Below are 288358 nucleotides of genomic sequence, written 5' to 3'. Positions count from 1 at the left end.
GAGTAAAATCATCTAGAAAATAGGACAACACTAAGGGATAGGGGAAATATAAATATGGTGTGGTTTTGGGGTAGTTATGTTGGGGTGTGTGTGTAGGGTGGGTGGGATGTGTATGAGGTGTGAGTTGGCGGGTCATAAACGGATATTTCGTGATCCACAGCATTATCCCCCCTCCACCAATTTTCTCAACAAAGTTGAGATTTTTATACCATTTAAAACCCCTGGCTACACAATGTTTATGTACAAAACATTTATTGAAGATTTAAAATTCATTTAGCAAAAATGTCGTGAAATTCGAATTACGTTCTGGTACACAATGGAGCAGTGTAATACCAGAGAAGATCTGGTAATACACATAATCATACATAACTCACAAACGCAATATCGGAATCAACTGACATTTTGGGAGTAAGCTTTTTTTGTGGATATCTGCTAAAAAAAAAGAGGATGCTAGTATCACAAAATACTCATTTAATACGTCACTGCGCTGCACTAACTTCCATCACATTATAATTTGTGACGCGATCAAGCAAAATCAGTCGGAACTCGGAAATATTAAATTTTCAGTTTCTTATAAGCTAGTAACAAACAATTACAAATCTGGATTAAAAAAACACACACATTGAAATCGAACAACCAGTTCAAAAGATATGAGCAATTAAAGAGTTTCCAAAACAATAGGAAACAAAACGAACTATTTCCTTTGTTTGGCTATATCTCAAAATCAATATTTCCGAGTTCCGACTGATGTTGCTTGATCGCATCACATTTACAGAGAATGTTCGTCGGTCCGCGCTCGCAGTGCAATGTTATACGGACGTTGCGATGTTACACGTACGTTCAAATAGGGAAATATAAGAAAAGGCAGATTAAACGGGGTTAAATAAATAAATAAATAAATAAATAAATAAATAAATAAATAAATAAATAAATAAATAAATAAATAAATAAATAAATAGATAAATAGATAGATAGATAGATAGATAGATATATAGATAGATAGATAGATAGATAGATAGATAGATAGATAAATAGATAAATAAATAAATAAATAAATAAATAAATAAATAAATAAATAAATAAATAAATAAATAAATTATTGTTTGCTAGTCCGAATGTTTGCTAGTACTCAAACCCTTACTTTTTGACTAGCGTGCCTTTGGAATAGCGAGCCTTGGAAATAACGAGCATTAGGAGTAGCGAAGAACCTTAGACTTACATGTACGAGGGGAAGTAAAAAAGTTCGTAGGGTAATGAATTTGGCCTCATTTGAAAGCTTGTTTCCTCAAAACATTACTGCAAAAGTATTCATTATTTGCATCACTGTATATGGACAGGAACTCTGCGGAGGAAACCTACCTCCTCGAATTCACAGGTACTACACGTGGTCACCGTGGAAATTTCTCCCGACGGTGGTGAAAACTCAAAACGAAATTGAAAAAAAAAACAGTAATCATTAAACCTACTAACTGCTGTGGATATCCAACTAGAACCACTAACTGCGAAATATGGATATCCATATCCATATCCATATCCGTTAAATAACTGCTAAATGTGGATTTCCATCTACTCAGCCCCGCAGGGCTACAAAGAACCAGTAACCGCGAAATATGAATGAAATAAAGTGATCTTGATAATGATCTTTTGACAACATGTACTGCACGAAATGCCCAATTCAATAATTTTAGACGAATTCTAACTAGATACGACATATAATGAATGAAGTATTAAATTAAACGGGGAAACCCACACTTCTTAAACTTCTTCAGCAATTGAAACAAGCTGCTTTTCCTAAATTTTGGTGTGGTACGCCACATTTGCCCTACATTCGCATGGCCTATGACCTACTTTTCACATGCCGTGTTGCAGAAATATTCTTGCTGGTTGTGTAAAATATGTAACATAATTTGTCTAATTCCAAAATGTAGTTTCAAAGTTAACGAATTTTAAGGCACGTGATAAGCTGGTGTAGACTGGCTGGTACTTTAAAGCTTACAATTTCTAAAATTCAATTTAGAATTCGTTTGGTTTATGACCTACTTGATAACACCTGCAAACATTACGATATGTAAAATGTAAACTAAAGTTCTAATTCTAAATTTTAAAGTTAATATATTTTGAGGCACGTGGTAAGCTGAATTTAGGCTTACCATTTAAATTTAACAAATTTGGATCCACGTGACAAGTTGGTGTAGATTGGCTGGTGGCCTACTTTTAGACATATGCCTACAATCTCGACTTTGGAGCATCATATGAATCATTTCACTACCTGACTCGAGTGGAAAAACATCGTTAAATATCAGCTGCAAATAAAATAATTTATTTGGTGTCCAGAGTTTGTAAGCAAATCAGAAAGATGAAGTTGCTCGTCATTTTGTGTCTCTTTGCTGTAGTCGCTGGTGCGGTGTCAACAGGTAAGTTAATTTGTACTTTGGTCTTTGATATTGGTAAAAAGTATTTCAAACTCGTCCAAAAAGTGGCACTCACAGATTTCTTGAAATCAATTTCTTTAATTGACCATTGAAATTCATTTTAATGTCAGTGTATTTCATACTAATATTCGTCGAGCATTCCACTTCGTCTCACCTGGCGAGAATTGTAAAAGCTTTTCCGTCTTTTGTCATTCATTTGTAAGACATTTGTGTTTATATTCGTCAGGCGTTAATAAAATGGATTATTAGGCCGTCATTGAACTCGACAATTCCGGCGCCTGGGAATGTTGAATATCGCGTGTTGAGAGACGACTGTTTTCATTCGTTTTTGTAGTCACTATGAGTTTGTTTTAAATAAAACCATGTGATTCGTGCTTTGATAATTATTTTTCTTACATATAAGGCATTATGTTGTGATTGCCGGGGACTCCCTTTAATCTAGGCTATGGAGGCATTTTAACAGTTCCCTCATTCGTTGAGTTAAGACTCGGGCTTTGAGAGCGGGTTAGGCTCATTAAACCTCGGGGTCACATTAAGCCTAATGCTCACTAAAGGCTGGCTCAAACTATAGCGTCACAAACTCCCACACATCTGAGTAAAATTGATCAGACGGGGACAGGTAGGGACCCGTCTCTCCAAATCGTGGGGCTAAAATATTCTTGCCCTCTTCCTTCCTCCCCAAAAACATTCCTGCTGCGGCACTGCTTATACAGGGTGAGTCAAAAAAGTGCAAGAGAAAAGAATCCATTTTTATTTAAGAACTGATCTGCAACTTTTAGTTTTAAAACATTTTATAAATAACATATCCATTGGTGACCTTGTGTGAAAAATTCAAGGAATTGGGACTTACCGTTTTGTTTTTATGACACTTTTATAGCGATACCCAATTTTAATGTTTGTCCAAGACTTACCTAAAATTTGAATGTCAACCCACTCTGTGTAAGGTAGATTTGGAACAACTGCCATTTTCTTAACCTCATTGGCATTGAAATAAAATGGAGCACCCAAAGTGTTATTGCCCTTGGTCTTGTTTAAGGAGAAGAAACTTTATTTATTGTTATTTTCATTTTACCTTTACTTTAAGGGAACTGGAATGAGCATTTTGAGCGTTTCGACAGCATTTTTTGTGGGACATGAGAGCACATCAGACCTATCGCATTGCATTCTGAATACGAAGAATGTCTTTCTGATATCAAATAATTTTAATTTTATGAAATTCACGATATAATACAAATTTTATGACAAATTATTAAAATTTGATATTTTTCACATTTTGGAGATATAACAGTCTTCGAAGTAAATATCATCAATCTTTCTGATATCAAATAATTTTAATTTTATGAAATTCACGATATAATACAAATTTTATGACAAATTATTAAAATTTGATATTTTCACATTTTGGAGATATAACAGTCTTCGAAGTAAATATCATCAATCTAAATGATATCCGGAGAAATCATGAAAACATCGCCTTTACAGGCTACCAATTTCTAAATACTTAAAAGTACTTCGGATTTCTGGGTAGGGAATTATGAATGAATAATCAGTCTCCTCAACAGCTACTTTTGTTTCGCGTTATACACATTCTGTGAAAAAAAGCTAAAAGAACGAACCACACTAACTGCTGAGGAGACTCCCCGGGAGACTCCAGCTTTACGGCGGTAGTGATATAGCTCCAAAAATTCCGTCATGGACGAAGCGGGCTAAATAGCTCAATTGATTAGCGCGTTATGTTTTACCCATGAGGTACCCGGCTCAATACCTGGTAACAGTTCTCTTTTTCCTCTCCATTTTTAACCCAAATTTTTTTTACATTCATTTGAAATGTACATATTGCAAGAGGAAATATATTTTGGTACGAAAAAGAGTTAAAAACAAAAAAAAATCCGTAAAATACGTGCATTTGCAGCATTGTCGTCAGGTCTGTTTTGTTTTCGTCGATAATGGCATGGCTACTGCCATCATTTATACACAAAAATATATCATGAACGATATAAAGACGAAACTGGTTGTGGTTAGTGGTAGGACTATTCTAATTATTAAAACTAGTGTCACAACTTAGCATTTGTTTAGTATCGGAACGTGACTAGTGGAGCTTGATTGTCATGTGAGTGCACCACGCACGCACGGCACATGACGAAGGGAATTACGGCACATGTTGTTGTTGCTTGCCTGCCCAGAATGCAATTCACGCATACCAAGGTATTGGATTGCAAATTTTGCTATTTATTCACATTTACGCTGAAAATGCTCTCGTTTTTTCACGAAGCAGCATAAAGGGGACGATATTTGATATTATAATGTAGTTTTAAAGACAATCCATATCCAAAACCAATAGGGTTACCCCCCTTTAAATTTTTAATTAATTGACATAATTGATTAATAAATAAATATTTTATTTAATGATTTACCATAATTCCAAACATGTCAAACAATGCTTTATAAATTGGTCAGAGCACATTTTGCAGAATGCATTTAGTATTTTTAGTTACATGATTCCAAACATTCTATTCCAATTTTTTGCTATACACGCATAGGAGCTGTACTTTTAATATCCGCGCCTAATCAATAATAATAGTCTTTCACTCCATTGTCAAAGTACTGTGCTCCCTGTAGCATTATGGAGTGACCAGGTCCTAGAGTGTGATGGTTTTGTAGCAGATGACAGTGCTCATTCAAGCCTGTCAAGGTCAGTTAGTAGCCACTTGCTGAATGGATGGCCATTATCAGCTATCAAAGAGATGCCTTGTGCAGCTGCCAATCACAGTAGAGGTTTGATAACATTTTGTTAAAACCCAAATGTGATATAAGGACAAAGCTGTGCATGTTGGTACTTAATTGTTTGGATTCTTATGTTGAAATTCCCTTGTATTAGTATTTTTATGTGTAGTGTATATTGTTCATAAATTATATAGCTTTTAAATTTTGGGCATTTTTGCTTTGTTGCACTGTACCATTATGGAATTTGAGCAAATCAATTACCGACACAAGCAGGTATACAGTGTATTATTTTATTTTTATTTCGTATCTCAGGAGCACAGCTCACTTGGTAAGGCATCAGAATTTGGTATACGAGCGTTTCGAACTTTAAATCGGAAGGTGGTGAGTTCGAGCCTCATCACGGTCACATTAATTTTATAAACCAAATATTGTTCGAACTTTTCATATTTGTTTTTCTTTTATTGTTTTTTTTCTTTGTCTTTTTTTTTTCTTGTTGTATTTAATTTTTTCTTTATTTTTCTTTGATTCATATTGCCAGAGTAAGGAGAGGAGGGAACTAACGGCCCATTCAGTGATTTTTTTCATCCGGACGATCGTAAAAATCATCAAAATTCAGATTTTGTACTAGACTGCGGAACTCAGTCTTCAATGATATAGTCAGTAATAATATTTTGGTCATTATATGACTATCATCATTTGACGACTGAGTTCTTATGTTACATCATCCGAAGAGCAGTTTCAGACAATTGCTTGGGATTGTTGGGGCAGAGGTTATCTTTTGAATTCTTTCATGACCAGCAGAGTCAAACCTGTCAGGGACACTCGGCGTGAATTGAACTGACCATGTCACTCGCCACAAAAGAATGTCAAAGGTCATAAAACATCAATTTGGTGTCTTCTGCTAGTGGTTCAGCCGAAAGCCGCGTAGGTTTACGCGAATCTGTACTTTATATACTGACAGTATATATAAATTAGCTACATGTATTTGAATGGGGCTTCAACTTCGTCGATACTGCCGTTTTTTTGGGTTTTTTGCAAATTTTTTTCATTAAAAAAATGTATAAAAGTAACATAAAAACTTGTATTCACCTACTGTTATAGCATTAATCCGATTATTACACAACTTTACCCGCGTATTCAAGACATCCAATGCAAATAATCACCTAGATTATGACGTATCACTGAGTGGGGCTTTGCAACGCGATATATTCAAAACTTGTATTCACCTACTGTTATAGCATTAATCCGATTATTACACAACTTCGCCAGCGTATTCAAGACATCCAATGCAAATAATCACCTAGATTATGACGTAGCATACCGTAACTATGGCGGAGTACTCAAAAGCTGTGTTCACACATGCACTTATTACCGGTAATATTTTATCTAGGCTTATGTCCGATCGAATTAAATATTTCCGCTAATCCCTTAGCGCGTCCACATTTGTCGGCAATGGCGCTATACGCTGTCGAAGTTACGTAATAATCGGATTAACTACCATAGCAATAGGTGAATCATGATGATAACTTGCACCTGTAACATTAGTATCTTTGAAAAGACCAGTATTGTATTCAATCTATATGTTCAAAATTGTTTTCACCTATTGCTATGGTAATTAAGCCGATAAATTGCGTAACTTCGCCAGCGTATGTCCGACGTGTTATGTCCGATAAGCCTATTACCGGTCATAAATCCCTCCTTTCTACATGAGCATCATCAGAAAATTTAACCCGATTTTAAATTTTTTCACTGAAAATTCAATTTCAATAAACGCCCCTCTTTAGAAAAAATTACAGACAATGCGGTAGGTATGTCATGTAAGAAAAATGCAAATTCAAAAGCTCCAAAATTCAGACCAATTTTGTATTTATGTAGGTTCTATTATTATTATTATTAATATTATTATTATTGTTATTGTTATTGTTATTGTTATTGTTATTGTTATTGTTATTGTTATTGTTATTATTATTATTTTAGTTTGACAAAGTAGTCCCATTTTACAGTAGACTTAGCTCTATATCGCATTTTTTATACATGTAGGCCCTACATGGTGGACATCTTTGAAAAAATGACAAAAATCAAAAAATAACAATGACTCCCATCATCATGCTATTTTTTGCTTGGGGGGTCCCAAATTTACAAAAAGTCGGCTTCAATAAAATTGCGACCTCCCATGTTTCGTCAGCAAAGATTTTATGACCCCCCCCCCCCCCACCACCGTTTGCACCCCCCAACAGGCATCAGTCTTTTGGAATAAAATAAACACACTATCTGTAGTCATGTTGTGTTGTGACTCCCTACATTTTGGTCATCAAAAATATTTTATGACACCCCCTATTTTTCTTTCCGTATATTTGGGACCCCCCTAATCATCTTATAAAATCCAATTACATGCCTTTCTGTTATCATGCTTATGGCTTAATAAATGTCATCTCCATCTACTTCCAGGGCCATACTGCCCTCCCCCCACTGAGCCCTCTGGAGGGTTTACATTTGCTACCCCCCTAGAAACTCGTGTAGGTCATCTCAATAAGGATGGTCAATTGCTCCTGCGCCTGAACTTTTACCCGATCATGGAGGGTGCGATGGAGAGTTTTCAGAGCCTTTATCTTAGCATGTATCTGCTCCCCGACCGTATGGGGAATGCCCCTTGTCATGTAATATCCCAAAGCTTTTTAATCCCATAAATACTTTCCGTGTCTCTCCAAATTTTGAGGATAGCCAATGTTCCCTTGTCATTCCAATTGACCCCTCTATTGCGTTTATTTATATTAATATTTGCAGCTGCAGCCATGATGACATCACACAGTAAATTACTCTGCTCAGTGGCGTAGATTTCTTTTTGACATTGGGGGGGGATGGAGTTGGGAAATTAATTCAAGTATAGTCAATCCAGCACCTTTTGGCGACAGAATAAGTTTTAGGTTCAATTGTGCGCGAAGCGCGCGAAAATTTTTGCTATTTTGAAGCTAAACTGATGAAATAATGGTGTAAAAGTAGAATAAATGCGCACTTTTGGGGCAAAAAATTGGCAAATATGAGGTTAATTTGGTCAGAAACCCACATCAGGCGTCAACATGGGGGGGGGGTGATTGTATGGACCATCCCCCCTGGCAAAATATTGGGGGGATTCATCCCCCCATCCTCCCCGGGATCTACGCCTATGACTCTGCTTAAAATTTTGCGCGAGTGATATACTCACAGTTATATCCGACAGCCCAATAGTGCTGTATGTCCACACGTAATTACTATTACCGGACGTAACGTTTCGATCGGTCTTAACAGCTCTTAACCCTGGTCATCTTTAGCCTTAAATTTTCGGATTTAAAGCACATTACGTCGGATATAGTAATTTTTTTATATCCGACGCTCATTCACACTGCCACTTAAATCCGATTCTATTACCGACGTAATTTAAGTCCGACTGTGTGAACAAATTGTCGGATTTAAAGCACGGGTATAGTAATTTTTTTTATATCCGACGCTCATTCACACTGCCACTTATATCCGATACTATTACCGACGTAATTTAAGACCGGCGTGATTGCAGCCCGACTGTGTGAACACGACTTTTGTCAATAAAAGCGGGAGAGATAAGACCGATGTTTTTAATGGTCTAGTGCCCTCTCGTCTTTGCATTGCTAAATTGATCTATATTAATTTGACAAAATGCATGCCAATCCGAATGATAATGTCCACTTTTTTCTGTACAAACGTTGAAAATAAGCCCTTAAATCACTAAAGGTCCGCTTATAAGCCTGTCGCGCCCCAATGCTCTTGTGCAGGGCCACAGTGTCGCCCTTCCCTCGTATCAATGTCTAGCTCCCTATTTTGCTTCCTCCTGCCCCCCCATGATCAGGCTCCCCACTCCCTCCCCGGTCCCTACTCTCTCTTCTCGTGCTTTCTCTTTCTAGTCTTTCCGTCTCTCCCTCTCCTCTCTTTCTTCACCCCCTCCCACTCTCACTTGTTCAATATCAAGTATCTCCCTCCCTCCCCCTCCCTTGCGAAATTTATCAGTATGATCCATGACTGAAAATAAGCTCTGCAAAAATAAACATTTAAAATAAACCCGAGTCTTGCATATAGGCCCAACCAATTATCAGATTAGCTTGCCATTGGTACGAATGAATAGAATATAGAATACATTATCTTTACTCCAATGCAATTCTTTTGTATTGCATTTCAATATAAAACATGATTACCAAATCACCACTTGTACGCACCTCATTGGGAGATATTTGACTATTTCAGACGCTCGTTTCATCGCCAATATGAAAGACTTTTGCTTATAACTTGGCAACATGGTTAGTATATATTTCAATGCAAGACTTTTTTTACGAGCCACTTACGTCTAGGCGTAAGTGCATATACACCAAACACAAGTCAATTGAAGCCGTACAATTTACCGCGAATTTAGGATCGTAAAATTTAGACTCTTCTTTTGTCTAGATTAGCACCCAACCGCACATCTCAAGGTTTTATGTAAAAAATCAATATAACTTACCAAAACGAAAACTGAAATTCACGAGCTTCAAATTTTCAGTAACTAACAAAAGGCTAGAATAAAAGATTGGCCACACCTGGGAGACTACCACTTCAGAATAACAATGACTTACAAAAACTATTACGGTTACGGAAACAGAAACTGAAAAGATAAAACGACGGTAGCTATTGCAATCTACCGCGACAGCTCGTCTCACACACATGCACAAATGCACTATGCGATCAAATAGGTTGACGACAACGTTTGATTGAATGCACTGCATTGCGCCATGATTACGGTGAAGGACACCGGTTCAAATCCTTTGTATGGAGCCAATTAACAATTTCACGCACATCCTCTATTATTGCCCATTTATTGACCGGGATGATTGCACACTGTAAAAGAGCTATTGTTATGTTTGATGAAATCGTGTTTAACTATTTGCTTAGGCTGAGTTCACATTGACGTATACGGTATTCGCTATACGAAATACGCTCATTCGATCAGGCTGAGTTCATATAGGAGTGTGCTATGTGAACTTAGTCTGATCGAATGAGCGTATTTCGTATAGCGAATAGCGAGTATGTCAGTTTAACCATTTTCTTCGTCTTATCAAATGCTTGTAACTTTACTTCTTGAGATCACATTGCATTCAATGAGGTGTCATAATGTGCAGAATTAGATAGTGCATCTATTAAAAAAATTAATTTACCCACATATGGTTTAGGTTTTTAAAATTAGGACGGTATACGCTGCACTAAAATCGAACACGTACGATCCCCACTATACTATACTATACGCAGGCCTTTTCGAATAGCTCTTATGTGACCCGGTACTATGAAATTACCTTGCTCAATTTAAGCTATACGCGTGCATCTGCAAAACGTGCATCGTATACCCGAATAGTATGCTTCTATGCGATCGTAGCCTTATGTGACCCGGTACTATGAAATTGCATTTCTCGATTTAAGCTATACGCGTGCACCTGCAAAACGTGCACCGTATACCCGAATAGTATACTTCTATGTGATCGCAGCCTCAAGGCTGAGTTCACATAGATGTATATTGGTATGATATTCGCTATACGAAATACGCTCATTCGATCAGGCTGAGTTCATATAGGAGTATACTATGTGAACTCAGCCTGATCGAATGAGCGTATTTCGTATAGCGAACAGCGAGTATGTCAGTTTACCCATTTTCTTCGTCTTATCAAATGCTTGTAACTTTACTTCTTGAGGTCACATTGCATTCAATGAGGTGTCATAATGTGCAGAATTACAAAAATGAATTTACCCACATATGGTTTAGGTTTTTAAAATTTGGACGGTATACGCTGCACTAAAATCGAATACGCGCGATTCCCACTATACTATACTAAACGCAGGTATACGGCCTTTTCGAATAGCTCTTATGTGACCCGGTACTATGAAATTACCTTGCTCGATTTACGCTATACACGTGCACCTGCAAAACGTGCATCGTATACCCGAATAGTATACTTCTATGCGATCGTAGCCTTATGTGACCCGGTACTATGAAATTGCCTTGCTCGATTGAAACTATACGCGTGAACCTGCAAAACGTGCACCGTATACCCGAATAGTATACTTCTATGTGAACGCAGCCTTAGAACGGTAAAATACAGATAAAGCAGACAGATTTACTACATGTGGTACATGTATATACATATACGCTGGCGAAGTTACGTAATAATCGGATTAACTACCATAGCAATAGGTACAAACAATTTTTTGATTATATCGCGCTGCACTACTACGTTCATGCGGTACCTCTGCATTGAACCATAGAAATGCTAATCACTTGCACCTGTAAGATTAGTCTCTTTGAAAAGAGCGGTATTGTATTCAATTTATTATATGATTGAAGACAGATGATGAGTACAACCTGCTTGTAGTGCAGCGCGGTATATTCAAAATTGTTTGTACCTATTGCTATGGTAGTTAATCCGATTAATTACGTAACTTCGCCAGCGTATAGGGAATGTGTGTGAGTCGAGTATTACCTAATTATAATAGGGGCGTATCCAAAAATCCCAAAAATCCAAGAATTCACGCTCTATGGCTAAAGATGACGATGTCATCTTCACTTTACAATATCAGTTTTTTTTTTTTTCAAATATTTCATATTAGATATGATTATACCCGCATGCAGAGCATGCAGGGTATATTGCCATCCTGTGGTTTCTTCTCCATTTCCTTCTCCTCCTTCTCCTCCTCCTTCTCCTATCAAACACATCATTCTGTCAAGGCTAGCGCTAAAACTACAAGAGCCCCAGGGCCCATATGTGGTACACTTATGGGCCCTACCCCGTAGATGTGCCTTTTGCCCATCTCGGCCCCAGAGGTCAAAGGTCACGGGCCCCATGGGCCCAAATTTAAAAACACAAACCATGCCGTTTCTCATCAGATGAAGCAACCTCATGAGTTGGTACACTGATAGCCCCAGGGTACTCTATAAATACAAGTATACATGAGCCCCATATGTTATATATTATAGCCCAGGGCCCCAAATGTTAAAAAAATAAGGGCAACAGATCGACAAGGTTAGCTCTAAAGCTATAGGGCACTAGGGCTCATTATGTTGCACATGTATAAGCCCTAAATTGTAGATGTGCCTTTTGCCCATTTTGGCCCTAGATTTTTAAGGCTAGGGGCCCCAAAGTCCCCCATTTGGGCTACCAAACCACAGGTTTGGCAACCCTGATTAATTTGTCCTTCAACACAAGAGTATCCAACACTTGAACTAATTCAATAAACAAACACTCTACTGTTAACAATTATGTTCTCCGTAAAAAACAGTATAATGTGACTAATTAGTTGAATAAACAATATATGTTAATTGCTTCTCCTGTGTAATGGTATGAGTGACCCAATATCAGACCAAAAAAGTTCATGTTTAAACAGCAACCCAATAGGTGTATAGTTGGTAGTGAATTAGGCCGAAAGGCCCTTTCAGTGCTTTTGAAACTAATTAACTTAATTTGACCCCCTTAACGTAAACAAAAACAAAATTCGACGTTTTATGAAGTCGACCTTGTTCTTCGCATCGCAAAAGCCCGTTTTCCGAATAATGTAAACCGTAAAAGTTTTTAGCCTCACCAATATGCCAGTTTCAGTAATTTATTATAGATTATGTGCACTAATTTTCATCTTTTATCTTGCATTTATTTGAATTTAAATTTGTTGTTTATATATTTTGTATTTGTAATTTTGTAATATTTTGATGTCTTTTTATGTAAAAAGTTGCTCAATTTGGCCTTAGGGCCACGATGCTTTTTAATAAAATGAAATGAAATGAAAATCAAATGAAATATAATACTTAGAAATAAGAAATTGGGAATTCTTATTCGATCGTGGCATATGGAATAAGAATTCCCAATTTCTGTTTATTATCATTTATTTCTCTGCCAACAAACCTGCAAACATTGCGATACTGTATGTAAAATCTGTAGAAAAATGGCTAAGCTTCATATAGTCTCTAAACCTTTCAATATGTAGAAAACTGTATATAATATTCCGTTTTAACGTTCTAATTCTAAAATGCAATTTTAAAGTTAATGAATTTTGAGGCACGTGGTAAGCTGGCGTAGACTAGCTGGTACTTTTAGGCTTACCATTCCTAGAATTTAATTTAAAACTTAACAAATTTCGAACCACGTGGCAAGCTGGTGTCGATTGGCTTGTATGCCTACTTTTAGACCCATGCCTACAAGCATCATATCTATCATTTTACTACCTGACTCGAGTGGAGAAACATTGTTTAATATCAGCTGCAAATAAAATAATTTATTTAGTGATCCAAATTTTGTAACTAAATCAGAAAGATGAAGTTGTTCGCCCTTTTGTGTGTGTTTGTTGTAGTCTCTGTTAACGTGTCAACAGGTAAGTCAGCAGTGTTTTTTCTGTTTTTTTCGTTTAGTACAGGCCTACATTTCAAATTTGTTCAAAAACTCGAAATCAATTTCATTAATCGACCATTGAAATTAAATTTCATTTCATTTGTGTCAGTCTATTCATAGAGCACTCAAATTCGTCTCACCTGGTGATGTTCATTGAATTGTAAAAGCTATTTCGTCTTTTGTCATTCATTTTAAGACATTTTATGTTTTGTATTCGTCAGGTTTTAATAAAATGGATGCGTAGGCATGTCCGTTCTAAACACAAATGAGCAACACTTTTTAAACACTTACCACCTTTTATAACACACAATTCCGTTAAAAATATAGAATTTAACACTTTTATTAACACGTACTTTAATACTTATTTCAATATACATTGTCCCAATTATTTTTGCACTTTGGTACTTGATATTAGTAGAAAAGGCATATAAACTTCGCCCCAACAATCGCACACGCAGAACTCTAATACAATTTCATTAGTTGGTCATTGAAATTCATTTTAATTTCGTTATATTTCACATTCATTATGTCATTGATATTCGTCTAGTAATTCAAATTCGTTCGCTATGTTCCAGTCCTGACTTCTTTAAATGGAAATTCATCATTTGTCGATAAAATTCATAATAATTGTTTTATTTAAATTTCGTCAGTGTATACGCCTACATTTAAATATACACCTTTCTGCACTCATTTAAAACATTTTTTTACAACGTTGTGTGTCTTATAATTACACCTCTATATAACCAAATATGTTGTACTGTTCAGGTATTTTATTTAATTATTATTTTATTCATTTAGGCCTACATTATGTACCCCAATTCAGCAGAAAGCTGGTCTAACATGCAGAGATGTATCGTTCGAGTCCGGACTCGGACTCGAGTCCGGACTCGAGTCCACTTTTTGTTGGACTCGGACTTGGCTCGGACTCGGACACAAAAAGACTCGGCTCGGCTCAGACTCGGACACAAAAGGACTCGGACTCGAAGGCGAGTCCGGTCCGAGTCCAGTCCAATGTCCAAATCTATGTAAAATGTGAAATGATTAATCTAAAAATGTAAAAATAGATCTCAAATTTGTTGACTTTACTTATTTGGCCATTTTCCAAATTAATTGGGGCTGTCAAATCTGTGACCTGTTATTATTCCTACATATCCACCAAATTATTTAGATTTATCTGTCACAGCAGAATCATATTTTTGTTATCATTTAAAATGAAATAATTGATAATTAATCAAATGCATAATTTTATTAAATATTTGGACTGTATAAAAATTTATACAATGTAAGACTTCTTTCATGGAACTTTCCAATCCATTAAGCTCTTGAAAGAGAAACATGCACACTGGACCATACATCTCAGCTCCCACTCTGTAGGGCTATAGTTTGCATGTGCTCAGTAAGTGAGTACACATGCCATTTGTGTGGGCCAATTTTGAAAATATGTTTAGAATTATAAAGGTGAATTTCTGTTAGTATTATTATTATTATCATAATGATGATGATGTTAATTTTCTATAATGTATTTGAATATATTGCAATTCATTTACATGTAATACTGCACACAGCGTATAGGTATGCCAGGCAAACCTATCTGCTAGTCAGCCAAATTCGCCTAGAACACAATACATATTTACATAGAAATTTAAAAGAACAGGTAGGTCAAGGAAACCTACATAAATACTAGTATGTTGTCTATACTTCGCTTGACCCAAATATATGATTTTTTATGGCGATGAGACACTCACACATGGAATTTTAGAGGATTTTGACTCGGATTGTGATAGCAGTTCCACATAGAAAAGCTGCTATCATCATGAGACTAAGATCTAGAAACACCACCGAAATCCCAGACAAACTAGTACCTAGACCAGTGACTTTGACTCGCGTAGTGAAGCCGACACTGCTTAGCAACGACTTGAACAAGGACGCATACCCGGACGCAAGCAAGCAGATAATGTACTCGTCTACAGAATATGTTGCATTTGACGCGGGTGATAACGGCGCAGTAACCACGCAACCGAGAGCGTCAGAATATACGCAATTATCTCCGCGCCTAGTAACCCCGTCAATATCACCTTGGATACGGGGCTTCACCTCCCGCTGTGGTAAGGGATGGGCAGTCATAGGTCTAGGTGGTATGTCTATGACCAAAATACGGTTTTGTTAGCTGAATCTTTTGATGAAAGTCAATCTTTGACAAGATGTAACTTTGCTACGGAAAGTGCTATGAGAAAACGGTTTTCAGTTTTGACTTTCTTTACTCAAGAGCTTTAATTTGATATATAAAATGATGCAGTTTGATGGCAAATTTGAATTCACTTGGCATACCTACAGCCTTGTCCCTAGGCGCAATTAAGTTAACTGTGAGTTTACATGTAGTGTGCTACACACACACACAAAATGCCCCCACATGCCTGATACAGGTACTAGGTGGTCTGATACATTTAGTTTTTACCTTCAGGAGTAACCTGTTCATGGACATGGCTTTTGAAGAAAGAGTGTACAGTTGGTTGGTTGAGTCAACAGTGTTGGGTGGGGTTTGGTAGAGTGGTGTGTGGTGTGATGCAGTGATTGACCTTCTCATCACATTAACAATTTTATCATCAAAATGCCATAAAATTATGCGGAAACTTTAAAATTGACCTTTTTCAGCAAATTTGTATTGTAAATTTTTCAAATAAGGAATAAAATGTAAAATTTTGCTCCATTTTTGCAAATAATGACCCATTTTTTCAAAATGTTGTACCAAATGACCCCTTCTTTCAAAATTTTATACCCAATTACCCCTTTTTCATTTTGTTATACCCAAACTAAACAATGCCAATAGGTAGATACCTGTCACATTAAAGTTAAATGAACCCCCCCCACCACCACCGGGCATGGACTCTCACCCCGAGGCCGGGTCTTATTTTTGTTGGACTCGGACTTGGCTCGGACTCGGCACCCCTGGACTTGGACTCGAGTCCGGACTCGGACACAAAAGGACTCGGACTTGGCTCGGACTCGGATACAAATGGACTCGGCTCGGCTCGGACTCGGACAAGCTGGACTCGGGTACAAGTCTGCTAACATGTGCCACGCTATTATACGCATATTATAGGCCTATGGGTATTGTATGTCAACCAAATTATTCATTATTAAAAGAGGAGGCCTATTTGTTACAAAAATAAGAATGTCAGAAAAGGAGCAATATTTCCTTTTGTTTCCTATTGTTTTGGAAGCGCTTTAATTGCTCATATCTTTGGAACTGGTTGTTCAATTTCAATGGGGGTTTCTGCAAAATTCAGCTTTGTAAATCCTTTTTACTATCCTATAAGAAACTGAAAATTTATTATTGCCGAGTTCCGACTGATTTTGCTTGATCGAATCACATATGTTGGTTGAAATTCAAAATTCTGGGAGTTTTTAAGAACAAAATGAGGATCATTCGGGGAGATATATTTAATTCGATCAGAATGCAAAGAGGAGTCCTTGCCCTCCTAAAAGAAAACTCCTGGCAACGCCACTGGGGAGTGGGAAAGTGAGGATAGATGAATAGATGGAGGAGGGGATGATATGGAGAGGTGGTGATGGTGGTGGTGGTGGTGGGGGGGGCTAGGAGAGCAAACAGATAAAATGGGCTTGTGTCCTGATGGAAATATAAAATTGACAAAGCTGACGTTTACTGGAATAATAATTGAGCTTTTATTATAATAATCCGGGACAATAATATAGGCATATCACAAGAATATTTAATTGAAACATGTTTAGAAGTATAATATTAGCGTATAGCTCATAACATAGGCCTAATTCCCATTGCATTGGTCATCGCTAAGAGATGTAATCCATGTTTATTCAAACTAAGCGCCTATTGTAATAAGTGTTACCAACAAACCACTTCAGCAAACAAAAGGGAGTCGCTTTTACATACCCTTCTTTTGATCACCCATTGATACACTTCCCCTAGTTTAAACAACAAGACGCTGTTGGTACAGAAACCAATCTGACGTTCGGGTTGAAGTGACGTTGAGGAAGAAATCGAATCGATATTTTTGAAGTTGCCGTTAAAGTTCCAGTAACTTCATTCAGCAAGCTCTCTATTAAATGTGACTGGACGCGGCGAATCAGCCGTAAAGTCGGCCCGGTCAATTTTGTTTTATTTCGTGTTTAGAAAATATATACCATAAGCTTTAAAATGGTATATCATTTGACTTCAAACGATATCCAAAAGCTGGGTTATGATTTGTTGAACTCTATTCCTTCGACAAAATTATATTTTTATCGGTTCTACATGTGTCTCTTATTCTACATTTCTGGTAATAAATATCCAACAGTCATAATTGGCGGTCATTTCAAATCATCCCCAAGTCAACGAGGTTCAGAAATATCCTCTCATTGTTCATTGTTGATTATACATACCTACACAAAATACATTGCTTTGTTATCTACCACTTGAACAGGATTTAGCCAAAGCAAACAAAGACAAGAACTATTCTATAGAAATAGGTAGAAGCTTATTATCCTCTTCAGCAGTAGTATTATTGATTGATTTAAACAGCAGCTGTGTTCACACATGCACTTATTACCGGTAATATTTTATCTAGGCTTATGTCCGATCGAATTAAATATTTCCGCTAATCCCTTAGCGCGTCCACATTTGTCGGCAATAGCGCTATACGCTGTCGAAGTTACGTAATAATCGGATTAACTACCATAGCAATAGGTGAATCATGATGATTACTTGCACCTGTAAGATTAGTATCTTTGAAAAGACCAGTATTGTATTCAATGTATATGTTCAAAATTGTTTTCACATATTGCTATGGTAATTAATCCGATAAATTGCGTAACTTCGCCAGCGTATGTCCGACGTGTTATGTCCGATAAGCCTATTACCGGTCATAAATCCCTCCTTTCTACATGAACATCATCAGAAAATTTTTCACTGAAAATTCACTTTCAATAAACGCCCCTCTTTAGAAAAAATTACAGACAATGCGATAGGTATGTCATGTAAGAAAAATGCAAATTCAAAAGTTCCAAAATTCAGACCAATTTTGTATTTATGTAGGTTCTATTATTGTTATTATTATTATTATTATTATTATTATTATTGTTATTGTTATTGTTATTATTATTATTATAGTTTGACAAAGTAGTCCCATTTTACAGTAGACTTAGCTCTATATCGCATTTTATACATGTAGGCCCTACATGGTGGACATCTTTGAAAAAATGACAAAAATAATAAAAATAACAATGACTCCCATCATCAATTTTTTTTCTTGAGGGGACCTCCCTATTTCGCCAGCAAAGATTTTATGACCCCCCCATCGTTTGCACCCCCCCCCCACAGGCATCAGTCTTTTGGAATAAAATAAACACACTATCTGTAGTCATGTTGTGTTGTGACTCCCTACATTTTGGTCATCAAAAATATTTTATGACACCCCTATTTTTCTTTCCGTATATTTGGGACCCCCCTAATCATCTTATACAATCCAATTACATGCCTTTCTGTTATCATGCTCATGGCTTAATAAATGTCATCTCCATCTACTTCCAGGGCCATACTGCCCCCCCCCCCCTGAGCCCTCTGGAGGGTTTACATTTGCTACCCCCCCCCTAGAAACTCGTGTAGGTCATCCCAATAAGGATGGTCAATTGCTCCTGCGCCTGAACTTTTACCCGATCACGGAGGGTGCGATGAAGAGTTTTCAGTGCCTTTATCTTAGCATGTATCTGCTCCCCCGACCGTATGAGGAATCCCCCCTTGTCATGTAATAGCGTTGCTATCTCCTCCCAAAGCTTTTTTTAATCCCATAAATACTTTCCGTGTCTCTCCAAATTTTGAGGATAGCCAATGTTCCCTTGTCATTCCAATTGACCCCTCTACTGCGTTAATTTATATTAATATTTGCAGCTGCAGCCATGATGACATCACGCAGTAAATTACTCTGCTCAGTGGCGTAGATTTCTTTTTGACATTGGGAGGGGGATGGAGTTGGGAAAAAAATTCAAGTATAGTCAATCCAGCACTTTTTGGCGACAGAATAAGTTTTTGGTTCAATTGTGCGCGTGGCACGCGAAAACTATTGCTATTTGGAAGCTAAACTGATGAAATAATGGTGTAAAAGTAGAATAAATGCGCGATATAACTATATCCGACGTAATGTGCTTTAAATCCGACAATTTGTTCACACAGTCGGACTTAAATTACGTCGGTAATAGTATCGGATATAAGTGGTAGTGTGAATGAGCGTCGGATATAAAAAAAATCACTATATCCGACGTAATGTGCTTTAAATCCGATAATTTAAGGCCGAAGATGACCAGGGTTAAGAGCTGTATTTTGTCGCCAAAAGGTGCTGCATTGAATATACTTGAAATTTTTTTTCCAACTCCATCCCCCCCCCCAATGTCAAAAAGAAATCTACGCCACTAAGCAGAGTAATTTACTGCGTGATGTCATCATGGCTGCAGCTGCAAATATTAATATAAATAAACGCAATAGAGGGGTAAATTGGAATGACAAGGGCACATTTGCTATCCTCAAAATTTGGAGAGACACGGAAAGTATTTCTGGGATAAAAAAAGCTTTGGGAGGAGATAGCCACGCTATTACATGATAAGGGGGATTCCCCATACGGTCGGGGGGAGCAGATACATGCTAAGATAAAGTCACTGTAAATTCTCCATCGCACCCTCCATGATCGGGTAAAAAGTTCAGGCGCAGGAGCAATTGACCATCCTTATTGGGATGACCTACACGAGTTTCTAGGGTGGTGGTGGTAGCAAATGTAAACTCTCCAGAGGGCTCAGTGGGGGGGGGGGGCAGTATGGCCCTGGAAGTAGATGGAGATGACATTTATTAAGCCATAAGCATGATATAAACAGAAAGGCATGTAATTGCATTTTATAAGATGATTAGGGGGGTCCCAAATATACGGAAAGAAAAATAGGGGGTGTCATAAAATATTTTTGATGACCAAAATGTATGGAGTCACAACACAACATGACTACAGATAGTGTGTTTATTTTATTCCAAAAGACTGATGCCTGTGGGGGGGGGGGTGCAAACGGTGGGGGGGGTCATAAAATCGTTGCTGACGAAATAGGGGAGGTCGCAATTTTATTTTAATGTGGCTTTGATGTAAAAAGTGGACATTACCCTCCCCCTAAATGCATCTTTTGCTAATTTTTAGCATATTCATGAAGCAACTTTCAAGAAAAATTGTATACCATATTATATTTCACTTTAAGTATTTACAAATCTTATACTAATTATCACTCACCATTACTCCTTCGTAGGAAAAAAAAGCAGTAAACTTAGATGGTAATTATTATATGGTGCCCAATTTTTTGTGGGCAAAATAATTTAATAGGTGGGCACTTTTGGGCAAAGGGCAAGTTTAATTTACTGGGTGGGCAAAATAATTTAAAAAACACAACCAAATTTCTTGGCATACTAATTGACGATAATCTTTCCTGGAAATCTCATACGTCCCATATATCTAAAATAGTCTCAAAATATAATGGCATTATTCGTAAAGTTCGTCCTTTTCTTCCTCAGGAATCCTTATTCACTCTTTTACAACACCTTTGTAGTTCCCTACATTTCATACTGCAATATTATCTGGGCTGACAAAACAACTCGCACCTTGAATCACTTTTTCTCCTTCAAAAAAGAATCATCCGCACGTGCACCAACTCCCTTTGGCTGGCTCACACAGAACCCCTCTTCAAGCAACTTAACACACTTAAGATTCAAGATATACATTTTCACCAACTGGGACCGTTCATGTTCAATTTCCACCACAAATTATTTCCATCTGACTTGTCTCTAAATAACTTATTCATTACAAACGCAAGTATTCACGATCACCTCACAAGACAAGCCAGTAATTTCCATGTCAATTTAACTAAAACAAAACTTGCTGATAATACCATTAAGATTCAAGGTGCTCTACTATGGAATTCACTTCCCCAATCAATCAAATCCAGCCCTCTGTGTCATCTTTCAAAGCTAATTTTAAAAAGCATCTCATCAGTAGCTACATTTGGATCAAATATTTTTATATTTTTATTATTATTATTATTATTATTATTATTATTATTATTATTATTATTATTATTATTATTATTATTATTATTATTATTATTATTGTTATTGTTATTGTTATTATTATTATTATAGTTTGACAAAGTAGTCCCATTTTACAGTAGACTTAGCTCTATATCGCATTTTATACATGTAGGCCCTACATGGTGGACATCTTTGAAAAAATGACAAAAATAATAAAAATAACAATGACTCCCATCATCAATTTTTTCTTGAGGGGACCTCCCCTATTTCGCCAGCAAAGATTTTATGACCCCCCCATCGTTTGCACCCCCCCACAGGCATCAGTCTTTTGGAATAAAATAAACACACTATCTGTAGTCATGTTGTGTTGTGACTCCTACATTTTGGTCATCAAAAATATTTTATGACACCCCTATTTTTCTTTCCGTATATTTGGGACCCCCCTAATCATCTTATACAATCCAATTACATGCCTTTCTGTTATCATGCTCATGGCTTAATAAATGTCATCTCCATCTACTTCCAGGGCCATACTGCCCCCCCTGAGCCCTCTGGAGGGTTTACATTTGCTACCCCCCTAGAAACTCGTGTAGGTCATCCCAATAAGGATGGTCAATTGCTCCTGCGCCTGAACTTTTTACCCGATCACGGAGGGTGCGATGAAGAGTTTTCAGTGCCTTTATCTTAGCATGTATCTGCTCCCCCGACCGTATGAGGAATCCCCCCTTGTCATGTAATAGCGTTGCTATCTCCTCCCAAAGCTTTTTTTAATCCCATAAATACTTTCCGTGTCTCTCCAAATTTTGAGGATAGCCAATGTTCCCTTGTCATTCCAATTGACCCCTCTACTGCGTTAATTTATATTAATATTTGCAGCTGCAGCCATGATGACATCACGCAGTAAATTACTCTGCTCAGTGGCGTAGATTTCTTTTTGACATTGGGAGGGGGATGGAGTTGGGAAAAAATTCAAGTATAGTCAATCCAGCACTTTTTTTTTTTTTTTAAGTTTTTGGTTCAATTGTGCGCGTGGCACGCGAAAACTATTGCTATTTGGAAGCTAAACTGATGAAATAATGGTGTAAAAGTAGAATAAATGCGCGATATAACTATATCCGACGTAATGTGCTTTAAATCCGACAATTTGTTCACACAGTCGGACTTAAATTACGTCGGTAATAGTATCGGATATAAGTGGCAGTGTGAATGAGCGTCGGATATAAAAAAAAATCACTATATCCGACGTAATGTGCTTTAAATCCGATAATTTAAGGCCGAAGATGACCAGGGTTAAGAGCTGTATTTTGTCGCCAAAAGGTGCTGCATTGAATATACTTGAAATTTTTTTTCCAACTCCATCCCCCCCCCCCCCAATGTCAAAAAGAAATCTACGCCACTAAGCAGAGTAATTTACTGCGTGATGTCATCATGGCTGCAGCTGCAAATATTAATATAAATAAACGCAATAGAGGGGTCAATTGAAATGACAAGGGAACATTTGCTATCCTCAAAATTTGGAGAGACACGGAAAGTATTTCTGGGATAAAAAAAGCTTTGGGAGGAGATAGCCACGCTATTACATGATAAGGGGGGATTCCCCATACGGTCGGGGGAGCAGATACATGCTAAGATAAAGTCACTGTAAATTCTCCATCGCACCCTCCATGATCGGGTAAAAAGTTCAGGCGCAGGAGCAATTGACCATCCTTATTGGGATGACCTACACGAGTTTCTAGGGTGGTGGTGGTAGCAAATGTAAACTCTCCAGAGGGCTCAGTGGGGGTGGGGGGGGCAGTATGGCCCTGGAAGTAGATGGAGATGACATTTATTAAGCCATAAGCATGATATAAACAGAAAGGCATGTAATTGCATTTTATAAGATGATTAGGGGGGTCCCAAATATACGGAAAGAAAAATAGGGGGTGTCATAAAATATTTTTGATGACCAAAATGTATGGAGTCACAACACAACATGACTACAGATAGTGTGTTTATTTTATTCCAAAAGACTGATGCCTGTGGGGGTGCAAACGGTGGGGGGGTCATAAAATCGTTGCTGACGAAATAGGGGAGGTCGCAATTTTATTTTAATGTGGCTTTGATGTAAAAAGTGGACATTACCCTCCCCCTAAATGCATCTTTTGCTAATTTTTAGCATATTCATGAAGCAACTTTCAAGAAAAATTGTATACCATATTATATTTCACTTTAAGTATTTACAAATCTTATACTAATTATCACTCACCATTACTCCTTCGTAGGAAAAAAAAGCAGTAAACTTAGATGGTAATTATTATATGGTGCCCAATTTTTGTTTTTTTTTTAATTTAATAGGTGGGCACTTTTGGGCAAAGGGCAAGTTTAATTTACTGGGTGGGCAAAATAATTTACAAAACACAACCAAATTTCTTGGCATACTAATTGACGATAATCTTTCCTGGAAATCTCATACGTCCCATATATCTAAAATAGTCTCAAAATATAATGGCATTATTCGTAAAGTTCGTCCTTTTCTTCCTCAGGAATCCTTATTCACTCTTTACAACACCTTTGTAGTTCCCTACATTTCATACTGCAATATTATCTGGGCTGACAAAAACAACTCGCACCTTGAATCACTTTTTTTTTTTTAAAAAGAATCATCCGCACGTGCACCAACTCCCTTTGGCTGGCTCACACAGAACCCCTCTTCAAGCAACTTAACACACTTAAGATTCAAGATATACATTTTCACCAACTGGGACCGTTCATGTTCAATTTCCACCACAAATTATTTCCATCTGACTTGTCTCTAAATAACTTATTCATTACAAACGCAAGTATTCACGATCACCTCACAAGACAAGCCAGTAATTTCCATGTCAATTTAACTAAAACAAAACTTGCTGATAATACCATTAAGATTCAAGGTGCTCTACTATGGAATTCACTTCCCAATCAATCAAATCCAGCCCTCTGTGTCATCTTTCAAAGCTAATTTTAAAAAGCATCTCATCAGTAGCTACATTTGGATCAAATATTTTTATATTTTATTATTATTATTATTATTATTATTATTATTATTATTATTATTATTATTATTATTATTATTATTATTATTATTATTATTATATTAAAATATATCTCAATTTGGACTTGTTTTCGTGTGTTTGTGTTATATTGTTCCCGGGTATTGTTCCCTCTGCCTTGCGGGTAGATCTTGGTTGGAGTTTGTCCCCAATAAATTATTTTCCAATTTATTTTTGTATGTAACTCCAATATTGAATATCATTATCATTTGCTATATTTATCATTTACTTTGCAGGTACTAGCCTTTTTACAATTTCACATGTAAATGTTGGATTTAGGCCTCTGATTTGCTCATGCATGTATGTTTTGTCTTCAAAGTTGTAGGCCTATATCCAATACTGTTACATTTACAATACATCTTTTTCATGTAATATTTTGGAAATTGCTCAAAATGACTTAATATTCTAGATATGCCTATGCCTACTGGTTATAAAATTATTTCTTATTTAATATGCATTGTATACTTTGAATTTTGCATTGATAAATCATGTATTTTCCCTACTTACAATGCTTGTTTGTCTTTGTTCGTTTTTTCCTTATGTATTAAATTTTGTTTTGCTTATTGTAAAATTGAAACATTACAAACATCACGCTGTGCGTTTGGTGGCATCCTCATTCTCTGTTTCTCATACATTTGTCATATAATTTAAAATGTTCCGCACTATTTCATAAAAGAAAATATTATTCTGAATTATGTTAACATGTATTTTGAATGGATGAAATAAACTGAACTGAACTGAACTGAACTGAACTGAATTTACTGGGTGTTAACATGTTATTTACCTCCCTGCATTAAGAATAATATGCAATATTAAGTGTAACACGAGTGTTGGCAATTTATCATTTACACGGACAAGTTAAAAAAAATGGTGGTAAAATTTTAATAAAAGTGTTAAGTTTTCATAAATGTTACAAAAGTGTTGCTCAAATAATGAAAATATATAGAGACACTCGTGTTTAGAGTGTACATGCCTATGCATCAATTGTATTAATACCTGGCGAATATAAATCACAAATGTCTTGAAATGAATGACAAAAGACGAAATAACTTTTATAATATTCAATGAACATCGAATTTGAATGCTCGACGAATATGAATGATACAAATATGAAATGCACTGATATTAAAACGAATTTCAATGACCCATACTGATTTTAAGTTTCTGCGATTGTGATTTTTGGACGAATTTGAAATGTCTTTTTTTACTAATATCAATAACGAAAGTATGTCCAGGAAAAATATTATATAAATTGAAAAACAAATTAGAGCCACAAATGGGGACTTCAAAAACATGGGGTGATGGGGCAAAGATCTTTTGGCACGTTAAAAAAGGGGAAAAGTGTTTTTTTGGTACGTTGAAAGGCGGGGGATTTTTGGCACGGACATAGGGGGAAGGACAGCGATTTTTAGCAGATCATTTTGATAATTCACTACCCTTGTGTATTCTTTGCACCACATCTTAGCATAGCTTGAGCCTTTTGATTGAGGTCATTAGGTCTCATCAGGACCTAAATATGTCCACGCATGGAAGGACCATTTAAATAAATAAACAAATACACAAACAAACTTATTTTGCTTCACCATTTGTATGTTTGATTACCTTCACAGATGCTGCCGTAATTGAACGCGATGAAGCCTGCTTTAATGTCATGGACAAAGATCCATATGACGTTGGTTGGCCGAATTGCGCTCAGGTGTTTTCCTTCTTTTACGAACTCACCTGTCGAACCCCATACAACGAGCATAAAGTCCCCGGTCAGACAATGGCAGACCTCTGTGCAAGATTTTGTAACACATGTTATGATGTGGGCCTATAAATAGGTAAGTATGTTATCATTTGGCAAAAAAAAAGGAAACAAAACAGGTTTGCCCCTCGATGATACTAATCACTAAAGCAATAAACAAACATAAAACATTGGATATCTCTCTTTTAGATTGCATGACTGCGAGTCAAGTTGTATTGTTTTAATAAACATTATTGGCCCTTTCAATGTTTAAGAAACAAACTGAAGCTCCAACAGTTTTATTGTCCTCAGTTTCACCTGATAGGCTCCTAATTAATCAAACTTGTTAAAAATTACTCAAACTTGTTTAAAAAAAACCATACCATCATTATTATCGGGGCATGAGGAATAAAAAAAAGTATAGTTTAACGTATGACGTACGGTTATGGAATTATGCTAACATGGTAACATTGTGACGTCATAGGTCTATTTTTGGTCACACACGGGACGAAAATGATCATTGCTATGATTTTGTTGAAAATGGTCTCACGTTATTTGTCATGTTACAAGAAATCAAACAAATAATACATGACTAATTTAGAGTGGTTTGCTATCCAGGTATTATCAAGGTCAAAGGGACTCAATATAAAATATTCATTCATATTCATTCAATCATTCATATTTTATTTTCATCAATCATCAACATCAATATACAAGTGATACTAATAGCTCAACAAAGTAATAAAATTAAATGGAAACAAGAGTCATTGGTGTAAATAAATATCAATACATTTAGGCAGTATCAATTAAATCAATATAATTAAATTAGAATACCACTGAAAAGTTTCATCTGTAGGATTGTTCGTAATAATTATTTTATTTCCAGAGAATAAAACTCACGTTTCTTAGCTTTCGATAGCAGGGTATGCCATCTTGATCACAGGTGCTTTCCAGGCTCACTGCATCTCCCGCGGGAACTGGTAGTCTCGTTCCTACGATGTGATGTTTGCTAAAGCGAGAGAGAGAGAGAGAAAGAGAAGAAATTAGGAAAGAGGGAGAGGAATGAAAGAGATAGAGGAGAATAGTGAGGGTCATAGCTACTACTTAAATCAAGAGCAAGATGGAACAAGTGTCGAAGGCTTCTGGTGATTCTGACGAAACAGTAATAGGGCCTAATGTGAAGAAGCTCGGTGGGTACTAATATAACATAAAGGGTAGTGTCATATTTAACTGTGTTACCAAAGTAACGAAACAACCAAGACATAGATAGTGCAAGCTATTCTTTTTCTGATTTATCATGACTAGACTTATAATCTGACCTATGTTTCCTCTTTGCTTAACTCATTTTTCCTCTTAACTACATTCTCATATGCCTACGCGTCTTGTTTTTTCATAGATAACATTCTTATGGATCTAAGGAAGTTTAAGGAGACGATTCGGAGTTCAAATTTTCTTCTCCTCTTCAAATAACATTCTGCACACAGGTGTCAACTGGAGGCGACACGTTACAAATTTTCTTTAAAAATTCAGAACAGTACAGTATCATTAACATATTTGGAATTACCATGAAAAAACCCATACTTGGTCCAGTAATTCTTGATATACCCAGCGAACACAAAAACGTTTTAAAAATGTTATATTTTGGGGTTCGGTTTACATACAAACGTTTTAATAACATTAAATGTCGGGTTATGTAAAGGTCATGAAAACGTTTTAAAACGTTTTGTCTAACAACCCACAGCAACACTATGTTTTTAATGTTTTCAAAATGTTATTACAAAATATTTTTTGCAAACATTTTGTGCCAAATATTTTGTCAACACTTAAATAATATTATATTAGAATATTTTGCAGTAGGTTATCAACAAACTGTGTTTTTGTAACGTTTTGTACCCTTTATATGTCCTTTATATAAGTCAACATTTAAACGTTTCCTGGCAACATTTTTTTTAATGAAATCGAAAACGTTTTGTGTCTGCTATACCTCTTGATATTTTGAGAAAAAGTCTCAAAGCTTAAACCTTTTATGCTAAAGCATATGGCCAACATGCAAAGTAATAACTATAACATTGCTAGGCCTACAGAGTTTGAAAACCGAAAGTGAAGATTCTTTATGAGGGGGTGTGAAGTTTTAAATGGAGAAAAGGGGGAAACAAAAGTGAAATCAGACAATTTTGATTGAGGGTACGCGAGAGAGGGGGAACGCGAAATTTGTTGTCGATTGTTTTGTTAAAACTCCCACTCTTCCTGACGTAAATATTGAAAGGTCTTTTAAAGGCCCATTCAGTGATTTGCTCATCCGGACGATCGTAAAAATCATCAAAATTTAGATTTTGGTACCTTTGTAATTGTCATTGATATCCTAACATAGCCTGCTAGTGGTTCGGTCGAAAGCCGTGTATTTTAGACAAAATAAAGCATTTGCATGATTCTGGACTTTTGATACTGACAGTACAAAAAGTCCGACTCGAGATCGACTCCACCGTACCAACACGCGTTGCGTATTGTTTCTACTACTTATTACATCAGTACCGGGGTAGCTACTATTTTAAACAAAATACATACACAATTTTAACTGTTTTTTATATTTGAATTGACCGTTAGTTTGCCTCGGTGACCTTTAATTGCTTATTTTGTTTTCTACTACAAAAATTAAGCGTCTGTTTTAAATCAATTTAGACTCTACTTCCCCGTGTTAGAAACACTGGACTAGGAAGTTTTTCCAGTCGATTGGTGGCGCACTGTACGAAAATCTCGATTTTCTCGAGTCGATCTGAGTTGAAGTAGAAAACCTTTCTAAAACTTCTGTTTTTGACTAATTTGTCGATGTATTCAGGGAAAAGTGGTTTAATGAAATTCTGTAGACTTATTCTTTATTTCTAAGCAACTCTGACAAATTTCCATTTTTTTAATGTTCCTGTGAAATCACTGAAAGGGCCTTTAAGAGATGGTGTATGAGCGTTTGGACAATGTTTTTTGCTGAATCATGAAATGGTATCAGCCTGTATTAGTGTACTTACTTACTTGAGGACGAAGTAACGAATATAATGAAAATATTTTCCCACCCGGAGGTGGCACTGGGTCAATATTCATATGAGTCCTTTTCATATCTCAAAATGCCGAGAAGGTATGTACCCCGAGTGATGTCAAATGAAAGAGAACAATCTAAAGAATAGAATTTAAAAAATCCCACCGGGGTCACACTCCTCACAAAGCCTGGGTCAATATTCATATTTTGGGTCCTTTTCATATCTGAAAATGCCAAGAAGGTATGACCCCCGACTGGTATCAAATGAAAGAGAAAGAAGCAAACAATCATTAAAACTATTTACCCCACCGGGGGTGACACTCCTCTCAAGACCCGGGTCAATATTCCTATTCGCAAGAGGTATGACCACCCGACTGGTGTCAAATAAAAGAGAAAAAAGTAAAAAATAGAATAAAAATAATTTTCCTACCGGGGGTGACGCTCCTCGTTTGACCATGGCCAATATTTATATTGTGGGTCCTTTCATATCTTGAAATGTCAAGAAGATATGACCCCCAACTCCAAGTGGGGTCAAATGAAAAAGATAAGAAGTGCAGAATATAATAAAAAAATAATTTCCCCAACGGGGGTGCTATTCCTCATAAGACTCTAGTAAATATTTATATTTTGGGTCTCTGTCTCGAAATGTCAAGACGGTGTGACCCCCGGTGACAGTGGGGGCCACAATATACTGCCGAAGTCACATAGTTCAGCTATGGTACGGTAACCGCTCTAGTTTTTGTGGGACATGGGAGCACATCCGACATATCGAATTTCATTCTGGATACGAAGAATGTCCTCCTTATTTTTTGAAATTCGCAATATAGTACATATTTTATGGCAAATGATTAAAATTGGCATTGTTACGATGTCGTAGTGTGTTTTCAAACCAAACGTTATAAAGGTTTCACGACCTTTATAAAAAACCGCCAATAAATGTTATTAAAACGTTTTTTATCAAAACCAAAACCCGTAACCCGTTTGTATAACGTCTTGTGTTTCCTGAGAACGTCTGTCAAAACATTTACTATTACTAATAATGGAAGGAACATCGTGAGATACATTCATGTCACGGATTCGTGTTCGGGATAATAGACTAATAATATTATGTAGCTTCTGATGATATGAACATCGTGAGATACATTCGTGACCCGGATTCGTGTTCGGGACTGATAATATTATGTAGCTTCGTAGCTTAATAAAACATCGAATTGATTTCAATGCTAAATATGTTAAATAATTATGGTTAAAGCAAATAACAAATCTATTATATGCACGAAGTCTGAACTGAGATTAAATACTATATGTTGACATCAATATTGCATATGTGTGCAACTTGATTCATTCGTCGAAATGAAATGTGCGCAAGTTGAAGTGGAGTAAATTACAAAATATCCAGTAAGTTGAACATCTTGGGATTTAAAAAACTGGAGTTGGAGTCGAGTGAGGTATGAAGGACTTAAAGTAATGTTAGAAAGATTTTTCAACAGAAAAAAGAAAAGAAAGAATTAAAATAACGCAAAAACCAACCTTATTCAAGATAAAGTCAGTCATTCAAAATACATGGTACCTACTACCTTGTGGACAAATAATGAAATTGGGTATCGCAGCAAAAGGGCTCATAAAAATTAAATTACCCCACAAAAGCGGTATATTTGAGTGGTGTGGAGGTATCATATTAACTATTGTGTTGCAGTGTTATCGGTTGGGTAAAAACCAGTAAGTGGCATACCATTGGCAAGCTTGGACTTTAAGCTTTGAGAAAAACAAGATTAATATTTAATTATGTAAATTTTATGCAAAGTAGCTCATGAATAATTAATGAGCTCATAGCCAAATATGATGAAAAAATATTTTGATTTACATTTTTGAAGGGTATGAGTACATCAATGTGGCATTTTTATGCAGTTTTAATTACACTGCCGTGTTTCTACATATTAGAGACTTTGCGGAATGAAGTTTGAAAATTTACTTTAACTGGAACGGCAACTTCAGAAATATCGATTGGATTTCTTGCTCAAATTTACTCCAACGCGAACGTATGGTTGGTTACTGCAACAACAGCGTCTTGTCGCTTAAACTCGGGACATGTGTATCAATGTGCGTTCAAAAGAAGGGCATGTAAGAGATTGTAACCGACTACATCCAAATGTCTCTCTTTTGTTTAGTCAAGTGGTTATTAGTCCCACTTCAAGACAAAAGACTCTACCTTAAGAGCTTCGTTTGAGTAAACATGAATGAACTCGCGATACCACACAACATGGATTATGTCGGGACCCAGCGTTAATCTCCTTATCATATTATTTTGAAACTAGCTATAGAGGAATCCAAATTCACGCATTCCTACACCTGACTAGCAGCCTTTAGTTGGGTAGCCGTCTACAATGCACTCAAAATGTGAAATGATTCGGCCTTGGCGGAAATTTTAAACTGCATTCCATCACCCGTTTTACACCTTCCGCGAAAACACAGGTAGACAAAAGAATGATTTAAGTTTACAACACAATACAGTTCCTTCGCAAAACACACAGCTTCTATATACATGCCCTCGTTTCAAGTTTTCTGTTTCGGGAGCTCTATTGTTCAGAAACGAAAACGCAAGGGATTAAGTAGGATGGTGTGTAAGTTGACTTCATTGTTACGTTTGGGGCACCATGCTTCTCATTTGAAGAGGTAATAAAAGGTGCTGTCAATCACACTTATGTCTGTCAATAAAGGTTGGATAAGTCAATTATATGCAACACTGGCGTCTCAAGTGGCCACTCTTACTTACATCATGGAAGAAAGAGATGAGAAGGAACCACAACGACTTCGATCGGCCAAGTTTTAATCCGCTTATCTATTGACGCATGAAAAGAAAAGCTATCAATGGTACTTACTTTCATGTATGATCCATTTACCGCGATCGATGCTTGGCGAAATCATTACTGGAAAAAAACTATAACAAACCCATCCAAGAACAAACAAACGCTACCCAGAAGTAAGATTATGGAATTTCACTGATGCTCTGAACATGTATAGTAGCTTTGTTTTGGGATCTACAGTCAAACTGTTTTCTTGATCGTGTTGTGTAGAAAATGTCCTTTATAAAATCGAAAAGGTCATCAAAATCGGTCGTTTTTTTGCTGGGTTTCATCTTTAGCAAATAAGGTAATATTTTGGTGACTTTTTCGATGAAAAATAGATGCAAAATGTTTTTAAATAATGTACAATGTTCCGGTTGAGTCCGGTACATGAAACATGTTTAATTTAATAGTTTATATGTGTATAATCGTAACTAGCTAACTCGTTTCAGTGCCAAAGACTGCCAACTCTGAGAAAAAAGTCATCAAAGTTCGGGAAAATTGGGCGAAATGGAAGAAAAAGATGTAGGCCATCAATGACCGATGATCACGTCACCAGAGAAAATCCTATAGAGTGCTTGCACGGAAGGTCATTAGTTCAAATCATCCTTCAGACACGCTCCAGAAGACATGCAAATACTTGTAGTACAATACCAATCACCTATTTAACGGGGGGTATTGATCAAAGTAAATCCTCATGAATAACAATGTCAATCAAATGTCGGTAAAGGGAGTGGACAAAGTGAATGCGTTCGTTGTGGTTCCTTCTTATCTCTTTCTTCCATGCTTACATCAGGTCCGAACGACTATGACATTTAAAAAAAGGACCCTTGCCTCTTCTCCTCTCGCTTTCTTCTCTTTCTAGTCTGTCTGTCTCCCCCTCCCCAACTCTCACCTGTGCCATCTTTTGAATTATGTGGATATCTGAATTATATTGGATGTTGTATTTCCTTTACCCTTCTTCCCCTCCTTCCCCTCTCACTGTTTTAGCAGTAGGCCTATGATCAACGTGGAAAAATCAAACTAAACGGAATAAACTCCTCCCTGCTCTGCTCGCCCCCTCTCTCTCTCTCTCTCCTCTCCTCTCTCTCCTCTCCTCTCCCTCCTCTCCTCTCCTCTCCTCCTCTCCTCTCCTCTCCTCTCCTCTCTCTCTCTCTCTCCTCTCCTCTCTCTCCTCCTCTCCTCTCCTCCTCTCCTCTCCTCCTCTCCTCTCCTCTCCTCTCCTCTCCTCTCCTCTCCTCCCCTCCCCTCCCCTCCCCTCCCCTCCACCAGATCATCTCCTCGTCTCATCATCCCCACTCTCTCAAATAATATACATTTAAAATAGATTTGAGTCTGGCAATTTTGCCTGAAGCAATTATCAGATTACCAATTCCAATGAAAGAAATCCTATTAGTTTCACTTCAACGCACTTCTCTGGTGTTGCATATTACCAAGTTTTAGGTGTATTTGGGACGAAAATAATTTCCCGTTTAATCGCTACATAATGATAATATGATCGATTTTTGCGCGATTGCGAACAAGTATACGTATACGCAACACTGATTATTATTGATTAATTTATATTAATGATGTTAATGTATATTTCTACGCTGGGCAATTTTCACAATCTACTCCCGCTTAGGCTGGAGTACCTATACACCCAACGCAAGTCAATTGAAGCCGTACAATTTATCGCGAATTTACGACCGTAAAATTTAGACACTTCTTTTGTCTAAATTAGCATCAACCCTCTCATCTCACTTTTTTCATGTCAGAAATAAACATAACTCCTGAAACCGAAACAGAAGTTATATTCGTTCAACTTTTCTGTAGTCAACAAAAGACTAGAATAAAAGGATTGTTCACACGTACCATGCTAACACTTCAAAATAACAATGAGATCCGAAACCGAAACCGGAAACAGAAACAGAAACAGAAACTAGAAGGCTATATATTTGTACACAAATACGGCTATACCTGCATGTTATCGGTGTACCCAAACTTACAGTCCTTATTTGCTGAGGACTTAAAATAAAGAAATTGTAAAAATTCGCCCAATTGGGCACAAAATGTGTAAACAGTGAAAGTCCAAGTCACAAGCTTTAATTGAATGTAGGTTGCACTGTCGTAGCACTTAAAATAAAGAAATTGTAAAAGTCCCTCCCAGGGAGGCGTCTCTCTTGCTCTCCATAGGTTGCTGTTGTCAGTCTCTCTTATTCACAGTGAGGCTATGCAATATGATTAGGGGAAAACTATTCCAGATGGAGTATGTAAATTAAATGGAACAGCCATTCTAGAGGATGTATGTAAATTAAATGGAACAGCCTATTTTAAGGCCATTTCAGAGGGAGTAGGTAAATTAAACGGAACAGCCAATGGATATGTAATTTAACTGGAACAGCCTTAACGCTTCACGCTGGTATTTCCAATTATTATATAATACGGATCTGTCTGTTTAGTCCTATGTGTGTGGGGTGGGGGTGTGGGTGTTAGTAACAATATATATATAATTCTCTTGTGCTATCTGTGTACAAATTCTGAGCCCGGAAGCTGCTTTATTTGATGAGAAACGGCTGGCCCTTTGTTTTAACATTTGGGGCCCTGGGGCCCATTATATTTGAGTTATGAGGCTCATGTACATATGTTGAAGTATAATTCTATAGTTCTATCAGTAGGCTAAAGCTGGGCATTGTAGCTTCTTTATTTACTGAGTAACGGCCGGCCCTATGTTTTAGGGTTTGGGCCCTGAATCCCATATTGTGTGACACATGGGGCTCATATACACATATAACAATATAATGCTGAAGACCGTTTAGTGTATCAAATCTGAACTCTGTAGCTGCTTTATTTACTGAGTAACGGCCGGCCCTATGATTTAGCATTTGGGGCCATGGGGCCCATATAATGTGATATATGGGGCTCACATGTACATATAACAATATAATTTTCAGGTGCAATCTGTGTACAAACTCTGAGCCCTAAAGCTGCTTTATTTGATGAGAAACGGCCGGCCCTTTGTTTTAACATTTGGGGCCCTGGGGCCCATAATATTTGACTTATGCGACTCATGTACATATGTTAATGTATGATTCTCTAGTTCTATCAGTAGACTCAAGCTGGGTATTGTAGCTGCTTTATTTACAGAGTAACGGCCGGCCCTATGTTTTAGCGTTTGGGGCCTGGGGCCCATATTATGTGACACATGGGGCTCATATATACATATAGTAGTATTATGCTTAAGACCTATTAGTGTACCCGATCTGATAAAAATTCTTCAAGAAAACTATGTCTTAGATCCGCTGGATGCTCCGATACAAAATATCGATGTACCCATTCTTGAACCAACGCCGTATACCATTGCTGAGAAATGGCCGGCCCTTTGTTTTAACATTTGGGCCTCTGGCCCAAAATCTGGGCCCAAAATGGGCAAAAGGCACATTGAAAACTTAGGGCTCATACATGTACCACATATGAGCCCTAGTACCCTTATAGTTTTAGAGCTAGCCTTGTCAATCTGTTGCCCCTTATTTTACCATTTGGGGCCCTGGGGCCCATAATATATGACATATGGGGCTCATGTAAACTTGTATATATAGAGTACCCCTGGGGCTATCAGTGTACCAACTCAGGGCCCTGAGGCTGCTTCATCTGATGAGAAACGGCATGGTTTGTGTTTTTACATTTGGGCCCCTGGGGCCCGTGACCTTTGACCTCTGGGGCCGAGATGGGCAAAAGGCACATCTACGGGGTAGGGCCCATAAGTGTACTACATATGGGCCCTGGGGCCCTTGTAGTTTTAGCGCTAGCCTTGACAGAATGTTGTGTTTGATAGAAGAAGGAGAAGGAGGAGAAGGAGATGAAACCACAGGATGGCAATATACCCGTCCATGCTTCGCATGCGGGTATAAAGATAAAACGACCCATGGTCTATTCGCTGTTGAAGTGACATAATAATCGGATTAACTACACGTGGTATCTATGCATTGATGTACTTGCGAACAAAAGGACTATGTATGAATAGATGCGACGGGATTACCTGCGGAATTATCTCCATTATATATATTAGCTGTGTTCACACATGCACTTATTACCGGTAATATTTTATCTAGGCTTATGTCCGATCGAATTAAATATTTCCGCTAATCCCTTAGCGCGTCCACATTTGTCGGCAATAGCGCTATACGCCGTAGAAGTGACGTAGTTAATCGGATTAACTACCATAGCAATAGATGAATACAATTTTGACTATACCGCCCTGCACTACAACGTATACGCGGTACTGATGCATTGAACCATAGGTGTCAAAGAAAGGCTGATCACTCGCACCTGTAAGATAAGTATTTGAAAAGGACGGTATTGTATTCAATCTATGTTTGCGGACATGCACAGGTGATTAGTGTCATCTGCTTGTAGTGCAGGGCGGTCTATTCAAAAATTGTATTCATCTATTGCTATGGTAGTTAATCCGATTATGACGTCACTTGTACGGCGTATACTCTGTCGAAGTTACGTAATAATCGGATTAATTACCATAGCAATAGGTGAATCACGCTGATTACTTGCACCTGTAAGATAAGTATCTTTGAAAAGACCAGTATTGTATTCAATCTATATGTTCGAAATTGTTTTCACCTATTGCTACGGTAATTAATCCGATAAATTGCGTAACTTCGCCAGCGTATGTCCGACGTGTTATGTCCGATAAGCATATTACCGGTCATAAATCCCTCCTTTCTACATGAGCATCATCAGAAAATTTAACCCGATTTTAAATTTTTTCACTGAAAATTCACCTTCAATAAACGCCCCTTCTTTAGAAAAAATTACAGACAATGCGGTAGGTATGTCATGTAAGAAAAATGCAAATTCAAAAGTTCCCAAATTCAGACCAATTTTGTATTTATGTAGGTTCTTTTATTATTATTATTATTATTATTATTATTATTATTATTGTTATTGTTGTTGTTGTTGTTGTTGTTGTTGTTGTTGTTGTTGTTGTTGTTGTTGTTGTTGTTGTTGTTGTTATTATTATTATTATTATTATTATTATTATTTTAGTTTGACAAAGTAGTCCCATTTTACAGTTAGACTTAGCTCTATATAGCATTTTATACATGTATGCCCTACATGGTGGACATCTTTGAAAAAATGACAGAAATAAAAAGATACCAATGACTCCCATCATCATGAATTTCAAATGGGGTTACCTGAATGGGCGACTCCTATTTGACATCTGCACCCCCTGTGGGGGAGATTATGGTCATGTCTTCCATATGTATGGTAGCATTGTCAGTAGTTTTCCGTCTTTTCAACAGTGCTCGAGGAAACGATGAGGCCTTCTTTTTCAAATATGAGATTCTGAGGGATAAACCACAAAAAGACTTGGAAGTGATCCTTGTTCTCTAATAAACTTATTGATATGTATGAGGATTTCAAAACTCATGCCAAAGTAAAAAAAAAAAGATTAATTGGAAATAATCAAATTTTCGAGGTACATGTACTCGATCGTGCATTTTCCTAATTCGAATTCTAATATGCAAAGTCATCAAAATGATACAAAATTAATAGACAGTTTGTGTGTTATTTTAAAAGTGACACAACTTGGGATATTTCATTTATAATTCACACCACCCCTGTGGATGATTTAGCTAAAGTCTTCCACAGAGGGAGTATGAGTTTCAAATGAAATAAACAATTGGGAAAATTCCATTTGAAATACTCACTCCAGTTGTGGAAGATATAGGTAAAGCCATAATACAGGGGGAGTATAGGTTTCAAAATAATTAATTCTGCCCAATTACATTTGAAAAACTTACTCCCATGTCTAAGATATTTCCAAAATCTTCCACAGCTGGAGTGTGGGTTTTAAATGGACTAGCCCATTGTTCCTTCACTTGTTCACTATTTTTAGTTTTTGTTTCTGCCTTTCATTTTCGCCTCAGATCATAGATGTAGAAGATGATACCATGTAGAACTTAGCAATGGATGAAACGACAAGAAAAAACATCATGATGTTACAAGAAAACCTGGCCAAAATATTAATGCACTCTAATAAAAACACATAGTGTGGTATCTATCTGTACTCATGTAATGTATATGGAATAAATTGTCAACCGTAAAAACTCGATAGTTAGCACATGTGCTTGCTATCAAGCGCTTTTGAAAACATGAAATTGTACCAAAGTCTGGCACTTTACCAACTGAGCTAATGGGGTTGAGACACACAAATGCAGGTTTACTTGTTCGTATATAACTATGTGTATCAATGATTTGCACAAAATCCTTTACACCTTTGTGGATGGGGCAGTTCATGTTTGCATGTTTTAAAAGCGCTCGATAGTAAGCACATATGTATGCTAACTATCGAGTTTTTACGGTATTCTAGGGGAGAGGTTGAATATTCCAGTTATTGCCAGGTTTATTTTTTAAGTATATGGCTTCTGCAAGGCGATTGCATTAGCTTAGATCATGACCGTCTCCCCAGATATACTTTATACAGAATAAATGGCCTGTTTTAGGGGATATGGTGAATGTTTAGATTATTACCAGTTTATGTCTCATCTGCAAGGCTACATGTATGTCATTAGCTTGGATCTTGACCGTCTACCCCAATGTAAGTATATACGGAATAGATGACCTGTTCTGGTGGGTCACTATTCCGGTTAATGCCAGGTTATGTGTCATCTGTAAGGCTATGGCATTAACTTGGATGGACGCTAATTCACACTGCCACTTATATCCGATACTATTACCGACGTAATTTAAGACCGGTAATAAGTGATTTAAGTCCGACTGTGTGAACACGACTAAAATTAGCTATATTATTCTATTAACCCTCCTCGTCCTTGCATCTTCTCTAGGTGTTAGGCGGCTTTTATTTTCACAACGCTCAAAACACCAGGTTGGTGCTAGCGGCTACCCAAAGATGGCCGACCAAATCCTGACCATGACTTGGCTCGTTGATTTCGTCTATACGTTTCAATTAATATTCTTACGATAGGCCTAATATATATAATATTATTTAATAAAGGCTCGTCAGCTTTGTCAATTTTATATTCTAATTTACTTCACAAAGCCTAATGAAATACATATTCTTTATTTCTTTCCCCTCCTGAATCTCTCTCCCCTTCCCCTCCTGTTTCCCCTTCCCTACCTTCTCCTTATTTTCCCCTCCTTCTCCCCTCTATATGTACTCGCTCTCTCAAACTTGACCCTACTATAATTTCCCACTCGCACTCCTGTTTCCCCCTCCCCAGTGATTTTGTCAGGGTTTTTCTGTTAGGAGGGCGTGGGCCGATTCTCAAAGGTAAACGTTTTTACCAAAATGGGCTTAAAATGGCATAAAAAAAGGCCTACAATCGTAAAATATCACGGCGGCCAGCACCCAAAAGGGGATTATCAAGAAGGAAGACAAGATGTCCCACGGGGGAGCACCCCCCGGCTACCAGCAAAGCACCTCCCTGTCCACTTCCAATGCACTCCCTCTCCTCCTCCCTACCCCCTCTCTTACCAGGCACAACCTATGACATGTTATATATAAAAATGTTATGCACCTGCTTTACTCTTCCAGAAGTATCGTATACTGCTGACTCAAGTAAAACCAGACCATTTTACGGGAACTTAATCCCCTTGGCGTTGAAGTCAAGCTAAAAACTTGGTTCCGCAAACTGACATGGTGTACGCCATGAGCACACACAAAAGTATATATCAAGTGTGACGTTTGGAACACAAATTATTTTGATCTAATTCAATCAATAATTTTCCGCAACATGAAGCATGTTTTTTACCCAAACCAAATTAGAGTTCCAATAATTGGTCTATTAACTGGATAATACATAAGTGGTAATTATGTAGTCTATGAGGAAATAGGCAAACTATTGTTTTAAATTATGACGTATTTTGTCATAATTTACGGCACACTATAGATTCTGGCGTTAACTTTAACTTCAAGCGGCTTTAAAGGGCAGGTCTATAGCAAAAACAACATCATATCATTGGCAAGCTAATATTATGAGGACAATGAAAATGACTCCTTTTTTGAGAAAATAAGACGTTTAAAATTGATATTCCGCAAAAACCAACTTAAGCGGTGAGTTCCTTCGAACGAGACAGATTTGGCCTAGATAAACGGTGACGTCATGAAATGAGATGTGCCCGCTGTGAGAAAAGGGACTATAAACGCTCTCAATGGACAGAACGTATACTGTTGTTGTTCACAAAAAAAAAAATTCCAAATTAAGTATTACACATTTCCTGGTTTTTAAACATATGGATAAAATCAGCCGCTTCTTTTTTTATATATTAGACAATTGTGATATTACAATTCATATGTACCGGTATATCAATATCATGAGAAATATAAGGCCTAAAAAATAAATACATAATTTGAGCTTAGAATTTCATCTGAGACTAGCATATAAAGTATTAACTTGTAATAGAGATAAACTTGTTTTTGCTATAGGCCTGCCCTTTAATGGCAGAGTGAATTTGAATACAAAGTCTCTATTATAAAAAGAAATCCGAGTTACTTTGGACTATATTTTACAAGTTTATGGACATTTTTGGGCTAATTTTAGGGCAAAATTTGGCCTAAAAATAGTTAAAATATGCAGGTTTCCAACATTTAAAACCATTATGATGTGTTAATGATAGTTATATTAGGAAAAAGGTGTTTTGTGGATTGAGAAGTGATAAACTATCAAAACTGTTCCAAAGATAAGACTTTATTTGTGTAAATAATTTTTTACATGCATATTAAGCCATTTCGTGCCATATGACACGAAATTGATAGGGGGTATTTCAGGTATTATTTGCAGGTATATTTTATTAAAACACTCAAATAGCAGCCAAAATGGCTGAATTGCATGGTGAATTACAATAATTACAATCAAATTTATATAAAGAAAGGCAGATAATAATAAAATACATACAAAAAAACTTGAATTATTGCACAATACATACTCAATGAAAATTTTAAAAGGTACAATCAAAGAATTAATAAATAGCTGTAGCTCATACTCAACCGAACTCACCCCAACACCATATCTCAAACACATCCCTGCACACTCCCCTCCCCACACACACACCCCCTCCCATACACACCCACCAACATCCACTGATGCACTCCTACACTTACCATTGCACAAAAACTCAACCTAATAGAATATCAATGTGACGGCATAATAAAAAGATATAATACTATGACAGGAGAGGAATTGCACTTAAGGGCTTGGGCTACCAAATCATACCAGCCCCTCCCATCCATCCATTCGCACAAAAAATGAAACAAACCAAATCACTAGATGGACAGGAGAACACTAAGCATGATTCAGGAGTTCAGTATGGAACTGGGCTTTCCTTGAATCTTTTGGTTTTCCACCTGTAACTCTTGACTTTAGGGGGCTTTCTTAGGGTCATTGAGGATGAATAGTCAGTGGCAGGGAACCATCTGGAGAATTTTTCAGATGCATGTGCTTTGGAGGCAAACTCCTTGCAAATCTGCCGTCTACGGGAGTGTAGAGGCTCAAGATCTAGAGTTGCAAGGGAGTCGGAGTAAGATTTATACTCCTTTCCAAGGAGCAGCTTACATACACGTTTCTGAATTCTCTCCAAACGGTCCTCCTGGCTCTGGGCGAGACCTGCATGCCATAAGGGGCTGCATACTCTAACACTGGTCTCATATAACCTTTATAGACAGAGAGGATTTCTCCTGTGTTGAGACCTGCTTCTTTAAGTTTACGTAACATGAACATTTTTCCATTAGCTTTGGAATGCATATTGTCTACCTGGCCTTGCCATTTCAAATCATTTTGGATGATAACTCCCAGCAACTTGACTTTCTGGACTACTGCCAGGGAGTGCTCAGAGATGCGTAGATCAACATCCGGGGGTTGTTTTTACCAAAGTACACACTCATGGCTTGGCATTTGCTTGGATTCAACTTAAGTTTGTTACTGACAGACCACTCATGGAGAGATTCCAAGCACTGCTGTACCTCAGTGACATCATCAATGGCTCTATTTTCACCTATTGTAAGGTCGTCAACATACTTCCAAACCTTCATTCTGTTGTCATCAAACTCAGTGAGCGCATCATTGATCATGCCTAAAAAGGCAATAGGGCCAATGATAGTGCCCTGAGGTACACCACCATGTAATTCTACCCACTCAGAGTAAGTGTTTTTGTACTTCACTCTTTGTTTCCTCCCAGAAAGGAATTCCACCACCCACTGCACAAGGGAAGGAGAAACACCAAGCTTGAGAAGCGTTGTGACTGTGATCTTATGGTCAATTAAATCGAAAGCCTTTGAAAAATCTGTTAGCACAAGTGTGCCAGCATTTTTTGATTTCTCGGCCCCTGACATCAAGTGGTGATAGACATCAACAAGGCAGTGGGTGGTAGACAATCCCTTCTGGTTTCCAAACTGTCTTTGGTCTACATGGGGCTGAATGGCATCCACAATCCATTTGCAAACTCTTCCTTCAACGACTTTCACAAGGCACGAAGTTAGAGAAATTGGACGCAACTTGTCGATTGAAGGCGGAGCTTGCTTGGGGATTGGGATGACATTGGCTTCCTTCCACTGGGTAGGAACAATACTTTGCTTAAGGGATGCATTGATTATATTTGCTACCGGCTGGCTCAACTCATATGCATACTCTTTAAGAAGCCGTGGTGGGATATCATCAGGACCCCCTGCTTTGGAAGCGGACAACTTACTAAGATCATGGTAGATCTCCATGGTTGAACCATAGGCGGTGGCACAGGGCTAGGTAGATATGCAGGGAGATCATTCAACTTCAATGGCTGCTGTGAATTAGAAAAACTGACTAAGTGTTGATTGATGGCGTTAGCAACACTCACATGGTCAGAAGCAGCAACATCTGGCACATTGATGGTAGTTTCAGTCTTTTTCATGTTTGCCAGGTACCTGATCTCCTTGTGTCATCGACCTGGTTCAGTCTTCTGGAGTTTCCTAACCTTATTGATATTATGGGCAGCTTTTGCTTTTCTGATCTCTTTGATAACTCTGTTTTTTTAGATCAGTCCATGTGGATTTGTCACCCTTGGCGAACGCTTTCTGCCTTTGGTTAATTAAGTTCTTGACACGGTCTGTCATCCAAGGTTTGTCATTAACATGTAACCTGACAGTTTTGACTGGAAAAAATTGTCAATACCCTCATTAACTGTTTGATAGAAAGCGTCAGCATTGGCCTGGACATCTTTGGCATTATACACAGTGGACCAGGTTTGACTCTGGATCCATCTACCACATTCTTTGAGATTAGAGTCTTTGATTGGCCGAACAGTATTAACTTGTTTGATATTAACACATTTGGAAAATTTAGGTACCCAACTGACACAATTGTGGTCACTTAAGCCCAATTGGAGAACTGATGTGGGGTCGCTTGTATAACTCTGAAATAATCAAATCCAGAATAGCGTCCTCTCTAGTTGACAAGTCAACCACCTGTGCCAATCTGTTACCTACACATAATGGTCTAATATTTGTACGATTAAAATCGCCTAACAAGATTACACCAGCTTGTGGTTTTGAGGAACGAACATAGTCAATGGTTTCAATCAGATGAGATATCAACAAGTCCTCATGAGGAGAGTCAGGTGGGATGTAAACAGCACCAATGACTAGGTATGGAGTTCTTCTTGGTAGCTTTGGATGACTGACTAACAACCATGTGACCTCCAGCTCATTTGGGACAACCACCTCATTAATTACCTCTGCATTGATATTGTCCCGCACATAGATCAAAATACCACCTCCACGTCTGTGAACACGATGGTTGTTGAATATGTTGTAGCTCTCAATATTGTATTGCTCGGGTGCGGTATAAAGGTAGGCGTACACGAGGCAATTTCCATTGCAAGGCCCATTATTTAGTGGGTGAGATTATGTGCTCACTGACCATGAAGCTAAGCAATTGAGCAAAATACACGAAGCAATGTATGGCCTTGCAATTCCTTGAGCGTGCTCATGTATTTGGGGATATACTCAAAACATATTTAGTGGTTAATGATTTTCATAATCATATCAAAATGGCACCTGTGCTGTCTAGACAGCAAAAGATCGCCGTCCTGTGTATATCTATACAACTTATCTTTTTGGGCCATAGGTGTTGCTTTGGCCATGTTTTATTTGACTAGCAAGAATTTGACAGCAACAACCCAGGGGTAACAACAGCATAGGCCTACAATGTAGCATACCATGTGCACACATTACAATGTTGGTGAATCAAGTTGGTCACTACATTTCCCAAATGAATGCAGCGACCAGCTGGTGTTCACTCAGCTGATTGGCTGAAGGAGGTTAGATTGCATGCAACAAACTTGAAAGTAGAGCATGTCTCTACCTTTTTGCCTGTTGCTCGGTGATTAATTTGCCTCATGCTTGGGGGATTAATTCCTTGCAAATCCAAAATACACGGAGAAATTTTTTTCTAAGGTCTGTGCAACAGGCAATTGCTCTGGAAAATTGCATCGTGTATGCCGGCCTTTAGTTTTGACCCACGATTCAGTAATTACAGCTATATCAGCATTTTCATTCTTCATAGCAACCTGTTCAAGTATAACAGTCTTATTTAGGACCGAGCGAGCATTGGTCAAGAAAATTCTTGGCAGAAAGCTTGATTTCTTTGATGGTGGGGGCACTGTAGTCTTGGGAAGGCTAACTAAAACACTAGTAGGTAGAGGTGTTTGGTACCGGTGATTAACCTTAGGCCTGGGCTTAAGTCTATCATGTCTATTGACAAGAGTATCGATTATTCTGATCTTATTCTTACCAGCACGGCATCCCCGTCTGGTGATGTTAGCTATACCAAGATGTTTCATATACTTCCATTTATCTACATGGAAGGGTTTATTGTTAATGTTATGAACGTTTCTACCAATTGAGATGAGTTCCTGAGGTGTGTACCGATTACGGGTCATAATGTAAACAACGTCAACAGCCTATCGATCGTCAGGCGAAAACACTTACGGCGCCAAATTCGGCAGCTTGATTGCACACAATGTCAAGCTGCCGAATTAGCTGCAGACATAGAATAGGGTTAAACAGTAGTTGCGATTCGCTTCATTTTTTCAATTGGTCGCAATTTCTCCAAAATATGGGAATTGAGTGTGGCATTTATAGAAACTTTCAATAATGGAAAAAATCAACTTGGTTCTTACATAAATATAGATTATTTGCTCTGTTGCATTTTTTTTACTCACCCTGTACTTAATAGTGGGGGCGTAGATTATGTCATGAAAAGGACATTTGTATAATACATTGTGATTTCAATAAAGAATATATTTTATTCCAGGGCCTATGCTTATCGTCAGTGCATGAAATAGCTGACCGATCGTTATTGAGCTTCGAAGAGCTGGACGTATAAATATGACGCAAGACGAATAGCGATATATACAGGGTGTCTCAATAAAAATAGGCCCTGTGGATAGGGGGGGGGCATAACTTAAAAAATCAGCAGTATAATTTAAACTTTCTTGCAGATTCAAAATCCATGAAGTGTTTTCTATCGAGTAGTGCATTATCAAAATCTAAATCACTCGTCACTGAGATAATTGGGAAACTACAAATAGACTCATTTTAAGACCTTTCCAATGGGACAATACACATCCACAATAATGTGCTCCGTTGTAGTTTAGAATGGAAGAAATTAATGAAGTTAATGGTTGACTAAGTATTGTTTGTCGAAGCTGCCAAAAAGATCGATTTTGATTATCTAAATCAATAATATATTATTGAAAAATAACACCTTGATGTTTTGCGAAATTTCATACTTTGAAATCTTGCTTGATTTATTGTTGTTAAAAGGGCATTTCGTGATCCACAGCCTTATCCCCCCTCCCCCCACTTTTCTCAAAAAAAGTTGAGATTTTTATATCTACATAATGTTTATGTACAAAATATTTCTGGTAGATTAATTCCTTTAGCAAAGATATCGTGAAATTTGAATTTCGTTCTGGGGCACCAGAACGAAATTACAACGCATTGTCTATGGAGCAGTGTAATACACATAATCATGCATAACTCGCGAACGCAAAATCGGAATCAACTGAAATTTTGGGAATAGGTTTTTCGTGGATATCTACTGAAAATGTCATAAAAAGAGGATGCTAGAATCACGAAATACTCCTTTAATGAGTTATGTACGTTTTACAAAAGTGATGTTGTTTATCCTTTTTACAAAATAACTCGAGAACCACAGGACCTACGAAAGTCTATCTGTAATATCAATCAAATTTTTCCAAACCTCACTACCATATGATGTGAACTACCAAATCGCAATAGTTTGAAATAGTGTCAAACCTTAACTCACAGTGTTGCTAGGTAGGAGATAATTGATCAGCAGCTATGCCTCGTTTCTGTTATTGATGTTGTTTATCACCATCAATACTATCACCTGGACATTTCATTTTGAGGGAACCCATTTTTCTTGAATCACATATTTCAGCCACTTCAATATAAAGTACAGCCCTACTGTTGGTTGACAAATGTATAAAGAGCGACATTTTCACGATTTTTTTTGTGGGACCTGAGAGCACATCAGACATATCGAATTGCATTTCGAAAACAAGGAATGTCAAATAGTTTCTTAAATTCGCGATATAATGCCATTTTATCGCAAATGATTAATAATTAATATTTTGAAATTTACCAGTCCTCGAAATAAATTGTATAAATTTAATGATATGTACGACGATAAGCCATCTATCATCTGAAAATTTTTACCTTTCATATTGAAGATAAAGATTTTTCCCCAAATTACAAAACAGAAAAAACTTGGGTCTTTTGGGGGAAAATCGATATCTCCAATATAGAAGGTTAAAATTGCCAATTGAAGGTCGGCCTTTCATCCCAGCTACATACACTAAGTACATGTCATTCAAAAAATATCAAATTTTAATAATTTGCCATAAAATGTGTGCTATATCGCGAATTAAAAAAAATAATAATAAAAACATTGATATCAGAAGGACATTCCTCGTATTCAGAATGCAATTTGATATGTCTGATGTACTCTCAGGTCCAACAAAAATACTGTTCAAACGTTGCTATCCGAGCCCTTAACCCAACGAGAAATGTGTGAAAAACATTATTTGGGCGATTGATTGATTGATTTTGAACTACTATTCAGCAACACTTGGCGTTTCCTTTTATTTCTTTTATAATAAACTACACATTACAGTTAATGTGTATTACCCCATTGGAATGGTCCAAAAATGTGTCTATTTGTACAAACTTAATTATCTCAGTGACGCGTGAACGGATTTTAATCACTTTTGCACCACTGTTAAGCAGACACTCATGGGTTTTGAATCTTTAAGAATTATTTTATTTTACTGTCGATATGTTAAGTTATGCATCATTTTCCATAGGGCCTATTTTTATTGAGACACCCTGTACACAATTTATACGTCACTGATTTACACGATACACGTGCACGAGACGCGTCAGCCATCACTCGATTGTTGAACTCCGAATAACTTGTATCGGAGATCTCCGGATTTGTCATAAAAACTTGAAGTTTACTCTAATTAAAGCACTTCAGGCTTAGGGACCGTTCACAAACACTTGTAGGGGGCTGATGCAAAAACAAATCATCGCGAAAATGTTTCGCCCCCCCCCCCCTTTACAGACATCAAAAATTTCCGGGCCCCCCTTTTTGACATGAAAATTATGGGTAAACTCCATAGAAAAGCGTATAAACTTAATTTTTCCAGGAAAATTTGTGGTCATTTTTTTAAGGGCCATCCCTTAGGAGTGTCAACAATTTTCAGGCCCCCCTCTTTTTGCATCAGGCCCCAAGCAAGTGTTTGTGAACGGTCCCTTAGTCTTTGACATGGTATTTTAGAAAAACATTGGGCATTACAATCATGCAAAAAGTAGAATTTTGAGAAAAATTGAAGGCGTAGCTGCTAGCTGTTGTGCAAATCGCATAAACCTCTCCAAAATAACTACCTCCCCTTAAATAATGAACATTATTCAAAAACGGATGATTGTATTACAAATCTGTAAAATTCTGGAAGCAGAATTTATTTCTGCACATTTTGACACCTCATTTGCTGCAATTGACTAAATTTAAATCAATGTAACCCAAGATTTGAAAGTTGCAGTAAATTGTATTGATTTTGTATTCAGTGTAATGGAAGGAAGTCTGTGTAATGATATCTGAGTGTTTTTGTATTGTAAAAATTTGTATGTAAGTGCAACTTTCAAATCTGGACCTCACTACATTAAATTGACCGGTGTTTTATTGTTTTCGAGGCTATCGTATCAAATGAGGTGTCAAAATGAGCAAAAATAAATTCTGCTTCCAACGCATTTTACAGATTTGTAATACAATAGCCCCTTTTTGAATAATGGCCATTATTTAAGAGGGGTTAGTTACTTTTGTTGAGATGTTTATTTATGGCTGTGGAGCAAATCACATATCATGGCTTTTACTTAGATTATTTTCAAAAAATCTACATGTAACCATTGTGGGGACACCCGGCATAATGGCATAAATATACGGTGACATTTTCACGTTATGTGATGCATGATGTAAACATAATACATGAAAACATATGCCGTATTATATATGCCATAACTATCTTGGCCTTATTAATTTCTAAACATGGACGTCGATAGGTGTTTTGTCATCATTTATTTCTTTGCCAACAAACCTGCAAACAATGATTGCAATAATTTATGTAAAATATCTAAAGAATATTCAGTTTTCGTGTTTTAATTCCAAAACGTAATTTCAAAGTTAATGAATTTTGAAAAACTTGGTAAGCTGCTGTATACTGGCTGGTACTTTTAGTCTTACCAATCCTAGAATTTAATTTAAAAGTTAACGAGTTTCGAACTACGTGGCAAGCTGGTGTAGATTGGCTGGTAGGCCTACTCCTAACACATGACTACAATTTCGATCTTGGTGCATCATATCCATCATTTCACTACCTGATTCGAGTGGAGAAACATCGTTTAATATCAGCTGCAAATAAAATAAGCTCATTTGGTGATCCAGATTTTTTGACCTAAATCAGAAAGATGAAGTTGCTCGTCATTTTGTGTATGTTTGCTGTAGTCGCTGTGAATTTGTCAACAGGTAAGTCAACAGTAATTTGATTTTCTCAGTTATTTTCGTATTAGTAAAAAATGGATTTTAAATTCGTCCAAAAATCGCATTCGCAGAAGCTCGAAATCAATTTCATTAATCGGCAGTAGTAATTTTGTTTTTCCAGTTATTTTCGTTTGGTGCAGGCTTACATTTCAAATTACATTACAACTTGCTCTCACAGAAACTCGAAATTAATTTCATTAGTCGACCATTGAAATTCATATTCATTTCAGTGTATTTCATATTTGTGTCATTCATATTCATCGAGTATTCAAATTCGTCTCACCTGGGGCGGCGATGTTGATTGAATTGTAAAAGCTATTTCGTCTTTTATCATTCATTTTAATACATTTCGTCGGCTGTATTCCATAGTGGCGTATAGTGATTTTTGGTCATTTTTTTGAAAATTTGCACATATGTTTTTAATGATGTTCTCTTTCATTTTTTCTAAGTCTCATCAGTCATAATTAGCTAATTAATTAGTAATTAATTAATTAAATGTGGCGTATAGTTACAAAGTGACATTTTTCGTATTCCATAGTGGCGTATCGACCATACGCCACTTTTATACACATTTTATAATTATGAAATATCGGCAAAATGAAAAACATCGTATGTCATAGTGGCGTACGCGTATCGGACCTATACGCCACTATGGAATACGAAAGACGAAAAGTAACGCCATAGGGATTACACGGCGACCGAGGTGGCGTACGGTTAACGTAAGGTTAGGGTATTGCGTTTTGTTCGTTTTCCATAGTGACGTATAGATTTATTGTCAGTTTGCCAGCAATAGTATGTATTTATTTCTTTTGAAAAATATATAACAATAAAATCTATTTAGTTTACTACAGAAATTTCACATCATTTACAAAATATAATGAATGTCTGATGTACACAACTTGATTTTAAATTGGCATTTCTTCAAACCCGATTTTCTCGAAAAGTTGTTTATTCGCGGCGCCCCACTATACGCCACTATGGAATACGGACGACGATTTGTGACCTGATATATCAAGAAGAGACACTTTTTGGGCATGTTATCAATTTTGAGTGTTTTACATATGAAGAGCTTATTTATATAATTCGCGAGATCATGAAGTATCCTGAATATCTTAATATTGGTTCAATATCTGTAAATGCGTCAACATTGTTTAAACACGTTGCTATATTAAAAGTGCAGGGAAAACATAGTTTTAAGTATTTTGTTAAAAATTAACTAATGCATACGTCTAACCAAAATGAAATGAATTGTAATTATATATTTTAAAGCATTTTTCAGGTTTAGTTCAGAAACCTCAAGGTGATGTTGGTCCCATAGTTCAAGCTTTACTGTAGTTAATCATATAAACTATATGCAACTTTTCCTTAAGGGGTCGGTCACCCATCTATGCACAGTATTTTTGTGAGGCCTGAGGGTACTTCAGACACACACAATTGCATTCTGAATACGAGGAATGTCCTTTTGATGTCAAATAATTTAAATATTTTGAACTTCGCGATATAGTACAAATTTTATGGCAAATTATGGCGAATATGCCATATAAATAAATATTTTTAGCATTTTTGTTATGCACATTTCATGTTCGATCTTTACTTGCTTACTTTACTTATTTATTTAGGCTTCATACATGTATTATGTTTATATCTTACTGCATATAATGTTTAGACTTTAAACATAATTATTTTTGAAATCGATTTGTAAGCATGTTTAGGAATTTGATTGTTGTCTAAATGATTTTAACACATGTTGTCTTGACAGTTGATAATTAACATTTTTGAGCAACAATATTCCGACGGACACTTTATTAAGACATAATTCCGTTGATACTGTTTTTGACACATTAACATGTTAGTGAAGATATGTTAAAATATTTAAAGGGAAATATTCGAAGTTTAAAGGAAATGTTAAAAATTACAGTATGTGAACACATTAGGACCTGAGCGCAAGAAGATCGTAAGTCCACTTAGCCCCTCAACATGTATACACTAAAGTTGCGTTTAGTTTCGTATAGTTTGGTAATGTTTTATACATGTTCAGGGACCAAAACAAATCTTTCCCAACCTTTCATGTTGTTTTCACCCTGGAACATGTATTAAACATTATAAAACCCTAAGAAACTATACGTAACTTAAGTGTATACATGTTGAGAGGCCAAGTGGACTTACGGTCTTCTTGCGCTCAGGTTTTCACATTAAGAACAATTTGCAATATTAAGTGTAACACGAGTGTTGGCAATTTATCATTTACACGTACAAGTTACAAATATGGTGGTAAAATGTTAATAAAAGTGTTAAGTTTGCATAAATGTTACAAAGTGTTGCTCAAATAATGAAAATATATAAACACTCGTGTTTAGAGTGTACAATTGTATTAACACCTGACGAATATATATCACAAATGTCTTGAAATGATGACAAAAATAGCTTTTATGAAATAGCTTTTACAATATTATTCAATAAACATCGAATTTGAATGCTGGACGAATATGAATGACAAATATGAAATATACTGACATTAAAATGAATTTCAATGACCCAAAAAAGAAGAAGTTTTAAGTTTCTGCGATTGTGATTTTTGGATGAATTTGAAATGTCTTTTTTTTACTTATATCAATAACAAAAGAAATATTATATAAATTGAAAAACAAATTAGAGCCGCAAATGAGGACTTCAAAAACATGGGTTGATGGGGGCAAAGAAGTTTTGGCACGTCAAAAGGGGGAAAAGGTTTTTTTGGTACGTTGAAAGGAGGAGGATTTTTGGCACGGACAAAGGAAGGGGGGGGCAGCGATTTTGATAATTCACCACCCGGGTGTATTCTTTGCACCACCTCTTAGCCTAGCTTGAGCGTTTTGATTGAGGTCATCAGGTCTCAGGACCTATATGTTCACGCACGGAAGGACCATTTAAATAAATAAACAAACAAACAAACAACTTGTTTTGCTTCACCATTTGTATGTTGTGATTACCTTCACAGATGCTGCCGTAATTGAACGTGATGAAGACTGCTTTAATGTCATGGACAAAAATCATGAACTTGACACTAATTACCCGACTTGCGCTCAGGTGTTTGCCTTCTTTGACACTCTCACATGTGAAACCCCATTCGACGAGCATAAAGTCCCCGGTCAGACAATGACAGACGTCTGTGCAAAATATTGTAACGCATGTGGGCCTAATGAATAGGTAAGTATGTTATCATTTGGCAAAAAAAGGAAACAAAAAGGTTTGCCTTTCGATGATACTAATCACTAAAGCAATAAACATTGGATATCTCTCTTTTAGATTGCATGACTGCGAGTCAAGTTGTATTGTTTTTAATCAACATTATTGGCCCTTTCAATGTTTAAGAAACAAACTAAAGCTCCAACAGTTTTATTGTCCTCAGTTTCACCTGATAGGTTCCTAATTAATCAAACTTGTTAAAAATTACTCAAACTTGTTTAAAAAAAAACCATACCATCATTATTATCTGGGCATGAGGAATAAAAAAAAGTAAAGTTTAACGTATGACGTACGGTTATGGAATTCTGCTAACATGGTAACATTGTGACGTCATAGGTCTATTTTTGGTCACACACGGGACGAAAATGATCATTGCTATGATTTTGTTGAAAATGGTCTCACGTTATTTGTCATGTTACAAGAAATCAAACAAATAATACATGACTAATTTAGAGTGGTTTGCTATCCAGGTACCCAATTATCAAGGTCAAAGGGACTCAATATAAAATATTCATTCATATTCATTCATTCATTCATATTTTATTTTCATCAATCATCAACATCAATATGCACGTGATACTAATAGCTCAACAAAGTAATAAAATTAAATGTAAACAAGAGTCATTGGTATAAATAAATATCAATACATTTAGGCAGTAACAATTAAATCAATATAATTAAATTAGAATAGCATTACTATGTATGATTGACCAAAATACACTTTAAATGCATAATGATTTTACGAGCGTGCCTATATACTGCGCCAATAAAGTATCCTTACACTTGGAAAAATAATCACAATTTCAAAACTGGACAATATTGGGTTAAATTTAATTAAAGTTTTTAAATAGATGCACTATCTAATCCTGCACATTATGACACCACATTGAATCCAATGTGACCTCAAAAGTAAAGTTACAAGCAATTGAATAGACGAAGGTCCAGTTTTAAAAGTGAGAAACTGGCCTATACAAGGCGCAAAAGGATTCCAACAAGCGAAACAAAGAGACAACACAGATTCTTCAATGGAGCGTTATTTAAAGCAGTTGTTATTTCTGTTTTTACTTCTCTGTACTTTTCATAACTTTCATTTTATTTGTCAGTTCATTTGTTTCAGTTTTCTTTTGTTCCTTTTGTTTTAAATTAAAGCCAAACTCATAAATTAGTTATTCACCACTCTCAAACCAGATGTCTAGTCTGTGGAGTTAGGCCAGTTTGTCACTTTCAAAACTGGAACTTCGTCTAATCAAATGCTTGTAACTTTGCTTCTTGAAGTCACATTGGATTCAATGTGGTGTCATAATCAAAATCTTTTTATTCCACCCTGTATAACCTGCAGGTCAACCTGTATAATGAGTTGAGATGTATATATTTGAATTGGTTATGCCTTCAGCTTTCCAAAAATGTATACATTTGCTAGTTTAGGGTTGATGATTGTCGAGATAGGGATCTAATTAGAAACCCGGTTGGTGTAAAAATTCATAATATTTGTCATGTAACGCTAAGGGTGGCGAGGTCAGGACACACGGCCCACTCTTACTTACATCAGGTCCGAATGCAAATTTGGTGGCATTATGGTCCATATTACTATGACATTAAAAAAAAAGGACCCCTGCCTCTTCTCCTCTCGCTTTCTGCTCTTTCTAGTCTGTCTGTCTCTCCCCCTCCCCAACTCTCACCTGTGCCATCTTTTGAAGTATGTGGATATGTGAATTATATTGGATGTTGTATTTCCTTTACCCTTCTCCCCCTCTCACTGTTTTAGCAGTAACGTGGAAAAATCAAAATAAACGGAATAAACTCCTCCCTGTTTTGCTCGCCCCCCTCTCTTCTCTCGATCTCCTCTCCTCTCCCCTCCTCTCCTCTCCTCTGCCCTCCCCTCTCCTCTTCTCCTCTCCTCTCCTCTCTCCTCTCCTCTCCTCCTCCTCTCCTCTCCTCTCCTCTCCTCTCCCTCTCCTCTCCTCTCCTCTCCTCTCCTCTCCTCTCCTCTCCTCCCCTCCCCTCCACCAGATCATCTCCTCGATTCATCATCCCCACTCTCTCAAATAATAATACATTTAAAATAGATTTGAGTCTGGCAATTATGCCTGAAGCAATTATCAGATTACCAATTCCAATGAAAGAAATCCTATTAGTTTCACTTCAACGCACTTCTCTGGTGTTGCATATTACCAAGTTTTAAGGTGTATTTGGGACGAAAATAATTCCCCGTTTAATCGCTACATAATCATAATATAACCGATTTTTGCCCGATTGCACGAACAAGTACGTAATTCTTGGCAACACTGATTACTATTGATTAATTTATGATTTCTACGTTGGGCAATTTTCACAATCTACTCCGCTTAGGCTGGAGTACCTATACACCAACGCAAGTCAATTGAAGCCGTACAATTTATCGCGAATTTACGACCGTAAAATTTAGACACTTCTTTTGTCTTGATTAGCATCAACCCTCTCATCTCACTTTTTTCATGCCAGAAGTTAACATAACTCCCGAAACCGAAACAGAAGTTATCTTCATTCAACTTTTCTGTAGTCAACAAAAGACTAGAATAAAAGGATTGTTCACACGTACCATGCTAACAATATACGAGTATAAAATACAACACTCCCTCATTTCAAATATTTAGTTTTGGTTTCTCTTTTGTTCAGAAACCAAAAATCAAGGGATAAAAAGTAGAGCTGATATGGTCTGCAATCATAACACTATTATGCTGGGAGGACACAGTATAGGGTATATAACCAGAAGTATACAATAGCCTATTGTGCTAACATAATTATTATCATGATTGATATCGGAAATCTATCCCGCGGACGACAGTTGATGCTCTCTGTCGAAGGTAGGTGGCATATTACACTCACGAGTTCTAGGGTCCTTTCATCTTTTCTGTTTCGGTTTCGGTTTCCGGTTTCGGTTTCGGATCTCATTGTTATTTTGAAGTGTTAGCATGGTACGTGTGAACAATCCGTTTATTCTAGTCTTTTGTTGACTACAGAAAAGTTGAACGAAGAGAACTTCTGTTTCGGTTTCGGGAGTTATGTTAATTTCTGACATGAAAAACGTGAGATGAGAGGGTTGATGCTAATGTAGACAAAAGAATTGTCTAAATTTTACGGTGGTAAATTCGCGATAAAGTGTACGGCTTCAATTGACTTGCGTTGGGTGTATAGGTACTCCAGCCTAAGCGGGAGTATCTCCTGAAAATAACCCAGCGTCTAAATATACATTGACATGATTAATATAAATTAATCAATAGTAATCAGTGTTGCCAAGAATTACGTATACTTGTTCGACGTGCAATCGCGCAAAAATCGGCCATATTATGCTTATGTAGCGATAATGGGGAATTATTTTCGTCCCAAATACACCTTAAAACTTGGTAATATGCAACACCAGAGAAGTGCGTTGAAGTGAAACTAATAGGATTTCTTTCATTGGAATTGGTAATCTGATAATTGCTTCAGGCAAAATTGCCAGACTCAAATCTATTTTAAATGTATATTATTTGAGAGAGTGGGATGATGAGACGCGGAGATGATCTGGTAGAGAGAGGAGAGGGAGGGGGGGGAGGGAGGGAGGGAGGGAGAGGAGAGGAGAGGAGAGGAGAGAGAGGAGAGGAGAGGAGAGGAGGAGGAGAGAGAGAGAGAGAGAGGAGATAAAATGAGATGAGATGAGATGAGATGATGATGATGATGATGATGATGATGATGATGATGATGATAGTGATGGTGCAGATGTTGATGACAATGACGATGATGATGATGATGTTGAATAAATATGACATGGTATGACAATCAATTGTTAATCTGACAATTGAGCCTATATTTTCAACGTTTTTACAGAAAATTCGACCTTTTCATTCGGATTGGCATTTTGTTACATTTACATGTGAATCAGTTTACCAACATCAAAGGCCTATCGGTATTAGAGGACATTAAAGCGAGCGAAAGGGGCGCTAGACCACTAAAAACACCGGTCATCCACACACTGTGGGTGTTCCATTCTTGTCTTATCCAGCCTTTATTAACAACAGATATCTACCTATTGAAATCAGCTGATTGGTACTTCAATGAATTCAAGGAGCAGATCAATTCACATAAATCCCTTGCGTTTTCGTTTCTGAACAATAGAGCTCCCGAAACAGAAAAGATGAAACGAGGGTAGGCCTAGAAATCATATACATGCGCGTATATTGAAGGATGGGGCGGGGTGGGGATTTGTTTGTTTGTATGAATTAGTTTATTATCCCCGGAAGCACAACCCATACCTCTTTAAGAGGGGCTCCCTCCCTATATAACCACCTCTTCCCTAAATTACCCCTTTCCCCTTTCCCCCTCCTCCCTACATTCGATATCTTCATCTCGAGCTCTCCTCCCCTTCTCTTTCACTTCCAATGCTCTCTCATCTGTTTCTCTCTCTCCCGGCCCATATCCCCCTTGCCCTCCAACCCCCCCCACCACCACCGCCACACCCCCCCAACACACACACGCCACACAATCTCTTTTCCCCTCTGTCTTCTACTTTTTGCAGTAAAAATTGCTTCAGTAAAAGTCATTAGGTTATTAGAGGTCATATAATGTCCTTCCATTGATTCTGGTACATGGGATTAAGGACATGAATCGATTTTGTTTATAGCACCTATACAATTACAATAGTGGTCCCTTTTGTAATGTCGAATGCAAATATTTCGATGGTCTGTATTTTTTCACAGGCGAATTAGCCTAGGCTTATTCGGTTTTGTAAACCACGTCTTTCAATGCCTCATTTCAAATATATAGTTTTAGTTTTGGTTTTGGTTTTGGTCACGTGGTTTCCTATTGTCCTGCCTAACCACTTGAATCACAAGATATCGAACTCATTGTTTCTACCTTTTGTTTAAAACTAAACATTTGTGGCAGGTAGTTTCGGTTTTGGTTTCAGTTTCTTATAAGTGGTGTGACAAATAAAATTACAGGATTTTCGAGTTACCTGATCTAAGTATACAAAAGAAATGTTTAAATTTCGCAGTGCAATATTCACGAGCAGAGAAGTCGAACAAAGCAGTCTACATTTGAAAGCATTGATTTAGTTTGAAAGCATTGACAAGAGACTACGAAATCAGCCTAAGCTGATTTCACTGTGAAAATATATAGACCATCGAAATATTTGCATTCGACATTACAAAAGGGCAACTATTGTAATTGTATAGGTGCTATAAACAAAATCGATTCATGTCCTTAATCCCATGTACCAGAATCGATGGAAGGCCATTATATGACCTCTAATAACCTAATAACCTAATGACTTTTACTGAAGCAATTTTTACTGCAAAAAGTAGAAGATAGAGGGAGAAGAGATGTGTGATGTGTGTGTGTGTGTGTGTGTGGGGGGGGTGGAGGGCAAGGGGATATGGGCCGGGAGAGAGAGAAACATATGAGAGAGAGCATTGGAAGTGAAAGAGAAGGGGAGGAGAGCTCGAGATGAAGATATCGAATGTAGGGGAGGAGGAGGGGAAAGGGGTAATTCAGGGAAGATGTGGTTATATAGGGAGGGGAGCCCCCTCTTAAAGAGGTATGGGTTGTGCTTCCCGGGAATAATAAACTAATTCATAATCAAATCATCTCCATGCATCGTTTATGTTTCATACAAACAAACAAATCCCCCCACCCCACCCCATCCTTCAATATACGCGCATGTATATGATTTCTAGGCCTACATGTAGAACTCGTGAGTGTAATATGCCACCTACCGTCGACAGAGAGCATCAACTGTCGTCCGCGGGATAGATTTCCGATATCAATCATGATAATAATTATGTTAGCACAATAGGCTATTGTATACTTCTGGTTATATACCCTATACTGTGTCCTCCCAGCATAATAGTGTTATGATTACAGACCAGATCAGCTCTACTTTTTAATCCCTTGATTTTTGGTTTCTGAACAAAAGAGAAACCAAAACTATATATTTGAAATGAGGGAATGTAGATTACCATGTTCGATTTCTCTCCTCGTGAATATTGCACTGCGAAATTTAAACATTTCTTTTGTATACTTAGAGTAGGTAACTTCAAATCAAATAATTTTACGACTCACACCACTTATAAGAAACTGAAACCAAAACCGAAACTGACTGACACAAATGTTCAGTTTTAAACAAAAGGTAGAAACAATGAGTTCGATATCTTATGATTCAAGAGGTTAGGCAGGACAATAGGAAACCACGTGACCAAAACCAAAACCAAAACTAAAACTAAATATTTGAAATGAGGCACTCCCTCATTTCAAATATATAGTTTTGGTTTCTCTATTGTTCAGAAACCAAAAATCAAGGGATTAAAATGTGGAGATGAACTGGTATGCAATCATAACACTATTGTGCTGGGAGGACACAAGAGGGTATATATAATCAAACGTATAATGGCCTATAACCATACGTATATAATAGCCTATTGTGCTAACATTTTCATTATCGATATCTATCAACGCGGACGACTTTTGATGCTCTCTGCCGTATGTGGCACACTTCCATGACACCATAAAATTACACCGAGTTGATAAGTTATGCATAGACATCATGTGCATATATTGAGGGGTGGGGTGGGGGTGTTTTGTTTATTTGTCTGAAATATAAACGATGCATGATGATGTAGATGATTTGATTATGAATTAGATTATTCCCCGGAAAGCACAACCCATACCTCTTACCTATGTTCCCTCCGCCACCTATATATAACCTCCTCCCTCCCCCTCCCCACACTCGATATCGACTCTTCCCTATTATTCCACTCCACTCTTGAGCCCCCCTCTCCCCCTCCTTCCCTTCCCACTTCCAATGCTCTCTCCCCTCTGTTTCTCTTTCTCCCTTACCCTTACCCCCTCCCCCTCACACACACATACCCTCTTTCCCTGGCGATCTCTTCTGTCTCTCTCTCTCTCTCTATTCTCCAATAAATAAATTTAAGAAAGAACGAAGAAAGAAAAAGGTGGATGGGCGTTGCGGCGATGCTTATAAAAAGGGACAGCTTCATGTCAAGTGATAAAGAAATTAAAAAAGAACAGAAGTCACAGAAGGAAGCAAAGATGTAAAGAAAGAACAAATGAGGAAAGAAAAAAGACTGGCGGCGCATTAAAAGGGGACAGCTTCATACCAAAGAAATTGAAGAAGAGAGACAGAAGGAAGCAAACGATAAACAATTGGAGAAAGTTGGAAAGAACGAACGAGTAAAGAAAAAAGATTGGTGGTTCATTGTCGTGATTGCCGTGTTGTAAAAGGGCACGGCTTCACGGCGCCGAAGTTACGAGACAGTGATTATCATTCGCGGCGTCGAAAATGCCAATGTTTGTAAAAAGGTTGATCTTCCCGGTGTTACGACGTTGCTTGTAAGAAAGCACACTGAGCTTGATTTCTCCATTGTGCCGATGCACTTTTACTCTAAATCATCACGCCGTCGGTAAAAAGAAACAGCTCGTCGAAGTTGCCAGTGTTTGTAAACAGGTTTAGTTTTGCAGTGTTACGGCGTTGCTTATAAAAATGCGCTGCTTTATTCCTCCATGTTGCAGGTGCACATTTACTCGAATTCGCATCTTCGAGTCGTCGAAGTTCTTCTTGACAGAGACGCAGCTCCGCTTATAAAAGGGATAGCTTTCGTACATCATGTATCCTCATATTATTATTATAAATAATTCGATCTCGCTGCCTGATTACAAAGAAATTAGGAAGCAACCAAGAAGACGTTGGCGACATAGGGGCAACTGAGGCGGCAAGCGTTTACATATTAGACCTAACCCTGAGCATCAAGAGCGTTTCTCAAACTTGTCCCAAACCACATCCCAGCCTTATGTTGTTGACTTGAACAGATACCTTCATCTGTCCGCTTGGAACGCTCGGTCAATTAGATACAAAACAACACTCCTTGCAGATTTTCTGATTCAAAATGACATTGATGTAATGTTCCTTACTGAGACCTGGATAAATGAGAACGATGATTCAGTCATTAGAGAATGTACACCGCCATTTTACTCTTTCTCCAACTTTCCAAGAGGCACAAGCAATCATGGCGGAATCGGTATAATAAGCAAAGACTCTGTGAACCTTTGTACTGTACAAACTGGTTTTACTACTGTAAAGTTTGAACGTGCAAGTGTTGTTGATTTAACGAGTGGAATTCAGTATATTGTAATATATAGACCACCCCCTTCTTCCGTAAATCGTTTACGTACTTCAAACTACTTAACTGAGTTTGATGATTTTATTGGCGAGGTATCACGTTTCCCCAATAAAGTGGTGTTATTAGGCGATCTTAACATACATGTAAATGAGCCTTGGAAGTCTGAAGTTAAGAGGTTCATTAGATTTTATGAGACTGCTGGTTTTTATCAGTATGCTGAGGGTCCTACACACATATCTGGTAATACCATCGACCTTTTCCTGGCTCGACTTGAGGATGGGATTATTCTTAGATATGAGTCCCAAGTAAATCTCTTTTCTGACCACTTCATGATGCATTGTTATGTAAACAGAAATAAACCTACTCTAACCAAAAAATCTGTCAAGGTCCGTAACTTCAAACAAATGGACCAGGTAGCGTTTCATGGTGATGTTACTAAAGCACTGTGTACTATCTCAGATGAGTTAATTATGAGTTGGTTACTGAGTATGACTCTAAAGTTCTAACAATTCTTGACCAACATGCCCCTGCAAAGGTGAAGGTGCGTACAAATAGACCCCGTTTTCCCTGGTACAGTAGTGAAATCAAGACTGAAACACAGGTTCGCCGAAAATATGAACGTAGGTGGCGAAAATCTCGAACGTCTGAAGATAGGAAGGCGTACATTGATCAAAAGCAAAAGGTTAATCAACTTATTGAAACTAATAAAACCAAGTATTACAAAGACAAATTATCTGATGCTGACACAAAGGGTGTGTTTAAAACTGTAAACAATCTGTTGAACAAAGATAACCGTACCTTATCATCATGTGACTCAACTAAGTCACTGTGTCATCAGTTTACAAACTACTTTGAAGAAAAGGTCTCGAAAATCAGAAATGATCTGGACAGTATTGAGTCTGAAACTAATGAATGTACTGCTTATGATGTTAGATCAAATCATAATGTTCATAGTTTTAATGAATTCACCATTATGTCCCCTGATGAAGTAAGAAGACTAGTGAGGGATTGTAATAGCAAGTCTAGTGTCATAGACCCCATTCCCATTTGGTTATTGAAAGAAAATCTTGAAGTATTTCTTCCAACACTCACCCGTATTATAAATTCATCTTTGAGTACTGTGATATTCCTAAATCACTTGGAAGAGCTGTGATATCTCCGATCTTAAAGAAGCCATCATTAGATCGGAATAATTTAAAGAATTATAGGCCAGTATCAAATATTTTGTTTGTGTCAAAAGTTATTGAAAAGGTTGTGACAAACCAACTTAACGACCACATGGCCAAATATAATCTGGGTGAAGTTTATCAGTCTGCGTATAAGTCAAATTGTAGTACAGAAACAGCGTTACTCAAAGTAAAAAGTGATGTACTGAATGCTGTAGACAGACAAGAAGTGGTTTTCATGGTCCTTCTTGATCTGTCTGCAGCATTCGATACAGTGGATCACGGTTTGCTACTTGATCGTCTGAATAATGATATAGGTGTGTCTGGTACTGTACTTAAGTGGTTCGATAGTTATCTGAGTTCTCGATGTAGTACCGTAAGTTTTGATAATGTTTTTTCTGAACAGTCAAAACTAGTTTATGGTGTCCCACAGGGTTCCGTCATTGGACCAGTTCAATTTATTATATATACACAACCGATGGGAGCTATTATTCGTAGTCACAATGTTTCTTTTCATTTATATGCTGATGACACTCAGCTTTATGTATCATTTAACCCAAAGATAGCACCCATAGTGGGTAGGAGAACATGAAAACTAATATGAGATACTGTATTAGGATCACATATTAAGTATCATGTGAGAGTATACCCTTGTACTCCAGAAGACAGGATCACATATTAATATGAAAAAGCGCCCTCTGTTGTTATTAATCGTATTTAATGCGTATTTATAACGTTGTGAATAAATATTTGACACCATAGAATATAAAACTAGTAATTTGATAAGTTAAAATAAGATTTTTAACGGAATAAATCTAAATAATATGATTATGCAGTTTATTCCGTTAAATATTTACCCCATAATTTCCCTCATTCTTCAGGCCCTGCCCTCTATCGGGTGCTAATTTAAAGTTTAAGCTTGATTGCTATTGTTTCTTTGTAAGTCCTTGAGATAACCTTGAACAATATCGTCCTTGAGATAACGCCCCGTAGCCACCCCCAGCCAGCCCCATACCTCATTTCAATTTTTAACATATCCATATCCTGCTTTTTATATTCCATAGTGTCGCACATTAATATGTGATCCTGTCTTCTGGAGTACAAGAGTATACTCTCACATGATACTTAATATGTGATCTTAATACAGTATCTCATATTAGTTTTCATGTTCTCCTACCCACTATGGGTGAAGATAGCAGGTGCTGCTGAAACGAAACTTGTGCAGTGCATCGCCGAAATGGATGAATCAAAACAAACTCAAATTGAACAATGATAAAACTGAATTTTTTATAGCCGAGTCATACCAAAGCCTTCAAAAGTTCCCCAAAGTACAGTTAAAGGTCGCCGACATCCATATTGAATCATCATGTAACATCCGAAACCGTGGAATAATTTTTGACTTGAATATGACAATGTGTAAACAAGTTAACAGTCTGGTTTCATCTGGAAACTATCAACTACGCAATATCCGCCTCATATGCCGTTATCTTGACCAGGACACACGTCACCTTGTCGTCCGAGCATTGTTTCTCTCCCGTCTTGATTACGGCAATGCCCTCTTGTATGGCGCAAACTCACAAGACCTAGTTCGCCTCCATTCCCTTCAAAACCGAGCGGCAAAACTGATCTTCTATGCATCCAGACTCGATAGTCCATCACCCCTTCTGAAAAAACTGCACTGGTTACCAGTCACAAAACGTATTCAATTTAAGATGTCTTCATGTGTACAAATGTCTCAATGACTGTGGTCCTGAATATCTTGCCAACTTACTTGCTCACATACATGTAAATCGTCCTTCAACGGCTCCGGTTACACGGTCTGCAACAGACAAGACTCTTCTTGCAATAGAATTTAGTAAGAAATGTATAGGTGAACAAGCCTTCTCTGTTGCAGGCCCATCACTTTGGAACTCACTTCCGCAGCATGTAAGAAATGCCGGCTCAATTGCAGTTTTCAAAAAACTCTTGAAAACTCATTTGTTTTAATTTGAATTTGTATTTTTGCTTTGTATTATATTTCATGTGGTATTATTTGTTGTATTTTGTATGGCGCCTTATAAGAATTTATTGTATATATGTATATTGTTTTAGCAAATGTCGCGGTATGTGGTGCTATGGTGTGTTTAATGCATGACAGTATCACCCGACGACGGTGATGGATTAGTAGACTGCATCCTTTTGTTTTTCAATAACTACGCACTGTCATCAGGTTGTGCTGTTGGTGAAGACTGAACAAGACTATGGTGTTTTTACATTATTTGTCTTGTTGCAGAAAAAGATTGTAATACTTGAATAGTAGGTCAAACTACATTTTAACCTAATATACCTTTCTCTTGTTTTCCTTACAGAGAACCGTGATGGAAAGACGGATAACAGTGCCAGTACATTGATTAGTCGGCGCAAATTAAAATAAATAAATAAATAAATAAATGAACGCCTTGGAGTTCCAATGTTCTCGTCCTCTTCCTTTTCTTATAACCCTCTGTACACAAGTGTCGATTGCAGACGATAAGTGCCACATTTTCTTTCAAAATTCAAAAATGTCAGAATTATACATTGGCATGACAATTTTTGGAATTAGAACGAAACATACTTTAAAATGAGAACAAAGAAGTCCACAATTGGTTCTTGAGATAACTCTTGATATGTTGGGCTATCTCAGAAACCACTGAACCAATACGGCTAAAACTTTAAAAACCTACTGCAAAATGTTCTGAAATAATGTTAGTACAGTGTGGATGAAATATATAGCAAATATATTTCAAAACCAAAACCCACAATGTAACCCATCTAAACATTTTTAAAACGTCCTGTGTTTGCTGAGGGCGTCTGTCAAAACATTTACTAATAATAAACAGAACATCGAGAGATACATTCATGTCTCGGATTCATGTTCGGGATAACAGAATGATACTATTATGTAGCTTCGTAGCTTAATAAAACATTGATTTCAGAGCAAATAACTTAAATACTACATGTTGACATCAATATTCAATGTATGTGCAACTTGATTCGTTTTGTATAAGAGCATGAGCTTTACTTTCCTGGGGTACCAAGACCACCCACCACCCCCTAAAAACCCTATATTCTGGTTCGGGTTCCGCAGGATGACAAATAGATTCGCATTTGCCGTACATTTTTATGAGTGCCTTCTCCGTTTTCAAAAACCTGGACCCGCCAATATGTCAGTCCAAGACATTATTTGCTGAGTTTATTAGAGTTTTGTGGTGATCTTTTCTGATTATGCCAACGAATGTTGTTATATAAAGTACTGCTAACTTAAGATCATTTGGTTAGCAGTGATTGATGATGGGTTATTCAACGGAACATGCCGAATTGTTTAGGGGCTGGCATTTTCTTCGGAAGGGGGTCCCAAAAATACAGGGGGGTCATAGAATTTTCAGACCAAAATAGGGGGGTTATAATTTTTTTAACACCCAAAATAGGGGAGTTATAGAATTATTAAGGTCTGGTGACTCAAAATTTTCTCGCGTTTTGCGCGCATTCTTTAATTTCGCAATCGAAATGTGCATACAATCTATGCACAATTTTTACACGCTCCTCGCGCCTTCTTCACTTTTAAGTTTTGACGCGCTCCACGCCTTAGTTTCGGCAATGAATAATTTTTCTTGAGTCTGTGTAGTTGGAAGGGGGGGCATAACATTTTTCGACCCGCGATAGGGGGGGTCATAAAAAAATGGACTCCGGTCACTGACATATTTGGGACCCCTTCCGAAGAAAATGCCAGCCCCTTACTTAAAGGAGTATTTCGTGATCCTAGCATCCTCTATTAATTTTATGTCATTTTTCATTAGATATCCACGAAAAAAACCTATTCCCAAAATTCCAGTTGATTCCGATTTTGCGTTCGCGAGTTATGCATGATTATTTGTATTACACTGCTCCATAGACAATGCGTTGTAATTTCGTTCTGGTGCACCAGAACGAAATTCAAATTTCACGATATCTTTGCTAAACGAATTAATCTGCAAGAAATGTTTTGTACATACACATTATGTAGCCAGAGGTTTCCAGAGATGTAAAAATCTCAACTTTTTTTGAGAAAAGTGGGGGGATGAGGCTGTGGATCACGAAATGCCCTTTTAAATTTTTAATTCACACAACATTGAGTGTATAGCATATAACTTCATCAAAGAGTGTTCTATGAAATTTTTGTGCTGATAACAAAAATGTGATTTGCTACCACGAAATCAGCGTAAAGTCGCCGCGACTTTATACTCATTTTGTTGACTTGGTAGTTTCGAGATATTTGGTCTGACTAAGTTGATATTCTTTGTTTGCCGCCACCTGTACAAGCCAGTAGTATTATCCTTAGAGAATGGCCCATTGTGCCCCCATTCACAAAGGACATACAGACATACTTAGTGGCTTTAACAGGTGAAGCTTCCTGTCAATTAGGACAATACCCTATTGTCCTGTGGTCTTGCTTATTTACATAATGCTTTCCAGTTTCTCACTGTAGTAAACTGTGCTTCATTGAAGTAAGACATGCTTATTTTGCTCTGAGCTTATCTTGTTTACTACTGAGTTCTATTTGAACTTGCCTTAATTTTTTGACTTGAATTTGTTTTTAAACTACACACAGCATGTAGTTTTCGTTGTTTGCTTTTATATTTTGTTGTCTGTCCCTGAAGAAGAGCAGTTTATCTGCTCGAAACGTCGGTTGTTTTTTGTCTGTTTGGTTTTGTTTTTCTGCTCCCGGTTATTTTGTACTGTTTTGCTGACACTTCTGTGGGCTCTGAAATTGGCAATTTTTGGCCATTGAACTTTGCCTGTTTTGGTACCTACATTGGTTGTTTGGTTTACCGAGTGTGCACAGTGATTTACATCATTGATCCTTGATGTTTTTGCAGGTTTAGCACTTTTGTGAGCCTTGGAACTGGTAATTTTTGGCTATCGAACTTTGCCTACTTCCTATGCCTACATTTGCTGGTTTTGCCCCCCCTGCATATTGTCTAGTCTGTATTTTACATGTTTCCCCACATCAAGTTGGTGTACCTTGCTCGTTTTCTTTTCTGTTGTTCATATTCAAGGTATCCTCTTGTATCATTTATTGATCCTTGATGTGTTTTGTGTCCTCGTCCGTTGGATTCACCATTACCCACTTTAGGTGAGTGAACACCAACACAGTAGCCGGGCGTTTTAAGTGACTAATATCTTGCGACTTTACGCTGATTTCGTGTTAGCAGGTTACAAATAAATGTTATTTAACTGAACTTATAAAGGAGTTTTAACAAATTAATGAGGTTAAGTTGGGTTTGCTCGTCAAATTAAACCAAAATTATCCCGGCGGCTGGAATGGGTGTGATTTTGTCATTAGTTAACGTTAGCTGGACCAATGGTGTGGCTAGTTGCTGCGTCGGGAAGACCTATCACAGGCGTGCTTACGGCGGGTGGGCCACTCACGCCATGCTATTTGTGAGAGCTCATTTTATGTCAGAATGACGTTCAGAATGGTCGCACAATTTTTCCCACCTACCAGTTGATATGTAATGAATTCAAATTAGGTAATATATTTTGACAAGTGTCATAAAATATGCGACTTGAAGGAGTGAGACAATCATAATTTGAAGATGCCATTAAGAAACTTAATATGCGTAAAAAATTGCGTGAAAAAAAATTATTTGAAAGTGGCGTTTTGCTCCCAGATTAAGTTTCTCTGAATAACCTCCGCGGAAACTTTGCCAATTTCAAGCTAATTATCATAAATTAACATTGAATGAGAAAATGCGCGAAAATGTGGGCCCATAAAAAAGCAAAGAAAAGATAACATGGGGCCGAAACAGAAGAAAAGAGATCTACAAATAGCTTAAAATGAAAGTACTATAATATATCCATAATATATGTGAAGTTCCCACTTTCCAAACACTGAAAATTTTGTTATAATTACAAAAAAAAGTACCATTTTCAGCCTAATATTGGAAAAATTTACAAAAACATGCTATTTTAGTCCATGTGAATTTGAAAGGGTCATAGATCAAACACAATAGCTCACAGCCATTCACCATCATTAACTTTTTTGTTCAGAATAACTAGGTTGATATAATGACATATTTTTTAAATCAATAAAATATATATTTATTTTTTTCCCATGCAAAAATTACATTTTTTGGTAAAAAATGGGCAAAATAGCACAAAAATATGATTTTGGCCATATTTTTATATTTTAGAGTTGTGTTGTGACATTTTTATTCACCAGTATTAGACATCCATGTAACATGTAACATCTGCAATAGAAATGAAATTTCTACTCAATTTATTTTTAAAGTTACAGCTATTTTAATATTTGACATTTTTGGGCAAATATGGAAAAAAAACACGAAAAACACATTTTTAACCCCAAATAACTCCTAAATGTCCCAAGTAAAACGTGGGAACTTTTTGGATATTAATTTAGACATATCTTTACTCTTGATTTGCTATGTTTTCATGTAGTGCCCAAGAGGTGACTACAGAAGTGAAAGATAAATGCTCATGCCTCATAGTCTACTGGCTTTGTTCTATATCATTGGGTCAGGTTCATTGAGCCATGGTCTAATTTTAAAGTTAATGAATTTTGAGACACTTTTAAGCTGGTGTAGATTCGCTGGTACTTTTAGGCTTACCATTTCTAAAATTTAATTTAAAAGTTCATGAATTTCGAGTCACTTGGCAAGCTGGTGTTGATAGGCAAATTTCGACTTTGAAGCATTATAGCCATCATTCCACTACCTGACTCCCGTGGAGAAACATCGTTTAGTATCAGCTGGAAATAAAATAATAAAATAAAATAATTTATTTGGTTATCCTGATTTTATAAGCAAATCAGAAAGATGAAGTTGCTCGTCATTTTGTGTCTGTTTGCTGTAGTCGCTATTAATCTGTCAACAGGTAAGTCAATTTGATTTTCTCAGTTATTTTCGTATCAGTAAAAAATAGATTTTAAATTCGTCCAAAAATCGCATTCGTAGAAACTTGAAATCAATTTCATTAATCGGCTATTGAAATTTTTTCATTGAAATTTCATTGTATTTCGTATTAATTTCCGTCGTCTAGCATTCAAATTCGTCTCACCTGACAATGTTCACTGAACTGTAAAAATTATTTTATCTTTTGTCATTCATTTTTTGAAAGACGTTTGTGTTTTATATTCGTCATTAATTTGGCATTAATAAAATGCATAGGCATACACTCTAAGCGCAAGTGTAAATATATTTTTATTTTATGAGAAACACTTTGTGAAACACTTTTAATACCACCTTTTATAACACACAATTCCGATAAAATTGAGCACTTTTATTATCACTTATATGCTTATTATAGTTATGTTTGCACCTTGGGTATTAAATTTAGTATTATAGAGTATTTCCCACTAATAATATTATATTATATCTTACACACATCGGTGAAGAAATCATTAAACGAAAATGAAAATTTGACAGAAATTTGGAGGTTTGGTAGGTCGATCCTTTTTACACAAAACGAAATGTTACAAAACTATATTTTCTGGAATTTCAGAGAGTACAATAAATATTGGCCGGTTATTTTTCACACAGTGACGTTAACTAGGAAATGCCCTATACCTCTAACATACACTGCTTGTAGAGGTCACCCGTCAATGGGGTGAGAACACCGTGTATTCAGTACGACGGCAACTTCGTGACCTCTTTTGTTCGATAGAAAATTATTACGGGTTGGTGAGCACGGTGTAATGTAACACAATGTTGAAAATTTGGCCGGCAAACGTGTTTTAGTGAAATAGCTCCAGAAATGGCATGGGTCGTTTTTTGCTTAATTTACGTACCATGGCCACAGATAAGACACCAAACATTTGTGTAAAGCAACAAAAAACGAGTAAAAGTTGAATTATATTGAAAATAAAGAAGCTTGAACATGTCCAAAGTATCCAGGAAAATGAGAAAAATTGCATGTCACGATCACCAAAATGGTTTTATCTACAAAACGCCGGTCGTATACTTTTCTTTAATGATGGATATTAACTAACGTGAGCTTGTATTAAATTTTCAGCGAAAATGATTGGTGGAATAATCGAGTCGTAGGTTGGAAAGTCATTCTCAAAACGGCACCGTGTCGCAATCGTGCGTGACCATTGGTGACCAAGTGTCACTAGCAAAATAGTAGCCGACCTTGTCCACAATAATAATCGTCCAGTTGACTCCAGTGATATTTATTTATTCAAGCAAAATACTGCCTTGACTTACAAAATATTGAAGCCAAATTAACTTGTTAAAAAGTAATATCACCTCATTTGAACGAACTTAAAAGCAATTTTAACAATATTATTGTTGATCGAGACACTGAAGAAATAAGATTACAGCAGGTTGTGATGGTCTAGTGGTTAACGCCGTGGTTTGAAGTGCGCGAGGTTGAAGGTTCGAACCCTACAGTAGCATTTTGATTTTTTCCCCTCTTGTTCTGTAGGCCTATGAGGGTGTATTTGTGTAGGCCGGTCTGTATTAAGGGCTGGGGTATGAACGTTTGGACGGTATTTATTTTGGGACATTAGAACACATCAGACATATCGAATTGCATTCTGAATACGAACAATGTCATTCTGATATCAAATAATTATGATACACATTTTATGGCAAATCATTAAAAATTGATATTTTTGATATTTAACAGTACTTGAAGTGAACTTTATAAATCTGATGATTTATACTTAAAGTGTATGTAGGTGGGATGAAAAGCCGACGATCAATTGAAAATTTTGACCTTTCCTATCGAAGATATGGATTTTTTCCCCAAAACACCAAAAAAATTAGGTCTTTTTGGGAAAAAAATCCATATCTTCAATATGAAAGGTCAAAATTTTCAATTGACCGTCGGCTTTTCCTCCTGCTACATACACTTTAAGAATATATCATTAGATTTATATAATTCACTTCGAGGACTGTTATATATCAAAAATTTGAAAAATATCAATTTTTATAATTTGTCATAAAATTTGTATTATATTGTGATTTTCAAAAATGAAAATTATTTGATATCAGAAAGACATGCTTCGTATTCAGAATGCAATTCGATAGGTCTGAGGTGCTCTCATGTCGCACAAAAATACTGTCGAAACGCAATAAACGCTCATTTTAGATCCCTTAACTATTATGATCATTTATATGCTACACGTTTGTTTTGCCACGGTCTTCCCTGCAATGTTTTTCTTTTTGCGTAGGCCCCTGCATATCAAATAATGAGATTTTTTTGGCATATTTGTAATTTTTTACACCGTCTTACACCCTACCCAGACATACACCTAATTGGAATCAGCGGTTCGTTGTCTAGAGTAACTTTGATGATCTCCAATAGAACACTACAGTTAAGGGTACTGAGCATTAAGTAGGCATTCTCCGAAAAGTTTTTCGATAAATTCATGAATTTCTTAAAAATTCGCTGCCGCTAATTTGGAATCAAGCATTGGGCCTTACAGGCTATATAGGAACAGTTTATAATAATTTGATAATTGGAGTTATGCGGAAATTGGAACAATAGCTATTCGTAATATTCGTAATAACTTGAAAACTTTATTTAGTCTTTCTTATTTTATTTTCAGTAGTTATATGTATATGTTGTGTAAGTTTATTCAATTCATGTCATTTATTTCAGCAACATTCTGCAATATCTTATATTGAAAATAATATTTTTTTTTAAATTTCACTTTAAGTCTTAACATTTATCTAACTTCTAACATTTATTTTACTAGCCCAGGTTGGAAAATTCCGCCGGCCGGACAAGTCCTTGTCGCCAAAAAAGACTCTGAAACGTAACCAGGAGGAAGGTATATATCATAGAAGGTTTTAATGTTCCTCATTGTTTGATCGCTCTTTGATATTCACATCTGTCAGTCTTGCCTATTGGACTATTCTCCTATGGAAGACATGATCTTAATCTTTCACACAGAGGGTGTTAATTTCAAATTAGCATGATCCCATTTGTAATTCACACTTCCTGCTTGGAAGATTAAGGTCATGTATTCCATTGGGGGGGGTGGATTTCAACTGCAATAGCTGGCCCATTTGTAAAACATTCTCTAGTGACTTTTGCATCTCGATCTATGGTCTGTATATCTTCTTTCTTTCTTTCATTCTGTTCTGAGGCGTCCATAATGTATAATTCCATATTTCAAATGAAACTTGCTTGTTTAATTTTTGTTTGTACCGGGTGTCCAAAACAAGGTAACATGTAGATTTTTGAAAATAATCAAAGTTAATGTTAATATTATTATAAAATATCCTTTTCATGACATAATCTACATGTACCCCCTACTAGTACCCATGTGAATGTCAAGTTCACAACCTAAGTACTTAAATCCACGCATTCCTTAGCAAGCTCTTTACGGGACATAATGCAACACGAGGTTCATTATACCACAGTCACAGCCACCGTGCATTTGGAGGGGCACTTGAGTAGGCCCAGACATAGCATGGCAAATGCAGTATTATATTCTGATAAGCAAAGAATAAAACTTGTTCAGTTTTATTTCAAGAGTTCAGTCAGAAATGTAAAAGCAAACTCCAGCGATTTCAAGTCAACAAATTCCAAACATGGCCTAAATGAAAAAGATTCTTATTCATTTCACTATGCTGATGACATGATATACAGCGTGCAGAACTGCTTTCACCAAAAATGTGTTCTTCTCTAATGACCACTTTCCTTTATTTGTAACCACCAAGAGTCAAGAAGTTCTAAATCTGGTTTATTTTCAGTGTACAATATTTTTATTTTTCAATATGTTTCTTTTGCTCAATAAGTTCAACAATGAAAAATAAGAGAAACATAAACGGTTATAAAGAAACAATCTGAAAACAAACGTAAGCGTGTGTTCAACTTTCGTTGTGCGATATTTTGATGGTTTGCCACTCTTGACACCCCTGTCATCTAGCGCTCATAAGTTAAGTTGGTTTTAAGATACGGAATTGAAACTTAGCAAACAGTTGCAAGAAGGATTATTAAATAATATCTGAAAAAATGACATTGTTTTGTTGTACCATCACAAAATACGGTTCATTTTCTACATTTTTCTTTTTATGTCCCTTGTACATTACAGGAAATCAAACTACTCTTTTTGGCTATATTTTAATTCAACCAGAAAAATATAAAGATGTAAAGATTACTATTTAGTATTCGGAAACGGAGATAGGCGCCGCCCAATGGGCCGAAAGGCTTGAGAAGGATTTAACTTTAACTTATTTATAGGCCTTTACATAAGATTGCTGATGCTAAAATAATACGCCTATAGGTGCCTAGTGAACATTTTCAAATAAAGTGATATGGTTAACACTTAGCTTGTTTTGCGCGGCTTTATGGCGTTGCGGCGTTGCTTGTAAAAAGGACAGCTTGATACCAAATGATGAACTGACAAAGAGCAGTGAAGAGAGACAAAATAAACAATGATATACAAATGGATAGAAATGGAAAGAAAGAACGAACGAGAAAAAAAAAAAAAAAAGGTGGATTGGCGTTGCGGCGTTGCTTGAAAAAAAAAACAGGACAGCTTCATGACAAATGAAACAAATGATATACAAATTGAGAAAGATGGAAAGAAAGAACGAATGAGGAAAACTGACGCACGGTGCGTTGTGGAGTTGCGGCGTTGCTTGTAAAAGGGCATGGCTTTACAGCGTCGAAGTTACGAGGCAGTGTTTATCATTCGCGGCGTCGAAATGCCACTGTTTGTAAAAAGGTTGAGCTTCGCGGCGTTACGACGTTGCTTGTAAAAAGGCACACTGAGCTTGATTTCTCCATTGAACGGGTGCACTTATAATCTCAATCTTCGCGGCGTCGGTGTCCTTATTGACAGAGAAACAGCGCGTCGAAGTTTCCAGTGTTTGTAAAGAGGTTTAGTTTCGCGGCGTTACGACGTTGCTTGGAAAAAGGTACACTGAACTTGATTTCTCCATTGTGCGGGTGCACTTATCTTGACAGAGAAACAGCGCCGCAAGGTTGCCAGTGTTTGTAAAGAGGTTTAGTTTCGCGGTGTTGCGGTGTTATACGGCGTTGCTTGTAAAAATGCGCTGCTTTATTCCTCCATGTTGCGGGTGCACATTTACTCTCAATCTTCGAGCCGTCGAAGTTCTTCTTCACAGAGCAGCAGCTTTGCTTGTAGAAAGGGACAGCTTTTGTACATCATGTATCCTCATATTATTATTATAAATAAAACAGCTGTCGCGATATGTGGTGCTATGGTGTGCTTAATACATGACAGTATCACTCGACGATATACATTTTTGGATCCTTCAGTCTTTCAACAATTGCCCTCTGATCGTTTTATGCTTTTGGTGAAGACTGAACAAGACTATGATTTTCCTAAATGGTCTCACATTATTTGTCTTGTTGCAAGAAATCAGCAAAATAATACATGAATAGCAGGTCAAACTACATTCTCAAAATATACCTTGTGTCTTATTTTCCTTACAGATAAGCGTGATGCAAAGAGGGAGACCAGGGGCAGTACATTGATTCGTCACCGCAAGTTAAATAAGAAATAAATAAATGAAATAAATAAGCTCCCTTACTGGTTGAGCACTTAACCATTTTAGATGGTTTCACTTCTATTTGGATTAAATAAATAAAATATTATTCTTATGGATCTAAGGAAGCTTAAGGAAACACATATCTTACGCCTCAGAGTTCCAATGTTCTCATCCTCTTATTATAACCTTCTGTACGCATGCGTCGACTGGAAACGACAAGTTCCAAATTGTCTTCAAAAATTCAGTATGCACAGTGGAATGACCATTTTGGGAATCAGAACGAAAAATCCACAATTGGTTCAGTGCTTCTTGAGATAGCTAGCTCTTGATATGTTAGGTTATCTCAAGAACCACTCAACCAATAGGGCTAAAACTCTGAAAACCTACTGTAAAATGTTCTGACATAATAATATTTAAGTTTTGACGAAATAATTTTTAGCAAAAAATATTTGACAAGAACATTTTGACATTTTTAAAATGTTACACTGTGTTTTCAGACCAAACGTTTTACCAAACGGGTTTATAAAACCCAACATTTAATGTTATTTAAACGTTTTTGAAACGTCCTGTGTTTACTGAGAATGTCTGTCAAAACATTTACTAATAATAAACGGAACATCGTGAGATACTTTATGTCCCGGTTCGTGTTCGGGATAATATTGTGTACCTTCGTAGCTTAATAAAACATTGATTTCAGATCAAATTACAAATATTATATTATAGTCTGAACTGAGATTAAATACTGCATGTCGACATTAATATTCAATATGTGTACAACTTCGTTTTGTGTCTCTGAGTACGACCTGTCCGTTACAGATGTGCCAGGACCCCTTCCCCTCCAACCTCCTGAAAAAAAATAATTGAGTGAAGAGGATTTGAACCACATTTTTCTAACATTTTCCGATTCGGGTTCCGCAGAATGACAAATAGACAAATTCTTATTTGCCGAAAATTTTTATAAGCGCACACCCCTTTTTCAAAACCTGGACCCGCCAAGAAATTATTTGTTGTATTTGCGCACAGTTTTGAGGTAATCAGATGCATCAACTTGTCTGATTATGCCAACCAATATAGTTTTAAGTAATATTAACTTCAGATCATTTGGTTAGCAGGCGTACTTGATGATGGGTTATACAACTGAACAAGTCGAATTGTTTACTTAACGTTTTAATTCACACAACATTGAATGTATAGCATAAAACTTCATCAAAGAGTGGCTCTATGAAGATATTCTTTCGCTGATAACAAAAAGTTATTTCACTGAATTTTGTGGAGGTATTGTTAAAATTCACGAAGTTTGGTTAATTAATTAAGTTTGCTTGAGTTGCAACAAGTGCTTTAGGATGCCAATATTTCCAACTTGAAAAAAATGAGTGCCAGCAAAAGGAAAAAAAAGTTTGTTTGACTTTCTATATTCGTCGAACCAACAAAAACACGTAACCTTTCTTACCTTTGTTGTGTAGACTTAAATGTTCAAGTTTCATGAACTATTTTCTTAAGTCTTTAAAGAGGTCATCCACTTTACTCACGTGTGACTTCTAACAAAAGGCGCTGGTTCCCGTAGTATACGCTGGCGAAGTGAGGTATTGAATCCGATTAAATACCATAGCAATAAGTGAAAACAATTTGAACACATTGCGCTGCACTACAAGCAGGTTGCACTCATCACCTGTGTATGTCTGCAATGATAGATTAAATACAATACCGCTCTTTTCAAAGATACTAATTTTTCAGGTGCGAGTGATCAGCATGAACGTACCAGTGCAACGCGGTATATTCAAATGTTGTTTTCACCTATTGCTATAACCCGGTTATTACATCTCTTCGCCAGTGTATTCCTCGTTCAGACCAATTTAGAGTTACCTGCGTGACTTTGGCGGGCTATTTTGAAACAGTCATGGTTGCACATGTAGGTATACTTCTTTGGAAACTTCTAAACAAGGTTTAGCAGTCGCTGATAGGATATGCAGCTTAAAGAACACGGATAACGGATAACCACGGATTAGCCTACTAGCCTAAGGTAAGTAATATCAACAAGATTTTTTAAGATTGCCCTGACTTATTTGAATACGTTGTATTCTTAAACACTTTAGAAAGTTCCTGCAATCTTATTTGTCCTTAGCCGTGTGCTATGACACGATATAACATGGTACAGCGAGTGCGCGATGACGCGATACTTGCACGCGCTATTTGAACCAATCGGAGGTGCGTAGCAACAACGGCACTGATCGCTTCTAAGCCCTTAGTGCATGGCGCTATGGGTTTGGGATTTTATATTCTTACATTAGTGGAACCAATGTTTTTGGCATCCTTAAACCTGATATAATACAGATTTGATTGGTTCCATGTTTGCTATGTCCCCTATGGTGCCCACGGGGACACACCATGTTGTAATGTATTCCAAATTGTTCCACTCATCACAGGGAATAACAAAATCAATGGTCATATTTTTCTACGGTACTTATAATTCAGAAGATAGAGGACCGAATAGGTTAAATGTCCAAAATTTCATACACATAGGTAAAAATTAAAAAATATTCCAATTTTATCGAAACTGGTCTCAAATTACTCCCCTTAACAAAGGAACTCTTAAACATATACTTTTAGTACAATTTTATATTGTCCCCCGTCATGCCGCTACAATCGAATAGAAATGTGTACAGGCATGCATAACGTTTGACCCATGATTTCAACGGATTCTGAGGTTATACATTTCTGAAATAAATTATTTCCCTACTTAATTTGCCGAGAGAAGTAATTTAAGACATATTCGATTGAACCGGTGCATTTGGAAAACGTGGGTTCTGTGCATGAGATATTTGATATTTGACCTTATTTACTCAAAAACTAGTGAAATATGGCAATTGTTTTTTTATTTGCAGTACTGAGAGAAATAATTTGAGGTACATTACATCATGGTCGAACAAATATTTAATTTTAGCCTATTACGACCTTTGACCCTCGTGGAGGTATAGAAAAAAATGTAACAAATTCTAGTTTTATCCTTTTAGGTGTAAGGATGTTAAAAACATTGGTTCCACTAATGTTGGAATACTAAAAATCACCCCTTAGGGCCATACACTGCCTGGTTAATTCCTTGTAAAATGTAGAATTTAATTTGATTAAAATTTGGTATACTTAAGATTAATATTTTTAATTTGAATTGAAGTACCTGTTTTCTCATTCTTAAAAGAGATAAAGGTATTTGTTTTCGCCGCTTTCGTGCATTTGTCGTCTCATATATCACGGGCGACATCATTATTTTTGGCGTAAAACAACTCGGTTTTGCCACCTTGTTTTACTTCAAATAATGATGTCGCCAGTGTTACATGAGACAGCGGCTAAAAGCAATACCTTTATTCTCTCAATAACAAGGCAAGCGGATAAGTTGGTTAATATAAGTGTAAATTTTCCTATCCTACTTAGACGTCCCCCAGCGTCTTACAAACGCGACGTGATAGTGACCGATTCGCCGCCATAATTACATCTACATGTATATTGCACATTACATATTTCAAGCCTCACGGGGGTCTAGGCCCGGGGGTCTAGGTTATCGGAATTTTCACTTATCCGGCATAAGAGAGGTTGGACCAGGGATATCATATCCCTGGTTGGACTGTATGTCTTATTCAGGAGTAACACCACAGATGTGTTTCCCCCCCCCCCACAAACACACCCCAACACACACACTCATCAACACCCCATACAAGGTTTGACTGCTTAGGTAGTTAGCATGTACCCCCTAGATTACCGCTAGGTAGGTAGTGTGCTTAATTGTGGTCAATTGGTCAATTTAATGGATGTGTAATAGGGTAAAATCATCCATGATGCAGTCATGTCTACAGTAGAATTCATCTCGACCTTTGCAGGACTTAACCCCATTAAAAGCTATCAAGTAGTAGATAAAGGGTGAGAAACAGACCATTATCAGAAATAATGGGCGTGTTGTTCATGACTGGTTAGATGTTAGTTGGTTTGAGGTTGAGACCCCTTAAACCAACTAACATTGAGCCAGTCATGAACAACACGCCAATTATTTCTGGTAATGGTCTGTTTTGAACCGTTTATCTTACATATACGGCGAGCAAAATTAAATTGTTTGCATCAAAATATGTTCTTCCTACCTCCCAGCGCCCTGATCTTGTCATTCATTGGCCTCATCTAAGCAAGATTTGTATTATTGAGTTAACCATACCCTTCGAAACAAACATTGTTGATGCCCATCAGAGGAAACTTGACAAATATGCAAGTCTTGTTAATGATCTTACCGATAAAGGGCTCAAAGTCAATATTCATGCTTTTGAAATTGGTAGTAGAGGTTACCTATCTCCTGAAAATACATCCACTCTTAAGTCACTTATACATCTCTCTGGTACAACTCAAACTTTTAAGAACGTTCGGAATAATCTTATGAAAATCGTCCTGTGCACATCTTTTAGTTTATATTGTTCCAAATCCGAACCATCATGGATTGATCCACCACTGTTTAAACTATAATGTCTTTTCTTTTAACAATATTTTATCTTGCCGGAGACTCGCTGGTCGGGTATCTCCGTGTCCTAGATTTTACACTGCCAGTTTGTATTACTTTCTATGTATTTTATTGTTGCTATATTTATTTGTCTTTGTATATGTAATTAATGAGAATAAACTGGCTGATTTAATAAAAAAATATAATTGTTTAAAAATAAGTTTAATGCCAAACTTTACTTTCTTGAATTAAAAACACTAACACCTCAGACGCCAGCATTATCAAATCAATAATAGTTATTGATCACAAGTGCTTTGGTAGGTTATTAATCCGCTGGAGTGTATTCACCCCGTGACCATTGTCATTCAAATGATTAATGAATAATGCAAAGAGTTGTCAACGTTTGTTCTACGGTTTCAACACCATGAAATTTACATCTTAGAAAAATGTGAGTAACCAGATATTTGAAACACCTAGTAACGTAGTGTCCAATGGTGCTCCCCATTATGGGTAGGTCACAGTAAGGCTTTGCACACCCAGCATCTTGACTTCTAATGAGTACCGCAGGTTAGTTGCGAAGCTCCCCTGGTCGGGTAGTATCCCGGGGGTTCTTGCCTAGTAGCTAATTAGCATGGACCGTTGAGCGTTTTTGGGTTGGGCAAGGATAAAGACAGATTCCCTTCTAGAAACTAATGGCAAGTTTATATACATGTACAGAGTATACATTAAAAAAAACGGTTACATTTCATTTATGAGTATTACCTCGTTATGCTAATCAAATTTTAATTTGCATAAATTTAACTATGTTTATTAATTGAGGACCATAAAATATTACTATTAATTTTGTACGGACTGCAGTAGCCCTCTAAAACTTTCTCTTGCCGTGTTACATTTGCATTTAAATTGAGCTGTCAACCTGACTAGTAACGAACTCAGATTCTACATGTATGTTGTGATCCTTTCCGTAGTGTTTCTAGAATGTCCATGGTATTCCTTTTGTTTAGCTCGCAGCCCGAGACCGTTATCTTGAGCTATTGTGTTGATAATGGTCTCTGGGCAGCTAACCACCTCCATTACTCTAGGTAATGGTTGGGGCAGCGAACCTTAAACAAAAGAAATAAATGGATAATCTGTGAATAGAAAAGGGCTAGACGTATATACCAAGATAACACTCATTGAAACAGCTCAACTGATTAAATCGGATCTTCTCTGGTTGTGCACAAGTGTCTGTTTTCATGTGCGATATCGCAATAAAGCTGGTATTATAGCTTCAGTTGGGTAACCGATTATAAAGGAAACGAAAGGAAACAATGGTATGTGTACCTTTGTTCACGAAATGAGACAATTGCCTGCTTTTTGCAAACCAGCATTCTTGAAAATGAGCAACATAATGATTGTTGACTTAACACGGTTTGGAAATAATTTCTTCATATTTTTGGTGTTATCTTTCGTTTACATATCCTTCCTAAAACACAAAAGTGCGACCCTCTCCAAACACCTAAATTAGCTAAAAATTTAGGACATGTTACAAAACTATATTTTCTAGAATTTTAGAAGAGTACTTTTAATATTGGCCGGTTATTTTTCACACAGCGACGTTAACTAGGCAATGTACTATTACCTATAACATTAACTAAAACACCAAAGTACGAATATTTCCAAACATCTAAATTAGCTAAAAATTTAGGACATGTTAAAAACTATATTTTCTAGAACTTTAGAAGAGTACTTTTAATATTGGCCGGTTATTTTTCACACAGCGACGTTAACTAGTCATATCCCCATACTTTTAACGCAGGGCTATTTGTAGAGGTCACGCGTCAATGGGAAAGAGCACTGTGTATTGTGTATAGGAAAACGGACAGTAACTGCAGTATGCTAGAAAATAGGATAAAACTAACTGATAGGGGAAATATAAATATGGTGTGGATTTGGGGTAGGTATGTTGGGGTGGGTAGAATGGGTGGGATGTGTATGAGGTGCGGAGTTGGCGTGTCATAAACGTACATTTCGTGATCCACAGCATTATCCCCCTCCCCCAATTTTCTCAACAAAGTTGATATTTTTATACCATTTAAAACCCCTGGCTACACAATGTTTATGTACAAAACATTTCTTGAAGATTAATTCATTTAGCAAAAATGTCGTGAAATTCGAATTACGTTCTGGTACAACGAAATTACAACATAATGGAGCAGTGTAATACACATAATCATGCATAACTCGCAAACGCAATATCGGAATCAACTGAAATTTTGGGAATAAGCTTTTTTTGTGGATTTCTGCTAAAATTTTTATAGAAAGAGGATGCTAGCATCACAGAATACTCCTCTGATACGTCACTGCGCTGTAAACTTCCATCACATTATAATTTATAGAGAATGCTCGTCTGTCCGCGCTTGCAGTGCAATGTTATACGGACGTTGCGAAGTTACCCCCGCTTTCATCTAGAACACTATGCTTGTAGACGAGGTTTTACGGTATGCTGAAAAAATAATATTGAATGTTTTAAAATGTGTGGCTTTGACATTTTGAAAAAATCATAAACGTAGGTCTATGTCGTATGTATGTCATCTTAGCCTTGTTAATTTTTAAATGGTAAAGATGGGCGTCGACACGCGTTTTGTCATCATTTAGTTCTTTAACAATACACCTGCAAACAATGATTGCAATATGAAAAAAAAATAATGACATATAATCATCAGTTTTGATGTTCTGATTCCGAAATGTAATTTCAAAGATAAAGAACTTTAAGACACGTGGTAAGTAGACTGGCTGATATTTTTATGCTTAACGCTAGTTCACCCGTAGCTGTGAGAGCAACTGATAGCGAAGCTGTTTCACTTCTGATGACCCGTTTGACTTTTTGACGTTCACGTTGTACTGAGGATTGTTTACCACTTCCAAGCCCGATTCGGCATACTCCCCATATGACCTTTGACTTCAAGTGACCTCAGTTTGATTTTGTTCATGTTCCCGTAATATGAAGAATTACTTTTACTGCGAAGTTTAATGACCTTTGACCTTGATTACAGTAAGCCAACTAATTAAGGTACCAGTTATGTTGATACCAGTTATGTTTATACCTTGTATATCATACACAAAGACAGATATGTCATAATTTGGAACCAGCAGCCAATAGCTGCATCTTTTAGCTCAAAATTAAGACCTCAATTGTTGAAATTGTTCAAGAAATAAAGACATGACGATCCAAAACCCAACGAAGATGCCAATTTAAAAGTTGCTAGTTGCTCCACGGACTTATGACTTACTTTTTACATGCAGTGTTGCAGCAAATATTCGTGCTGATATAACATCTACAAATATTACGATATGTAAAATATGTACAAAAAATTGTCTAATTCCAAAGTGTAATTTCAAAGTTAAAAGAGACATTGCAATTTCCAAACGTAGACATCGGACGTACGTTGATCTATTCAAAACCACTCTCCTGTATTTAGCTGTTTTTGAAGATATTCCACGTGCAAAATCACAAAATTTGTCAATTTCACAATATGTTAAAGACAGTCAAATTACAGTTATTATGATCCTTTTTGTTTGTAACAAATCATTATAATAAAGGTACAGCGATGTGTTAAAAATGGACTAAATTTAAACGCAATATTCATACGCAGAGATTGCCCATTGAAATGTGTGTGATACTTTGCGTACAAAAAATGACATTGCGATTTCCATTTTGGATTCCAACGTAGAATAAAACGCAGATGCTACGTTGAAATATGCTGATTTTACCTCATGTTTAAATCCATGCAACGCGCCAAATTTTCAGGACGAAAAAGTCTCATTTTGAAAGTAAAGTCATGATGTATGGATGTAGTGATCTTTAATCTACCAAAATATATGTTTTTGGGCAACTATAATATTTGGAGAGCACAAAAAAACAATTAAGTTTAATCAGCATGTAGGTCAAAATTTTAGTCCAAATCAAAAGCAGCCTGTTTGAATTAGGCAGAGACTCAGCTTAATGTTATTTTTTCAATCACTATGCCCTCTATCGACCTAGATTAGATTAGATCAAATATTATAGTCTTTATTCCAGCTGACTTGTTCTCCTTCGTGACGAATGAGCACAATCCAGTTTGGAACCAAGACTAGCAATATTTAATACCGTATTAACTACGTAAAAATGTATGTGAAAACGTACGTTCCACGTGCTGCGTTTGGAACATCGTAATCTCTCTTGAGGCACGTGATAAGCGATTGTAGACTGGCTGGTACATTTAGGCTTACAATTTCTAAAATTTAATTTAATATTCGTTTGGTTTAGGGGCTGTGCAATAATTATGTGTACCCCGGGGTGGTGAATTCTCAACGTGGTCTGCCAAAATCACTTGCCCCCCCCCCCCTCTTTGGCCGTGCCAAAAATCTTTGCCCCCTCCTTTTGACGTGCCAAAAACCTTTGCCCCCCCCTTTTGCCGTGCCAAAAAATCTTTGCCTCCCCCCCTTTACAAACCAAGATTTTTGGGAACTCGAATTTGAAACCTTAAATTGTCTTATCATATAATGCAAGCGCAGCGGAAATTTTGCATATTTAAACGTGTTCCTAATGTTTTCCTACACCTTTTTAAGGCGTAATATATATAGAAATGGTGCCCAAAATATCTGTGCCAAAAATTGCTTGGCCCCCCCTTTTGGCATGCCAAAATATATTTGCCCCCCCCCTATAATTCACCACCCGGGGGTACACATAAATTATTGCACCACCCCTTATGACCTACTTTTCACATGCAGTATTGCAGAAAATATTCGCCCTGGTTATAACACCTGCAAACATTACGATATGTAACATATATATATATATAAAATAAAGTTCTAATTCCAAAATGTAATTTCAAAGTTAACGAATTTGAGGCATGTGATGAGCTGGTGTAAACTGGCTGGTACTTTTAGGCTTACTATTTCTAAAACTTGTAGGCCTACTTTTAGACATATATGCTTACATCATATCCATCATTTCACTACCTGACTCGAGTGGAGAAACATCGTTTAATATCAGCTGCAAATAAAATAATTTATTTGGTGATCCAGATTTTGTAAGCAGATCAGAAAGATGAAGTTGCTCGTCATTTTGTGTCTGTTTGCTGCAGTCGCTGTTAATATGTCAACAGGTGAGTTAATTTGGTTTTCACAGTTATTTTCGTACTTTGGTCTTTGATATATTAAAATAAGTATAGGTTTTCCCAGAGTATTTCACACTTGTGTCACTGATATTCAAATCAACGGCTACGGTAGATTTGCTACAGTTTTGTACAAGTTTTGCTACTAGTACTAAGACGTCTGTCATGATAGCAAGCATGTGCATATAATCATGTGCCTAATAGTACAGAGTAAGTAAAAAAAAAAGTACAATAGAGCAAAGAATCGATATCTGTGCAAGAACAAAGTCGAATTTTCCCATTATTGAAAGTTTCTATAAATGCTACTCTCAATAGTCACATGTGAAAATATGAAGTGAATCGCGAGTACCGTTCAATATTTATTAGTCCTTTTGTTGCTGCAATACCCAATTTTGTTATTTGTCCACGAGGTACCATGTATTTTGAATGAGAGCACACAATGCCCGATAAAGGCACCAGCTCTGAAACTGACTTTACCTTAAATAAGGTTGATTTTTGCGGGTTTTTTAATTTCCAAGACGTCTACATGGTAGCAAGCATGTGCACTGTTTATATGCCTAATAGTATACATGGCGCTATGTGTTTTGGGGTCATGATGCAGTCATGTCTACAGTAGAATTCACCACGACCTTTGCAGGACTTAAACCACATTAAAAGCTATTAAACCAAGATAACACTCATTGAAACCAGCTCAACTATGTTACATCAGATCTTCTCTGGTTAAATCCACACACACATATTTCTGTTTTATCTGTGCAATGAGCTGGTATTATAGTTTCAGTTGGGTGAACGATTATAAAGCGAACGCAAGGTAACAATGGTGTGTTGGCCTTTGTTCACGAAATGAGACAATAGTGCGAGTATTGTTAACCATATTCTTGAAAATGAGAAACTTAATGGCTCTGGATCGTAACACGGTTTGGAAATAATTTCTTCATATTTTTCGTGTTATCTGTCGTTTACATATCCTTCCTAAAACACCAAAGTGCGAATATTTCCAAACACCTAAATTAGCTAAAAATTTAGGACATGTTACAAAACTATATTTTCTAGAATTTCAAAAGAGTACTTTTAATATTTGCCGTTTATTTTTCACACAGCGACGTTAACTAGGCAATGTCTTATTACCTATAACATACACTAAAACACAAAAGTGCGAATATTTCCAAACACCTAAATTAGCTAAAAATTTAGGACATGTTACAAAACTATATTTTCTAGAATTTCAGAAGAGTACTTTAAATATTGGCCGGTTATTTTTCACACAGCGACGTTAACTAGGCAGTTGCCTATACTTCTAACATACACTATTTGTAGAGGTCACGCGTCAATGGTAAGAGCACTGTGTATTGTGAATAGGACAACGGACAGTAACAGTATGTATTATAAGTAGTATATGATGTCCCCCTCCGTTAGGGTTTTCGTGAGGTGCCGGAGGTGCTTGTGTGACGTCACCTCACGTCATATCTATTTTGAGCGCAATGACGTCATTTAGGGAGTTTCCTATCTATTTTGAGCGCGATGACGTCATTTTGGGAGTTCCCATCTATTTTTAGCGCGATGACGTCATTTAGGGAGTTCCCATTTATTTTTAGCGCGATGACCTCATATTGGAATTTCCCATTCTATGTATAGAATTGACGTCGCGGGTATGACTCATAGGGGTATTCCGGGTTATTTTTAGACAGTGATGATGTAATAACTCGTGGATCCGAGTAATGAATGGACTTACCCCCGTCTCTCCCCCTATAATAACATTACCCAGTCCTCCCACGGAGGAGAAGATGAGAAAGTAGTCTTTCTCATCTTCTTCGCTTCCACCAACCCACGCAAACAAGAATGAATGTACCGATTTCACATTATCGTATTGGTATTTTTAACGCTTCTATCCAACACTTTGAACGAATGAAATAACGCATCATTACAAACAAGGTATATTTTTCGATGGAAAGTTTATTCTTTTATTTACAACAATATAAACGTGTAATACTAAACTACATATAGTACTATTTTACAAGTTGTTTACAAAAATAACTGTATTATAAATAACTGTATTCATTATTTACAAGAAACAGCTAAGGAATTGTTTACATATATATTAATCACTGTCTTCGCCAACCTCCATTTCTTTGTCTTCCTCGTCTTGGTACTGAAACAGACCATCAAACTGAACTTGATGTTTGGCTATCACTCTATTCAGAGCTTTCATTATGTCCATGCCTTTATCCATTTTCTCTTCGAGGTCTCCCACTATCTCCTGGTGGGTCTCATCATCTCCCAGCTGCGCATTACTCCACAAAAATGTTATGTAATGGTCAAAAAAGATGCGTTTAACCGCCCATAAAGTCTTCATATAGGCCTTTTCCTTAGCTTGTTTCTCATCCATTCCCTCGTTGATGTACTTTTCGTACTTTTCCGTTCTCATTTCGTGAGTGTCATCGATAGCTTGTTCGTACCAGTGTTGATAGGTCACAATGTCTTCCAGCTCATCACTAGCCATCTCTTCATCCGATGACTCTTCTGCTTCAGATTCAGAATCATCTTCATTGGAATCTTCGGATTCATCTACTTCGGAAGCTTCAGAGGTAAAATCCTCGGACTCGGAATCTTGGGAATCGCGTTCTTCAAAATCTTCACAATCGGCATCGATATCTTCCTCCTTTTCAGATTCATCTTCGGCGTGTACAGTTGTTTCATGCCTCCGTAGGTCGTACTTTCGTGCGAATGATCTATCGCACAGGTTACAAGCGTGAGGTTTGATTACATTCATGTTGACTCGTTGAAGGTTCAGTTGTAAATGACGAGAAGCTGCTAAAACCAGTCATCATATAACAATTGCATCAGTAACAAATGTCCCGACGCAAAAGCGCATGCGTGCAATCACGCATTTTGCAACGCAAACAACGCATTTTGCAACGCAAACAATGCATTTTGCGACGCAAGCGGTACATTTCATAAATACCACCTGACTAGTATATTTTACGACGCAAACATTGCATCAGTAACAAATGTCACGACGCAAAAGCGCTTCATGCGAGGCAAAAGCCATGACGTATTTCATGACGCAGTTACGCATTTTGCAACGCAAACAACGCATTTTGAAACGCAAACAACGTATTTTGAAACGCAAACAACGCATTTTGCGACGCAAACGACGCATTTCATAAATACCACCTGACTAGTATATTTTACGACGCAAACATTGCATCAGTAACAAATGTCACGACGCAAAAGCGCTTCATGCGACGCAAAAGCGCATTTCATGACGTATTTCATGACGCATTTACGCATTTTGCAACGTAAACAACGCATTTTGCAACGCAAACAACGCATTTTGAAACGCAAACAACGCATTTTGAAACGCAAACAACGCATTTTGCGACGCAAACGACGCATTTCATAAATTCTGAGCCATGAGGATGATTACAATACCAACTGACTAGAAAGTATATTTAACGATGCAAACGATGCATATCATACAACGCAATTTTACGCAATTTGAAAACGACGTACTGAGCCGCATGAATTGACACCAGACAACGAAACATTTGATGACGCAATCCCATTCTAGGGAATGTCATGAAACTATGTTATAATTATTATAATGTTGACCGTTGTACAGCAAATGCATACCAATTGTTTGCCACTGGTCTATATTGACCTAATTGATTACACTAGATGTATAGTCTAATGGTATTATGTTTTTGTTATACACTTCTGATGTCACAGCAACATTTACAAGTTACTCCCCGTTTCTAGTCTGGACCAGTTCAATCTGGTTATTGGGTTTTCCCCATGAGTTATTTTTAGCACAAAGGTTATTATGTGGTGAATATAAATGTTAACAAGCTTAGACAAGTTTATTTCCGTTTCAACCTCGATCGAAGAAACACCTCACTCTAGCTCTTTATCTTCAGACTGATTTCTCACTCATCATGGCCAAAATACACAAGTGTCAAATGTGTGAAAAAGAATTCAATCGTGCTTCCTCCGCCAGACGACACGAAAGAACCATTCATGGACAGAATCAACGCGTATACGCGTGCCCAGAGTGTGGGAAATTCTTTAAGAGACCAGACAACCTCCAACGCCACCTTCGAAGTCACAAAATGGATTACCTGATAACAATAAGAGTTCTGAAGTGGCACATAGTACAGAAGCAACTACTGCAGCAGCACCTCATGCTACCAAACGTGATGCAGATGATGACAACGTCCCCCCTCCTCCAAAGAGAGGCCCTAGACCCTTTGCCACAGTGGATGATTTACCCACTGAACTCATCGATAAACTCATGGACGACCCAGAACTTCTTCGGTTCTATCGTACCAATTGGCGACAGATTAGACCTTCCGTTAAAAAAGCGAAAATCCTAACAAAATATAACTGTCAGCTGCCCACTTTGAACGTTGATACGCTACTACACTGCGCGGAAGAAGTCTTTGAAAAGCAAAAGAATGCCTTCAAGATCAACGTCTCCTTTGGCTTCATTCTACGCAACAATGACACTAACGAGCGAAAGTTCTACTACTCTTCTTCAAACACCAGACTTTTCCCCACCCCTCACTTGATCACCGATCTTCAAAGTTTCGAGTCATTTAAGGCCACATTGAAAGAACAGGATCCTTTGGAGTATGCGAGAGAGTTACGCCCCAACAGGTAATTAAAATTTTGCTCTGATCTTTGTAAATATCGCTTTTGTGAGTATATTTCTTTAAAGTAACTATAGACTAACACAGTATTGAATAATAATAACAACAACAAAATATGTTTATGTTTAATACTAATTCATGTCGTAATTGATTTATTTGCAGTAAATGGATTGTGGAGGAAATTACCAATGTCACCTTTTTCGTCTACAAAATTCGAGACCACCCTATTGGAGCAGGAACTAATCTTTCCCAGTACATTACTCAAAATCAAGCCGTAATCTCCCTCATCAATGATCCAAATACGCAGAAACCTTATAAAGACAATCTTTGTTTGTTTCGGTGCTTGGCTCTTCAGAGAGGCGAACATCAAAACTCTTTAGAAAAGAAGACCAAATCCCTCTTCCACGAGTTCACTGATGCATCCGTGAATGATTTTAAAGGAGTAAAGATGGAGCAACTTAATGATATTGAGGACAAATTCAATGTCAATATTGTGATTTACGAACTTGTCGAACGAGACAATAAATCTAAGGAAGACAATGAATGTAAGACGTATGAAGAAGAAAATACGGAGAAATCAACTGATGATGCGATGGTAGATGACTCTCATATCGTGGCACGGTTGCTACGCAGGAGTTTGGAGAGGTATTCCGATACCATGTATTTAAATTTGTATGAACACAAGAAGCATCATTTTAGTTTCATCTCCAATATCAACAGATATTGCAAGAGTTATTCATGCAGCAAATGCAATAAATTGTGGAAAACAAACAAACAACTCCATCGACACGAAACCACGTGCGAATGTCAAGGTTAGTAAATAAAGCTGAATCATTTCTAAATTATTCATTAATATCTACAAACCCTCTATTGTATAGTAATAGCATAACCATGATAACTAAAGTAACAAAAAAAGAATGATGTTGCAAATATGTAGCTGGTTCTGCTCAATATATCAAATAACTCGGTAAACAGTAATGAGAAAAATTGTAAAAGATAGCAAACACCAATGTTTAATCTCAACCTATGAAATGGAACTATATTTACACTATACATATAGGACTTGAATGGTTATGTAAAATAACGCTTTTGTGCATGAAATTGTTAAAATTATATACGACTAGTATTAAGGCATACCTGGTTAGGTAAAATGTTGGCTTGCTGTTCTAATCAAACATGTTGATTTCCTACAATGTTCAGGTTAACATGGTTAATGCTATGAGATGTTGTTTGCTAACAATGTTTTGTATGTGTTTTATTTCAACACAGGTACGGTAGATGTATTTCCACGTGGCATTTACGTGAGTCCGCCATCAGTACTGGATCAGATCAGAGAGGAAGGCATAGACATACCAACAGACTGGGATTATTACCCATACTTTTCTACATTCGACTTTGAATGTTACATGGTTAAATCCTCTGCAGAATCGGGTGGGAATAAGTTAACCTGGACGTTCGATCATATTCCATTGAGCGTCAGCGTATGTAGTAACGTTCCAGGCTACACCGAACCCACTTGTTTCGTTAGCCAGGGAGATCCAAATGAAATTGTTCAAAATATGGTCAAGTACCTGGTAGAAATAAGTTTGCAAAATTATGAAATGTTAGAGCAATCTTTTGGTATTGTATTTTCCCAGTTGGATGATCAAATCGAAAAGTTAAGGGGGGATGAAAAGTGTAAGGTAAAACGTAATTACTTGGACAACTTGCGCTCAAAATTAAAGACGCATTTACAACAGTTGCCGGTTTTTGGCTTCAATAGCGGCAAATATGACATCAATCTTGTCAAAAGATATTTACTTCCCTATCTAGTGGAGAATGAGCCAGTAACTCATCTGGTGAAACGCAACAACAACTATATGTCCATTGACACTGATCATTTGAAGTTTTTAGATGTAACCAATTTTCTTGCCCCGGGGTTTAGCTTAGACCAATTTATTCGTGCATTCGATTGTTCTATGCAGAAAGGGATCTTTCCCTATGAATGGATTCATCTCAACAATCTCAACCACACATCTCTTCCACCGAAGCAGGCTTTTGACAGCGCGTTGAAGGGAACGTCTATCACTGATGAAGACTACAAAATGTGTCACGAGGTGTGGGATCGAGAAGGGATGACAACCATGAGGGATTACCTGATTTGGTATAACAATCGAGATGTACATCCTTTTGTGGAAGCCGTGGAAAAAATGGCTGACACCTATCGTGTCAGGGGAATTGATTTATTCAAAGATGGGATCTCTATTCCGGGATTAACGATGAAATACCTTTTCAAGATCAGTCCTCTGGCCAAGTTTGCCTTATTCGGTAACAAGGATCAAGACCTGTGTCGTACTTTTAGGGAAAATCTTGTAGGAGGACCATCTATCGTTTTCACCCGATACCACGAAACTGGCAAGACTCGAATACGTGGTGGTGATAAGATAGTCCAAAAGATCGTCGGATATGATGCCAATGCCCTGTATCTTAGCGCTTTAAAGCAAGAAATGCCCACTGGTTATCCAACTCGTAGAAAAGAAACTACAGGTTTTAGAAAAGAAAGAAAGCCCTTCTCAGTCATTGCTCAAGAATGGCTCGAGTGGGAAGCCTACAAACGAGATACATTTATTAGGCACGAAGGGAATAACACTGAAAAACGTATAGGTCCTAGAATGCTTCCCGTTGATGGCTTCTCAGCCGAAACCAACGAGGTGTTTGAAATGCAAGGGTGTTGGTATCATGGTCACAAGTGTAAAATGAACCCTCGGCACGATGAAAAGGAAATGCAACGGAGGTACCAGAAAACGTTAGAAAAACGAGAGTATATAGAAAATTTAGGACACAAATTTGTAGAAATGTGGGAATGTGACTTTTATCGTTTGAAAAGGGAAAATCAAGAACTTCGGCAGTTTTTACAGAGTAGGAAACGCCCTTGGATTCAAATTTGAACTCAACTTGAATGAAATCATAGATGCCATTAAGTCAGATCGGTTATTTGGTTGCGTAGAATGCGACATATGCGTTCCAAAGCATTTGAAGTCATACTTTTCGGAAATGTCACCTATTTTTAAGAACACGGAAATCTCACGAAACGATATCGGTTCTTTTATGCAAAGTTATGCCGAAGAGTATGACATTATGAGCACACCGAGAAGAAGTTTAATTGGTAGTATGTTTGGAGAAAAAATGTTATTCGCTACACCTCTACTCAAATGGTACCTCGCTCACGGTTTACAAATAACCAGAGTGTACGAGGTAATCGAATATACGCCAGTTGCTTGCTTCTCGCAATTTGTAGATGCCGTGTCGGATGCTCGACGAATGGGTGATAGCGATCCCTCCAAGTCAATCATTGCCGATACCATGAAATTGATGGGTAATTCCTCTTACGGGAAAACTATCACCAATAAGTATAGGCATCGTAATATCAAAATAACTAATACCGACCATGCCAGCAGATTGGTCAACGAACATTTGTTTCGTGACCTTAACACCATTTCAGAAAATTGTTACGAAGTAGAAATGGCCAAAGCCAAAATCAAACAGGATCTACCTATTCAGGTGGGGTTTTTCGTTTATCAACACGCAAAGCTCAGAATGCTTCAATTCTATTATGACTTTCTCGATTATTACCTAGATAGATCAGACTTTGAGTACGTACAAATGGATACTGATTCAGCTTACATCGCTATATCTAGCGACAGTATCGAAAGTTTGGTTAAACCCGAACTTCAGGATCAGTTTCACCGAGAAAAGCACACGTGGTTGCCTCGCACCGACACGGTAGAACACTACCAATATGACAAACGTACTCCGGGTCTTTTTAAACTAGAATGGGAAGGTGATGGAATTGTTGCACTCTGCAGCAAAACGTGGTATGGCTTTGGGTCTAAAGACAAATTTAGTTGCAAGGGGGCCAATAAGAAAAATAACATCATCAATAAAGAAAAGTATCTTCATGTGCTGACAGAACGCAAAGCCGGTTCTGCCACAAACCGAGGTTTTCGAGTCAAAGAAAACCAAATTCTAACCTATGAACAAATCCGAGATGCCTTTACCTACTTTTACCCCAAAAGAAAAGTTCTTGATGATGGCATTACTACAACTTATTTAGATATATAGATTTTATCAAATATCTACCAGCTACTTTATCATATTGAACCAATAGCAATTAAAAATCGAACACTCTTTTAGAAATTGCTTCGAGAGATATATATTCAAAAAGATGTGAAACTTGGTAATACATGTAAACATGAATGCATTATTGCCAATGAAATCTAAATGCTAACATTTCGACCAGCTTCAACTGGTATCTTTACACAGCTCGTTTATATTTTTCAGCTTTTAAAACATGATATCTTTACACAACTCGTTATTTTAAACAACTAAATCCCAAACCAAACATACCATTAATTAGATTTCTTGAATAATATTAACCTTTTTTATATTTAATCAGGTACAATTGATAATTTGTTCTAGGCAAGGGGGTCACCAGAGTTATTATGTTAACAACCTGTAAAACATATGTATTATATAAGCAGTTTTGTACATACTACACGGTTATATTATGTTTTGAATAAAGAATAAACATTCCATCGAAAAACATACTTTGTGTTTGTGGTGTGATGTTTCATTCGTTCATAGTGTTGGATAGAAGCGTTAAAAATACCAGTACGATAAAGTAAAATCGGTACATTGATTCTTGTTTGCGTGGGTTGGTGGAAGCGAAGAAGATGAGAGAGACTACTTTCTCATCATCTTCTCCGTGGGAGGGTTGGGTAATGGTATTATAGGGAGAGAGACGGGGTAAGTCCATTCATTACTCGGGTCCACGAGTTATTACATAATCACTGTCTAAAAATAACCCGGAATACCCCTATGAGTCATACCCGCGACGTCAATTCTATACATAGAATGGGAAATTCCAATATGAGGTCATCGCGCTAAAAATAAATGGGAAACTCCCTAAATGACGTCATCGCGCTAAAAATAGATGGGAACTCCCAAAATGACGTCATCGCGCTCAAAATAGATAGGAAACTCCCTAAATGACGTCATTGCGCTCAAAATAGATATGACGTGAGGTGACGTCACACAAGCACCTCCGACACCTCACGAAAACCCTAACGGAGGGGGACATCATATACTACTATTATATTGATATATTAGTGGAACCAATGTTTTGGCATCCTTACATCTGAAATGTTAAAATTAGAATTGTTCCATTTTTCTATATGTCCCCCTACTATTCCCACGAGAGGTTGAAGGTCATAATCTGCGTGTTTACACTGAGCACTCTGTATTTTTACCCGGTATTACCTGGTAACCCACAATCCGATTCAGGCAACAACCAGCACGTTTATACTGATGCTTAAAATAAGGGTTGTGGTGTGTACCGGAGGTACTGAAAATATTTTCCTGACCCCAAGCTGCTTTTAAGGTCACAATGTGATACATAAAATGTACATAAAAGAAGTTCAACACCCAGCAACCGTTAACCGTTGTGTTTCCACTGACAGAAATACCGGGTGTCATGCCGCATGGTCTACCTCATGAGGTGGATCACGGTTGCCGGGTGTCCACACCGCATCACTCTGAAGCGACCTGTTTCCACTGAGCACATTAACCGATAACACTCTAAACTAAACCACATTACATACTGCAGTTACTGTCCGTTTTCCTATACACAATACACAGTGCTCTTACCATTGACGCGTGACCTTTACAAATAGCGTACGTTAGAAGTGTGGGGATTTGCCTAGTTAACGTCGCTGTGTGAAAAATATTCGTACTTTGATGTTTTAGTGTATGTTATAGGTAATGGTACATTGCGTAGTTAACGTCGCTGTGTGAAAAATAACCGGCCAATATTAAAAGTACTCTTCTAAAATTCTAGAAAATATAGTTTTGTAACATGTCCTAAATTTTTAGCTAATTTAGATGTTTGGAAATATGCGTACTTTGGTGTTTTAGGAAGGATATGTAAACGACAGATAACACCAAAAATATGAATAAATTATTTCCAAACCGTGTTAAGTCAACAATCATTATGTTGCTCATTTTCAAGAATGCTGGTTAACAAAAAGCAGACCATTGTCTCATTTCGTGAACAAAGGTCCACATACCATTGTTTCCTTGCGTTTCCTTTATAATCGGTTACCCAACTGAAGCTATACGCCGTAGAAGTGACGTAATAACTCGGATTAACTACCATAGCAATAGATGAAAACAATTTTGGCTATATCGCCCCGCACTACAACGTTCATGCGGTACCGATGCATTGAACCATAGATTGCACCTGTAAGATTAGTCTATTAGAAAAGAGCGGTATTGTATTCAATCTATTATATGATTGAAGACAGGTGATGAGTGCAACCTGCTGCAGTGCAGCGCGGTATATTCAAAAATTGTATTCATCTATTGCTATGGTAGTTAATCCGATTATGACGTCACTTCTACGGCGTTTAATACTCAGCTGATTGCGATACCGCACATATAAAACAGACACATGTGCACAACCAGAGAAGATCTGATTTAATCAGTTGAGCTGTTTTCAATGAGTGTTATCTTGGTTTAATAGCTTTTAATGGAGTTTGAGTCCTGCAAAGTTCGTGGTGAATTCTACTGTAGACATGACCGCATCATGAGCTGCCAACCGTTCCCCAGTAGAAACACGCAGAATGGGTCCAAAACTCAATGGTCCTATCATGTTGTTATATATCTCAAATTGTTTCTCTTATCGCTAGGAATAAATAAAAATTCCTTTAAAAAGAAATGGGGCGCCCAATGGGAGCTTTTATGTGATGTGCAGAAATCGGGGGGCACTCCCACTTTTCAACATCGCTGTCACCCAAAGACCCCATTAGCAGCACCTGCTCTGTCTGTCACCCAAAGACCCCATATTATTTTTTTTTTCCTTTAGATATGTAATCCAAAGACCTAATATTTCCATCTGAACAGCAACGAGTCGTCCATCACTGATTTTGTCAATTCTTTTGAAATAGCAAAGCCATTTGAAGCCATTTAGAACCAGAAATTCAATTTTCGAGGCTTCTTTTGGCTTTCACCCAAAGACCCATTTAAAAAAAGTCATATTCTCATCCAACGCCCCCCTAATTTAGATCCAAACGGTCCCTCTCTCACCCAATGACCCCGTATTTTGTACATTTTGCTCTCACCGAATGCCAAAAATCATGCTATCACCCTTGCAATGATCCCATATTTGTTATATTTTGCTCTCACCGGATGCCCCTTGTGGCCAGCCCTACACATACAATACAACAAGCTTTTCTCGTCAGGAATTATTGCACATAAGACCCCTATATCATAAGGATATGTAGAGATACATTAAATTCTAAGAAACCTGCTTCTGAGTAGCAAATTATATCATATTCTGTAAAAATATCATTTTTTTAAATCCCCAAAATGCATCTTTATATAGCAACACTGCTTCCAGTCTATACAAGTGCCCAAGCTGTTCTCATCAGATATGAGTGGGGCCAAGTCACCTTCACCACCTCCTATAAGATTATTATCCAGAGTGCTCCGGCATATAGATTTTTTCGACGCAAATATGGAGAAAATATGTGAAAAATTGCAGTGTTGCCAGTTCCAAAAAAAGACATAAAAATGTTTTTCCAAAACTTTTTTCGTACGGTATGGAGATGCATCTAAATCATGTAACAGTTGGTTTTTGCACAAATGTGTTATGCATTGCTGGAATTAGAACGCCAAAATAGGGTAATTTGCACTTTTTTACCCCGAAATTGACTGAAAATTGCTTAAAACTAAGAATTGGGTCAGTCCATATGCTATCAAGGCGCTCCCCCATCTGACCCCCTCTGGTTTGCTTTATATTTTAGTCATATGTTGTACTTGTAAAAATATTTAAAACCTGCAAATTTGAGGTCTGTAGCTCTTACGGATTTTCTGTGGCAGCCATTTAAAGTTGGAGTAGGGGGTCTAAATTTGGACTCAAAAGTTGCCCTTTAAATAAATTTCATCTTTGGGAGTCTGTGACTTCTTTACAAAAAGAGAGAGAAGTCTGAAACCTTGTATACACTATAACTGCATACCCAATTTGTCAAAAAGTAAAAAAAAAAAAAAAATCTGTATTTTTTCATTGCCATTGTATTTGTAGTTTGTATTCCACAACACTAAATGTCTGAATCTGTAAGGCCCTCAGTGAAGTGTGTAGACTCAAAGCACGGTTGCAGCAGTTTAGAAAATATCTGATGAAAAAGGCCAGACTATTAATTGTCCTTTGTCTCACTAAATGTAGTAAGAATTAAAAAAAAAAGTATCTAAATTCATGGCTCATAGATGTACCGTATTAATGGGGCATGATACTTAATCAGATTTTCCAATCTTTTAAAATGTGTCTAAACCCTTGTAGAGATGCAAACAAGATTTTAGATAAATAGCGCCATCATTGTTCAACTTTTCTTTAAAATGACTCAGTTTTACATGCCATCAAGAGCAAACAACCGTGTTTATTTGGCTATGGTACCGCGACCTTTGGGACATTCTGTACAATTCATGTAATTGCTATACATCTCACCGACCTTACTATTTATCAAACAGAATGCGGTGGGTTTTCTTGTTCTAATGGAGAGTGCATAGACGAATATTTTGTATGTAATAGAGAAAATGATTGTGGCGACAACTCGGATGAGCAAAATTGTCCCGTAGGTAAGTTACACAATGAATTCAGGTTTGTCATTTTACAACTGAGAATACACGATGGCTGTGAGTAGTATTTAGAAATTGTTTGAACATTCAAAATGGTTCCGCGACCTTCGGGATATTCTGTACAATTCATGTAATTGCCATCAATCTCACCGACCTTAACTACATATCCAACAGGTGACCCATCACTGCCATGCAATGGGCTTTCTTGACATGTCCTAATAGAGGAAGCTGCATACCAGAAGAATATGCATGTCATGGAAAAGGTGATTGTGAGGACCTCTCGGATGAGTAAGGTTGTCTCTGCCACGGGTTATAATTCATGTTAGTCATTTTGCAATAGAACTAGTATAACCAAAGTATGCAAAGTACAAACCGAAAACCTCAATATTGTTGTCTGTTGTAAGTGAATCTCCCAATCTTTATTTTATTTTAATTCATTTATTAGTCGGCCTCTTCTACGGAACTCATTAACCATGTTAACTGATTTATTACATTCATCGTTAGTGATATGATCACAGTGTAGCAAATCATACTAAAACGATAATGGGGATAATTGTCGCATTTATTTGGCCCATGGGCGACGCCATACCCAGACCACCAAGTGATCAGAAGATGTGCTCCAATGCTAATAGATCTGAATTTTACAGACAAATATCATCAAAATAGCTGAAAATGTATAAGGCAAAATTCACACTTCCTGTTTGACTAAGGTCATGTCTTCCATAGGGGTGTATGGACTTTACCTGGAATAGCCCATTTGCAAAACATTCTCTGGTGACTTTTGCATCTCGATTTATGATCTGTATATCTTTCTTTCTTTCTGTTCTGATGCGTCCAAATAGTTCCATATTTCAAATGAAACTTGCTTGTTCTATTAATGTTTGTATATTACATTAAATCAAACTATTCTTTATTGGCTAAATTTGAATTCAAACAGAATAAACAAATATATATATAAATATGTAAAGATTATTATTTAGTATTCACTTCTTTCATATAAACATATAATTTGGATTGTACCCTTTCCATAAGGGATTGTGGAACTAAATGGATTAGCCCTCATCTCCAGTGTATATCAACCGGTTATTACTTTCAGTACTCATTTTATTGTTTACAAGATCACTCTCATGATCAATCCCAGTTTGTGCACATCTTGGTAGCACACATTTATAGTCACAACTTCATTCAAGTTGCAGTTACTTACCCATTGTATTTGTAGTTTGTATTCCACAACACTAAATGTCTGAATTTGTAAGGCCCTCAGTGATATGTTGACTCAAAGCACGGTTGCAGCAGTTTAGAAAATATCTGATGAAAATGGCCAGACTATTAATTGTCCTTTGTCTCACTAAATGTAGTAAGAATTTTTTTAAAGTGTCTCAATTCATGTCCGAATTGTCCCCATTGTCCGAATGAAGAGTGCATACCGGAAGAATGTGCAACATATGCATGGCTAATGGAGCCTGTAAATTAACTCAGTAACACCAAAGTTGGTAACACATTATTGGAAAAGGTGATTGTGAGGACCTCTCGGATGAGGAAGGTTGTCTCTGCCACGGGTTCTAATTCATGTTAGTCATTTTGCAATAGAACTAGTATAACCAAAGTATGCAAAGTTGCGACGTTGCTTGTAAAAAGGGACAGTTTCATGTAAAATGATAAAGAAACTGAAGAAAAGAGACAGAAGGAAGCAAACCATTTTTAAAGCGGATAGCATGGGAAAGAAGGAACGAATGTGGAAAGAAAAATGATGAAAGGGGCGTTGCGTCGTTGCCTCAAAAAGGGCATGGCTTCGCGGCATCGAAGTTACGAGTGTTTATCAAGAGGTTGAGCTTCGCGGCGTCGAAGTTGCCATTGTTTGTAAAAAGGTCCTGGGGGCACTAAACTTTAGAAGTGACGGGTATGTGCCTACCGGTGTCGCGAAGTAGGGGCCTATCGGTAACAAAGCGTTATTTAAAAAAAGGAGATCATTGGATACAAACAAAATAAAAAAGGGGTCATTGGGTATAATATTTTGAAAAAAAGGGGGTCATTGAGTATAAGATTTCAAAAAAAGGGTCATCGGGTAGAAAAATTTGAAAAAATTGAGCAAAATTTTGAAAGTTTCGGCATAATTTTGAAAAAATGGAGCAAAATTTGAAAGTTTCGGCATTATTTTGTTGCATTTTGATGATGTGCTTCTAGAAAATCTAGAAAAAAAGGGGGTTATTGGGTAGCCGCAACTAAAAACAAAAGGGAGGGGGGTCATCGGGTATGACTTTAAAAAAAGGGGGTCATCGGGTATAGTCGACTTCAAAAGAGGGGGCCTATTGACAGGCACATGCCGTCACTTCCAAAGTTGAGTCCTCCCGGGTAAAAGGTTGAGCTTCGCGGCGTTACGGCTTTGCTGGTAAAAAGGAACACTGAGCTTGATTTCTGCATTGTTCTCGTTGACAGAGGAACAGCGCGTGGAAGTTGCCAGTGTTTATAAAGAGTTCGAGCTTCGTGGCGTTACAGCGTAAAAAGTCACAGCTTTATTGCTCCATGTTGCGGGTGCACATTTACTCTAATCTTCGAGCCGTCGGTGTTCTTGTTGACAGAGGAGCAGTTTCGCGTCGTCGAAGTTATCACTGTTTGTGGTCTAGCTTTGCGGCGTTACAGCACGGCGTTGCTTGTAAAAAGGGACAGTTTGATTCCTCCAAGTTGATGGTCTACTTTGATTCATCGCGCCATCGGTGTTATTGTCGGTGAAATCGTATGCCATTTGTTACAATTCATGTAATTGTATAAATCTCACCGACCTTAACTACATATCCAACAAATCAAAGTTTGTTTGTTTCGTTTTACTCACTTCGCATGTACCTTGTCAAAATCACCATTGTCCGAATGAAGAGTGCATACCACATCCAGTAGAATATTATTGTCCAACAGATGAGCCATGCGATGGCTTTTTTTGTCCTAATGGACGATGCAAACCAGTAACATGGAAATGTGATGGATACAATGATTGTTTGGACAACTCTGATGAGGAAAATTGTACAGGTAATATACACCATGAATTTGTCATTTTGCAACTGCTGTTGTTTTTACACAGTTGTTTGGTGTGATCATTTATTCTAAGAAAACATTATTGTAATGTTCAATTCTGGACCGGAATAATGCCAATCAGCTATCACACTAACAAACACCTAGCACACATATAATTATTGTTGCAATCTTTAACATAGATTTTCGTTTCTATATCAAATTATTAATTATTTAATTCTATAAACTGTACATTTGCGTGCAAATTGAGGGCGTAATTTAGATATATTTTAAATTTAAATAATATGAGTTATACCTTGCACTTCATATTAAAATGTTTTTTTGAAAATTCCCTTGTCATTTGTTAGTTTGTTTGCTGATGTTTTAATACCATTTTAGAAGTGTCTAACCCTTGTAGAGATGCAAACAAGATTTTCGATAAATAGCGCCATCATTGTTCAACGTTTCTTTAAAATGACTCAGTTTTACATGCCATCAAACAACCGTGTTTATTTGGCTATGGATACATCTCACCGACCTTACTACTTATCCAACAGAATGCGGTGGGTTTACTTGTCTTAATGGAGAGTGCAGACACGAAGTTTATGTATGTGATGGAGAAAATGATTGTGGCGACAACTCAGATGAGCAAAATTGTCCCACAGGTAAGTTACACAATGAATTCAGGTTTGTCATTTTACAACTGAGGATACACGATGGCTGTGAGTAGTATTTAGAAAACTTTTGAACATTCAAAATGGTTCCGCGATCTTCAGACATTGGGCTATTCCATTAAAAATCCACACTACCCCTGTGGAAGATTTTGGAAATATCTTCCACAGGGGGAGTATGTTTTTCAAATGTAATTAGTCAGGGTTAATTATTTTGAAACCCATACTTCCCCTGTATTATGGCTTTACTATAGCTCCCACAACTGGAGTGAATTTTTAAAATGGAAGTTACCAAATTATCTATTCTATTTGAAACTCATACTCCATCTGTGGAAGATATTTCCAAAATCAATCTCAACGGCCTTAACTACATATCCAACAGGTGACCCAACATGTCCTGGTAGAGGAAACTGCATACCAGAAGAATATGCATGTCATGGAAAAGGTGATTATGAGGACCTCTCGGATGAGTAAGGTTGTCTCTGCCACGGGTTATAATTCATGTTAGTCATTTTGCAATAGAACTAGTATAACCAAAGTATGCAAAGTACAAACCGAAAACATCAATATTGTTGTCTGTTGTAAGTGAATCTCCCAATCTTTATTTTATTCTTTTTCATTTATTTGTCAGTCTCTTCTACGGAACTCATTAACCACGCTAACTGATTTATACATTGATCGTAAGGGATATCACCATAATCACAGTACAGCAAATCATATTAAAACTATATTAATGGGGATCATTGTCGCATTTATTTGGCCATATGCCTTTACATAAGATTGATGATGCTAAAATATCACCAAGCCCAGCCTATAATATGCCTATACAGGGTGTCCCAGAAAAAAAAATACATAGCGAATACAATTGAATGTAAGTCGAGATATAGACATCAGAATCAAACAATTGAAAATTTAGCGGATAGCTTATTTTGTGTGCATCACATTATGGACATTCTATTTGATTCGGTTGACTGGTTGCGAAGAAATGAAAGATTACATAATGCGTGCATCAATTCAGTTCATTCCAAATTTGATCAACAGACGCGTTTTTCTTACTAGCTCACCGCTTCCTAAAGTTTGAGTATCTCATTATATTTAATCTACGTCACCTATTTTATAATCGGACTGTGTTATGTCATTCATGATTCCACTGAAGATGAACAACAGTTTGTCCGAGAAAACTTTGATTTCTGCAATCATGGCAATTGGAAGATTTCCAACTTCAATTCTTTATGTTGTGCAAACATGTTATATTTTAACTTTCCAAAGAACATTTGAGCCCAAGAATGATAATGATCAAATGCTTACAGCTTTACGTGTGATTTTTGATACCATGCAACATTAATGTTGAAGTTTTAAAAGATTTAAACTTTGCATCTAAATTTCTTGAAAATATTCCAAAAATATTAATGTGTGTGAGAAATTTTTAAAGCCAACTGGAATTATTTAGGCAATAATTCTTTATGCAACATTTATATCAACATTAACGAAAAATATATTTACAAGTACCGCGCATCATCTTACATGCAAGCTTTCATTTTTAATATCTTGCTGGTTTTCAAATTTGAACAAAACCTAATTAAATGTTTTGCAAGAAACAGATTGTTTAAAAAGAACGAAAAGGATTTGAACAAAATATGAAGCCCATTGACAGTTGACCACTAGTGTGCATTGTGTTGAATGATCTTTCTTTCAAACTTGGAATGAAGTTAATTGACGCATGCGTTATGTAATCGCTCATTTCTTCGCTATCAGTCAACCGATTCCAGTCAAATTAACGTATAAGATGCATAATAAGATATGCCACACGCTGGTATTTAGAATTTTGGATTCTGATGTCTATTTATCGATTTACGTCCAAATTCATTCGATCGGTATTTTTTTCTGGGACACCCTGAATACATAGTAAACAAGTGGTTTTAAGTGCTGTTAAAACACTTAACTCGTCTTGCGCAGAGTCACGGCGTTGCTTGTAAAAAGGGACAGTTTCATGTCAAGTGATAAAGAAACGGAAGAAAAGTGACAGAAGGAAGCGAACGATTTTTAAAGTGGAGAACGATGGAAAGAAAGAACGAATGTGGAAAGAAAAATGATGAATGGCGTGTTGCGTCGTTGCCTCTAAAGGGGCATGGTTTCACGGCATTGAAGTTACGAGTGTTTATCAAGAGGTTGAGCTTCGCGGTGTCGAAGTTGCCATTGTTTGTAAAAAGGTTGAGCTTCGCGGCGTTACGGCGTTGCTCCATGTTGCGGATGCACATTTACTATAATCTTCGAGCCGTCGGTGTTCTTGTTGACAGAGGAGCAGTTTCGTGTCGTCGAAGTTGTCTCTGTTTGTGGTCGAGCTTAGCGGCGTTACAGCGCGACGTTGCTTGTAAAACGGGACAATTTGATTTGATTCATCGCGCCGTCGGTGTTATTGACAAATGAGAAGTGACGTAATGTAATTAATCTTATTAACTACCATAGCAATATATTAATACAATTTTGAATATATCGCCCTTTATGCATTGAACCATAGATGGCAAATATTCTATAGAATATTCATATCAAATCGAAATATAAGCAACATTGTGAGAGAAACCTTGTGGGTTATTGGCAAAATCTCTTCATCACTTAGTAGCAGTTATGTTTGGCTTTCATGCGAGTTCGGGGTGAAAAATTACCCCCGACTTTCAATCCTTAATGCTAACCCTGGTGCAGTGGTGTGTATAATGCATGGGAGTGTCACTTGACGACGGTGACAGATTAATAGGCCGGATCCTTCAGTCTTTCATCAATACGCACTGTCATCTGGTTGATCTGTTAGTGAAGACTGAACAAGACCATGATTTTGTTCAAAATGGACTCACGTTATTTGTCTTGTTGCAAGAAATCAGTAAAATAATACATGAATAGCTGGTCAAACTACATTCTCATATGCCTTCGTGTCTTATTTTCCTTACAGATAAGCGTGATGCAAAGAGGGAGAACAGAGGCAGTACGTTGATTCGTCACCGCAAGTTAAATAAGAAATAAATAAATGAAATAAACAAGCTCCCTTACTGGTTGAGCACTTTACCATTTTAGATGGTTTCACTTCTATTTGGATTAAATAAATAAAATATTATTCTTATGGATCTAAGGAAGCTTAAGGAGACACATATCTTACGCCTCGTAATTCAAATGTTCTCATCCTCTTATTATAACCTTGTGTACGCATGCGTCGACTGCAAACGACAAGTTCCAAATTGTCTTCAAAAATTCAAAAAATTCAGTATTGCACAGTGGAATGACCATTTTTGGAATTAGAACGAAAAATCCATTAAAACGAGTACTAACATGCCCACAATTGGTTCAGTGCTTCTTGAGATAGCTTTTGATATGTTAGGTTATCTCAAGAACCACTCAACCAATAGGGCTAAAACTCTAAAAACCTACTGTAAAATGTTCTGACATAATAATATTTGAGTTTTGACGAAATAATTTTTAGCAAAAAATATTTGACAAGAACATTTTGACATTTTTAAAATGTTACACTGTGTTTTCAGACCAAACGTTTTAAAACGTTTTCACGACCTTTATAAAACCCAACATTTAATGTTATTTAAACGTTTTTGAAACGTCCTGTGTTTACTGAGAATGTCTGTCAAAACATTTACTAATAATAAACGGAACATCGTGAGATACATCCATGTCCCGGTTCGTGTTCGGGATAATATTGTGTACCTTCGTAGCTTAATAAAACATTGATTTCAGAGCAAATTACAAATATTATATTATAGTCTGAACTGAGATTAAATACTGCATGTCGACATTAATATTCAATATGTGTACAACTTCGTTTTGTGTCTCTGAGTACGACCTGTCCGTTACAGATGTGCCAGGACCTCCTCCCCTCCAACCTCCTGAAAAAATAATTGAGTGAAGAGGATTTGACCCACATTTTTCTAACATTTTCCAATTCGGGTTCCGCAGAATGACATATAGATGAATTCTTATTTGCCGAATTTTTTTTATAAGCGCACACCGTTTTTCAAAAACCTGGACCCGCCACGAAATTATTTGTTGGATTTACGCACAGTTTTGTGGTAATCAGATGCCTCAACTCGTCTGGATATGCCAACCAGTATAGTTTTAATAATAAGTAATAATAACTTCAGATCATTTGGTTAGCAGACGTACTTGATGATGGGTTATGAAACTGAACAAGTCGAATTGTTTACTTAACTTTTTAATTCACACAACATTGAATGTATAGCATAAAACTTCATCAACGAGTGATTGCAGGAAGATATTCTTTCGCTGATGACAAAAAGTTATTTCACTGAATTTTTTGGAGGTATTGTCAAAATTTTTACAAATTCATGAAGTTTGGTTAATTAATTAAGTTTGCTTGAGTTGCAATAAGTGCTTTTGGATGTCAATATTGCCAACTTGAAAAAATGAGTACCAGCAAAATGGAAAAAAGTTTGTTTGACTTTCTATTATTCGTATTAAGTCGAACAAACAAAAACACGTAACCTTTCTTACCTTTGTTGTGTAGACTTAAATGTTCCGGTTACATGAACTATTTTCATAAGTCTTTAAAGAGGTTATCCACTTTACTCACGTGTGACTTCTAACAAAAGGCGCTGGTTCCCGTAGTATACGCTGGCGAAATGAGGTATTGAATCGGATTAAATACCATAGCAATAAGCGAAAACAATTTGAACACATCGCGCTGCTCTACGAGCAGGTTGCACTCATCACCTGTGTATGTCTGCAATGGTAGATTAAATACAATACCGCTCTTTTCAAAGATACTAATTTTTCAGGTGCGAGTGATCAGCATGAACGTACCAGTGCAACGCGGTATATTCAAATGTTGTTTTCACCTATTGCTATGGTGGTTAACCCGGTTATTACGTCTCTTAGCCAGTGTATTCCTCGTTCAAACCAATTTAGAGTTACCTGTGTGACTTTGGCGGGCTATTTTGAAACAGTCATGGTTTTACATGTAGGTATGCTTCTTTGGAAACTTCTAAACAAGGTATAGCAGTCGCTGATAGGATATGCAGCTTAAAGAACACGGATAACCTCTATTAGCCTACTTAATAAGGTAAGTAATATCAACAAGATTGTGTTTTTAAGATTGCACTGACTTATATGAATACGTTGTATTCTTTAACACTTTAGAAAGTTCCTGCAATCTTATTTGTCCTTAGCCGTGTGCTATGCCATGATATAACATGGTACAGCGAGTGCGAGATGACGCGATACTTGCACGCGCTATTTGAACCAATCGGAGGTGCGTAGCAACAACGGGACTGATCGCTTCTAAGCCCTTAGTGCATGGCGCTATGGGTTTGGGATTTTATATTCTTACATTAGTGGAACCAATGTTTTTTGGTATCCTTAAACCTGATATAATACAGATTTGATTCCATTTTTGCAATGTCCCCTATGGTTCCCACGAGGACACAACATGTTGTAATGTATCTCAAATTGTTCCACTCATCACAGGGAATAAAAAAATCAATGGTCATATTTTCCTACGGTACTTATAATTCAGGAGATAGAGGATCGAATAGGTTCAATGTCCAAAATATCATACACAGAGGTAAAAATTAAAAAATATTCCAATTTTATCGAAACTGGTCTCAAATTACTCCCCTTAACAAAGGAACTCTTAAACATATACTTTTAGTACAATTTTATATTGTCATGTCCCCCGTCATGCAGCTACAATCGAATAGAAATGTGTACATGCATGCATAACGTTTGACCCATGATTTCAACGGATTCTGAGGTTATACATTTCTCAAATAAATTATTTCCCTACTTAATTTGCCGAGAGAAGTAATTTAAGACATATATTCGATTGAATCGGTGCATTTTGAAAACTTGGGTTCTGTGCATGAGATATTTGATATTTGACCTTATTTACTCTATAACTCAAAAACTAGTGAAATATGGCAATTGCTTTTTTTTTTATTTGCAGCAACGAGAGAAACAATTTGAGGTACATTACATCATGATCGAACAAATATTTAATTTTAGCCTATTATGACCTTTGACCCTCGTGGGGTATAGACAAAATTGTAACCAATTCTAGTTTTATCCTTTGAGGTGTAAGGATGTTAAAACATTGGTTCCACTAATGTTGGAATATTAAAATCACCCCTTAGCGCCATGCACTGCCTGGTTAATTCCTTGTAAAATGTAGAATTTAATTTGATTAAAATTTGGTATACTTAATATTAATATTTTTAATTTGAATTGAAGTACCTGTTTTCTCATTCTTAAAAGAGATAAAGGTATTTGTTTTCACCGCTTTCGTGCATCTGTCGTCTCATATATCACGGGCGACATCATTATTTTTGGCGTAAAACGACTCGGCTTTGCTTCCTTGTTTTACTTCAAATAATGATGTCGCCCGTGTTATATGAGACGATATATGCACGACAGCGGCTAAAAGCAATACCTTTATTCTCTCAATAACAAGGCAAGCGGATAAGTTGGTTGATATAGGTGTAAATTTTCCTATCCTCCTCAGACGCCCCCCAGCGTCTCACAAACGCGACGTGATGACCGCTTCGCCGCCATAATTAAACATTTACATCTACATGTATATTGCACATTACATATTTCAAGCCTCACGGGGGTCTAGGTTATCCGGATTTTTCACTTATCCGGCATAAGAGAGGTTGGACCAGGGATATCATATCCCTGGTTGGACTGTATGTGAATATTAGTCCAGGAGTAACACCACAGGGTTTTTTTTTTCATTTATTTCCACACACCCCCACACACCCCCTCATCAACACCCCAAACAAGGTTTGACTGCTTAGGTAGTTAGCATGGACCCCCTAGATCACCGCTAGGTAGGTAGTGTGCTTAATTGTGGTCAATTGGTCAATTTAATGGATGTGTAATAGAGTAAAATCATCTAGAAAATAGGACAACACTAAGGGATAGGGGAAATATAAATATGGTGTGGTTTTGGGGTAGTTATGTTGGGGTGTGTGTGTAGGGTGGGTGGGATGTGTATGAGGTGTGAGTTGGCGGGTCATAAACGGATATTTCGTGATCCACAGCATTATCCCCCCTCCACCAATTTTGTCAACAAAGTTGAGATTTTTATACCATTTAAAACCCCTGGCTACACAATGTTTATGTACAAAACATTTATTGAAGATTTAAAATTCATTTAGCAAAAATGTCGTGAAATTCGAATTACGTTCTGGTACACAATGGAGCAGTGTAATACCAGAGAAGATCTGGTAATACACATAATCATACATAACTCACAAACGCAATATCGGAATCAACTGACATTTTGGGAGTAAGCTTTTTTGTGGATATCTGCTAAAAAAAAGAGGATGCTAGTATCACAAAATACTCATTTAATACGTCACTGCGCTGCACTAACTTCCATCACATTATAATTTGTGACGCGATCAAGCAAAATCAGTCGGAACTCGGAAATATTAAATTTTCAGTTTCTTATAAGCTAGTAACAAACAATTACAAATCTGGATTTAAAAAAAACACACATTGAAATCGAACAACCAGTTCAAAAGATATGAGCAATTAAAGAGTTTCCAAAACAATAGGAAACAAAACGAACTATTTCCTTTGTTTGGCTATATCTCAAAATCAATATTTCCGAGTTCCGACTGATGTTGCTTGATCGCATCACATTTACAGAGAATGTTCGTCGGTCCGCGCTCGCAGTGCAATGTTATACGGACGTTGCGATGTTACACGTACGTTCAAATAGGGAAATATAAGAAAAGGCAGATTAAACGGGGTTAAATAAATAAATAAATAAATAAATAAATAAATAAATAAATAAATAAATAAATAAATAAATAAATAAATAAATAAATAAATAGATAAATAGATAGATATATAGATAGATAGATAGATAGATAGATAGATAGATAGATAGATAGATAGATAGATAGATAAATAGATAAATAAATAAATAAATAAATAAATAAATAAATAAATAAATAAATAAATAAATAAATAAATAAATTATTGTTTGCTAGTCCGAATGTTTGCTAGTACTCAAACCCTTACTTTTTGACTAGCGTGCCTTTGGAATAGCGAGCCTTGGAAATAACGAGCATTAGGAGTAGCGAAGAACCTTAGACTTACATGTACGAGGGGCGGTCAAAAAGTTCGTAGGGTAATGAATTTGGCCTCATTTGAAAGCTTGTTTCCTCAAAACATTACTGCAAAAGTATTCATTATTTGCATCACTGTATATGGACAGGAACTCTGCGGAGGAAACCTACCTCCTCGAATTCACAGGTACTACACGTGGTCACCGTGGAAATTTCTCCCGACGGTGGTGAAAATTCAAACGAAATTGAAAAAAAAACCAGTAATCATTAAACCTACTAACTGCTCTGGATATCCAACTAGAACCACTAACTGCGAAATATGGATATCCATATCCATATCCATATCCATTAAATAACTGCTAAATGTGGATTTCCATCTACTCAGCCCCGCAGGGCTACAAAGAACCAGTAACCGCGAAATATGAATGAAATAAAGTGATCTTGATAATGATCTTTTGACAACATGTACTGCACGAAATGCCCAATTCAATAATTTTAGACGAATTCTAACTAGATACGACATATAATGAATGAAGTATTAAATTAAACGGGGAAACCCACACTTCTTAAACTTCTTCAGCAATTGAAACAAGCTGCTTTTCCTAAATTTTGGTGTGGTACGCCACATTTGCCCTACATTCGCATGGCCTATGACCTACTTTTCACATGCCGTGTTGCAGAAATATTCTTGCTGGTTGTGTAAAATATGTAACATAATTTGTCTAATTCCAAAATGTAGTTTCAAAGTTAACGAATTTTAAGGCACGTGATAAGCTGGTGTAGACTGGCTGGTACTTTAAAGCTTACAATTTCAAAAATTCAATTTAGAATTCGTTTGGTTTATGACCTACTTGATAACACCTGCAAACATTACGATATGTAAAATGTAAACTAAAGTTCTAATTCTAAATTTTAAAGTTAATATATTTTGAGGCACGTGGTAAGCTGAATTTAGGCTTACCATTTAAATTTAACAAATTTGGATCCACGTGACAAGTTGGTGTAGATTGGCTGGTGGCCTACTTTTAGACATATGCCTACAATCTCGACTTTGGAGCATCATATGAATCATTTCACTACCTGACTCGAGTGGAAAAACATCGTTAAATATCAGCTGCAAATAAAATAATTTATTTGGTGTCCAGAGTTTGTAAGCAAATCAGAAAGATGAAGTTGCTCGTCATTTTGTGTCTCTTTGCTGTAGTCGCTGGTGCGGTGTCAACAGGTAAGTTAATTTGTACTTTGGTCTTTGATATTGGTAAAAAGTATTTCAAACTCGTCCAAAAAGTGGCACTCACAGATTTCTTGAAATCAATTTCTTTAATTGACCATTGAAATTCATTTTAATGTCAGTGTATTTCATACTAATATTCGTCGAGCATTCCACTTCGTCTCACCTGGCGAGAATTGTAAAAGCTTTTCCGTCTTTTGTCATTCATTTGTAAGACATTTGTGTTTATATTCGTCAGGCGTTAATAAAATGGATTATTAGGACGTCATTGAACTCGACAATTCCGGCGCCAGGGAATGTTGAATATCGCGTGTTGAGAGACGACTGTTTTCATTCGTTTTTGTAGTCACTATGAGTTTGTTTTAAATAAAACCATGTGATTCGTGCTTTGATAATTATTTTTCTTACATATAAGGCATTATGTTGTGATTGCCGGGGACTCCCTTTAATCTAGGCTATGGAGGCATTTTAACAGTTCCCTCATTCGTTGAGTTAAGACTCGGGCTTTGAGAGCGGGTTAGGCTCATTAAACCTCGGGGTCACATTAAGCCTAATGCTCACTAAAGGCTGGCTCAAACTATAGCGTCACAAACTCCCACACATCTGAGTAAAATTGATCAGACGGGGACAGGTAGGGACCCGTCTCTCCAAATCGTGGGGCTAAAATATTCTTGCCCTCTTCCTTCCTCCCCAAAAACATTCCTGCTGCGGCACTGCTTATACAGGGTGAGTCAAAACAGTGCAAGAGAAAAGAATCCATTTTTATTTAAGAACTGATCTGCAACTTTTAGTTTTTAAAACATTTTATAAATAACATATCCATTGGTGACCTTGTGTGAAAAATTCAAGGAATTGGGACTTACCGTTTTGTTTTTATGACACTTTTTATAGCGATACCCAATTTTAATGTTTGTCCAAGACTTACCTAAAATTTGAATGTCAACCCACTCTGTGTAAGGTAGATTTGGAACAACTGCCATTTTCTTAACCTCATTGGCATTGAAATAAAATGGAGCACCCAAAGTGTTATTGCCCTTGGTCTTGTTTAAGGAGAAGAAACTTTATTTATTGTTATTTTCATTTTACCTTTACTTTAAGGGAACTGGAATGAGCATTTTGAGCGTTTCGACAGCATTTTTTGTGGGACATGAGAGCACATCAGACCTATCGCATTGCATTCTGAATACGAAGAATGTCTTTCTGATATCAAATAATTTTAATTTTATGAAATTCACGATATAATACAAATTTTATGACAAATTATTAAAATTTGATATTTTTCACATTTTGGAGATATAACAGTCTTCGAAGTAAATATCATCAATCTTTCTGATATCAAATAATTTTAATTTTATGAAATTCACGATATAATACAAATTTTATGACAAATTATTAAAATTTGATATTTTTCACATTTTGGAGATATAACAGTCTTCGAAGTAAATATCATCAATCTAAATGATATCCGGAGAAATCATGAAAACATCGCCTTTACAGGCTACCAATTTCTAAATACTTAAAAGTACTTCGGATTTCTGGGTAGGGAATTATGAATGAATAATCAGTCTCCTCAACAGCTACTTTTGTTTCGCGTTATACACATTCTGTGAAAAAAGCTAAAAGAACGAACCACACTAACTGCTGAGGAGACTCCCCGGGAGACTCCAGCTTTACGGCGGTAGTGATATAGCTCCAAAAATTCCGTCATGGACGAAGCGGGCTAAATAGCTCAATTGATTAGCGCGTTATGTTTTACCCATGAGGTACCCGGCTCAATACCTGGTAACAGTTCTCTTTTTCCTCTCCATTTTTAACCCAATTTTTTTTTACATTCATTTGAAATGTACATATTGCAAGAGGAAATATATTTTGGTACGAAAAAGAGTTAAAAACAAAAAAAAATCCGTAAAATACGTGCATTTGCAGCATTGTCGTCAGGTCTGTTTTGTTTTCGTCGATAATGGCATGGCTATTGCCATCATTTATACACAAAAATATATCATGAACGATATAAAGACGAAACTGGTTGTGGTTAGTGGTAGGACTATTCTAATTATTAAAACTAGTGTCACAACTTAGCATTTGTTTAGTATCGGAACGTGACTAGTGGAGCTTGATTGTCATGTGAGTGCACCACGCACGCACGGCACATGACGAAGGGAATTACGGCACATGTTGTTGTTGCTTGCCTGCCCAGAATGCAATTCACGCATACCAAGGTATTGGATTGCAAATTTTGCTATTTATTCACATTTACGCTGAAAATGCTCTCGTTTTTTCACGAAGCAGCATAAAGGGGACGATATTTGATATTATAATGTAGTTTTAAAGACAATCCATATCCAAAACCAATAGGGTTACCCCCCTTTAAATTTTTAATTAATTGACATAATTGATTAATAAATAAATATTTTATTTAATGATTTACCATAATTCCAAACATGTCAAACAATGCTTTATAAATTGGTCAGAGCACATTTTGCAGAATGCATTTAGTATTTTTAGTTACATGATTCCAAACATTCTATTCCAATTTTTTGCTATACACGCATAGGAGCTGTACTTTTAAAATCCGCGCCTAATCAATAATAATAGTCTTTCACTCCATTGTCAAAGTACTGTGCTCCCTGTAGCATTATGGAGTGACCAGGTCCTAGAGTGTGATGGTTTTGTAGCAGATGACAGTGCTCATTCAAGCCTGTCAAGGTCAGTTAGTAGCCACTTGCTGAATGGATGGCCATTATCAGCTATCAAAGAGATGCCTTGTGCAGCTGCCAATCACAGTAGAGGTTTGATAACATTTTGTTAAAACCCAAATGTGATATAAGACAAAGCTGTGCATGTTGGTACTTAATTGTTTGGATTCTTATGTTGAAATTCCCTTGTATTAGTATTTTTATGTGTAGTGTATATTGTTCATAATTTATATAGCTTTTAAATTTTGGGTGTTTTTGCTTTGTTGCACTGTACCATTATGGAATTTGAGCAAATCAATTACCGACACAAGCAGGTATACAGTGTATTATTTTATTTTTATTTCGTATCTCAGGAGCACAGCTCACTTGGTAAGGCATCAGAATTTGGTATACGAGCGTTTCGAACTTTAAATCGGAAGGTGGTGAGTTCGAGCCTCATCACGGTCACATTAATTTTATAAACCAAATATTGTTCGAACTTTTCATATTTGTTTTTCTTTTATTGTTTCTTTTCTTTGTCTTTTTTTTTTCTTGTTGTATTTAATTTTTTCTTTATTTTTCTTTGATTCATATTGCCAGAGTAAGGAGAGGAGGGAACTAACGGCCCATTCAGTGATTTTTTTCATCCGGACGATCGTAAAAATCATCAAAATTCAGATTTTGTACTAGACTGCGGAACTCAGTCTTCAATGATATAGTCAGTAATAATATTTTGGTCATTATATGACTATCATCATTTGACGACTGAGTTCTTATGTTACATCATCCGAAGAGCAGTTTCAGACAATTGCTTGGGATTGTTGGGGCAGAGGTTATCTTTTGAATTCTTTCATGACCAGCAGAGTCAAACCTGTCAGGGACACTCGGCGTGAATTGAACTGACCATGTCACTCGCCACAAAAGAATGTCAAAGGTCATAAAACATCAATTTGGTGTCTTCTGCTAGTGGTTCAGCCGAAAGCCGCGTAGGTTTACGCGAATCTGTACTTTATATACTGACAGTATATATAAATTAGCTACATGTATTTGAATGGGGCTTCAACTTCGTCGATACTGCCGTTTTTTGGGTTTTTGCAAATTTTTTCATTAAAAAATGTATAAAAGTAACATAAAAACTTGTATTCACCTACTGTTATAGCATTAATCAGATTATTACACAACTTTACCCGCGTATTCAAGACATCCAATGCAAATAATCACCTAGATTATGACGTATCACTGAGTGGGGCTTTGCAACGCGATATATTCAAAACTTGTATTCACCTACTGTTATAGCATTAATCCGATTATTACACAACTTCGCCAGCGTATTCAAGACATCCAATGCAAATAATCACCTAGATTATGACGTAGCATACCGTAACTATGGCGGAGTACTCAAAAGCTGTGTTCACACATGCACTTATTACCGGTAATATTTTATCTAGGCTTATGTCCGATCGAATTAAATATTTCCGCTAATCCCTTAGCGCGTCCACATTTGTCGGCAATAGCGCTATACGCTGTCGAAGTTACGTAATAATCGGATTAACTACCATAGCAATAGGTGAATCATGATGATAACTTGCACCTGTAACATTAGTATCTTTGAAAAGACCAGTATTGTATTCAATCTATATGTTCAAAATTGTTTTCACCTATTGCTATGGTAATTAAGCCGATAAATTGCGTAACTTCGCCAGCGTATGTCCGACGTGTTATGTCCGATAAGCCTATTACCGGTCATAAATCCCTCCTTTCTACATGAGCATCATCAGAAAATTTAACCCGATTTTAAATTTTTTCACTGAAAATTCAATTTCAATAAACGCCCCTCTTTAGAAAAAATTATAGACAATGCGGTAGGTATGTCATGTAAGAAAAATGCAAATTCAAAAGCTCCAAAATTCAGACCAATTTTGTATTTATGTAGGTTCTATTATTATTATTATTAATATTATTATTATTATTGTTATTGTTATTGTTATTGTTATTGTTATTGTTATTGTTATTGTTATTGTTATTATTATTATTTTAGTTTGACAAAGTAGTCCCATTTTACAGTAGACTTAGCTCTATATCGCATTTTATACATGTAGGCCCTACATGGTGGACATCTTTGAAAAAATGACAAAAATCAAAAAATAACAATGACTCCCATCATCATGCTATTTTTTGCTTGGGGGGTCCCAAATTTACAAAAAGTCGGCTTCAATAAAATTGCGACCTCCCATGTTTCGTCAGCAAAGATTTTATGACCCCCCCCCCCCACCACCGTTTGCACCCCCAACAGGCATCAGTCTTTTGGAATAAAATAAACACACTATCTGTAGTCATGTTGTGTTGTGACTTCCTACATTATCAAATTTATTTTATGTCTCCCCCCATTTTTCTTTCCGTATATTTGGGACCCCCCTAATCATCTTATAAAATCCAATTACATGCCTTTCTGTTATCATGCTTATGGCTTAATAAATGTCATCTCCATCTACTTCCAGGGCCATACTGCCCTCCCCCCCACTGAGCCCTCTGGAGGGTTTACATTTGCTACCCCCCTAGAAACTCGTGTAGGTCATCTCAATAAGGATGGTCAATTGCTCCTGCGCCTGAACTTTTTACCCGATCATGGAGGGTGCGATGGAGAGTTTTCAGAGCCTTTATCTTAGCATGTATCTGCTCCCCCGACCGTATGGGGAATGCCCCCTTGTCATGTAATATCCCAAAGCTTTTTTAATCCCATAAATACTTTCCGTGTCTCTCCAAATTTTGAGGATAGCCAATGTACCCTTGTCATTCCAATTGACCCCTCTATTGCGTTTATTTATATTAATATTTGCAGCTGCAGCCATGATGACATCACACAGTAAATTACTCTGCTCAGTGGCGTAGATTTCTTTTTGACATTGGGGGGGATGGAGTTGGGAAATTAATTCAAGTATAGTCAATCCAGCACCTTTTGGCGACAGAATAAGTTTTAGGTTCAATTGTGCGCGAAGCGCGCGAAAATTTTTGCTATTTTGAAGCTAAACTGATGAAATAATGGTGTAAAAGTAGAATAAATGCGCACTTTTGGGGCAAAAAATTGGCAAATATGAGGTTAATTTGGTCAGAAACCCACATCAGGCGTCAACATGGGGGGGGGGTGATTGTATGGACCATCCCCCTGTCAAAATATTGGGGGGATTCATCCCCCCCATCCTCCCCGGGATCTACGCCTATGACTCTGCTTAAAATTTTGCGCGAGTGATATACTCACAGTTATATCCGACAGCCCAATAGTGCTGTATGTCCACACGTAATTACTATTACCGGACGTAACGTTTCGATCGGTCTTAACAGCTCTTAACCCTGGTCATCTTTAGCCTTAAATTTTCGGATTTAAAGCACATTACGTCGGATATAGTATTTTTTTTTATATCCGACGCTCATTCACACTGCCACTTAAATCCGATTCTATTACCGACGTAATTTAAGTCCGACTGTGTGAACAAATTGTCGGATTTAAAGCACGGGTATAGTAATTTTTTTTATATCCGACGCTCATTCACACTGCCACTTATATCCGATACTATTACCGACGTAATTTAAGACCGGCAATAAGTGATTGCAGCCCGACTGTGTGAACACGACTTTTGTCAATAAAAGCGGGAGAGATAAGACCGATGTTTTTAATGGTCTAGTGCCCTCTCGTCTTTGCATTGCTAAATTGATCTATATTAATTTGACAAAATGCATGCCAATCCGAATGATAATGTCCACTTTTTTCTGTACAAACGTTGAAAATAAGCCCTTAAATCACTAAAGGTCCGCTTATAAGCCTGTCGCGCCCCAATGCTCTTGTGCAGGGCCACAGTGTCGCCCTTCCCTCGTATCAATGTCTAGCTCCCTATTTTGCTTCCTCCTGCCCCCCCCCCATGATCAGGCTCCCCACTCCCTCCCCGGTCCCTACTCTCTCTTCTCGTGCTTTCTCTTTCTAGTCTTTCCGTCCCTCCCTCTCTCTCTTTCTTCACCCCTCCCACTCTCACTTGTTCAATATCAAGTATCTCCTCCCTCCCTCCCTTGCGAAATTTATCAGTATGATCCATGACTGAAAATAAGCTCTGCAAAAATAAACATTTAAAATAAACCCGAGTCTTGCATATAGGCCCAACCAATTATCAGATTAGCTTGCCATTGGTACGAATGAATAGAATATAGAATACATTATCTTTACTCCAATGCAATTCTTTTGTATTGCATTTCAATATAAAACATGATTACCAAATCACCACTTGTACGCACCTCATTGGGAGATATTTGACTATTTCAGACGCTCGTTTCATCGCCAATATGAAAGACTTTTGCTTATAACTTGGCAACATGGTTAGTATATATTTCAATGCAAGACTTTTTTTACGAGCCACTTACGTCTAGGCGTAAGTGCATATACACCAAACACAAGTCAATTGAAGCCGTACAATTTACCGCGAATTTAGGATCGTAAAATTTAGACTCTTCTTTTGTCTAGATTAGCACCCAACCGCACATCTCAAGGTTTTATGTAAAAAATCAATATAACTTACCAAAACGAAAACTGAAATTCACGAGCTTCAAATTTTCAGTAACTAACAAAAGGCTAGAATAAAAGATTGGCCACACCTGGGAGACTACCACTTCAGAATAACAATGACTTACAAAACTATTACGGTTACGGAAACAGAAACTGAAAAGATAAAACGACGGTAGCTATTGCAATCTACCGCGACAGCTCGTCTCACACACATGCACAAATGCACTATGCGATCAAATAGGTTGACGACAACGTTTGATTGAATGCACTGCATTGCGCCATGATTACGGTGAAGGACACCGGTTCAAATCCTTTGTATGGAGCCAATTAACAATTTCACGCACATCCTCTATTATTGCCCATTTATTGACCGGGATGATTGCACACTGTAAAAGAGCTATTGTTATGTTTGATGAAATCGTGTTTAACTATTTGCTTAGGCTGAGTTCACATTGACGTATACGGTATTCGCTATACGAAATACGCTCATTCGATCAGGCTGAGTTCATATAGGAGTGTGCTATGTGAACTTAGTCTGATCGAATGAGCGTATTTCGTATAGCGAATAGCGAGTATGTCAGTTTACCCATTTTCTTCGTCTTATCAAATGCTTGTAACTTTACTTCTTGAGATCACATTGCATTCAATGAGGTGTCATAATGTGCAGAATTAGATAGTGCATCTATTAAAAAAATGAATTTACCCACATATGGTTTAGGTTTTTAAAATTAGGACGGTATACGCTGCACTAAAATCGAACACGTACGATCCCCACTATACTATACTATACGCAGGCCTTTTCGAATAGCTCTTATGTGACCCGGTACTATGAAATTACCTTGCTCAATTTAAGCTATACGCGTGCATCTGCAAAACGTGCATCGTATACCCGAATAGTATGCTTCTATGCGATCGTAGCCTTATGTGACCCGGTACTATGAAATTGCATTTCTCGATTTAAGCTATACGCGTGCACCTGCAAAACGTGCACCGTATACCCAAATATTATACTTCTATGTGCTCGCCGCCTTAAGGCTGAGTTCACATAGATGTATACGGTATATGAGTATTCGCTATACGAAATACGCTCATTCGATCAGGCTGAGTTCATATAGGAGTATACTATGTGAACTCAGCCTGATCGAATGAGCGTATTTCGTATAGCGAACAGCGAGTATGTCAGTTTACCCATTTTCTTCGTCTTATCAAATGCTTGTAACTTTACTTCTTGAGGTCACATTGCATTCAATGAGGTGTCATAATGTGCAGAATTACAAAATGAATTTACCCACATATGGTTTAGGTTTTTAAAATTTGGACGGTATACGCTGCACTAAAATCGAATACGCGCGATTCCCACTATACTATACTAAACGCAGGTATACGGCCTTTTCGAATAGCTCTTATGTGACCCGGTACTATGAAATTACCTTGCTCGATTTACGCTATACACGTGCACCTGCAAAACGTGCATCGTATACCCGAATAGTATACTTCTATGCGATCGTAGCCTTATGTGACCCGGTACTATGAAATTGCCTTGCTCGATTGAAACTATACGCGTGAACCTGCAAAACGTGCACCGTATACCCGAATAGTATACTTCTATGTGAACGCAGCCTTAGAACGGTAAAATACAGATAAAGCAGACAGATTTACTACATGTGGTACATGTATATACATATACGCTGGCGAAGTTACGTAATAATCGGATTAACTACCATAGCAATAGGTACAAACAATTTTTGATTATATCGCGCTGCACTACTACGTTCATGCGGTACCTCTGCATTGAACCATAGAAATGCTAATCACTTGCACCTGTAAGATTAGTCTCTTTGAAAAGAGCGGTATTGTATTCAATTTATTATATGATTGAAGACAGATGATGAGTACAACCTGCTTGTAGTGCAGCGCGGTATATTCAAAATTGTTTGTACCTATTGCTATGGTAGTTAATCCGATTAATTACGTAACTTCGCCAGCGTATAGGGAATGTGTGTGAGTCGAGTATTACCTAATTATAATAGGGGCGTATCCAAAAATCCAAAAAATCCAAGAATTCACGCTCTATGGCTAAAGATGACGATGTCATCTTCACTTTACAATATCAGTTTTTTTTTTTCAAATATTTCATATTAGATATGATTATACCCGCATGCAGAGCATGCAGGGTATATTGCCATCCTGTGGTTTCTTCTCCATTTCCTTCTCCTCCTTCTCCTCCTCCTTCTCCTATCAAACACATCATTCTGTCAAGGCTAGCGCTAAAACTACAAGAGCCCCAGGGCCCATATGTGGTACACTTATGGGCCCTACCCCGTAGATGGGCCTTTTGCCCATCTCGGCCCCAGAGGTCAAAGGTCACGGGCCCCATGGGCCCAAATTTAAAAACACAAACCATGCCGTTTCTCATCAGATGAAGCAACCTCATGAGTTGGTACACTGATAGCCCCAGGGGTACTCTATAAATACAAGTATACATGAGCCCCATATGTTATATATTATGGGGCCCAGGGCCCCAAATGTTAAAAATAAGGGGCAACAGATCGACAAGGTTAGCTCTAAAGCTACAAGGGCACTAGGGCTCATTATGTTGCACATGTATAAGCCCTAAATTGTAGATGTGCCTTTTGCCCATTTTGGCCCTAGATTTTTTAAGGCTAGGGGCCCCAAAGTCACCTATTTGGGCTACCAAACCACAGGTTTGGCAACCCTGATTAATTTGTCCTTCAACACAAGAGTATCCAACACTTGAACTAATTCAATAAACAAACACTCTACTGTTAACAATTATGTTCTCCGTAAAAAACAGTATAATGTGACTAATTAGTTGAATAAACAATATATGTTAATTGCTTCTCCTGTGTAATGGTATGAGTGACCCAATATCAGACCAAAAAAGTTCATGTTTAAACAGCAACCCAATAGGTGTATAGTTTGTAGTGAATTAGGCCGAAAGGCCCTTTCAGTGCTTTTGAAACTAATTAACTTAATTTGACCCCCTTAACGTAAACAAAAACAAAATTCGACGTTTTATTCGACCTTGTTCTTCGCATCGCAAAAGCCCGTTTTCCGAATAATGTAAACCGTAAAAGTTTTTAGCCTCACCAATATGCCAGTTTCAGTAATTTATTATAGATTATGTGCACTAATTTTCATCTTTTATCTTGCATTTATTTGAATTTAAATTTGTTGTTTATATATTTTGTATTTGTAATTTTGTAATATTTTGATGTCTTTTATGTAAAAGTTGCTCAATTTGGCCTTAGGGCCACGATGCTTTTTAATAAAATGAAATGAAATGAAAATCAAATGAAATATAATACTTAGAAATAAGAAATTGGGAATTCTTATTCGATCGTGGCATATGGAATAAGAATTCCCAATTTCTGTTTATTATCATTTATTTCTCTGCCAACAAACCTGCAAACATTGCGATACTGTATGTAAAATCTGTAGAAAAAATGGCTAAGCTTCATATAGTCTCTAAACCTTTCAATATGTAGAAAACTGTATATAATATTCCGTTTTAACGTTCTAATTCTAAAATGCAATTTTAAAGTTAATGAATTTTGAGGCACGTGGTAAGCTGGCGTAGACTAGCTGGTACTTTTAGGCTTACCATTCCTAGAATTTAATTTAAAACTTAACAAATTTCGAACCACGTGGCAAGCTGGTGTCGATTGGCTTGTATGCCTACTTTTAGACCCATGCCTACAAGCATCATATCTATCATTTTACTACCTGACTCGAGTGGAGAAACATTGTTTAATATCAGCTGCAAATAAAATAATTTATTTAGTGATCCAAATTTTGTAACTAAATCAGAAAGATGAAGTTGTTCGCCCTTTTGTGTGTGTTTGTTGTAGTCTCTGTTAACGTGTCAACAGGTAAGTCAGCAGTGTTTTTTCTGTTTTTTTCGTTTAGTACAGGCCTACATTTCAAATTTGTTCAAAAACTCGAAATCAATTTCATTAATCGACCATTGAAATTAAATTTCATTTCATTTGTGTCAGTCTATTCATAGAGCACTCAAATTCGTCTCACCTGGTGATGTTCATTGAATTGTAAAAGCTATTTCGTCTTTTGTCATTCATTTTAAGACATTTTATGTTTTGTATTCGTCAGGTTTTAATAAAATGGATGCGTAGGCATGTCCGTTCTAAACACAAATGAGCAACACTTTTTAAACACTTACCACCTTTTATAACACACAATTCCGTTAAAAATATAGAATTTAACACTTTTATTAACACGTACTTTAATACTTATTTCAATATACATTGTCCCAATTATTTTTGCACTTTGGTACTTGATATTAGTAGAAAAGGCATATAAACTTCGCCCCAACAATCGCACACGCAGAACTCTAATACAATTTCATTAGTTGGTCATTGAAATTCATTTTAATTTCGTTATATTTCACATTCATTATGTCATTGATATTCGTCTAGTAATTCAAATTCGTTCGCTATGTTCCAGTCCTGACTTCTTTAAATGGAAATTCATCATTTGTCGATAAAATTCATAATAATTGTTTTATTTAAATTTCGTCAGTGTATACGCCTACATTTAAATATACACCTTTCTGCACTCATTTAAAACATTTTTTTACAACGTTGTGTGTCTTATAATTACACCTCTATATAACCAAATATGTTTGTACTGTTCAGGTATTTTATTTAATTATTATTTTATTCATTTAGGCCTACATTATGTACCCCAATTCAGCAGAAAGCTGGTCTAACATGCAGAGATGTATCGTTCGAGTCCGGACTCGGACTCGAGTCCGGAGAGTCCACTTGGACTCGGACGTGACTCGGGCACAGAAAGACTCGGCTCGGCTCAGACTCGGACATTAAAGGACTCGGACTCGAAGGCGAGTCCGGTCCGAGTCCAGTCCAATGTCCAAATCTATGTAAAATGTGAAATGATTAATCTAAAAATGTAAAAATAGATCTCAAATTTGTTGACTTTACTTATTTGGCCATTTTCCAAATTAATTGGGGCTGTCAAATCTGTGACCTGTTATTATTCCTACATATCCACCAAATTATTTAGATTTATCTGTCACAGCAGAATCATATTTTTGTTATCATTTAAAATGAAATAATTGATAATTAATCAAATGCATAATTTTATTAAATATTTGGACTGTATAAAAATTTATACAATGTAAGACTTCTTTCATGGAACTTTCCAATCCATTAAGCTCTTGAAAGAGAAACATGCACACTGGACCATACATCTCAGCTCCCACTCTGTAGGGCTATAGTTTGCATGTGCTCAGTAATTGAGTACACATGCCATTTGTGTGGGCCAATTTTGAAAATATGTTTAGAATTATAAAGGTGAATTTCTGTTAGTATTATTATTATTATCATAATGATGATGATGTTAATTTTCTATAATGTATTTGAATATATTGCAATTCATTTACATGTAATACTGCACACAGCGTATAGGTATGCCAGGCAAACCTATCTGCTAGTCAGCCAAATTCGCCTAGAACACAATACATATTTACATAGAAATTTAAAAGAACAGGTAGGTCAAGGAAACCTACATAAATACTAGTATGTTGTCTATACTTCGCTTGACCCAAATATATGATTTTTTATGGCGATGAGACACTCACACATGGAATTTTAGAGGGATTTTGACCCGGATTGTGATAGCAGTTCCACATAGAAAAGCTGCTATCATCATGAGACTAAGATCTAGAAACACCACCGAAATCCCAGACAAACTAGTACCTAGACCAGTGACTTTGACTCGCGTAGTGAAGCCGACACTGCTTAGCAACGACTTGAACAAGGACGCATACCCGGACGCAAGCAAGCAGATAATGTACTCGTCTACAGAATATGTTGCATTTGACGCGGGTGATAACGGCGCAGTAACCACGCAACCGAGAGCGTCAGAATATACGCAATTATCTCCGCGCCTAGTAACCCCGTCAATATCACCTTGGATACGGGGCTTCACCTCCCGCTGTGGTAAGGGATGGGCAGTCATAGGTCTAGGTGGTATGTCTATGACCAAAATACGGTTTTGTTAGCTGAATCTTTTTGATGAAAGTCAATCTTTGACAAGATGTAACTTTGCTACGGAAAGTGCTATGAGAAAACGGTTTTCAGTTTTGACTTTCTTTACTCAAGAGCTTTAATTTGATATATAAAATGATGCAGTTTGATGGCAAATTTGAATTCACTTGGCATACCTACAGCCTTGTCCCTAGGCGCAATTAAGTTAACTGTGAGTTTACATGTAGTGTGCTACACACACACACAAAATGCCCCCACATGCCTGATACAGGTACTAGGTGGTCTGATACATTTAGTTTTTACCTTCAGGAGTAACCTGTTCATGGACATGGCTTTTGAAGAAAGAGTGTACAGTTGGTTGGTTGAGTCAACAGTGTTGGGTGGGGTTTGGTAGAGTGGTGTGTGGTGTGATGCAGTGATTGACCTTCTCATCACATTAACAATTTTATCATCAAAATGCCATAAAATTATGCGGAAACTTTAAAATTGACCTTTTTCAGCAAATTTGTATTGTAAATTTTTCAAATAAGGAATAAAATGTAAAATTTTGCTCCATTTTTGCAAATAATGACCCATTTTTTTCAAAATGTTGTACCAAATGACCCCTTCTTTCAAAATTTTATACCCAATTACCCCTTTTTCATTTTGTTATACCCAAACTAAACAATGCCAATAGGTAGATACCTGTCACATTAAAGTTAAATGAACCCCCCCCCCCACCACCACCGAGCATGGACTCTCACCCCGAGGCCGGGTCTTATTTTTGTTGGACTCGGACTTGGCTCGGACTCGGCACCCCTGGACTTGGACTCGAGTCCGGACTCGGACACAAAAGGACTCGGACTTGGCTCGGACTCGGATACAAATGGACTCGGCTCGGCTCGGACTCGGACAAGCTGGACTCGGGTACAAGTCTGCTAACATGTGCCACGCTATTATACGCATATTATAGGCCTATGGGTATTGTATGTCAACCAAATTATTCATTATTAAAAGAGGAGGCCTATTTGTTACAAAAATAAGAATGTCAGAAAAGGAGCAATATTTCCTTTTGTTTCCTATTGTTTTGGAAGCGCTTTAATTGCTCATATCTTTGGAACTGGTTGTTCAATTTCAATGGGAGTTTCTGCAAAATTCAGCTTTGTAAATCCTTTTTACTATCCTATAAGAAACTGAAAATTTATTATTGCCGAGTTCCGACTGATTTTGCTTGATCGAATCACATATGTTGGTTGAAATTCAAAATTCTGGGAGTTTTTAAGAACAAAATGAGGATCATTCGGGGAGATATATTTAATTCGATCAGAATGCAAAGAGGAGTCCTTGCCCTCCTAAAAGAAAACTCCTGGCAACGCCACTGGGGAGTGGGAAAGTGAGGATAGATGAATAGATGGAGGGAGGGGATGATATGGAGACGTGGTGATGGTGGTGGTGGGGGGGGCTAGGGAGAGCAAACAGATAAAATGGGCTTGTGTCCTGATGGAAATATAAAATTGACAAAGCTGACGTTTACTGGAATAATAATTGAGCTTTTATTATAATAATCCGGGACAATAATATAGGCATATCACAAGAATATTTAATTGAAACATGTTTAGAAGTATAATATTAGCGTATAGCTCATAACATAGGCCTAATTCCCATTGCATTGGTCATCGCTAAGAGATGTAATCCATGTTTATTCAAACTAAGCGCCTATTGTAATAAGTGTTACCAATAAACCACTTCAGCAAACAAAAGGGAGAAATTTGATGCAGTCGCTTTTACATACCCTTCTTTTGATCACCCATTGATACACTTCCCCTAGTTTAAACAACAAGACGCTGTTGGTACAGAAACCAATCTGACGTTCGGGTTGAAGTGACGTTGAGGAAGAAATCGAATCGATATTTTTGAAGTTGCCGTTAAAGTTCCAGTAACTTCATTCAGCAAGCTCTCTATTAAATGTGACTGACGCGGCGAATCAGCCGTAAAGTCGGCCCGGTCAATTTTGTTTTATTTCGTGTTTAGAAAATATATACCATAAGCTTTAAAATGGTATATCATTTGACTTCAAACGATATCCAAAAGCTGGGTTATGATTTGTTGAACTCTATTCCTTCGACAAAATTATATTTTTATCGGTTCTACATGTGTCTCTTTTTCTACATTTCTGGTAATAAATATCCAACAGTCATAATTGGCGGTCATTTCAAATCATCCCCAAGTCAACGAGGTTCAGAAATATCCTCTCATTGTTCATTGTTGATTATACATACCTACACAAAATACATTGCTTTGTTATCTACCACTTGAACAGGATTTAGCCAAAGCAAACAAAGACAAGAACTATTCTATAGAAATAGGTAGAAGCTTATTATCCTCTTCAGCAGTAGTATTATTGATTGATTTAAACAGCAGCTGTGTTCACACATGCACTTATTACCGGTAATATTTTATCTAGGCTTATGTCCGATCGAATTAAATATTTCCGCTAATCCCTTAGCGCGTCCACATTTGTCGGCAATAGCGCTATACGCTGTCGAAGTTACGTAATAATCGGATTAACTACCATAGCAATAGGTGAATCATGATGATTACTTGCACCTGTAAGATTAGTATCTTTGAAAAGACCAGTATTGTATTCAATGTATATGTTCAAAATTGTTTTCACATATTGCTATGGTAATTAATCCGATAAATTGCGTAACTTCGCCAGCGTATGTCCGACGTGTTATGTCCGATAAGCCTATTACCGGTCATAAATCCCTCCTTTCTACATGAACATCATCAGAAAATTTTTTCACTGAAAATTCACTTTCAATAAACGCCCCTCTTTAGAAAAAATTACAGACAATGCGATAGGTATGTCATGTAAGAAAAATGCAAATTCAAAAGTTCCAAAATTCAGACCAATTTTGTATTTATGTAGGTTCTATTATTATTATTATTATTATTATTATTATTATTGTTATTGTTATTGTTATTATTATTATTATAGTTTGACAAAGTAGTCCCATTTTACAGTAGACTTAGCTCTATATCGCATTTTTATACATGTAGGCCCTACATGGTGGACATCTTTGAAAAAAATGACAAAAATAATAAAAATAACAATGACTCCCATCATCAATTTTTTCTTGAGGGGCCCTCCCCTATTTCGCCAGCAAAGATTTTATGACCCCCCCCCATCGTTTGCACCCCCCCACAGGCATCAGTCTTTTGGAATAAAATAAACACACTATCTGTAGTCATGTTGTGTTGTGACTCCCTACATTTTGGTCATCAAAAATATTTTATGACACCCTATTTTTTCTTTCCGTATATTTGGGACCCCCCTAATCATCTTATACAATCCAATTACATGCCTTTCTGTTATCATGCTCATGGCTTAATAAATGTCATCTTCATCTACTTCCAGGGCCATACTGCCCCCCCCCTGAGCCCTCTGGAGGGTTTACATTTGCTGCCCCCCCCCCCCCCTAGAAACTCGTGTAGGTCATCCCAATAAGGATGGTCAATTGCTCCTGCGCCTGAACTTTTACCCGATCACGGAGGGTGCGATGAAGAGTTTTCAGTGCCTTTATCTTAGCATGTATCTGCTCCCCGACCGTATGAGGAATCCCCCTTGTCATGTAATAGCGTTGCTATCTCCTCCCAAAGCTTTTTTAATCCCATAAATACTTTCCGTGTCTCTCCAAATTTTGAGGATAGCCAATGTTTCCTTGTCATTCCAATTGACCACTCTACTGCGTTTATTTATATTAATATTTGCAGCTGCAGCCATGATGACATCACGCAGTAAATTACTCTGCTCAGTGGCGTAGATTTCTTTTTGACATTGGGAGGGGGATGGAGTTGGGAAAAAAATTCAAGTATAGTCAATCCAGCACTTTTTGGCGACAGAATAAGTTTTTGGTTCAATTGTGCGCGTGGCACGCGAAAACTATTGCTATTTGGAAGCTAAACTGATGAAATAATGGTGTAAAAGTAGAATAAATGCGCGATATAACTATATCCGACGTAATGTGCTTTAAATCCGACAATTTGTTCACACAGTCGGACTTAAATTACGTCGGTAATAGTATCGGATATAAGTGGCAGTGTGAATGAGCGTCGGATATAAAAAAAAAATCACTATATCCGACGTAATGTGCTTTAAATCCGATAATTTAAGGCCGAAGATGACCAGGGTTAAGAGCTGTATTTTGTCGCCAAAAGGTGCTGCATTGAATATACTTGAAATTTTTTTTCCAACTCCATCCCCCCAATGTCAAAAAGAAATCTACGCCACTAAGCAGAGTAATTTACTGCGTGATGTCATCATGGCTGCAGCTGCAAATATTAATATAAATAAACGCAATAGAGGGGTCAATTGAAATGACAAGGGAACATTTGCTATCCTCAAAATTTGGAGAGACACGGAAAGTATTTCTGGGATAAAAAAAAGCTTTGGGAGGAGATAGCCACGCTATTACATGATAAGGGGGGATTCCCCATACGGTCGGGGGAGCAGATACATGCTAAGATAAAGTCACTGTAAATTCTCCATCGCACCCTCCATGATCGGGTAAAAGTTCAGGCGCAGGAGCAATCGACCATCCTTATTGGGATGACCTACACGAGTTTCTAGGGTGGTGGTGGTAGCAAATGTAAACTCTCCAGAGGGCTCAGTGGGGGGGGGGGGGGGGGCAGTATGGCCCTGGAAGTAGATGGAGATGACATTTATTAAGCCATAAGCATGATATAAACAGAAAGGCATGTAATTGCATTTTATAAGATGATTAGGGGGGTCCCAAATATACGGAAAGAAAAATAGGGGGTGTCATAAAATATTTTGATGACCAAAATGTAGGGAGTCACAACACAACATGACTACAGATAGTTCGTTTATTTTATTCCAAAAGACTGATGCCTGTGGGGGGTGCAAACGGTGGGGGGGGTCATAAAATCGTTGCTGACGAAATAGGGGAGGTCGCAATTTTATTGAAGCCGACTTTTAGTAAATTTGGGACCCCCAAGAAAAAAATAGCATGATGATGGGAGTCATTGTTATTTTTTATTTTTTTAAAATTTTTTCAAAGATGTCCACCATGTAGGGCCTACATGTTTAAAATGCGATATAGAGCTAAGTCTACTGTAAAATGGGACTACTTTGTCAAACTATAATAATAATAATAACGATAACAATAATAATAAAAGGGCATTTCGTGATCCACAGCCTTATACCTCCACTTTTCTCCAAAAAGAGTTGAGATTTTTATATCACTGGAATACTCTGGCTACATAAAGTTTATGTACAAAATATTTCTTGCAGATTAATTCGTTTCGCAAAGATATCGCGAAATTTGAATTTCGTTCTGGTGCACCAGAACGAAATTACAACGTATTGTCTATGGAGCAGTGTAATACACATAATCATGCATAACTCGCAAACGCAAAATCGGAATCAACTGACATTTTGGGAATATGCTTTTTTCGTGGATATGTACTGAAAAATGTCATAAAAAGAGGATGCTAGGATCACGAAATACTCCATAATAATAATAATAATAATAATAATAATAATAATAATAATAATAATAATAATAATAATAATAGAACCTAAATAAATACAAAATTGGTCTGAATTTTGTAACTTTTGAATTTGCATTTTTTTTACATGACATACCTACCGCATTGTCTGTAATTTTTTCTAAAGAGGGGCGTTTATTGAAAGTTAATTTTCAGTGAAAAAATTTAAAATCGGGTTAAATTTTCTGATGATGCTCATGTAGAAAGGAGGGATTTATGACCGGTAATAGGCTTATCGGACATAACACGTCGGACATACGCTGGCGAAGTTACGCAATTTATCGGATTAATTACCACAGCAATAGGTGAAAACAATTTTGAACATATAGATTGAATACAATACTGGTCTTTTCAAAGATACTAATCTTACAGGTGCAAGTAACCATCATGATTCACCTATTGCTATGGTAGTTAATCCGATTATTACGTAACTTCGACAGCGTATAGCGCTATTGCCGACAAATGTGGACGAGCTAAGGGATTAGGGGAAATATTTAATTCGATCGGACATAAGCCTAGATAAAATATTACCGGTAATAAGTGCATGTGTGAACACAGCTACAGATAGACCTATATACATAGCAGCTATGGTACATTGTTACGGTAATCGATCAGCAACTCTATTGAATTGATTTAAATGAGGCGCCTAAATAAAGGTGGGTCGTAAATAATTGTACTTCGACGGTATAGTGTGATTTTGTGTGCTGGCGAACACTCAGTCACACCCTTGGGTTGAATCAGGACAATAGGTACCTCTCACTCAAGTGGGCACTTTCACATGACATTCTTTTGATCACTTATTGACAGTAGCCTGCCTGGTAAAGCAAAGTTAATACGCTCTCAGGTCAGTTACCGATTTAATGGCGGAAGCCCTTTGTCTCGAACAAAAGGTACCTCTCGATGAATAGCGTGTCGGGAACTCTAATTGGCACAAAGGAACAATAGGCGTTACGTAATCTATTTCCTCTCCTTTCTATATAAGCTCCTTGGATACACCTATGAATACGATCTTCACGTACATTTTACACTTTAACTCAGAATACAATTTGCCGAGTTTACGGCTGAATCGCCGCGTCCACTCACAAATACGCATTCACATTTCTAAATAGTGCGTCCAATTTTGCAAATTGTGCAGCCAAGTTCACCGTAGCCTTAAATTCAGAGCCTATTTGGATTTTGACAATTGACCATACTGTTCTTGAAGTATTATAATAAGAATTTTACGAAACTATCCCAATTTCAAACATTTCCACGGATTCAAATATCATTGAGCTGTGTTGGGAGGGCCAATCACTGCCATTGTTTGCCACGGTTGTTTGATGTGATCATTTATTAATTTTTCTAACAAAACATTAATGTTCAATTCTAGACCTGAATAATACCAACAGCTATCACACTAATACACATATATTTTATAGCATTTTTTAACATATATTTTGGTTTCTATATCAAATTATTCATCTTTTTATGCTTTTTTGTGGTAATTTTAATTCTATAAACTGTACATTTGTGTGCAAATTGAGGGCGCTATTTACATATATTTTATATTTAAATTAGCCAAATAATATGAGTTATTCCTTACAATTCTTGATAAAAAGTTTGTTGGAAATTCCCTTGGCATTTGTTAGTAAAGTAAAAGTAAAGATGCAAGATTTTAGCGCCATCATTGTTACTTTTCTTTAAAATGACTCAGTTTTACATACCAGCAAACAACCGTGTTGTCAGATATTTGACTTAGTGGAACGGATTGAATATGAGGTATATGTAGTTTTCGTGATATTTATTTAAAGAACGGAGCGGCATTGTCAAAATTTAAAAAAGTATGCAAAAGTCCTTTTTTACTTCATTCATCACATTCCCAGGGGGCCCACTCAAGTTTCATAGTGTGTACACATGCGTGACCAGATAATGAACGTGATTCGCGCGAATCCCGTTTAGGGGGTCAAAAACGTCTGTTTTTAAGGAAAATGGTTGCTTTTAGACTTCTAGTTGGTGCGTTTTGGGGTCATTTTTGGATCCCACTATTTCACATGTTTCCCTGTTAAGTTCTGAAACTATAGACGCATTTATAACAGCTGCGTTACTTTTTGTGCAGACTTTATTTGAGTCCTTATTCTTGGCTCTGATTTGTTTTAAAATATATAGTTTTAGCATTGTGTACTCATGTTTGTTACTTGCTTACTTTATTTGAGCCCCATATTATGTTTATATCTTACTGCATATTATGTTTAGACTTTAAACATACTTTTGAAATCGATTTGTAAGCATGTTTAGGAATTTTATTGCTTGTGTTAAGGGCTGGGGTATGAACGTTTGGACAGTATTTATTGTGGGACATTAGAGCACATCAGACATATCGAATCGCATTCTGAATACGAAGAATGTCCTTCTGATATCAAATAATTTTGGATTTTTGAAATTCGCAATTTAATACACATTTTATGGCAAATCATTAAAATTGATATTTTTGATATTTAACAGTACTCGAAGTAAACTTTATAAATCTGATGATTTATACTTAAAGTGTATGTAGGTGGGATGAAAAGCCGACGATTAATTGAAAATTTTGACCTTTCGTATTGAAGATATGGTTTTTTTTTTCCCAAAAACTAACAAAAATTTGGTCTTTTTGGGAAAAAAATCCATATCTTCAATATGAAAGGTTAAAATTTTCAATTGACCGTCGGCTTTTCCTCCCAGCTACATACACTTTAAGAATATATCATAAGATTTATATCATTTCCTTCGAGGACTGTTATATATCAAAAATTTGAAAAATATCAATTTTTATAATTTGTCATAAAATTTGTATTATATTGTGATTTTCAAAAAATGAAAATTATTTGATATCAGAAAGACATGCTTCGTATTCAGAATGCAATTCGATAGGTCCGAGGTGCTCTCATGTCCCACAAAAAATACTGTCGAAACGCAATAAACGCTTATTCTAGATCCATTAATGATTTTAACACATGTTGTCTTGACAGTTGATAATTACCATTTTTGAGCAACAATTTTCCTTAAGACATAATTCCGATGATACTGTTTTTGACACATTAACATGTTAGTGAAGATGTTAAAATATTTTAAGGAAAATAATCGAAGTTTAAAGGAAATGTTAAAAATTACAGTATGTGAATTCATGAAGACATGAGCGCAAGAAGACCATAAGTCCACTTGGCCCCTCAACATGTATACACTAAATTTACGTATAGTTTCTTAGGGTTTTATAATGTTTAATACATGTTCCAGGGTGAAAACATCATGAAAGGTTGTGAAAGATTTATTTTCGCCCCTGAACATGTATAAAACATTACCAAACTATACGAAACTAAGCAACTTTTAGTGCATGTTGAGGGGTCAAATGAACTTGCGATCTTCTTGCGCTCAGGTCTTCACATTAAGACAGGGAGGTAAATAAGGATAATTTACTGGGTGGGCAATTTAATTTATTTTTGCCCTCAAATAGTGGAAAATAATTTACTGCGTGGGCAGCGATAATTAATGGTATCCAGGCATTTGGATTTTCGGAATTCTAGACCTGTTTATGCGTACAATGTGGCTTTGATGTAAAAAGTGGACATTACCCTCCCCCTAAATGCATCTTTTGCTAATTTTTAGCATATTCATGAAGCAACTTTCAAGAAAAATTGTATACCATATTATATTTCACTTTAAGTATTTACAAATCTTATACTAATTATCACTCACCATTACTCCTTCGTAGGAAAAAAAGCAGTAAACTTAGATGGTAATTATTATATGGTGCCCAATTTTTTGTGGGCAAAATAATTTAATAGGTGGGCACTTTTGGGCAAAGGGCAAGTTTAATTTACTGGGTGGGCAAAATAATTTAAAATACACAACCAAATTTCTTGGCATACTAATTGACGATAATCTTTCCTGGAAATCTCATACGTCCCATATATCTAAAATAGTCTCAAAATATAATGGCATTATTCGTAAAGTTCGTCCTTTTCTTCCTCAGGAATCCTTATTCACTCTTTACAACACCTTTGTAGTTCCCTACATTTCATACTGCAATATTATCTGGGCTGACAAAACAACTCGCACCTTGAATCACTTTTTCTCCTTCAAAAAAGAATCATCCGCACGTGCACCAACTCCCTTTGGCTGGCTCACACAGAACCCCTCTTCAAGCAACTTAACACACTTAAGATTCAAGATATACATTTTCACCAACTGGGACCGTTCATGTTCAATTTCCACCACAAATTATTTCCATCTGACTTGTCTCTAAATAACTTATTCATTACAAACGCAAGTATTCACGATCACCTCACAAGACAAGCCAGTAATTTCCATGTCAATTTAACTAAAACAAAACTTGCTGATAATACCATTAAGATTCAAGGTGCTCTACTATGGAATTCACTTCCCCAATCAATCAAATCCAGCCCCTCTGTGTCATCTTTCAAAGCTAATTTTAAAAAGCATCTCATCAGTAGCTACATTTGGATCAAATATTTTTTATATTTTTATTATTATTATTATTATTATTATTATTATTATTATTATTATTATTATTATTATTATTATTATTATTATTATTATTATTAAAATATATCTCAATTTGGACTTGTTTTCGTGTGTTTGTGTTATATTGTTCCCGGGTATTGTTCCTCTGCCTTGCGGGTAGATCTTGGTTGGAGTTTGTCCCCAATAAATTATTTTCCAATTTATTTTTTGTATGTAACTCAATATTGAATATCATTATCATTTGCTATATTTATCATTTACTTTGCAGGTACTAGCCTTTTTACAATTTCACATGTAAATGTTGGATTTAGGCCTCTGATTTGCTCATGCATGTATGTTTTGTCTTCAAAGTTGTAGGCCTATATCCAATACTGTTACATTTACAATACATCTTTTTCATGTAATATTTTGGAAATTGCTCAAAATGACTTAATATTCTAGATATTCCTATGCCTACTGGTTATAAAATTATTTCTTATTTAATATGCATTGTATACTTTGAATTTTGCATTGATAAATCATGTATTTTCCCTACTTACAATGCTTGTTTGTCTTTGTTCGTTTTTTTTTTTTTTTTTAAATTTTGTTTTGCTTATTGTAAAATTGTTACATTACAAACATCACGCTGTGCGTTTGGTGGCATCCTCATTCTCTGTTTCTCATACATTTGTCATATAATTTAAAATGTTCCGCACTATTTCATAAAAAGAAAATATTATTCTGTATTATGTTAACATGTATTTTGAATGGATGAAATAAACTGAACTGAACTGAACTGAACTGAACTGAATTTACTGGGTGTTAACATGTTATTTACCTCCCTGCATTAAGAATAATATGCAATATTAAGTGTAACACGAGTGTTGGCAATTTATCATTTACACGGACAAGTTAAAAAAAATGGTGGTAAAATTTTAATAAAAGTGTTAAGTTTTCATAAATGTTACAAAAGTGTTGCTCAAATAATGAAAATATATAGAGACACTCGTGTTTAGAGTGTACATGCCTATGCATCAATTGTATTAATACCTGGCGAATATAAATCACAAATGTCTTGAAATGAATGACAAAAGACGAAATAACTTTTATAATATTCAATGAACATCGAATTTGAATGCTCGACGAATATGAATGATACAAATATGAAATGCACTGATATTAAAACGAATTTCAATGACCCATACTGATTTTAAGTTTCTGCGATTGTGATTTTGGACGAATTTGAAATGTCTTTTTTTTTACTAATATCAATAACGAAAGTATGTCCAGGAAAAATATTATATAAATTGAAAAACAAATTAGAGCCACAAATGGGGACTTCAAAAACATGGGGTGATGGGGGCAAAGATCTTTTGGCACGTCAAAAAAGGGGAAAAGTGTTTTTTTGGTACGTTGAAAGGCGGGGGATTTTTGGCACGGACATAGGGGGAAGGACAGCGATTTTTAGCAGATCATTTTGATAATTCACTACCCTTGTGTATTCTTTGCACCACATCTTAGCATAGCTTGAGCCTTTTGATTGAGGTCATTAGGTCTCATCAGGACCTAAATATGTCCACGCATGGAAGGACCATTTAAATAAATAAACAAATACACAAACAAACTTATTTTGCTTCACCATTTGTATGTTTGATTACCTTCACAGATGCTGCCGTAATTGAACGCGATGAAGACTGCTTTAATGTCATGGACAAAGATCCATATGACGTTGGTTGGCCGAATTGCGCTCAGGTGTTTTCCTTCTTTTACGAACTCACCTGTCGAACCCCATACAACGAGCATAAAGTCCCCGGTCAGACAATGGCAGACCTCTGTGCAAGATTTTGTAACACATGTTATGATGTGGGCCTATAAATAGGTAAGTATGTTATCATTTGGCAAAAAAAAAAAAAAAGGAAACAAAACAGGTTTGCCCCTCGATGATACTAATCACTAAAGCAATACTTATAGGTTAATGAACGCGTATTACTTATTGGGAGAGAAATTAGACAAAATAATGCACGCGTGCTGATGTTGATGCGTCTAATGCACGAGCCCCGAAGGGGGGAGTGTATTAGACGCATCAACATCAGCACAAGTGCATTATTTTGTCTAATTTCTCTCTCAATAAGCATGATAAGTAATACAAGTTTATTAATCTATTTCATACACGAGAAGAAAAAAACACGTGATTTTTACTTTTTTATATAACAAATTATCACTAAAAATGTTGGAAAACAGAACCAAATCTAAATGCATCAACCCGCCCGAAAAATGAATCAATCCTACGCGACTCGAACGCGCGCGAAACACTGCGCGTAGTACGCAGAGTGCACAATATACACAATCAATGCATGTTTCGTACTTTTCTAACAGCTTTTCTGATTGGCTGCTTTGATATAAGAGTGTATGAAACAAACATAAAACATTGGATATCTCTCTTTTAGATTGCATGACTGTGAGTCAAGTTGTATTGTTTTAATAAACATTATTGGCCCTTTCAATGTTTAAGAAACAAACTGAAGCTCCAACAGTTTTATTGTCCTCAGTTTCACCTGATAGGCTCCTAATTAATCAAACTTGTTAAAAATTACTCAAACTTGTTTAAAAAACCCATCCCATCATTATTATCGGGGCATGAGGAATAAAAAAAAGTATAGTTTAACGTATGACGTACGGTTATGGAATTATGCTAACATGGTAACATTGTGACGTCATAGGTCTATTTTTGGTCACACACGGGACGAAAATGATCATTGCTATGATTTTGTTGAAAATGGTCTCACGTTATTTGTCATGTTACAAGAAATCAAACAAATAATACATGACTAATTTAGAGTGGTTTGCTATCCAGGTATTATCAAGGTCAAAGGGACTCAATATAAAATATTCATTCATATTCATTCAATCATTCATATTTTATTTTCATCAATCATCAACATCAATATACAAGTGATACTAATAGCTCAACAAAGTAATAAAATTAAATGGAAACAAGAGTCATTGGTGTAAATAAATATCAATACATTTAGGCAGTATCAATTAAATCAATATAATTAAATTAGAATACCACTGAAAAGTTTCATCTGTAGGATTGTTCGTAATAATTATTTTATTTCCAGAGAATAAAACTCACGTTTCTTAGCTTTCGATAGCAGGGTATGCCATCTTGATCACAGGTGCTTTCCAGGCTCACTGCATCTCCTGCGGGAACTGGTAGTCTCGTTCCTACGATGTGATGTTTGCTAAAGCGAGAGAGAGAGAGAGAAAGAGAAGAAATTAGGAAAGAGGGAGAGGAATGAAAGAGATAGAGGAGAATAGTGAGGGTCATAGCTACTACTTAAATCAAGAGCAAGATGGAACAAGTGTCGAAGGCTTCTGGTGATTCTGACGAAACAGTAATAGGGCCTAATGTGAAGAAGCTCGGTGGGTACTAATATAACATAAAGGGTAGTGTCATATTTAACTGTGTTACCAAAGTAACGAAACAACCAAGACATAGATAGTGCAAGCTATTCTTTTTCTGATTTATCATGACTAGACTTATAATCTGACCTATGTTTCCTCTTTGCTTAACTCATTTTTCCTCTTAACTACATTCTCATATGCCTACGCGTCTTGTTTTTTCATAGATAACATTCTTATGGATCTACGGAAGTTTAAGGAGACGATTCGGAGTTCAAATTTTCTTCTCCTCTTCAAATAACATTCTGCACACAGGTGTCAACTGGAGGCGACACGTTACAAATTTTCTTTAAAAATTCAGAACAGTACAGTATCATTAACATATTTGGAATTACCATGAAAAAACCCATACTTGGTCCAGTAATTCTTGATATACCCAGCGAACACAAAAACGTTTTAAAAATGTTATATTTTGGGGTTCGGTTTACATACAAACGTTTTAATAACATTAAATGTCGGGTTATGTAAAGGTCATGAAAACGTTTTAAAACGTTTTGTCTAAAAACACACAGCAACAATATGTTTTTAATGTTTTCAAAATGTTATTACAAAATATTTTTTGCAAACATTTTGTGCCAAATATTTTGTCAACACTTAAATAATATTATATTAGAATATTTTGCAGTAGGTTATCAACAAACTGTGTTTTTGTAACGTTTTGTACCCTTTATATGTCCTTTATATAAGTCAACATTTAAACGTTTCCTGGCAACATTTTTTTAAATGAAATCGAAAACGTTTTGTGTCTGCTATAGCTCTTGATATTTTGAGAAAAAGTCTCAAAGCTTAAACCTTTTTATGCTAAAGCATATGGCCAACATGCAAAGTAATAACTATAACATTGCTAGGCCTACAGAGTTTGAAAACCGAAAGTGAAGATTCTTTATGAGGGGGTGTTAAGTTTTAAATGGAGAAAAGGGGGAAACAAAAGTGAAATCAGACAATTTTGATTGAGGGTACGCGAGAGAGGGGGAACGCGAAATTTGTTGTCGATTGTTTTGTTAAAACTCCCACTCTTCCTGACGTAAATATTGAAAGGTCTTTTAAAGGCCCATTCAGTGATTTGCTCATCCGGACGATCGTAAAAATCATCAAAATTTAGATTTTGGTACCTTTGTAATTGGCATAGATGTGCTAACATAGCCTGCTAGTGGTTCGGTCGAAAGCCGTGTATTTTAGACAAAATAAAGCATTTGCATGATTCTGGACTTTTGATACTGACAGTACAAAAAGTCCGACTCGAGATCGACTCCACCGTACCAACACGCGTTGCGTATTGTTTCTACTACTTATTACATCAGTACCGGGGTAGCTACTATTTTAAACAAAATACATACACAATTTTAACTGTTTTTTATATTTGAATTGACCGTTAGTTTGCCTCGGTGACCTTTAATTGCTTATTTTGTTTTCTACTACAAAAATTAAGCGTCTGTTTTAAATCAATTTAGACTCTACTTCCCCGTGTTAGAAACACTGGACTAGGAAGTTTTTCCAGTCGATTGGTGGCGCACTGTACGAAAATCTCGATTTTCTCGAGTCGATCTGAGTTGAAGTAGAAAACCTTTCTAAAACTTCTGTTTTTTGACTAATTTGTCGATGTATTCAGGGAAAAGTGGTTTAATGAAATTCTGTAGACTTATTCTTTATTTCTAAGCAACTCTGACAAATTTCCATTTTTTTAATGTTCCTGTGAAATCACTGAAAGGGCCTTTAAGAGATGGTGTATGAGCGTTTGGACAATGTTTTTTGCTGAATCATGAAATGGTATCAGCCTGTATTAGTGTACTTACTTACTTGAGGACGAAGTAACGAATATAATGAAAATATTTTCCCACCCGGAGGTGGCACTGGGTCAATATTCATATGAGTCCTTTTCATATCTCAAAATGCCGAGAAGGTATGTACCCCGAGTGATGTCAAATGAAAGAGAACAATCTAAAGAATAGAATTTAAAAAAAATCCCCACCGGGGTCACACTCCTCACAAAGCCTGGGTCAATATTCATATTTTGGGTCCTTTTCATATCTGAAAATGCCAAGAAGGTATGACCCCCGACTGGTATCAAATGAAAGAGAAAGAAGCAAACAATCATTAAAACTATTTACCCCACCGGGGGTGACACTCCTCTCAAGACCCGGGTCAATATTCCTATTCGCAAGAGGTATGACCACCCGAGTGGTGTCAAATAAAAGAGAAAAAAATAAAAAATAGAATAAAAATAATTTTCCTACCGGGAGTGACGCTCCTCGTTAGACCATGGCCAATATTTATATTGTGGGTCCTTTCATATCTTGAAATGTCAAGAAGATATGACCCCCCAACCCCAAGTGGGTCAAATGAAAAAGATAAGAAGTGCAGAATATATTAAAAAATAATTTCCCCAACGGGAGTGCTATTCCTCATAAGACTCTGGATACGAAGAATGTCCTTCTGTTATCAAATAATTTTTATTTTTTGAAATTCGCAATATAGTACATATTTTATGGCAAATGATTAAAATTGGCATTATTACGATGTCGTAGTGTGTTTTCAAACCAAACGCTATAAAAGTTTTCACGACCTTTATAAAAACCGACAATAAATGTTATTAAAACGTATTTTATCAAAACCAAAACCCGCAACCCGTAACCCGTTTGTATAACGTCTTGTGTTTCCTGAGAACGTCTGTCAAAACATTTACTATTACTAATAATAGAAGGAACATCGTGAGATACATTCATGTCACGGATTCGTGTTCGGGATAATAGACTAATAGTAGCTTAATAAAACATCGAATTGATTTCAATGCTAAATATGTTAAATAATTATGGTTAAAGCAAATAACAAATCTATTATAGTCTGAACTGAGATTAAATACTATATGTTGACATCAATATTGAATGTGTGTGCAACTTGATTCGTTCGTCGAAATGAAATGTGCGCAAGTTGAAGTGGAGTAAATTACAAAATATCCAGTAAGTTGAACATCTTGGGATTTAAAAAACTGGAGTTGGAGTCGAGTGAGGTATGAAGGACTTAAAGTAATGTTAGAAAGATTTTTAAACAGAAAAAAGAAAAGAAAGAATTAAAATAACGCAAAAACCAACCTTATTCAAGATAAAGTCAGTCATTCAAAATACATGGTATCTACTACCTCGTGGACAAATAATGAAATTGGGTATCGCAGCAAAAGGGCTCATAAAAATTAAATTACCCCACAAAAATGGTATATTTGAGTGGTGTGGAGGTATCATATTAACTACTGTGTTGCAGTGTTATCGGTTGGGTAAAAACCAATAAGTGGCATACCATTGGCAAGCTTGGACTTTAAGCTTTGAGAAAAACAAGATTAATATTTAATTATGTAAATTTTATGCAAATTAGCTCATGAATAATTAATGAGCTCATAGCCAAATATGATGAAAAAATATTTTGATTTACATTTTTGAAAGGTATGAGTACATCAATGTGGCATTTTTATGCAGTTTTAATTACACTGCCGTGTTTCTACATATTAGAGACTTTGCGGAATGAAGTTTGAAAATTTACTTTAACTGGAACGGCAACTTCAGAAATATCGATTGGATTTCTTGCTCAAATTTACTCCAACGCGAACGTATGGTTGGTTACTGCAACAACAGCGTCTTGTCGCTTAAACTCGGGACATGTGTATCAATATGCGTTCAAAAGAAGGGCATGTGTAAGAGATTGTAACCGACTACATCCAAATGTCTCTCTTTTGTTTAGTCAAGTGGTTATTAGTCCCACTTCAAGACAAAAGACTCTACCTTAAGGGCAGTAGAATGTACCCATCCGCCGGTAGATTCCAGAGGGAGGGTTGTCTTTAAATGGAATAGCCACAGAAGAGTATGAACTAAAAGTGAGCGCAAAATAGGCTAATAAATAATCACACATCTTGATTTACAATATAATTTTTTCCTTTTCGTAATTGAAAAAACATGAAGTATTCATTATTTTCAATAAGCCGCTGGTGGGAATCGAACCCGGGACTCATGCATCAATATGCAAGCGATCAAACCACTAGACTATAGACCTCTTGACATCGTTGTTTATCAACAAAGGCGAGGGATTGGTCTGTCGATATGCTCGAACGAATCGCTTCACTGGTCAATGGCTTTCTTGTACTATATGAAATGTGGTGGGAAATTTAAAATGCACGTGCACTGAGCAAACTACGATGCGTACGCACACTGCAGGGCAAAGAACAATGGAAAGTGCCATAATTCGCGCGCATACTGCCGGGCAATGACGTCACATGTCAAGTGGTCTATACACCGGCACGCTGAATTGACAGCGATTTAATTATACAATAATCTTAGCAAAAGTGATCAATACTGTTGGATCGAAAATCCAGCAATTTACGATGCCAAATCAAATAGAAGTACCGTATTATATCAGTAAATAATATATCAACTATCTATAAAGTGCATATAGTGTTTCAAAGTATACAATAAATAAATAAATCCAAGTTTTCCGACGTGACCCCGTGAACTCACTTTGTACTGTACGCTCTATTTTTGGTAACTCGTAATTACACCGTACAGTCTATGCGGACCTTCGCTCCAATGCGCACCTTCGCAATTTCACTCCCATTCAATTACTCACTCCTGTGCACTTTTCACCCCTTTTTATATTGCGGGTAGCGGCATGATCGATTGCTTGAAGCCCGGCCCAGGTGTGTACTAATAAACAAGTGGCAGATCTATTATAATGCTGATGGTGCTCTCCGGTTTGATTATATGTCCGGTAGGCCTACATGTATAATGTGCTCCGGCACGATGTTCTTCGAATGAAAAAAAATTGATATTCATAAACATAGTAGGCCTAATGCACGATGTGCACGGACTAACTGCGGTATGTGGATATAATGATACGATGCACAGAACTTCAGTTTATTTAATACACACTCGTTGCATAGACCATTGATCACATTGCATTTTCATGAAAATAATTCATGTCTGAAATTAAAGCATTAGTGATATAATTTCTAATTTTAAATAATAATGTGGAAATTAAATCTGTTTCAGTTCCATAGCATTATAATTTATTTATGTTAAAATCTTTCTGCACTTAATTTCAAATTGCAGGTATGTTTTCATGAATGAAGATTTTAAATTATAAATTAGGGCTGTTTCCCCGGAAATATATTTTAAATTAGTTCAATATAGGTTCCTACTAATTCTGCATTCCCATAGCCTAATATCCATATAGCTCCATATAGCGAAATGTGCACTTGAACGAGGGTTCACTACCTAGGTATAGAGTGAAAGTGCAAACTATGCCTACATTACTTTCAACACAATTTTTGTATGGGGCCTATAGTGTTCTACGGGAGACCATCACTGAGCCAACTATGATAATTGTTATTTCTTTTTTTGCACGGCTTGGTGCCTTTCAGCTGTGGGGCCTGGGTCGATTATGAGTTCTGAATCTGATTTCTTATTTACAATGTTATTGATAGTCCTATAAACATAATTACGAGTATTATATCAGAGAAGATACTCTGTTACAGAAATATTGTCACAAATTTAAATCAATTGTTATCAGGTAAGCATAGACCTATTTATAGTTCCTACAAAATTCTTTTAACATCCCATCTTTTACCAATATTTTTGTAGGCCTAAAGAAAAAAACAATAATTAGCCAATTTCTTAAAGACAAATGTGCACACCAGCAAAACAAACGTGAGATATTTTTGGCCCCGTGCTGTGCATTCCACTCCCAGCGGTGTTTAATGCCGTAATGAGTTATGACTAATACGCGAAAGCGCCGGGTGTGACAGGATGTGTAAATGGTTGGGTGTGAAAGTGACGGGGTGCAAACTTTTCAGCATTCAGCTGTTATACAGCGTGTCCCAAAAGTAACTTAACATTGTGAATTGGCCATATCTCAAATATGTCCTACTTCATACCAAAATGGAGAACATATTCATATAGATTGATCTTTTAGAATTATTCTGATACCAAAAACAGCATTATTGATGACCCTTTGACCTTACTGTGCGACTGTACATATGTGTGTATCAAACCCACAAAAGCAAGCTCATGTGTTCTTTGTTCAAGAACATGAATGATGTGCTTCCCTGAACAATAAAGTTGGTTCACCACTGCGCACGCTACATTTAGGTATGATTACATGGCTTAGCGTAGGCCTAAGCGTGACTGCTGTTTTAGATTATAATTAGGATATATTGACAATATTATTAAACTTTACTTTAAAACAGTTGAAGTGAAGATGAATTTCCTATAGATCAACGGATTCAGGTCGTATGGTTCTTTGCCGAGACAAAGTCGGACAAGCTCACTGAAGCAATGTTTAAGGAACAGTTTAATGTAAATTATGCACTACCCAGCCGAAATACAATCCAGCAACTAGTGCTGAAACTCCTATCAACTGGATCTGTTCTTGATCTACTTCGGGCAGGCCATGGAAGAACGGGAAGATCGGCTACAAACATTGATATCATACGAAGAGCGGTGGCGAAAAGCCCAAGGCGATCAGTACGTCGACTTTCAATGGAGAACAACGTACCGCGTACAACTGTTCATCGAATCCTGAGAAAAGATCTTAAATAGTTTCCATATAAAACCCAGATAAAATAGAAAATGAAGATTACGCATTGAAAACAAACAAACAGACAATCAAACAAACACAGCCAAATTAAACAAAACCGATTTTAAAATGATAACACGTTATATCGTGTTCACGTCTCAAATGACGAGACTTATTTTGCGTTTGTAAAAGTGGGTTTTACGGTACGGTAGATATCCATTAATTTCATGCCAACGGGTCAAGGCCACATAGGCATGTTTGGTATCATAACATTTCTAAAAGAATTATCTACATACTGTGCAATTTTTGTAACAACACTATTAACCCAACGCAAGTTATGGCAAATTCACAATGTTAAGGGACTTTTGGGACACCCGGTATTTACAAATCATATTCTCGCTGTATTCGGCCCGAGTGTCATGTCAAAAATGCACATTTTCACCAAAACTAGGTAAGTCTTCATAAATCTAATGCTATGTACTTAAAGTGTATGAAACATAGACGAAATTGTGATGATTATATGAAAATTTTGAAGATATGAATAAAGTTTCCCAAAAGGCATAAGAATTGTAAGCTCCTCGGAAAAAAAAAAATTCTAATTTACTGCCGGCAGTAGTGATTTTTAGCAAAAACGGTTGGAAATTTTTCCTAATCATGTGTGTTACCTGTCTGCAAAAGGAGTTTAATTTTCGGACTTCGAGGACTGAGATATGTTAAAAATATCAATTTTTAATAATTTGCCATAAAATTTGTATTATAGCGCCAATTTCAAAAAATCAAAATTATTTGATATCAGAAGGACATTCTTCATATTAAGAATGCAATTTGATGTGTCTGATGTGCTCTCAGGTCCCAAAATAAATAATGTGTCAACGTTGCTACCCCAGCCCTTAAGAGCTACGTTTGAGTAAACATGAATGAACTCGCGATACCACTCAACATGGATTATGTCGGGACCCAGCGTTAATCTCCTTATCATATTATTTTGAAACTAGCTATATAGACGAATCCAAATACACGCATTCCTACACCTGACTAGTAGCCTTTAGTTGGGTCCCCGTCGGCTACAATGCATCTAAAATGTGAAATGATTTGGCCTTGGCGGAAATTTTAAACTGCATTCCATCACCCGTTTTACACCTTCTCGAAAACACAGGTAGACAAAAGAATGATTTAATAGTTTACAACACAATACAGTTCCAACAGTTGTGCAAATAAAAGCCGCATTACAGAGAAGGTCGAGGAGGGTTAATAGAATAATACAATAGAGATAATTCCGCAGGACTGGTAATCCCGTCGCATCTATTCATAGATGTACAAATGGATGAACAAAAGGACTATGTATGAATAGATGCGACATCGACAGGATTACCTCTATTGTATATATTATTCTATTAACCCTCCTCGTCTTTGCATCTTCTCCAGGTGTTAGGCGGCTTTTATTTGCACAATCGGGCGCTCAAAACCCCAGGTTGGTGCCACCGGGAAACCAAAGATGGCCGACCAAATCCTGACCATGACTTGGCTCGTTGGATTCGTCTATAGAGGAATCCAAATTCACGCATTCCTACACCTGACTAGCAGCCTTTAGTTGGGTAGCCGTCTACAATGCACTCAAAATTTGAAATGATTCGGCCTTGGCGGAAATTTTAAACTGCATTCCATCACCCGTTTTACCAGGGATCTACACGAAGGGATAAGCATCCTAGACTGCTGCCCTCATTCGGAATATGTATCCTAGGTCTAGATAATAGGCAGATTAGCGGCCATTTTGTCTTCGACATGATTTTATTCACGTGTCCTTATACTTTAGTACACAAATATATAAGTTAACAGGTTTACAATATTAAAATTATATTTTGAATATACAATATATTCTGTAGTAAATCGACCAAATGAAGGTGATTGTTCAGGTATTATATGCTTGATAAAATTAAACTGTCTGACCAGCTAGTATTCTCCTCCGCCGTCAGTGTGATTCCAGACACTCCACGTACCGTGTTGCGAAGGTGGAGGAGACTAAAGCTGTATTGACGAACACGTATGCGTTAAAAATATGTAGCCCAGGTCGAACAATAGCGTGACGTAGTTTCCGGCATTGTTCCTATGCACTTTCACCCTCCTGGTTTTACACCTTCCGCGAAAACACAGGTAGACAAAAGAATGATTTAAGTTTACAACACAATACAGTTCCCTTCGCAAAACACACAGCTTCTATATACATGCCCTCGTTTCAAGTTTTCTGTTTCGGGAGCTCTATTGTTCAGAAACGAAAACGCAAGGGATTAAGTAGGATGGTGTGTAAGTTGACTTCATTGTTACGTTTGCGGCATCATGCTTCTCATTTGAAGAGGTAATAATAGGTGCTGTCAATCACACTTATGTCTGTCAATAAAGGTTGGATAAGTCAATTATATGCAACACTGGCGTCTCAAGTGGCCATTCTTACTCACTCTTACTTACATCAGGTCCGAACGACTATGACATTTAAAAAAAGGACCCTTGCCTCTTCTCCTCTCGCTTTCTTCTCTTTCTAGTCTGTCTGTCTCCCCCTCCCCAACTCTCACCTGTGCCATCTTTTGAATTATGTGGATATCTGAATTATATTGGATGTTGTATTTCCTTTACCCTTCTCCCCCTCTCATTGTTTTAGCAGTAGGCCTATGATCAACGTGGAAAAATCAAAATAAACGGAATAAACTCCTCCCTGCTCTGCTCGCCCCCCTCTCGATCTCGATCTCCTCTCCTCTCCTCCTCTCTCTCCTCTCTCTCCTCTCCTCTCTCCTCTCCTCTCCTCTCCTCTCCTCTCCTCTCTCTCCTCTCTCTCTCTCCTCTCTCCCTCCTCTCCTCCCTCCAATTCCAATGAAAGAAATCCTATTAGTTTCACTTCAACGCACTTCTCTGGTGTTGCATATTACCAAGTTTTAGGTGTATTTGGGACGAAAATAATTCCCCGTTTAATCGCTACATAATGATAATATGATCGATTTTTGCGCGAGTGCGAACAAGTATACGTAATTCTTGGCAACACTGATTATTATTGATTAATTTATATTAATCATGTTAATGTATATTTCTACGCTGTAATTTTCACAATCTACTCCCGCTTAGGCTGGAGTACCTATACACCCAACGCAAGTCAATTGAAGCCGTACAATTTATCGCGAATTTACGACCGTAAAATTTAGACACTTCTTTTGTCTAGATTAGCATCAACCCTCTCATCTCACTTTTTTCATGTCAGAAATTAACATAACTCCCGAAACCGAAACAGAAGTTATCTTCGTTCAACTTTTCTGTAGTCAACAAAAGACTAGAATAAAAGGATTGTTCACACGTACCATGCTAACACTTCAAAATAACAATGAGATCCGAAACCGAAACCGGAAACCGAAACAGAAACAGAAAAGATAAAACGACCCATGGTCTATTCGCTGTTGAAGTGACATAATACTCGGATTAACTACACGTGGTATCTATGCATTGATGTACTTGCGAACAAAAGGACTATGTATGAATAGATGCGACGGGATTACCTGCGGAATTATCTCCATTATATATATTATTAGCTATATTAAGCTGTGTTCACACATGCACTTATTACCGGTAATATTTTAAATATTTCCGCTAATCCCTTAGCGCGTCCACATTTGTCGGCAATAGCGCTATACGCTGTCGAAGTTACGTAATAATCGGATTAACTACCATAGCAATAGGTGAATCCTGATGATTACTTGCACCTGTAAGATTAGTATCTTTGAAAAGACCAGTATTGTATTCAATCTATATGTTCAAAATTGTTTTCACCTACTGCTATGGTAATTAATCCGATAAATTGCGTAACTTCGCCAGCGTATGTCCGACGTGTTATGTCCGATAAGCCTATTACCGGTCATAAATCCCTCCTTTCTACATGAGCATCATCAGAAAATTTAACCCGATTTAAAATTTTTTTCACTGAAAATTCACTTTCAGTAAACGCCCCTCTTTAGAAAAAATTACAGACAATGCGGTAGGTATGTCATGTAAGAAAAATACAAATTCAAAAGTTCCAAAATTCAGACCAATTTTGTATTTATGTAGGTTCTATTATTATTATTATTATTATTATTATTATTGTTATTGTTATTGTTATTGTTATTATTATTATTATTATTATTATTATTATTATTATTATTATTTTAGTTTGACAAAGTAGTCCCATTTTACAGTAGACTTTATATCGCATTTTATACATGTAGGCCCTACATGGTGGACATCTTTGAAAAAATTACAAAAAGTCCCAAATTTACAAAAAGTCGGCTTCAATAAAATTGCGACCTCCCCTATTTCGTCAGCAAAGATTTTATGACCCCCCCACCGTTTGCACCCCCCCCCCCCCAACAGACATCAGTCTTTTGGAATAAAATAAACACACTATCTGTAGTCATGTTGTGTTGTGACTCCCTACATTTAGGTCATCAAAAATATTTTATGACACCCCCTATTTTTCTTTCCGTATATTTGGGACCCCCTAATCATCTTATAAAATCCAATTACATGCCTTTCTGTTATCATTATGGCTTAATAAATGTCATCTCCATCTACTTACAGGGCCATACTGCCCCCCCCCACTGAGCCCTCTGGAGGGTTTACATTTGCTACCCCCCTAGAAACTCGTGTAGGTCATCCCGCAAAGGATGGTCAATTGCTCCTGCGCCTGAACTTTTTACCCGATCATGGAGGGTGCGATGGAGAGTTTTCAGTGCCTTTATCTTAGCATGTATCTGCTCCCCCGACCGTATGGGGAATCCCCCTTGTCATGTAATACTAGTAGCGTGGCTATCTCCTCCCAAAGCTTTTTTTTATCCCAGAAATACTTTCCGTGTCTCTCCAAATTTTGAGGATAGCCAATGTTCCCTTGTCATTCCAATTGACCCCTCTATTGCGTTTATTTATATTAATATTTGCAGCTGCAGCCATGATGACATCACGCAGTATACTCTGCTCAGTGGCGTAGATTTCTTTTTGACATTGGGGGGATGGAGTTGAAAAAAATTAAAAGTATAGTCAATCCAGCACCTTTTGGCGACAGAATAGGTTTTTGGTTAAATTGTGCGCGAAGCGCGCGAAAAATTTTGCTATTTTGAAGCTAAACTGATTAAATAATGCACTTTTGGGGCAAAAAATGGGCAAATATGAGGTTAATTTGGTCAGAAACCCATTATCAGGCGTCAACATTGTGGAGTGTGATTGTATGGACCATCCCCTGGCAAAATATTGGGGGATTTATCCCCCCCCCCATCCCCCCCGGGATCTACGCCTATGACTCTGCTTAAAATTTTGCGCGAGTGATATACTCACAGTTATATCCGACAGCCCAATAGTGCTGCATGTCCACACGTAATTACTATTACCGAACGTAACGTTTCGATCGGTCTTAACAGCTCTTAACCCTGGTCATCTTCAGCCTTAAATTTTCGGATTTAAAGCACATTACGTCGGATATAGTAATTTTTTTATTCGTTATTTTTACGTTCATTCACACTGCCACTTATATCCGATACTATTACCGACGTAATTTAAGTACGACTGTGTGAACAAATTGTCGGATTTAAAGCACATTACGTCGGATATAGTTATATCCGACGCTAATTCACACTGCCACTTATATCCGATACTATTGCCGACGTAATTTAAGACCGGTAATAAGTGATTTAAGTCCGACTGTGTGAACACGACTTTATTCTATTAACCCTCCTCGTCCTTGCATCTTCTCTAGGTGTTAGGCGGCTTTTATTTTCACAACGCTCAAAACACCAGGTTGGTGCTAGCGGCTACCCAAAGATGGTCGACCAAATCCTGACCATGACTTGGCTCGTTGATTCCGTCTATACGTTTCAATTAATATTCTTACGATAGTTATAGGCCTAATATATATAATATTATTTAATAAAGGCTCGTCAGCTTTGTCAATTTCATATTCTAATTTACTTCGCAAAGCCTAATGATATACATATTCTTTATTTCTTTCCCCTCCTTCTGAATCTCTCTCCCCTTCCCCTCCTGTTTCCCCTTCCCTACCTTCTCCTTATTTTCCCCTCCTTCTCCCCTCTATATGTACTCGCTCTCTTAAACTTGACCCTCCTATAATTTCCCACTCGCACGCCTGTTTCCCCCTCCCCAGTGATTCTGTCAGGGTTGTTCTGTTAGGAGGGCGTGGGCCGATTCTCAAAGGTAAACGTTTTTACCAAAATGGGCTTAAAATGGCATTAAAAAAGGCCCAAAAGCGTAAAATATCACGGCGGCCAGCACCCAAAAGGGAGGATCAAGAAGGAAGACAAGATGTCCCACGGGGGAGCCCCCCCCCGGCTACCAGCAAAGCACCTCCCTGTCCACTTCCAATGCCCTCCCTCTCCTCCTCCCTACCCCCTCTCTTACCAGGCACAACCTATGACATGTTATATATAAAAATGTTATGCACCTGCTTTACTCTTCCAGAAGTATCGTATACTGCTGACTCAAGTAAAACCAGACCATTTTACGGGAACTTAATCCCCTTGGCGTTGAAGTCAAGCTAAAAACTTGGTTCCGCAAACTGATTTGGTGTACGCCATGAGCACACACAAAAGTATATATCAAGTGTGACGTTTGGAACACATATTATTTTGATCTAATTCAATCAATAATTTTCAGCAACATGTAGCATGTTTTTTACCCAAACCAAATTAGAGTTCCAATAATTGGTCTATTAACTGGATAATACATAAGTGGTAATTAATATATAGTTAATCAAAACAGCTGAAGATAGTGCTCGATACTATTAGATAGTAGAGCGTGTAATAAAATACATAAAACAGCGTAATTATGTTATAACAGCATGATTTATTACTCGGAGTTTCACGCCTAAAACGGCGATCATCAGATAAATAGCTGAACACTGAACTGTAACTCCAAAACAAAACAAATAAATTCACAGCGTTGAAAGCGTACGCGTCTTCACTAGAAAAGTATGACAACGCGCATGTTTAAAAACGGATGACACAGTGTATACGCACGCATGTTTAGCGAAAAACGCGATAGGCGCAGCAACTACGCATGCAATGAAGTGCGTAATTATTTCTTTGCATACACGCATGCTCGCAATTTGGAAATGCGAAAAACAAATGCACGCATGTTTAGCGAAAATCGCAATAGGCGCAGCATATACGCATGTAATGAAGTGCGCAAATTATTTCTTTAAAATGCGGAAGGCGCAGTAGGCGTAGCAACTACGCAAGTAATGAAGTGCGCAATTTATTTTTTCTTTGCGCGGCTTGGTGGTTTCCGACCGTGTCGGCATTTTGAGATGAGTTCGGTTTTATTATTGAGGGTGTTAGGTCCTTTCGCACGCAGTATTTCTAATTTCTCTTCAATGCATAGGTTGCATTGTCCTGAGTCACGTCTGTGTGTGTTTGATTCTTTCAAGATTTCCCAGTGGATAGAGTAGTTACTTCCTTTTCTTTTAAGTTGCCATACATATTTTGAGAGCTCTGTAACCATTATGATGTGTTAATGATAGTTATATTAGGAAAAAGGTGTTTTGTGGATTGAGAAGTGATAAACTATCAAAACTGTTCCAAAGATAAGACTTTATTTGTGTAAATTATTTGTTACATGCATATTAAGCCATTTCGTGCCATATGACACGGAATTGCATGGTGAATTACAATAATTACAATCAAATTTATATAAAGAAAGGCAGCTAATGATAAAATACATACAAAAAAACTTGAATTATTGCACAATACATACTCAATGAAAATGTTAAAAGGTACAATCAAAGAATTAATAAATAGCTGTAGCTCATACTCAACCGAACTCACCCCAACACCATATCTCAAACACATCCCTGCACACCCACCCCCACACACCACTCCCGTACCCATACACACCCACCAACATCCACTGATGCACTCCTACACTTACCATTGCACAAAAACTCAACCTAATAGAATATCAATGTGACGGCATAATAAAAAGATATAATACTATGACAGGAGAGGGAATTGCACTTAAGGGCTTGGGCTACCAAATCATACCAGCCCCTCCCATCCATCCATTCGCACAAAAAATGAAACAAACCAAATCACTAGATGGACAGGAGAACACTAAGCATGATTCAGCCATGTATGGAACTGGGCTTTCCTTGAATCTTTTGGTTTTCCACCTGTAACTCTTGACTTTAGGGGGCTTTCTTAGGGTCATTGAGGATGAATAGTCAGTGGCAGGGAACCATCTGGAGAATTTTTCAGATGCATGTGCTTTGGAGGCAAACTCCTTGCAAATCTGCCGTCTACGGGAGTGTAGAGGCTCAAGATCTAGAGTTGCAAGGGAGTCGGAGTAAGATTTATACTCCTTTCCAAGGAGCAGCTTACATACACGTTTCTGAATTCTCTCCAAACGGTCCTCCTGGCTCTGAGCGAGACCTGCATGCCATAAGGGGGCTGCATACTCTAACACTGGTCTCATATAACCTTTGTAGACAGAGAGGATTTCTCCTGCGTTGAGACCTGCTTCTTTAAGTTTACGTAACATGAAAATTTTTTCCATTAGCTTTCGAATGCATATTGTCTACCTGGCCTTGCCATTTCAAATAATTTTGGATGATAACTCCCAGCAACTTGACTTTCTGGACTACTGCCAGGGAGTGCTCAGAGATGCGTAGATCAACATCCGGGGGTTGTTTTTACCAAAGTACACACTCATGGCTTGGCATTTAGTATGGTCGTTGGACATTTTGACCCGGAAAAAATTGGTACAAAGCTGATTTTTGCACTGAAGAAGCAGAAGGTATCATAGAATATCATATCCAAAATCCTCCAAAATCCACTTTGGGAATTCTTTTTATCAAGATGGCCGCCAAAATGGCTGCCACAACATATAATTAGCTGTATCCCAGCTTCTGAAGCAGATATGATGATGATTTTAGTGTCTTTGAATAGGTTTAAGAGGTCAGGGAATTCAAATTTGCACAAGTCTAACACACTGATGTCTTCATTCACACTGTAATCCAAGATGTCCGCCCAAATGGCCGCCACCACATATGAATAGATATATCTCCGCTTCTGAAGCAGATATGATGATGATTCTAGTGTCTTTGAATAGGTTTAAGAGGTCAGAGAATTCAAATTTATACAAATCTAACACACTTATGTCTTAATTTTCACTGGAATCCAAGATGGCCGCCAAAATGGAACCGCATATGATTAGATATATCTCCGTTTCTGAAGTTCGCTGCGGATGATGATGATGTTAGTGTCCTGGAATATATTTCAGAGGTTAAAGAATTCAAATTTGTACTAATCTAAAACACTGATATCCTCATTCAAACAGTAATCCAAGATGGCCGCCAACATGGCCACCACCACATGATATAGGCCTAATTATGTATATTTTGGCTTCTGAAGCAGATATGACAATGATATTAGAGTATTTTTAAATACAGGTTTTAGGTGACGCAGAATTCAATTTCGTATTTATCTAAAACCCTTTTGGGAATAAAATAGATGGTCATTGATGCATTTTCAGCCTAAGTGACTGCTCTTCAGGATAGGTGAATTCATCAAGTGTCATATGGGGAAGAATTATAATCCATATGGGTATATCATTACCATACATGTAGTCAGTTCTTTGGCATTTACTTATTGGACTTGGACTTATTGCTTTCCTCCCTCGGATCCTGGGAACCTTGGAGCTAGCAGCCGTTTCACCATGGAAGTCCATATGCCTCTGTTTGTGACCATACTCCTTGCATTGTAGATTGATGTAATCCCAAGTTCTTGGCAGCTGCTTTTTATGTTGTCAAGCCAGCACTTTGGGGGTCTACCTCTAGGCCTGTGTCCAGGTATTCTACCTTCAAGGGCATGTTTAGGGTATCTGTCCTTTGGCATCCGTACAATGTGTCCAAAGTAGAACAGTTGTTTGGCTTTGATTTTGTGTAGTATTGTGACCTGGCTGCTTGTTGCCTCTCTTATTGATGTGTTCCGTAGACTTCTGGAGACTCCCATTATCCACCTTAAACAAGACATCTCGAACACCAACAATCTCTTCTCGTCTCTTTTCTTGAGCGTCCAAGCTTCTGCCCCATATGTTGCTATTGACAAGATTAGCACCTGGTAGAGTTCCATTTTTGTGTTGACTTCCATATTGTGGTTAACTTCCGCATGCTTCCCATTCCCAGTCCAATCCTCCGTTTGATGTCTTCCGTACTGGTTGAATTCTCTGTGATAACTCCTCCCAGGTAGGTGAAGGTTTGGACTTGCTTCAGTTGGTCACTTTCTATGAAGATGGTTATTGGGTGGCTGACTTTGTTGATGATCTGAACTTCAGTTTTCCCCTTGTTTATAGTGAGGGCAAATTTCTTGCTTTGAGTGTGTACTAGAGTTAAAAGTGATTGAAGATCTTCCTCTGAATCTGCCATTAAAACAATGTCATCGGCAAACCGCAGGTTGTTGAGGGTTTTGCCTTGGATTTTGATGCCAGTGTCCAGGTCCTGGATTGCTAGACTGATGACTAATTCCAGTAGTATGTTGAATAACTGTGGCGATAGGATGCAACCTTGCCTTACTCCTGTGGCAATCCTGCACCACTCTGTGATATCTTTGTCCACCCTCACTGCACTTTTCGAGGTGCCACACAAAGCCTGTAAGAGTCGAACTATCTTGTCCGGGTAACCTAGGTGCTTCATTGCTGCCCATAGTCCATCTTGCCACACGGTGTCAAAGGCCTTCTGGTAATCTATGTAGCAGAGATACAGCGCCTTGTCTATTTCAGTGTATTTTTCTGTTATTTGTCTTAGTGTAAAAAGCTGGTCAACAGTGCTACGGCCTGGTCTAAACCCTGCTTGTGATTCGGAGAGTATCTCCTTGGTTTGCTTTTTCATCCGGCTGTGAATTATGCTGCAGACGACTTTCCCTGCGAGACTTAGTAGGCTTATGCCTCTATAGTTGGCACAGTCTAACTTGTCCTTCTTTTTGAAAATGGGGTCAATGATTGCTTTGCCCCAGTCCTCTGGTACACATTCTGATTCCCATATCCTTCGGCATAATTTATGAATCATGTCTATTCCTGTATCACCAGCAGCTTTTAATTCCTCTGCTGTGATACCATCATGTCCAGCTGCTTTCCCTTCCTTAAGGTGTTTCAAGGCTAGTTCCACTTCCTCTCTGAGTATTCCTGGTTCAAGATCACTGGATTGAGTACTGGATAATGTCTGTAGTATGGTTGAGTCAGTTGGACCTGGCATGTTATATAAGTCCGAATAATTTTCTCTCCATCTATCCTTGATTTTTTCCTCATCAGTGAGAATATTTCTTGCTTTATCTTTTACACTTTTCATCCGGAGAGTTTGTTTCCCTGTTAGGGTTTTGATTGTTTGGTAGACCTGTCTAGTTTTAGAGGCTTGGTGGCAATGATCTACCTCCTTGCACAGATTGTTTAGATGTCCTTACACTGTTTTGACTGTCTTTTGATCTCTCTGTTCAGGAAGTTGTATCTACTGTTTTTTGAGTTGTCTGTAAGCTTTTGTTGCTTAATCTCTCATCTTTCGTCACATAATTTGAGTACTTCTGCTGAAATCCAAGGCTTTTGTGGCTTTGGTTTCTTGAGGCCAAGTACGTTTTCAGATGTTTCCTTGAAGCTTTGTTTTATTGAGTCCCATAGGTCTTCCACCTCAAGGTCTGTGTCTGGTACACCTAGAAGTGGTTCAAATCTGCCCCCTATTTGGATCTCAAATGAACTTCTGGTTGTAGAATCCTGTATGTACGCATAGATGTCCTCCTCCTTTCGACACATTTTTTTCTTTATAAAAAAAAGTGAAGGGTAACCTAAGCTACGTTGATTCATATTCTCGATCGACGGCGCAAACAGCATGGGATTCAGGTTGGGGAAGGATGTGTGGCCACAGCCGGATAGCGTGAGGGAATAATTGAGATATTTTGGGATGAATAGACACCCCTTTCTGCAAGTACATGTATAATCTCCTCAGCGTTTGGGCAATTTCCTCCTCTGCAATCTTCACCAGCTGTGACACATTTAAGTCCATTTTTGCAGCAGGAACATCCTTTATTTCCACAAGAATTCCTGGAGGATTTTACATTTGAGTCGTACAAACTTAAGCAAGCTTTGTGGTGGTGACTCCACTTCTGCAACATTTGGACATGGAAAGACAAGTTTGTTGAAGAAGAACAAAACAACAGAAAAAATTGCAGCCGCTATCATCCTGAGGCGGCAGTAGAACAAATTGGTACAGCTTGTTGTCTTATATGGTGGCAGAGAAAAAGATCCTTTAAAAGGTTTACGGTTCGCTAAATTCATGGCAATGGTATCACCAAATAAAGCATCACTTGATCCACAGAAGCTTCCACCTACTGAAAGAGCAGCATATTTCCAGTCTGCGATTTCTTTTGCCGGTCATACTACGGAGAAAGCTCTCAAACAATGACTTGGATCCAAAGCAATGGGGTTGGAAACGCTCTGACACTGTACTAGCACTGGAAGATGCAGCACCACAAAGCTTGCTTAAGTTTGTACGATGTAAATGTAAACTACCCTCCAGGAATCCTTGTGGAAATAATGGATGTTCCTGTCGCAAAATTGAAGTGTCACAGCTTTTGGAAATTGCAGAGGAGAAAATTTCCGAAATGCTAAGGCGATTATACTTGCAGATGAGTCCAAAAGACAGCTACTTTGCTTCAGAAGCTGATATATAATAAATAAATGTAGATATTTATATAGTGCTTTATGCTGTAAACAACCTCAAAGAGCTTGACATATATTCCACTGTCATTAGAATATGTCGAAACCAGGTTGCAGCCTACAAATGGCGCAGGGTTCATCAGCATGATCAGTACAACGACTGTGACTACCCCTAACAGCTTCCATTGCACCTGGGTGGGGTGAGGGATATCTTGGAATACAGTGTGCGTGAAGACTTGGTGCTTTAGAAAAACACAAAATTGAATTCTGTGTCACCTGACACCTATTCAAAGACTCTAAAATCATTGTCATATCTGCTTCAGAAGCCAAAATATACGGGATTATACCATGTGGTGGTGGCCATTTTGACGGCCATCTTGGATTTCTGTGTGCATGAAGACATCAGTGTTTTAGAATAGTACAAATTTGAATTCTTTGACCTATGAAATATATTCAAGGACACTAAAATCATCATCATATCTGCTTCAGAAGCGGAGATATATCTAATCATATGTGACGGCGGCCATTTTGGTGGCCATCTTGGATTACAGTGTGAATGAAGACATCAGTGTGTTAGACTTGTGCAAATTTGAATTCCCTGACCTCTTAAACCTATTCAAAGACACTAAAATCATCATCATATCTGCTTCAGAAGCTGAGATACAGCTAATTATATGTTGTGGCAGCCATTTTGGCGGCCATCTTGATAAAAAGAATTCCCCAAAGTGGATTTTGGTGGACTTTGGATATGATATTCTATGATACCTTCTGCTTCTTCGGTGCAAAAATCAGCTTTGTACCAATTTTTTCCGGGTTGCACCTGTTTTTCATCTTCAACGACCATACTAATTTGCTTGGATTCAACTTAAGTTTGTTACTGACAGACCACTCATGGAGAGATTCCAAGCACTGCTGTACCTCAGTGACATCATCAATGGCTCTATTTTCACCTATTGTAAGGTCGTCAACATACTTCCAAACCTTCATTCTGTTGTCATCAAACTCAGTGAGCGCATCATTGATCATGCCTAAAAAGGCAATAGGGCCAATGATAGTGCCCTGAGGTACACCACCATGTAATTCTACCCACTCAGAGTAAGTGTTTTTGTACTTCACTCTTTGTTTCCTCCCAGAAAGGAAGTCCACCACCCACTGCACAAGGGAAGGAGAAACACAAAGCTTGAGAAGCTTTGTGACTGTGATCTTATGGTCAATTAAATCGAAAGCCTTTGAAAAATCTGTTAGCACAAGTGTGCCAGAATTTTTTGATTTCTCGGCCCCTGACATCAAGTGGTGATAGACATCAACAAGGCAGTGGGTGGTAGACAATCCCTTCTGGTTTCCAAACTGTCTTTGGTCTACATGGGGCTGAATGGCATCCACAATCCATTTGCAAACTCTTCCTTCAGCGACTTTCGCAAGGCACTAAGGTAGAGAAATTGGACGCAACTTGTCGATTGAAGGCGGAGCTTGCTTGGGGATTGGGATGACATTGGCTTCCTTCCACTGGGTAGGAACAATACTTTGCTTAAGGGATGCATTGATTATATTTGCTACCGGCTGGCTCAACTCATATGCATACTCTTTAAGAAGCCGTGGTGGGATATCATCAGGACCCCCTGCTTTGGAAGCGGACAACTTACTAAGATCATGGTAGATCTCCCATGGTTGAACCATAGGCGGTGGCACAGGGCTAGGTAGATATGCAGGGAGATCATTCAACTTCAATGGCTGCTGTGAATTAGAAAAACTGACTAAGTGTTGATTGATGGCGTTAGCAACACTCACATGGTCAGAAGCAGCAACATCTGGCACATTGATGGTAGTTTCAGTCTTTTTCATGTTTGCCAGGTACCTGATCTCCTTGTGCCATCGACCTGGTTCAGTCTTCTGGAGTTTCCTAACCTTATTGATATTATGGGCAGCTTTTGTTTTTCTGATCTCTTTGATAACTCTGTTTTTGAGATCAGTCCATGTGGATTTGTCACCCTTGGCGAACGCTTTCTGCCTTTGGTTAATTAAGTTCTTGACACGGTCTGTCATCCAAGGTTTGTCATTAACATGTAACCTGACAGTTTTGACTGGAAAAAATTGTCAATACCCTCATTAACTGTGTGATAGAAAGCGTCAGCATTGGCCTGGACATCTTTGGCATTATACACAGTGGACCAGGTTTGACTCTGGATCCATCTACCACATTCTTTGAGATTAGAGTCTTTGATTGGCTGAACAGTCTTAACTTGCCTTGATATTAACACATTTGGAAAATGTAGGTACCCAACTGACACAATTGTGGTCACTAAGCCCAATTGGAGAACTGATGTGGGGTCGCTTGTATAACTCAGCAAAATCTGTAATAATCAAATCCAGAATTGCGTCCTCTCTAGTTGGCAAGTCAACCACCTGTGTCAATCTGTTAACTACACATAATGGTCTAATATTTGTACGATTAAAATTGCCTAACAAGATTACACCAGCTTGTGGTTTTGAGGAACGAACATAGTCAATGGTTTCAATCAGATGAGATATCAACAAGTCATCATGAGGAGAGTCAGGTGGGATGTAAACAGCACCAATGACTAGGTATGGAGTTCTTCTTGGTAGCTTTGGATGACTGACTAACAACCATGTGACCTCCAGCTCATTTGGGACAACCACCTCATTAATTACCTCTGCATTGATATTGTCACGCACATAGATCAAAATACCACCTCCACGTCTGTGAACACGATGGTTATTGAATATGTTGTAGCTCTCAATATTGTATTGCTCGGGTGCGGTATAAAGGTGGGCATACACGAGGCAATTTCCATTGCAAGGCCCATTACTTAGTGGGTAAGATGATGTGCTCACTGACCATGAAGCTAAGCAATTGAGCAAATACACGAAGCAATGTATGGCCTTGCAATTCCTTGAGCATGCTCTTGGATTTGGGGATATACTCAAAACATATTTAGTGGTTAATGATTTTCATAATCATATCAAAATGGCACATGTGCTATCTAGACAGCAAAAGATTGCCGTCCTGTGTATATCTATACAACTTATCTTTTTGGGCCATAGGTGTTGCTTTGGCCATGTTTTATTTGACTAGGAAGAATTTGACAGCAACAACCCAGGGGTAACAACAGCATAGGCCTACAATGTAGCATACCATGTGCACACATTACAATGTTGGTGAATCAAGTTGGTCCCTACATTTCCCAAATGAATGCAGCCACCAGCTGGTGTTCACTCAACTGATTGGCTGAAGGAGGTTAGATTGCATGCAACAATCTTGAAAGTAGAGCATGTCTCTACCTTTTTGCCTGTTGCTCGGGGAATTAATTTGCCTGATGCTTGGGGGATTAATTCCTTGCAAATCCAAAATACACGGAGCAATCTTTTTCCAAGGTCTGTGCAACAGGCAATTGCTTGGAAAATTGCATCGTGTATGCCGGCCTTTAGTTTTGACCCACGATTCAGTAATTACAGCTATATCAGCATTTTCATTCTTCATAGCAACCTGTTCAAGTATAACAGTCTTATTTAGGACCGAGCGAGCATTGGTCAAGAAAATTCTTGGCAGAAAGCTTGATTTTTTTGATGGTGGGGGCACTGTAGTCTTGGGAAGGCTAACTAAAACACTAGTAGGTAGAGGTGTTTGGTACCGGTGATTAACCTTAGGCCTGGGCTTAAGTCTATCATGTCTATTGACAAGAGTATCGATTGTTCTGATCTTATTCTTACCAGCACGGCATCCCCGTCTGGTGACATTAGCTATACCAAGATGTTTCATATACTTCCATTTATCTACATGGAAGGGTTTATTGTTAATGTTATGAACGTTTCTACCAATTGAGATGAGTTCCTGAGTTGTGTACTGAATACGGGTCATAATGTAAACAACGTCAACAGCCTATCGATCGTCAGGCGAAAACACTTACGGCGCCAAATTCGGCAGCTTGATTGCACACAATGTCAAGCTGCCGAATTTGACATAAAATAGGGTTAAACAGTAGTTGCGATTCGCTTCATTTTTTCAATTGGTCGCAATTTCTCCAAAATATGGGAATTGAGTGTGGCATTTATAGAAACTTTCAATAATGGAACAATTCAACTTGGTTCTTACATAAATATAGATTATTTGCTCTGTTGCATTTTTTTTACTCACCCTGTACTTAGTAATGTCATGAAAAGGACATTTGTATAATACATTGTGATTTCAATAAAGAATATATTTTATTCCAGGGCCTATGCTTATCGTCAGTGCATGAAATAGCTGACCGATCGTTATTGAGCTTCGAAGAGCTGGACGTATAAATATGACGTAAGACGAATAGCGATATACACACAATTTATACGTCACTGATTTACACGATACACGTGCACGAGACGCGTCAGCCATCACTCGATTGTTGAACTCCGAATAACTTGAACCGGAGATCTCCGGATTTGTCATAAAAACTTAAAGTTTACTCTAATTAAAGCACTTCAGGCTTAGGGACCGTTCACAAACACTTGTAGGGGGGGGGGGCTGATGCAAAAAAAATCATCGCGAAAATGTTTTGCCCCCCCCTTTACAGACCTCAAAAATGTCCGGGCCCCCCTTTTTGACATGAAAATTATGGGTCAACTCCATAGAAAAGCATATAAACTTAATTTTTCCAGGAAAATTTGTCATTTTTTTAAGGGACATCCCTTAGGAGTGTCAAAAATTTTCAGGCCCCCCTCTTTTTGCATCAGGCCCCAAGCAAGTGTTTGTGAACGGTCCCTTAGTCTTTGACATGGTATTTTAGTAAAACATTGGGCATTACAATCATGCAAAAAGTAGAATTTTGAGAAAAATTGAAGGCGTAGCTGCTAGCTGTTGTGCAAATCGCACAAACCTCTCCAAAAGAACTACCTCCCCTTAAATAATGAACATTATTCAAAAACGGATGATTGTATTACAAATCTGTAAATTCGTTGGAAGCAGAATTTATTTCTGCACATTTTGACACCTCATTTGCTGCAATTGACTAAATTTAAATCAATGTAACCCAAGATTTGAAAGTTGCAGTAAATTGTATTGATTTTGTATTCAGTGTAATGGGAGGAAGTGTGTGTAATGATATCTGAGTGTTTTTGTATTGTAAAAATTTGTATGTAAGTGCAACTTTCAAAGGACCTCACTACATTAAATTGACCGGTGTTTTATTGTTTTCGGGGCTATCGTATCAAATGAGGTGTCAAAATGAGCAGAAATAAATTCTGCTTCCAACGCATTTTACAGATTTGTAATACAATAGCCCCTTTTTGAATAATGGCCATTATTTAAGAGGGGTTAGTTACTTTTGTTGAGATGTTTATGGCTGTGGAGCAAATCACATATCATGGCTTTTACTTAGATTATTTTCAAAAATCTACATTTAACCATTGTGGGGGACACCGGGCATAATGGCATAAATATAGATGCGTTGACCTATGATGTCACATGTTTACATTCAGACCGCCCTCTGTTGTTTCAAGCCAGGCAAAATAACACAGGAGTGTCTATGGCAGACCACATAAATCTCTTCAAAACTCAACATTTAAAAACCTTTGAAGTTTTGTGTGATATTATGTATATAGCTTGATGCATTTATAAACAAGATTGATAACATTTTTAGTATTATTTGCTTTGAAACCAAAGTTAATGAATAAAGATCAACTTCTTCCATGTAAACTATAGTGTTTTTTGCCTGACAGTTTTGATCACAGACCAACAATCAAATGTAAACACATGTCACCTCATCTATACGGTGACATTTTCACGTTATTTGATGCATGATGTAAACATAATACATGAAAAAATATGCCGTATTATATATGCCATAACTATCTTGGCCTTATTAATTTCTAAACATGGACGTCGATACGTGTTTTGTCATCATTTATTTCTTTGTCAACAAACCTGAAAACAATGATTGCAATAATTTATGTAAAATATCTAAAGAATATTCAGTTTTCGTGTTTTAATTCCAAAATGTAATTTCAAAGTTAATGAATTTTGAAAAACTTGGTAAGCTGGTGTAGACTGGCTGGTACTTTTAGTCTTACCATTACTAGAATTTAATTTAAAAGTTAACGAGTTTCGAACTACGTGGCAAGCTGGTGTAGATTGGCTGGTAGGCCTACTTCTAGGCCCATTACTACAATTTTGATTTTGGTGCATCATATCCATCATTTCACTACCTGATTCGAGTGGAGAAACATCGTTTAATATCAGCTGCAAATAAAATAAGCTTATTTGGTGATCCAGATTTTTTGACCTAAATCAGAAAGATGAAGTTGCTCGTCATTTTGTGTATGTTTTCTGTAGTCGCTGTTAATGTGTTAACGGGTAAGTCGGTAGTACTAGTAATTTTGTTTTTCCAGTTATTTTCGTTTAGTGCAGGCTTACATTTCAAATTACATTACAACTTGCTCTCACAGAAACGTGAAATTAATTTCATTAGTCCACCATTCAAATTCATATTCATTTCAGTGTATTTCATATTTGTGTCATTCATAGTCAGGCCTTACCGTCTAGATTTTAAAGGGGAGTGGTTAATCACTCGCTATAGCACGATGCTAGGCGAGTGATTGAATTTTCACACATTTTCATAATATACTTATTGGATATAATCAAGTAGAGCTTCGGTTTTAAAATGGTTTTCACGATCAAATGCGCAAAAATGTGTACCTCTCTCCGCTTTGAGGGGTACAAAATCGATTAAATACTGAATTTGCTGATTCAATGGCTGATTTTGGGAGATTCGCAGCGAGTGATATTTAGTGTCCATGGCGAGTGGAAATTCGCTCACTAGAAATCGTTGGGCGAGCGGTGGCGAACGAGAGCGATCGCTCGCCTCAAACGACAAGGCCTGCATATTCACCGAGTATTCAAATTCGTCTCACCTGGGGCGGCGATGTTGATTGAATTGTAAAAGCTATTTCGTCTTTTATCATTCATTTTAATACATTTGTGACCTGATATATCAAGAAGAGACACTTTTTGGGCATGTTATCAATTGTTTTTTACATATGAAGAGCTTATTTATATAATTCGCGAGATCATGAAGTATCCTGAATATCTTAATATTGGTTCAATATCTGTAAATGCGTCAACATTGTTTAAACACATTGCTATATTAAAAGTGAAGGGAAAACATAGTTTTAAGTATTTTGTTAAAAATTAACGAATGCATTCGTCTAACCAAAATGAAATGAATTGTAATTATATTTAAAAGCATTTTTCCGGTTTAGTTCAGAAACCTCAAGGTGATGTTGGTCCCATAGTTCAATCAAGCTTTACTGTAGTTAATCATATAAACTATATGCAACTTTTCCTTAAGGGGTCGGTCACCCATCTATGCACAGTATTTTTGTGAGGCCTGAGGGTACTTCAGACACACAAAATTGCATTCTGAATACGAGGAATGTCCTTTTGACATCAAATAATTTAAATATTTTGAACTTCGCGATATAGTATAAATCTTATGGCAAATTATGGCGAATATGCCCATGGTTTCAAATTGAATGCATTTGCCAATTAGATTGACAATGCATTATTGTTAATCGGATTTAACACAATTTCACACAGTCTCTCTTCATATGTGGCGAAATTGGTTGCCGAAATCTTCAAATTAGACGTGTAATGGTGAATGTAGAAGCGTTAGAACGAAATTGAATTCACAATAATGAATAGTTCTGATCAGTGACGTGCGCAAGGGGGGGGGTTGTTGGTCCGTCGGTGAAATCAGTCATTAAAAAAAATTATGGGTGTTAGGGTTAAAATAGGCTTCAATCTTGGAAAATTCATGTTATCTAACCTTAATACCCAATCCTGCTTTTTTGCTATCGGAAGTTATTGAAGAAACGAAAAAGGAGAGAAGATGAAAAAAGAAGTTACTTGGCAGCCCCGGGATTCAAACCTTTAGATCCCCCGGATGCTAATCACACGATTACCGACCGGTAGCCACGTGGTATTTATGGGTGTCAGGGTTAAAGGAACTAATTTCTGTGATTGCGATTTTTGGACGAATTTGAAACGTCTTTTTTCTTTACTAATATCAATGACGACAGTATATACGAGCGTATAAGCAGGAAAACAAATAAAAGCCAAAATGGGGACTTCAAAAAACACGAAAGAATGTTAGAAACATGTGCATGAGGTTAAATGAATGTATAGACCTATGATAAGACAATTGGTTTAATCTTGCATTTATGTGGAGGAGGCAAAGGTTTTTTGGCACGTCGAAGGGATGGGGATTTTAGACACGGCCAAAGGTGGGAGGGCAGCGATGTGGCAGCGATTTTGGTAGACCATTTTGAGAACACCATTTATTGCACCACCTCTTAGCCTGGCTTGAGTGTTTTTGATTGAGCTCAGGTCTCATCAGGACCTACAATCCCCGAAATATGTCTTGAAACATTAAAGCGTCTTTAGGGGAAAATAAGTCCCCCCACTCCCCCGTGCAATGTTGAAACGTGCAAATGTGTTCAGCGTGTCTCCAAAGTGTCGCAACATTGAATGATGGGGGGTGGGGAAGGGAAAAGTGTTAATTGATGGCCCAGCTTTCTTCTAATTCCAAATATTGAACATTTTTATCCACATTAAAAATACACTTTTGATTTCATTCAAGATGCCTAAAGCGTTTCAAGGACATTTTTCGGGGATTGTAGATACGTCCACGCACGGAACGCCCACGGTTGTTTGATGCATATAGAATTGGCTTCATTATTAACTAAATGCAAACTATAGATGGCGCTATTTATCCTAAATCATATTTCTTTATTTTCGAGGAGTAGGTGATTAACATGATTAATACTGCCATTAAAACAGTTCGAATATGTGAAACAAGCAACAAGGAAATTTTATAAACATATTTTATCAAACAATAAAAGGAGTTGTTTGTATTAAAAGCTTGAAAGAGTATTTTCCAGCAACTAAATAGCGCCACCAATTTCGTCATTAATAGATACATTTTATATCCGAAAAGCTATAAAAATGCTATAAAAGTGAATAATTTTGTAAAAGAGGGAAAATTAAAGTTGAGAATGACTCACAAGCATCTGTATACATTAGCATTATATCACATTTAGCTGTTCAAAAATAAAATTTGGTTGTACATGATGTTTTGTTTGAAAAACTAATAAATGATCCCATCAAACAACCGTGCCGCGCCATAATCAAACACACAAACAAACAACTTGTTTTATAACAACTTGTAATATCCCACCACCGAGAAATGCCTTTGGAAATTGGATTAAGGGGTTGTTTTGAATGACAGGTGAGTCAGGGGTCAAAAACAAAATGGATACCTTTTTGACCTCAGCACATGTGTATGTATGATGTGCCATACAAAAATTAACAAAACAATACCTTAAAGTATCATTTTTTAATGTTTTTTGCGATAAACAGTATCTTTTACCATGTTTACAAGCTACAACTATTTGTACCGTAGGCGTGTTTGTTGCCAGGTCATTAACAGACGGTAAGACCTTGAATAATACATTTTGTGGCTTTCCATAATGCATTGCTTAAAGCAATTATAGTAGCCTTGGCCCAAGGCTTTGGTTCTATAAGTCACATGTGGGAAAGCATACAATATAGGCCTATTCAATAATTGCTTTATATGCCCCCCCTTGTGTTGTCTCATATCCCTGGTCAAATCCAGCTTGCAAAAAATATAAATGTGCTGATATTAACTCATGGTGGTTTACATGTAAATGGCTAGCATTGCACCTGGCACCATTTTCCATACTGTTAGATTACATACATGTAGGACCAAAAAATTGTGTACTCACAAGAAACTGAACAAATCATAGATCCAAACTCAATATCCTACAATTGGTCTTAGATTACATACATGTAGAGTGTGGCACCAAAATAGTATCCTCGTAAATTATACCTTTTATGTCCTGTTTGGAAGATTTTGAAGTTAATAATTTTGGTATATAGGCCTACATGAATTTAATTTTGAATTTTTGATGATTCATTAATACTACTTCATAAAGTACCATGTTAACTGTAAAGTAGGGCCTATGTTAAATACAAAATAATAGGCCTATGATATCTTGATAATGATAATGATAATATGTCGCACACCTCTTATAACTTAGTAATTTAGGCTTAGGCATATACAGCCTACATCATGAATTTTCTCTGCAAATTAATTTTACTGTTCTAACCATGTCAAAAGACTTGGTCAAGTCTAAAGCAACAGAGGGTATACAATAGAATGTCACTCATTTCAACCTCATCATCAATATAAAATATTGACATCGTATAAGGTACCACGGGCAATTCGAATGATAATACAGATAAAAACAGGTGATGGGTATGAATGGCAGTTAGTGGTTTTGGAATCGAACTACACACCTGTATGTGCCTCTATCACCTTAAAGCTGTCCCATGTCTCATCCCTGAATAAACCAACCGAGCTTAACCGTAAAGGTATAACAATTGATATTGTTAAGCTTTATAGAAATCAGTTCAATGTTTAAATTGGACACACCTCAGTGATCCGAATACATTAATGTCCATATTTGTGGAATATAGTATTGGCGAGTTGTGATTTACTTTGCAGAGTTTATAAACTACGTTTTAAAAATACTGCATCATTCTCTGTGTGGTAGCATGTAGGCCTATAGTGTGGCGTAACATGTGATGGTGTGTAGGGCGGGTTGCTTGTTTTAGGGTGCGCTTATCTTTTAATATGGCCATTTGTGGCATATTAAAACTTGATCCGTTGTCCTATACAAAAACGATTTGGTTTTGAAATATTGTACACATTTCACGTTAAAACGTCATCAATTATGCCTGCCGAAAATGTACATTTTCCTAATTTTTGCTCTTGCCTTGTGGTATTATTTTCTTAGGGTGATTGAGGTAAAATGTTTGACTGAATGAAACATTTATGTAATATGAAGGTATATGCTGAAATGCATCTTTTTATTGTTTTTCTTTCTTTCTTTTTGTTCACAATTAATGATAAGACACAAATATATCCTAAACCTAACCCCAACCATAACCCTAAACGTCGCCTTAACCTGTAACCTAAGTTTTAATCCTAAACCTAAACCTAGCCCCAAACCTTATCTAACCCCTGACTCTCTGAATCCCAATTCTGACTTCCAACTCCTCACCTATGCACACATTCCACCTTGCAACCCTTAATACTCACACACGCACATCCCACACACCCCATACAGCACCCACATCAATAAATCCACACTCCGTCGACTTAAAACACACACCTACCCCGGGCTTCCCCCAAATAGGCCTACCCCATTTGGGTCTAACTCTAATTCTACTAATAACTCGACACTAAATTCTACTAATAACTCTCACTAAATTACTCTAGAAATAATTATACATGTTGGAATATAAAAAAATTGGTTGTCGTTTTTTCCGATGTATGCCCCGCCTACTTTATCGAATGGTTTATAGTCCAATAGAGGCTGAAAGCGATATTTATGAAAAAATGCTAGCTCCAGATCACAATAAGGCTATTGAACAGTGTATAGAATAAGCCGGTCCCTGTAAATTTTAGTCGTTAGCCGAAGCGATCAATGTTTAGAAGGCTTTTAGAACATATTTTGGCAGTAGAAAAATGATCTGGGCAGTATCGCGGCCAGAGACTAAGTTCGGTTTTATACATTAAGCGTATATTGACAACCTACATTGAGACCCCTTGAAATGATGATAAATATATCGACACTGAATCCAGAGCTGCTCAGAGTGACACATGTTTTTAGTTATGAAGTATTGCAATGGACTGTTACCAGGAAAATGTGGATTTATACTAATTCAAGACACCAATCGGAAGAAACATAGTAACCACTGTGCAACGCTTGTGTTTGGCCTTCTTATGTGTGAAATTTCGAGGCAAGGCGGTGAGTAAAAAAATAAAATCAATGAATTTATGCTAAAAATTCCATAACATCAATTCTGTAGATATGACATATAAAGGCAAAACTCAGCACTAAAGTGGACGTTTTGAATAGGATGCATTTACTAAATACACACAAATTTGGGTTTTCTTCGCTAACGGAATGGGTGTAGAAGTCTTTTTTTTTTTTTTTTTGGGAAATTTTTTAAATTTTGATGGACAAAATTGCAATAAGAAATAGGCATTTCCAAGGTTGCAAAATTACGATGAATTGTGTGCACAAACGATACCAATTAAGACACATGCCTTACCCTCAAGTTGAAAGTAAGTACCGTAATTATTTATATAGAGTGTGCAACATATTAAGGCGAACTTCTGGCGAAATCGATGCAAAGTCAATTCATGAAATCTTCGTTGCCACTAGAAAGTGCGTGAGCAATAATGTAACATCAAATATACACGCCTGTTTACATAATTTCCTAAGACCTTACACAAGTGATCAGGCTCAAATATAAAACTAGAGTTTGGTCATTGATATGTACCATCAATTTTGAACCTATGATCAATATTGCTAGGCAAAAATTCACATCAAACATGGCAAATTTCTCTCATTTCGGAGATATTTGAAACAATACAGCTCGACCCCTTAAGACACAAAAACCTATGAAAAACCGTCATAAATGTGGAGAAAACAACTGAAAATCGATGACACTTTGGACCCTTTTCAGGGAGAGAGATATCACGACGCGGAGTAGTGCGCCTGACTTCATTCGAAACTGCGAGTTTCTCATCTACGCTTACGGCTAAATATCTATGACGGAAAACATAAATAGCGCCCCCAATAATATAAGTAAAACTTCGATGGAGTTGACAACTTTGACAACTTCAGACGGTGTTCGACACAATAAATATGTTAATAATATTTTTTACCAAGCGTTATTTTCCTGTTATTTTGTACTGGTTTTTTTTAACTTAGGATATTTCTGATATTGTGAACTGATAATGTCATAGCAAATTTAGTGTCACTGATCAATGAAAGTAAAGTAATTAATAATTGTGTACATCCATATTAAAACGATGCACTTGTCGGCAGCTACATGTGTCTCATTTCACATAATAGCTAGAAATAAACACTAGACTCATCTCAAGTAGAGATCACTTCAAATCATCCCCAGGTCACATGGTTAGGAATATGTTCTCTGTATTCCTAAATCAAGTGACTTCGGTATGATTTGAGGTGACCACTTGAGATGAGTCTGGTTTATTCTTAGCTATTATGTAAAAACTGGACCTTTTGTTTCTTTTAACAACCCTTCCTCGTCTAGTAATAACTGATGGTGTGGAGGTTTTTGGGGTACTGGTGACTACTAGACATTGTTGTTGTTTTGGCTTCCGTCCCCGTCGAGTAATAGGCTTAACTGCTGGTGTTATGGATTGTGATGGTAGAGGGGGTTGAGATTGGGGCTGAGATTGTGATTTTTGAGGTTGGGGCTGAGATTGGGATTGTGATTTTTGAGATGATATGCCTAATGTAGTTGTATTTAAAATGCTCTGTGTGTGATTATCATCATCATTTTTGAACTCTGTATAAGGGAAGGGGCTGAATTGTTGTAATTCTAAACAATTCACAAGATGATGCCGCATCTCATCCGGGGACATGTATCTAATCTGGGTTGGGTCGATGGCATTGATCAATGACACTAAATTTGCTATGGCATGGATGCCACAATCGTTGTAGTTGGGTTGCTTGTAGTCCGAGGTGCTCTGACGATAACACTCCGATCGCCAGGCAATTTACGTTTATAACGTCAGAGGAGTACTACTATAAGATTCCAAGGGATCATTGTACTGTAAACAGATTGCCCCATTTTCTTTCACTTACTTGCGATGGCTTATTCCACGGTCTCAGGTAGTCTCATCCATCATATGAATATTTAGAGCTGCATTTTAAAATCTCATTGTGTCTAAATCCGTAGTATTTTAACCATAATCACAGGCACTAAATTGTTCAAATGTATCGCTAAAATTTTTACATTCCAGTCATCACGCATGCGCTGAATAATGGATATTCCAAACCTTGTTCCTGGGCGATATCGTATGCTTCGTTTCATTCACACTCAGGCATGCACAGTCACGTCACGTATAGCCACTCGAAGTTTATCCTTTTAATCTTAATTTAAAATTGCTTAGAATTTTAATATTAAGATATTCCCTTTTGTAATTATTATAATTATATTCTTTATATATAGTTTGTTTATTACTGGTTAAAGATTTATTCTTATTAATTAGTTAGGCTAATTATTATTATTATTTTTTTTTTTTTGGGTTACCGTACTGTACTTTAAGTATTTTTGACTGTGATATTTTTGGTTTTGGTTTTTTTTGGTTTTTTTTCTGATTGGGCCTAACAAAAATAAAATTCGGTTTTCGGTAACCGCCCGTCCCTCTTTTTTGGTGCCGCAAAAAAAATTATACCACTTTTGGAAAAAATTTTTTTCAAGAGTCGTTTTCCCCCCGACTTTCTGCCATTTAACTGATTAAGAAATACGGTTGAATTGATAGATTAGAGTCACGCGGTAGCTTGACCAGCAAGTTTAAAAAAAAACGACTGATAAAGAAGAATAAACAGATGCACCGCGAGACTATATTTACACGGAACAAAACGCTATTGTTCTATGATATTTTTCGCTGGGTACAAAATATATCTAAAACCATGCTAAATCTTATTTACTGTCCAAAGTGTCATATTTTAATAACTCTTTATTTCAAAAAGTTACACGAATCTTACAGTCAATCCGATTGTTTGATAATAAACAAACATTCTTGCTTTATTTCACGCGGTATTTCATAGCCAAAATTAGTGGCAAATCATAGCTAATCATACTGATATCCACAATCTTTCGACACTGCTACAGCCATACATGGCTGTCACTGTCGCACTAATTTTTCAGATTCACTTTCAAATATACCCAGGCATTTTCCTGGATACCCTACATACAAATTCTGGACCCCATTCGCCAAAAAATCAAGTTTTTCACAATTCTTTTATTCTTTCCGGACCACAGCATATATTCATATTAATAAATACTCCACTTTCACACATCGTAATAACGGGACGTCCCCGTGGCGAAGTGGTTAAGGCCATGGACTTCTAATCTATTTATGAATTTTTGCTCAAGTTCGAAACTTCCCACCACTTTTTTTAATGTTTTATTAATCAATTTATTGTCGTAAATCAAGAATAACACCATTTCGAACATCCATTGCTATTGTGATATTATTATTTTTTTCATCAAACAAACATGTTTGATTTTTTATTCACATTTAGGCCTAGGCCTTGGGCCTACTTTCACCATCCAGATGCTATCACCATGCCTGACTATCATGGCATTTTCGTCATTTAAAACACCGAAATTTATTTATTATTTATTTATCAGTGGCTCTGTTCACAGCTCAGACTGAAATTATATTTGATATAAATATTATAAATGAAAATCACAAACCGCGAAAGATCGCCAACAACTACCGCTGAATATTGATATCCAACTAGATTTCCCCACAGGGCTAAAGGGCAGGACTTAATTAGGGGAATTAAAATCACAAACCGCGAAAGATCGCCGACAACCGCCGCTTAATAGGGGTATCCAACTAGCCCCACAGGGCTACAAAGAACTACAAACCGCGAAATTTGGATATCCAACCAGATTGCCCGCAGGCATATCGATTATATATGGATATCCAACAAATTAAGACCACAAACCGCGAAAGATCGCCAACAACTGCCGCTCAATATTGATATCCAAGTAGATCCCCGCAGGGCTATAAAGAACCACAAACCGCGAAATTTGGATATGGAACTATTGCCCCACAGGGCTTCAAAGAACCACAAACCACGAAATATGGATATCCAACAAGCTTAAACTACAAATTAGCTCCCGATAGAGAGCAGGACTTGATGAGGGAAATTAAAACCACAAAACACGAAAGATTACAAAGAACCACAAACCGCGAAAGACTAGATTGCCCTCAGGCCTATCGATAATAAAGAATCACAAACCACGAAATACGGATATCCAACAAGCTTAGACTATAAACTAGCTCCCGATAGAGGGCAGGGCTTGATGAGGGAAATTAAAACCACAAACCACGATATTCAACTCTATTGCCCCGCTGGGCTATAAAGAGCCACAAACCCCGAAATTGGGATATCCAATTAGATTGCCCGCAGGCCTATCGATTATTCGATTATAAAGAACCACGAACCGCGAAATATCAACAACAACTGCCGCTTAATATTGATACCAACTAGATTGCCCCGCAGGGCTATAAAGAACCACAAACCGCGAAATTTGGATATGCAACTAGATTGCCCCACAGGGCTACAAAGATCCACAAACCACGAAATATGGATATTCAACAAGCTTAAACTATAAATTAGCTCCCGATAGAGGAATATTCAACTAGGTTGCCCCGAAGGGCTACAAAGAACCACAAACCGCGAAATTCGGATAGCCAAGTAGATTGCCCCGCAGGGCTACAAAGAACCACCAACATTAAAACACGATTATCTGGGGCATTTAGACGCTTCCGTAGTATAGGCTTAAATATATGCGCATTTACCAGTTCCGACATGAAGTAGGCCTAAATCGGATTTACTCTATGTGTGTCTTTCTGGCATTGTCAACATTGGGTGTGTGTTGTTCATATTTACATTTTATTTACATATTTACGTAGCCTTGAATAATTAAAGTATATTAAAACGTTTATTGATCATTGTGTACGCCTCTGAACATTACAGTCACGCGTGACGAGCAAGTTTTAAAAATAAACGACTGATAAAGTTTTGTTTAATTATTTATTGTCATGAATCAAGAATGGCAACTTCAAACATCCATTTTCGTTTTATTCGTTTTATGGTGCACTTCATAACCTGACTTTCCAAGCTTGGAGCTGCTTGGCTACATTCATAAAAAGAAAAGAAATCTACCAAAAAACGTTGACAACGTAAAGAAATCAGCAAGTTTAAAAAACCCACCTCGGCTCACTTTTTGAAACTTGGTCCCATTTGAACACCAACAGCAAATCAGTGTTTTTATTTTATTTCAACAGAATACAGCGTTTCCAACAAGATTACAAACAAGCCTACTTGTTATTCGTTTAATTCAATCATTAATCATGATATTATAAAACAAAACACAAAAAGATATTGGCTTATCATGCAAGAACAAGATAATAACCGTTCAGGTCCTTCCAGAAAGCTTACAAATTAATATCGCATCTGCACATTAAAGATACATAACACTTCTGGAAATGTTTTAAATTGAGGTAAATATGATAAAGTTTAAATCAGTACCTTTTACAAATGGGACCAAGTTTCAAAAAGTGAGCCGAGGTGGGTTTTTTAAACTTGCTGATTTCTTTACGTTGTCAACGTTTTTTGGTAGATAAAATATTTAGCGCGATGCAAAACTTTTTTTTAAATGAAAACAGCGTGCAGCAGGACTCTTAATATTAAGTAGGCTAGGCCTAACAACTATTGAAAACCAGGTTGAACTTGTCTTTGTAAAAAATAAAGCGCCAAACATCCGCACAAAACCAACCAAATAGTAGCATAAACCCGCAAAAAATATAATAAAAACGGTAGGCCTAATAGTAACACTAACCATAACGCTCATTAAATCGGTGTTGTTGTCAAACTAATTCCCCTAAAGCTCGTAACAAGAGCAAGTAATAAAAAAAGTTAAACTAAATGCTAAAAATGATGTAGGCTGAAAAAAAAATTCTAGTCCTAGACACTCAACGACAAACCATTATGAAGTATGAATAAAAGACTGTTCATTGTACAAATATTTCAATTTATAAACGTTGAGGAAGTTGTGCATTTGGTCAGCACCGATATAAAAAAAATTAAAATAACTAACCTGGCAGATTTCAGGATTTGCAACATTTATTGTCTCATGCCGCGCTCGCCCAGGCCTGCATGTTATGCCGTCAAGAAACTCAACCCTGGGCCTACATTTTTCAACATGCATTATAATTCCATAGTGAACGTTGCATTGAAGATGAGGATGCTTGGACGATACAGATAGTAAGCACATGTTAAATGGGGGGGGTATGGGGATGTCCCAGTTTGTTTACAAGGGCAATTATTATTTGGCCAAAACATTTTGCCTTTGGTGGGTGGGTGCATCTTGACCCGAGACAGAAGAAGTTTGTATTGGTTAGTGGGTCAAGGTCATCCAGGGGTCATCTGGGGTCAAATTAGTTAAAATTATCATATGGGAATAGGTGTAGAGTCAACATTTAGAGCCAAATTTGTGGAAGGTCATTTCGGGATCACCAAAGGGCAAATTAGTAAAAACTGTCATGGGCATGAAACTTGGTAGGTACAGTCAACATTTAGAGCCAAAATTTTGGAAGGTCATTTTGGGGTCACCAGAGGTCACCAAAGGTCAAATTAGTAAAAACTGTCATATGGGCATGAAACATGGTGGGTACAATCAACATTTAGAGCCAAAATTTTGGAGGGTCATTTTGGGGTCACCAGAGGTCATCTGAGGTCAAATTAGTCAAAACTGTCATATGGGCATGAAACTTGGTGGGTACAGTCACCATTTAGAGCCAAATTTTCGGATGGTAATTCTGGGGTCACCAGAGGACATCTGAGGTCAAATTAGTAAAACTGTCACATGGGCATGACACTTGGTGGATACAGTCACCATTTAGAGCCATATTTTGGTAAGGTCATTTGGGGGGTCACCAGGGGTCATCCCCCTCCTCTTCCTCTCTCTTCTCTTTCTCTCTCTCTCTCTCTCTCTCTCTCTCTCTCTCTCTCTCTCTCTCACTCACTCTCCTTCTCCCCCTCTTTCTTTCTTTTTCTTTTTGTCTTCCTCCCCTCCCTACAATCTCGATCACACGTCCGCTTCTCCACTTTTCACCCCTCGACTCCTCCTTCACTACCCCAATTACCTCTACTGTCTTTAAAAATGGATATTCGTGATATCATTAAGAAACCCATTTGACATTATTCAACAGGCCTATAACCATGATAACAACATATAGGCCTACTGTGAAGGAGTTAATTACAGAAAGTGACACAGATAGACCTATATACATAGCAGCTATGGTACATTGTTACGGTAATCGATCAGCAACTCTATTGAATTGATTTAAATGAGGCGCCTAAATAAAGGTGGGTCGTAAATAATTGTACTTCAACGGTATAGTGTGATTTTGTGTGCTGGCGAACACTCAGTCACACCCTTGGGTTGAATCAGGACAATAGGTACCTCTCACTCAAGTGGGCGCTTTCACATGACATTCTTTTGATCACTTATTGACAGTAGCCTGCCTGGTAAAGCAAAGTTAATACTCTGTCAGGTCAGTTACCGATTTAATGGCGGAAGCCCTTTGTCTCGAACAAAAGGTACCTCTCGATGAATAGCGTGTCGGGAACTCTAATTGGCACAAAGGAACAATAGGCGTTACGTAATCTATTTCCTCTCCTTTCTATATAAGCTCCTTGGATACACCTATGAATACGGCCTTCACGTACATTTTACACTTTAACTCAGAATACAATTTGCCGAGTTTACGGCTGATTCGCCGCGTTCACTCACATGCGCATTCACATTTCTAGATAGTGCGTCCAATTTCGTAAATTGTGCAGCCAAGTTCACCGTAGCCTTAAATTCAGAGCCTATTTGGATTTTGACAATTGACCATACTGTTCTTGAAGTATAAGAATTTTACGAAACTATCCCAATTTCAAACATTTCCACGGATTCAAATATCAACCATTGAGCTGTGTTGGGAGGGCCAATCACTGCCATTGTTTGCCACGGTTGTTTGATGTGATCATTTATTAATTTTTCTAACAAAACATTAATGTTCAATTCTAGACCTGAATAATACCAACAGCTATCGCCCTAATACAAATATATTTTATAGCAGTTTTTAACATATATTTTGGTTTCTATATCAAATTATTCATCTTTTTATGCTTTTTTGTGGTAATTTTAATTCTATAAACTGTACATTTGTGTGCAAATTGAGGGCGCTATTTACATATATTTTATATTTAAATTAGCCAAATAATATGAGTTATACCTTACAATTCTTGATAAAAAGTGTTTTGGAAATTCCCTTGTCATTTGTTAGTCTGTTTGATGATGTTCTAATTCCATTTTACAAGAGTCTACCCCAAGTAAAGATGCAAGATTTTAGCGCCATCATTGTTACTTTTCTTTAAAATGACTCAGTTTTACATACCAGCAAACAACCGTGTTGTCAGATATTTGACTTAGTGGAACGGATTGAAAATGAGGTATATGTAGGTTTCGTGAAATTTATTTAAAGAACGGAGCGGCATTGTCAAAATTTAAAAAGTATGCAAAAGTCGTTTTATTCATCACATTCCCAGGGGGCCCACTCAAGTTTCATGGTGTGTACACATGCGTGACCAGATAATGAACGTGATTCGCGCGAATCCCGTTTAGGGGGTCAAAAACGTCTGCTTTTAAGGAAAATGGTTGCTTTTAGACTTCTAGTTGGTGCGTTTTGGGGTCATTTTTGGATCCCACTATTTCACATGTTTCCCTGTTAAGTTCTGAAACTATAGACGCATTTATAACAGCTGCGTTACATTTTGTGCAGACTTTATTTGAGTCCTCATTCTTGGCTCTGATTTGTTTTTAAATATATAGTTTTAGCATTGTGTACTCATTTTTGTTACTTGCTTACTTTACTTGAGCCCCATATTATGTTTATATCTTACTGCATAGTATGTTTAGACTTTAAACATACTTTTGAAATCGATTTGTAAGCATGTTTAGGAATTTTATTGCTTGTGTTAATGATTTTAACACATGTTGTCTTGACAGTTGATAATTAACATTTTTGAGCAACAATTTTCCGACACTTTATTAAGACATAATTCCGATGATACTGTTTTTGACACATTAACATGTTAGTGAAGATGTTAAAATATTTTAAGGAAAATAATCGAAGTTTAAAGCAAATGTTAAAAATTACAGTATGTGAATTCATGAAGACATGAGCGCAAGAAGACCATAAGTCCACTTGGCCCCTCAACATGTATACACTAAATTTACGTATAGTTTCTTAGGGTTTTATAATGTTTAATACATGTTCCAGGGTGAAAACATCATGAAAGGTTGTGAAAGATTTATTTTGGCCCCTGAACATGTATAAAACATTACCAAACTATACGAAACTAAGCAACTTGTAGTGCATGTTGAGGGGTCAATGAACTTACGATCTTCTTGCGCTCAGGTCTTCACATTAAGACAGGGAGGTAAATAAGGATAATTTACTGGGTGGGCAATTTAATTTATTTTTGCCCTCAAATAGTGGAAAATAATTTACTGCGTGGGCAGCGATAATTAATGGTATCCAGGCATTTGGATTTTCGGAATTCTAGACCTGTTTATGCGTACAATTTGGCTTTGATGTAAAAAGTGGACATTACCCTCCCCCTAAATGCATCTTTTGCTAATTTTTAGGATATTCATGAAGCAACTTTCAAGAAAAATTGTATACCATATTATATTTCACTTTAAGTATTTACAAATCTTATACTAATTATCACTCACCATTACTCCTTCGTAGGAAAAAAAAGCAGTAAACTTAGATGGTAATTATTATAATGGTGCCCAATTTTTTGTGGGCAAAATAATTTAATAGGTGGGCAATTTTGGGCAATGGGCAAGTTTAATTTACTGGGTGGGCAAAATAATTTAAAATACACAACCAAATTTCTTGGCATACTAATTGACGATAATCTTTCCTGGAAATCTCATACGTCCCATATATCTAAAATAGTCTCAAAATATAATGGCATTATTCGTAAAGTTCGTCCTTTTCTTCCTCAGGAATCCTTATTCACTCTTTACAACACCTTTGTAGTTCCCTACATTTCATACTGCAATATTATCTGGGCTGACAAAAACAACTCGCACCTTGTATCACTTTTTCTCCTTCAAAAAAGAATCATCCGCACGTGCACCAACTCCCTTTGGCTGGCTCACACAGAACCCCTCTTCAAGCAACTTAACACACTTAAGGGATCTAAAATGAGCGTTTATTGCGTTTCGATAGTATTTTTTGTGGCACATGAGAGCACCTCAGACATTTCGAATTGTATTCTGAATACGAAGCATGTCTTTCTGATATCAAATAATTTTCATTTTTTGAAAATCACAATATAATACAAATTTTAGGACAAATTATAAAAATTTGATATTTTTCGAATTTTTGATATACAGGGTGTCCCAGAATGATTTGTACCGTGTTTGCAAAAATAACTAAAAATAGAAGACGGGCAGTGTATATATTTTTGATACCAGCATTATAATGTTGGACATGTCTCCTACTTATTCTGTTAATTTCAACACGCTACCTTTATTTGTTTTGGCGTGGCATGTAATAATGTAAAATCGATGAAAAACGACTCGCATACCTTTGAAAAATGGCACGATACGATTAAATGAAGAACGTGGGATGTTTGGCACAGCATTTCGACGACAACTACTGTTGGGGTTGCGCCTTAAAGCTTGCAGGACAGCTGCAATGTTCGCTCTAGTTCTTACAGTCTTACGAGCACCTGAAGCTTCACTCTGCCGATTCCTGACAGTTCCGTGCTCGTCAAACTTCTTTTCGTTATACACTATCGTCTAATGAATCTTCTTTGCGTCTCAACAGAGCTGCCGATTTGCCAGTAAGTTTTTGAAAGAAATCCACGCTGCTGTACAGTAAATTGAGGAGCCGTCTTTTCTGTACCACAACCAGTTCGGTCTCTGCAAGCATTTCAAATGACATGGACCTCACACCACAATAACTATATTTAAAACTACCGCCAAAGAGAGAATGGGATTAGGCCACAAATCCTTAATTCCATCTAATGATTGCTTCGTAACGTCATAAATAATAGATAAATATCGGCTATTTAGTGGAAATATGAACAAGGCACAACTAAAATACCTGCATAACTTTTTCCAAATAACTTTGTGCTGAACGGTTAGTAATGTTACAGATTTCCAAAATAGGTTGCGTTGTCAAAACTTAGATTTCACCATTTTTACGCAATCTTCTAATAACTTCTACTAGAAACGTCCAATGTTTAAAATCTAAAAATTCTTAGAAAGCTAAATATATGTAGAACTTAAAATACAAAACAATATGACCATTTACCATGCCCTTCATACCTAAAAAATGCCATCTTTTCCGGTATAGATCATTCTGGGGCACCCTGTATAACAGTCCTCGAAGTAATTATATAAATCTAATGATATATTCTTAAAAAGTGTATGTAGCAGGGAGGAAAAGCCGATGGTCAATTGAAAATTTTGACCTTTCGTATTGAAGATATGGATTGTTTTCCCAAAAATACCTAATTTTTTTTGGTGTTTTGGGAAAAAAAATGCATATCTTCAATACGAAAGGTCAAAATTTTCAATTGATCGTCGGCTTTTCAACCCACCTACATACACTTTAAGTATAAATCATCAGATTTATAAAGTTTACTTCAAGTACTGTTAAATATCAAAAATATCAATTTTTAATGATTTGCCATAAAATGTGTATTAAATTGCAAATTTCAAAAATTCAAAATTATTTGATATCAGACGGACATTCTTCGTATTCAGAATGCAATTCGATATGTCTTATGTGCTCTAATGTCCCAAAATAAATACTGTCCAAACGTTCATACCCCAGCCCTTAAGATTCAAGATATACATTTTCACCAACTGGGAACGTTCATGTTCAATTTCCACCACAAATTATTTCCAACTGACTTGTCTCTAAATAACTTATTCATTACAAACGCAAGTATTCACGATCACCTCACAAGACAAGCCAGTAATTTCCATGTCAATTTAACTAAAACAAAACTTGCTGATAATACCATTAAGATTCAAGGTGCTCTACTATGGAATTCACTTCCCCAGTCAATCAAATCCAGCCCCTCTGTGTCATCTTTCAAAGCTAATTTTAAAAAGCATCTCATCAGTAGCTACATTTGGATCAAATATTTTTTATATTTTTATTATTATTATTATTATTATTATTATTATTATTATTATTATTATTATTATTATTATTATTATTATTATTATTATATTAAAATATATCTCAATTTGGACTTGTTTTCGTGTGTTTGTGTTATATTGTTCCCGGGTATTGTTCCTCTGCCTTGGGGTAGACCTTGGTTGAGTTTGTCCCCAATAAATTATTTTCCAATTTATTTTTTGTATGTAACTCAATATTGAATATCATTATCATTTGCTATATTTATCATTTACTTTGCAGGTACTAGCCTTTTTACAATTTCACATGTAAATGTTGGATTTAGGCCTCTGATTTGCTCATGCATGTATGTTTTGTCTTCAAGGTTGTAGGCCTATATCCAATACTGTTACATTTACAATACATCTTTTTCATGTAATATTTTGGAAATTGCTCAAAATGACTTAATATTCTAGATATGCCTATGCCTACTGGTTATACAATTATTTCGTATTTAATATGCATTGTATACTTTGAATTTTGCATTGATAAATCCTGTATTTTCCCTACTTACAATGCCTTTTTGTCTTTGTTCGTTTTTTCCTAATGTATTAAATTTTGTTTTGCTTATTGTAAAATTGAAACATTACTATAGGGTGCCACAACATCACGATGTGCGTTTGGTGGCATCCTCATTCTCTGTTTCTCATACTTTTGTCATATAATTTAAAATGTTCCGCACTATTTTATAAAAGAAAATATTATTCTGTATTATGTTAACATGTATTTTGAATGGATGAAATAAACTGAACTGAACTAAACTGAACTGAATTTACTGGGTGGGCAAATGCCCACCCAGTTAACATGTTATTTACCTCCCTGCATTAAGAATAATATGCAATATTAAGTGTAACACGAGTGTTGGCAATTTATCATTTACACGTACAAGTTTTAAAAAAATGGTGGTAAAATGTTAATAAAAGTGTTAAGTTTTCATAAATGTTACAAAAGTGTTGCTCAAATAATGAAAATATATAAACACTCGTGTTTAGAGTGTACATGCATATGCATCAATTGTATTAACACCTGGCGAATATAAATCACAAATGTCTTGAAATGAATGACAAAAGACGAAATAACTTTTATAATATTCAATGAACATCGAATTTGAATGTTCGACGAATATGAATGATACAAATATGAAATGCACTGATATTAAAACGAATTTCAATGACCCATAAAAGAAACTGATTTTAAGTTTCTGCGATTGTGATTTTTGGACGAATTTGAAATGTCTTTTTTTTATACTAATATCAATAACGAAAGTATGTCCAGGAAAAATATTATATAAATTGAAAAACAAATTAGAGCCACAAATGGGGACTTCAAAAACATGGGGTGATGGGGGCAAAGATCTTTTGGCACGTCAAAAAGGGGAAAAGTGTTTTTTTGGTACGTTGAAAGGCGGGGGATTTTTGGCACGGACAAAGGTGGAAGGACAGCGATTTTTAGCAAATCATTTTGATAATTCACTACCCGGGTGTATTCTTTGCACCACATCTTAGCCTAGCTTGAGCCTTTTGATTGAGGTCATTAGGTCTCATCAGGACCTAAATATGTCCACGCACGGAAGGACCATTTAAATAAATAAACAAACACACAAACAAACAACTTATTTTGCTTCACCATTTGTATGTTTGATTACCTTCACAGATGCTGCCGTAATTGAACGCGATGAAGACTGCTTTAATGTCATGGACAAAGAACATGAACTCAACCCTAATCATCCGCCGACTTGCGCTCAGATGTTTGCCTTCTTTGAAGAAGACGATATCACATGTGAATCTCCATACAACGAGAATAAAGTCCCCGGTCAGACAATTGCAGACGCCTGTGCAAAATATTGTAACGCATGTGGGCCTAATAAATAAATAAGTATGTTTTCATTTGGCAAAAAAAAAAAAAAAAAAAAGGTTTGCCCTCAAACATTTGGTAATGGGGAATGTGCCTTTAAGATTAGGTTATATTGATCAAATTTCCCAATCAGTGTGCATTGTAGGGATGCCTTTAAGCCTCCTCTGGCGATATGTCTTTTGCGGTGCTTTTTTTTTAGTAAAAAGGCACAATGCGAAACGCGGCAAACTACTCAAAATCACTCTTCTATAACGGAGCAAGTTCGCTTATTTAGCCAGTATTGAAAATGCTGCACGTATGAAATAAACGCGCGGACGACGTAGAAAATAGGTACGTTTTACAATATATTAAAGACAGTCAAGGGTATTGAACATGCGAAGGAAAGTCTAATAATAAATATGGTCATTTCATTTGTAAGAAATCATTATAATATATAAAGCAACCGTGGGGTGTAAAATTGTGACTTCATTCATGCATACACGCGGTTCATACGTGCATATTGTCCATCAAAATGCGTGTGAGATCGTCCGTATAAAAAGAGATTGCGATTTCCATCTTTCACGTGGTACGCACGGAGGGCGAAATTGACAGTCATTTGTACTGCGCCAAGCGGTTCATGCAACGCGACAAATTTTCTCCACTAAAAAGTATCATTTTAAAAATAAAGTCATGATATATGCATGAAGTGGTACTTTAGACCGAAATATTGGTTTGTTTGCACTCATAGTAATCGGGGATCATTGAAAGACAATTCCTGGGTTGAGAGGCAGAAAACCTCAACTCACAATCACCTGCTCCCAGAAAATGAACATTAAGTCGCTAGGGCGCTATAGAAGATACAGTCCATTAATAATGACAAAATGCAATAGAAAACAAAAGACATGTGGAGGAAATATTGCTTTTTGAAGACCAAAGCAAGGAGCAAACGTTATGTTCATTTTGTGATAGCTGGGCATAGTTGTTCTGAACCCTCGATTTGTGTGTTAGTCCCGTTTTAAATTTAAATTTAGGCTGAATTAAATGTGTTAATAATATAGTCAGAAACTGTGTGGTCGCCCTCGTGTGACCACATTTGGGGTCACAAGAGGGCGACAATATAATTTAAAGTTAATCCCCCAAAATAGCATAAAAATCAGTGTAAATTTCAACCTAATGTGGTGATATCCTGGGGATGAACTTGATTAATCCCTGCTTGAAGTGACATCAGAACATGGCAATGCTGTCTCGTCGCGTATACTGGCACAGAAAATGCCTCTTAATTTGCACAAAGCAATCCATGATGTCAGAAACAATCACATCCAAAGTATCGCCAGCAACGTCAACTTCATCTTCTCCAGCGAAAGTTTGAGCAGTAATAATCAATTATGAAATGAAACCTTTTTTGTTGTTTATTCTATGGCAACAGACACAGTGATGAACTATCTCGAGCTTGCTCTGCTCTCAGCTCACAAAAGGTCTTAAGCTGACTTTATACTCCTTCGCTGAGCGATAGCGATTGGTTTTGAGCCAATAAGGTAGAGCGCTTTTTTGATGCAAATCGCTCGTCGCTCAGCGATGGAGTATAAATTCAGCTTAAGACCTTAAGACGTTATGAATATTCATCATGTATCAACCATACTGGCTGTGGAACAAGTATACGCAGGCATACGTGATAATTCTGCTGATGAGTTTGTAAGATCAGGTAAAGAGCACAGGTAAATAGCTAATGTGCATCACCCTGGAATTCCGAGTTGACAAAAGGCCTATAATGAGAAATTTCTCTACGAACGAGAAACGGCCATTTTATTCCGCCATGTTTAATAGTTTCGAGATCGGGGCCGAGGCTAGTACAGCCTCATTCGATAAATACGTATACACGTATGAACACACCTTTGGACGCCCGTATGAACGCACATGACATGACCTTAACCCTAATCGAACCAAGTCTCACTAAAGCTCACTATTAAAACCACTGTGCGAGCATACATTCCACGTGATGGGATGATGCAATCAGCCTAAAGGTCCGTTCATACTACGCCGCAATTGCTCTGCGATGCGGTGCGTTGCCGATATATATCGATTACTTTTTGCCGCAACTCAACGCAACTCATAGCATTTTCAAGTTAAAATGTATTTAACTTTATTTTGTATGAACGGACATTAGGCGTATCATGGATCATCGCAATAGAGAGATTGCGATGTTCCAAACGCAGCACGTGGACCGTACGTTTTTACGTACGTTAATACGGTGTTAAATATTGCTAACTGGATTGTGCTCATTCGTCACGAAGGAGAACAAGTCGGCTGGAATAAAGACTATAATATCTTATCTAATCTAATCTAGGTAGATAGAGGGCATAGTGATTGAAAAATTAACAGTAAGCGCAGGCTACTGAGTCGCTGCCTAATTCAAACAGCCCGCTTTTGATTTTGACTTAACATGCTGCTTAAACTTAATTGTATTTTTGTGCTCCCCAAATTGCCAAAAAAACATATATTTTGGTAGATTAAAGATCACTACATCCATATTATGACTTTACTTTCAAAATGAGACTTTTTCGTCCCTAAAATTGGGCGCGTTGCATGAACTTCGACATGAGGTAAAATCAGCATATTTCAACGTAGCATCTGCGTTTTATACTACGTTAGAATCCAAAATGGGAAATCGCAATGTCATTTTTTGTACGCCAAGTATCACTCACATTTCAATGGGCAATCTCTGCGTATCGACGTATAAATTTGGTCGATTTTCAACACATCGCTGTACCTTTATTATAATAATTTGTTACAAACAAAAAGGATCATAATATTAATTAGACTTTCCTTCGTATGTTCATTATCATTGATAGTCTTATTATTGTGAAATGGACACATTTTGTGCATTTTCAACGATGTATCTACGTTTATTTCGCACGTGGAAAATCTTCAAAACTCGCTAAATACGTGACCTCGCTTCGATACAGGAGAGTGGTTTTTAATAGATCAACGTACGTCCGATATCGCATGGAAATCGCAATCTCTCTAATATCTCGGTTACGTGCGTGAGTTTGAGAGACAAACCTTTTATTTTTCTTGACCTCACTCTATATAGTTATCATATTACAGGATGTTGCGTACTATACTCTCTTAATTTGAAATAGTAAAATGAAAAATCGAGAGCAACTCGCCAAAAGAGTGTACGCACACAACACAGGGGCACTTATTGAATCCTACTGGTAGCGCTGTGTTGTAGATATTCGAGATGAACTAGTTAGCGTCATATATGAAAAAGTATAAAAGCTATGATTTTAGTACTTTTTCTATGTTTCAATTACTTATTCTTTTCAAAATATCTGAATTTTCAACCCGGTACAAGCTTTAATAACGGGGGACCATACATTTGTATGAGAAAGAAATATACCATCTATATCCAAACTCTAGTGTTTATTCCAATGCACATTTTGCTTCACCGGGCCGCCCTGGCTTGGTCACATTTGAAACCGTAATAGGTACAAATTTAGTACTTTCTGTCAATCAAGTATGGTTTATTCTCTACATGTCAATCTTTAAATCATTAGCATAGTCCTTATAATAACGGTGGACCGCCTTGATGAGTAAATGACAGCAAACCAGTGAAAAATACCCCAAAACTCAGTCAGTGGAGCTCCGCCCGTACTGTCAATAGCGTCATTATCAATTGGATTAGTCGACCGTAGCGGACAATTCGATCGCTCATTGGATTAATATTATCACGTGGTAATAAATTTGCGTTGGACAATCGATTACTATAATGGTTTAGTACTGCATATCTCGGTTTAATCTTCACTAAGCGGGTTTATGGCTGGAAAGGTCACGGTGAATTTGCCGTGGACATAAGTGCACTATGAAAGGATACTGTCATATTTTACTGTGTTACCAAGGTAACGAAACATCCAAGGCATAGAGAGTGCAAACTATTCTTTTTCTGATTTATTATGGCTAGACTTATAATTTGAGAGACCATTTTCAACACAATCTGACCTCTGTTTCCCTCTTTGCTAATGCATAACCGTATGGTGTAGATGCTAGATAGGTCAAACTACATTCTCATATGCTTACGTGTCTTGGTTTTTTACATATATAACATTCTTATGGATCTAAGGAAGCTTAAGGAGACACATATCTTACGCCTCGGAGTTCCAATGTTCTTCTCCTCTTCTTATAAGCCTCCATACACAGGTGTCGATTGCAGACGACAAGTTACACATTTTCTTTAAAAATTCAGAACAGTACAGTATCATGAACATAATTTATTTGGAATTAGCATGAAAAAACCCATAGTTGGTTCAGTAGTTCTTCATATACCCAGCGAACACAAAAGCGTTTTTAAAACGTTTTAAACATGTTATATTTTGGGTTTTGGTTTACATAAAAACGTTTTAATAACATTAAATGTCGGGTTATATAAAAGTCATGAAAACGTTTTAAAACGTTTGATATAAAAAAACACACCAACAATATGTTTTTAATGTTTTCAAAATGTTAATATAAAATATTTTTGCAATCATTTTTTGTGCCAAATATTTTGTCAACACTTAAATAACATTATGTTAGAATATTTTGCAGTAGGTTATCAACAAACTATGTTTTTGAATGTTATGAAAACGTTTTATACCCTTTATATGTCCTTTATATAAGCCAACATTGAAACGTTTTCTGGCAACATTTTTTTCTATCATTTTGCGAATGAAGTCGAAAACGTTTTGTGTCTGCTATAGCTCTTGTTATTTTGAGAAAAAGTCTCAAAGCTTAGACCTTTTTATGCTAAAGCCTATGGCCAACATGCAATGTAGTAACTGTAGTAAGAGGTAACTGGCCTACTGAGTTTGAAAACCAAGAGTAAATATACTTAAAGGGCAGGTCTATAGCAAAAACAAGTTTATCTCTATTCGAAGAGAATAAATATTAGTTGACACTTGTTGCAATTGTTTTGTACGTATTTCTCCTGAAAAGGAGAAATTGTGTGGGTAAGTTCAGCCTCGTACGCGTTCTTCCCCCGTTTGAAGCGTACGTGTTCTCCCCCATTTTAACTGATGACGTAGGTAAATGAAGCGGACACTTTATCGTGCTCTCATCATACAATCACAATCACTTTGACAAGTTTGACATTAGCAACAATGAGTTGTACTATCACTTACAGGGATCATGTCACAAAATGCACGCAAATGTGTGTGCAATTCTGGTGGCAATATTGCACACAGTCTGTAAGCACTGATAAAAATATCCGCGTGCAATTGGGCTTTGTATCAAACCCACTGTAGGCTGCAATTATCTGGCCCAGTATGGTCCTTTTCCCAAAGGTAATCTGGAGTTGGAGGAGGAACTTGACCTTATACTGCAAATTAAAAAATCGCCACTATAGTTCCATGAGTTTATGGCAAAATGATTTATATAATAATTTTCTATACACTTTCCTTCGAAGGTTGATGCCAAATTTGATATCAAAAGCTTAATCATCGTGAGCATTAGGAACCGTTGTTTGGAAATTCGTACAATACCACATTGTCTTCAACATTGACTGGTATTAAAACCATTGCAATACTAATGAATAATAACACAAAATGCTATAAATATAAAGGAAACAATTTCATAAATATAAAATAGGACAAGGTCTATTGTACAGTATAGAGAGCTGTGCAAAAATTTGAGTGTCAAATATTATCCATCATTAGTTTTATTGGTAACTATTGTAGGTCAAGTATGATACTGTATGGAACCAAATTGCTGCCAATTAAAGTACCAATATCTGGACATATCATGGTTTTGGAATAAGTTTAATGCCATGTGTGCCTTATTATTTTAAAATGACTGAACACAAATCAAGAAAAACATTACGAAACTACATTTCAAGTATAAAAAAACTGTTAACAAAATACCAAAACATTTTTGCCGTTTAGCATTATGCTAATATGTTTCCTCTAGTTTAATCAAAACTTACTCAATATGATTTTTGTTTTCTGGATCAAAATTCAAAGCGGTCAGCGAGGCGCACCATATAGGACTGGTGGATTTTGTAATGTCAGAGAGGGGTTGTTATGGTCCCATATAGGTCTATACTAGGCACTGAACAAGTGCTAATTAGTAGAGGCATATTCACATAAATATGTAATAAAATGGAATGGCAGAAGAAAATTATGAGAATGACAACATCACCACAAGCATGTGTCAAATATCACTGGTTTGTGTTGCACTGACTGTGAACTCCCTGAGGTAATTACTACGCTATTAGCATGGTTAGGGGAGAGACCAGTTCACAGTCATCAACAGGGCAACCTCCTCCAGCGCGCCAGTGTTATTGCCTGCATGCAAATAGCATTATCCGTGTGTGCAATTTTGCACTCTAGCCAGCAAAATTGCACACAGAAACTGCGTGCATATTGTGACATGACCCTTTACCATAACAATTCTACATAACAATATGCACGCTATTGTTCTCTTTCGGGAACAAAGCCCACACAGTAATATTGTTACTATGTGTTTGCTTTGTAATGTTTCATCCAACTGAAACTATAGCATTGCAATATACAGGGAAATCAGATACATGAGTTTGTGGACTAACACGGTTTATACGCTAGTCTCAGATGAAATTCTAAGCTCAAATTATGTATTTATTTTTTAGGCCGAATATTTCTCTTGATATTGATATATATATGAATTGTCACAATTGTCTAATATATAAAAAAGAAGCGGCTGATTTTATCCATATGTTTAAAATTTGTAATACTTAATTTAGAATTTTTTTCTGTGAACAGCAACAGTATACGTTACACACCGACATCGCCTGGCTAATAATTACTTTGTCAGCAGAGATACTAAAATAAATACCCGGGATCGATACACGGGAATTTGCTATGCACGAGTTTGATATGAGAAGAAAATCTTTGGATACCGGGATAGAAAATGATGAATATCTCCCGTAAATGATTTCGTATAAAGAAACCAGATGTGGTTCCTTGCCCTTGAATATATATTTTGAACAGATATGATAGTCGTTAGCGTGCGTCTTGAGACAGTAGCTTGCGTCTTGAGTCAAAAACTGACAATAATTCGGGCAATAATTCTGATTTATATGTGCCGAATTATATAGCGCAGTGTATAGGCCAATCGTTGAAGTAGTCTGAAAGGATATGACCTATGGCATCCATGCTCGACTGACACACAGCGAGGTCAGTCACCGAGCTAATCGGGGCTATTGTCAGTAGCCTTAGTCAGATGTCCTTCGGCCTATTATGCGACTCAAAACTATTAAACAGGTCGATACAAAATGGCCAATCTTGGAGGTGGATTCAACCTACCATGGCGTTTTCTGCCATGAAGATATCGGGGCGATGACACTGTGCGTTATGTCCATTGAGAGCGTTTATAGTCCCTTTTCTCACAGCGGGCACATCTCATTTCATGACGTCACCGGTTTTCTAGGCCAAATCTGTCTCGTTCGAAGGAACTCACCGCTTAAGTTGGCTTTTGCGGAATATCAATTTTAAACGTCTTAAAAAAAAAAAAAGGAGTCATTTTCATTGTCCTCATAATATTAGCTTGCCAATGATATGATGTTGTTTTTGCTATAGACCTGCCCTTTAAACTATGAGGGGGTGTTAAGTTTTAAATGGAGAAAAGGGGGGGGGGGGTGGGGAACAAAGGGGAAATCAGACAAATTTGAGCGGACGCGAGAGAGAGAGGGAACGCGACATTTGTTGTCGATTGTTTTGTTAAAACTCCCACTCTCCCTTCCTGGCGTAAATATTGAAAGGTCTCTTAAGAGATGGGGTATGAGCGTTTGGACAGTGTTTTTTGCTGAATCATGAAATGGTATCGTGCTTACATTTGTATTAAAATTATGAAATGTAAAAAATGCGACCTGTTCCTGCCTTTGTCAGAATGGGTCACATAATATTATAAAGACAGAGGAGTGAAAAACATTTAATAACAATAAAATTGCAAAAATTAAAAGATGATTAAAATTTGATGTTAAAGATTTTAGATTGAGACATTAATCAAAGCTGAGTTAGTCCTCCGATCGCACCCAGCAATTAAGCACTCTCCCCCCTTCACCCAGAGCTTTACGCCACTGTGGTATTATACTATTCTTCATTTAAGTTACGTGGGTAAACAAATAACTCCCTTTACACGCGTTTTACCAAAAGTGACATTTGACAACATCGTACTTCTAAGAGTAAGCGCCTTCTGATATTAAATTTTTTATTTTTTTTATTCAACATTGCAAAACCGTATCAAAAATATCGATATAATAATAAATATATATTGCAATAAATCAATACTTTTTCATGACTTGTATGAGTTGATTACATGGGACACCGACTTAAGCTGAGCATGACTCAAAACTTACCATGCATGGTATTATACCCAGGTACAGTGTGTCTCACAAAAGGGGACCCCACAAACTTGGTCAAACAAGAAATGTCTTTAAAAAAAGACAATGCTTCAAGAGATTCCAGCGGGCACCATTTGTTATTAGCTTATAAGAGATACTTGAAATGCTAGCTTTAAGCCATCTTGCAATGGTAATAATTCTAATGTATTTAATGCAGGAATACCTGCATGCCGGGTGGTAGTCCGAATAATCAGTCCCAGAACAAAATATTCATTTACTGACATGATCGATGGACCCTGCATTTTTCAATACATTGATGCTGTAGCCTTCGTACTGAGTGAAGAAGGCTACACACAAGGAAACTAGGCTATAATCACGTATCATGTGCCCCGGATGCGTATAGATAATAGAGGGCCTCCTTCAACTCCCAACTTATGACCACAGAAATAGCTTAATAACTGTGTAGGAAATACAAAAAAGAATTGAAATTTGGACACCAGAAACTTCAGGTTGAAAGTCAAAAAGTGTCAATTGGTATACCTTGATACAGAAGTTATCATACAGTGATAGTAAGATTTTTCAAATAAAATCTCTTTTCTGTAAAATTGATTGCTGTGCTGAAAAATGTTGCATAATGAGTACTTGCTTTTTTGTACAGTAATTCATTGTAAGGTAACGTCAATGATGGTCACAGAATTTGGAAAAATACATTTGCCCATAACTTTGCTAATTTTTTTCTTATAGACATGGTTGACCCCTCATTTTTAAGTTAAATAATCACCTTTCTTAACAAAACAATTTCAATGTGAAATATCCTACTTGCAGGGTTGTCACCAGGACCAAAAAAGTACTAAAAAGGCTACTTGGAAATTTGATGATCATACCTAGCATGGAGGACAGGCCTAGGCAAAAAAAACCTTTTTTTTCTAATAATTTCTCCGCAAGCGTCATTTATGTCGACAAATTGTTCGCAAATCCACAGCAGGGTTGCAAATATACCATATGTCACTCGGAGTGCGACAATTTGTATAGATACATTTATCACAGGTATTTTTCTAATAATTTGGCCATTCGTCTGCATATTACCAAAAATAACGCATTTTGGGACACCGTTTCTCCGCAAACGTCATTTATGTCGACAAATTGTTCTCAAATCCACCACAGGGTTGCAAATATACCATACGTCACTCGGAGTGCGACAATGTGTACAGATAAATTTATCACAGGTATTTTTCTATTAATTTGACCATTCGTCTGCATATTACCAAATATAACCCATTTTGGGCCACCGTTTCTCCGCGAACGTCATTTATGTCGACAAATTGTTCGCAAATCCACCGGTTAGTTTTAAGGATATAATACATGGCATAAAATATGACAATTTATCAAAATAAATTTATAATGAACGCTTTTAAGGATATTTGCCAATACAATATACATCTGACATGTACATGGTATATGATTTATGTCTTCAGTAGGAATTCAGCTGAGACTAGTCTCATGTTGTAGTAAGCTACAAATTTCAAATGTTTGAGAACTTGTTCTCATTACTTACCTGTATTTTCACATTATATTTTGTGGTCAAAATGATTACAAATGTGTAAATTTGCAATCATTTCGTCGTGTGTGCGGCGAACGTTGTGCTACTACTTCAATAGTGAAACAGACTTATTCCCGTATTTGATTGACGCCAAATTTCTCCAACATGGCGGATGTCGAATGCTATTTTACGTACCCTTATCAGCAAAAATACAGCTGATTTAGCCAAAGTGAACATGGGGTCATCGGTTATAACATATTCCTAGCATATTGAGCTAACACCACAGCTACTTGGTTTTTCACAATATACTAGTAATAAAATAAAGAAAATCAGTAAGGTCATGTTTTTTATGTTGGGCACCAGTTACGTTGCATGTGTATTTTTCAAACAAATCACATGCTTTTACAGGTTTGGTACTATAACTTCAAAAGTTTACATTAGAACACAATAAAAGTATATATTCATGAGAGCATATTCTCAGACGATTTCAGAAACCATACAATGGGAGTAAGTATACAGGGTGACCCATATAAATTACAAAGTACAAAAAAGTAACTATATCTCACTAACCAATGATCCTACAGATATGCGACCACTGACTTTTTTTTGTTCCTTATGACCAGAGGAAAAGTTTGACATTTCGCACAACTCTGTGGTATATTTGGTTAAATGCACAAAGTAGAAAAAAGTGACTATATCTCATTAATGATATTGTTGAAAATGGCTTCACGTTATTTGTCTTGTTGCAAGAAATCAGAAAAATAATACATGAATAGTAGGTCAAACTACATTCTCATAATATGCCTACGTGTCTTGTTTTCCTTACAGATAACCGTGATGCAAAGAGGGAGAACAGAGGCAGTACATTGATTCGTCACCGGAAGTTAAATAAGATAATAAATAAATGAAATAAATAAGTTCCCTTACTGGTTGAGCACTTTACCATTTTTAAATGGTTTCACTTCTATTAAATAAAATTGGATTAAATAAATAAATTATCATTCTTATGGATCTAAGGAAATTTAAGGAGACACATATCTTACGCTTCGGAGTTCCAATGTTCTCCTCATCTTATTATAACCTTCTGTACGCATGTGTCGACTGCAAACGACAAGTTCCAAATTGTCTTCAAAAATTCAAAAATTTCAGTATTGCACATTGGAATGCCCATATTTGGAATCAGAACGAAAAATCCATTAAAATGAGTACTAACAAGCCCACAATTGGTTCAGTGCTTCTTGAGATAGCTCTTGATATGTTAGGTTATCTCAAGAACCACTCAATCAATAGGGCTAAAACTCTGAAAACCTACTGTAAAATGTTCTGACATAATAATATTTAAGTTTTGACGAAATAATTTTTAGCAAAAATATTTGACAAGAACATTTTGACATTTTAAAATGTTACACTGTGTTTTCAGACCAAACGTTTTAAAACGTTTTCACGACCTTTATAAAACCCAACATTTAATGTTATTTAAACGTTTTTGAAACGTCCTTTGTTTACTGAGAATGTCTGTCAAAACATTTACTAATAATAAACGGAACATCGTGAGATATACATCCATGTCCCGGTTCGTGTTCGGGATAATATTGTGTACCTTCGTAGCTTAATAAAACATTGATTTCAGAGCAAATTACAAATATTATATTATAGTCTGAACTGAGATTAAATACTGCATGTCGACATTAATATTCAATATGTGTGCAACTTCGTTTTGTGTCTCTGAGTACGACCTGTCCGTTACAGATGTGCCAGGACCCCTCCCCTCCAACCTCTTGAAGTGAAGAGGATTTGACCCACATTTTTCTAACATTTTCCGATTCGGGTTCCGCAGAATGACAAATAGACGAATTCTTATTTGCCGAAATTTTTTATAAGCGCACACCCCCTTTTCAAAACGTGGACCCGCCAAGAAATTATTTGTTGTATTTACGCACAGTTTTGAGGTAATCAGATGCCTCAACTTGTCTGATTATGCCAACCAATATAGTTTTAAGTAACTTAAGATCATTTGGTTAGCAGACGTACTTGATGATGGGTTATACAACTGAACAAGTCGGATTGTTTACTTAACGTTTTAATTCACACAACATTGAATGTATAGCATAAAACTTCATCAAAGAGTGGCTCTATGAAGATATTCTTTTGACAAGAACATTTTGACATTTTAAAATGTTACACTGTGTTTTCAGACCAAACGTTTTCACGAATTAAGTTTGCTTGAGTTGCAATAAGTGCTTTAGGATGTCAATATTTCCAACTTGAAAAAAATGAGTGCCAGCAAAAGAGAAACAAGTTTGTTTGACTTTCTATATTCGTATTAAGTCGAACCAAGAACAACACGCAACCTTTCTTACCTTTGTTGTGTAGACTTAAATGTTCAAGTTTCATGTCTTTAAAGAGGTTATCCACTTTACTCACGTGTGATTTCTAACAAAAGGCGCTGGTTCCCGTAGTATACGCTGGCGAAGTGAGGTATTGAATCGGATTAAATACCATAGAAATAAGCGAAAACAATTTGAACACATCGCGCTGCACTACAAGCAGGTTGCACTCATCACCTGTGTATGTCTGCAATGGTAGATTAAATACAATACCGCTCTTTTCAAAGATACTAATTTTTCAGGTGCGAGTGATCAGCATGAACGTACCAGTGCAACGCGGTATATTCAAATGTTGTTTTCACCTATTGCTATGGTTAACCCGGTCTCTTCGCCAGTGTACCCGGGGGGACTCAGTACAAATGACCATACGGGGACATGCCGCAAACATGGGTAGCATTTTCGGCCTTCTGGTATATCAATGACCCCTTTTTCAAAGCCTATTTTGGTGTATGAATGGGTCCTTTTTTCAAATGTTTTCTCAATTTTTTCGGAAAACAGCCCAATTTTTCCTTAATATAGCCCAAATTTTCAAAATTTTCCCAACATTTTGGTTAAATTCAGCTGAATTCAGCTGTTGGTATATCAATGGGTCCAAATTTCTTGAAAAATTGGTATATTTATGGGTCCACTTCCAAAATCTCAGCGGCACGTCCCTACCAAAACCAAAGTTGAGTCATGGTTGCACATGTAGGTATACTTCTTTGGGAACTTCTAAACAAGGTATAGCAGTCGCTGATAGGATATGCAGCTTAAAGAACACGGATAACCTCTATTACCCTACTTGATAAGGTAAGTAATATCAACAAGATTTTTTTAAGCTTGCCCCGACTTATTTGAATACGTTGTATTCTTAAACACTTTAGAAAGTTCCTGCAATCTTATGTGTCCTTAGCCGTGTGCTATGACACGATATAACATGCACGCGCTATTTGAACCAATTGGAGGTGCGTAGCAACAACGGGACTGATCGCTTCTAAGCCCTTAGTGCATGGCGCTATGGGTTTGGGATTTTATATTCTTACATTGAACCAATGTTTTTGGCATCCTTAAACCTGATATAATACAGATTTGATTGGTTCCATTTTTACTGTGTCCCCTATGGTCCCCACGGGGACACACCATGTTGTAATGTATTCCAAATTGTTCCACTCATCACAGGGAATAACAAAATCAATGGTCATATTTTTCTACGGTACTATTCAGGAGATAGAGGATCGAATAGGTTAAATGTCCAAAATTTCATACACAGAGGTAAAAATTAAAAAATATTCCAGTTTTATCGAAACTGGTCTCAAATTACTCCCCTTAACAAAGGAACTCTTAAACATATACTTTTAGTACAATTTTATATTGTCATGTCCCCCGTCATGCAGCTACAATCGAATAGAAATGTGTACAGGCATGCATAACGTGTGACCCATGATTTCAACGGATTCTGAAATAAATTATTTCCCTACTTAATTTGCCGAGAGAAGTATTCGATTGAATCGGGGCATTTTGAAAACTTGGGTTCTATGCATGAGATATTTGATATTTGACCTTATTTACTCAAAAACTAGTGAAATATGGCAATTGCTTTTTTATTTGCAGCAATGAGAGAAACAATTTGAGGTACATTACATCATGATCGAACAAATATTAAATTTTAGCCTATTACGACCTTTGACCCTCGTGGAGGTATAGAAAAAAAATTCTAGTTTTATCCTTTTAGGTGTAAGGATGTTAAAAACATTGGTTCCACTAATGTTGGAATACTAAAAATCACCCTTTAGCGCCATGCACTGCCTGATTAATTCCTTGTAAAATGTAGAATTTAATTTGATTAAAATTTGGTATACTTATGATTAATATTTTTAATTCGAATTGAAGTACCTGTTTTCTCATTCTTAAAAGAGATAAAGGTATTTGTTTTCGCCGCTTTCGTGCATCTGTCGTCTCATATATCACGGGCGACATCATTATTTTTGGCGTAAAACAACTCGGTTTCGCCTCCGTGTTTTACTTCAAATAATGATGTCGTCAGTGTTATATGAGAAAAAAGCAATACCTTTATTCTCTCTATAACAAGGCAAGCGGATAAGTTGGTTGATATAAGTGTATTTTCCTATCCTACTCAGACGTCCCCCAGCGTCTTACAAACGCGACGTGATGACCGCTTCGCCGCCATAATTACATCTACATGTATATTGCACATTACATATTTCAAGCCTCACGGGGGTCTAGGTTATCGGAATTTTCACTTATCCGGCATAAGAGAGGTAGGACCAGGGATATCATATCCCTGGTTGGACTGTATATGAATTCTTATTCTGTAACACCACAGATGTGTTTTTTTCACCCCCCCCCCACAAACACACACACGCATCAACACCCCATAAGGTTTGACTTATTAGGTAGTTAGCATGGACCCCATAGATTACCGCTAGGTAGGTAGTGTGCTTAATTGTGGTCAATTATTGGTCCATTTAATGGATGTGTAATAGGGTAAAATCATCTAGAAAATAGGACAAAACTAAGGCATAGGGGAAATATAAATATGGTGTGAATTTGGGGTAGGTATGTTGGTGTGTGTAGGGTGGGTGCAGGATGTGTATGAGGTGCGGAGTTGGCGTGTCATAAACGGACATTTCGTGATCCACAGCATTATCCCCTCCCCCAATTTTTATACCATTTAAAACCCCTGGCTACACAATGTTTATGTACAAAACATTTCTTGAAGATTAATTCATTTAGCAAAATTGTCGTGAAATTCGAATTACGTTCTGGTACAACGAAATTACAACATAATGGAGCAGTGTAATACACATAATCATGCATAACTCGCAAACGCAATATCGGAATCAACTGAAATTTTGGGAATAAGCTTTTTTTGTAGATTTCTACTAAACCATTTTATAGAAAAAGGATGCTAGCATCACAAAATACTCCTTTGATACGTCACTGCGCTGCACTAACTTCCATCACATTATAATTTATAGAGAATGTTCGTCTGTCCGCGCTCGCGGTGCAATGTTATACGGACGTTGCGAAGTTACACCCGCGTTCAAAAAGGCAAATATAAGAAAATGCAGATTAAACGGGGTTAAATAAATAAATAAATAAATAAATAAATAAATAAATAAATAAATAAATAAATAAATAAATAAATAAATAAATAAATAAATAAATAAATAAATAAATAAATAAATAAATAACATGGAAACGGAAAATTACAAGCTAAGCAGCAAATATTTAAAAAATAAGTGGGGGAAATAGGCCCATCTAGAAGAAACTAAAAAGTAAGAAAGGAGCTAAAAAGGAAATGCAAGAAGGGACAGGTCTAGAAAAATAAAATTTACCTTTTCAATGAGTCTACCTGTACAGTAAGTCCTCCTGTTTTGAGTGAACGCTGCCATTTACTCATCTAGCGGGGACCCGCGCGTATAATAAGAGATACCGTAAAACCTCGTCTGCAAGCATATAGAATGTTTATGATGAAAGCTAAATTAATCCAGGCGCTATCCAGCGACAAATATAAAACATTATTGAGTTTGAGCAATTAAATTACCTGTACAAGCATAATACAAACAAATACTATTGTAAAACTAATCTATTGTTTGGGCACATTTACGACTGGTTCGTATTAAGTAAGCTTTCATCTAGAACACTATGCTTGTAGACGAGGTTTTACGGTATGCTGAAAAAATAATATTGAATGTTTTAAAATGTGTGGCTTTGACATTTTGAAAAAATCATAAACGTAGGTCTATGTCGTATGTATGTCATCTTAGCCTTGTTAATTTTTAAATGGTAAAGATGGGCGTCGACACGCGTTTTGTCATCATTTAGTTCTTTAACAATACACCTGCAAACAATGATTGCAATATGAAAAAAAAATAAAGACATATAATCATCAGTTTTGATGTTCTGATTCCGAAATGTAATTTCAAAGATAAAGAACTTTAAGACACGTGGTAAGTAGACTGGCTGATATTTTTATGCTTAACGCTAGTTCACCCGTAGCTGTGAGAGCAACTGATAGCGAAGCTGTTTCACTTCTGATGACCCGTTTGACTTTTTGACGTTCACGTTGTACTGAGGATTTTTTACCACTTCCAAGCCCGATTCGGCATACTCCCCATATGACCTTTGACTTCAAGTGACCTCAGTTTGATTTTGTTCATGTTCCCGTAATATGAAGAATTACTTTTACTGCGAAGTTTAATGACCTTTGACCTTGATTACAGTAAGCCAAATAATTAAGGTACCAGTTATGTTGATACCAGTTATGTTGATACCTTGTATATCATACACAAAGACAGATATGTCATAATTTGGAACCAGCAGCCAATAGCTGCATCTTTTAGCTCAAAATTAAGACCTCAATTGTTGAAATTGTTCAAGAAATAAAGACATGACGATCCAAAAACCCAACGAAGATGCCAATTTAAAAGTTGCTATTTGCTCCACTGACTTATGACTTACTTTTTACATGCAGTGTTGCAGCAAATATTCGTGCTGATATAACATCTACAAATATTACGATATGTAAAATATGTACAAAAAATTTTCTAATTCCAAAGTGTAATTGCAAAGTTAAAAGAGACATTGCAATTTCCAAACGTAGACATCGGACGTACGTTGATCTATTCAAAACCACTCTCCTGTATTTAGCTATTTTTGAAGATATTCCACGTGCAAAATCACAAAATTTGTCAATTTCACAATATGTTAAAGACAGTCAAATTACAGTTATTATGATCCTTTTTGTTTGTAACAAATCATTATAATAAAGGTAGAGCGATGTGTTAAAAATGGACTAAATTTAAACGCAATATTCATACGCAGAGATTGCATATTGAAATGTGTGTGATACTTTGCGTACAAAAAATGACATTGCGATTTCCATTTTGGATTCCAACGTAGAATAAAACGCAGATGCTACGTTGAAATATGCTGATTTTACCTCATGTTTAAATCCATGCAACGCGCCAAATTTTCAGGACGAAAAGTCTCATTTTGAAAGTAAAGTCATGATGTATGGATGTAGTGATCTTTAATCTACCAAAATATAAGTTTTTGGGCAATTATTATATTTGGAGAGCACAAAAAACAATTAAGTTTAATCAGCATGTAGGTCAAAATTTTAGTCCAAATCAAAAGCGGCCTGTTTGAATTAGGCAGAGACTCAGCTTAATGTTATTTTTTCAATCACTATGCCCTCTATCGACCTAGATTAGATTAGATCAAATATTATAGTCTTTATTCCAGCTGACTTGTTCTCCTTCGTGACGAATGAGCACAATCCAGTTTGGAACCAAGACTAGCAATATTTAATACCGTATTAACTACGTAAAAATGTATGTGAAAACGTACGTTCCACGTTCTGCGTTTGGAACATCGTAATCTCTCTTGAGGCACGTGATAAGCGATTGTAGACTGGCTGGTACATTTAGGCTTACAATTTCTAAAATTTAATTTAATATTCGTTTGGTTTAGGGACTGTGCAATAATTATGTGTACCCGGGGTGGTGAATTCTCAACGTGGTCTTAACCGCGTGCCCCCCCCCCCTCTTTGGCCGTGCCAAAAATCTTTGCCCCCCCTCCTTTTGACGTGCCAAAAACCTTTGCCCCCCCTTTTGCCGTGCCAAAAATCTTTTGCCTCTCCCCCTTTACAAACCAAGATTTTTGGGAACTCGAATTTGAAACCTTAAATTGTCTTATCATATAATGCAAGCGCAGCGGAAATTTTGCATATTTAAACGTGTTCCTAATGTTTTCCTACACCTTTTTAAGGCGTAATATATATAGAAATGGTGCCCAAAATATCTGTGCCAAAAATTGCTTGCCCCCCCCTTTGGCATGCCAAAAAATCTTTGCCCCCCCCCCAAACCCCCTATAATTCACCACCCCGGGGGTACACATACATTATTGCACCACCCCTTATGACCTACTTTTCACATGCAGTATTGCAGAAAATATTCGCCCTGGTTATAACACCTGCAAACATTACGATATGTAACATATATATATATATAAAATAAAGTTCTAATTCCAAAATGTAATTTCAAAGTTAACGAATTTGAGGCATGTGATGAGCTGGTGTAAACTGGCTGGTACTTTTTAGCATTTCTAAAACTTGTAGGCCTACTTTTAGACATATGCTTACATCATATCCATCATTTCACTACCTGACTCGAGTGGAGAAACATCGTTTAATATCAGCTGCAAATAAAATAATTTATTTGGTGATCCAGATTTTGTAAGCAGATCAGAAAGATGAAGTTGCTCGTCATTTTGTGTCTGTTTGCTGCAGTCGCTGTTAATATGTCAACAGGTGAGTTAATTTGGTTTTCACAGTTATTTTCGTACTTTGGTCTTTGATATATTAAAATAAGTATAGGTTTTCCCAGAGTATTTCACACTTGTGTCACTGATATTCAAATCAACGGCTACGGTAGATTTGCTACAGTTTTGTACAAGTTTTGCTACTAAGACGTCTGTCATGATAGCAAGCATGTGCATATAATCATGTGCCTAATAGTACAGAGTAAGTAAAAAAAAAAGTACAATAGAGCAAAGAATCGATATCTGTGCAAGAACAAAGTCGAATTTTCCCATTATTGAAAGTTTCTATAAATGCTACTCTCAATATAGTCACATGTGAAAATATGAAGTGAATCGCGAGTACCGTTCAATATTTATTAGTCCTTTTGTTGCTGCAATACCCAATTTTGTTATTTGTCCACGAGGTACCATGTATTTTGAATGAGAGCACACAATGCCCGATAAAGGCACCAGCTCTGAAACTGACTTTACCTTAAATAAGGTTGATTTTTGCGGGTTTTTTAATTTCTTCTTTTTTTTTTTTGTTCAAACAATTTTTCGAACATTACTTTAAGTCCTTCGTACCTCACTCGACGCCAACTCCATTTTTTAAAATCCCAATATGTTTCAACTTACTTGATATTTTGTAATTAATCCACTTCAACTTGCGCGCATTTCATTTTGACATTTGAAAACCTCGCCTACAAATTTGTGGTTTTTTTTTTTTGAGAATAAACATCTTTATAGCAAAGGTAAAATGAAAAGAACAACATTTTTTTCACACAAGGTCACTGTTGAATATATCATATATAAAATATGTTATAACCTAAAAGGTTCAACTCGGTTCTTAAATAAAAATGGATTCGTTTCTCTATTGTACTTTGTTGACTCATCCTGTATACACGGCGCTATGTGTTTGGGGGGTATTATCATGATTATATTGATACATTAGTGGAACCAATGTTTTTGGCATCCTTACACCTGAAATAATCACACTAGGATTGTTCCATTTTTTTTATGCCCCCCCCCCCCTCCCTATGATTCCCGCGAGAGTTTGAAGGTCATAATGGGTCCAAAACTCAGAAATGGTCCTACCCAGCAAACACAAAAACGTTTTAAAAACGTTTTAAATAAGTTATATTTTGGCTTTTGGTTTAGGTAAAAACGTTTTAATAACATTAAAATGTCGGGTTATGTAAAGGTCATGATAACGTTTTAAAACGTTTTGTATGAAAACACACTACAACAATATTTTTAAATGTTTTCAAAAAATGTTATAGTAAACTATTTTTGCAAACATTTTTGCCAAATATTGTGTCAATACTTAAATAACATTATGGTAAAATATTTTAACCCAGCAAACACAGAAATGTTCTTAAAATGTTTTTTTCAAAACCTTTTAATAACATTTAAATGTCGGGTTATATAAAGGTCATGAAAACGTTTTTAAAACGTTATTGAAAATATTTTGGGCAAACATTTTTCGCAAAATATTTTTTCAACCCCAAAATAACATTCTGTTTAGAATGTTTTGTATCAAGTTTTCAAGAATGTTTTTGGAATGTTACTAAAACGTTTTTATACCCTTTATATAACCCGACATTTAAACGTTTACTGTAAAACATTTTTGTTTGCTGAGCAGTAGATTATCAAAAATGTTTTTAAGGTTATGAAAACGTTTTATACTCTTAATATACCCTTTATATAACCCGACATTTAAACGTTTTCTGACAACCTTTTATAACCTTTTGCGAATAATGTCGAAAACGTTTTGTGTTTGCTGGGTATCATGTTGTTATATATCTCAAATTGTTTCTCTTATCTCTAGGAATACAAAAAGTCAAATTGTCATATTGTTGTACGGTGTTTAATGTCATGTCATTTATTTCAGCAACATCTGCAATTAATTAACCAATCTTATATTGAAAATATTCTGTTTAAAGGAGTATTTCGTGATCCCAGCATCCTCTATTTATAACATTTTTCGTAGATATTAGACCCATTAGGCCTTTTCTTGAATATGGCAGGCGCTCATTTCAATATATGGGGGCTCTTGCTTGGAATCAACTCCACAATTCAATCATTTCTTCGTTACCAACCAGTACTGGTGTTTTTAAATCAAGATTCTATCCAAAATAGTAGGTCTATTTCTCTTGCCACCAAACGTTGGTTAAAATTTTTTAGGCTCTTTTTACTAAAAGCGGATCGCAATTCTACTGATTCATTATCTGGAAACAGATTTTTCTTCCTGGTCAAGCATTTGTACATTATGAAATTTGACTGACCCCATGGCCCTTTTGTTGCTTGAGAAATGTATGAACTACATTTTTAGTAGGTATATTTTCACATATTTTAAAAAGGTGTGAAAAACATTCTTTGGGAAATTGACTGATTGGTTGGTTGATGTTTTTAACTCGTACCCGGCAAAACTTAGAGTTTACTTCATTTCATTCTTCCATTCTAAACTACAAAGCAGCACATTATGTGTATTGCCCCATTGGAACGGTCCAAAATGGGTCTCTTTGTACAATCCCAATTATCTCAGTGACGCGCGTGAACAGATTTTGCTGATTTGCGCACCATCTTATAGATGAAACGTCATGGTTCTTGAATCTACAAAAAGGTTTTGATTTTACTGCAGAAATTTTAAGTTACATCCCCTAATCCACAGGGCCTATTTTTATTGAGACACCCTGTATAGTAAATTAAGTGTTTTGTAATTATTTATTTGTATTTTTGTATGTAATAATTGGGCCAAAAACGACAAAAGCTTCTTCCCAAAATTTCAGTTGATTCCGATTTTGCCTTTGTGAGTTATGCATGATTATGCGTATTTCAATGCTGATGAGCCATTCCATGTCAACTCCAGGAATATGCACCGCAGAGCACCTCTTCAATTATTTTCTTTTTCAGTGTGGTGGTAGATATTAATGAGAAAGTAAAATTCTGAAAATTTGAGCTTCATACTCCTTTTCGTTGTCCCGTAGCATCAATTTGAAATTTAGGGGGGGTCAGCGTAAAAAATCTGTCGCAATTCGAAAGACGATGTTTGGAGGTCCATAAATGTATAAAGCGAAACCCCAACAACTTTGAAAAGTATGTATTCTGGGGTACTTTTTGTGTAGAATTCAAATCTGGCATCAGAAAACTTATGACTCCTTTACTTTAAAAGATATAGGGCCCTCAAAATGCAATTTCGTCCATCCAGGACCAGCTTCGGGGGGTCAGATAAAATAATTTTATGGTCTATTTTTTTGCCAGTCAGAGCCCTTTGGTAGGATATTACTCTTATTTCATTAAGACTCAGAAACATTTTATCTTCCCTGAAGAAGTTATGGGTCTCTCAAAACCTCTTTTTGTTTCGTTTTTGACAACTAAAATGTTGACAAAACGAAACAAGGTTTTGAGAGACCCATTACTTCTTAACTTCCTAACTGTTTCTGAGGTTGTTCAGTTCCCCCCGAATGGAGTCTGATTTAGGTGTGTAAGGTGCGGTTTTAGCGTTTTCTCCCGAATTTCCCTCCAATGACCAACAATAGTGAGGGGGCACGTGCAACCCTGGCCACCCCCCCCCCCCTTTGCGCACGCCACTGTTACGATGAGATTATTAGGCTTGAAAAACGTTTCCATACGAAATACGCTGACATGCGTTAAAGCTATATTATAACATTTCTGTAGAGAAGATTAGTATTTATTTTCCATAAAATGTTAGCTTTTACTGGCAAATATGAGCCAAACAAGTGATGAAAAGCAAAGAAATTTGGAATTTACTACTAGCGTCAATGCATGTTACTCCCGCGGTTGTAATACGGTACGATCCTCTGATGCGTATGTGTGAATGAGTCCCGCACGCCATGTACGTATTGTGTTATGCGTTATGAACATCGCATATGTGTTCGACTAATATTTCCATCGTAATAATAAATGACGGTTCCTGCGTTTTATTCAAAATCTCGTATTTTGACAAAACCACAGCACCTAAAGTCTTGATTTTTGCAGAGTATCTTTGTTTACTAAAGTACATTACAATCGTGTAAAAACCAGAATTTAAAAATGTTGAGGGTGTTCTCCTCAGCAAATGCTATAATATGGCTTTAACATAATTTCAAAATGATACTCTTCTATCGGGCATATGTCTCCATGGGACGAAGACCGCAATACTGAATAAATTAGCAAAGTAATCAAGAATCTGTCCCGTGTCCCCCGGCATAGTCATCCCTCAATGAGATATGTAAATGAATGTGTCTGACCAAATTCAGGCTAATATTTTACCCGATAAATGGCATTTTTTTTCCGCACATTCAATATTCATATTATTTGCCTTTCAAATGGATGCTCCTTAGGCCTAATCAGAATGGACGATGAAACGCAGTAAGTGTTTGATCCTGCTCTTAATAAACAAGTTATTTTTCCTTATTCGTTGGGCGAGGAGTGGTACGCCGCATTCGCCCTATATTCGCTTGGTTTATTAACTACTTTCAACATGCAGACTACTTTTCACATGCAAACTACGATTATGTAAAATAATATTCTAATTTCAAAGTGTGATTTCAAAGTTAATGAATTTTGAGACACGTGATAAGCTGATTTTAGACTGACTGGTACTTTTAGACTTAACGTTTCTAAAATTTAATTTACAATTCACTTGGTTTTGGCCTACTTTTCACATGCAGTGTTGCAGAAAATATTCATGCTGGTATAACACCTGCAAACATTAAGATATGTAAAATAGTGTTCCAATTTCAAAATCTAATTTCAAAGTTAGTGTCATGAATTTTAAAACACGTTATAAGCTGGTGTAGACTAGCTGGTACTTTTATGTTTCTAAAATCCAATTTAAAATTTAACAAATTTCAAGTACGTGGCAAGCTGATGTATATTGGTTGGTAGGCCTATTTTTAAAACTATGCCAACAATCTCGTATGCATCATTTCATTACCTGACTTGCGTGGAGAAACATCGTTTAATATCAGCTGCAAATAAAATAATTTATTTGGTGATCCAGATTTTGTAAGCAGATCAGAAAGATGAAGTTGCTCGTCATTTTGTGTCTGTTTGCTGCAGTCGCTGTTAATTTGTCAACAGGTGAGTCAATATAGATTATTTGATTTGATTTTGCCAGTTATTTTCATACTTTGGTCTTTGATATATTATATTTCACACTTGTGTCATTGATATTCAAATCAAAAATTTTTGTACCAATTTTGCTACCAAGACGTCTGCATGGTAGCAAGCATGTGCATAGTTTATATGCCTAATAGTATACATGGCGCCATGTGTTTGGGGTATTATAAGTTGATATAAAGTCTGCACAAAAAGTAACTCAGCTGTTATAAATACGCCTAAAGATTCAGAACTAACAATTGTTTTCACAATATTTCAACATGAAAAGAAGGATGATTTATTTACGCGCATTTTGATACCCCATTTGTCCAATTTTGTTCAATATTGACAATACAGCAGTGTTTTGAAAGAAAAATACCCCAATTTAAAAGTTGCAGTTATTTGTATTGATTTGAAGTAAGCGCGAAGATAATGGCGGGCTTTACGTGTTTACAGTGCTGGCATTATAACCATGGATCGCTGTTAATTGCAACTTTTAGATATGGGTATTTTTCTGTAAAAGCACTACTGTGTTGTTAATATTGAACGACATTTGACGAATGGGGTATCAAAATGCGTGTAAATAAATGATCCTTCTCGCTATGTTGAAATATTGTGAAAACAATTATTAGTTCTGAATCTATAGGCGTATTTATAACAGCTGAGTTACTTTTTGTGCAGACTTTATTAGTGGAACCAATGTTTTGGCATCCTTACATCTGAAATGTTAAAACTAGAATTGTTCCATTTTTCTATATGTCCCCTTACTATTCCCACGAGAGGTTGAAGATCACAATGGGTGCAAAACTCAGAAATGGTCCTATCATGTTGTTATATATCTCTAAATTGTTTCTCTTATCGCTAGGAATACATAAAAATTCCTGTAAAAAGGAATGGGGCGCCCATGGGAGCTTTGATGTGATGTGCTGAAATGGGGGGGGGGGCACTCCCACTTTGGAGGTGACGCGTATGTAGGGCTGTTAAGACTCCCCTTTTCAACATCGCGGTCACTCAAAGACCCCATTAGCAGCACAATGCTCTGTCTGTCACCTAAAAACCCCATATTTTTCCTTTAGATATGTAATCCAAAGACCTAATATTTTCATCTGAACAACAACGAGTCGTCTATCACTGATTTTGTTAATTCTTTTGAAATAATAAAGCCCATTTGAAGCCATTTAGAACTAGAAATTCGTTTTGCTTTCACCCAAAGACCCCATTAAAAAGTCATATTCTCACTCAACGCCCCCTAATTTAGATCCAAACGGTCCCTCTCTCACCCAATGACCCCGTATTTTGTACATTTTGCTCTCCCCGAATGCCAAAAATCATGCTCTCACCCTTGCAATGATCACACATTTGTTATATTTTCCTCTCACCGGATGCCCCTTACTGGCCACCCCTACACATCCATTTCATATTGAAGTGCCACCACCGGGGCTGAAATGTAACCGTTTGCATACAATTGTTCTCTTTACACCAATAATGTAACATCAGCATAGTAAGCAAAGAAAGATTAGGAAATGTAAAGCATATTTATTGCAGTGAGAGAGGTGTAAAATAATACTGCATGGGATGAAAGAGGGTTGGCTTCAAAAAAGAAAAAAGGGAATAAAGATCAGGTTATCATTTCGATTACTATTGTTAGGATATCATGTTGTGGAGTTGTTGGTGTAGAATTATTTTATTTAGAATATAGGTTTCCATATTTAATTCGTATGGATTGTTTTCCAAGTGGACATATTTTGATATAACTGTCGGTTGTAATACCTGACAATATTGCATGTATGGTTATTGATTTAATGGAAAGTCGCCGCGGATATCAGGTGTTAAGAGCATTTGAACTTGTTTAACATGTTTAAGCGACACAAAAGTCAGGGTGTTTTTATTAACCCAATAATTTTGTATTTCAAATAAAGATGACAAGCCTATACGCACAGGATTATAATGATTTTTGTAAAGGTAAATGTTTAAAATAACACTTACAACAAATGTCAATTGCAACTACCACGCTAGATTTTCCAGGGATAAGAGACCATTCCTGTTTGTTTTGTTTTTGTTTTTTTTAATAAGAAACCATGTTTATCGATGAAATTCCTGGTTCCTTGATCGACAAAGCAGCTTTTTGGATCAATGCCGCATCAAAGCACGTTGCTCTTCACCTGGATCATATGTCTACTCTACGATCGTAATAGCGCCATCTCTTTAAAAGCGTTTTTAGAAGACATAAAGGCATTTTTATTTAATTTCGAGCGTTAATTCCCGCTGTATACAGAACTACTTTACTTGCATTCAATGCATATTAGTAAACAGTAATAAAATCAAAATCAAAACCAAGCAAGTTGTGTTTTTATTTCTAAGCTGGGCATACTTTTAAGCAAAACAGTTGCGAAGTAAATCTAGCAAGACCGAAGTTAGAATAATTTTGCAAAGTCAAGCCAAATAAGGGGCCCGCCGTAGCCCCCCCCCCCCCAAATCAAATTGTCCATGATGCAGTCATGTCTACAGTAGAATTCATCTCGACCTTTGCAGGACTTAAACCCCATTAAAAGCTATTAAACCAAGATAACACCCATTGAAGTAGCTCAACTGATTAAATCAGATCTTCTCTGGTTGTGCACAAGCATGACAAGTGTCTGTTTTCAATGTGCGACATCGCAATAAAGCTGGTATTATAGCTTCAGTTGGGTAACCGATTATAATGGAAACGAAAGGAAACAATGGTATGTGTACCTTTGTTTACGAAATGAGACAAAGACCTGCTTTTTGTTAACCAGCATTCTTCAAAATGAGCAACATAATGATTGTTGACTTAACACGGTTTGAAAATAATTTCTTCATATTTTTGGTGTTATCTGTCGTTTACATATCCTTCCTAAAACACAAAAGTGCGACCCTCTCCAAACATCTAAATTAGCTAAAAATTTAGGACATGTTACAAAACTATATTTTCTAGAACCTATTTAGAATAGTATAAATGTAGCTTGTGCCGTTTTTTTGTGGCATCCTTCAGAACGGAGCGGTCCGTTACCAATATAGCTCAATATTTGCGGTCAAATCTCCATTCAATTAACACGGGGAGTTGGCTAGCTATGAGCTACAACCATGGCCAAAATGTGTTGGGACACTTACGGAAAACGTACACTATATTATGGCCTTATTTCCGTTATTGTTAACGTGATAAAATGGAGGTTTCTTTGGTGACAAGCCTAAAGCCTTTCCTAACACCCCAATCCCCCCTTCCCCACCAATCAATGTTGGGTGCCACTAGGCGCGTGTGACCAAAAAAGTAGGATTCAACATTGATCGGGGGGAGTGGGGGGCTTATTTACATTACCCTATCAAACCGTCCCAACACTTATGGCCAGCATTGTCTCTAAGCTACAAAAAATCCAATTTTAAAATGTGTGTTTTGGCCCATATCTCCTCAACCATAGCTTGGATTTTCATCAAATTTTACATGAAAATGGAGAAACTGTTTATATTTTCACTTATATAAAAACTATTGGATTTTCCTCACGTGATATAACAATACGGTCACTTTTTATATGCAATATCATGTATTTTACAGGGCGTGCTGTACATTATTAGCCTACGTGAACTACGTATTTTGAATAAAATGACGTTTTATTTTGAAAGAGTAGTGATTTAGTCGCCAGAAATACATAATATTTGTTGACAGGAATTGATTGAAGTCTTTTAAAAGAGTGACTTTGGACAAAAAAATAATACTTAAATTAAAAAAAGCTAATTTTTAGACTAAATAACAAACTTTAATAATTGTCATCGTTTGCATCAAAAACGTATGTGGTATTTGCAACAAGTATATCGTGTAAATATAATTATAGTCGGCAGGAGTGGGCTTAAATTACGTTTTATGACTGAAATCTATTAAAGCGCTTTCAAAGAAACTTACGTTTGAAAAATAACATAGCACATAAAAAGAGTAATTATTATAACATTACACATAATTCCTAAATCAGAATTTCATCTTCAGAAGATAGCAAACATCATTGACTATTCACCTTCATATCCTATTAGACTAGTCGACTTCCTGCTGAGAAATAGAAGTCTTAGGTGCATTTTTAGTTAAAAACGGTATCTATGTTTTTAAAGTCAATTTGAGTATGCTGAATCCAACAATCATGGATACCATAAATAATTGTAATGTTTGACATTCTAATTTGCATAAAAACAAAATAACCACCAAAATCATTAAATTAGTATGTAAAACTCTAATTATTTTTGTGGTCATTTTGTTTGATGCAAATTAGCAGGTCAAAGCATATACATTATTTTTCGTATCCGTGATTCATGGATTCAGCATAGGTCATGCCGATTTTAAGGATGAATACTAGTAAATATAATAGTTCATGATTTAGAGATAAGTTACAACAAAAGGTGAATGATCTTCATGATACAACATTACCTATATAACACAACAAACGCAGTATATAATACTAAGAAGCCACAATAAATGCCCATAATAGTGACATTTTGCATTTTATTTGAAAAAAGGAGTTTGTTCGTCTGCAAAGTAATTTGAAAGAAAATTGTCACGAAATAATTATAACAACAAAAAAAATTGGATGGAGTCGAACCCGCGCTGTCTATTGGAGATGACCAGCGCGCTAACCAATTGAGCTATCGGAGACCACTGGTGTTCGTATGGTTTTGTTTATTGACAAGTGTCAAATTAATCATGATATTTAAATTGACAATATTGTGCTAAATAAGTTGAATTTCTGAAATGATCATATCGGTAATCCATATTGTTGTGAAAATATTGTGTCGATTTGTAAAACATAACGCCATGAATCCACGATATACCACCGTATTCTTAGAATAAAAGCAAGAGGAAGGTGCGGGATTGGCTCTTAGCAGAATTAGCGCTATTTTGCTAAAACTGCTATTAGCACAAAATTAGTGTATAGAGTCTATGAGAAATAGCGCTATTAGCAACGCTATCCACAAAAGTGTTAATTCTGCTAAGAGCCACTCAAAAATTAGCACTAATAGCGTATTATTAGCGTCATATGCAATTGTGCTAAATTTGAAAATATTCTAACTCTAAGAAAAGCGTGCTATTAGCGCTATTAGCGCTAATAGCGATTAATAGCACGTCATATGCAATTGTGCTAAATGTGAAAATATTATAACTCTAGGGAATGCGCGCTAATAGCGCTATTAGCGCTAATAGCAATTAATAGCACGTCATATGCAATTGTGCTAAATCTAAAAAGATTCTAAGTCTAGGGAAAGCGTGCTATTAGCGCTAATAGCGCTATTAGCGCTAATAGCAGTTAATAGCACGTCATATGCAATTGTGCTAAATCTAAAACGATTCTAAGTCTAAGGAAAGCGTGCTATTAGCGCTAATAGCGCTATTAGCGCTAATAGCAAATAATAGCACGTCCTATGCAATTTGTGCTAAATCTAACAGAATTCTAAGTCTAGGGAAAGCGTGCTATTAGCGGCGCTAATAGCGCTATTAGCGCTAATAGCAAATAATAGCACGTCCTATGTAATTTGTGCTAAATATAAAAAGATTCTAAGTCTAGGGAAAGCGTGTTATTGGCGCTAATAGCGCTATTAGCGCTAATAGCAATTAATAGCACGTCATATGCAATTGTGCTAAATCTAAAAGATTCTAAGTCTAAGGAAAGCGTGCTATTAGCGCTAATAGCGCTATTAGCGCCAATAGCAAATAATAGCACGTCCTATGCAATTTGTGCTAAATCTAAAAAGATTCTAAGTCTAGGGAAAGCGTGCTATTAGCGCTAATAGCGCTATTAGCGCTAATAGCAGTTAATAGCACGTCATATGCAATTGTGCTAAATCTAAAACGATTCTAAGTCTAAGGAAAGCGTGCTATTAGCGCTAATAGCGCTATTAGCGCTAATAGCAAATAATAGCACGTCCTATGCAATTTGTGCTAAATCAAAAAGACTCTAAGTCTAGGAAAAGCGTGCTATTAGCGCTAATAGCGCTATTAGCGCTAATAGCAAATAATAGCACGTCCTATGTAATTTGTGCTAAATCTAAAAAGATTCTAAGTCTAAGGAAAGCGTGCTATTAGCGCTAATAGCAAATAATAGCACGTCCTATGCAATTTGTGCTAAATCTAAACAGATTCTAAGTCTAGGGAAAGCGTGCTATTAGCGCTAATAGCGCTATTAGCGCTAATAGCAAATAATAGCACGTCCTATGCAATTTGTGCTAAATCAAACAGAATTCTAAGTCTAGGGAAAGCGTGCTATTAGCGCTAATAGCGCTATTAGCGCCAATAGCAATTAATAGCACGTCATATGCAATTTGTGCTAAATCTAACAGAATTCTAAGTCTAGAGAAAGTGTGCTATTAGCGCTAATAGCGCTATTAGCGCTAATAGCAAATAATAGCACGTCCTATGCAATTTGTGCTAAATCAAACAGAATTCTAAGTCTAGGGAAAGCGTGCTATTAGCGCTAATAGCACTATTAGCGCTAATAGCAGTTAATAGCACGTCATATGCAATTGTGCTAAATCTAAAAAGATTCTAAGTCTAATGAAAGCGTGCTATTAGCGCTAATAGCGCTATTAGCGCTAATAGCAAATAATAGCACGTCCTATGTAATTTGTGCTAAATCTAAAAAGATTCTAAGTCTAGGGAAAGCGTGCTATTAGCGCTAATAGCGCTATTAGCGCTAATAGCAATTAATAGCACGTCATATGCAATTTGTGCTAAATCTAACAGAATTCTAAGTCTAGAGAAAGGGGGCTATTAGGGCTAAAGGGGCTATTAGCGCTAATAGCAAATAATAGCACGTCCTATGCAATTTATGCTAAATCTAAAAGATTCTAAGTCTAGGGAAAGCGTGCTATTAGCGCTAATAGCGCTATTAGCGCTAATAGCAAATAATAGCACGTCATATGCAATTGTGCTAAATCTAACAGAATTCTAAGTCTAGGGAAAGCGTGCTATTACCGCTAATAGCCCTATTAGCGCTAATAGCAATTAATAGCACGTCCTATGCAATTGTGCTAAATGTAACAGAATTCGAAGTCTAGAGAAAGCGTGCTATTAGCGCTAATAGCGCTATTAGCGCTAATAGCAAATAATAGCACGTCATATGCAATTGTGCTAAATCTAACAGAATTCTAAGTCTTGAGAAAGCGTGCTATTAGCGCCCATAGCGCTATTAGCGCTAATAGCAATTAATAGCACGTCATATCCAATTGTGCTAAATCTAAAAAGTCTAGTGAAAGCGTGCTATTAGCGTATTAGCTATTATTGCCTGCCGGAACTGGGCCTTGATGTTTTTTGTTGATGGTGGGGACACACACTAAGTTTCTTGCCCTGCGGAGCCCATTTATATTTGAACTCACTTGGAGTGTTTAGTTGTCGTATGGAGTCACCGGCCTCAGGCCTGCCGGCCCTGCGGCCTTGGTGTTTTTTGCTGATGGTTGGGACAGCGGTCACACTAAATTTCTCGCCCTGCGGGCACTTTTATATTGGAACTCACTTGGAATGTTTAGTTGTCGTATGGGAGTCTCCGGCCTCAGCCCTCCCGGCCATGCGGCCGTAATATTTTCGATGATGTTGGGGACAGCGGTCACACTAGCTTTCTTGCCCTGCGGGGCCCTTTTATATTGGAACTCACTTGGAGTGTTTAGTTGTCGTATGGGAGTCACCGGCCTCAGGCCTGCCGGTCCTGCGGTCTTGATGTTTTTGTTGATGTTGGGGACAGCGGTCACACTAATTTCTTGCCCTGCGGGGCCCATTTATATTGGAACTCACTTGGAGTGTTTAGTTGTCGTATGGGAGTCACCGGCCTCGGGCCTGCCGGCCTTGCGGCCTTGATGTTTTTTGCTGATGATGGGGACAGTGGTCACACTAAATTTCTTGCCCTGCGGGGCCCTTTTTATATTGGAACTCACTTGGAGTGTTTAGTTGTCGTATGGGAGTCTCCGGCCTCGGGCCTGCTGGCCCTGCGGCCTTGATGTTTTTATTGATGGTGGGGACAGCGATCACCCTAGCTTTCTTGCCCTGCGGGGCCCTTTTTATATTGGAACTCACTTGGAGTGTTTAGTTGTCGTATGGGGAGTCACCGGCCTCAGGCCTGTCGGCCCTGCGGCCTTGATGGTTTTTGTTGATGTTGGGGATTGCAGTCACACTAAGTTTCTTGCCCTGCGGGGCCCATTTATATTGGAACTCACTTGGAGTGTTAAGTTGTCGTATGGGAGTCTCCGGCCTCGTGCCTGCTGGCCCTGTGGCCTTGATGTTTTTTTTTATGTTGGGACAGCGATCACACTAGCTTTCTTGCCCTGCGGGGCCCTTTTATATTGGAACTCACTTGGAGTGTTTAGTTGTCGTATGGGAGTCACCGGCCTGGGGCCTGCCGGCCCTGCGGCCTTGATGTTTTTTGCTGATGGTGGGGACAGTGGTCACACTAAATGTCTTGGCCTGCGGGGCGCTTTTATATTGGAACTCACTTGGAGTGTTTAGTTGTCGTATGGGAGTCTCCGGCCTCAGCCCTCCCGGCCCTGCGGCCTTAATATTTTTGTTGATGGTGGGGACAGCGGTGACACTAGCTTTCTTGCCCCTGCGGGGCCCTTTTTATATTGGAACTCACTTGGAGTGTTTAGTTGTCGTATGGGAGTCACCGGCCTCAGGGCCTGCCGGCCCTGCGGCCTTGATGTTTTTTGTTGATGTTGGAGACAGCGGTCACATTACGTTTCGTGCCCTGCGGGGCCCTTTTATATTGGAACCCACTTGGAGTGCTTAGTTGCCGTATGGGAGTCACCGGCCTCGGGCCTGCCGGCCCTGCGGCCTTGATGTTTTTTGATGATGTTGGGGACAACGTTCACACTAAATTTCTTGCATTGCGGGGCCTATTTATATTGGAACTCACTTGGAGTGTTAAGTTGTCGTATGGGAGTCTGCGGCCTCGGGCCTGCTGGCCCTGCGGCCTTGATGTTTTGTTGTTGGTGGGGCAGTGATCACACTAGCTTTGTTGCCCTGCGGGGCCCTTTTATATTGGAACTCACTTGGAGTGTTTAGTTGTCGTATGGGAGTGACCGGCCTCGGGCCTGCCGGCCCTGCGGCCTTGATGTTTTTGTTGATGGTAGGGACAGCGGTGACACTAGCTTTCTTGCCCATGCTGGGCCCTTTTATATTGGAACTCACTTGGAGTGTTTAGTTGTCGTATGGGAGTCACCGGCCTCGGGCCTGCCGGCCCTGCGGCCTTGATGTTTGTTGTTGATGGTGGGGACAGCGGTCACACTAGCTTTCTTGCCCTGCGGGGCCCTTTTATATTGGAACTCACTTGGAGTGTTTAGTTGTATGGGAGTCTACGGTCTCGGGCCTGCCGACCCTGCGGCCTTGATGTTTTTTGTTGATGATGGGGACAGCGGTCACACTAAGTTTCTTGCCCTGCGGGGCTCATTTTGGAACTAACCTGGAGTGTTTAGTTGTCATATTAGAGTCTCCGGGCGGCCTCGAACCTGTCGTCTCCGCGGGCTTGATGTTTTTTGTTGATGATGAGGGCAGCGGTCACACTAAGTTTCTTGCCCTGCGGGGCCCTTATTATATTGGAACTCACTTGGAGTGTTTAGTTGTCGTATGGGAGTCTCCGGTCTCAGGCCTGCCGGCCCTGCTGCCTTGATCTTTATTCTTGATGGTGGTTACAGCGGTCAGACTAGCTTTCTTGCCCTGCGGGGCACTTTTATATTGGAACTCACTTGGAGTGTTTAGTTGTCGTATGGGAGTCTCCGGCCTCAGGCCTGCCGGCCCTGCGGCCTTGATGTTTTTTGTTGATGGTGGGAACAGAGGTCACACTAGCTTTCTTGACCTGCGGGGCCCCTTTATATTTGAACTCACTTGGAGTGTTTACTTGTCGTATGGGAGTCTCCGGCCTTGGGCTTGCCGGTTCTGCGTCCTTGATGTTTTTGTTAATGATGGGGACAGCGGTCACACTAACTTTCTTGCCCTGCGGGGCCCATTTATATTGGAACTAACTTGGAGTGTTTAGTTGTCATATTGGAGTCTCCGGCCTCTCCGGACTCTGGTGGGGACAGCAATCACACTAAGTTTCTTGCCCTGCGAGGCCCTTTTATATTGCAACTCACTTGGAGTGTTTAGATGTAGTATGGGAGTCTCCGGCCTCAGGCCTGCCGGACCTGTGGATCTTACACTAATTATCGCTAATAGCGCTAATATCGTTATTAGCACATCTTATGCTATTAGCGCTAATAGCGCTATTAGCACACCTTACGCTATTAGCGCTAATAGGGCACATTAAGCTAATGATTGCTATTAGCACTATTAATAGCGCTAATAGCGCCTACCATCCTGACAAAATTAAAAAAACCGTTATTAGCACACCTTACGCTATTAGCGCTAATAGCGCTAATGAGTGCTATTAGAGAAAAACAATTTTGCAAATGATACGTTAATAGCGCTAATACCGTTATCAGCACACCTTACGCTATTAGTGCTAATAGCGCTATTAGCATACCTTACGCTATTAGCGCTAATAGCGCAACTCACGCTAATGAGTGCTATTAGCGCTATTAGCGCCTACCATCATGAGAAAGTAAGCGATTTTGCAAATGATACGTTAATAGCGCTAATACCGTTATAAGCACACATTACGCTATTAGTGCTAATAGCGCTATTAGCATACCTTACGCTATTAGCGCTAATAGCGCAACTCACGCTAATGAGTGCTATTAGCGCTATTAGCGCTATTAGCGCTAATAGCGCCTACCATCCTGAGAAAGTAAGCGATTTTGCAAATGATACGTTAATAGCGCGAATACCGTTATTAGCACACATTACGCTATTAGTGCTAATAGCGCTATTAGCATACCTTACGCTATTAGCGCTAATAGCGCAACTCACGCTAATGAGTGCTATTCGCGCTATTAGCGCTATTAGCGCTAATAGCGCCTACCATCCTGAGAAAGTAAGCGATTTTGCAAATGATACGTTAATAGCGCTAATACCGTTATTAGCACACCTTACACTATTAGTGCTAATAGCGCTATTAGCATACCTTACGCTATTAGCGCTAATAGCGCACCTCACGCTAATGCGTGCTATTAGCGCTATTAGCGCTAATAGCGCTAATAGCACACCTTACGCTATTAGCGCTAATAGCGCACCTCACGCTAATGAGTGCTATTAGCGCTAGTATCGCATACCATCCTGAGAAAGTAAAAATTTTGAAAATGATTCATTAATAGCGCTAATACCCTTATTAGCACACCCAACGCAAATATCGCTAATAGCACCTACCATCCTGAGAAAATTAACACTTTTGCAAATAATACGCTAATATGCGCTAATAGCGCTAATAGCAATAATAGCGGGGAAATAGCGCTTACGCGCTAATTCTGCTAAGAGCCAATCCCGCACCATGTACAAAAGCAATTGACTATGATCAGACTTTATAGCAATGGTTTATCGATGGGATGCATTCATGTGTGTATGGTCATGATGGTGTTTCGTTGGTTTACCGTCGCATCCTTAATACAAAGTCCATACAATATATTTAAATTTCATGATTAGTCTTACTTTAGGAACGAGACTGAATGCGGACATGCTTGAGTTCATGTCACGGTATGTACTATAATAAAAGAGAATCACTACTATCTCTTGATTCAGTTTACGAGTCACTTGAACATGTTAGCTCAGTTGATAAGTTGTCTGTCTTGTACTCAAAAAGTCCGAGTTCAATTCCTAACTATTTATTTTTTATTTTTTTTTTTTTTTTTTTTTTTTTTTTTTCTTTTTAAATAAATAATTTCTCACATCACTGAATTTCTGTTGAAATGAAAATGTGTAGGATTTTTTTCATAAATAAGATCACAAATAAAAGCAGAGCATCAACTGAGCTAACACACTGTACTTGTTCATCCATTATTGTATGTAGTCTAAATTAATGCTAACAAGTTGATTTGCTCCGTTACTTCAATTGAGGTAGACAGCATTAAATTGGAAAAACAAGTGTGCATGGGTTCGATTCCTTTATTTGTTTTTTGATCACGAGATGTTGTGATAACTTTTATTTTCTTCTATAACTTTAATATAAGATTTTAATTGGTGGAAACAATAATTTGTCATTTTAAAACCTAACTTTTTGACAGTTAAAGTGACGAATAGTGAACTTCAACATGGCCAAAAATATGGCTTTAAGACTTTTTAAGTGACCAGTCCCTAAATTTAAAATGTAGCCATTTATATTTTTTGTGGGCAAGCATAATTATAGGATCTCTTACTGCTCCAAATTTGGTGTCAATATCATAATTACTTTTTGAGTTATAAGCAAAAAACTGAAATTAGATGATTTTTTTTCAACTTTTCAAATACATGTCTCTAAGCTACAAAAAATCCAATTTTAAAATGTGTGTTTTGGCCCATATCTCCTCAACCATAGCTTGGATTTTCATCAAATTTTACATGAAAATGGAGAAACTGTTTATTTTTTCACTTATATAAAAACTATTGGATTTTCCTCACGTGATATAACAATACGGTCACTTTTTATATGCAATATCATGTATTTTACAGGGCGTGCTGTACATTATTAGCCTACGTGAACTACGTATTTTGAATAAAATGACGTTTTATTTTGAAAGAGTAGTGATTTAGTCGCCAGAAATACATAATATTTGTTGACAGGAATTGATTGAAGTCTTTTAAAAGAGTGACTTTGGACAAAAAATAATACTTAAATTAAAAAAAGCTAATTTTTAGACTAAATAACAAACTTTAATAATTGTCATCGTTTGCATCAAAAACGTATGTGGTATTTGCAACAAGTATATCGTGTAAATATAATTATAGTCGGCAGGAGTGGGCTTAAATTACGTTTTATGACTGAAATCTATTAAAGCGCTTTCAAAGAAACTTACGTTTGAAAAATAACATAGCACATAAAAAGAGTAATTATTATAACATTACACATAATTCCTAAATCAGAATTTCATCTTCAGAAGATAGCAAACATCATTGACTATTCACCTTCATATCCTATTAGACTAGTCGACTTCCTGCTGAGAAATAGAAGTCTTAGGTGCATTTTTTAGTTAAAAACGGTATCTATGTTTTTAAAGTCAATTTGAGTATGCTGAATCCAACAATCATGGATACCATAAATAATTGTAATGTTTTGACATTCTAATTTGCATAAAAACAAAATAACCACCAAAATCATTAAATTAGTATGTAAAACTCTAATTATTGTTGTGGTCATTTTGTTTGATGCAAATTAGCAGGTCAAAGCATATACATTATTTTTGGTATCCGTGATTCATGGATTCAGCATAGGTCATGCCGATTTTAAGGATGAATACTAGTAAATATAATAGTTCATGATTTAGAGATAAGTTACAACAAAAGGTGAATGATCTTCATGATACAACATTACCTATATAACACAACAAACGCAGTATATAATACTAAGAAGCCACAATAAATGCCCATAATAGTGACATTTTGCATTTTATTTGAAAAAAGGAGTTTGTTCGTCTGCAAAGTAATTTGAAAGAAAATTGTCACGAAATCATTATAACAAAAAAAAAATTGGATGGAGTCGAACCCGCGCTGTCTATTGGAGATGACCAGCGCGCTAACCAATTGAGCTATCGGAGACCACTGGTGTTCGTATGGTTTTGTTTATTGACAAGTGTCAAATTAATCATGATATTTAAATTGACAATATTGTGCTAAATAAGTTGAATTTCTGAAATGATCATATCGGTAATCCATATTGTTGTGAAAATATTGTGTCGATTTGTAAAACATAACGCCATGAATCCACGATATACCACCGTATTCTTAGAATAAAAGCAATTGACTATGATCAGACTTTATAGCAATGGTTTATCGATGGGATGCATTCATGTGTGTATGGTCATGATGGTGTTTCGTTGGTTTACCGTCGCATCCTTAATACAAAGTCCATACAATATATTTAAATTTCATGATTAGTCTTACTTTAGGAACGAGACTGAATGCGGACATGCTTGAGTTCATGTCACGGTATGTACTATAATAAAAGAGAATCACTACTATCTCTTGATTCAGTTTACGAGTCACTTGAACATGTTAGCTCAGTTGATAAGTTGTCTGTCTTGTACTCAAAAGTCCGAGTTCAATTCCTAACTATTTAATTTTTTTTTTTTTTTGCTTTCTTTTTAAAATAAATAATTTCTCATATCACTGAATTTCTGTTGAAATGAAAATGTGTAGGATTTTTTTTCATAAATAAGATCACAAATAAAAGCAGAGCATCAACTGAGCTAACACACAGTACTTGTTCATCCATTATTGTATGTAGTCTAAATTAATGCTAACAAGTTGATTTGCTCCGTTACTTCAATTGAGGTAGACAGCATTAAATTGGAAAAACAAGTGTGCATGGGTTCGATTCCTTTATTTGTTTTTTGATCACGAGATGTTGTGATAACTTTTATTTTCTTCTATAACTTTAATATAAGATTTTAATTGGTGGAAACAATAATTTGTCATTTTAAAACCTAACTTTTTGACAGTTAAAGTGACGAATAGTGAACTTCAACATGGCCAAAAATATGGCTTTAAGACTTTTTAAGTGACCAGTCCCTAAATTTAAAATGTAGCCATTTATATTTTTTGTGGGCAAGCATAATTATAGGATCTCTTACTGCTCCAAATTTGGTGTCAATATCATAATTACTTTTTGAGTTATAAGCAAAAAACTGAAATTAGATGATTTTTTTTCAACTTTTCAAATACATGTCTCTAAGCTACAAAAAATCCAATTTTAAAATGTGTGTTTTGGCCCACATCTCCTCAACCATAGCTTGGATTTTCATCAAATTTTACATGAAAATGGAGAAACTGTTTATTTTTTCACTTATATAAAAACTATTGGATTTTCCTCACGTGATATAACAATACGGTCACTTTTTATATGCAATATCATGTATTTTACAGGGCGTGCTGTACATTATTAGCCTACGTGAACTACGTATTTTGAATAAAATGACGTTTTATTTTGAAAGAGTAGTGATTTAGTCGCCAGAAATACATAATATTTGTTGACAGGAATTGATTGAAGTCTTTTAAAAGAGTGACTTTGGACAAAAAATAATACTTAAATTAAAAAAAGCTAATTTTTAGACTAAATAACAAACTTTAATAATTGTCATCGTTTGCATCAAAAACGTATGTGGTATTTGCAACAAGTATATCGTGTAAATATAATTATAGTCGGCAGGAGTGGGCTTAAATTACGTTTTATGACTGAAATCTATTAAAGCGCTTTCAAAGAAACTTACGTTTGAAAAATAACATAGCACATAAAAAGAGTAATTATTATAACATTACACATAATTCCTAAATCAGAATTTCATCTTCAGAAGATAGCAAACATCATTGACTATTCACCTTCATATCCTATTAGACTAGTCGACTTCCTGCTGAGAAATAGAAGTCTTAGGTGCATTTTTTAGTTAAAAACGGTATCTATGTTTTTAAAGTCAATTTGAGTATGCTGAATCCAACAATCATGGATACCATAAATAATTGTAATGTTTTGACATTCTAATTTGCATAAAAACAAAATAACCACCAAAATCATTAAATTAGTATGTAAAACTCTAATTATTTTTGTGGTCATTTTGTTTGATGCAAATTAGCAGGTCAAAGCATATACATTATTTTTTGGTATCCGTGATTCATGGATTCAGCATAGGTCATGCCGATTTTAAGGATGAATACTAGTAAATATAATAGTTCATGATTTAGAGATAAGTTACAACAAAAGGTGAATGATCTTCATGATACAACATTACCTATATAACACAACAAACGCAGTATATAATACTAAGAAGCCACAATAAATGCCCATAATAGTGACATTTTGCATTTTATTTGAAAAAAGGAGTTTGTTCGTCTGCAAAGTAATTTGAAAGAAAATTGTCACGAAATAATTATAACAAAAAAAAAATTGGATGGAGTCGAACCCGCGCTGTCTATTGGAGATGACCAGCGCGCTAACCAATTGAGCTATCGGAGACCACTGGTGTTCGTATGGTTTTGTTTATTGACAAGTGTCAAATTAATCATGATATTTAAATTGACAATATTGTGCTAAATAAGTTGAATTTCTGAAATGATCATATCGGTAATCCATATTGTTGTGAAAATATTGTGTCGATTTGTAAAACATAACGCCATGAATCCACGATATACCACCGTATTCTTAGAATAAAAGCAATTGACTATGATCAGACTTTATAGCAATGGTTTATCGATGGGATGCATTCATGTGTGTATGGTCATGATGGTGTTGCGTTGGTTTACCGTCGCATCCTTAATACAAAGTCCATACAATATATTTAAATTTCATGATTAGTCTTACTTTAGGAACGAGACTGAATGCGGACATGCTTGAGTTCATGTCACGGTATGTACTATAATAAAAGAGAATCACTACTATCTCTTGATTCAGTTTACGAGTCACTTGAACATGTTAGCTCAGTTGATAAGTTGTCTGTCTTGTACTCAAAAAGTCCGAGTTCAATTCCTAACTATTTAATTTTTTTTTTTTTTGCTTTCTTTTTAAAATAAATAATTTCTCATATCACTGAATTTCTGTTGAAATGAAAATGTGTAGGATTTTTTTTTTCATAAATAAGATCACAAATAAAAGCAGAGCATCAACTGAGCTAACACACTGTACTTGTTCATCCATTATTGTATGTAGTCTAAATTAATGCTAACAAGTTGATTTGCTCCGTTACTTCAATTGAGGTAGACAGCATTAAATTGGAAAAACAAGTGTGCATGGGTTCGATTCCTTTATTTGTTTTTTGATCACGAGATGTTGTGATAACTTTTATTTTCTTCTATAACTTTAATATAAGATTTTAATTGGTGGAAACAATAATTTGTCATTTTAAAACCTAACTTTTTGACAGTTAAAGTGACGAATAGTGAACTTCAACATGGCCAAAAATATGGCTTTAAGACTTTTTAAGTGACCAGTCCCTAAATTTAAAATGTAGCTATTTATATTTTTTGTGGGCAAGCATACTTATAGGATCTCTTACTGCTCCAAATTTGGTGTCAATATCATAATTACTTTTTGAGTTATAAGCAAAAACTGAAATTAGATGATTTTTTTCAACTTTTCAAATACATGTCTCTAAGCTACAAAAAATCCAATTTTAAAATGTGTGTTTTGGCCCATATCTCCTCAACCATAGCTTGGATTTTCATCAAATTTTACATGAAAATGGAGAAACTGTTTATTTTTTCACTTATATAAAAACTATTGGATTTTCCTCACGTGATATAACAATACGGTCACTTTTTATATGCAATATCATGTATTTTACAGGGCGTGCTGTACATTATTAGCCTACGTGAACTACGTATTTTGAATAAAATGACGTTTTATTTTGAAAGAGTAGTGATTTAGTCGCCAGAAATACATAATATTTGTTGACAGGAATTGATTGAAGTCTTTTAAAAGAGTGACTTTGGACAAAAAATAATACTTAAATTAAAAAAAGCTAATTTTAGACTAAATAACAAACTTTAATAATTGTCATCGTTTGCATCAAAAACGTATGTGGTATTTGCAACAAGTATATCGTGTAAATATAATTATAGTCGGCAGGAGTGGGCTTAAATTACGTTTTATGACTGAAATCTATTAAAACGCTTTCAAAGAAACTTACGTTTGAAAAATAACATAGCACATAAAAAGAGTAATTATTATAACATTACACATAATTCCTAAATCAGAATTTCATCTTCAGAAGATAGCAAACATCATTGACTATTCACCTTCATATCCTATTAGACTAGTCGACTTCCTGCTGAGAAATAGAAGTCTTAGGTGCATTTTTAGTTAAAAACGGTATCTATGTTTTTAAAGTCAATTTGAGTATGCTGAATCCAACAATCATGGATACCATAAATAATTGTAATGTTTTGACATTCTAATTTGCATAAAAACAAATTAACCACCAAAATCATTAAATTAGTATGTAAAACTCTAATTATTTTGTGGTCATTTTGTTTGATGCAAATTAGCAGGTCAAAGCATATACATTATTTTTGGTATCCGTGATTCATGGATTCAGCATAGGTCATGCCGATTTTAAGGATGAATACTAGTAAATATAATAGTTCATGATTTAGAGATAAGTTACAACAAAAGGTGAATGATCTTCATGATACAACATTACCTATATAACACAACAAACGCAGTATATAATACTAAGAAGCCACAATAAATGCCCATAATAGTGACATTTTGCATTTTATTTGAAAAAAGGAGTTTGTTCGTCTGCAAAGTAATTTGAAAGAAAATTGTCACGAAATAATTATAAAAAAAAAAAAATTGGATGGAGTCGAACCCGCGCTGTCTATTGGAGATGACCAGCGCGCTAACCAATTGAGCTATCGGAGACCACTGGTGTTCGTATGGTTTTGTTTATTGACAAGTGTCAAATTAATCATGATATTTAAATTGACAATATTGTGCTAAATAAGTTGAATTTCTGAAATGATCATATCGGTAATCCATATTGTTGTGAAAATATTGTGTCGATTTGTAAAACATAACGCCATGAATCCACGATATACCACCGTATTCTTAGAATAAAAGCAATTGACTATGATCAGACTTTATAGCAATGGTTTATCGATGGGATGCATTCATGTGTGTATGGTCATGATGGTGTTTCGTTGGTTTACCGTCGCATCCTTAATACAAAGTCCATACAATATATTTAAATTTCATGATTAGTCTTACTTTAGGAACGAGACTGAATGCGGACATGCTTGAGTTCATGTCACGGTATGTACTATAATAAAAGAGAATCACTACTATCTCTTGATTCAGTTTACGAGTCACTTGAACATGTTAGCTCAGTTGATAAGTTGTCTGTCTTGTACTCAAAAAGTCCGAGTTCAATTCCTAACTATTTAATTTTTTTTTTTTTTGCTTTCTTTTTAAAATAAATAATTTCTCATATCACTGAATTTCTGTTGAAATGAAAATGTGTAGGATTTTTTTTCATAAATAAGATCACAAATAAAAGCAGAGCATCAACTGAGCTAACACACTGTACTTGTTCATCCATTATTGTATGTAGTCTAAATTAATGCTAACAAGTTGATTTGCTCCGTTACTTCAATTGAGGTAGACAGCATTAAATTGGAAAAACAAGTGTGCATGGGTTCGATTCCTTTATTTGTTTTTGATCACGAGATGTTGTGATAACTTTTATTTTCTTCTATAACTTTAATATAAGATTTTAATTGGTGGAAACAATAATTTGTCATTTTAAAACCTAACTTTTGACAGTTAAAGTGACGAATAGTGAACTTCAACATGGCCAAAAATATGGCTTTAAGACTTTTTTAAGTGACCAGTCCCTAAATTTAAAATGTAGCTATTTATATTTTTTGTGGGCAAGCATACTTATAGGATCTCTTACTGCTCCAAATTTGGTGTCAATATCATAATTACTTTTTGAGTTATAAGCAAAAAACTGAAATTAGATGATTTTTTTTCAACTTTTCAAATACATGTCTCTAAGCTACAAAAAATCCAATTTTAAAATGTATGTTTTGGCCCATATCTCCTCAACCATAGCTTGGATTTTCATCAAATTTTACATGAAAATGGAGAAACTGTTTATTTTTTCACTTATATAAAAACTATTGGATTTTCCTCACGTGATATAACAATACGGTCACTTTTTATATGCAATATCATGTATTTTACAGGGCGTGCTGTACATTATTAGCCTACGTGAACTACGTATTTTGAATAAAATGACGTTTTATTTTGAAAGAGTAGTGATTTAGTCGCCAGAAATACATAATATTTGTTGACAGGAATTGATTGAAGTCTTTTAAAAGAGTGACTTTGGACAAAAAATAATACTTAAATTAAAAAAGCTAATTTTTAGACTAAATAACAAACTTTAATAATTGTCATCGTTTGCATCAAAAACGTATGTGGTATTTGCAACAAGTATATCGTGTAAATATAATTATAGTCGGCAGGAGTGGGCTTAAATTACGTTTTATGACTGAAATCTATTAAAGCGCTTTCAAAGAAACTTACGTTTGAAAAATAACATAGCACATAAAAAGAGTAATTATTATAACATTACACATAATTCCTAAATCAGAATTTCATCTTCAGAAGATAGCAAACATCATTGACTATTCACCTTCATATCCTATTAGACTAGTCGACTTCCTGCTGAGAAATAGAAGTCTTAGGTGCATTTTTAGTTAAAAACGGTATCTATGTTTTTAAAGTCAATTTGAGTATGCTGAATCCAACAATCATGGATACCATAAATAATTGTAATGTTTTGACATTCTAATTTGCATAAAAACAAATTAACCACCAAAATCATTAAATTAGTATGTAAAACTCTAATTATTTTTGTGGTCATTTTGTTTGATGCAAATTAGCAGGTCAAAGCATATACATTATTTTTGGTATCCGTGATTCATGGATTCAGCATAGGTCATGCCGATTTTAAGGATGAATACTAGTAAATATAATAGTTCATGATTTAGAGATAAGTTACAACAAAAGGTGAATGATCTTCATGATACAACATTACCTATATAACACAACAAACGCAGTATATAATACTAAGAAGCCACAATAAATGCCCATAATAGTGACATTTTGCATTTTATTTGAAAAAAGGAGTTTGTTCGTCTGCAAAGTAATTTGAAAGAAAATTGTCACGAAATAATTATAACAAAAAAAAATTGGATGGAGTCGAACCCGCGCTGTCTATTGGAGATGACCAGCGCGCTAACCAATTGAGCTATCGGAGACCACTGGTGTTCGTATGGTTTTGTTTATTGACAAGTGTCAAATTAATCATGATATTTAAATTGACAATATTGTGCTAAATAAGTTGAATTTCTGAAATGATCATATCGGTAATCCATATTGTTGTGAAAATATTGTGTCGATTTGTAAAACATAACGCCATGAATCCACGATATACCACCGTATTCTTAGAATAAAAGCAATTGACTATGATCAGACTTTATAGCAATGGTTTATCGATGGGATGCATTCATGTGTGTATGGTCATGATGGTGTTTCGTTGGTTTACCGTCGCATCCTTAATACAAAGTCCATACAATATATTTAAATTTCATGATTAGTCTTACTTTAGGAACGAGACTGAATGCGGACATGCTTGAGTTCATGTCACGGTATGTACTATAATAAAAGAGAATCACTACTATCTCTTGATTCAGTTTACGAGTCACTTGAACATGTTAGCTCAGTTGATAAGTTGTCTGTCTTGTACTCAAAAAGTCCGAGTTCAATTCCTAACTATTTAATTTTTTATTTTTTTTTTTTTTTTTTTTTTTAAAATAAATAATTTCTCATATCACTGAATTTCTGTTGAAATGAAAATGTGTAGGATTTTTTTTTTTTTTTAAGATCACAAATAAAAGCAGAGCATCAACTGAGCTAACACACTGTACTTGTTCATCCATTATTGTATGTAGTCTAAATTAATGCTAACAAGTTGATTTGCTCCGTTACTTCAATTGAGGTAGACAGCATTAAATTGGAAAAACAAGTGTGCATGGGTTCGATTCCTTTATTTGTTTTTTGATCACGAGATGTTGTGATAACTTTTATTTTCTTCTATAACTTTAATATAAGATTTTAATTGGTGGAAACAATAATTTGTCATTTTAAAACCTAACTTTTTGACAGTTAAAGTGACGAATAGTGAACTTCAACATGGCCAAAAATATGGCTTTAAGACTTTTTAAGTGACCAGTCCCTAAATTTAAAATGTAGCTATTTATATTTTTTGTGGGCAAGCATACTTATAGGATCTCTTACTGCTCCAAATTTGGTGTCAATATCATAATTACTTTTTGAGTTATAAGCAAAAAACTGAAATTAGATGATTTTTTTCAACTTTTCAAATACATGTCTCTAAGCTACAAAAATCCAATTTTAAAATGTGTGTTTTGGCCCATATCTCCTCAACCATAGCTTGGATTTTCATCAAATTTTACATGAAAATGGAGAAACTGTTTATTTTTCACTTATATAAAAACTATTGGATTTTCCTCACGTGATATAACAATACGGTCACTTTTTATATGCAATATCATGTATTTTACAGGGCGTGCTGTACATTATTAGCCTACGTGAACTACGTATTTTGAATAAAATGACGTTTTATTTTGAAAGAGTAGTGATTTAGTCGCCAGAAATACATAATATTTGTTGACAGGAATTGATTGAAGTCTTTTAAAAGAGTGACTTTGGACAAAAAATAATACTTAAATTAAAAAAGCTAATTTTAGACTAAATAACAAACTTTAATAATTGTCATCGTTTGCATCAAAAACGTATGTGGTATTTGCAACAAGTATATCGTGTAAATATAATTATAGTCGGCAGGAGTGGGCTTAAATTACGTTTTATGACTGAAATCTATTAAAGCGCTTTCAAAGAAACTTACGTTTGAAAAATAACATAGCACATAAAAAGAGTAATTATTATAACATTACACATAATTCCTAAATCAGAATTTCATCTTCAGAAGATAGCAAACATCATTGACTATTCACCTTCATATCCTATTAGACTAGTCGACTTCCTGCTGAGAAATAGAAGTCTTAGGTGCATTTTTTAGTTAAAAACGGTATCTATGTTTTTAAAGTCAATTTGAGTATGCTGAATCCAACAATCATGGATACCATAAATAATTGTAATGTTTTGACATTCTAATTTGCATAAAAACACAAATTAACCACCAAAATCATTAAATTAGTATGTAAAACTCTAATTATTTTTGTGGTCATTTTGTTTGATGCAAATTAGCAGGTCAAAGCATATACATTATTTTTGGTATCCGTGATTCATGGATTCAGCATAGGTCATGCCGATTTTAAGGATGAATACTAGTAAATATAATAGTTCATGATTTAGAGATAAGTTACAACAAAAGGTGAATGATCTTCATGATACAACATTACCTATATAACACAACAAACGCAGTATATAATACTAAGAAGCCACAATAAATGCCCATAATAGTGACATTTTGCATTTTATTTGAAAAAAGGAGTTTGTTCGTCTGCAAAGTAATTTGAAAGAAAATTGTCACGAAATAATTATAACAAAAAAAAAAAATTGGATGGAGTCGAACCCGCGCTGTCTATTGGAGATGACCAGCGCGCTAACCAATTGAGCTATCGGAGACCACTGGTGTTCGTATGGTTTTGTTTATTGACAAGTGTCAAATTAATCATGATATTTAAATTGACAATATTGTGCTAAATAAGTTGAATTTCTGAAATGATCATATCGGTAATCCATATTGTTGTGAAAATATTGTGTCGATTTGTAAAACATAACGCCATGAATCCACGATATACCACCGTATTCTTAGAATAAAAGCAATTGACTATGATCAGACTTTATAGCAATGGTTTATCGATGGGATGCATTCATGTGTGTATGGTCATGATGGTGTTTCGTTGGTTTACCGTCGCATCCTTAATACAAAGTCCATACAATATATTTAAATTTCATGATTAGTCTTACTTTAGGAACGAGACTGAATGCGGACATGCTTGAGTTCATGTCACGGTATGTACTATAATAAAAGAGAATCACTACTATCTCTTGATTCAGTTTACGAGTCACTTGAACATGTTAGCTCAGTTGATAAGTTGTCTGTCTTGTACTTAAAAAGTCCGAGTTCAATTCCTAACTATTTAATTTTTTATTTTTTTTTTGCTTTCTTTTTAAAATAAATAATTTCTCATATCACTGAATTTCTGTTGAAATGAAAATGTGTAGGATTTTTTTCATAAATAAGATCACAAATAAAAGCAGAGCATCAACTGAGCTAACACACTGTACTTGTTCATCCATTATTGTATGTAGTCTAAATTAATGCTAACAAGTTGATTTGCTCCGTTACTTCAATTGAGGTAGACAGCATTAAATTGGAAAAACAAGTGTGCATGGGTTCGATTCCTTTATTTGTTTTTTGATCACGAGATGTTGTGATAACTTTTATTTTCTTCTATAACTTTAATATAAGATTTTAATTGGTGGAAACAATAATTTGTCATTTTAAAACCTAAATTTTTGACAGTTAAAGTGACGAATAGTGAACTTCAACATGGCCAAAAATATGGCTTTAAGACTTTTTAAGTGACCAGTCCCTAAATTTAAAATGTAGCTATTTATATTTTTTGTGGTCAAGCATACTTATAGGATCTCTTACTGCTCCAAATATGGTGTCAATATCATAATTACTTTTTGAGTTATAAGCAAAAACTGAAATTAGATAATTTTTTTTCAACTTTTCAAATACATGTCTCTAAGCTACAAAAAATCCAATTTTAAAATGTGTGTTTTGGCCCATATCTCCTCAACCATAGCTTGGATTTTCATCAAATTTTACATGAAAATGGAGAAACTGTTTATTTTTTTCACTTATATAAAAACTATTGGATTTTCCTCACGTGATATAACAATACGGTCACTTTTTATATGCAATATCATGTATTTTACAGGGCGTGCTGTACATTATTAGCCTACGTGAACTACGTATTTTGAATAAAATGACGTTTTATTTTGAAAGAGTAGTGATTTAGTCGCCAGAAATACATAATATTTGTTGACAGGAATTGATTGAAGTCTTTTAAAAGAGTGACTTTGGACAAAAAATAATACTTAAATTAAAAAAAGCTAATTTTTAGACTAAATAACAAACTTTAATAATTGTCATCGTTTGCATCAAAAACGTATGTGGTATTTGCAACAAGTATATCGTGTAAATATAATTATAGTCGGCAGGAGTGGGCTTAAATTACGTTTTATGACTGAAATCTATTAAAGCGCTTTCAAAGAAACTTACGTTTGAAAAATAACATAGCACATAAAAAGAGTAATTATTATAACATTACACATAATTCCTAAATCAGAATTTCATCTTCAGAAGATAGCAAACATCATTGACTATTCACCTTCATATCCTATTAGACTAGTCGACTTCCTGCTGAGAAATAGAAGTCTTAGGTGCATTTTTTAGTTAAAAACGGTATCTATGTTTTTAAAGTCAATTTGAGTATGCTGAATCCAACAATCATGGATACCATAAATAATTGTAATGTTTTGACATTCTAATTTGCATAAAAACAAATTAACCACCAAAATCATTAAATTAGTATGTAAAACTCTAATTATTTTTGTGGTCATTTTGTTTGATGCAAATTAGCAGGTCAAAGCATATACATTATTTTTGGTATCCGTGATTCATGGATTCAGCATAGGTCATGCCGATTTTAAGGATGAATACTAGTAAATATAATAGTTCATGATTTAGAGATAAGTTACAACAAAAGGTGAATGATCTTCATGATACAACATTACCTATATAACACAACAAACGCAGTATATAATACTAAGAAGCCACAATAAATGCCCATAATAGTGACATTTTGCATTTTATTTGAAAAAGAAGTTTGTTCGTCTGCAAAGTAATTTGAAAGAAAATTGTCACGAAATAATTATAACAAAAAAAAAATTGGATGGAGTCGAACCCGCGCTGTCTATTGGAGATGACCAGCGCGCTAACCAATTGAGCTATCGGAGACCACTGGTGTTCGTATGGTTTTGTTTATTGACAAGTGTCAAATTAATCATGATATTTAAATTGACAATATTGTGCTAAATAAGTTGAATTTCTGAAATGATCATATCGGTAATCCATATTGTTGTGAAAATATTGTGTCGATTTGTAAAACATAACGCCATGAATCCACGATATACCACCGTATTCTTAGAATAAAAGCAATTGACTATGATCAGACTTTATAGCAATGGTTTATCGATGGGATGCATTCATGTGTGTATGGTCATGATGGTGTTTCGTTGGTTTACCGTCGCATCCTTAATACAAAGTCCATACAATATATTTAAATTTCATGATTAGTCTTACTTTAGGAACGAGACTGAATGCGGACATGCTTGAGTTCATGTCACGGTATGTACTATAATAAAGAGAATCACTACTATCTCTTGATTCAGTTTACGAGTCACTTGAACATGTTAGCTCAGTTGATAAGTTGTCTGTCTTGTACTCAAAAAGTCCGAGTTCAATTCCTAACTATTTAATTTTTAATTTTTTTTTTGCTTTCTTTTTAAAATAAATAATTTCTCATATCACTGAATTTCTGTTGAAATGAAAATGTGTAGGATTTTTTTTCATAAATAAGATCACAAATAAAAGCAGAGCATCAACTGAGCTAACACACTGTACTTGTTCATCCATTATTGTATGTAGTCTAAATTAATGCTAACAAGTTGATTTGCTCCGTTACTTCAATTGAGGTAGACAGCATTAAATTGGAAAAACAAGTGTGCATGGGTTCGATTCCTTTATTTGTTTTTTGATCACGAGATGTTGTGATAACTTTTATTTTCTTCTATAACTTTAATATAAGATTTAATTGGTGGAAACAATAATTTGTCATTTTAAAACCTAACTTTTCGACAGTTAAAGTGACGAATAGTGAACTTCAACATGGCCAAAAATATGGCTTTAAGACTTTTTAAGTGACCAGTCCCTAAATTTAAAATGTAGCCATTTATATTTTTTGTGGGCAAGCATAATTATAGGATCTCTTACTGCTCCAAATTTGGTGTCAATATCATAATTACTTTTTGAGTTATAAGCAAAAAACTGAAATTAGATGATTTTGTTTCAACTTTTCAAATACAACCATGGCCAAAATGTGTTGGGACACTTACGGAAAACGTACACTATATTATGGCCTTATTTCCGTTATTGTTAACGTGATAAAATGGAGGTTTCTTTGGTGACAAGCCTAAAGCCTTTCCTAACACCCCAATCCTCACCCTTCCCCACCAATCAATGTTGGGTGCACTAGGCGCGTGTGACCAAAAAAGTAGGATTCAACATTGATCGGGGGGAGTGGGGGGCTTATTTACATTACCCTATCAAACCGTCCCAACACTTATGGCCAGCATTGTAGCTATGCTTTGCCCTCACTCATATTTTACAAAAGTGCGACCATTTCTGAACATCTAACCTAGCTGTAATTCTAGGTCATGTTAGAGAAACATATTTGCTAGAAGTTAAAGAGAATAAATAAAATATTGGCTGGTTATTTTTCACACAGTGATGTTAACTAGCCAAGTGTCCATTCTTCCAACACACATCATTTGTAGAGGTCACGCGTCAATGGTGAGAGCACTGTGTATTGTGTATAGGAAAACGGACAGTAACTGCAGTATGCATATTGTTGTACGGTGTTTAATGTCATGTCATTTATTTCAGCAACATCTGCAATTAATTAACCAATCTTATATTGAAATTATTCTGTTTAAATCTCTCTTTAAAGGAGTATTCTCATTTTATAACATTTGTAGTAGATATCTACGACAAAAGTTTCTTCCCAAAATTTCAGGTGATTCCGATTTTGCGTTTGCGAGTTTTGCGTATTACACTGCTCCATAGGCCACTGTTGTCATTTCGTTCTGGTACACCAGAACGTAATTCAAATTTGACGATATATTTGCCAAACAAAATAATCTGCAAGAGGTTTCCAGTGATATAAAAATCTCAACTTTTGTTTGTTGAGAAAAGTGGTGGGGGATCACGAAATACCCTTATAAGTCTCATATATATCTCAGTTTCATGCATGCCTCTATAATTCTAGACAGAATTAAAAAGACTAGTTTGCTATGACTTCCTGGCAAGCAGACCAAAAATTCCGTACTGCGCAGGTCAGCAAACAATCACGCCGCGCCTTTACCCTGACGTCGGACTCAAACGTCTTTTTAATTCGGTCTTCAATTATAACACTTATTTTACCAGCCAAGGTTGGAAAAGTCCGCAAGCCGCATAAGTCCTTGTCGCCAAAACAGACTCTGAAACGTAACCAGGAGGCAGGTATGTATCATAAAGGGTTGTAGTTTTCCCCGGGAGTTTTCCTCATTGTTTAACCGCTCTTTGATATTCACATCTGTCTGACTTGACTATTGGGCTATTCCAATTGAAATCCATATCCCTCTAAGGAAGACATGATCTTAATCTTTCGCATAGAATGTGTAAATTCCAATTTCAGGTAATCCCATATGTAATTCACACTTCCTGTTTGGAAGACTAAAGGTCATGTCCAACAGGTGACCCATCACTGCCATGCAATGGGCTTTCTTGACATGTCCTAGTTGAGGAAGCTGCATACCAGAAGAATATGCATGTCATGAAAAAGGTGATTGTGAGGACCTCTCGGATGAGTAAGGTTGTCTCTGCTACGGGTTATAATTCATGTTAGTCATTTTGCAATAGAACTAGTATAACCAAAGTATGCAAAGTACAAACCGAAAACATCAATATTGTTGTCTGTTGTAAGTGAATCTCCCAATCTTTATTTTATTTTAATTCATTTATTTGTCAGTCTCTTCTACGGAACTCATTAACCATGTTAACTGATTTATTACATTCATCGTTAGTGATATGATCACAGTGTAGCAAATCATATTAAAACGATAATGGGGATAATTGTCGCATTTATTTGGCCCATGGGCGCCGCCATACCGAGACCACCAAGGGATCAGAAGATGTGCTCCAATGCTAATAGATAGGAATTTTACAGACAAATATCATCAAAATAGCTGAAAATGTATTAGGCAAAATTCACACTTCCTGTTTGACTAAGGTCATGTCTTCCATAGGGGTGTATGGATTTTAACTGGAATAGCACATTTGCAAAACATTCTCTGGTGGCTATTGCATCTCGATTTATGACCTGTATATCTCCTTTCTTTCTTTCTGTTCTGAGGCGTCCAAATAGTTCCATATTTCAAATGAAACTTGCTGGTTTTATTAATGTTTGTATATTAAAAACTTCGGTCGAAGTTTTGCCACAAGTTTAAAAAAATAACGGTTAGTTCATGAAAAAGAAGAAGTGAAATTTAGCAAAACGCGACGAGGTTTATTTGCCCGTAAGAGAGCTCTATTGTTCCGCTATTGTATCCGCTATTGTATCCACTATTGTATTCTATTCATAAAAGCTACTGCAAGAATCGCGGCAATCCCTGATATTGCTGATGTCTACCGCCGGCGTTTCGCATTTATTAACAATCAAAATTATCCCATACTCTTACATTTATAGTCTTATTCTCACCTTTTATATAATATTCAGAAATTGCAATTCGGAAAACTACTAACTTTTCAAGTGAAAATATATATTCCATCGAAAATATATCAGACTTAATTGTATACATAGAAATCTATTATACCCAACCCATAAGTGCCCAATGCACCCAAATATCCCCGCAAATATCTCATACACGATTTTATTCATTCATTTTGGGCTTTAAACACTCAGAAGTCGTCCAAAATGGCAACATCATGAGCATGATCAAACCCTCTATGACTTGTTCACAAGTTGATGCTTTACAAATTACCCTCACTTGACCAAACACGCATAATACATGATCGAAACACCCAGCAGAGTTTTACATAAGATTATGTGGCTTGTCTTAACGATTCAAAAGATGCCACTTTCTTACCCACTAACACTAGCTAATTTGCATGGCAGAAATCTATAGTGCGGACACTCTTCAGTCGCAAACCAACAAAATTCGTGCTATTTTGGCGTTCTTGCAAAAGAAATCTCGTGAATCGAGTGCCCTCTCAACAATATCCCTAGATGTTTGCCAGTAATGACACACTCTAGAAACGCCAACATAAATCACCCAACAGCTTCATTTTAAGAATTATTTCAGTATCCAAATCAATAGGAACAGAAAGAGTATGGTCTACACATTCCAGGAAAATGTTTTATTTGTTTCTTCCGCCATTCTATATTTCCCTAAAATTATCACATTTTTTCTCCAAAATCCTATGTAAATGATTCTCCACGCTACGCAGAAATTATGTGCGATAAATCATACAAATTTGCCACAACTTTACATCACTTTAGACAGTATTGCAATATCTTGATGATTTTTAGGCATTTTGAACGGCAACTTGAGTATTTTCAGAAATCAAATATCGCGCCAAGGGGATGACACTCTTATTCACGCATTCATTTACAACGCAAACTTGTATCGAATCCCGGTGGTTTGCGACCAATGAAATGTCCGCACCCCTGGATTTATTAATCCCTGGTATGAATTATGTATTAGATTTGTCAAGGCAATAACCACGATCCGTTTTGTAATAATATAAAAGCACTTGCAATAGAATCCCGCTGAATTCAATGAACTGCGCCCTGAAACCGATGGAGAAGTGCCTCATAAAGAAGCTATCCCATTGACCTCTATTAACAGGTCAGTGAGCTCTCCATACACAAATGAACAAGTATAATAGGACAAGGCCAGCACCTATTACCTGCTTAGTAACATGTTATTTTGAAGTCTTGAAGATTAGTAATCGTCTGTGCATATGAACTGCGCATTTATGATGCAAAATATTAGTTCTATATAATATAAAATTACAAATACTGGTATTATGATATACAAAACGACTAATAAAATCATGTCATCATGGCGTCATGTCAAAGGTTCATTATATCCCGTATGTTTGTCTAAATTCATATATATATTTGAAAACAATTTCTACACCAATTTAATATGTACTCAGGTGGAACCTTGCTTTTTTAAATTTTCATTTCTTTTTATGTAACAAATTCAGGTTTTTCCATTACGAGGGGCCGCCGGGCAATACAAATTTAATGCTAACATTGAATGAACGCAGAATCAAGAATGGGCGTTTCTAGTACATACAGCGTCTGACTCTACCTGAAGACCTAGCCTAAGTCCCATGGGCTCCAAGAGTGGCTCTCCATACACATATGAACAAATACAATGACGGGTCGCCATTGCTCTCCATACACAAATGATCAAATACAATGGCGAGTCCGACTGCCATGCAAATGAGCCAAATGAGCAGACCCTCTCAAGGGTCTGCTCTGTGATACCACACTGATCATACTGATCTTTATGTTATTACAGCGAGGCCCACATACAATGTTCAACACAAAGTGAACGATGTTATAACTTGGAGGGCTAACAAACCAACACCGCCAAATTCGACTGACGTGTGTACAACGTGGGATGCTATGAGGAAATTGAATACTCGTTGTCTGATCATGCATGTATGTTTATGGTTCGGATAGCGGTTACTTACCAACTCTCGTTCCGCCTTGGGTTTATTGAATACACTCTATATAAAGTCATCAATATGTCGTTTCCAGTCCTTGGCTGAACTATTGGGTTCAGCTATTATTTTTTTTAATAATTCTGTTACCCCATAGCATTAAAAAACTAGTATTTTGATAATTAAAATAGCTGGATGCGGTATGCAGCTGACTGGGGTGGTTACGGGTCGTTAAAACCACTAGAACCACAAACCGCGAAATATGGATATCCAACTAGTTTGCCCGCAGGGCTACAAAGAACCGCTAACCGCGAAATATGGATATCCAACTAGTTTGCCCCGCAGTGCTACAAAGAACCGCTAACCGCGAAATATGGATATCCAACTAGTTTGCCCCTCGGAGCTTCAAAAAACCACTCACCCCGAAATATGGATATCCAACTAGGGCTACAAAGCACCATTAACCGCGAAATATGGATATCCAACTAGTTCACCTCGCATGGCTACAAAGAACCACTTAGCGCGCAATATTTTTTTACCTCAAAAAAAGAATTAATATCTACCAAAAAACGTTTCACATCGTAAAAAGCGGCCAAAGTTTAAAAATCTTTCCTGTGTGGCTTTTCACCCTTTTTTTAAACTTGGTCCCATTTATGAAAGTTTTAAAGACCCATACGAAGTCATCTATAGGCTACTTGTTGGTTTTCTTAGTTGTCAATGTTTATTTTGTAAAGCAAATGAATTAATGTTCGTGCGTAATTGAAGTTTTTTTCCGTATAGACGTTATAATGTATGTTGTAGCAAATACTCACTTTGTTAAATTCTTCATCGTCATGTGCGATTCTGCGCCTTATGTACAGATGTAGGGCCTATATGTAGCAGGTTGACACACAGTCAATTGGCTAAGTATATATAATACTCTACTACTCTTTATGATCACGCAATATAATAAAACATAAACCTTGAAATGTTTTTGATAACACATACGGTAGCCTACGTCATATTGCACCGCTTTCGAACAGTCTTAAACCTATAAGATTACATTGTTGCATGTAAAAATTAGGACTCATTCTTCATGTTAATACTACTTTACTAAATGGGACCAAGTTTAAAAAAAGGGTGAAAAGCCACACATTAAGTATTCACTTCTTTCATATAATCATATAATTTGGATTGTACCCTTTCCATAGGGGAGTGTGGAACTAAATGGATTAGCCCTCATCTCCAGTGTATATCAACCGGTTATTACTTTCAGTACTCATTTTATTGTTTACAAGATCACTCTCATGATCAATCCCAGTTTGGGCACTTTTTTTTTTTTTTTTTTTGGTTGATTTGTATGGCGCTTTCAACTACTGAGGTTATTTGCGCCAGTACTCACTCCTTTGTCAAGTTGCACCTGTATAATTCCATTCAGTCACAATACGTAGTTTTCTGCTTCACTGCATCATATTTATTTCTATCCTCTTCATGCCTAGCTCGTTGATATCTCCTGAGTATCTGCTCGTACACTAAAATCCAGATTGTTCCTTTGTCTGCGTGGTAAAAACCAAACGGTGTCTCTTCAGAGCCACACCAGGCTGAGTCAGCCGAGGAAGGGCTAAAACGTGGTCAAATTACTTTGCACGATCCTACGCTAGCTTGACTTCCTCGCATCCAAGCCTGTTCCCCAGAGCCCAAGTTAGCGTTATCCATCCGACACCACGTGGAGGTTTGGGTTGAGTTGCCCGCGAGCAATTACTTTGCCAGCTCTACGGACCTTGCCGGACCAGTTTGGGCACATCTTGGTAGCACACTTTTATAGTCATTCATGTTGCAGTTACTTACCCATTGTATTTGTAGTTTGTATTCCACAACACTAAATGTCTGAATCTGTAAGGCCCTCAGTGATATGTGTTGACTCAGCGAGGCCCACATACAATGTTCAACACAAAGTGAACGATGTTATAACTTGGAGGGCTAACAAACCAACACCGCCAAATTCGACTGACGTGTGTACAACGTGGGATGCTATGAGGAAATTGAATACTCGTTGTCTGATCATGCATGTATGTTTATGGTTCGGATAGCGGTTACTTACCAACTCTCGTTCCGCCTTGGGTTTATTGAATACACTCTATATAAAGTCATCAATATGTCGTTTCCAGTCCTTGGCTGAACTATTGGGTTCAGCTATTATTTTTTTTAATAATTCTGTTACCCCATAGCATTAAAAAACTAGTATTTTGATAATTAAAATAGCTGGATGCGGTATGCAGCTGACTGGGGTGGTTACGGGTCGTTAAAACCACTAGAACCACAAACCGCGAAATATGGATATCCAACTAGTTTGCCCCTGCAGGGCTACAAAGAACCGCTAACCGCGAAATATGGATATCCAACTAGTTTGCCCGCAGGGTTACAAAGAACCGCTAACCGCGAAATATGGATATCCAACTAGTTTGCCCTCGGAGCTTCAAAAACCACTCACCCCGAAATATGGATATCCAACTAGGGCTACAAAGCACCATTAACCGCGAAATATGGATATCCAACTAGTTCACCTCGCATGGCTACAAAGAACCACTTAGCGCGCAATATTTTTTACCTCAAAAAAGAATTAATATCTACCAAAAACGTTTCACATCGTAAAAAGCGGCCAAAGTTTAAAAATCTTTCCTGTGTGGCTTTTCACCCTTTTTTAAACTTGGTCCCATTTATGAAAGTTTTAAAGACCCATACGAAGTCATCTATAGGCTACTTGTTGGTTTTCTTAGTTGTCAATGTTTATTTTGTAGAGCAAATGAATTAATGTTCGTGCGTAATTGAAGTTTTTTTCCGTATAGACGTTATAATGTATGTTGTAGCAAATACTCACTTTGTTAAATTCTTCATCGTCATGTGCGATTCTGCGCCTTATGTACAGATGTAGGGCCTATATGTAGCAGGTTGACACACAGTCAATTGGCTAAGTATATATAATACTCTACTACTCTTTATGATCACGCAATATAATAAAACATAAACCTTGAAATGTTTTTGATAACACATACGGTAGCCTACGTCATATTGCACCGCTTTCGAACAGTCTTAAACCTATAAGATTACATTGTTGCATGTAAAAATTAGGACTCATTCTTCATGTTAATACTACTTTACTAAATGGGACCAAGTTTAAAAAAAGGGTGAAAAGCCACACATTAAGTATTCACTTCTTTCATATAATCATATAATTTGGATTGTACCCTTTCCATAGGGGAGTGTGGAACTAAATGGATTAGCCCTCATCTCCAGTGTATATCAACCGGTTATTACTTTCAGTACTCATTTTATTGTTTACAAGATCACTCTCATGATCAATCCTAGTTTGGGCACTTTTTTTTTTTTTTTTTTTGGTTGGTTTTGTATGGCGCTTTCAACTACTGAGGTTATTTGCGCCAGTACTCACTCCTTTGTCAAGTTGCACCTGTATAATTCCATTCAGTCACAATACGTAGTTTTCTGCTTCACTGCATCATATTTATTTCTATCCTCTTCATGCCTAGCTCGTTGATATCTCCTGAGTATCTGCTCGTACACTAAAATCCAGATTGTTCCTTTGTCTGCGTGGTAAAAACCAAACGGTGTCTCTTCAGAGCCACACCAGGCTGAGTCAGCCGAGGAAGGGCTAAAACGTGGTCAAATTACTTTGCATGATCCTACGCTAGCTTGACTTCCTCGCATCCAAGCCTGTTCCCCAGAGCCCAAGTTAGCGTTATCCATCCGACACCACGTGGAGGTTTGGGTTGAGTTGCCCGCGAGCAATTACTTTGCCAGCTCTACGGACCTTGCCGGACCAGTTTGGGCACATCTTGGTAGCACACTTTTATAGTCATTCATGTTGCAGTTACTTACCCATTGTATTTGTAGTTTGTATTCCACAACACTAAATGTCTGAATCTGTAAGGCCCTCAGTGATATGTGTTGACTCAAAGCACGGTTGCAGCAGTTTAGAAAATATCTGATGAAAATGGCCAGACTATTAATTGTCCTTTGTCTCACTAAATGTAGTAAGAATTAAAAAAAAGTATCTCAATTCATGGCTCATAGATGTACCGTATTAATGGGGCATGATACTTAATAAGACATTCCAATCTTTTAAAATGTGTCTAACCCTTGAAGAGATGCAAACAAGATTTTAGATAAATAGCGCCATCATTGTTCAACTTTTCTTTAAAATGACTCGGTTTCACATGATATCAAACAACCGTGTTTATTTGGCTATGGTACCGCGACCTTTGGGACATTCTGGACAATTCATGTAATTGCTATACATCTCACCGACCTTACTATTTATCCAACAGAATGCGATGGGTTTTCTTGTTCTAATGGAGAGTGTATACACGAATATTTTGTATGTAATAGAGAAAATGATTGTGGCGACAACTCGGATGAGCAAAATTGTCCCTCAGGTAAGTTACACAATGAATTCAGGTTTGTCATTTTACAACTGAGAATACACGATGGCTGTGAGTAGTATTTAGAAATTGTTTGAACATTCAAAATGGTTCCGCGACCTTCGGGATAATCTGTACAATTCATGTAATTGCTATCAATCTCAACGACCTTAACTACATATCCAACAGGTGACCCATCACTGCCATGCAATGGGCTTTCTTGACATGTCCTAATAGAGGAAGCTGCATACCAGAAGAATATGCATGTCATGGAAAAGGTGATTGTGAGGACCACTCGGATGAGTAAGGTTGTCTCTGCCACGAGTTCTAATTCATGTTAGTCATTTTGCAATAGAACTAGTATAACCAAAGTATGCAAAGTTGCGGCGTTGCTTGTAAAAGGGACAGTTTCATGTCAAATGATAAAGAAACTGAAGAAAAGAGACAGAAGGAAGCAAACCATTTTTAAAGCGGATAACATGGGAAAGAAAGAACGAATGTGGAAAGAAAAATGATGAAAGGGGCGTTGCGACGTTGCCTCAAAAAGGGCATGGCTTCGCGGCATCGAAGTTACGAGTGTTTATCAACAGGTTGAGCTTCGCGGCGTCGAAGTTGCCATTGTTTGTAAAAAGGCCCTGGGGGCACTAAACTTTAGAAGTGACAGGTATGTGCCTACCGGTGTCGCGAAGTAGGGGCCTATCGGTAACAAAGCGTTATTTAAAAAAAGGAGATCATTGGGTACAAACAAAATAAAAAAGGGGTCATTGGGTATAATATTTTGAAAAAAGGGGTCATTGAGTATAAGATTTCAAAAAAAGGGTCATCGGGTAGAAAATTTTGAAAAAATGGAGCAAAATTTTGAAAGTTTCGGCATAATTTTGAAAAAATGGAGCAAAATTTGAAAGTTTCGGCATTATTTTGTTGCATTTTGATGATGCTCTTCTAGAAAATCTAGAAAAGGGGGTCATTGGGCAGCCGCAACTAAAAAAGGGGGGGGTCATCGGGTATGACTTTAAAAAAAAAGGGGGTCATCGGGTATAGTCGACTTCAAAAGAGGGGGCCTATTGACAGGCACATGCCGTCACTTCCAAAGTTGAGTCCCCCCCCCGGGTAAAAAGGTTGAGCTTCGCGGCGTTACGGCTTTGCTGGTAAAAAGGAACACTGAGCTTGATTTCTGCATTGTTCTCGTTGACAGAGGAACAGCGCGTGGAAGTTGCCAGTGTTTATAAAGAGTTCGAGCTTCGTGGCGTTACGGCGTTGCGGCGTAAAAAGGCACAGCTTTATTGCTCCATGTTGCGGGTGCACATTTACTCTAATCTTCGAGCCTTCGGTGTTCTTGTTGACAGAGAAGCAGTTTCGCGTCGTCGAAGTTATCACTGTTTGTGGTCTAGCTTTGCGGCGTTACAGCGCGGCGTTGCTTGTAAAAAGGGACAGTTTGATTCCTCCAAGTTGATGGTCTACTTTGATTCATCGCGCCATCGGTGTTATTGTCGGTGAAATCGTATGCCATTTGTTACAATTCATGTAATTGTATAAATCTCACCGACCTTAACTACATGTCCAACAAATCAAAGTTTGTTTGTTTCGTTTTACTCACTTCGCATGTACCTTGTCAAAATCACCATTGTCCGAATGAAGAGTGCATACCACATCCAGTAGAATATTATTGTCCAACAGATGAGCCATGCGATGGCTTTTTTTGTCCTAATGGAAGGTGCAAACCAGTAACATGGAAATGTGATGGATACAATGATTGTGGCGACAACTCTGATGAGCAAAATTGTACAGGTAATATACACCATGAATTTGACATTTTGCAACTCATGTTGTTTTTACACAGTTGTTTGATGTGATCATTTATTCTAAGAAAACATTATTGTAATGTCCAATTCTGGACCGGAATAATGCCAATCAGCTATCACACTAACAAACACCTAGCACACATATAAATTTATAACATTATATTGTTGCAATCTTTAACATAGATTTTCGTTTCTATATCAAATTATTAATTATTTAATTCTATAAACTGTACATTTGCGTGCAAATTGAGGGCGTAATTTAGATATATTTTTAATTTAAATAATATGAGTTATACCTTACACTTCATATTAAAATGTTTTTTTGAAAATTCCCTTGTCATTTGTTAGTTTGTTTGCTGATGTTTTAATACCATTTTAGAAGTGTCTAACCCTTGTAGAGATGCAAACAAGATTTTAGATAAATAGCGCCATCATTGTTCAACGTTTCTTTAAAATGACTCAGTTTTACATGCCATCAAACAACCGTGTTTATTTGGCTATGGTACCGCGACCTTTGGGACATTCTGTACAATTCATGTAATTGCTATACATCTCACCGACCTTACTACTTATCCAACAGAATGCGGTGGGTTTACTTGTCTTAATGGAGAGTGCAGACACGAAGTTTATGTATGTGATGGAGAAAATGATTGCGGCGACAACTCGGATGAGCAAAATTGCCCCGCAGGTAAGTTACATAATGAATTCAGGTTTGTCATTTTACAACTGAGGATACACGATGGCTGTGAGTAGTATTTAGAAAAATACTTACTTGTTTTATTAATTTTTGTATATTACATTAAATCAAAATATTCTTTGTTGGCTAAATTTGAATTCAAACAGAATAAACAAATATATATAAATATGTAAAGATTATTATTTAGTATTCACTTGTTTCATATAAACATAGAATTTGGATTGTACCCTTTCCATAGGGGAGTGTGGAACTAAATGGAATAGCCCTCATCTCCATTGTATATCAACCGGTTATTACTTTCAGTACTCATTTTATTGTTTACAAGATCACTCTCATGATCAATCCCAGTTTGGGCACATCTTGGTAGCACACTTTTATAGTCATTCATGTTGCAGTTACTTACCCATTGTATTTGTAGTTTGTATTCCACAACACTAAATGTCTGAATCTGTAAGGCCCTCAGTGTTGTGTGTAGACTCAAAGCACGGTTGCAGCAGTTTAGAAAATATCTGATGAAAATGGCCAGACTATTAATTGTCCTTTGTCTCGCTAAATGTAGTAAGAATTTTTTTAAAAAGTGTCTCAATTCATGGCTCATAGATGTACCGTATTAATGGGGCATGATACTTAATCAGACATTCCAATCTTTTGAAATGTGTCTAACCCTTGTAGAGATGCAAACAAGATTTTAGATTCAGTTCATTCCAAATTTGATCAACAGGTGCGTTTTTCTTACTAGCTCACCGCTTCCTAAACTTTGAATATCTCATTATATTTAGTCTACGTCACCTATTTTATAATCGGACGGTGTTATGTCATTCATGATTCCACTGAAGATGAATAACAGTTTGTCCGAGAAAACTTTGATTTCTGCAGTCATGCCAATTGGAAGCTTTGCAACTTCAATTCTTTATGTTGTGCAAACATGTTATATTTTAACTTTCCAAAGAACATTTGAACCTAAGAAGGATAATGATCAAATGCTTACAGCTTTACGTGTGATTTTTGATACTATGCAACATTAATGTTGAAGTTTTAAAGGATTTAAACTTTGCATTTAAATTTCTTGAAAATATTCCAAAAACATTAATGTGTGTGAGAAATTTTTAAAGCCAACTGGAATTATTTAGGCAATAATTCTTTATGCAACAGTTATATCAACATTAACGAAAAATATATTTACAAGTACCGAGCATCATCTTACATGCAAGCTTTCATTTTTAATATCTTGCAGGTTTTCAAATTTGAACAAAACCTAATTAAATGTTTTGCAAGAAACTTCTGTGCCAGTGATAAAGTGTAATAAATAAATAAAATAAATAAATAAATAGATTGTTTAAAAAGAACGAAAAGGATTTGAACAAAATATGAAGCCCATTGACAGTTAACCAGTAGTGTGCATTGTGTTGAATGACCTTTCTTTCAAACTTAATGAAGTTAATTGACGCATGCGTTATGTAATCGCTCATTTCTTCGCGATCAGTCAACCGATTCCAGTTAAATTAACGTATAAGATGCAGAATAAGATATGCCACACGCTGGTGTTTAGAATTTGGGATTCTGATGTCTATTTACGTCCAAATTCATTCGCCCAGTATTTATTTCTGGGACACCCTGTATACATAGTAAACAATTTCAAATGAAGTGGTTTTAAGTGCTGTTAAAACACTTAACTCGTCTTGCGCAGAGTCATGGCGTTGCTTGTAAAAGGGACAATTTCATGTCAAGTGATAAAGAAACAAGAAAAGTGACAGAAGGAAGCAAACGATTTTTAAAGTGGAGAACGATGGAAAGAAAGAACGGATGTGGAAAGAAAAATGATGAATGGCGTGTTGCGTCGTTGCCTCTAAAAGGGCATGGTTTCACGGCATTGAAGAAACGAGTGTTTATCAAGAGGTTGAGCTTCGCGGCGTCGAATTTGCCATTGTTTGTAAAAAGGTTGAGCTTCGCGGCGTTACGGCGTTGCTCCATGTTGCTGATGCACATTTACTATATATAATCTTCGAGCCGTCGGTGTTCTTGTTGACAGAGGAGCAGTTTCGCGTCGTCGAAGTTGTCACTGTTTCTGGTCGAGCGGCGTTACAGCGCGATGTTGCTTGTAAAACGGGACAATTTGATTCCTAAAAGTTGATGGTCCACTTTGATTCATCGCGCCGTCGGTGTTATTGTTGACAAATGAGAAGTGACGTAATGTAATTAATCTTATTAACTACCATAGCAATAGATTAATACAATTTTGAATATATCGCCCTTTACTACGTTCACGCGGTACCTATACATTGAACCATAGATGTCAAATATTCTATAGAATATTCATATCAAATCGAAATATAAGCAACATTGTGAGAGAAACCTTGCGGGTTATTGGCAAAATCTGTTCATCACTTAGTAGCCCGGCTTAGCAGCAGTTATATTTGGCTTTCATGCGAGTTCGGGGTGAAAACTTACCCCCGACTTTCAATCCTTAATGCATAATGCATGGGAGTATCACTTGACGACGGTGACAGATTAAAAGACCGGAGCCTTCAGTCATTCAGCAACTATGCACTGTCATCTCGTTGATCTGTTAGTGAAGACTGAACAAGACCATGATTTTGTTCAAAATGGTCTCACGTTATTTGTCTTGTTGCAAGAAATCAGTAAAATAATACATGAATAGCTGGTCAAACCGTATACATTCTCATAATATGCCTTCGTGTCTTATTTTTCCTTACAGATAAGCGTGATGCAAAGAGGGAGAGCAGAGGCAGTCCATCGATTCGTCACCGCAAGTTAAATAAGAAATAAATAAGCTCCCTTACTGGTTGAGCACTTTACCATTTTTAGATGGTTTCACTTCTATTTGGATTAAATAAATAAAATATTATTCTTATGGATCTAAGGAAGCTTAAGGAGACACGTATCTTACGCCTCGGAGTTCCAATGTTCTCCTCATCTTATTGTAACCTTTTGTACGCAGGTGTCGACTGCAACGACAAGTTCCAAATTGTCTTCAAAAATTCAAAAATTCAGTATTGCACCATTTTTGGAATTAGAACGAAAAATCCATTAAATTGAGTACTAACAAGCCCACAATTGGTTCAGTGATAGCTCTTGATATGTGGGGCTATCTCAAAAAACACTGAACTAATAGGGCTAAAACTTTGAAAACCTACTGTAAAATGTTTTGACATAATATTATTGAAGTGTTGAAGAAATATTTTTAGCAACAAATATTTGCCAAAAAATTTGACAATAACATTTTGACATTTTTAAAATGTTGTACTGCATGTGTTTTCAGACCAAACGTTTTAAAACGTTTTCACGACCTTTATAAAACCCAACATTTAATGTTATTAAAACGTTTTTATCAAAACCAAAAAGCCGCAATGTAATCCATTTCAACGTTTTTGAAACGTCGTGTGAACGTTTGTCAAAACATTTACTACAAATAAATAAGACGTCGCGAGATACATTCATGCCCCGGATTCGTGTTCGGGATAATATTGTGTTATCGTAGCTTTATAACCCAGCAAACACAAAACGTTTTCGACATCATTCGCAAAAGGTTATAAAAGTTTGTAAGAAAACGTTTAAATGTCGGGTTATATAAAGGGTATATTAAGGGTATAAAACATTTTCATAACATTAAAAAACATTTTTTGATAATCAACTGCTCAGCAAACACAAAATGTTTTACAGAACACGTTTAAATGTCGAGTTATATAAAGGGTATAAAAACATTTTTATAACATTCCAAAAACATTTTCGAAAACTTGATACAAAACGTTCTAAACAGAATGTTATTTTGGGGTTGAAAAAATATTTTGCTAAAAATGTTTGCCCAAAATATTTGCAATAACGTTTTAAAAACGTTTGCATGACCTTTATATAACCCGACATTTAAATGTTATTAAAACGTTTTGAAAAATACATTTTAAGAACATTTGGAAAAAACGTTTGCAAAAATAGTTTACATTAACATTTTGAAAACATTTTAAAAATATTGTTGTAGTGTGTTTTCATACCAAACGTTTTAAAACGTTTTGATGACCTTTATATAACCCGACATTTTAATGTTATTAAAACGTTTTCATCTAAACCAAAAGCCAAAATATAACTTATTTAAAACGTTTAAAACATTGAATTGGTTTTAGAGCAAGTAACAAATCTATTATAGTCTGAACGGAGATTAAATACTGCATGTTGACATCAATATTGAATATGTTTGATTCGTTTTGTGTGTGAGTAAGAGCTGTCCGATCCAGGGGTACCAGGACCAACCTCCACCACCCGAAAAAAATATCCCTTGGGGAGGAGGGTTTGACCCATATTTTACTGATTCGGGTTCCGCAGAATGACAAATAGATTCGTCAACGAATGTTGCTATAAGTACTTAAGATAATTAAGGTTGTAGTACTTGATGAATTGTTTATTTAACTGAATGTTGTAAAATAATTGGTAAACATTTGATAAATTCAAGAGGTTAAGTTGGGTTTGCTCGTCAAATTAAACAATAAATTATCCCGGCGGCTGAAATGGGTGTGATTTGTTAGCTGGCCTCTCACGTCATGCTGTTTGTGAAAGCTCATTCTCCCATCCACCAGTCCCCATAGGTCATGTTTGATAAAAAAAAATGAATTAAAATTAGGTAATATATTTTGACAAGTGTCAGAAAATATGAGTCACGCAGGAGTGATACAATCCTAATTATGTATGATTGGTTTTAAGTTTAAAATGCAATTATGAATGATATGAATATTATGGAGGAGTACACAGATTCTAGTATTTAATTCCTTCTATTCCGGAGCCTGTCAACCCCACTACAGCAAGTCAGCCATTTTCTCTAGATGAAGTTGACGAGGCCATCAAGAAGCTCAAAATCTTCAAAGCCTGTGGTTGGGTTAAGATATCCGCAGGAGGACCCAAGTTGAAACAAACGTTGCTAGAGATCATCAACACAGCCTGGGCTGAAGGAAAAATCCCCGAAGACTGGAGTAAAGGTCTAATAGCCTCTGTGAACAAAAAGGGCAACAAACTGGACTCAGCCAACTACAGAGCCATTACTCTCATTTCAATCCCAGGAAAAGTTTTCTGAAGGATGGTTCTGAACAGAATACAACAGACTGTGGATAACCCTCTGGAAGAGAAACAATATGGGTTCAGGAGTTCCAGAAGCACTTCAGATGCGGTATTTTCAGTCCAACCAAATCTATGGAAAGGCCAAAAAAGACGCATACAAATGCACTGGAACTTCGTACACTTCGTCAAAGCAGCATTTGACACCATATGGAGGGAGGTTCTTTGGAAATATCTGCGATAAGTTGGAGAAGACAAAAGTCGTCAACCTCATTGCAAGAATGTACGAGCAAACTAAGTGTTCAGTCGTGAAATGGAAATATCACTGATTGGTTTAAAGTATTAGCCGGTGTGAGACAGGGCTGTCTTATCTCTCCATCCCTTTTTAATCTATATCTGGAGTTCGTCATGAAGTCCATCCAAAATGTGCAGATGGGTGACATGTGCATTAACAACATCCGTTATGCAAATGACACCACACTAATGGATATGGATTTTGAGAGCCTGCAAATCAATGAGCAGGAGTCAATTTGCAGGATTAAAAAAAACGGGAATTTTGAGGGGTATTTACTAGTCAAGAGGAATCGTGATACAGAACCGGATAAACCGGTTAGAACCGGTTAAAACCGGTTCTCCTCTCCCCTCCAACCACCACCAAATATACAAAATAATGCAAAAATGCGTCAAAATGCGTCGATTGCGTAACAAAAATGCTGGCACTGGCAGGCAGTAGTACATAGTAGTAGACTACATAAAATATTTCTGGTTCGCAATATCCTTTCTTTGAAGGAATTGGACTTTAAGCACACTAGCTGGCTAGCCCATATCAGCACTATAACTAATAAGAATTATTTTTCCTTATAATATACAAAGCACTGGGGAAAACCCCATTCTATTATAGCCATTTACTACATTTACTATGTCTTATAATTGAAGACCGAATTGAAAAGACTAGTTTGCGTATGACGTCCTGTCAACCAGACCAAAAATGCCGTACTGCGCAGGTCAGTAACCAATCACGTCGCGCCTTTGCCCTGACGTCAGACGCAAACTAGTCTTTTTAATTCGGTCTTCAATTATAATTATTCCCAAGTCTTAATTATAGTATTAACATTTCACATGACATCACTTCCTGAGGGGAATCCCGTATGATGTCATCTTCACTTTACAATATCAGGGTTTTTTCCAAATATTCCATATTAGATATGATTCAATTTGTTTTTCTCAATTTGAGAGGGAAATTTACCCAGAATGTCATCGCTCATGTAATTTTGTAAACAAAGATAAGCAATCACATTAAATTACCCAGGGCACATCACATTATTTTTAAATTTCGGTGTTTCTAGAACAAAAACACCACCGTGAGGGTCTTTTCAAGTCAAAGGTCACTTCCGGAATTTGTTTTTGAATTTCTTTTTGGAATGGCGGTATTTCAGGTTGACCTTTGACATACAGTGGTCAATGCATGAGGATTTGGTCACGCTTGCTGGTCTTGGTATGTCGTGCCCATGGGTCACGTGCGCATTTATAAAAGCGCATTTATAGATATAAACCGAAGTACACTGAAGATGATGCATGTCTCCGCAATAAGCTACTTTGAATAATACTAAAACAATATAATAGTACATCATGCATAGGTATAGTTTCGCAGACTTTCAACTGTTACTTTCCCTTTCATGTTGAAATGCAGTGGCTATTAATTTGTGGGTAAGGGGTGGTGCAATAATTATGTGTACCGGGGGTGAATATAGGGGGGGCAAAGATGTTTTGGCAGGCCAGAAGGGGGGGGGCAAGCATTTTTGGCAGGTCAAAAGGGGGGTCAAGCAATTTTTGGCAGGTCGAAAGGGGGGGGCAAGCAATTTTTGGCACAGATATTTTGGGTACCGTTTCTATATTACGCCCAAAAAAGGTGTAGGAAAACGTTAGGAACACATTCAAATATGCAAAATTTCCTCCTCGCTGCGCTCTTATTATATAATAAGACAATTTAAGGTTTTAAATTCAGGTTCCCCAAAATCTTGCATGTGTAAGGGGGGGGATTTTTTGGCACATCAAAAGGGGGGGCAAAGGGTTTTTTTGGCACGTCGTAAGGGGGGGGGCGAAGATTTTTGGCACGGCCCAAAGGGGGGCAAGCGTTTTTTGGCAGACCATTTTGAGAATTCACCCCCCGGGTACACATAATTATTGAACCACCCCTAAAGAAAGTATATAACGAAGTCTTGAGGCAGCTGCTATTCTTGCTATGATGAAAGGTGGGCTGAGTTGTGGGTTAAATTTAGATGATTGATTGCTGTACTAAATGTAAGTGATCTCTGCACTGGACTTGTCAACCCCTGTCAACGGTCATAATTATTAAAACTGATTATCATCCCCAACCTCCACTATGGGCTACAGAACAGTTTTATAAACAATTTCATGTGAAATGAGGCTACTATTTTATTTCCATCTCAAGTTAGAGATCTCACTGCATATCATACTACTAATAACGCCAGATATGTGCTGTGTCAGTGTGTCCGTGCTGTGTCAGTGTGTAGCTTCATCAAGCTTGGACCTGTCCACTGAGATGACTGTCTATAATTAGCTCTGACTGCAGTATTGGCATAGATGAACTCCTGGATGGGGCAGCTTTAATTAGCATGAGGCCGCATTGATATGTAAATAGCGTATTGTTATTTAAATTTGCGCCCAGACGTATTGAGGGCGACAGTCATGTTATCCAGACGGAGAATGGCTGCATATGCCGGGCATGTCAATTTGCTGAGTGAAGGCTGATAATTACCTTTCTGTATAGGTAATAAGCTAGTATATTTCGTGTACCAGTTGGTTATAACAAAAAAATTAGTATCATATTAAATATATTAAATGTATAAACTTTGAAATTTACATGAATTTGAAGAGCAGAGCTTCGAAATGTAGCTAAGTCAGGTGATGTGAAATTCTGCTGCGTGACCCCCTCTGCGTGGTAGAATTATATTCATAAAATATTGAATTTAACAGATATCGTGGGTAGCCAACCACGATTTATCAGCATTTAAAATATATGTTAATTAACAAAGATAAATAATAAAGAGTACAAATGGCAATTAACTAGTAAACAAGCCTGAAATCTTAAAATGTTGCCACGTGATTTCCCGAACACATGATATGTTAACATGTGACCACTATTCAGATTTACCGTAAATATTTGGAGTATGCTTGCACATCATGCACATACACTGTGCATTTCTTTACTTCCGTATAAAATCAATAATTCATGCTGGGAGCCAAGTAACATTGTCTGCTCAGAGCAGATTGGTATTTTATTTTACTTGAGAGCATAATAGAAATACATAAAACGAATAAGGCGCCATGATGGAAGGTCAGGTCGGGTATCAAAGGTTATTCATAACTTAAATACTACTTGTATTTCCCACCTTGCCTCTGTCACATGTTTCCTTCATATTATTGACAGCAAGTCCTAATTTTGACTTTGCTATTGCAAAATGTCATTTCATATCAAATTAGTAGACTTTCTTTGAAAAAACATATCACTGGTGCCTGATGGGAATACCCGTCCGCCATTTCATTAAACTGGATCGTTTTCGCCTGTTTTGCGCCCAGATGTATTGGGGGCGCGCTATACTCTCATTGAACAGGCAAAGTTCGCAAAACTAACAACGTTGTTATTTGCCAAATTCAATTAACATGATCCAAGGGGTCGAACATGAATTATTCATAACGAGCTATAACGGATCGATAACTGGCCTCACTTTCTAGCTAGTAAACCAGCTGAATTTTTCATAGATTTTGCGTTGCTAATAGAACAACCGTGAATTTAGTGTCACCCCCTTGGTATTGGGCTTGTAGTATCACTGAGATGACTGTCTATAAATAGCTCTGACTGCAGTATTGGGCTTGCAGTATATAGCTCTTGCACAACCAAGTTGCAACAAGTTTTTAAAGTACGGTTACCGCACCATAGCTGAACCATGGGGCTTTGGCAGTATAGGCACATGAAAGTAAACTAGAGCGGTTACCGCACCATAGCTGAACCATGGGGCTTTGGCAGTATATTGTGGTACACAGTATATTCCACAACCATGTGCAAAGTGCAACAAGTGGTACATGTTTGGGCTTGCAGTATATTCCACAACCAAGTGCAAAGTGCAACAAGTGGCTAAAGTAAAACATGGCTAGAGTTAAGCAAGTGCAACAAGTTTTTAAAGTACGGTTACCGCACCATAGCTGAACCATGGGGCTTTGGCAGTATAGGTACATGAAAGTAAAAGAGCGGTTGCCGCACCATAGCTGAACCATGGGGCTTTGTCAGTATATTGTGGTACATGCTTGGGCTTGCAGTATATTCCACAACCAAGTGCAAAGTGTAACAAGTGGTACATGCTTGGGCTTGCAGTATATTCCACAACCAAGTGCAAAGTGCAACAAGTGGCTAATGCAAGAAATGCTGCCGTTCTCTAGTATTATATATTTATGAACTATGACATGGGGAGTGAGGTTACTTTACTAGCTGGCATTAGTCTGCATTTCCATTACTGAGATACCATGCATTATCCTACAAAATATTTTTAGCGATGACAAAGCAAAATCATTTGCAGAAGAAGCCTACTTGGAGCTATTTAGGTTCAAAGGTTGAAATAATCAGGTCTCAACTGGATGTATATATTCACTCAGGTGTACCTGAGCGACAAAAGAATACCTAACTTTGGAGTTTGGGCTGAAACAGATTGTAATGTGCTGCGCAGTGTAATTGTCTATTAAAACCTGGGTTTGAGCTGAAACAGACTATAATTTGCTTCTTTAACATGCATTTTGAAGGCAATCAGCATTATATTAGAAAAATAGTTATCAAGCACGAATCACATAGTTTCATTTAAATTAATCTCATATTGACCATAAAAACGAATAAAAACAGCCGTCTCTCAACACGCGATATTCCAAATTCCCGTAATGTGTAAGTTTAATGTGTATGATTAATCTTTGGAAATCCCAAGATTGCATCAATCTGTTGTGAAGATGTGAATGTAGTAATGGTTTATTAATTATATTATTTTGCACGAGTATTGGTATAAAAGCTGGAGGCTTGAGTTTAGACTTCACAGAATGTCATTGGAGATTGTAAAAAAGCCACATGTATGTGTTGGTCTTCGTGTCAAATACAGTGGAGCAATGCTGAAAAGGCCTGTTCCCGGGAGAAAGAGTGATTGGTGAAAGCTCCATTTTTGGATAAAGCAGCTCAAGGAGATTAGCGTTTGGAGAAAACAGCGCAAGGAGATCATTGTTTGGAGTAAGCAGCACCATTTTTGTGTGAGGTATTATACGCAAGGATATTTATAATTGCAAGTGTGCAATGTGCAGGACAAGTGAACACCAGGATCGGCCGTCACGAACATTGTAAATGAACAAGATAATCATCAAGAAGAAGACTACCGGTTAAATACTGAGTAGTTAAAATAATTATTGTAATTGTGTTATTATATTTGTATATGCATTTGTTGTCATATGTGATGCGATCAAGCAAAATCAGTCGGAACTCGCAAATATTGATTTTGAGATATAGCCAAACAAAGGCAACATTTCCTTTTGTTTCCTCTTGTTTTCGAAACTCTTTAATTGCTCATATCTTTGGAACTGGTTGTTCGATTGCAATTGGGTTTTCTGCAAAATACAGCTGTGTAAATGCGTTTTGCTATCATGTAAGAAACTGAAAATTTATTGTTGCCGAGTTCCGACTGATTTTGCTTGATCGCATCACATATATTGTACCAATCATATTTTACTTTCAATTAAATATTTAGATTTTGTTAACTAAATCAAACAGTGTGTTTGTGTTGTGCATTCGTGTGAGTTCGGGTAAAACGTGATTTTGGCCTTGAGTCAAGTACGACTCACCACGTCCTCTTTTCATCTTTTTCTGCTTTCAATTTTTTTTCCCGTAGGCCTATATGGGCATTGTTTATAATAATAAAAAAAATCAGAAAAGAAATTGGTTTGAACTTTATTTAATTGCCTTGTTATTATTTTTAATTACCCACAGCTCCATGAAGTACAACCAGGTTCACTAATGTGATTAAGTTTATGGCTTTATGTTTAAACAATGTAAATCAGAATGCAAAAACTAATATATACAAACTTTGCAAAATTTCATTAAATGCCTACAATGTCATGAAATTGCAGTCTCTGTAAAATGTAATAATCATTAAAAAATATTTAGAGGCTAGGTTTTAATTTCGAATATCAATATATTTAATTGAATTATCGTTTTTTTACAACTCGATGAAAGTACACATTTGGTTTACTGACATCAAGTTAAACAGTATTATAAAAAAAATGTTAATCATGAAAATTGAAAAACGCATACAAACATTGTATTAAATGTTCAATAAAATGCACACATGTCCCTATATTATCAAAATGTCATAAGATTTTGTAAATTCCGCAAGTTAAATGACGCAAAGGTCAGTGCATAAGTTGTCGGCAATTGTATAAAATTCGGCAAAGTTGCATAGGCCCTATAAATTTCATTACAAAAGATTAAATACATTATTTATGAACTAAATGTCTATATAGTGCTTAACTTTAATCACAAAGATGTTTAGTTCATAAACATGGTGTTTTGTGTGTTTTGTAATAAAATTTGTTTATCAGTTAGGAACGGCTATGTGTTTAGTTTAGCGTTAAAACTATTTAATTTAGTATTTACCTCTATACCTTGACCGTGTAAACACCAAGAAGAGTTTAAAAAGCTTTACAAATAAACGTATTGAAGTTTAGATATGAAGACCTGAGCGCAAGAAGACCGTAATGTTTTATACATGTTCAGGGGCCAAAACAAATCTTTCACAACCTTTCATGATGTTTTCACCCTGGAACATGTATTATACATAATAAAACCTTAAGAAACTATAAGTATTTTTAGTATATGCATGTTGAGGGGCCAGGTGGACTTACGGTCTTCTTGCGCTCAGGTCTTCATATGTGTTTACAGTGCACTCCCTGATTTACAGCTTTATTATCAATGCGCATATGTCATTCCCTGGCAAAGTTGGTCAGCTGATATATGCTAACAAATTGCACGCGGAGCGAGCTAGCACAACAAATTTAACCAATTTGGAGCCACGTGGCAAGCTGGCGTAGATTGGCTTGTAGGCCTATTTTTAGACATATGCCTACAATTTCGACTCTGGAGCATCATATCCATCATTTCACTACCTGACTCGAGTGAAGAAACATCGTTTAATATCAGCTGCAAATAAAATAATTTATTTGGTGATTGAAGTTGCTCGTCATTTTCTGTCTGTTTGCTGTAGTCGCTGTTACCGTGTTAACAGGTAAGTTAATTTGGTTTTCACAGTTACAGGGTGTCCAAGAAAACAATTACTGGGTGAACGTAAATCGAGAACTAGACATCAGATTCAAAAAAATTAAAATTTGGCACATAGCCTATTTTATTGTGCACCAATTACGAAAATTTTATTTTGATTCAGTAGAATAATTGCGAAGAAATTTACAATTACATAATGTGCGCATCCATGCAGTTCATACCAAGTTTGATCAACAGGGTTTTTTTTCATACTCGCTCACCGCTTCCTAAAGTTTGTGTATCTCATTAAATTTAGTCCACATTATCTATTTTATAACCTCACGGTGTTATGTTATTCATGCTTTTACTGAAGATGAATAAGAGTTTGTCCGAGAAAACTCTGATTTCTGCAATTGGAAGCTTTCCAACTTTAATTCTTAGTAGGAGCCTATTTGCATAAAAATGGGTAATTGAAAAAGCTACTTCGGCGGCGAATACAATTATATACAGTAGCGTAGCCAGCGGAGGGGGGGGGTAGAATGCCCCCTGACAAAAAATGAAAAAGTGCCCCTCTGACAAAAAATGAAAGAGAAAATCCGGAGGGCAAAGGGAAAAAAAGGGGCAAAGAGCCCTTTTCTACCAACATTCAGCCCGATAACGGGCAAAATAGTGTAAAATACAAAATTGTAAAGATAAAACCATTTCCATCCTGATAATGGGCGAATGTACATGTAGTGGAAAATTTTTCTCGCTACTCGCGCACATCGTCCCGATAAAGCCTTTTTTTGAAGCTCGAAGACATACAGTCTTTATGTATGCAACTGTATTTTTTCGTCTGTGCCCTCTAAATTTTATTTTGCCCCCCCCCCCCCGACCAAAACAGCTGGCTACGCTCCCGATTATATACTAGTGTCAGGCGTGCGACACTTGCTCATTTGCATGGCAAAATGACCCCTCCATTGTTTTTGTTCATTTGTGTAAGGAGAGCCATTATATTATTTTTTTTTTATTACAAAGGCATTTATTAAGCGCCATTTCTAGCGATCACATCGCATATACATAATACAAGCATAATACATATTAATACATTTTTAAAAACACAAGAATATATGCAGCATAGTTATTAAAAACAAAATTAAGACAAAATTTAAAATAGGCAATTAAAAAAGCCTATACATAAAATACACATCAAAATTTTAAAAGCGCGTGGGCAGTGGTGTCATACACAAATTAAAAATGTGGGAAAAGGTGGGTTTTTAATTTCCCTTTAAAACTTGACACAGAAATTGATTCACGCAGGGTGATCGGCAGCTTATTCCATTCCCTTGGAGCAAAAGCCTGGAATGACCGATCACCCGCAGTTACTAAGTTGGTTCGCGGCTCGTACAGTCGTGTAGAATCATGTCCAGATCTCATACCTTCCCTTCCAGGTACGCGTTTGCACAGACAGTCAGAAAGGTATGGCGGAGCTTCATGGTTAAGACACTTGTACACATAGAGCATGTTTTTAAACAAAATCCTGTCATTCACCGGCAGCCAGTGCAGATCAGACAATATAACTTCCGCATTCTGGTCTCGGGGAACACGAAACACCAAACGAGCCGCTCTGTTTTGAAGCGACTGGAGACGTTTAAGGTCTCTGCTTTTGACCCCGTACAACAAAGCATTGGCATAGTCCAAACGAGAGGTGATCAGCGACCTGGCAAGATGGTTACAACAGTCAAAAGCAATGTACCGACGTATTCTAAACATGTTCCTGAGATGGAAGTAATAGAGCGACACATATCACTGACATGCTTGGACATGGACATAGTTGTGTCAAAAGTAACACCAAGGTTCTTTACAGTGGGTGAAGCGGCAATTTCTGCATCTCCAATCTTGAGTTTAAGCTCAGGTAAATTGCTTAATTTGTAGGAAGTTGATGTGACGAAAACTCAGTTTTCTGTTCATTTAGTTGTAATTTATTGCTTGTCATCCAACATTTTACGTCGTCAATACACTTAGACAGTCTAGAAAGAGCACGTTCGTCATCACCAGGTACACGCGGGTCAAAAGAAACGTACATCTGTGTGTCATCAGCATATATATGGTATCTGATGCCATGCTTTCTTATGATGTGTCCCAAGGTATATGTATACATACTAAATAATTGCGGGCCCAACACGGATCCTTGAGGAACACCAAACTCGACGGGCTGAGGAGCAGAAAAATCATTTTCCACAGTCACGCGAAAAGTGCAATTTTGGAGGTAATTTTGAATCCAATGTAAAACGGTACCAGAAATGTGAAAAGTGTCTTGAAGCCGGTGAAATAAAATGTCATAGTCAACAGTGTCGAACGCTGAAGAAAGATCTAATAATACCAACAATACAACCCGGTGATTATCAATTTCAGCTAAAATGTCGTTCTTTACACGAAGTAATGCCGTTTCTGTGCTGTGTTGCGGCTTATATGCCGACTGAAACTGCTCATATAGTTGGTTAGCACTCAGGTGTTTATTATACTAGAAATACATTTAAAAGCATTAAATTAGTATCATCCTGGCTACCCCTTGCACTGGAAAACCAGAATTTGTTATTTAAAAAGAAACGAAAATACAAACAAACCCAGATCGGCCTGTGTACATATTAATGGGCTGCAAAATTAGTCTCGAATATTAATGAATTAAAAGAAGCATACGGGATATAATAAACCATTGACCTGACGCCATGGCAGATTTTTTTAGTCGTTTTATTCCATGTTTTTACCGTATATCAAAGTCCCATTTCTTGTTTCAATTATAATGACTTATATTTTGCATCTTCAATGTGCAGTCAATATGCACAAACGAATACTAGTGTTTTCGATATTGAGATTTTGTACAACTCATATAACATGTCTTTAAGGGTACTTGCCCATCGATTTCATTCAGGGGCGTGTTTGAAAAACGGCACAGCGCATTAGTAAAAAGTATAAAAAATACTAAAATTTTCACCAGGGTTCGAACCACTGCCAATTGTACTATGAATGCTAAAGATGCCTACTGTGCCACGCACAGTGTCATCGCCCCGATATCTTCATGGCAGAAAATACCATGGTAGGTTGAATCCACAGCCACGCATGGCCATTGTGTTCCCACCTGTTTAATAGTTTTTAAACGGAAAATGGACTGAAGGACATCCGACTAAGGCTAATGACATTAGCCTGTGACTGACCTCTGTACGGTCAGCGAGCATACATACGCCATTGTCATCTGCTTTTAGACTGCCTCTACGATAGTCTCCTACACAGCCAGTTTGTGTCAGTCGGTCTGACACTCGTCGATCCTGTATGTTCGTGATAGCCACATACAGTCTGGCCCGAGACTACCTCCACGAGGGTCTACGCTGCGCTATTTAAAATCTGAATTTTGGTCACTTTGGAGACGCTAGCTAACGACAATAATATCTGTTGAACATATGTTCAAGTGCAAGGAACCAGATCTGGTTTCGTTATACGAAATCATTTACGGGAGATATTCATCATTTTGTACCCCGGTATCCAAAGATTTATCGTCTGAATATCAATCGTGCATGCACATTTACGTGTATCGATCCCGTGTATTCATTTCAGTGTCTCTGGTTGTATAATGTATTAAATTATTAACCGGGCGATGTCGGTGTGCCACGGTGACTGTGGTTAACATTCGGCGATTTTCAAAGATATACATATCAACACGTTTGTAGTGTATTGAAAATCAGATTTTGGTAGGAATACAGTCATAGAAAGACATATGACTCTACTTGTCTGTTTGTGTTTCATTTAATACAAATGAATTTTGATGAATTGAACTGGTACGACTCTTAGGACTCGTGATAAACGACGATTAATTTTGTAATAATAAAATGAAAACGCTGGGTCACTCACGACGTCATTTGTAATTCATGTCAAAACCTGGGGAGGACCACACACATCCGTGTTACTGTATACGTGCGCAATCGATACTCAATGATCCAGACAATACCGTTTGAATATACCGCCCTTATGTATGCACCTGCTTGACACATCTTGTCACTTGCGGGAAGATATACTATAGGCCTACCCTAATAGCTTACAATAGATACCCCACCGTAAATAGCTCTCTTCATTACCTCTCTGTGCCATTATATACGCGTAGTGTACGAACTATTGAACCATATTTTGTTCAAAAATGATAGGAAGGGACTGTTTTCAGCTAAAATGTTGGTTATCAGCAGATGCTTAATGATACCGGGAAGTGTTGCAGAAAGGTAAGCGTACTCTTTATTTATTCAAAATATCACATATCAATGAATTTAAATTGGAAATCCAAAAAGGAAATGTCAGGTCAAAATTCTCACCTTAGAATTATTGTGAAATAAAATCAAACCAAATTTAGGCTCCGCAAACAACGTCCAATTATTCCCATTGGTGTTTGCTACTCGTGCATATAATAAATTATGATTTGGGGCTAATTTGAGAAGAGTTAATGCCTCGAGTTTCAAAATACACCGAGTGATGTTTTTGATCAAAAACATCGACAACTCAAGACTCTGTAAAAACAAATCAAGAATTTTCTGGGATAATTGCAACTAAGTATAATGAAAGTTAAAACGAAGGATTTTCAAATTTATTCTAAAAATTTGTATAAACACACAAGAAAAATGTTAAGCTACATCCAATGCACCAACATTTCACTTGCTGCGATATTTGATTACTGAGAAAACTCTGTTTTAGAGAAGAACTTTATACGTCTTTTATACGTTTTTTATACGTTTCTTTGTATAACCTTAATCCCTGTCTGTTTATACATGATGCAGTCATGTCTACAGTAGAATTCATCTCGACCTTTGCAGGACTTAACCCCATTAAAAGCTATTAAACCAAGATAACACTCATTGAAACAGCTCAACTGATTAAATCGGATCTTCTCTGGTTGTGCACAAGTGACTGTTTTCATGTGCGATATCGCAATAAAGCTGGTATTCATAGCTTCAGTTGGGTAACCGATTATAAAGGAAACGAAAGGAAACAATGTTATGTGTGGCTTTGTTCACGAAATCAGACAATGGCGTGCTTTTTGTAAACCAGCATTCTTGAAAATGAGCAACATAATGATTTTTGACTTAACACGGTTTGGAAATAATTTCTTCATATTTTTGGTGTTATCTGTCGTTTACATGTCCTTCCTAAAACACAAAAGTACGACCCTCTCCAAACACCTAAATTAGCTAAAAATTTAGGACATGTTACAAAACTATATTGTCTAGAATTTTAGAAGAGTACTTTTAATATTGGCCGGTTATTTTTCACACAGCGACGTTAACTAGGCAATGTACTATTACCTATAACATTAACTAAAACACCAAAGTACGAATATTTCCAAACATCTAAATTAGCTAAAAATTTAGGACATGTTAAAAACTATATTTTCTAGAACTTTAGAAGAGTACTTTTAATATTGGCCGGTTATTTTTCACACAGCGACGTTAACTAGTCATATCCCCATACTGTTAACGTAGGGCTATTTGTAAAGGTCACGCGTCAATGGGAAAGAGCACTGTGTATTGTGTATAGGAAAACGGACAGTAACTGCAGTATGAGTGGCCGTATACGGAATAAATATACTGCAATATCCATCGATATCGAAGGATATCGTTCCGTATAATATGTGCGGCAAATAGCGCTGTTGGTCTGTTTATAGTGGCGACCAATACCGTATAAGATGTACTTATACGCTAAATACCGGATAATCTGGCTCACTATAAACACGCTCTATGGTTCGATGCATCGGTACCGGTAGGTCCTACTGCATGAACGTGAGTGCGGGCGATATAGTCAAAATTGTATTCATCTAATGTTATGGTACTTAATCCGATTTAAGAACTTCACTTCGCCAGCGTGCCTATAAACGTATTCTGTTAGGGAGTAGCCTACATAGTACAATTTCAAACTTTGTGATTGGCAATAGGCCCCTACCGGTAGGCCTACATTAAAACGTATGCATGGGTGACACCCAGGAGCGATTATAGTATTTATTTCCTAGCTACATTATATTTTGATTGTTTCCGTTTGCCATGATTTAACACAGAATAAAAGCAAAACTCACTGAAAAATAACATTTTTCTGAAAAATCAACTAAGTTTAGGGAGTGTTCAGAAATGGACCTAAAACTGTTATGACCCCCACCCTCATATTTTAATATTTAAAAGTACAAAACTATTTTGCCCCCCCCAAAAAAAAAAACCTGTACCATTGTACATCAAACGATAGAGGAAATAATATTATTAAATAATACTAAAACTTGTATTCATGTCAGTGTTGTGAGTAATTTAGTAAAATAGGGTAATTTTTAAAAATTAAAACTTCAAATAATATTGTTTTTGTTTGTTTGTTTTAGATGACAATTACAGTTTCATGCAAAAGAGTTATGCAAATACTTTAAAATGTACGTTCGGCACGTAGGCCTACTCGTCATGGCCTACTCTGCCTGGCAAAACTAGTCTGGTCGGAATGTGCATAATAATTATGTTTCGTTCGGTAGCCGATACAAACGGAAACTACTCTGCCCCTTGATCAAATGTCTATTATATTAACGCCCTCTGGCCAGGTCAGACCATCATTTTAATAACAATATGCTATTAACATATGAATTGGACACATGCAAATTACGAAGTGTCACATCCTGATTTAATAATCCTTGGCAGAATTGTCCCGGTAAGTTACACAATGAATTCAGGTTTGTCAGTTTGAAACTGCTGTTTTTTTTTATTTGGCTGTGAGTAGTATATACAAAAGTTATGAACATTCAAAATGGTACCGAGACCTTTGGAACATTCTGTACAATTCATGTAATTGCTATACATCCCACCGACCTTAACTACTTGTCCAACAGTCGCAGATGTGCCATGCGATGGGTTTTCTTGTCCGAATGGAAACTGCATAAGACAAGAATATGAATGTGATGGAGACAATGATTGTGGCGATAACTCGGATGAGCAAAATTGTCCCGGTAAGTTACACAATGAATTCAGGTTTGTCAGTTTGAAACTGCTGTTTTTTTATTTGGCTGTGAGTAGTATATACAAAAGTTATGAACATTCAAAATGGTACCGAGACCTTTGGGACATTCTGTACAATTTACGTAATCGCTATACATTTCACTACTTACCCAACAGATGTGTGCGATGGGTTTTCTTGTTCTAATGGGGACTGCATACCAGAAGAGTATGTATGTGATGGGGACAATAATTGTAGCGACCTCTCGGATGAGGAAGATTGTTCCACGGGTAAGTTACACATTGAATTCATGTGACTCTCCGAATCTTTATTTATTTTCATTTATTTGTCAGCCTCTTGTACTGAACACATTAACCTTGTTAACTGGTTTATTACATTAATCGTTAGGGATATCGCAGGGTAGCAAATGAAATTAAAACTATATGAGGATAATTGTCGCATTTAATTGGCCAAAGGCCTTTACATAAGATTGCTGATACTAAAATATCACCAAGCCTAGCCTATTGTACGTTCATATACTTAGTGGACATTTTCAAAGTAAACAATGGGCTTGTCTTGCGCGGAGTTACGGAGTTGCGGCGTTGCTTGTAAAAAGGGACAGCTTTATTTTAAATGATAAAGAAACTAAAGAAGAGAGACAGAAGGAAGCAAACGATTTACAAAATGGAGAAAGAGGGAAAGAAAGAACGAATGTGGAAAAAAAAGATGAATGGCGCGTTGTGACGTTGCCTGTAAAAGGCCATGGCTTCACGGCGTTAAAGTTACGAGTATTTATCAAAAGGTTGAGTTTCCAGCGTCGAAGTTGCCACTGTTTGTAAAAAGGTTGAGCTTCGTGGCGTTACGGCGTTGCTGGTAAAAAGGAACACTGAGCTTGATTTCTCCATTGTTTGGTTGCACTTTCACTCTCAATCTTCGCGCCGTCTGTTTTCTTTTTGACAGAGGAACAGCGTGTCAAAGTTGCCAGTGTTTGTAAAGAGGTCGAGCTTCCGGGCGTTGCGGCGTTAAAAAAAAGCACAGCTTTATTCCGCCATTGTGCGGGTGCACATTTACTCTAATTTTCGAGCCGTCGGTGTTCTTATTGACAGAGGAGCAGCTTCGTGTCGTCGAAGTTGTCACTGTTTGAGGTCGAGCTTCGCGGCGTTACAGCGTTGCCTGTAGAAAGTGACAGTTTGTAAAGGAATGTAGTTTTGATAAGACTGATACATTTTATTTTTTCCGATAAATTTGTTTCGAGGTAGGCAGGCCTACCTCTCATAAGTGAATGACACAAGAATAATTGCAATGTGGACCAAGAGCACATGATTTGCGCGGGGAGATGTGGGCATGGGCGGTCTCGTAAGCGGCGCGGGCGGTAATGCACGTGGCGCGGGCGGTAACGCGAGCGGGCGACGCAGCGGCGGAAGTAAATTTGTGAAATCGCGCGCGAAATGCAATATGGACCAATTGACCTTTTTCCCTCTATCCCACAATGCACTATTCCAGGGGGGTATGACGTAGTTCATTATATTAACCTCATATATCGTGTGCATCCGATGGTCTTTGTAATTATTTTGTCTTAATATGGGCATACTGATTCCATATGCGGATTATCGTAAAGGCCATCGATGTTACTAATTATGCAATTATTGAATACACGAGTGATGCAGTTACGGAGCGATGCAGAACATCTGTGTAAGAGATTAATGTTTACATTTTATTTTCATCTCCGAAAAAAAGTGAAACGGACGCCGACAAAATTATCACTGCGTGTCCCGTCATTAGTTTTTCACCATTAGGTCTATAAAATGTATACAAAGTTAGGTTTCAATAACAGGAAACTTTTTTTGGCGACGACACCATAGAAATGTTGTTTTTTTGCCCCCGAAAGGTATTTAGTGATCGGGCGCCATTATCGTGATTATCGGGGATTCCTTTTTTGTAATGAAGGCACCAGCCGAAATGTCCGTATTCCAGAATGTAATGAACATAACTCTGTACTCCCCCGGGGAGATGATGTATTTTGCGACACTCGTACCCCACCCCCCTGGAATAGTGCATGATGGGAAAGAGGGAAAAAGGTCTATAGAACATGATTTGCGCGGGGAGTTGCGGGCGTGGGTGGTTGCACAAAGGGGCACGGGTGGTAACGCGAGCGGAAGTTTGCGAAATCGCGCGGGAAATGCATGACAGTTTGGCGGGATGGGCGGTGTGGTGGGAAGCAAAGGAAATTTATGTTGGGTTGGTAGTGTGCTTACTGGGCTTAAAATTTAGATGCGTGGCTGCTTGTGCTGGTGAGTTTGGATATCTTGTTGAGAGTGACAAGGTTCGGTTTACAGATAATGAACAATTTCTCCATGGTACATAGATTGCATTTCTTGGTGATAAGATTCTCCAACTAATGATGTAGTCAGTTTTGCAGTCTTTTAGGGTCCATACGTGCTTTGACAAGTTTGATTTCTGTATTGTTCGTTTTTGAATACGATTGCTTATGGTTTCCAAATCTTTTCTTGAAATCAAGACTGGTCCTACATAGGTTTCTTCTTTAGAGTTCGTTTTAACTGTTGCATGGTATACGACGTTTGTTACTCTGCATTTACTTTTTGATTCTGCAGTTGCATGGTTTGGTTTCTGGTTTGGGTGTCTGCTTGTTGAGTATCTTTTTGTTATGAGCGTCGATTGTCGATTTCACATTGGGCATGCAGCTATATGAAATCTTAAGGCTATTTTTGTTGAAGATATGTTGAAGTTCGTGTCCTTTCGTAAAACTTTCGGTGAAATATTTCAGAAATTGTTGTCCGACGTTGGTTTTTACGTTTGAGTCGAATTGCTTAGATCATCCGCTGGTGGGGTATACTCAAGTTTGTGTTTGTACCCACGGTCTTCCAGGGCTTTTTGGTACACGCCGGTTGACTTCTTGAATTCGCTTTCGTTGGATGAAATGTTTGAAAGACGATGGTTGATGCCTTTAGGGATCTCGCGGATGACGCATGGCGGATGATTACTTTTTGCGTTTACGTAGATCGGGTTGTTGCCTGTTTTCAGGTATATTCTCATAATATGCTTTCGTGTCTTATTTTATTACAGGTAAGCGTGATTGAAAAAGGAAGAAAAGTGCCAGTGCAGGTCACTCCAAGTTAAATAAATAAATAAATAAATAAATAAATAAATAAATAAATAAATAAATAAATAAATAAATAAATAAATAAATAAGCTCCCTTACTGGTTGAGTGCCTGACCATTTTTAGATGGTTTTACTTCTATTCGGATTAAATAAATAAATTATCATTCTTATGGAGCTAAGGAAGCTTAAGGGGTGGGATATGAACGTTTGGACAGTATTTATTGTGGGACATTAGAGCACATCAGACATATCGAATTGCATTCTGAATACGAAGAATGTCCTTCTGACATCAAATAATTTTGATTTTTTGAAATTCGCAATGTAATACACATTTTATGGCAAATGATTAAAATTGATATTTTGATATTTAACAGTACTAGAAATAAACTTTATAAATCTGATGATTAATACTTAAAGTGTATGTAGGTGGGATAAAATGCCGACGATCTATTGAAAATTTTGACTTTTCGTATTGAAGATATGGATTTTTTTCCCCAAAAAAATAGGTCTTTTTGGGAACAAAATCCATATCTTCAATATGAAAGGTCAAACTTTTCAATTGATCGTCGGCTTTTCCTCCCAGCTACATACACTTTAAGAATATTTCATTAGATTTATAAAATTTACTTCATATTTTGTATTATATCGTGAATTTCAAAAATGAAAATTATTTGATATCAGAAAGACATTCTTCGTATTCAGAATGCAATCGATATGTCTGATGTGCTCTCATGACCCACAAAAAATACTGTCGAAACACTCAAAACACTCATTCCAGATCCCTTAAGGAGACATATATCTTACGCCTCGGAGTGCCAATGTTCTCCTGCTCTTCTTATAACCCTCTACAAAAAAATCAGACTTGTACATTGGAATGATCTTTTTTTTTTAAATGAGTACAAACAAGCCCATAATTGGTTCAGTGGTTCTTGAGATAGCTCTTGATATGTTGGGCTATCTCAAGAACCACTGAATAGTGAGCTTGTTCCTATTATCCAAGCCTATTATAATGGCCAACATGCAAAGTAGTAACTTTAACATTGCCTTAAACCTACTGAGTTTGAAAACCAAGAGTAAAGATAAAACTGTGGTTCACAATTCCTTTGTCATGGTATGATCCCAGGAAACAAAAATACGTTTTTTAAACGCTTTAAAAACCGCTTTTAAACTTTTTTGTGTGTGGTTTTGGTAAATTATCCCTGACGTAAATATTAAAAGGTCGCTTAAATATCAGTATTTGACGTCATTATGTGTCCATAGGCGCAAGATTAGAAAAGATTGTCAGAAAACGTTTAAATGTCGGTCAACAATGGGCCTATTGTTGTACAAGGCTCACTCAGTCATTTAAAGAGGCAATTCAAACGATCGAATTTGGTGTTGAAATGCTCAAAAATTTGAGTTACACCTTTTCAATGTAAAATTAATTTTCTCGGCCAAATGAAAAGCAATAATTTTCATTTTTTCAGTAAATGTCAGGAAAAACTATAATGCTTGATAATGTATTTTTTTTTTCAAATCCTAGTGTTAAACTTAAGCGTGAAATTCAGTCATTTAATGTAAGAATTTTGATAGGCTTCAACTCTGCCCGCGAGCCTTTTTTTTTATCAACCTTTTAGCTTTTCAAAGTAATATCGTTCGCTAATGAAAGATTTTCCCAACTTTCTAACGCACATCACCATGATCACCGTGATCGATATATCATAGTTTTGTCAGAATTTCCGTTTTGATTTCACCATGTTTTACTGCCGGCTGAAAAATTTTCAAAATCAACGCGTGAAATCTGAGGCTAATATTAGCATTGTGGATCGATATCTCTGGGTGCCCGGCCTGGCTACAGTGTTGCCAGAACTTCAATATAGCAAAGAAATTCCCAGGCCTATAATAGCGCTCCTATGACACTGATCATAGCACGATGAGGAACTTTCATCACGTGAGTGATTAATTATTTGATTTCATCATCACCGTGATCATCGGACCAATGTGTTGAAATTTGCTTCTCCTCAAAACAACTTTGCCCAACATTTGGTAAAAAAAAATCAACAATCTTACATGCAATTGGGCAATATTTTAAACAAAACTTTCACTTACAAAATATAAATATTACGCTGTATGTTTTATTTTGGAACACATTTCCAAATAACCTTCGTAACAACCCCAGACTTTCGTTATTTAAACGCCAGCTTAAAACCAATCTTTGTAAATTGATTGTTTTTATGTTTGTTTGTCAATTTCGTGCTTTACGCGCTTTGAGTTCCTCATCGGAAGGGATTGTGCCTTATAAGAATCATTTAAACAGGTTTTTGTTTTTAAACAAAAACCTGTTCAAGCAATTAATTAAATATTGCTTGCCTAAAAACAGAATAACTTGGATGTTAATACTTGACCTAGTGTCATGAAGGTGACTGGGTATGGTTCCTTTTGTTTGTGTTTGTTTGAAATTGCTTTTGGAAACCCACCGAAAACATGAAGCAGCCAAAACAATAAAACATGGAAGTTTATAAAAACGTATTAAATGACATAAAAGAAAAACATTTGTGGCAACAATGAGCCTTGCATTTAAAGTCATGGTTGAAATGTGTCGAGTACCACCCCAACTTGAGTTTTCCTACATACACCCCCAACCCCCACTACCCACCTCACACACCTCTGCACCCACCCCACCCCCATAGGCCTACACAATATTACATACCGGTACATAATATATTTATATAGCACGACTATAGCTATACATTTAGAAAGTAGGTCCTATAGCGCTAAATTATGACAAATAGGCCTACATGTCAAATTAAAAACAAACCCGAACACAAGTCTGAATGGTGTAATGAAAATGCCAACCCGCGATGGGGGCGGGGGGGGGGGGGGGGGGGAGGCTATCACCATGATCACGGATGCAAATATCCAAAATTCACGTTAATTTACCAAAGCACCCAAATGGGAGATGTGGGCTACAAAATCGCTAGTCGAGTAATCCTTGCTTTCATTGCAGAAGGGACATGGATTAGAACAATGGAATATCGACTATTTCTGCTACTTGCTTTCGAGATAAAGTACTGAGTTTGACATTTTAGGAGCATGACGTGAAAAAAGGTGAAATCAAAACGGAAATTCTGACAAAACTATAATAGATAGACCCACACGATGTGCTTTACAGAGGTGGGAAATATCTTTCTTTAGCGAATCATATTAGTTTGAAACGCTAAAAAATTAATTCCGAAAAAAGCTTACAAAAATCTTACACTAAACGACACAATTTCATGCCTAATTTTAACACCAGAATTTTTAAAAAAAATGTATATCCAAGCAGTATGTTTATAACTGATATTACTGAAGAAAAAAAATATATTGCTTTATATTTGACCGAGAAAATAATTTCATAGCAAAAGGTGTATCTCTGAATTGTGCTGATTTTAACATGTATCGATCGACTTTTAGCGCGACTATGCATAACAAAAGAATTTTCAACCATCGTTCTGAGTGATAAATGGTATATAAAGGGTATAAAACGTTCAAAAAAATCAAAAAATTTTTTTTAAACCTACTGCAAAATGTTCTAACATAAGCCCTAATGTTATTTAAGTGTTGACGAAATATAGCAAAAATGAACAGAACATCGTGAGATGCATTCATGTCTCTCATTCGGGATAATTGTGTAGCTTCATATCTAAAAAACATCGAATTGATTTAAGAGCAAATTACAAAATCTATTATAAGTCTGAACTGAGTCGACATTAATATTCAATATGTGTACAACTTCGTTTTGTGTCTCTGAGTAAGACCTGTCCGTTGCAGATGTGCCAGGATCCCTTCCCCTCCAACCTCCTGAAAAAATAATTGAGTGAAGAGGATTTGACCCATATTTTTCTAACATTTTCCGATTCGGGTTCCGCAGAATGAAAGTAGATGAATTCTTATTTGCCGAAATGTTTTATAAGCGCACTCCCCCTTTTCAAAAACCTGGACCCGGCAAGAAATTATTTGTTGGATTTACGCACAGTTTTGTGGTAATCAGATGCCTCAACTCGTCTGGATATGCCAACCAGTATAGTTTTAAGTAATAATAACTTCAGATCATTTGGTTAGCAGACGTACTCGATGATGGGTTATCAGAGGATGATCTAAGCACTTCCCACCACGCCACTGTGTTGACTTGCGGTTAGCACCCAGCAAACACAAAAACGTTTTAAAAACGTTTTAAATAAGTTATATTTTGGCTTTTGGTTTAGGTAAAAACGTTTTAATAACATTAAAATGTCGGGTTATATAAAGGTCATGATAACGTTTTAAAACGTTTTGTATGAAAAACACACTACAACAATATTTTTAAATATTAAAAAAAAATGTTATTGTAAACTATTTTTGTAAACATTTTTGCCAAATATTGTGTCAATACTTAAATAACATTATGTCAAAATGTTTGAACCCAGCAAACACAGAAATGTTCTTAAAATGTTTTTTTCTAAACCTTTTAATAACATTTAAATGTCGGGTTATATAAAGGTCATGAAAACGTTTTTAAAACGTTATTGAAAATATTTTGGGCAAACATTTTTCGCAAAATATTTTTTCAACCCCAAAATAGCATTCTGTTTAAAATGTTTTGTATTAAGTTTTCAAGAATGTTTTCGGAATGTTATTACAACGTTTTAATACCCTTTATATAACCCGACATTTAAACGTTTTCTGTAAAACATTTTTGTTTGCTGTGCAGTAGATTATCAAAAATATTTTTAAGGTTATGAAAACGTTTTATACTCTTAATGTACCCTTTATATAACCCGACATTTAAACGTTTTCTGACAACCTTTTATAACCTTTTGCGAATGATGTCGAAAACGTTTTGTGTTTGCTGGGACAGCTGTGTGAGTGAACATGACACCACTGCTCGCACATTGCATTGACGGGCATGGTTAAATTTATATTTGGACTGATATATCTACAATAAAAATGCATTCAAAATGCTAGTCGATTTCACATTTTATGTTACCTGCAGAAGGTGTGAATTATCCTTTATGCATACATCACTTTTGTTCTGAAATCGACCAAGTAATAATGACACACGCATAATTCTTAAACAACATCTTTTGCACATAATTCAATGGGATTTGAAAAGTAAAGTGGCAGTTGAAACTCTACTGATAACACGTTTGCAGAGCATGATGGGGCTTCCTTAAATCATCCTCTGATGGGTTATAAAACTGAACATGTCGAATTGTTTACTTAACTTTTTAATTCACACAACATTGAATGTATAGCATAAAACTTCATCAACGAGTGATTGCATGAAGATATTCTTAAAAAAAAAAAAAAAAGTTATTTCACTGAATTTTTTGGAGGTATTGTCAATAAGTTTGCTTGAGTTGCAATAAGTGCTTTTGGATGTCAATATCCAACTTGAAAAAATGAGTACCAGCAAAAGGGAAAAAAGTTTGTTTGACTTTCTATATTCGTATTAAGTCGAACCAACAAAAACACGTAACCTTTCTTACCTTTGTTGTGTGGACTTAAATGTTCGAGTTTCATGAACTATTTTCATAAGTCTTTAAAGAGGTTATACACTTTACTCACGTGTGACTTCTAACAAAAGGCGCTGGTTCCCGTAGTATACGCTGGCGAAGTGACATATTGAATCGGATTAACTACCATAGCAATAGGCGAAAACAATTTTGAATACATCGCGCTGCACTACAAGCAGGTTGCACTCGTCACCTATGTATGTCTGCAATGATAGATTAAATACAATACCGCTCTTTTCAAAGATACTAATTTTTCAGGTGCGAGTGATCAGCATGAACGTACCAGTGCAACGCGGTATATTCAAATGTTGTTTTCACCTATTGCTATAACCCGGTTATTACATCTCTTCGCCAGTGTATTCCTCGTTCAGACCAATTTAGAGTTACCTGCGTGACTTTGGCGGGCTATTTTGAAACAGTCATGGTTGCACATGTAGGTATACTTCTTTGGAAACTTCTAAACAAGGTATAGCAGTCGCTGATAGGATATGCAGCTTAAAGAACACGGATAACCTCTATTAGCCTACTTAATAAGGTAAGTAATATCAACAAGATTGTGTTTTTAAGATTGCCCTGACTTATTTGAATACGTTGTATTCTTAAACACTTTAGAAAGTTCCTGCAATCTTATTTGTCCTTAGCCGTGTGCTATGACACGATATAACATGGTACAGCGAGTACGCGATGACGCGATACTTGCACGCGCTATTTGAACCAATCGGAGGTGCGTAGCAACAACGGGACTGATCGCTTCTAAGCCCTTAGTGCATGGCGCTATGGGTTTGGGATTTTATATTCTTACATTAGTGGAACCAATGTTTTTTGGTATCCTTAAACCTGATATAATACAGATTTTATTCCATTTTTGCAATGTCCCCTATGGTTCCCACGAGGACACAACATGTTGTAATGTATCTCAAATTGTTCCACTCATCACAGGGAATAAAAAAAATCAATGGTCATATTTTCCTACGGTACTTATAATTCAGGAGATAGAGGATCGAATAGGTTCAATGTCCAAAATATCATACACAGAGGTAAAAATTAAAAAATATTCCAATTTTATCAAAACTGGTCTCAAATTACTCCCCTTAACAAAGGAACTCTTAAACATATACTTTTAGTACAATTTTATATTGTCATGTCCCCCGTCATGCAGCTACAATCGAATAGAAATGTGTACATGCATGCATAACGTTTGACCCATGATTTCAACGGATTCTGAGGTTATACATTTCTCAAATAAATTATTTCCCTACTTAATTTGCCGAGAGAAGTAATTTAAGACATATATTCGATTGAATTGGTGCATTTTGAAAACTTGGGTTCTGTGCATGAGATATTTGATATTTGACCTTATTTACTCTATAACTCAAAAACTAGTGAAATATGGCGATTGCTTTTTTTTATTTGCAGCAACGAGAGAAACAATTTGAGGTACATTACATCATGATCGAACAAATATTTAATTTTAGCCTATTATGACCTTTGACCCTCGTGGGGTATAGACAAAAATTGTAACCAATTCTAGTTTTATCCTTTGAGGTGTAAGGATGTTAAAAAACATTGGTTCCACTAATGTTGGAATATTAAAATCACCCCTTAGCGCCATGCACTGCCTGGTTAATTCCTTGTAAAATGTAGAATTTAATTTGATTAAAATTTGGTATACTTAATATTAATATTTTTAATTTGAATTGAAGTACCTGTTTTCTCATTCTTAAAGAGATAAAGGTATTTGTTTTCGCCGCTTTCGTGCATCTGTCGTCTCATATATCACGGGCGACATCATTATTTTTGGCGTAAAACAACTCGGCTTTGCTTCCTTGTTTTACTTCAAATAATGATGTCGCCCGTGTTATATGAGACGATATATGCACGACAGCGGCTAAAAGCAATACCTTTATTCTCTCAATAACAAGGCAAGCGGATAAGTTGGTTGATATAAGTGTAAATTTTCCTATCCTCCTCAGACGTCCCCCAGCGTCTCACAAACGCGACGTGATGACCGCTTCGCCGCCATAATTAAACATTTACATCTACATGTATATTGCACATTACATATTTCAAGCCTCACGGGGGTCTAGGTTATCCGGATTTTTCACTTATCCGGCATAAGAGAGGTTGGACCAGGGATATCATATCCCTGGTTGGACTGTATGTGAATTTTAGTCCAGGAGTAACACCACAGAGGTGTTTTTTTTTTCATTCACCCCCACACACCCCCACACACCCCCTCATCAACACCCCAAACAAGGTTTGACTGCTTAGGTAGTTAGCATGGACCCCTAGATCACCGCTAGGTAGGTATTGTGCTTAATTGTGGTCAATTGGTCAATTTAATGGATGTGTAATAGAGTAAAATTATCTAGAAAATAGGACAACACTAAGGGATAGGGGAAATATAAATATGGTGTGGTTTTGGGGTAGTTATGTTGGGGTGTGTGTGTAGGGTGGGTGGGATGTGTATGAGGTGTGAGTTGGCAGGTCATAAACGGACATTTCGTGATCCACAGCATTATTCCCCCTCCCCCAATTAAATAAAAATGGATTCTTTTCTCTTGCACTTTTTTGACTCACCCTGTATAAGCAGTGCCGCAGCAGGAATGTTTTTGGGGAGGAAGGAAGAGGGCAAGAATATTTAACCCACGATTTGGGAGACGGGTCCCTACCTGTCCCCGTCTGATCAATTTTACTCAGATGTGTGGGAGTTTGTGACGCTATAGTTTGAGCCAGCCTTTAGTGAGCATTAGGCTTAATGTGATTAATTAGGTTTAATTAGCCTAACCCGCTCTCAAAGCCCAGTAATTAACTCAACGACCACCAAGGGAACTAATTAAAATGCCTCCATAGCCTAGATTAAAGGGAGTCCAGCAATCACAAATAATGCCTTATATGTAAGAAAAATAAATCATAAAATTGGCAGTCCTTACTCAAACCCTTACTTTTGACTAGCGTGTTTTTGGAATAGCGAGCTCTTGGAAATAACGAGCATTAGGAGAAGTCTCTCAGAACCGAGACTTAACATGTCCCGAGGGCGGTCAAAAGTTGTAGGGTAATGACGCCTATTTGAATCCATTGTATTAACTCAAAACAATATGCAAAAGTATTCAAATTATTTGCATCAATGAATGGACAGGAAAGACGGAAAACCTTTCAATTCTCAGGCCAGGTGGTCACCGTGGAAATTCTCCGACGAAAATTCAAACGAAATTGAAAAAAAAACCAGTAATCATTAAACCTACTAACTGCTCTGGATATCCAACTAGAACCACTAACTGCGAAATATGGATATCCATATCCATATCCATATCCATATCCATATCCATATCCAACAAATAACTGTTAAATGTGGATTTCCATCTACTCAGCCCCGCAGGGCTACAAAGAACCAGTAACCGCGAAATATGAATGAAATAAAGTGATCTTGATATGATCTTTTGACAACATGTACTCACGAAATGCCCAATTCAATAATTTTAGACGAATTTAACTAGATACGACATATAATGAATGAAGTATTAAATTAAACGGGAAACCCACATTCTTAAACTTCTTCAGCAATTGAAACAAGCTGCGTTTTCCTAAATTTGGTGTGGTACGCCAATTTGCCCTAAATTCAGCATGGCCTATGACCTATTTTCACATGCCGTGTTGCAGAAATATTCTTTGGTTGTAAAATATGTAAAATAATTTTTCTAATTCCAAAATGTAGTTTCAAAGTTAACGAATTTTAAGGTACGTGATAAGCTGGTGTAGACTAGCTGGTCCTTTAAAGCTTACAATTTCTAAAATTCAATTTAAAATTCGTTTGGTTTATGACCTACTTGATAACACCTGCAAACATTACGATATGTAAAATGTAAACTAAAGTTCTAATGCTAAATTTTAAAGTTAATATATTTTGAGGCACGTGGTAAGCTGAATTTAGGCTTACCATTTAAATTTAACAAATTTGGATCCACGCTGACAAGTTTGTAGATTGGCTGGTGGCCTATTTTTAGACTTCATGCATTACAATCTCGACTTTGGAGCATCATATGAATCATTTCACTACCTGACTGAGTGGAAAAACATCGTTATCAAGATCAGCTGCAAATAAAATAATTTATTTGGTGTCCAGAGTTTGTAGCCCTGCAAATCAGAAAGATGAAGTTGTTTCGTCATTTTGTGTTATTTGTTGGTAGTCGATGGTGGGTGTCAATAGGTAAGTTAATTTGTACTTTGGTCTTTGATATTGGTAAAAAGTATTTCAAACTCGTCCAGAAAAGTGGTTTACAGATTTTCTTGAAATCAATTTCGTTTAATTGACCATTGAAATTCATTTTAATGTCAGTGTATTTCATACTAATATTCGTCGAGCATTCCACTTCGTCTCACCTGGCGAGAATTGTAAAAGCTTTTCCGTCTTTTGTCATTCATTTGTAAGACATTTGTGTTTATATTCGTCAGGCGTTAATAAAATGGATTATTAGGACGTCATTGAACTCGACAATTCCGGCGCCAGGGAATGTTAAATATCGCGTGTTGAGAGACGACTGTTTTCATTCGTTTTTGTAGTCACTATGAGTTTGTTTTAAATAAAACCATGTGATTCGTGCTTTGATAATTATTTTCTTACATATAAGGCATTATGTTGTGATTGCCGGGGACTCCCTTTAATCTAGGCTATGGAGGCATTTTAACAGTTCCCTCATTCGTTGAGTTAAGACTCGGGCTTTGAGAGCGGGTTAGGCTCATTAAACCTCGGGGTCACATTAATTAATGCTCACTAAAGGCTGGCTCAAACTATAGCGTCACAAACTCCCACACATCTGAGTAAAATTGATCAGACGGGGACAGGTAGGGACCCGTCTCTCCAAATCGTGGGGCTAAAATATTCTTGCCCTCTTCCTTCCTCCCCAAAAACATTCCTGCTGCGGCACTGCTTATACAGGGTGAGTCAAAAAAGTGCAAGAGAAAAGAATCCATTTTTATTTAAGAACTGATCTGCAACTTTTAGTTTTTAAAACATTTTATAAATAACATATCCATTGGTGACCTTGTGTGAAAAATTCAAGGAATTGGGACTTACCGTTTTGTTTTTATGACACTTTTTATAGCGATACCCAATTTTAATGTTTGTCCAAGACTTACCTAAAATTTGAATGTCAACCCACTCTGTGTAAGGTAGATTTGGAACAACTGCCATTTTCTTAACCTCATTGGCATTGAAATAAAATGGAGCACCCAAAGTGTTATTGCCCTTGGTCTTGTTTAAGGAGAAGAAACTTTATTTATTGTTATTTTCATTTTACCTTTACTTTAAGGGAACTGGAATGAGCATTTTGAGCGTTTCGACAGCATTTTTTGTGGGACATGAGAGCACATCAGACCTATCGCATTGCATTCTGAATACGAAGAATGTCTTTCTGATATCAAATAATGTTAATTTTATGAAATTCACGATATAATACAAATTTTATGACAAATTATTAAAATTTGATATTTTTCACATTTTGGAGATATAACAGTCTTCGAAGTAAATATCATCAATCTTTCTGATATCAAATAATTTTAATTTTATGAAATTCACGATATAATACAAATTTTATGACAAATTATTAAAATTTGATATTTTTCACATTTTGGAGATATAACAGTCTTCGAAGTAAATATCATCAATCTAAATGATATCCGGAGAAATCATGAAAACATCGCCTTTACAGGCTACCAATTTCTAAATACTTAAAAGTACTTCGGATTTCTGGGTAGGGAATTATGAATGAATAATCAGTCTCCTCAACAGCTACTTTTGTTTCGCGTTATACACATTCTGTGAAAAAAAGCTAAAAGAACGAACCACACTAACTGCTGAGGAGACTCCCGGGAGACTCCAGCTTTACGGCGGTAGTGATATAGCTCCAAAAATTCCGTCATGGACGAAGCGGGCTAAATAGCTCAATTGATTAGCGCGTTATGTTTTACACAGCGCGAAAATTTAGATTTCCAAACCTTTCCACTGCCATCTTTCCTATATAGTGGAAACAATCATTTTTTATCTGCTACCCTTTCGAGTTTAATGGAAAGACTTCTTTCCTTTACATTTATGTTGCTAGGCTACCGTTAGTTATATCTCCAGTGGCGCTGCTTTATGCTCTGTTAAAAGTTCATACACAGGGGCCAAAATGAAAAAAGAACATGTTACTCTTCACCATGGCCATGCACATTGAGTAATGCAATTTTTGCTATAGATGCTGCGAACTACTTTTTTTCTGCTGCTTCGACCAGCAATACATCGTATACCCTTAATAATGGTGAAAAATATTAAGTTGAATGCTTGTTTTTATAGAAACTATAGGACAATCTCTGAAAAAGGAAGCAACGATTGACCATATTAAATACTGTTTATTGTTTTGACAATTTTAGGAAAGTTGTTGTTATTTGATCAATTAAAACTAATAAACTTTTAATTATAAAACGTCAAATAATCTTAGTATTTTCTTCAATATTAATCAAATATCAAACAAAATTATTGTGTTTTTGTTCTATACTTGTCATTTACTCATGATCCTTTTGTCGTGGTGAGCTTGCAGTTTATAGGCCTACCAGCGGCGTACGTATACAAGCCCTGTACATCGTATCGAGGTCAACTTGCTTGACAAGCAAATGGTATACACAATGTTTTGAAAACTGTGTGGTAGCTTTAGTTAATGTTGCCATGCCACAAGTTTAAGTTACATTGTATCCTTAAGGGACTTCGGCGCGGTGTAAAGCGCTATATAAGAGTCGTATTATTATTATTATTATTATTATTATTATTTTTTTTATTATTTGTCTTTTTTAATACCCAAAATCAAAATGCTGAAATGATTTTGTCCATGGGTAAAGTAAAAAATAAAAAAAACAACAAAAAAACCGACACAAAAAACAAAACAAAACAAAACAGCAAAAAACAAAACAAAAACAAAACAAAAAACAAAACAACAACAACAGCAGCAACAACAACAACAACAACAACGACAGCAACAACGAACTAAACAAAACACATACCCACACGCCTCTACACACACCCTGGCTATTTTAGCTGTTTAAACATGCCGTTATATTGGGGATCTAAAGGCATGGGCCTATTCAATGATTTGCTCATCTAGAATATCGTACAATTCATCAAAGATCAGATTTTGGTACCTTTTTTTGTTAGTGTCAATATGTCTGCAATGTGTCTTTTTATAGTCTGCTATACTGCCCTACCACAACAATAAAAGGGAAGTAAGGATGGGAGAAATGCATCTTAAATTAAATTGAGATATATGCCGACCCAGAAACATGTGTTTGTTTGATTTATTTAAGACTTTAAGTCAAGTAATACCTATTATTTTGGTGTTCTTACATAGCCTTATAGTCATAGTCATAGACTCTGGAAGATCCAGGGTCTATGTATACGTATGTCGACTAGCGCCATCTATATATTTTAGCTGATCCATGCATGCGTGGCACGAAGAAAATTTCCTGCCATGTCTTTCGGGAAACTAGGCTCATGCATGGCTAAATAATATAACCCCGGAGCATAGCTGGATGAATAGTTCAATGGTTTAAATATTTATTTAAATAGTGATATAGGCTAATTAATGCTTATTATGGCGTAATACGCCGTAGAAGTGACGTCATCCTCGGATTAACTACCATAGATGAATACATTTTTTTGAATAGACCCCCTGCACTACAAGCAGATTGCACTAATCATCTGTGTACTGTAGGCCTACTGTATGTTTTGACGCAAAAAAGAGAACATGGGATAGGCTATGTGGTTGAAATGGCCATTTTAGCACAAAAATTGTTATTTTCTCGCGCTTCGCGGGAAATTTCCTATTAATTTTAGGCTCAGATTAGCGGGACGATTTGAAACATCCCCGACGCCCAGTTTATGTAGGCCTATGATCATGACTTAATTTAATGCTATAAATACAGCAGAGTCATTATTTGCCTCTTTGTCTCATCTAGATTTGAAGATTTAAAAAAAAAAAATTGGTGTGCAAAAAAACGATAACCGAGAAAGCTTAGTTCAGAGATGAAGGGAGTGATATAACATAGGAAAATAAAATAATTGATATTATTTGTGATGAAATAACGCACCTGATTAGCTTTTTTCTTGTTTTAATCGAGCTAATTTACCTCTTTGCTATAATATATCCATTATATTCCTGATAATAATGTAAAAATAATGCACCAAATGCCTTCAATTGGGACTTCATTTTTCAAAATTCTTCCAATTCTGAGGGGCCACATCCCCCTCAGCCACCCCCTGCGCCTGATTTGCCTGAAACCACTTTGGTTTTGAATACATAATCCTCTATAATCCTCTAGACGTTAAAGTTAAAGTTAAAGTAACTTCATTTCGCAAGGTCTCTAATATTTGATATTCACAGTATTCATATCACTTCTCAAAATGTTCCGGTAGGCTTATCTCATCACTAGTTTTTCTTTTCAAGGTTCTTTATTGAACTAATTGTTTAGGGTCTAATATGCGTGTAACTCTATGCTATAGTAATATATAAGGGGTATGTGCTTAATATTATATAGTCTATTCCAGAGAAAATACAGCACTAACTGTTTGGGATTTACAAAATATTATTGTTTTTTTTCCAAAAGGTCCTTTATCATAGAACTTTTGAGGTTCTTTATATAACCTTAATAATGCTTTTAGTACGCTGTTTATAAGATACATGTACAAACAAAGATTCGAAGTTGCATGCTTTTTTTTTTTTTTTTTGATCGTGGTTGTTTTTCCAAGAGGGCGCGATATTGGACCCGGGAATTGGACACGTGAAAAAGTTAGGCATGTATGTGAATTGTTTTGCATGTAAAAGAATTACGCGTGTGCCATCACGACATACCGTAGTACTATAGTTGTACGTAGTATGTAAAACGTAGAATGTACATTGTAAAATAGTTAGGCAAGTACAACATCATATACCTGTTCATCAGTGATTCAACCTGTTTACGTGAACGCTCCCATGCACTCTATTATCCACCTAGGCCTATATATTTTCCAACCCCCTCCACCAGAGTATATTTTTGAACATTCACTATAAACTCTGATGAAGAGAGGAAAATGTAATTGTGCCAACGCATTTACTCTCTAAATGAGTGATTCACTTATAAGACCACTCAAAAAGGAGTGAAATGTGTTTTTTAACTTTAAAACCACTCTAAAAAGAGTGAAAACCACTCTTCTTTTAGAGTAGTTTTCATTTTTTTGAGTAAGTGGTTTTAAAGTTTAAAAAACACATTTCACTCATTTTTGAGTGGTTTTTATAAGTGAATCACTCTTTTGGGGAGTGAGTTTTTCACTCTTTTATATTTAGAGAGTATGAGGTACACTCTCAGAAATGTTTAACCAAGTTGGTTAATATTTTAACCAACCATGATGTACTCACTACATGTGTAGGAGATCAGAATGGACGGGTAGAGAACACATATTGTCTTTAGGATAATTAATATTAACCAACAATTAATAAGGAAATAGCTGGAAAAGAGAGACCTGGGAGATAATCATTCTGTTTACTCCAAAAATATATAATAATTATTATCATAATCAAGCCATTTTCTCAAGTGTTTGTCCACCGTTTATCGGCACCTTCATCCTCTCCTCTATTATTATTCAGGTATCATTTTGATCAAACCATAAAAGGTAATCCAATAATATCGCCAATTATGAGATTTTCTCTCTCCTCCTTATTGTGAAGGGATCAAAATGTCTAATCACAAAATCATCTTAATTGGAATTATGAAACTAACGTTGCTGGCCGCAATTAGGCCCTGGGATCCTTACCCTATCGTGATTGGCCAAAAGTTGATCAGGAGGTCGAGATGGCCTGTCACACCCTGGTCTGAAAAATCAGGGGAGATCCCAGTGTCTTTGATTTGTGACCACCATTGGGAGAAGACCTGTCTCCGAACTCTCTCTCCATCATCTGAATGCAAGACTAGACTTGCTGTTTTTTATTTATCGCCAATAACTCACGGTCGGTATTCTGTGTCGGGTGTGTTTGCATCGGTATTTGCTCCTCTAAGAACCTGCCCGTCCATCTTCCTTCAGCGGTAACAACTGAACTGGTGCCGGGATGCTGTGACCAGGATGTCCAAAAATCAGCGAGGAGCCAAACCGAAGACGACGAAGAATTAAAGGTAGGCAATGATTTGACTAAAACCATGTTGGTTTCCCCCTAATGTCACAGAAACACTGCAGATGTTAAATTTAAGTTAAGGTTTATAGTATCTTAGGTCAGTATTTAAACGCAGTTAAGTTGGATTTTAATGTACTGTAATTTATTTTAACTTTTATTATTTCACGATATAAGTTATATGACAAAACTACAAAATTATGATCACGGTTCTAATCCCTACTCCTTGGCCTATACAATATCAAGGTACCGTTTTATGGTCGGTTGTAGATTATCATACAGCCCCAGGGGATGTATTAGGGTCTGCTGAAACAAAAGTTCGTTTTACATTGGGATCGCATGAACATTGTACAATTATCCAAAATTATATGACCGCGCATGCGACAATAACCGAGCGTTTTTGTTACGATGATGAAGGGGACCATATATTAGACCTCCTTTATGAGACGCAAATTATTGCAGATTATGTACCAGGTTTACAGCCCCCTTTCTTTGGCCCAGAAGACCAACCACCTCAACCCCCACCTGTTTCCCCAGCTTACTCCGATCCACCATCTCCTAATCCCTCAAATGCTTCAGATGTATCGGCGGTAGTTTCTGAAGTTGAGTCCAATCCCTCAGATGGTAATTAAACTAAATTTCACTATTTATACATTGTCGCCCATACATCAGTTATGTTCTTTTTAGCTGTCCCCTCAGTCTCGCCTCCAGATCTCCCTACACAGTGGCGTACCGTGACCGCTCCTACCCGGGGGGGGCTAAGAAAATGTAAATTTTGCCGCCCCTTGCAGCAACAGCCCGAAAAGGTTGACCCAATTTTTTTCCAGCCAGGACGACTCTCGAAAATCTAAAAAGTGGGAGTGGGGGTGGGGTGGGGTGGGGGTGGGGAGGAGCGAAAAATATTTTTTTCAAGTAACATTTTACAGGTGTTACACCACCCCTAATAACCCACACAGCTTAGAGCTGTCGCCCTGTTGCCGCCCCTTAAATCACGCCCTTTTTTCTTTTTTACTCTTTTTGCCGCCCCTTTATCTTCCGCCGCCCTCCTTTTTGCCGCCCCTAATTTAACCCCGGGGCTACTGCCCCCAAAGCCCCCCCATCACCAAAAAATACGCGCATGCTACACCACTGTATGTGCAACTAAATTTTGCAAGGTTTCTGCATACACCGCCCCCTGATGATCTATCTGCTACTATAGTATTACGGTAGTATAGTGTTTGATGAGCATGACGTGAAAAAAGGTGAAATCAAAACGGAGATTCTGACAAAACTATATGGTTGAATAGATAGACCCACACGATGTGCTTTACAGAGGTGGGAAATATCTTTCTTTAGCGAATTATATTAGTTTGAAACGCTAAAAAATGAATTCCGAAAAAAAAAGCTCGTGGACGGATGTAAGACCTATAAAATTCAAAAAGCTTACAGTCACTAAACGACACAATTTCATACCTAATTTTAACACCAGGATTTAAAAAAAAAATGTATATCCAAGCTCTATGTTTTTAACTGACATTATTACTGATACTGAAGAAAAAATTGCTTTACAGAGGCTGAAGACTAAAAAAAATATTGCTTTATATTTGACCGAGAAAATTAATTTCATAGCAAAAAGGTGTATCTCTGAATTGTGCTGATTTTAGCATGTATCCATCGACTTATAGAGCGACTACGCATTTCTAAAAGAATCGGTTGTCCAGTGTTCTAACTGTCATGTGCTTGCACCTAAATCCTGTTTTCTACCCAGCAATGTTGGCTTATCTTCATTAATGGAACCCTAACGACGTGGTATAATCTATGTTTAAATAGTTCTATGATTATGATATTAATTTCAAATTTTGGATTTCCAAAATTAAGAGTCGGGATGTTGGTACCATTTACGCCTCGACCCCGGGGCCTCGAATCACTGATTCCGGCAGTCACCGGAGATGTATTATGTTTTATGCATGGAAAGGTATGAATTGTTTATCAAAAAAAGGGCAGTCTATGGTGTACAGGGTGTAACAATAAAAATTTGTACAATTTTGAAAATAGAATGAAACAAGGATGCCGCTTATTTTTTGGTTTGATATTTATACATTTATCAAGATAATTTCTTTAGCCACCAGATAAGCTTTAATTTGTTCCAATAAAATTGATGATATACAAGTGAAGATATGGCCAATTATGTAACCTAGTCTTAAAACTGCATGGGCCACTTTTGTCTAAGTCAGGCTTCCTCAAATAGATTTGTTGAAGCGCCACATGAAATTAAAAAAAACCTGCAAAGCGCCACTCAATGGCTGCGAAGTCGCCGGGGGAGTCAGAGGGGGCAACTGAAGCTATCGATTTTTTTTAAATTTGAGGTGCAATTAACTTGACGCCATTTGGTGCAACATGTTGTACTATTTTAGCCTGTCTTTACAAGGATAACATGGGAATCGCATTGTTTATCAAAATCTAAACGGCGCCGAGCGCCACTCGGGAAGCCACGGCGCGCCACACGATTTCAATGGAGCCCTGGTCTAAGTTTTACATAAAACTGAATAGAGTTGAACCATGGACCAGCCTGGACGGTGCTCTTATAATAGGTAGTTTTAAACAATGGTGTATTCGAAGTGGTAGGAATGATTACATAATAGAATAGCTTCTTGAGTTTTTGAAAGTCACAACTAAGCACTGAAATAACAACCTCATTTACTAGAAATCGTGGCTGCGGCCCATGTAGTTTTGCAACTTCAACCCTAATTCTCGTTGGAAGAGCTTAATTATTTTTATGGTTTTGACATTCGGTAGCACATGGAGTCAAGCAGTAACCATAAGATCACGTCTTTTCCATCAAGGCATACAATTACATATGTGACCCCTCGGCACAACTGAGCCCTGAAGTCGCCAATCATCATTTTTGAGATATTCAACCAAAATATTTTGCTTGAAATTAGCTTTAAAATGATGTATATCATGTCTATAGTACTTGATATTTAAGTAGTGAAAAATCAATAAAACAGTCAATAAATCATTTGTTTCCTATTGTTTATTGTTAAGTTCGATGGAGCATATCGCAATAGTGTCACTGGCGACATCCGGGCTCAGTTGTGCCGAGGGGTCACATATAACTATGAGAAGTATGTAAAAAGTATGAGAAATTTGTTAACAGAAGTGCTGGCAATAGTGGTCGCCCCAGAACAGCTAGAAGCCCAGCTGAACTTAGTTTCAAAATAATGTATTGTTTTGTACTTAGGCTATGGATGCAAAAACTGTTCTCAGTTTTACCAATGATATCTCAGGGATATGAGAAATTACTTTATCTACGAGATAATTTGAAAGAATTTTCATGACTTCATTTATAGAGTTTAAAGAAATATCATATTATTATTAAGTTGGTGTTAATTATGCGAAGAAACACCACTTTTTCTAATTCTTTTGTGTCAGTTCTTTGATGTTTAATGCACGATTAGCATATCTACGCGGTTCAAACTTGATATGCACAAACATGGCAAAAGTGGCCCAACACGTTTTCTGGACGATTTAATTAATAGGACATAACTTTTGAACCCAATCTAGTAAAGAAACCAACTAAACGTCTTCTTTTAGCCAAGATATTACTGATTGTATAAACATTTGTGCTTTAACTTTTTTAGTATAGTTTGTTCCTGAGAAGTCAAAATGCAAGTATACAAATTGTATTGTTACACCCTGTATTTCATCTGCAGTGTTTCTCATTCCTTTCACAAATGCTCCGATTGTCTCCTTTCAATAACGTTCAAGTTCTTGATTATGTTCTTATTTTTATTTAAAGACATCCATTAATACGCACTTTGTTGTCCCACGTACATGCAGTCCCCTTATGACGAAACCAACACTATACAAGTCATTTCCTTGCCTATACCTTCCATAGGGACCTCCGTCATATCATGTTTGAATTATGTGTCTACCTACGTCCGCATTACCTTTGACCGCTATTGACAATATTATTTACAGCGACACCAATGCACATTCCTGCTATATAGAGGCCCTGCATATGACGTATCATCCCGTAAATATGGCGGACTACATGTACTCAACTGCATTCAACAAAAGCATGATTGCAATCTACCGTGACAGTTCGTCTCACACACATAACCCTGCACTACGATCAAATAGGTTAATGACAACATTTGATTGGACTGCACTCAGCCATAACTACGGTGAAGGACACCGGTTCAAATCCTTTGTTTGGAGCCAATCGATAAAAGAATGCAGGGCCTCTATAACTACGTTTTGCTTTTGAACATTACCATGAGTATCTTGGTGTAGATTATTCATCCAGTAGTTCAAAACATTATTTTGTAAATAGAGGTTATCCACTTCACTCATGTGTGACTTCTAACAAAAGGCACTGGTTCCCGTAGTATTACTCATTCAAACTAATTCAATGCACGACCTCGGAGTTACCTGCATGACTTTGGCGGGCTATTTTGAAACAGTCATGGTTGCACATGCAGGTACTCTTTAGAATGTCCTAAACAAGGTATAGCAGTCGTTGATAGGACATGCAGCTTATAGAACATGGATAGCCTCTATTAAATCAAATACTGGAACTGAAATTTGAAACTCACTTTGCTACGTTGCGTCCGAAAGCATCGGACTTCGTCAGGCATCTAATTACTATCAACAACCATGAGTGTCAACGATTGACTTCACAGATCCTGTGATGGTCATGTATTATTTAAATGGTGCTGATGAACATGCTACGAATGGGTAATACTTGCATCTCTACGCATTTTTATCGTGATACTTGTTCACACTGACAGTCAACGATATGTGGACTAATCTTAATATTCATCAGCTTTACCTGTCAGGCAAAGTGTCGGGACAATAACTTTATTTATATTTAGCAAGAGTGATAGCTGAACAATTGCTCATAAGAGTTATATTGGGTCAGGAGGGTGAAAGTGCATAGGAACAATGCCGGAAACTACGTCACGCTATTGTTCGACTTAAACTACATCATTTTTAACCCCTTCCGTTTCCGTTAATACAGCTTTAGTCTCCTCCACCTTCGCAACACGGTACGTGGAGTGACTGGAATCACAATGACAGCGGAGGAGAATACTAGCTGGTCAGACAATTTAATTCTATCAAGCATATAATACCTGAACAATCACCGTCATTTGATCGATTTACTACAGAATATATTGTATACACAAAATATAATTTTAAAATTGTAAACCTGGTAACTTATATACTTGTGTACTAAAGTATAAGGACACGTGAATAAAATCATGTAGAAGACAAAATGGACGCTAATCCGCCTATTGTCTAGACTTAAACTACATCTTCCGGTTTGTTACGTAATACTAGGATACCATGCCCTGATTGGGTCCACTTATAAACACTACTGTGCACCCATCCAAATATTTTGCTTGAACTGCCGGCGCGGTGGTCATATTTCAAATTCACTGTTGATGGCCGCGAGCCACAAAAGACTTGACATTTATACTTCACTTGCTGCTTCTAAGGTTGGCTGTGCATATTTTATACATATGGAGAGAGAACGTTTATTATTATACATGTTACTATGACTCTGCATATTAAGACTTCTAAAGTCTTCATCACCTCCAAGAAACATTCAGTGTTATGAACACCTACACCAGGCACAAAAAGAAACTCGTCAGTTATATTCATCCGTGCTGTTCAATAACTTAATAATTGTGGATATTTCTGAAATATACATTCTATAATTTGGGCTTTGCTTTCTCATTTGACACCCTGTTCGTGAAAAAGGAACAAGAATTGACCAAGATATGTGCCTCCAAAGCCTCAAACCCCAAAATCAAAAGTTGCATTTTCAACGATTTTCAATGGGAACGGGGAACAATGGGAGGCTAGGCCCACCCGGCGGCGCCTTGAGCGTAGGTGGAAAAAGACTCGTGCAGAAGCTGATGAAACTACTTTCAGAACTCAGAAGGACCATGTTTGTAGCTTAATAACAAATGCAAAAATTTAGTACTTTACAAACAAATGTACAAATGCTACCATGAAAGATATGTACAGTACAATCAATTTCCTTCTCAACAGGTCTCCAACTCCATCTAAACTTCCTGATTGTACTTCTGATAAAGTTCTTGCTGATATGTTTTTAACCTCTTTTATTGATAAGGTGGAGAATATTAGAAAGAATGTGCACACTGATGTAACTTCTGCTGCAAGTGATGATTCATATACTTCTAGTAACATG

At 36.7% G+C, this 288358-nt stretch overlaps 1 protein-coding gene and 3 long non-coding RNA genes across 5 annotated transcripts; all 4 read left to right on the top strand.

The window, feature by feature from the left end:
• The first annotated feature begins 13408 nt into the window (after positions 1–13408).
• LOC140144417 (uncharacterized) lies at positions 13409–28114 on the top strand. Its single transcript, XR_011857888.1, has 3 exons — positions 13409–13544; positions 26305–26517; positions 27817–28114. It is a non-coding gene; the product is annotated as an uncharacterized lncRNA (long non-coding RNA).
• A 63544-nt stretch (positions 28115–91658) lies between these two features.
• On the top strand, positions 91659–92826 carry LOC140144415 (uncharacterized). The gene has a single exon (XM_072166224.1). It carries the CDS (start codon positions 91729–91731, stop codon positions 92794–92796), a length of 1068 nt encoding a protein of 355 aa, XP_072022325.1. The 5' UTR covers positions 91659–91728; the 3' UTR covers positions 92797–92826.
• Positions 92827–97202: 4376 nt separating this feature from the next.
• Positions 97203–248208, top strand: LOC140144409 (uncharacterized). 2 transcript variants are annotated; one of them, XR_011857885.1, is made up of 5 exons: positions 97203–97365; positions 241435–241542; positions 243166–243315; positions 243910–244017; positions 246743–248208. It is a non-coding gene; the product is annotated as an uncharacterized lncRNA (long non-coding RNA). The 2 variants fall into 2 exon arrangements; XR_011857886.1 differs by lacking the exon at positions 97203–97365 and adding an exon at positions 233819–233896.
• On the top strand, positions 100241–104843 carry LOC140144413 (uncharacterized). Its single transcript, XR_011857887.1, has 3 exons — positions 100241–100386; positions 100926–101033; positions 103984–104843. It is a non-coding gene; the product is annotated as an uncharacterized lncRNA (long non-coding RNA).
• Positions 248209–288358: the final 40150 nt, after the last annotated feature.

Source organism: Amphiura filiformis, unplaced genomic scaffold (assembly GCF_039555335.1).
Source record: "Amphiura filiformis unplaced genomic scaffold, Afil_fr2py scaffold_53, whole genome shotgun sequence".
In the NCBI taxonomy this organism is placed as follows: Eukaryota; Metazoa; Echinodermata; class Ophiuroidea; order Amphilepidida; family Amphiuridae; genus Amphiura; species Amphiura filiformis.
Note: the sequence above shows the minus strand (reverse complement) of the source record. Positions and strands in the feature narration are given on the sequence as shown.

Coding starts and splice junctions, on each gene's coding strand:
- LOC140144415 (XM_072166224.1), top strand. CDS start 91,729: ATGTCACCTATTTTTAAGAACACGGAAATCTCACGAAACGATATCGGT.